The 288,358-nt window shown below is 41.2% G+C and overlaps 2 protein-coding genes across 5 annotated transcripts; one reads left to right on the forward strand and one right to left on the reverse strand.

Annotated features, from left to right (window-relative positions):
• Positions 1–69,729: 69,729 nt before the first annotated feature.
• On the reverse strand, positions 69,730–114,467 carry LOC126284036 (mitochondrial import receptor subunit TOM40 homolog 1-like). The gene is made up of 5 exons (XM_049982596.1): positions 114,018–114,467; positions 104,181–104,549; positions 103,674–103,805; positions 72,679–72,858; positions 69,730–70,643 (listed from the first exon to the last, which is right to left on the reverse strand). Exons 1-5 carry the CDS (start codon positions 114,262–114,264, stop codon positions 70,504–70,506), a joined length of 1,068 nt encoding a protein of 355 aa, XP_049838553.1. The 5' UTR covers positions 114,265–114,467; the 3' UTR covers positions 69,730–70,503.
• A 163-nt stretch (positions 114,468–114,630) lies between these two features.
• LOC126284037 (splicing factor, arginine/serine-rich 19-like) lies at positions 114,631–235,911 on the forward strand. 4 transcript variants are annotated; one of them, XM_049982599.1, is made up of 11 exons: positions 114,631–121,411; positions 122,281–122,355; positions 127,266–127,379; positions 138,629–138,749; positions 160,415–160,670; positions 160,879–161,060; positions 176,930–177,101; positions 194,098–194,430; positions 200,552–200,745; positions 227,148–227,340; positions 230,816–235,911. In XM_049982599.1, the coding sequence occupies exons 3-10, from the start codon at positions 127,268–127,270 to the stop codon at positions 227,275–227,277; spliced, it is 1,500 nt and encodes a 499-aa protein (XP_049838556.1). In that variant the 5' UTR covers positions 114,631–121,411; positions 122,281–122,355; positions 127,266–127,267; the 3' UTR covers positions 227,278–227,340; positions 230,816–235,911. The 4 variants fall into 4 exon arrangements, with proteins under 4 accessions (XP_049838556.1, XP_049838557.1, XP_049838554.1 ...); XM_049982600.1 differs by having other exon boundaries at positions 114,636–114,757; XM_049982597.1 differs by having other exon boundaries at positions 114,643–121,411; positions 127,245–127,379.
• The last annotated feature ends 52,447 nt before the right edge of the window (positions 235,912–288,358 follow it).

Raw genomic sequence — 288,358 nt, forward strand, 5'->3', positions numbered from 1 at the left:
AATTTTTCACACATGTCGATAATCCATTGGAACTACATAAGGTTGGCAGAAGTTTGTTTACTAAATTTACGTCAGATTTCTTATTTTTCTGTGTGAATGAATTTTTTTGTTCTGTTTTATTTACAAGATCCTTTTGCATTTCACATGGTTCATGAGCACTATCACTAAACACTGCACTTCCACAATCTGTTGTGGAAAGTACTTGAAATAAGTTGTCGTGCACGAAGCTTACATGTGAATGAGAGCTGTGATGTGACTGAGGTTGGAAGTCTGAAACTGGTAGCTTATTGGGAATTAATGAAGGTGAGGTGTGTGACATTAATGGAGATGAGTCTTGTGTTGTTAATGATGTTATTGATGAAGCAATTTTGGAAGAGTGCGATGATGATAATGATGTTGATGAGTATCAGGTGTTTGAATAATGACGTTTAAGAGTTATTTGCAAATACAGTTAAGATAAGAGATGTTTGTGGTGATGTAAGTGAGAGTCATGGAAGACCAGTCCAGTCAAAGCAGTTTTTAATTAATATCTTGCAGAGTAATGATCCAAACAGTAAAGGTGAGTTATCTGTAAGTCTAGAGAATAAAGGTGAAAACTTCTTTGTTTGGGGCCAAATCGATGATAACATAGATAAATATGCATTCCGAAATAAGTTAGTTGTGGATAGTCAAAATTTGTATCCAAATTGGTGGAATGAAGTGAAAGAAGCTCCAAGTAGGAAATGTTATTTTGACAGTAATATATTTTGTGTACCTTCTATAATAAGTGATGTCAGTTGTGCTACGGAATCCATTCAGTGTGTTCAATCCTTACCTGACAACTTGTGTAACCAAAGTAATGGTATGAAACCAGTAAAGTTGATAAAACCCTGCAAAAACAGTGTAGATGTAGCATTTGATGAAATTGAAAGTGATATTTTGCATGTAGTGTCTAATAGCAGAGATGATGATTCAGATTTTGGATGTCTTTACATTAAGATTAAGATTGAACAGTGGGAAGGGAACTGTTAAATTGATACAGGTAGCCAGATTTGTGGTATATCTGAACAATTTAGAGACAATATCAAGTATAGTGAGAATTTTGTGTAAATGTCCATTACACATGCAAAGATAAAAGGAACTACTGTAAGCAAAGCAAGAACGTAAAATGTCAAGTATTGTTAATATCTAGTATAGAGGACAAGACCAATGAACATGGATGCTCAATGAACCCTAGTGTAGAAGGAAATATTCACTATGGTTGTATATTTATGACTATATAAACAAGAGAAGGAAAGTTGCTACTCACCATATAACAGAGATGCTGAGTCACAATAGGCACAATAAAAAGATCCACACAAACATAGCTTTTGGCCATTAAGGCCTTTGTCAGCAGTACACACACATACTCACCTGCGCACACAGACACTCACACAAACACAACTTGCACACACATCTGCAGTCTCGGAGAGCTGAAACTACACTGCGAGCAGCAGAACCAGTGTATGATGGGATTGGCGACTGGGTGGGAGTAAGGAGGAGGCTGGGGCAGGGAGGGGGAGGGATAGTATGGTGGGAGTGGCAGACAGTGAAGTGTTGTAGTTTATACGGAGGGCAGGAGAGAAGGTGCGGAGGGGGGAGGGTGTAAGTAGTGAAAAGGAGAGAAATAAAAATAAAAAGAAATTAAAAGATTGGGTGTGGCGATGAAATGATGGCTGTGTAGTGCTGGAATGGGAACAGGGAGGGAGCTGGATAGGTGAGGGCGGTGACTAACGAAGGTTGAGGCCAGGAAGGTTACGGGAACACAGGATGTATTGCAGGGAAAGTTCCCACCTTCCCAATTGGTGGGAAGGATCCATATGGCACAGGCTGTGAAGCAGTCATTGAGATGAGGGGTATCATGTTTGGCAGCATGTTCAGCAACAGCATGGTCCACTTGTTTCTTGGCCACATTTTGTCGGTGGCCATTCAGTGTTGGCTCTCATGCCCATATAGAATGCAGCACAGTGATTGCAGCTTAGCTTGTAAATTGCATGACTGGTTTCACAGATAGCCCTGCCTTTGATGGGATAGGTGATGTTAGCGGCTGGACTGGAGTAGGTGGTGGTAGGAGGATGTATGGGACAGGTCTTGCATCTAGGTCTATTGCAGGGGTATGAGCCATGAGGTAAGGGATTGGGAACAGGGGTTGTGTAAGGATGGACGAGTGTATTGTGTAGGTTCGGTGAATGGTGGAATACCACAGTAGGAGGGGTGGGAAGGATAGTGGGTAGGACATTTGTCATTTCAGGGCATGACGAGAGGTAATAAAAACCCTTGCGGAGAATGTAATTCAGTTGCTCCAGTCCCAGATGAGTTACGAGGGGAATGCTGCTCTGTGGCCAGACTGTGGGACTTTAGGAGGTGGTGGGAGATTGGAAAGATAAGGCACAGGAGATTTGTTTTTGTACAAGGATGGGAGGATAATTATGGTCAGTGAAGGCTTCAGGGAGACATTCGGTATATTTGGAGAAGAACTGCTTGTCACTGCAGATGCGACGTACATGGGTGGCTAGGCTGTACGGAAGAGACTTCTTGGCATGGAATATGTGGCAGCTGTCGAAGTGGAGGTACTGCTGGTGGTTAGTAGGTTTGATATGGACAGAGCCATCTCTGAGATGGAGGTGAACATCTAGGAAGGTGGCTTGTTTGGTCAAGTAGCACCAGGTAAAGCAAATGGGGGAGTAGTTGTTGAGGTTCTGGAGGAATGTGAATAAGATGTCCTCACCTTCAATCCAGATAGCAAAGATGTCATCAATGAATCTAAACCAGAAGAGGGGTTTGGGATTCCTTTAGATGGCCCATGAATAGGTTAGCATAGGATGGTGCCATGCGGGTGCCCATATCCGTACTGTGGATTTATTTGTAGGTAATGCCTTCAAAGGAGAAGTAATTGTGGGTGAGGATATAGTTGGTCATGGAGACAAGGAAGGAGGTTGTTGGTTTGGAATCTATAGGGCATCTGAAAAGGTAGTGTTTGATAGTAGTAAGGCCATGGGCATTAGGAATGTTAGTGTACAGGGAAGTGGCATCAATAGTGATGAGCAGGGCACCGTGTGGTAAAGGAAAAGGAACTGTGGAGAGTTGGTCAAGGAAATGGTTGGTATCTTTTATATAGGAGGATACATTCCGGGTAGTAGGTTCAAGGTATTGGTCTACGAAAGCAGAGATTCTCTCAGTGGGGGCACAGTAACTGGCCACAATGAGACATCCTGGGTGGTTGGGTTTATGGACTTTAGGAAGCATGTTGAAGGTGGGAGTGCAGGGAGTGGTAGGGGTAAGTAGAGAGATGGACTCTGGGAGAGATCCTGGGATGGGCCTAAGGATTTGAGTAGTGACTGGAGATCCTGCTGGATTGCTCAAATGGGATCACTGTGGCATGGTTTGTAGGTGGAAGTGTCTGAAAGCTGACGGAGTCCTTGTCATGTAATCCTTGCAGTTCAAAACAACGGTGGTGGACCCATTGCTGCACATAGGATTATAAGAGCGGGATCAGTTTTTAGATGGTGGACTGTGGTTCTTTATGCAGGTGTAAGGTTAGTATGCATGTTGAGGGATTTGGGGAATGATGGTGAGGCAAGGTTTGAGAATACAAAATTCTGGAAAGTTAACAAGGGGTGGTTTGGAGGCAGTGGGAGTGGATCAAGATTGAATGGAGGAGTGAACTGAGTTAGGCAAGGTTCAATATCGGTCTTTGGTTGAGTCTGATTGGTTGGGTTGGTGGCAAAAAAGTGTTTCCATTGTAGGGACCAGAAGAAGGAGAGATGGTCTTTAACTAGTCCTGCATGCTAAGATTTGGGAGTGAAGCAAAAGGTGGGGCCTTTGGGAAGGACTGATATTTCTGTGAGACTAAGGCTTCTGGAGGAAAGGTTCATGACGTGTTGCGGGTCTGTTTAGGTTTTGGGTTCTCTGTGGTGGTGGGAGGGAGTTTTGGCAGGTGGGGTAAGTGTAGTAGGTCTGTGAGACAGGGTTTGTCAGTTATGAGGGGGCGTGGGAGAGGTTTAGAGGTTGTCGAAGAAGTGGTGGACAATGGAACTCTGAGGCAGGACTAGGAACTAAGCAGGATGGAGAGCTTTTTGAGGTGGCATTGTGCATGTTGCTCAAGTTCCTGCAGGGGAAGAGTTTCACTATGTGTTATGGTTTCCAGGAATTTAGGATTACATAGCAGGAGAATTTTGCAGATGGAGAGAAGGTACTGCAAGGACGATTGGGCTTGGTTGAAATGGCTTTGCAGAACTATGTTGGTGAGGACTAAGGATAGTGTGGAAGACATTTACTAGTATGGACAATATAAGATGTATGCTAACACTAGCGGGTCCCTGTTATATGCTGACTATGATACATCATTTTTCGTGTTTTGGCACAATTATTGTAATTCCAGATCAGCAGGCTAATAGTATGGCCCTGGCCACAGTGAACAATTGGCATTTAAAATTCTGTATTCCCAATTTAATTTGTGAAGAGGTTTAATAATAAATGAAAAAAGGAAGCATGAAAATGCTGAAGCAACAAGACCTGGGGTGCTAATTTTAGGTCTGATCTAATGAAGCAGCTATGCCATTTACTATGAACTCATAAGATTAGGAACAGGCATTTCCTCTCTCAGTTGAATGAAGAATGGACTGTGTTCACTGTACAATTTCAAAGATGTTGAGTTATTACATAAATGAACATCATAAAGACTGATTTGTCCATCTCCTGTTTGTTATATCTGGCATAATTTTAAAATACATGGTAATATTGGGCTCCCACCACATGAAGCTGTATGCAGTAGGAAGAGGCTGCCACCCTTTGACTTGGTGAAACATAAACTGGAAGAAAAAGAGAGACAGTTAACAAATTTGTGAAGAGGTTCAATAATAAATGAAAAAAGGAAGTATGAAAATGCTGAAGCAACAAGAAAATGCAAAAGAGTGTGTCAGTAAGTCATCTCAATATAGAGCTGGACAATGGGTTTTATTGATGAATTGCGACACATCTACTACCAAGACAAAGACACTTTTGAACCAGTATCAAGGACCACATCAGATCCTTGACACGACATCCCACTGTCAACATCAAGATGCAACTGCGAGTGAAAACCTCTACTGTGCATGTCGGACATGTCAAGGCATTTAAAGGAGCTGTAGATGCTTTACTGCAAGTACCAGGGCCATCAACTGTGCAGGATGTTAAATGCAAGAACAAAGGGCATTTAAAGGAGCTGTAGATGCTTTACTGCAAGTACCAGGGCCAGCAACTGTGCAGGATGTTAAATACAAGAACAAAGGGAAAAGATTGAAAGACAATGATAAAAAATACAAAATGTTCCGCACATGCTTATACCATGTCACAGAATAACTGAATGACATGGGTCTGGGAAACTTTTTGTTGATAACATGTGACATAGTTTATTTAGTGTGTCATTGATTTGATATATTTGGGTTGTATTATGCATTGATTTGGTTATTATGGAATTCTGTGTTTTGCAGACTTTTCTTTTCCCTTTATTAATATGAGTACCATTATAAGTTATAATGATAGGATGTAGGGAATGATCAGAAGCTGCACACTTCTTTGAGGGGACCGGGGGGGGGGGGGGGGGGAGTAAGTGAGACTGATTCCTTTCTTCCAGGTGGAGTACAAGAGAACCAGCCAAATGTCATAGTTAAGTTTTCTCACTACAGCCATATTTTCCTAAAGTGGGGATGCCTTTGTTTTACTATTTTCTTCTGAAGTGGTGACTGTAAATCATTATGAGCAAGGGAAGCCAAGAGGAATAACAATTATTGAGTTACAAGATAGTGGGATGTAACTCAGTGGTATGACTTGTAACAGAGTGGGTATGACATTCCGTCTTCCAGCTGCTGTCACTGGAATAACTGTTACAAACCTGACACAACCTACACCTATTGTCTGGGGCAGCCGCTAGATTTATTGCCAGCCCTGAACCTGAGCTTCCTAAATGAGACCTTAAACCCACACCTCCAACATTCCATAAACAAATACACAGAACAGCAGAAGGGATGAATCACTGTAGAGCCCCTGTTTCAACACACACAACAGCATTGTGAGAAGCAATGCCAGACTGTATTAGCCACAGCTTGTAAACACTGTGCTGCTTATGGTTAAGCTTCATGTGCCTACAAATACTGTAATACTGTAAACAATAAACTGTACCCCTCCTGAACCACCTTTTCAATCAAATACAATTAGGTGGTTTGTTAATAGAAGTAAGGATAGTTAAGAAAGAATTACAGAAACAAATTACCTGTTAACTGAGGAACTGTAAATGAGACTGTGAATTATAATATGGTTATGCACAGTATGTGAAATATGATTGTATTAGTTTATAAACAGTAAGTCAGACAAGAATATGAGTTCCTGGACTAAATTTTAGAAAATAAGATTTTAGAATTGAAAACCTGATTGGAATTCATATGCTTTGAATTAGAAAGACAGAGTGAGTAATCAGAAGCATTATATAAATTTTTTCTGTGCATGTATGTCAAGATTATTTCAGAGGCACCCCCAGAGAAATCCGAGTCAGATTTTTTTAAAGACTTGGGGAATGTTACAGAATAACATACCTGCTGCAGCCTGGAAAATTTCAAAATTCTTCCCCTGCAATTCCTGGGGCAGAGCAGAACAGTCAATAGCTAGGGAGATGCCAGCAAGAAAGGACTGCTGGTAGAACAGCAGCAAACATGGAAGCTATTGCAATGCTCTGAATGAGCTTAGCATCTGGTCCAGCAACAACACAAAATTTGTGTGTCAGGAGGTGCAGAGGTTGAATGTGCACCACAGGGTATGCACCTGGATACCCACTAGGAGTCTTTGTGCTACAGTACGTGCCTGCTCCAGGAGCCTTGCAGTGCGAGTGTGCTACTCTCCGCAGCACGTGAAGACCACAGCCAATCACATTTCCTGCAGTCACATATTGAGTCAGCCTCACGGAACTACCCTGGCAGTCTGGTACTTGCTGCGGTTTGTGTGTGCATCTCAGATGTACTGCATTCCAGTTCCATGTGTTGAGATACATACTGTTGTTGTTGGAGTGTACCTGCATTGTTACTGTCTCAGCACGTTTATCACTTCAGTTCTTGCTTGCTTGGCTTGTGTTGTGCCCTGGTCAGTCATAGTACCTGTCATCCCCTACTTATTCATCTGTCCTGTCTGTTCATTTTTAGTGATACCTGCAGATACTCCCCCACCTAACGGCTTTGCATCTCTATTCTCTGTCGTGCACCACTCGGTGGTTGCTTGCGGATATAACATTGGCTATAACATTTCAGTAGCATGGATACTAAGTTGGTATATCTGCTGGAGCAACAGCAGCAGCTCATGCATCAGCAGCAGTGACAGTCTTACAGCAATTCTTGCAGTTGCTGATGTAGAAAGTCACAGCATGCAACACCCTACCTCACCAGCTTCCAGGTGTCCCAGTTTCTGATGCGTCCCCAAGTCTTGCCAACGTTTGTACCCTTTAGGACGCAAAGGAAGACTGGGAAACATACTTATATCATCTGAAACAACATTTCACAGTGTTTCAGTTCACGGATGACTCCCTACAGTGGTTGTTATTCTTATCATGGGCATCACCAGACATATTCTTTCTGCTCCACTAGTTGACACCATTGTCAGACCCCGTGGGCTCTCTCCTTTAACAAGATATGTGTGCTGTTGACTAACTACTATTCCCAGTGATACCATGTCGTGGCAGCACGGCTTAAGTTCCACCAGTACCATAAACAACACAGTCAGTCATACTGTTCTTGGGTCATGGACTTGCAGGGTCTTAGCCGTAAATGTGATTTCACTTGCACCAGTCAGCAATCGGTTAGCAATGTGTTGTTCAACTGGCACCCGATCCAGAGGTCCTGTTGAAACTTGATAACCCCTCGATGGAAGACATTCTGCACATAGCCTACTCCTTTGAAGTTGCTCAAGTGTGAATGAGTGTCTCATGGCAAGGCCACGAGTGGCAGTAGTAGAGTTCCCCCTGCGGGTGCCTCCCTCATGCTGTCAGCGTGGTGCAGCTCACAAAGAGCAATGTCATCGAGACTCCTCCTTGTCCGATGTCTCTATGGCTTTAGAGCTGCCAGTTACCCCTCACTGGCAGTCACGTGGGTCACTTCAATCTTACCTACAGTGCTTTTCCACCCACTCTCATGCAACCTGTCCCCATTGCTGGAAGACGTGCATATGCTGTCAGAAAGACGGTCATCTCTGATCTATCTGTTGCAGCCACTCAACCCACTCCCATTGCTCACCCACGGAGCATCAGTATACTGTGCACACACTGCAATCAGTCATCCCACTGGACACTCCATTGAAGCAGAAGTTGTTCCTCATGCTGTGCATTTTTAACATGGACATTCATTTCCAGATCGATACTGGGACCACCAGCTCCTTGATCAATCTGGTGACTTATACATGCCTGGGTTCCCTGGAGCTATCTCCTTCCTCTTGGCAATGGGTCATGCATGGTGATAGTTCTATCGCCCTCTGTGGGCAGTTCTCAGTCCCGGTCACCTATAAACACATTCCCCGGCTCCTGACCCTACTGGTGGTTGACCATCCCTTGGTTTCAAACATTTTTGGACTCTATACTTTACCACTGTTTGGCTTTTTGATTTATGACAAAGTTAAGGTTGTTTACATTGCCATCCCATACCAGGACCTTGACGATCTGTGCTTAGCCTATGCCTCTCCCTCTCTGTTTCAGTCTGATTTAGGGTGTGCCTCAGACTTCCAGGTGCACATTGCTCTCTGGTCAGATGCTCAGCCGCAGTTCTTCCAGGCTCAACCCGTTCTGATGGCCTTATGTCCAGCAGTCAGGCAAAAGCTCAATCAACTGCAGGCTGTTGGCACCATCAAGCCCATGAAAGCAAGTGCTTGAACGACCCTGTTACTGGTGATCAGGAAACCCAATGGCTCCCTTTGCCTATGTGGGGATTTCAGAGTTGCAATCAATGTAAATTTCCTGGCTGAAACTTATCCCATTCCCACAAGCAGACCTTCTCGCGAAACTTGCACGTGGTGAATACTTCTCTAAGATCAACTTGGTGGTGGCTTACCACCAATTACCCTTAGATGAGGAATCCCAGAACATTGTTGTCATCAGCATGCCTTTTGAATTATATAAATAAAAGCACCTTCCATTTGGTATTTCCTCAGTGGAGCCATTTGCCAGAGGTACCTGGAGTAGCTCACACAGCCCATTGTGGCTTGTGTCATTTACCTCAATGACATCTTGGTCACCAACCATACACGCCACGAGCATTTGCAAAGCCTCGGTAGCTTATTTGGCACCCTGCAGGCTTACGCTGTTGGCTGGAAAAGTGTAGTCTCTTTCAGCCGGAAGTCAAATACCTGGGACACTGGCTCGGTAAAGATGACATTCGTCCATTGGATCCCAATGTCATGGCCATTCCAAGGATTTATCTGACCTCCAGGTTTTTTTGGGAATGGTTATCTACTACTTAAAGTTTTTACGCCAGGCTGCTGATGTTGCACAGCACCTCAATTGCTTGCATCACAAAGGGATGCCTTTCAACTGGACTCCATCCTGTGATCAAGCTTTTCTTTGCTTGAAACTATACTCAAGTCTGCCCCTTGCATGACTCCCTTCTCTCTGTACCAATCCTTGATTGTGGTGAACGATACTTCAGCCTATGGTATGGGGCAGTCCTGGCTCAAAGGAATGAGGATGGCTCAGAACAGCCAATTGTGTATGCATCCAAGATGCTATCCCCAACAAAGATGAGCCATTCTCAGATTGAGAAAGAGGCTCTGTGTTTGCCATTCAAAAGTTTCACATCCACCTGTTTGGTGTGAATTTCACTCTCCTCATTGATCACAAGCCTTTGGTTATCCTATTTGGCCCACACACTCACCTGCAAGAGCGAAATGCTCAACACCTTCAGCACTGGGCACTGTTCTTACACAATTACACTTACGTAATCCGATATAAGGCCACATTTCAGCACTCCAACATGTCTCCCCTCGGACCTTGATCCTGTGAGTTTGACCAGCTTCAACATTGATATGGGCCACGAACATACACTGGATGGATATCCTGTCATGGCAGCAAAGGTTGCTTCTGCACCATTCTGTGGCAGGTTCTCCATTACTGAATTCAGCACCTGTTGGCACCTCTCACACAGACTCTCGGTTGTAGAGGGTGTCCTGTTGGCCACAGAGGCTGACACCCATCAGGTAATAATTCCCATTCATTTGTACCACTGGGTTCTATGGTTGCTTTACCGCAGACACTGGAGGATGTCCTGTATGAAGGCATTGGCTCGCTGGCATGTGTATTGGATTGGCATCAATGGCGACATCAAATGCTTGGTCTGTTGGTGCACGGTGTGTGTGTGTGTGTGTGTGTGTGTGTGTGTGTGTGTGTGTGTGTGTGTGTGTGTGCCTCTGCAATCATTTGCACCCTAGCCCATGTCTTGCCAGTCCTGGGACCGCATCCATCTCGATTTTGTGAGCCTGTTCTTGGGATCGAAGTGGTTACTCATTGTGGATGCAAACCCCAGATATTCGTATGTGTTGCACATGGCATCCACCTCACCTGATGCCACACCCACAGCCTTGGCTCAGGTTCTTGCCATCGAAGGCCTGCCTTGTACCTTGATCTCTGATAATGGCCCCCAATCATGGCAGCCTCCTTCCATGCATTCTGTGAGGCCAATGGTATCAAACACATCTGCACCCATCTGTACCATTCATCCTCCAATGGCACAGCAGAATGACTGGTTTAAACAACAGCTGAGAAAAGCTGTTGAATCCTCTGCCATGTCACCTTCACTTTAATCCTGAGCTCTTATCACACCATGCCAATTGATGGTCATAGTCCGGCCAAACTTCTCCATGGGCGGAAACCACTGACCCTGCTCCATCTGCTGACATCAATTCCTTCTGAGCCCTGCTTCTGACACTCTCAGCAATAAATCCCCGGCATGGCCGTGTGGTCGCACTCATATGAATGCAAATCTGCTTGAACTCCCACCACAGTCGTCGTGACCCATGGGTGGTGCGTGATGCTGGTATAGACGCCGCCACCATAACCAATTCTGGCCTAATAACCCCAACTCCTCCATCTCTTTCTGGTGTGCATGAGTCAGCCCCACTGCCAACAGCCGCTGACTCCCCTTAAGCATGCCAGCATTACCTTCTGCATCCACAAGGATTGGAGGGCCCATGCAATGCCCTTCCCTCTGGTGACCACCATTGGTGTTCGATGACAAACGATCTCCCTCCGTTCCCACCTCCCAGCCACCATGGCATCATCTGGGACATTTTTGCCCCTACACACAGGTTTTGGGGGAGGGGTCTGGTGTTGGAAGGTGCAGAAGTTGAATGCGCAGCAGAGGGTATGGACCTGGATACCTACTAGGGGTCTCTGCATTCTGGAGCATGTCTGTGCCGCAAGCTTCACCATGCGAGTGTTCCACCCTCCATGCCACGTAAAGTCCATGGCCAATCACATTTCTCGCAGTCATGTATTTAGGCGGCTGTGCGGCACTACCCCAGCAGTCTGGTACTCACTGTACTTTGTGTGTGCATTTCGGCTCTACAGCGTTCCAGTTCTGAATGTTGAGACATTTACTGTTGTTGTTGGAGTGTTTCTGCACTGCTGTTGTCTTGGCGTGTTTATCGCCTCATTTCTTACTTGCTTGCCTCAAGTTGTGTCCTGGTCAGTCGTAGTGTCTGTTAACCCCTACTTGTTTGTCTGTCCTGTCTGTTTGTTGTTAGCGATACCTAAGCAGTTCCCCAACCTGGCGGCTTCGCATCACCATTCTCGGCCATGCACTGCTCACCAGTTGCTCGTGCCTATAACAAAAAAGACATCACGGTGACAGAAAGACGTGACTGCACAATGTGTCACAAGAAAGCTTAAGCCAGATGCAATAGTATTTATTTAGTTTAGTGAGAGAGCTGATGAAATGTTCTCTCTCTGCCTCTCTCTTTTCTCTCCGTCTCTCTGACCACGTGCTGAATGGTGACTGATACATTCCATGAGGGCACGCTACAGCCTGCCCTGGCTGCCTGGCTGTTGAAGCATCAACTGCTGTATTTTGTGGACAATAAACATTTAATATTGTGATGCTGTTTTAGTAATGCCTTCAGGTATCAGAGAGGCATCTACAATCTGAGTCGGTGTACCAATTTCTCTTGGGTGGCCAACTGTTGATCTCATCCTGCCGTCAAACCACTGACTGTAGGAGCCTACCACCAAGGCACTAAAAAAAAAGGTTAGGTGTGGGTAGGACACATGTACTGAGGGTTCCGTACAAACTTAATTATATATAGACAAATCATCCAATCCAGGGTATTTTTGCCTGTTATCACCATTGATATTGGCAGAATATGAATCCCAGAGATTCCAAGATGTTCAGTTATGTTTTAATTTCAGCTTCAATGTCAGATGACAGATGAGAATAGAAACATTTTCATAATTATCAATTTTATAAAAATGGGGACTCAAAGTAGGAAAATCAACAATGTAGCAAAAGACGGATTGGTACTTACCATAAAGAAGATATGTTAAGTTGCAGACAGGCATAATTAAAAGATGCTTACACAAAGATTTTGGCCCATGCAACTGTGCAGGATGGCACCAGCAATCTAGAGGATTGGCAAGGAGAATGCTTAGTAGTGTAGGGGATGGAGGACAGAGGAATGCCATCTGGTGAAGTGTGCACACTAGAGTGCCAACAGGCACAGCATCTGGAGGCTGTGGCACTGTGAGGTGGGGAAAAAAGAGTGAAAAGGAGAGGAACAGGGAAAAATGGGTGGGTGCATTGGTAGAGGGTGGTTAAAAAAAGAGGTTGGAGGTGAGAATGGGTAGGAGATGATAGGACAGAAGAGGTGGAAACTGTTGGGTGCAGGCTGTGGAGACAGTGTGTTATCATAGGGTGAGGCCAGGATAATTATGAGAGCAAATAATATGTTGTAAGGATAACTCCCATCTGCACAGTGCAGAAAAGCTGGTGGTCGAAGGGAGGGTCCAGATGGCTCAGATAATGAAGCAACCATTGAAATCATTCATGTGGTGGGAGGATTGGGGGTATGAGGGCAAATATCATGAGAGATTGGTTTAAGGACTATGTCTCGGGGATAGTGCGTGTCTGTGAAGGTCTTGACGAGACCTTCATCATACTGATCAAGGGAGTTCTTGTCACTGCAGATATGCTGTCCCTGGGTGGTCAGGCTGTATCGGAGGGATTGTTTGGTGTGAAAAGAATGACGGCTGTTGAAATGGAGGTACTTTTGATGGTTTCCTGGCGGGAAGGAGCACGTGGTTCTTGGCATTAATCCGCCCGGTGGATTTGTGTAGAGGTCCGGTGAACCGGCCAGTCTGTGGATGGTTTTTAGGCAGTTTTCCATCTGCCTCGGCGAATGCAGGCTGATTCCCCTTATTCTGCCTCAGTTACACTATGACGGCGATTGATGCGCAAACAAGTTCTCCACGTACGCGTACACCACCATTACTGTACCACACAAACATACGGGTTACACTCATCTGGTGTGAGACGTTCCCTGGGGGGGTCCACCAGGGGCCGAACCGCAAAATAACCCTGGGTCCGGTGTGGGGCGGAGGGGTGAAATGGACTGTGGTAGTTGTCATGGGGTTGTGGACCACTGCGGCTGTAGCGTGGACAGAGCCTCTCCGTCGTTTCTAGGTCCCCGGTTATCATGCAATACAATACAATACTATTCATGGTCTGATGTGGACAGAGTCATCAGAGAGGACGAGGTCAAAATCCAGGAAGGTGGCACACTGGGTTGAGGAGGGCCACACGAAGCCAATGGGAGTAAAGGTGTTGAGGTCGTCAAGGAACGAAGATAAGGTGCCTTGGCCCTGAGTTCGGGTAATGAAGATATCATCAACAAAGGGTTTTGCATTTTGGAAGGCTAGGAAGGACTCCTGTAGTTGGCCCATAAACAGGCTGGCATAGGAGCATGCCATTCGGGTTCCCATAGCTGTGCCACAGATTTGTTTGTACATCTTCCCTTCAAAAGTGAAGTAGTTGGAGCTTAGGACAAAGTTAATAAGTTGAATGAGGAATGAGGTAGTGGGTTTGGAGTCTGAAGAAGGTTAGGGACATGTAATGTTCAGTAGAGGTAACACCATGGGCATGAGGGATGTTGGTGTACAGGGATGTGGCATCAACAGTGATGAGTGGAAATCCAGGAGGTAAAGGAGTGGGAATGGTGGAGAGTCAGAGAAGGAAGTCGTCGTTTTCTTAGATGTGGGATGCTTGATTATGGACAATTGGTTGGTCATGCTGGTCAATGAGGGCAGAAATTATTTCAGTGGGAGTACAATAACCAGCCACAATGGGGCATTCAGGATTGTTGGATTTGTGGTAGCATGCAGATGGTGGGTGTGCCGGTTGTCACAGTGGTGAGGCGGGAAAAGGATTTGGAGGAGAGGTTGTGGGGAGGGCCTAAGGCTTTAAGGAGGCATTGGATGTTGTATTGGACTTCTGGGATGGGATTGCTCTGGCAGAGTTTATAGGTGATGGAAACAGATAATTGGTGGATGCCTTATGCTAGCTAGTCACTGTGATTCATAGCAACAGTGGTGAAACCATTGTCTGCAGATAGAATGATTAGGAAGGATTTCTTTTGAGGTTGTGTATGGCTATTCTTTCTTCTACTGGAAGGTTGGTATTCTGAGGCAGGGACCTGGGGTAGAATGGTCAGGCTAAGTTGTAAGATGTGCCCAGTCCACCCACACAGAACTTCCTATTCCAGTCCTGTCACAGGTTTATCCTATCTTACCAGGGGCCAGGCCACCTGTGAAAGCAGCCATCTCATTTACCAGCTCTGCTGCAAACATTGCACATCTTTTTACATTGGTAAGACTATCAACCAGCCATCTACCAGGATGGAAGGCCACTGCCAAATTGTGGCCAAGATCAAAGTAGACTATTCTGTGGCACAACATGAAACTCAGCATAACATACTTGATGTCAATGGCTGCTTTGCAACCTATGCCATCTGGATCCTCCCCTCCACCACCAGCATTTTTGAACTGTGCAAATGGGAGTTACCCTTACAACACATTCTCTGCTCCCATAATTATCCCGGCCTCGATCTATGTTAACATAATGTCCCCACATCCTCCCCTCCGCCCCATCTTCATTCTCATCTCCCTGACTCTTTGCTGCCCTCTGCCAATGCACCTGCCCATACTTCCCTGCTCCTCTACTTTTTCCCCACCTCCCTGCCCCACAATCTCCTGATATTGTGCCTGTTGGCATTCTGATCCCTGCACACTTTGCTAGACAGCATTCCTCTGTCCCTCACCCCATACAGTGCTATGCATTCTCCTTTCCTTCCCCGTCCAGATTACTGTGCCACCCTACACAGTCGCATTCTGGCCTGAGTTGGCAATCATGTGTGCATGAGTTATTATTGCTTGTATGTGCAAATGGTGTGTGTTTAATCTTTTGCTGATGGAGGCTCTGGCCAAAACCTTTAGGTATGTGTCTTTTAATTATACCTGTCTGCAATGTAGTGTCTTCTTTATGGTAAGTAGCAATCTATTTTTTCCTACATTGTTAGTTACCAATTTTTTTCTTGTAGCGTGAAACCTTTCTTCTTTACGGATTTTATGCTTCTAAGTCAAAGGGAAGTACCCTGCAGGTTTTAATGAGTGAATTTGTGAACATCAACATATGAGACATAAATGGCCGTGTCTTTTGATTGCATTGACTTAGAAGCCTAGCATTTTTACACCACCAGAGAGCTATATATGCCAATATGTGAGATAATTTGCAACCTGAAACATCTATCCTTTCCTGAAGTAAAGGAGTTTTAACAGATGAGGGACGGATGGACAGACAGTCTGGTAACAACTGCGGAGGTTTTTTTGTGTAATATTATTACAAATTAACAATTTTTAGATTTTTCTTTTGGTTTTACTGTGAAACCTTGCTTCTTGCCAAATTTTATGATACTGTGTCAACAGGAAGTATACTGTGATTCTTGAGTTTCTCCCGGCGTATTTGATAATCAAAATATCCATGGGTGTACTGCCGGTCTATAGTGTCCAACAGGCACAATATTTCGGCGATCAAACATGTCGCTATCATCAGGTGAACTGACGGACTGAACTCCTGTGAACATGCCGGCACGGAGATCCGTACGCTATGGCTGCTCAGGGGGAACTGGGTTCGGTCGCGGCGGCGGCCGTTTTAAATACCTGGGTGTCAGCTGATTCCGCCCATAAGAAGGCTACGGGACGTCAAACAGCTAAGTTCTCACGTCTCCTTGACAAACCATCTCTGCAGGTTCCGTGCAAGACTGTCATCAATTTGAGTGGCATGGTGTTGAGTGATGATGCGGTCTCGGTTTTGCAGAAAGGTCTCAACTTCGCTCCCACCCCCAAGTTTACTCCGGTCACAGAAATTGTTAGTGCTGTTGAACAGGTTGCAGCTCGACTTCCGCCAGAATCAGCCGAGGAAATATGTCGTGAAACTTGTCGTGCGTTGACGAAATCCAAGTCGATGAAGTCAAATATCAGCAGTAAAGAGAGGGCTGCCATTCATGATCTGAGGGAACGCTCTGAAATTGTTGTCTTACCGGCTGACAAAGGCAATGCTACAGTTGTTGTCTCCCGTAAGGACTACACTGATAAGATGCAGAGCCTGCTAAATGACAATTCCTACCGGAAGATCAGCGTTGACCCTACAAAGAAGGTGGAGAACAAGACGAGGGTTCTTCTCAAGGACGCAGATTTACCGGAGGGTGATGCTAAGAAATTGTTACCCCAAGGTCCGGTACCGCCTAGACTATATGGACTTCCGAAGGTTCACAAAGAGGGGGTACCATTACGCCCCATTGTCAGCAACATCAGGGCACCTACATATTTGTTGGCCAAATAGCTGACGGGAATATTAAGTCCTTATGTGGGTAAATGCCCTCATCACATCCGTAATTCCATGGATTTTGTTGAACGCCTTGATAGCTTCAGGTTGGATGAGTCAGATATTATGGTGAGTTTTGACGTCGTTTCCTTGTTTACGAGGGTACTCCTGCGAGAGTCGCTATAGTTGATTGGTCAGAGGTTTGACGAGAATACCACTGAACATTTTAGGCATGTCTTGACTTCCACGTACTTTCTTTTTAATGGAGAATACTACGAACAAACTGAGGGAGTCGCCATGGGTAGCCCACTCTCACCGGTGGTAGCGAATTTGTACATGGAGAACTTCGAGGAGGAAGCCCTGTCGTCATCCGAATGGAAACCTACTTGCTTTTTCCGTTACGTGGACAACACGTTTGTCATATGGCCTCATGGTATGGATAAACTCCTTGACTTCCTTACACATTCTACACATCTAAACTCCATACACCCCAACATCAAATTCACTATGGAGACTGAAAAGGAGGGTAAATTACCTTTCCTTGACGTCTTGGTCAGGAGAAGGGCTGATGGCACCCTAGGTCATGGGGTGTATCGAAAGACAACACACACTGATCTGTATTTGCATGCAGACAGCTGCCACCACCCTTCACAGAGGAATGGGGTACTTAAAACTCTAGTACATAGGGCGCGCACTATCTCTGACACAGAGAGTCTACCCCAGGAATTGGAACATCTGAGAACTGTGTTTCGAAAAAATGGGTACTCAGAGTGGCAGATCCAACGTGCTCTCTGCCCAACCACTGCAGCACAACCTGTTGAGATGGATGAAGTCATGAGGGAGGAGGTAGGCACTGCATTTATTCCGTACACAGGCGCACTCTCGGGGAAAATTGCCCGCATTCTGAAGAAACACCGGGTCGGAACTGTGTTTGGTCCTCCGAATAAAACTCGTGCACTGGTGGGGAGCGCCAAAGATGACCTCGATGGGAAGGGAGCTCTCAGAGCTGACTGTATGTGGTGCAATGGATGGAGCTGTAACAGGAGTGACAGTGGCGGCATGAGATGATGTCATGTGCATGGGATGAAGCCGCTCAAATTTCTATTCATCCTCGGTGTAGGTCAGTCAGTCCATGGTCTTGTATTCCATTGCTTTCCGTTCCTTCTGTAGAAACTTACAGTCCGGCAAGCAAGGGGATGCTGCTCTACACAGTTGACACAGATGGGAGGCAGGGCACATGGAGTATTGGGATGGGATGGATGACCACAATCGCGACATATGAGGCTGGAAGCACAGCGGGAAGACATATGGCTGGGCTTCCGACACTTGAAGCACCACATTGGGGGAGGGATATATGGTTTGACATCACAGTGGTAGACCATCATCTTCACCTTCTAGAGTAATGTGTCACCATTGAAGGCCAAGATGAAGACACTGGTGGCAACCTGATTATCCTTCGGACCCCAGAGGACGCACCAGATGAAATGGACACCTCGTCGCTCTAAGTTGGCATGCAGCTCGTCATTGGACTGTAAAAGAAGGTCCCTGTGGAAGATAATGCCCTGGACCATATTTAAGCTTTTATGCTGTATGATACTGAAGGAAACATCCCCCAGCTTCTTGCAAGCAAGTAATGCCTGTGACTGGGCAGAGGAAGCTGTTTTTATCAAGAATGACCCAGACCGCATTTTTGACAAGCCCTCCACCTCCGCAAACGTGTCCTCTAAAAGCTCTAAGAAGAACTGAGGCTTTATGGACACAGGCATCAGCTTTCGTACAGACTAAATACCAGGGCAAATACGCCTCGCTGTCATTCATAGCCTTTTGTTTCTCCTATGGTGTGGCCAGGGAGGGGAACGATTTGGGGTGATACATGTTTGCATTAAAGTGAGCCCTCGAATGCTTAGAGACTGCTGGTGGTTGGCCACCAGCAAAGAGAAGATGTGCCATGCTTCATTGCGTGTCATCCACCCTGATGCCACCTACTCTGACCAAGGGCCCTTCCCACAGGCACCATCCAGCCACAGCAAGGGCCACCTGGCAGGATGGCCACTGCCGGGAGTCCTGATGCCCCAGGGGGATGGGCATTTACTCCTTGGCATACGTGGGGAGTTAACGGTGCAGGCATCAGTAGAGCAATTCCTGTGTTGTCATGGGGCTGCAACCAACAGGGTACATGGCAACCCCACCACAACGGACTGGCTACCATGCTGGATATTAGGTGGCAAGTGGTCCATGGTCATTGACAGTGCAGAAAGTGACACTGCAGAGTGCATGGCAGAAATTGCACCCAGGAATGTATCCTCACCCAAGAGATGGAGAGTGAGTGGGACTGCAATGTAACAACAAATAAGCTGGCTAAAGGTCTCAATGCATGATGGACACAACGCACCAAGTCAGCCGCCCTTCCCCAATTGGCTCGCTCTTCAGAATAATTTTGAAATTTGGTAATCAATCTCAAGAGGGGACCATCACATAAGGGCCGAAACATTTGAGACTCCTTTTAGTCACCTCTTACGACAGGTAGGAATACCACAGGCCTATTCTTACACCCGAACCCGCAGGGGGAGCTTAGGCTATTCACCTCCTGGTATTTCTCTCTGGCTGTTACCATCAACGCTACACTCCAGTACTAAATTGGTGATCCCTTGATGCCTCAGAACATGTCCTACCAACCGATCCTTTCTTCTAGTCAAGTTGTGCCACAAATTCCTCTCTCCCCAATTCTATTCAGTGCCTCCTCATTAGTGACATAATCTACCCACATAATTTTCAGCATTCTTCTGTAGCACCACATTACAAAAGCTTATATTCTCTTCTCGTCTAAACTATTTATTGTCCGTGTTTCACTTCCATACAGGCCTACACTCCATACAAATACTTTCAGAAATAACTTCCTGGCAGTTAAATCTATACTCGATGTGAACAAATTTCTATTCTTCAGAAACGCCTTCCTTGCCACTGCCAGTCTACATTTTATATCCTCTCTACTTTGACCATCATCAGTTATTTTGCTCCCCAAATAGTAATACTCATCTACTACTTCAAGGGTCTCAATTCATTTCCCTCAGCATCAACTGAATTAATTCGACTGCATTCCATTATCCTTGTTTTACTCTTGTTGATCTTCATCTTATATCCTCCTTTCAAGACATTGTCATTGGCAAACTTCAAAGTTTTTATTACTTCTCCATGGATCTTAATTCCTACTCTAAATTTTTCTTTTGTTTCCTTTACTGTTTGCTCAATATACAGATTGAATAACATCGGGGACAGGCTACAAACCGTGTCTCAATCCTTTCTGAACCACTACTTCCCTTTCATGCCCCTCGACTCTTATAACTACCATTTGGTTTCTGTACAAATTGTAAATAGCCTTTCACTCCCTGTATTTGGCCCCTGCCACCTTCAGAATTTGAAAGAGAGTATTCCAGGCAATATTGTCAAAAGCTTTCTCTAAGTCTACAAATGCTAGAAACTTAGGCTTGCCTTTCCTTAATATATCTTCTAAGATAATTTGTAGCTTTGATGTTGCCTCATGTGTTCCAACATTTCTACGGAATTCAAACTGATCTTCCCCAAGGTCAGCTTCTACCAGTTTTTCCATTCGTCTGTAAAGAATGTGTGTTAGTATTTTGCATCCATGACTTATTAAACTGATAGTTCTGTAATTTTCACAGCTGTCAACACCTGCCCTCTTTGGGATTGGAATTATTATATTCTTCTTCAAGTCTGAGGGCATTTCTCCTGTCTCATTCATCTTGTTCACCAGATGGTAGGTTTTTGTCAGGGCTGTCTCTCTCAAGGCTATCAGTTGTTCTAATGGAATGTTGTCTACTCCCGGGGCCTTGTTTCAACATAGGTCTTTCAGTGCTCTGTCAAATTCTTCACGCAGTATCATATCTCCATTCTCATCTTCATCTACATTCTATTCTATTTCAAAAATATCTCCCTCAAGTACATCACCCTTGTATAGACCCTCTACATACTCCTTCCACCTTTCTGCTTTCCCCTCTTTGGTTAGAACTAATTTTCCATCTGAGCTCTTGATATTCATGCAAATGGTTCTCTTTTCTACATAGGTCTCTTTAATTTTCCTGTAGGCAGTACCTATCTTACCCCTGGTGAGATATGCCTCTACATCCTTACATTTGTGTTGCCTTCACTATTTTATCTCTCAAAGCTACCCATTCATCTTATACTGTATTTCTTTCCCCCATATTTGTCAATTGTTCCCTAATGCTCTCCCTGAAACACTCTACAACCTCTGCTTGTTTCAGTTTATCAAGGTCCCATCTCTTTAAATTGCAACCTTTTGCAGTTTCCTCAGTTTTAATCTGCAGTTCATAACCAATAGATTATGGTCAGAGTCCACATCTGCCCCTGGAAGTGTCTTACAATTTAAAACTTGGTTGCTAAATCTTTGTCTTACCATTATATAATCTACCTGAAACCTTCCAGTGGCTCCAGGCCTCTTCCATATATATGACCTTATTTCATTATTCTTAAACCAGGTGTTAGCTATGATTAAGTTATGCTCCATGCAAAATTCTACCAGACGGCTTCCTCTTTTATTCCTTACCCCCATTTCATATTCACCTACTACTATTCTTTCACTTCCTTCTCCTACTATTGAATTCCAGTCCCCCATGACTACTAAAGTTTTGTCTCCCTTCACTGTCTGAATAATTTCTTTTATCTCATCATACATTTCTTCATCATCTGTGGAGCTAGTTGGCTAATAAACTTTTACTACTGTGGTAGGTATGGGTTTTGTGTCAATCTTGGCTACAATAATGCATTCACAACGCTGTTCATAATAGTTTACCCACGCTCCTACTTTTTATCCATTATTAAACCTATTCCTGCATTAGAGAGAGAGAGAGAGAGAGAGAGAGAGAGAGAGAGAGAGAGAGAGATAGCAAACCATTGCTGGGTTCACTAGTAAAATACAAAGATAAAGCATATTGTACCCAACTGATTTCAGTCTCAATTGAATAGTAGGAAGTAATATGTTGTCATGTTGATTAATCAGTTTCTGCCTGTTATTCACATCTATTCTACACAATATTTCAACTGTGTGACTTGCAGTCTTCATCAGGTGCTGTCTGATACTGATTCCAGTGGGGAATGAGTCCAGTATTTATGCCTATGTTGTGGTAGGCGTTCCCCCTGTGGTCCGCACCGTGTCTGGCACTCTGTCCGTGATGTGCCCTGACCAACAGCAACAGCTGTAGCGTTTTCTTCTAGCCACAGCTGTTCCAAATGCTGTGCCCGTACTTTGTGGTTATTATCCATTGTCAATATAGCTGAATTAAGTTCTGAATGGCGTCCAAGTTGTGCTAAATGTTATCTGCCGATTGTTGTCACTTGAGTCCTGTGAATTGAGACATTTTATTACTGTGGTCTGCCGTGTTAGGCATTCCGTCTAGACGAACCAGCATACAGACCAGTACAAAGGTGGATAAGAAGACCAGGGCTCTTCTAAAGGAAACTGGCCTTCCAGAAAATACCATTAAGCAGCTAAGGGCTAAAGCACCAGTACCACCTGGATTTTATGGCCTACCCAAGGTGCCCAAGGAAGGGGTTCCTCTACGTCCAATAGTCAGCAATACTGGTGCAGCCACCTTCCTCACTGCTCAATACCTTAAGAAGGTAGTCTTGCCATATGTGGGGAAGTGTGCCTATCACATTTGCAACTCAGAAGATTTCCTGCAATGCCCCTAGGACTCTGACACTATGGTCAGTTTTGACATGGTTTCCCTGTTCACCCACGTACCACTGAGCGATGCACTTGCACTGATTGGAGAGAAAAGTTCGACGGTGCTCTCCCGCACTTATTCAGACACTCACGGACTTCAAAGCACTTCCTATATGGCAGTCAATTCTACGAGCAAACAGAAGGGGTGACAATGGGCAGTCCACTCTCACTGGTGGTGGCCAGTCTCTTTACGGAAAAATTTGAAATGGATGCATTTACATTGGCTTAGATCAACCGAGATGCTTTTTCAGGTACATGGATGACATCTTTGTCATATGGCCAAATGGTAGGGAAAAGCTCAATGTTTTCTTGGACCACCTAAACTCACACCACCCTAACATTAAATTCACCATGGAACTGGAGAAAGATGGACTACTCCCTTTCCTAGATGTACTAGTTAAGAGGAATGGAGATGGTACCTTCAGTCACGGTGTGTACAGCAAACCCACTCACACCGACTTGTACCTGCAAGCCAGCTGTTGCCAGCACGCGGCACAGAAAAACAGTGTACTCAAGAACACTGGTTCACTGGGTACGAGGTCTCTCAGATCCGTATAATTTGGCAGAGATAGAACATCTACAATCTGTGTTCTACAAAAATGGATATTCTTCTAGAGATGTTCAAAAGGCGCTTCACCCTGTTTAGCCACCTGAGGAGATAAAAGAAGAAAGACGAAAGGTTGCACATTTGCCACATGTAGGGCTGATATCTGTCAAAAATCAGCAGAATTCTCCTCAAACATGACGTTAAAAGTGTGTTCCATCCACCCACCAAGATTAAGGCTCTGCTAGGGAATTGTCTGCTTGTTTGTTTTGTATTAGGGCGCAAAAAACAACTGAGGTCATACGCGCCCAAGTCGAAACTATAGAACACAAACACAGAGGCAAGGGAAACAACTATATGTCAGTCCCAATGGAAAGAATAGGAGACATCTAAACAAGGAAAAAGGGCTAAAAAAATACAAATCATACTAAAATGGAGATCCAAAACTAAAAATTAAATGGCCTCCACCATATTGCTTCGGCAGATAAAAAGTAAAACGCAGGTGACAGCCCACGTGTCATTTGCTAAAACAGCTGGTAAATCAGATGGCAAACCCGAGACGGAATGTAAATTAGTAAAAAAAGGGCATTCCAGCATGTAGTGACGAACAGTTAAAATTTGGGCGTAATGCGTAGAAAGTAGTGGGAAGCGCCATTGAGCAAATGACGATGGCTAAAACGGCAGTGGCCAATATGCAGCCGTGTTGAAATAATCTCCTCCCGGCGGGAGGGCCGAGACGAGGTCGTCCGAGATGCCGGGAGAGGCTTAATAAGCCGGAGCTCATTCCCGTGAAGGGAGGACCACTGGCGGCACCAAAGGGACACAGACGGCTGCACAGAGATCATCGGAGCGAACAGAGGTGCTCGAGGGCTGAGGTAAGAGGACTGTAGCCTCGGCAGCAGTGTCAGCAGCCTCATTTCCTGGCAGACCGACATGACCAGGGACCCACAGATACGTGGCATCAGCTGCACCGAGAGTGAGCACGTGACTATTTTCCTGGACCCGCTGCACTAAGGGATGAGCAGTGTACAGCACACAGAGACTTTGGAGGGCGCCAATTGAGTCTGAGCAGAGGACACAATTGGGAAGGCTGTGTCGCCGGATGTACTCCGCAGCCTGATACGGGGCAAAAAGCTCGGCTGTAAATACTAGGGTGTGGGCCGGAAGCCGATGTTGAAAGACGTGGGTGCCAATGACGAATGCACGTTTGACCCCACGGTCAGTCCGAGAGCCATCAGTGTATACAAAGGTACTATCACTAATTTCCATGTGAAGGGCATGAAACTGGAGACGATAGACTGAGGCTGGAGTAGTGTCCTCAGGAAGTGAATGAAGGTCAAGGTTAACATGGGCCGCTTCACGAAGCCAAAGTGGTGAAGGGTTCACACCCACGGTGAAAGTTGCAGGTAGCGTGAAGTTAAACCACTGTAGCGAGTCGCAAAAGTGGAAGCCAGGAGGTAACGGGGAAGAGGGACGAGACCCATACTGATGATCTAAGGAATCATCAGAGAAGGAGGCACAGGAAGGGTGGCCACGTATGGCATACAAACGGCGTGCGTACTTGCCGATGAGGAAGTCACGGCGGTAGGACAGTGGTACTTAAGCAGCTTCAGCATACGGACTCAAATCTGGGCTCGTTGGTTAAGCAGCTTCAGCATACAGACTCTCAACTGGGCTGGTGTAAAAGGCACCCGTGGCCAAACGGATGCCACGATGATGGATAGTGTTGAGATAGTGTAAAAGGAATGGGCATGCAGATGCGTAAACAAAGCACCCATAGTCAAGTTTTGAATGGATAAGGGCACCCCAAGAAGGACAAGTAGGACATTGAGGGACTGTGTACAGTGGGCTGCTAGGTAAGAGGCATGGGAGTACCGAAAGAGTTTCCTATCGAGCACGAGGCCCAGGAATTTTGTAATGCCAACAAACGGAAGGGCAACAGGCCCAAGATGCAGAGATGATGAGAGAAACCATTTGTGCTGCCAGAAATTCATACAGATGGTATTATCATTGGAAAAGTGAAAGCGATTGGTGATGCTCAGGAGAGAAGACGATCAACACAGCGCTGAAAACACCGCTCAGTGACATGGGTCTGTGGAGAACTGCAATAAATGGCAAAATCGTCAACAAAAAGGGAGCCGGAGATGCCCAGTGGGAGACAGGCCATGATGGGGGTTAGTGGCAATAGCAAAGAGGATGACACTCAGGATGGAACCCTGAGGCACACCATTTTCCTGAATAAAGGTGTCCGACAAAGCAGAAACCATACGCACCTTGAAAACTCGGTCTTGAAAAAATGCCCTTAGAAAACAGGCCACACACTCACAGAAGTCCCAAGTGTCACAGTCTGGGATTTCCGCAGAATACCATTCATGACATGGGTGAACAAAGTAACAAGATGGTCAAGTGCAGAATTCCGCACTCGAAATCCACCCAGTGCATTCGTGAGTAAATGGCGAGACTTGAGCCACCACACCAGCCGTGCATAAATCATACATGCCATCACCTTGCAAATGCAGCTGGTAAGAGAGATGGGGCAGTAGCTAGAAGAAAGGTTTTTATCCTTACCGGGCTTAAGTATGGGTACGCGGTGGCTTCACACCAGCATCCAGGAAATGTGCCCTCAGCCCAGATGCTGTTGTATGTGTTAAGCAGAAAGTGCTTGCCCACAAGAGAAAGGTGCTGCAACATTTGAATGCGGATAGCATCTGGCCCTGGGGCGGAGCACCAGGATGAACTGAGAGCATGACCTAGCTCCCTCATAGTGAAGGTGACATTGTAGCACTCACGATTCGGAGAAGAGCCTCCTCCACTCGTTTCCAATGGATTAAAGCTCTAAACTTCCACAAATAGGCGGCCCAAGGTGTTGGCGATAGCAACATCCACAATGACGTTGGCACCTACTGTCAGATTGGAAATGGGGGAATGGATCTTGGTTCCAGAGAGCCATCAGAGGTTGGCCCACACAACAGATGAAATTGTGGAACTGTTAAAAGAACTAGTGAACGAAATCCAACTAGCTCTTTTGCTATCACAAAGAACCCAACGACACTTTGCATGCATCTGTTTATAATGAATGCAGTTTTCCAGTGTAGGGTGGCAGTTAAGAACGTGGAGAGCACGTCTCCGTGTGCGAATTGTGTCATGGCATGCCTCAGTCCACCAAGGGGATGGGACACGACATGGTAAAGAGGAAGTCCGATGAATGGAATGTTCTGCAGCAGTAAGAACAGCATTTGTGAGATAGTCCACCTGGTCATCACAACTGAGGAGATCTTGTTCGCAAAGGTTGCCAGGGAGGTGTAAAGGTGCCAGTCCGCCTTAGTAAGCTGGCATTTGAGCATGCATGTAGATGGGGTAAGAGTCAGCAGACAGAAAGCACACAGGAAGTGGTCGCTCGAGTAGGTGTCAGAAAGAATGGACCACTCAAGATGATGGACAATCTGGACAGTGCACAAAGATAGGTCCTAATGGGAATAGGCATGCAAGAAGTCAGAAAGGAAAGTGGGTGCACCAGTGTTAAGGAAGAAGTTGAGTTTGATAAGAATGTCAGCCAAGAGTGCACTTCTCTGGCAGGTCCTAGGAGAACCCCAAAGGGGATGATGCACATTAAAGTCACCGAGTAGCAAAAACGGTGGAGGTAACTGCCCAATAAGCTGAATGAAGTCAGCCCTGGTGATACTGAAGGACAGAGGTACATAAATGATACATAGGGAGAAAGTCAGGTGGGGAAGGAAGAGGCGAATGGCAACAGCTTGAAGATGGGTAGTCAGGGAGATGGGTTGAGTATGAAGGTCATCCCGTATAAGCACCATGACGCCCCAATGGCATGGGATGCCGACCTCAGAGGGAAGGTCAAAACGAGTCGGTAAGTAATGTGGAACCTCTCAGTGGTCTTGAGGACAGAATTTCATTTCCTGAAGGCAAAGTACAAGGGGATGCTGTGATGCTAGAAACAGTCATAAATCCTCTTTGTGGGACCAAAGAATGCGAATGTTCCATTGGCGGACAATCACGAGGAGGAAGAGATGTAAGGCTGTCAACTCAGTGTCCGCCGAGGGACAGCTGGTGGAGGGTTGCTACTACAGGGCACAGAAGCAGGAGGATCCTGCTCCATGGGGTCCACACAAGCATTAGTGTGCTGGTGCAGCCGGTAGGTGGAATCCAATGCCGAAAAACGGTTGGTGGTGCACACCAGCGAGACAGAGGCCGGCTGGGCTAAGCGACCACGTGGCGACACTGTTGAGTTGGATTTTTGCGTTGGTGAAGGGGAAGACCGTTTGTCTTCAGTGGACTTCTTCGAGCTCTTCTGCTTAGAGGAACACTTTAGTGTTGTTTGGCTGGAGGGACGAAGGTAGTCTTCTTGGGAGTTCTCCTTCTGGCCTTTCCTTCCTGCTGGTTGTGTAGTGGATAGCTTCGCCCCTTGAGGCGAGAGTTTGATAGTTTTTTGCACAACAGGACGGGGGAATGGTGATGCTACCTTGCCGCCGGGTGACTTCACAACAGAGCCAAATTTGAGGTCCCATGTCTGTGTAGCCATGTCCTTCATGGAATGAGGGGTAACAAGAAGTGAACTTTAAGTGCCAGACGGGAGAACACAGGGGTTTTGATTAGCCAGTAACTTGTGAGCTACCGGTTAAGGCACTTTTTCCTTTACCCGAATCTCTTGAACAGCCCACTCATCTAGATACACAGGACAATCCCAGAAGGAGGCAGTGTGGCCGCCATTACAGTTGATACAGCGGGGAGGAGGAGGTGGACATTTGCCCTCGTGTGGATCCCTGGCACCGGTTACGGATTTGGCCCGGTGTCAACAAGACGTTCTGGTGTGACTGAACTGATGACACTGGTAACAGTGCATCAGATTCGGAATGTGCGCCCGGACTGTGATGATTTCGTAGCCTGCTTTAATCTTGGATGGCAGCACCACCCTATCAAAGGTGAGGAAAAGAGTGTGGGTGGGCACCAAGGAGGAATTGACTTTTTTCATGACACAATGAACGGAAATGACACCCTGATCAGAGAGGTAAGACTGTATTTCAGCCTCGGTTAGACCGTCAAGCAGCCTGGTGTAAATTACACCCTGGGAAGAATTCAAAGTTCTATCTGCTTCAACACGAACCAGGTAGCTGTTGAGCTTAATTGTTGTGCTTGAGCATCAGAAGCGATCTCCAACAGCAGAGTGCCATTCCGTAAACAAGAGCAGGATTTCACAGGGCCAGGAATGGTATCAACACCTTTCTGAATAATAAATGGACTGATCGTGGCAAAGGACTGACTGTCTTCAGCTGGGGCCCTGTGGTAACCAAGCACGAACTTGTCAAAGAGTGGCAAGCCCTCCGGAGGGAGTGATAGCGAGTGTGAAGGATGACCTGAGTCTACAGAAACTGGGTGTTTATCATGTACCATGTGAATGTGGAATGGCAGACGACCAGGAACGTTGACATCAGGTGCAAAGAGCACCAGGCTGAGACAGGCGACCAAGTCAGTGATTGCTGAGCATTGTTTAGAACTCAATCATTCTATGAAGTATAATGATGCCAAGATTTTAACAAAAACATTGAGATACTGGGACTGCATTATCAAAGAATCTATTGAGATTAAGGTTATGGAGAATCTTATTAACTGGGACACCGGTTTTCAGCTGAGCTCGGCTTGGAACCCAGCACTCGATCTCCTGAAGACACAATGTAGGCTAGATCCAGACCCCAAGAGACACAAGTATAAAGACTGAATTAGGAATAACAGCCCAGTACATATAACAAAGGACTATGTGAAGTGGTACCTCATACAACAGACACAATATCTGAGGGCATTCTTCCAAGTCTCGAGCAACAATTTGAAGAGAATCAGACTGAAAATGACACTGTAGCCGTTCCTGGGGGAAAAAAACTTTGGAGGGAACGCCTAACATGGCACACCATGGTAACAGAACGTCTCAATTCACAGAAGCACTCAAATGACGACAATCAGCAGATAAAATGTGTAGCACAACTTCGATGCCATTCAGAACTTAATTCAGCTATACTGACAATGGATAGTAGCCACAAAGTATGGGCACAGCATTCAGAACAGCAGCGGCTAGAAGAAAACGCTGCAGCTGTTGCCGGTACTTGGCATACACAACGGACCGAGCACCAGACGCAACGAGGACCACAGACGGAACGCCTACCACAACATAGGCATAAATACTGGACTTGTTCCACACTGGAATCAGTATCGGACAACACCTGAAGAGGACTGCAAGTCATGCAGTTGAAATATCGTGCAGACTAGCAGCAAGTAACCAGCAGAAACCCGATTAATCAACATGACAACATCTTACTGGGAAAGCTTGAAGAATTACGAGTAATATGTTGTTATGAACTATAACATAGCTTTTGAATGGCATACTGCAGCATGGGATTCTATGCAAGGGCTTCCTGTTTCTTTGAGACCAGCTGAAATATGGGTGGCTATATACAAGCGCACGCAAGAACGATTACTATTGACAGGTGCACATAATGACCATGTACCTCATCTACTGTGACCAACAACACATTTCCCACAATTGATGAATTTCTATGGAGCTGGGGGAAAGACCATGCTGTGAAATCACTCACACAACACTCTGGCAAAATTGTACATGTATTGAGGCCACATGAAGGCAGATATAAAATGTGGGCAGTACTGTTCACAGTCTATAGCTACTTGTACTTTAATTGTTGATAAACACAGGTTCACACTGAATAATTATGCAGTTCTTAAATGGTTACTTTTACAAACACAAATAGTGCCAATTATGTAAGTCCAAAATCCTACTGTTCTAACAGAAAATGGCGCGTGATACTGGAATGGAATGGAATGGTAATGATCCAGAATCATATCCCTGCTAGATAATGATAGTGATTGTGACTATTTAGAGAGGCTAAGTCACATATTGTGTAGTCAGTATGCAATTAATGAGGTGCCGCATTACCTGACAGAACTGATGAACTTTTCTATTGGTTCAGTGTGGTATAGAAATGCTGGTAGGAGAAAAACATTTCCAAAATATAATTTAGACTGCCGTTGTAACATGTCAAACCAGGCTATTCCTGTTATTATTTTTATTTCTTAACCTAGTGTCTTTCATCCTCTGCTAAGTGTAAGTTCTGTTAACAAAACAAAAGCCTGTTGCTGTTGTGGCACTTATTTCTTATTGATGGCAGTCACTGTAAGAGCATATCATGCATCGCCAAGCAAAAATGTAAATTTTGGTGGTAAAATCAAAGTGTGTGTAAATTGTAAGGATGAGGTATTGAAGTTAAAAGAAAGTACACTATTTTACAACTAATAATCAGTTCTCCAAAAGTGGATATAAATAAAGTTCAGTCAGGAAAATGTGAGATGCCGATGAAGCAAGAAGTACTCAGCCTCCTCAAGGAAGTGAAGAATAGTAACGAAAGAAAACTGTTTACAGAAAGTAAAAGATCAGAAAACAGGGAAACTTTATTGCACAAAATGTTTTTAAAGTGGTGTCTGCTGTGGATTCCGAGAATAAGCTGGAGAGTCAAAAAGTTGGAAAATGAATACCATAAAGTAAAAAAGGCATTGTTCATTGAAACTAAGCCAATTGTGGAAAATACTTCCCATAAAATGTACTCAAAATTCTGAAAATACATCAGTCCAACCGAGAAATTATTAAAAATGGATCCTCAGCAAACCTGGAAACTGAAAGTAAGTTAGAACACACACACACACACACACACACACACACACACACACACACACACACACACACACACACGCTGGTCAGAGGGGAGGTGCAACTAATTCATCAATCCATGTCTCACTGTCAGGAACCAAACAAACCAGGCACAGGTCATCAGGATAGTAACAGATATGGTCCCAGTTTTGATAAAAGAAATCCAATGCAGTCATATGCTCTCACAATAAAATACTTTATTCAAAATGTTATCTTCCCTTTCCTCTTACAAAATGTTAAATGAACAATATGCTTTACCATAAAATATACATATTTCACATCAGCTTGAACATTACCATCTGCTTTATACACCAGCATAAAACAGATTGCTGGAAAATATGGTGTTCTTTACATCAGATTCATTTTCAATCATTTACTTTGTCAACAGAAACCGATTTCGCAAGCTTACTATATGGTGTGAATTTATAAGTATTTCTCCCACTGCTACACTGCCAAGGCACAGAAGTAGAATCAACACCCTGAGAGGTAAATGCTCCTGACTTATTATTAACACACAATTGCACTTTCTCAATAGTTCAAGCTTCAGCAGAAAAAGTTTTCTTATCTAGCTATCTTTAGTAATACACCCTATTCTACAGTTAATCCTATAAACATGTGCTACTACCTTATTACAGTGTCAGTCTTAAAAAATATTAGTTCTTCCTTAATATTATAATGACTAATGGATTGAATTTGAATGGTGTATGAACTAAAAGACATGCTGTCTTCTATGTCTTCTCACTATAACTAAAATCAGTGTAAATTATTTCCATAAATTGTGTCCTCTATCAACGCATCTTGTCCAACCGAAGAGCTGTAACATTTGGATGTTTATGAAAACTCCATCACCTCTTCATGCAATGTGTGCCCCAGACCAGAGGTTCATTGACAACAAACTCCTTCGATATGTCTATCTCCTCCTTTACAAAGATACAGTGTTGCATATGATAATTATGCATGTACAAAATTCAAACATGACGACAAAGTTTCATCACCTATAGCCATATCACTGGAAACAAATATCACTAACCTACAATGCAAAATTCTTAGGCGCAGATTAGTGGTCTACCTTCAACAATTTGCTTCAATATATAGCCAAATTCCCTTCACTTGGCCTACTCAAATAGAATAACTTTATGAACCCTAGAATTATATCCACAAAATCCAAAATCTGAACCACACAACACAAACTTCCAGTTTATGGCCTAATATTTTCTCAACAAGAGTACTTTTACCAAGATTAGTGAGCTGTGGCAAGCTGACGTCAGTGTTATTTTGTTCAGGTATCATTGAGATCGATTGGGGTTGAGCTAAGTTATCTTTGCTTTTTGTGTATCTTATCTTCTGGGTTGGTGGGTGAAGCAGGTTGTTTGTTAGCCTTTGTCAGGTAACCCTCGAGATCTCGTGACATTTCATTGGGAGATGAGGGTTTTCTTTCAATTTTTTTTTTTTTTTTTTTTTTTTTTTTTTTTTTTTTTTTTTTTTTTTTGGGGGGGGGGGGGGGGTTGCTAAACTGCTGTGGTCATTAGCGCCTGGTCTGTGACTTAGCAAATGGTGAAAAACGAAAATGGAAAGCAGCAGCAATGGGAACATAACTCAAAAAATTGGAGAAACTAAAAGCAGAAGGAAAGCTTAAAAATCCACTACAGACAGGGGTTGGTTGTCCTCAAAAAGAGCTTCAAATGAGTGACGTCATCTCACTGGCACTAATAAACTCAAGAACGCGAACGGCCGAGCGCGTGCCATCTGCTACAATGAACGATATATCAGGCGACAGCTGTAGACAGGTGCGTAACGGAGTAAAATAGGGGCGCTCAATTAAAAGGTGTGTTACCGTCCACAGCTGAGAGCAGTGGGGACAGAGTGGGGGAGGATTGCTGCTTAAAAGATGTTGATGGCTAAAAAGACAGTGCCCTATCAGGAGTCTAGTTAAAATTACCACCTCCTGACAACGTGTTCGGGTGGAAGAGGTCCAGGCACGGGGAAGAGCTTTCACATCCTGCAATTTATTATGGGGAAGTGCCGACTAACGTGCGTGCCATAAAAGAACAACACGACAACATAAAATGCTCCGTAGATCGGCGAAGGGAATCGATCGAATAGCTGGCCGAAGAAGAGAGATGGCAGCCTTGGCCACTATATTTGCCGCCTCATTTCCACAGATACCAACGTGTCCTGGGAGCCAGAGGAATGCCACCGAGACACCCCCCAAATGGAGCAAGTGCAGGCAGTCCTGAATCCGGTGGACCAGAGGGTGGACAGGGTAGAGAGCTTGGAGACTGAAGAGAGAGCTGAGAGAATCTGAACAGATAACATACTGTAACCGCTGATGGCGGCGGATGTATTGGACAGCCTGGAGAACAGCGTAAAGCTCATAAACCGAACACTGGTCGGGAAGCCAAAATCGATTTGGGGTGTCGCCAACAAAATATGCACTCCCTGCACCTAACTATATTTTCGAGCCATCAGTGCAAATAAATGTGGCTTTCTTCATTTGTGCACATGGAGCAGCAAATGCCCGACGATAAACAAGTGAGGGGGTACCATCCTTGGGAAATTGACAAAGGTCACAGAGCAGGCAGATCCGGGGACGGAGCCAAGGCGGTGCTGTGCCCTAAGTTGTCAAGAAAGAGAATGGAGCAGTTGACGGAAGCGGACTCCCGGTGGTAGTAGGGAGGAAGGGCTGCCTGCATACCCTACATCCAAGGAGGCGTCGAAAAAAATATCATGGGCCGGATTAGCAGGCATGGAAGACAGATGGCTAGCATAACGACTCAGAAGAACAGCTCGCCGATTGCACAGTGGAGGTTCAGCAGTCTCAGCATAAAGGCTTTCCACAGGGCTGGTGTAAAAAGCTCCAGACACTAAACGTAATCATGGTGGTGGATAGTCAAGATGCCGAAGAATAGACGGCCGAGCAGAGGAGTAAACTATGCTTCCATATCCAATTTCGAGCACACTAAGGCACGACAGAGGCGGAGAAGGACCACTCGGTCCACTCCCCAGGAGGTACCATTCAGGACACAGAGGGTGTTGAGAGATCGCAGACAGCGAGCCGAAAGATGGGAAACGTGGGAGGACCAGCACAGTTTTCTGTCAAACATAAGACCCAAGAATTTAGTGACATCTGAAAATGGAAGGTTGACAGGTCCTAGATGTAAGGAGGGTGGAAGAAACTCCTTACGTCGCCAAAAATTAACACAAACGGTCTTACTGGGAGAAAAACGGTAGCTGGTTTCGAGGCTTCAAGAGTAGAGGCGATCGAGATATCCTTGAAGACATCTTTCAAGAAGGCTGGTCCGTTGAGACCTGTGGTAGATCGCAAAATCATCCACAAAGAGGGAACCCGAAACATCAGGAAGGAGACAATCCATAATCGGATTTATGGCAATGGCAAACAGTACAACACTCAGCACGGAGCCCTGGGGTACCACGTTTTCTTGGGAGAAAGTATGGGAGAGAGTGGTGTTCACCCGCACTCTAAATGTGCGCTCTGCCATAAATTCGCGAAGAAAAAGGGACAGCTGACCTCGAAAGCCCCAAGAGAACAGTGTGCGGAGGATGCCTGTCCTCCAACAGGCATTGTATGCTGTCTCCAGATAAAAACATATTGCTACTGTTTGGCGTTTCCGGAGAAAATTGTTCATGATATAAGTGGAGAGAGCAACAAGATGGTCAACTGCAGAACATTGCTTTCGGAAACCGCATTGGGCAGGTGTTAAAAGACTGCGGGACTCCAGCCACCAAGCTAAACGGCAATTCACCATACGCTCCAAAACCTTACATACACTACTTGTGAGAGAGATCGGGCGATAGCTAGAGGGGAGATGTTTGTCCTTTCCAGGTTTCAGAACAGGAACGATGATAGCTTCCCGCCATCGTCTGGGAAAAGTACTGTCGGTCCAAATTCGATTATAAAGGCGAAGGAGGTAACACAGACTATGGGTTGATGAATGCAGCAGCATTTGGATGTGGGTACCATCCAGTCCTGGGGCGGAAGAGTGAGAAGAAGAGAGTGCATGTTTGAGTTCCCGCATGGAGAAAACAGTATTAGAGCTTTCGCGATTTTGAGAGGAGAAAGCAAGAGGTTGCACTTCCGCTGCAAGTTTCTTCGGGAGAAACGCTGACGGGTAATTTGAAGAGCTCGAAATCTCAGCAAAGTGTTGGCCCAATGAGTTAGAAATTGCGAACGGAGTCCACTAATGTATCATGCCCGACCGTGAGCCCAGAGACCGGGGAGAAACTAGGTGCACCTGATAACTTTCGAATCCGACTCCAAACTCCCGAGAGGTGCTAAATGAGCTAGTAAAGAATTTCCAGCTTGCCTTCTTACTATCACGGATGACGCGACGACATTCCGCACGGAACTGCTTATAGTGGATACAGTTGGCCAAAGTAGGATGGTGGCGGAAAACTCGAAGGGCACGTTGCCGCTCACGTATTGCGTCACGTCATGCCTCATTCCACCAAGGAACTGGGGTGTGCCGGAGCAATTCAGAGGTGATTGGTATTGAACGTTCTGCAGCTGTAAGAATAACGTCTGTAATATGTGTGACCTCATCGTTGACGCTAGGAAAGTAACGGTCATCGAATGTCGCTAAAGACGAAAAAAGTGTCCAATCGGCTTGGGCAAACTTCCAGCATCGCAGGCGCATATATGGCAGTTGAGGCTGCAGTCTAAGGACACACGGAAAGTGGTCACTCAAGTGTGTATCATCAAGGACGAACCATTTGAAGTGCCGAGCTAGCGGAACAGTACCGACTGAAAGGTTCAAATGAGAGAAAGTTGTCATGGAGGCAGACAAAAATGTAGGGTCCCCAGTGTTGAGGCAAACTAGATCCGCTTGGTGGAAGACGTCTAGTAATAGTGAGCCATGCGGACAAGGCTGTGGAGATCCCCAAAGCGGTTGGTGGGCATTGAAGTCCCCAACCAGCAAATAGGGGGGTGGAAGCTGACCAAGAAGAAGGAGATCAGCTCGTGCCATTGGTGTGGACGATGAAATGTATACAGTAGAAAGAGAAAAGGTATATCCAGAAAGGGAAAGACGGACAGCGACAGCTTGGAAGGAAGTGTTTAAGGGGATCGGGTGATAATGGAGAGTATCATGGAGAAGAATCATGAGTCCTCCATGTGCTGGAGTGCCTTCAACAGAGGGGAGATCAAATCGGATGGACTGAAAATGTGGGAGAACAAAGCGGTCGTGGGGATGCAGCTTTGTTTCCTGAAGACAAAAGAGGACTGGCGAATAGGATCGTAAGAGGATCGACAATTCATCCCGCCGCAGATATTCCAGTGGATAATGGACATAGGGTGAACAGAAAATAGAGGAATGTGACGAAGGTTGCCGTCAACTCAACGACTGCTCAGAGCTTGCGACCGACAGCATGGAATGGCATTCAGCCAAAGGAAGGAGATCCTGATCCATAGGTTGTTCAGGAGCAGCTCCTGCCACCAGTGATCGGCCGGTTGAGCGGCCGCCAGCAGTGCGCCTAGGCGACACAGAAGACGGTTGAGGGCGATTACCGCCAGGTGGTGCTGTAGATGGTGGTGGTGGTTAGTGTTTAACGTCCCGTCGACAACGAGGTCATTAGAGATGGAGCGCAAGTTTGGGTTAGGGAAAGATTGGGAAGGAAATCGGCCGTGCCATTTCAAAGGAACCATCCCGGCATTTGCCTGAAACGATATAGGGAAATCACGGAAAACCTAAATCAGGATGGCTGGAGACGGGATTGAACCGTCATCCTCCCAAATGCAATTCCAGTGTGCTAACCACTGCGCCACCTCGCTTGGTTTGCTGCAGATGAGACACGCCTTGGCGGAGAAGGAGATGAACTGATATGATACTTCCTGGCAGATTAAAACTGTGTGCCCGACCGAGACTCGAACTCGGGACCTTTGCCTGCGAACCTTGCAGGAGAGCTTCTGTAAAGTTTGGAAGGTAGGAGACGGATACTGGCAGATGTAAGGCTGGGAGTACCGGGTGTGAGTCGTGCTTCGGTAGCTCAGATGGTAGAGCACTTGCCCGTGAAAGGCAAAGGTCCCGAGTTCGAGTCTCGGTCGGGCACACAGTTTTAATCTGCCAGGAAGTTTCATATCAGCGCACACTCCACTGCAGAGTGAGAATCTCATTCTGGAGATGAACTGAGTTTCTTATTAGCCTTCTTGGAAACATGATGTTTAGATGAAGGAGGAACCGATGCTTGTGAAGTTGGGGTGTGTAAAAAATCTTCACGAGTATGCTCTTTTTTCGAAGTCTTGGTGTCTGACTTGTGGGCTCGAGATTTAGCAGAACCTGTTGAAGGGTGAGCCATAGAGTGGGCAAGCGAAAGTGGGGAGGTTGAATGGGCGATCTTTGCGCAGGCCGATCTGACGACTGTGGCACTAAAGGTGAGGTCACAAGTCTGCGTGCCCGCCTCCTTTGTTGGCCGAGGAGAGGCAAGGACAGTGCTGTATTTTCCTGTCTGAAGGATTGGTGGGCTGTCGACTGGCGAATAATTTTCGAGCAGCAAAGGTCGACACCTTTTCCTTCACTATGATTTCCTGAATGAGCTTTTCATCTTTAAAAATGGGGCAATCTCGAGAGGAAGCAGCGTGGTCACTCATACAGTTGATGCAACGAGGGGATGGAAGTGGAAAAGCACCCTCATGGGTATCCTTGCCACACGTAACGCATTTGGCCGGATTGGAACAGGACTGGCTGGTGTGGCTAAACCACTAACACCGATAGTAACGTGTAGGGCTTGGGATGTAAGGGCGAATGGAAATTATCTCATAGCCTGCATTGATTTTCGATGGGAGTTTAACTTTGGCAAATGTCAAGAAGACAGTACGGGTTGGAATGATGTTCATGTCAACCCTTATCATGACTCTATGAACAGCCGTTACGCCCTGGTCAGACAGGTAGTGTTGAATTTCCTCGTCGGACAATCCGTTGAGGGAGCGTGTATAAACGACCCCACGTGATGAATTTAAAGTAGGGTGCGGTTCCACCCGGACAGGGAAGGTCTGTAGCAGCGAAGAACGCAGCAATTTTTGTGCCTGGAGGGCACTGACTGTTTCTAACAAGGTGCCATTTCGTAATCTGGAACAAGACTTTACAGGACCTGCAATTGCGTTGCCACCTTTCTGAATAAAGAAAGTGTTGACCTTGGAGAAGTCGTGACCTTCGTCAGACCGAGAAACAACAAGGAACTGTGGCAACGATGGAAGGACTGTCTGTGGCTGAGACTCATTGAACTTACGCTTGTTAGCTGACATAGTAGAAGATGAGGAAACCATTGCGAAACTATCACCCATGATTACCAGCGTCGACAATGGCGCGCTGCTTGCTTGTGGGGCCCCTCTCTGAGGGCACTCCCACCTTAGGTGATTGTTCACACCTCCCGACAAACAGATGGAGGGACCAATCGGAACTTTCGGAAGGTATCAGCTCGGGTAATCACTCCTCCCCTGGGTCTGGCCATTACCAAGGGGTACGTATGTGTCCTACCTGTCTACCCGGGGAGGGGAATTGGGGAATTATGCGTTACCCCATCACCGGCTACGCATGAAAATGCGTGGGTTGGCCTTCAGACACGCACAGGGTGGAAGAAAGAGAAAGGGAAAGGAAAGAAGAGAGATCTCAAACGCCACAGCAGAGAAAAGGGTAAAGGAAAAGAGAAGGACAAAGGAAGGATGAAGACTTGGAAGTGGAGAAAGAAAAGAATTCGTTTCAGTTTTGAGCGTCCGTCTCCGGACGTAGGCACAAAACATACTCCCAGAGGAGGAGAAAGGGAAGGAAAGAGGCGGAGGTGAGGGGGGGGGGGGCAAAGATGGGGGATGGGGAAGGATTGCGAAAGGGAAGGTACGCAGCCCGGAAAGGAAGGAGGGCCACATTAGCTCGGGGTCCCATGCTTGCTACACACGTATCCACAAAAGAGTTGTGGACCCCCTGGGGGGGGGGGGGGGGGGGGAGATGAGTGTCAATGGCTGCTGAATGAGTGTGATGACCGTTATATGTTGTGGTGTGAAGTTGGACAGGCGTTTTGGCAACATGGACAGCTTGGAGATAAAAATTATGTCACTTTGCTGGGAACAAAATTTGAAGTGAAGTGATGAAGCTGTGGAACCCACTCCTTCATATTGTGTACGTGATATGAGTGAGTGGTTGTAACTGTATGTTGTTGACCAACACACACAGCGACATTTAAATTTTATTATTATGGTGAGACTTTCATAGTTGAACTTTGAGATGGTGTGGAAGAGTTCAGTTGGCCTAGTTAAATTGTGGCCATTATTTGAAAGCTTTCTCAGAAGTTTTACTATTGCTTTGTGTTTCTTGTAATCAAATGGTTTTATGTTGGCATTTTCAGAGCCTGCACTCTATTAATATAGTTGTCCATGTGTAAAATGCTTAAGATCAAAGTTGTGAATTTGTCAGTAGTGTAACATGTTCCTTTACACGCTTACCCATGTATCGAGTCAATGGTTCTGCCTAATGTTTCTATGTTTCAGAGTATTGGAATGTCTTTGTGATTTGTGCAAAAACCTTTGACTGTGCCAATGCTTTGGCATGGAGTGAAATGTCATCCGCGGTCTAGGCGTGGCAGTGTTTAAGAACCTGGCCACTACCAGGAGTTGTTCACATACCTCCTTCCAAAGTTTTGTACTTATCTTCCATCTGCCAAGGCGTGTTAATCTGGTAGATATATGAATATATATTGTATGTAACCTGTTCTTATACGAACCTGTTTCCTTAAATATTAGCGACTGGCACCTGGCTCAAACTTAAATTGCATAGCATCTGCTGAGTTCCTGGTGCAGCTCTCTCTAGTAGTCTTTTACTAACACTTGAACATTCATTTGTAAAGATCAGTGTTTCTGTCATTTTTTTGATGTAAGTAGTTCTAGCATGTTATGTCGTTATATGTATTTTGAGGGAAATGATTGACTGATCTGGACTTGTAACATTAACCAAAACGGCCTTGCTGTGCTGGTACTGCGAACGGCTGAAAGCAAGGGGAAACTACAGCCGTAATTTTTCCCCACGGCATGCAGCTTTACTGTATGATTAAATGATGATGGCGTCCTCTTGGGTAAAATATTCCGGAGGTAAAATAGTCCCCCATTCGGATCTCCAGGTGGGGACTACTCAAGAGGACGTCATTATCAGGAGAAAGAAAACTGGCGTTCTACGAATTGGAGCGTGGAATGTCAGATCCCTTAATCGGGCAGGTAGGTTAGAAAATTTAAAAAGGGAAATGGATAAGTTAAAGTTAGATATAGTGCGAATTAGTGAAGTTCGGTGGCAGGAGGAACAAGACTTCTGGTCAGGTGACTACAGGGTTATAAACACAAAATCAAATAGGGGTAATGCAGGAGTAGGTTTAATAATGAATAGGAAAATAGGAATGCGGTAAGCTACTACAAACAGCATAGTGAACGCATTATTGTGGCCAAGATAAATACGAATCCCACACCTACTACATTAGCACAGGTTTATATGCCAACTAGCTCTGCAGATGACGAAGAAATTGAAGAAATGTATGATGAAATAAAAGAAATTATTCAGATAGTAAAGGGTGATGAAAATTTAATAGTCATGGGTGACTGGAATTCGGCAGTAGGAAAAGGGAGAGAAGGAAATGTAGTAGGTGAATATGGATTGGGGCTAAGAAATGAAAGAGGAACCCGCCTGGTAGAATTTTGCACAGAGCATAACTTAATCATAGCTAACACTTGGTTCAAGAATCATAAAAGAAGGTTGTATACATGGAAGAATCCTGGAGATACTAAAAGGTATCAGATAGATTACATAATGGTAAGACAGAGATTTAGGAATCAAGTTTTAAATTGTAAGACATTTCCAGGGGGCAGATGTGGACTCTGACTACAATCTATTTATTGGTTATGAACTACAAAAAGGTGCTAAATTAAGGAGATGGGACCTGGATAGACTGAAATAACCAGAGGTTGTAGATTGTTTCAGGAAGAGCATAATGGAACAATTGACAGGAATGGGGGAAAGAAATACAGTAGAGGAAGAATGGGTAGCTCTAAGGGATGAAGTAGTGAAGGCAGCAGAGGATCAAGTAGGTAAAAAGACGAGGGCTAGTAGAAATCCTTGGGTAACAGAAGAAATATTGAATTTAATTGATGAAAGGAGAAAATATAAAAACGCAGTAAATGAAGCAGGCAAAAAGGAATACAAACGTCTCAAAAATGAGATCGACAGTAAGTGCAAAATGGCTAAGCAGGGAAGGATAGAGGACAAATGTAAGGATGTAGAGGCTTATCTCACTAGGGGTAAGATAGATACTGCCTACAGGAAAATTAAAGGGACCTTTGGAGATAAGAGAACCACTTGTATGAACATCAAGAGCTCAGATGGAACCCCAGTTCTAAGCAAAGAAGGGAAGGCGGAAAGGTGGAAGGAGTATATAGAGGGTTTATACATGGGCGATGTACTTGAGGACAATATTATGGAAATGGAAGAGGATGTAGATGAAGACGAAATGGGAGATAAGATACTGTGTGAAGAGTTTGACAGGGCACTGAAAGACCTGAGTCGAAACAAGGTCCCAGGAGTAGACAACATTCCATTAGAACTACTGATGGACTTGGGAGAGCCAGTCATGACAAAACTCTACCATCTGGTGAGTAAGATATATGAGACAGGCTAAATACCCTCAGACTTCAAGAAGAATATAATAATTCCAATTCCAAAGAAAGCAGGTTTTGACAGATGTGACAATTACCGAACTATCAGTTTAATAAGTCACAGCTGTAAAATACTAACGTGAATTCTTTACAGACGAATGGAAAAACTGGTAGAAGCAGACCTCGGGGAAGCTCAGTTTGGAACACATGAGGCAATACTAACCTTACGACTTATCTTAGAAGAAAGATTAAGAAAAGGCAAACCTACGTTTCTAGCATTTGTAGACTTAGAAAAAGCATTTGACAAAAGTTAACTGGAATACTCTCTTTCAAATTCTGAAGGTAGCAAAAGGCTATTTACAATTTGCACAGAAACCAGATGGTAGTTATAAGAGTCGAGGGGCATGAAAGGAAAGCAATGGTTGGGAAGGGAGTGCGACAGGGTTCTAGCCTCTCCCTGATGTTATTCAATCTGTATGTTGAACAAGCAGTAAAGGGAAAAAAAAAGAAAAATTCGGAGTAGGTATTAAAATTCATGGAGAATAAATAAAAAGTTTGAGGTTCGCCGACGAGATTGTAATTTTGTCAGAGACAGCAAAGGACTTGGAAGAGCAGTTGAACGCAATGGACAGTGTCTTGAAAGGAGGATATAAGATGAGCACCAACAAAAGCAAAATAAGGATAATGGAACGCAGTCAAATTACATCGGGTGATGCTGAGGGAATTAGATTAGGAAATGAGACACTTAAAGTAGTAAAGGAGTTTTGCTATTTAGGGAGTAAAATAACTGATGATGGTCGAAGTAGAGAGGATATAAAATGTAGACTGAAAATGGGAAGGAAATCGTTTCTGAGAAGAGAAATTTGTTAACATCGAGCATTGATTTAAGTGTCAGGAAGTCGTTTCTGAAAGTATTTGTATGGAGTGTAGCCTTGTATGGAAGTGAAACATGGACGATAAGTAGTTTGGACAAGAAGAGAATAGAAGCTTTCGAAATGTGGTGCTACAGAAGAATGCTGAAGTTTAGATGGGTAGATCACATAACTAATGAGGAGGTATTGAATAGAATCGGGTAGAAGAGGAGTTTGTGGCACAACTTGACAAAAAGAAGGGACCGATTGGTAGGACATGTTTTGAGGCATCAAGGGATCACTAATTTTGCATTGGAGGGCAGTGTGGAGGGTAAAAATCGTAGAGGGAGACCAAGAGATAAATACACTAAGCAGATTCAGAAGGATGTAGGTTGCAGTAAGTACTGGGAGATGAAGAAGCTTGCACAGGATAGAGTAGCATGGAGAGCTGCATCAAACCAGTCTCAGGACTAAAGACCACAACAACAACTACTATATGGGAGTTTGAATTTCTGAAGTTTGTCAGTAATTCTGTTTTCTTAACAAGGTAAAATAAAGCAAGGGGTATTAGTGTCCAGCAACGTTAAGTTTATGATTGACCTTTTAACAAGTGCTTCTTTAATGGATTCAAATAGTAAGCTGATAAGGGTATTTTAGTGAAGAATGTTTTAAGTGAGGCCACCTTAATGTAATAACTGGTTTTAGAGTTTGATGAAGTGGCTATGTGAAGTAACTGATAATTGCTGTTCTTAAGGTTTCTATAAATGCCTGGCACATTAAGTTTTTTTATAACTTTCTCTTAAGGGAGTGTTTATTGAGTAGTGAGTATGTTGGGTTTCTAATTGTATTTGAAAATTATCTAGTGGCTCATCCACAATTTGTAATTGTCAAATGCCGTAAAAGGCGTAATGTCAATAAACTACCTTAACAAAAATTGTGATTACCAACCATGATTCCATGCAACTTCCTCTTTTATGGTATCTAAGGTATGGTGGGTAACTGTGGTATGAATAAGGGAACCCATGTACCAATTAGTATTGCCAAACAAATAAAATTGGGGTTTACGTACTTTCTCTGACCGAAAGGATGTCTTCAATAACCTTATTAGGCCACCCACTTCAGACCACACTTTGTCAACGGAACTACTTTTTTCTTCTTCACCCTATAGCATTTGCAATACTTTTCAACAAAATGCACCCTGCTCTAATTAGGAACCAAAAGGGGATCTGTATAATCAAATACATATGTGTAACCAGCCTGACGAAACAACCTACACATTAAAAGCTAAAGCACTTTCATTGCAATTTGTAACTGCTTCTCTGTTGAGCGCAGTAATGTATGTCAAACACGTCTTCCTACTCTTGCATGCCTGGATATCAAACACACTTACAATTAAACCAAATGTCCATTCAACCTTACACCTAGTATCACCAACAAATGAGGATTGCCTGTGTTAAAATAGCAAGTATATGACTTGAATTACCAGTAACAAAGTTTTCTTCTACAAAACAATATTCGATAATATCGAACTTTCTAATAAGATTGGTAGCAAAATGGTCTTTGCCACCAACACTACTACAGCCCATTGTGTTGAAGGATGCATGGCTATCTCTTTTATACCTGGCCACTATGTTCGTTGCATCATCTAGCAGCATGTAGCCAATTCAATCGGGCACATCCTGATCTGCATAACTTTATCACAGGGTGACAGGCCATTCTGCAGAATAAAAGTCTGTAAAACTAGTAGACGCCAATGTGTCTCGTGCAACACCTACAGAGGCCACCGCGTCATCTTGCACGACAGCTCTGTTCTTCTAAACTGGTCATACATTCTTTGGCAATGAAGACATGCGCATCAGCCTTCCGAGCAGTGGCAAACCCAATGGAGTGTGATAGGTTGGCTAGTATTCCTCCTGACTATTAGATTTGCTACGATCTATTTTTGTCGGTCATATATGCATTTCTACTTGCCCACCTCCATGACTGGACATGTTAGTCTGTGAGATGGTGTGCACCATCCAGTAAATGAAAGTACCCTGCAGATTGTATCAAATACTGATGAATACACCACTGGCTTCCACACTTGTGTACAAATAACGCCTTTTTCTTTTTAGCTTGTGCACAGAGCCTACATTTCTCATTCTGATTAGGAGCTGTCCTTAACCACGACAGCATTTTATAGGATGACATTTGGCTGTGTGTCTGAGGTACAACTTTTGAGGTTTTTAACTTACTGAGGTAATAGTAATTGTACCAAAGAGGTCTACATGTCGTTCGCCTAAGCTCATGGTACCCATGCACACAACGAACACTGTTTGGTATAAACAAATACTCTTTGTAGGCATATCTAAAGCGTTTAATACGATAGTCAACATTGGCCTTGTAATACTGCAATTCCTCCAATACAACAGCTCCTGAGCCACTGATTTTAAGGAAATAAAATGTTGGTGTTAATTCATCAATCCATTGTCACTGTCAGGAACCAAAAATGTCAGGTATAGATCAGACTCCATAATTCCTGCATTCTTGATATTTTCTTTTTTCTGATACAAAGATTAATTTTACTCTTTTTGCAGATGAAGCATCAATTCTCACTGGCGAATTCTCTGACAGCAATCTTGAACAAACTATAAACGAAGTTTTCTCTGAAATTTTAAACTGGGTTCTCGTTATTTTTTATGTAAATAGCTTCTCACTCAACACAGATAAAACCCTGAGCATGAAGTTCCATGTGGCACAAAGAAATCTTGAAGAAATTAAAATGAAGTGTAGAGATCAACCAATACAAAAAGAGGAGGATACAAAATTCCTGGCTGCATACATAGACAGTAGAAGTAATTGGTCTACCCACATACTTCATCTCTACGTATAAAAGACTTAGCTCAGCAATATATACGCTACAAATTATTGCTTCTGTGACTGAAGTGGAGTCCGTTAAGGCTTCCTACTTTGCTTATTTTCATTCAGCAATGTCTTATGCTATTATATTCGGGGGAATCAACCTCCATCATTATATATATATATATATATATATATATATATATATATATATACTAGAGGGAGAAACTATCCACGTGGGAAAAATACATCTAAAAACAAAGATGATGTGACTTACCAAACAAAAGTGCTGGCAGGTCAATAGACACAGAAACATATACACAAAATTCAAGCTTTCGCAACCAACGGTTGCTTCTTCAGAAAAGGGGCCAGGAAACGGGGAAAGAGGGTGAGGGGGGGTGTAGGAGGGGGGAGGGGGGGAAGAGAGAGGGGGGAAGAGAGAGAGGGCGGGGAAGAGAGAGAGGGGGGGAAGAGAGAGGGGGGGGGAAGAGAGAGAGGGGGGGGAGAGAGAGGGGGGGAGAGAGAGGGGGGGAGAGAGAGGGGCGGAGAGAGAGAGGGGGTGACAGAGGGGGGAAGAGAGAGGGGGGGAAGAGAGAGGGGGGGAAGAGAGAGGGGGGGAAGAGAGAGGGGGGGAAGAGAGAGGGGGGGAAGAGAGAGGGGGGGAAGAGAGAGGGGGGGAAGAGAGAGGGGGGGAAGAGAGAGGGGGGGAAGAGAGAGGGGGGGAAGAGAGAGGGGGGGAAGAGAGAGGGGGGGAAGAGAGAGGGGGGGAAGAGAGAGGGGGGGAAGAGAGAGGGGGGGAAGAGAGAGGGGGGGGAAGAGAGAGGGGGGGGAAGAGAGAGGGGGGGGAAGAGAGAGGGGGGGGAAGAGAGAGGGGGGGAAGAGAGAGGGGGGGAAGAGAGAGGGGGGGGAAGAGAGAGGGGGGGAAGAGAGAGGGGGGGAAGAGAGAGGGGGGGAAGAGAGAGGGGGGGGAAGAGAGAGGGGGGGGAAGAGAGAGGGGGGGAAGAGAGAGGGGGGAAGAGAGAGGGGGGGAAGAGAGAGGGGGGGAAGAGAGAGGGGGGGAAGAGAGAGGGGGGGAAGAGAGAGGGGGGGAAGAGAGAGGGGGGGGAAGAGAGAGGGGGGGAAGAGAGAGGGGGGGAAGAGAGAGGGGGGGGAAGAGAGAGGGGGGGAAGAGAGAGGGGGGGAAGAGAGAGGGGGGGAAGAGAGAGGGGGGGAAGAGAGAGGGGGGGAAGAGAGAGGGGGGGGAAGAGAGAGAGGGGGGGAAGAGAGAGAGGGGGGGAAGAGAGAGAGGGGGGGGAAGAGAGAGAGGGGGGGAAGAGAGAGAGGGGGGGAAGAGAGAGAGGGGGGGAAGAGAGAGAGGGGGGGGAAGAGAGAGAGGGGGGGGAAGAGAGAGAGGGGGGGAAGATGAGAGAGGGGGGGGGAAGAGAGAGAGGGGGGGAAGAGAGAGAGGGGGGGAAGGAGAGAGAGGGGGGGAAGAGAGAGAGGGGGGGAAGAGAGAGAGGGGGGGAAGAGAGAGAGGGGGGGAAGAGAGAGAGGGGGGAAGAGAGAGAGGGGGGGAAGAGAGAGAGGGGGGGAAGAGAGAGAGGGGGGAAGAGAGAGAGGGGGGGAAGAGAGAGGGGGGGAAGAGAGAGGGGGGAAGAGAGAGGGGGGAAGAGAGAGGGGGGGAAGAGAGAGGGGGGAAGAGAGAGGGGGGGAAGAGAGGGGGGGAAGAGAGAGGGGGGGAAGAGAGAGGGGGGGAAGAGAGAGGGGGGGAAGAGAGAGGGGGGGAAGAGAGAGGGGGGAAGAGAGAGGGGGGAAGAGAGAGGGGGGAAGAGAGAGGGGGGAAGAGAGAGGGGGGAAGAGAGAGGGGGGAAGAGAGAGGGGGAAGAGAGAGGGGGAAGAGAGAGGGGGAAGAGAGAGGGGGTAGAGAGAGGGGGAAGAGAGAGGGGGAAGAGAGAGGGGGGAAGAGAGAGGGGGGAAGAGAGAGGGGGGAAGAGAGAGGGGGGGAAGAGAGAGGGGGGAAGAGAGGGGGGGAAGAGAGGGGGGGAAGAGAGAGGGGGAAGAAGGGGGAAGAAGGGGGGAAGAAGGGGGGAAGAAGGGGGGGAAGAAGGGGGGAAGAAGGGGGGGAAGAGGAGGGGAAGGGGGAATGAGGGAAGAGAAAGAGAAGAGGGGGGGGGAGAGAGAAAGAGAGAGAGGGGGGCGAGAGGGGAGATAGAGTGGGCGGCGAGAGGAGAGAGTGGGCGGCGAGAGGGGAGATAGAGTGGGCGGCGAGAGGGGAGAGTGGGCGGCGAGAGGGGAGATAGAGTGGGCGGCGAGAGGGGAGATAGAGTGGGCGGCGAGAGGGGAGATAGAGGGGGGGCGAGAGGGGTAGATAGAGGGGGGGCGAGAGGGGAGATAGAGGGGGGGCGAGAGGGGAGATAGAGGGGGGGCGAGAGGGGAGATAGAGGGGGGGGCGAGAGGGGAGATAGAGGGGGGGCGAGAGGGGAGATAGAGGGGGGGCGATAGGGGAGATAGAGGGGGGGCGAGAGGGGAGATAGAGGGGGGGCGAGAGGGGAGATAGAGGGGGGCGAGAGGGGAGATAGAGGGGGGCGAGAGGGGAGATAGAGGGGGGGCGAGAGGGGAGATAGAGGGGGGGCGAGAGGGGAGATAGAGGGGGGGCGAGAGGGGAGATAGAGGGGGGGCGAGAGGGGAGATAGAGGGGGGGCGAGAGGGGAGATAGAGGGGGGGCGAGAGGGGAGATAGAGGGGGGGCGAGAGGGGAGATAGAGGGGGGGGCGAGAGGGGAGATAGAGGGGGGGAGAAGGGGAGATAGAGGGGGGGCGAGAGGGGAGATAGAGGGGGGGCGAGAGTGGAGACAGAGGGGGGGCGAGAGGGGAGACAGAGGGGGGGCGAGAGGGGAGACAGAGGGGGGGCGAGAGGGGAGACAGAGGGGGGGCGAGAGGGGAGACAGAGGGGGGCGAGAGGGGAGACAGAGGGGGGCGAGAGGGGAGACAGAGGGGGGCGAGAGGGGGAGACAGAGGGGGGCGAGAGGGGGGCGAGAGGGGAGACAGAGGGGGGCGAGAGGGGAGACAGAGGGGGGCGAGAGGGGAGACAGAGGGGGGGCGAGAGGGGAGACAGAGGGGGGGGCGAGAGGGGAGACAGAGGGGGGGCGAGAGGGGAGACAGAGGGGGGCGAGAGGGGAGACAGAGGGGGGCGAGAGGGGAGGCAGAGGGGGGCGAGAGGGGAGACAGAGGGGGGCGAGAGGGGAGACAGAGGGGGGCGAGAGGGGAGACAGAGGGGGGCGAGAGGGGAGACAGAGGGGGGCGAGAGGGGAGACAGAGGGGGGCGAGAGGGGAGACAGAGGGGGGCGAGAGGGGAGACAGAGGGGGGCGAGAGGGGAGACAGAGGGGGGCGAGAGGGGAGATAGAGGGGGGCGAGAGGGGAGACAGAGGGGGGCGAGAGGGGAGACAGAGGGGGGCGAGAGGGGAGACAGAGGGGGGCGAGAGGGGAGATAGAGGGGGGCGAGAGGGGAGAGACGGCGGCGAGAGGGGAGAGACGGAGGGAGGGAGGAGAGACGGATCGAGGGAGGGAGGAGAGACGGAGGGGAGGGAGGGAGGAGAGACGGAGGGAGGGAGGGAGGAGAGACGGAGGGAGGGAGGGAGGAGAGACGGAGGGAGGGAGGGAGGAGAGACGGAGGGAGGGAGGGAGGAGAGACGGAGGGAGGGAGGGAGGGAGGACGGGAGGGAGGGAGGAGAGACGGAGGGAGGGAGGGAGGAGAGACGGAGGGAGGGAGGGAGGGAGGAGAGACGGAGGGAGGAGAGACGGAGGGCGGAGAGACGGAGGGAGGGAGGGCGGAGAGACGGAGGGAGGGCGGAGAGACGGAGGGAGGGAGGGCGGAGAGACGGAGGGAGGGAGGAGAGACGGAGGGAGGGAGGAGAGACGGAGGGAGGAGGGGGGGAGGAGAGACGGAGGGAGGGAGGGGGGAGGAGAGACAGAGGGAGGGAGGGGGGGAGGAGATTGGGAGGGAGGGGGAGGAGATTGGGAGGGAGGGGGAGGAGAGACAGAGGGAGGAGGGGGAGGAGAGAGAGGGAGGAGGGTGTGACGGAGGGAGGGAGGTTGCAGCAGAACCAGTCAAAAGTTATGAAGTTTTAAGGAGTCATAAATAAAAAAAAATTGTAATATAAACAATAAATAATTTTGAAGTTAGTAATTCACAGTATTTTATGTTCATTCAGTGTTCTTAAGAGGGCAACAATTAGGAGCAAAATATTTTTTTAGATGATCTCCGAAGTTCTGAACAGCTAGTTTAAACAGTTAGGGGTTATGGCGATTACTTCTTCAATAAACTGCTCCCTTAGCACTGGTAAACTGCGATGACATTTGAACACCATTTTCTTCAGATACTCCCAAAGTAAAAAACCACAAACGCTTAAATCTGGTGACCCTGCTGGCCAGCCCACATCACCCCTCGAAGATATCACATGCCCCAGACACTTCTCTTAACACATTAAATCAATTTCAGACTGTGTGTGCAGTAGCCCCCATCTTGTTGGAAGCAGGAGTCCCCTAGTCCCTGTCCTTTAACAATCTCTTCCATTGTGGGCTACAAAAAAAATTTACAACTCTGAAACATAATGTCAGGAATTCATAGTCAGTTACTCCCTCCTCCTCAAAGGCCTGTCACACCAAATTATGATGTGGCGCACCACACAGTTAGTTTAGCGGAATGTAGGGGTCTCTTCTGAATAATTTGGTGGGTATTTTCAGCCCAGTAGAGATAATCTTGTTTATTCGCAATCCCACTGGGGTAAAATGCACCTCATCGCTACAGAAGAAAGCTGCCTCCATAGTGGTCTGCCCAAGCATTTGCTCACAAAGATTTCAGCGGTTGGCATAGTCTGCTGGGTTCTGTTCTTGAACAATCATTATTTTGAAGGAATGGAAATTCAAATCGAAATGCAGAATCCTCCTCAAACTATGTTCTGAACTCCCCAATGCAATAACATGCCACTGAGCACATCATCTTGGCAATTGCTCAACTGCCACTCTCATCAGCTGCACATTTTCTGGTGTTCTGATACATCTGCTTTGGTCGGTAATGTGTGTCTCTTCTTAGTGCACTACCAGACTGAACAGTTATCTCAAAACTGCATAGTCTGTTCTGCCACATCCTACACACACACACACACACACACACACACACACACACACACACAGATATATATATACGAGGGTCATTTCGAAAGTTCTGCACACTGTAAGATAGAACTAAAGAAAATATTTGTTTTACAAAATACCTTTCAAGTTTTCAATGTAATTTCCATTCTTGCTTGTTCCAGTTTCCTAACATTTTGGCAATGTACAGATAGAGTGATTACTTGGATCACCTCACTGGAAGCTTAATCACTTGTATTAAAAAGTTTTCCATGAAGTTGTTCATTCAATTTGGGAAACAAATCAATGTCTGGTGGGCTCATATCAGGATTGTATGGTGGGTGGCAAAGTATTTCCCATCCATGTTTGTCAAGTGCTTCTCTCACTGGTAGGGCAATATGCGGTCTTGCATTATCGTTGCAAAATGAGGAAACCAGCTGCAACAATGTCAGGCTTCCTTTTGACGAGTTTTTGCATGCAAAACATTTTGCAAAACTAGATTGTTGTTATGTGCCTGTCAGAGAGGTCCCCTGGGGCACTATTTGTAGCTATGACTCTATTCATATCATACGCAAAGATCATCATCAGTTTCACCTTTGATTGTTGGTGGAGGAATTTTTTTGGGCGTGTGGAGTGAACTTTTCCACTGTGATGACAGACTGCAAGTCTAACTCAAAATCTTGTATCCAGGTTTCATCAAGTGTAACAATCATTTCCAGAAAGTGTTCTGCTTGATAATGTTGAAGCAATTATTCTGTAGTTTCTTTGTGACTTGCTTTTTGGTCTTCCCTCGGATCATGTGGTACTCATACGGCAGCAACTTTTCTCACCTATAACTTTTCAGTTAGGAATCTGTAAAACTGAAGTGACAGACATCCTCGCCTAATGCAATTTCCTCATGTTTTTCATCAATCTTGTCACAAAAATGTCATTAACAATAACTTGAGTGGTGTGGTGGTGTAGCTGGTGGCCTTCCACTTCTTGGGTTGTCCTAAGTGCTTCCCTGACCTTCAGGGAAATGAGCAGATCATTGTGATACTATGCTACAATCCACTACACTATTCCCACACACCTCTCTCAAAGCAATGTGAACTTCCAATGGGTTCTTTCCACGTAGGTATTCAATTTTGGTGACTGAACACTGGTCACTATGTGTAATCCGATCTTAATTATTTTCACTTTCCATTTTTAAACTGAATTACTCATGACACAGCCATATGAACCAGCAAATACAGATACGGATGTCATGCCTAAAGTCTTGCTCACAATTGACATGACCATGCCACGGTAATAGTCGTGAATATGCAGTGTGCCGGACTTTTGAAATGATCCTCTTACATATGTATTTACAGAGTGCTTGACGTGTGACGAGGCACACCAGTTTTGTATTGTATTTTATGTTAACCGGGGACCTAGAAACGATGGAGAGTCTCCGTCTCCGCCGCAGCCGACCGCAACCTCACTACTACAGCAGTCCACGTCACCCCTCCGCCGCCCTACACAGAACCCAGGGTTATTTTGCGGCTCGGCCCCCGGTGGATCCCCCAGGGAACGTCTCACACCAGACGAGTGTAACCCCTATGTTTGTGTGGTGTACGTGTACGTGGAGAACTTGTTTGCGCAGCAATCGCCGACATAGTGCAACCGAGGCGGAATAAAGGGAACCAGCCCGCATTCGCCGAAGCAGATGGAAAACCGCCTAAAAACCATCCATGGACTGGCCGGTTCACTGGACCTCGACACCCATCTGTCGGGCGGATTCGTGCCGGGGACCAGGCGCACCAGTACTCCTGATGCAGTGAGACGGAATTTTATTTTTTACGGGTACAAATATTGTATGCACACTTTTTAAAAAGAAAGGTGTTAAAATAACATTTTATGAAGTTTATATTAATGAAAATAAAATTTTTTTGGAAATATGTAATTGGATAGATAAAAAATCTACTCACCAAGCAGTGGCAGGAGAACACACATATGAAAGGCATTACGTATGCAAGCTTTCGCAGCCAGTTGCTCCTCTGCCTGGCGGAAAGATTGAAGGGGGAAGGAAGATGAGAGAAGAAAATGGTCTGGTGAGGTTTAGGAAAAGGGGTTGAGTTTGAAAAAGTCACCAAGAACCCTGAATCAGAGGACACTTACTGGACTGGATGAGAAGGAAAGACCGATTGTTCGAGATTGCACTAGGCAAGATTTGAAAAACTGATAGCTTAAAGGCGGAAGAAGATGAATATTCTAGGCAGACATTACTGCTAAAACATTGTGCACAAGTTAATGAGAGCAAAAAGCTAAGTGCATTGTATGTGATAGAGATTGGAGGGGGACGACGAAAAATATATAGATCACAAAATGAAAGCTGTAGAAAACTAAACCGGAATGAATAAAGGAAGCTACTGTGAAGAGATGCTGACACCAAAGAAATTAACATAAATTAAAGCTATTTGGATGGCAAGAATTAAGGACATGGTTGTAGCACCAGTTTTCACCTGCAAAGATCTGAGAAACTGGTGTCTAGAGGAAGAATCCAGATGGCATGTGTGGTGAAACAGGCACTGAGGTCACGACTGTCATGTTGTAGTGCATGCTCTGCAACCAGATATTATCTGTTGCCTGTATAGAGATTCTGCCTATGTCCATTCATCCTAACTGATAACTTGGTGGTAGTCGTGCTGCTGTAAAAGGCAGAACAGTGTTTACATAACAGCTGATATGTGACCTGAGTCATTTCATAGGTGGCTCTTTCTTTGATATTATATGTTTTACCTGTTACAGGGCTAGTATAGGTGGTGGTAGGAGGGTGCATAGGGCAAGTCTTACAGCAGGGGATGGTCACAGAGGTAGGAGCCATAGGGTACGGAGATGGGTGCAGGAGCAGCATAGGGCCTGACAAGGATATTGCAGAGATTGGGAGGACGAAAAATCTCAGACAGAATGGATCTCGTTTCAGAGCTTGATTTTAGGAAGTCATTGCTCTGCCAAAGTAGCTGGTTAATACATTCAAGACCTAGATAGTACCCAGTAACAAGTGGTGTACTATTAAGTTGATTTTTGGAGGGATCGGCAGTATCAGGATTGGATGTGATGGCTTGGGAATCTGCTTTTGAAGCAGGCTTGAGGTGTAATTAAGTCCAGTCGTTTGTTAGTAGGTTTAATGCGAACAGATGTGTGTAGCTGGCCTTTGTTGAGGATGAGATCTGCACCAATGAAAGTGGCATGGGATTAGGAATAGGACTGGGAGAAATTTAACTGGGGGAACTTCATCTTAGAGGGGCAGACACACAAATAGGTCAGGTGTATGGCCATGGGAACCAGGATGGCTTCTTCCTATACCACCCTTTCCTGGCTTGCTTGGAGGGTGCTTTCCTGGGACCCATAAGTCTTCAGGCACTGGTTTGGTTTAGATACATTGATGTCTTTGCCATATGGACTCATGCTTAGGCTGACTTGTTAAAATTCCTGGTATCTTAAATACAGTACCACACAGAATTACTACTCTACAAATGGAATTTCAAGAACTTCCTTTAACATAGACACTTTCTGCACACACTAAATAGCATTCTAACAAGATGACCCATAATCAGAATGTGGAGATTTTTCGGCCATGTAGATACCACTTTTTAATTGTGAACTCTCATGAGACAGTCCCAGAACATTCTAAGATATACAAGGGCTATTCAAAAGTACCTGACATTTTTTATTGTTGAAACCAAGAACCGTATTATTGTAAGGTGTGCTCTCTATGTTTGTAGGCACACTTGATGCATATTCAAGATTGTTTTCAGACAACTAGTCACTGGCTAGTCATCACTGACAAGTGAACACTTGTAAGCAGTAGTCATCAGATTTTGTGTTGTGGGCAAAATGATAGAAAAAGTGGAACATTGTAATGGCGTCAAATTTTGTTTTAAACTTGACATCAAATTTTGTTTTAAACTTGACAGTTCTCAAGTTGAAACAATGTAGAAGATTCGACTTGCGTTTGGGGCTAAGCAAAGGGTACTACTACACAGATAGAGGAGTGGTACAACAGTTTCAAAGATCACCCCTTATCAGTATAGAGTGGAGCATGTTCAGGCAGGCCCCCAACATCCACAAATGAGGTTGTTATTGATCACTCAAGTACCCTGATAATGAAGGACATGTAAATCACAATTAGAAAACTTGCAGAGAAGGTTAAAACTAATATTGGATCATTCAATCCACTTTAACAAAATGTCTGGACCTTAGGAGGATCTCCGCAAAATTTGTGCCAAAGTTGCAACCGAGAACTATCGTAGGGAAGGCAAATTGCCGACTTCAGTTTACTGAGAAAATTTTAGGAAAGATAGGTTCACCAGTAAGGAAGACCACATGTAGGATTCTGGTATGATCTATTCTTCAGTACTGCTCCAGTGATTGGGATCTGTACCAGGTCAGATTGAAGAAAGACACTGAAGCAATTCTTAGGCGCGCTGCTAGATTTGTTACCGGTAGATTTGAACAAGACATAAGTGTTATGGAGATGCTTTGGAAATACACATGGAAATCTCTGGAGCGAAGGTGATGCTCTTTTCGAGAAACACTATTGAGGAAATTTAGAGAAACAGCATTTGAAACTGACTGCTAAATGATTTTACTGCCGCCGACATACATTACTACAACAATAATATCCAAGAAATTAGGGCTCATATCGAGGCATCTAGACAATCGTTTTTCTCTCACTATTTGTGAGTGGAACAGGAATGGAAATGACTAGTAATGGTACAGGGTAGCTGCTGCCAAGCACCATATGGTATGATCCATAACAAAATTCAAGTTGTCACAATGGAAACACCCCTCATCCCCGAGATCCAAAAAAGTAAGGCAGATTCGCAGCCATCTTTTTTGACTCCCATGGTCTGGTCCATATATATATATATATATATATATATATATATATATATATATATATATATATATATATATATATATATATATATATATATATATCACAGAAGGTACTAAAGTTGATAAGGAATTCTACCAAGATGTTCTGTGTTGCTTTACTGATGCAGTGAGTTGCACAGCTACTAGAAAGAACATATCACCTTTCCTCCGGAATGTCATCATCGCTGCGTGTGCAGGGGTATCTCAGTAACAACAATGGTTGTTCTTCCTGCTCCCCTTATCTCGTCATCTAAACTGAGAAACTTCTTACAAATTTCAGTAGTCCTGCAGTGTTTGGTAATGAAATTGTAGGTAAACAACACTGTTTTAAGATGGTGACAACCTTTCACTCTCATCCCTATTAACACAGCAGGACTCTCCTTTCCCTGCTTTTTTCCTCCTATGTGACATTTCCCCTCTGAAGAGAACAGGCCCATATTTTTGAGGGAAAGAAATTAAAAGAAAAAGACCCTTGTCCCAGGAGCACTGAGAAAGTTTCAGGGCTCATATCTGTTATCAGCCGTGGTCCAATTTCTTTCCATGACAGTATTCTCCTGAAGAGAATAGACCATTCTGAAACCAATGTTCAGTACTTCCTATATCTACTGCCAGTTTCTCCACTTAATTATTGGTAAGAAAGACTATGACATTTTTCCGAGTAGTCCTGCAGCCATTTGATGCACTGAAATTTTCAGTCCCAAGCTACAGAGTGACTTCTTGGACATACTCTCATAATAAATTTCCATCTATTAGGTCTACAACCTTGCATTCACTGTTTTGCAGTAGATGGCATTATTGGAAAGTAGTGGTGCAAGTCATAGGTCATACGTGTCATACAGTAAGCTTAGGAATTTGAGAACATAGCACCATCAACTATTAGCCGATTTTTGATTTCACCTCAAAGTTATTCTCGTCTGAATATGTCAACTTACGAGGCCAATTCTCGTCATCTGCGGGAGGTTTTAATTTTCTGCTTTTATATGGATAAATCTGTGGCTGAGGCTCAGAAAAAGCTGGATAAGACCTATGATGAGCTGCCTGATAGTTACAGAAAATGGTTTTCATGCTTCCAGAATGGTGATTTTGATGTTTAAGACTGGCATGGTTGTGAAAGAGAGAAAGCTTTCGATGCTACTGCAACCTACGAGAACAATCACAGGAGATTGTTATCAAAAGTAATTGATGTGTTTGAGACGAGAGCTGAAAGACAAACGGCCACAGTACAACAATATACACGCAAAGCTCATTTTGCAGCATGACAGTGCTTGACCCCATGTCACAAAACCTGACAAAACATACCTCGAAATGTTGAAATGGGAAGTCCTACCCCATGGGCCGTATTCTCCAGACATTGTTCCCTTTGACTAAAAACTTTTTAGTTCAATGGCACACAATCTGGCTTCCCATGGCTTCTTGTCATATGAACAATTGCAAAATTTGATCGATGCCTGGATCTTCTCAAAAGACACCCAGTTCCTCTGCCGCGGGAGTCATATGCTGCCCGAAAGATGGTAGAAAGTAGTGGCCAGTGATGGCCAATACTTTGAAACATAAATTTTTTGTAAGATGCTTACAATAAAGCCTCGAACTTTGAGAAAAAATGGCAGAAGCAAAAGTGTAGCCCCAGTATATACATGTTTCTGCTTCCCATTTCATGAAACCATTTAATAAGAAAGAAGATTGATTGAGTTCTTATGAGGGCCGAACACCTTCCAGTTAGCTGCACAACTTATCACACATGGTATTACGTACGACTGATAAATTGTATGGTTACTGGAAATAACTGCACATATTAGCAGACCATTACCAGTGCAAGGGACTTACGGCATGCCACTGAAAGTATGTCCAAGGCAATGCTACCAGCCAGTGTTTGTTATTATACCATCAATCACATGTGACCTTATGTCACAGGTGTGGCAATGCGAGACCGTGATCATGAAAACTTATGAATTTGAGCTTGGATCGGCACTACTGTGTCCCATCCACACAGAGGATGAGCATTTGGGTTTTACTGAAGGCTTCTGGAATTTTACTGAACATTACAAAACAGAAAGAAATTCACATTGAAACTAAATAAAAAAAGTGACTGCATACAATATATTACTACAGAAACTAAAAACTTTCTGGGACCTAATTTAACTTGTTATGATGTCTTTAAGAAAATAAACAAACTCCGATCTACTTTTCAGGAAGAATTAAAGTAGTAATACAGCTTTAACCACACAACAGGAGCTCTCCTTTTACTGTCTGTCATTATCACGGACAGTGCAAGGAATGACTGAAGTGAGAGGAAAAAAGCAACATAGTTCACACACCATCAGTTCAGGCAGTTTTACAGATTTTAACATTAACAGATAATTGGGCAGTTTAACTGAAGATGTGTAGCTCACTTGAAATGATGAAGCACGAATGTTTTCGCTATACAATGCACAAGATCCTCAAGTTTCAGCAATCAGGAATGCCTCATAATATTTCAGTATATACTGTATAAAAAAGATGGTGGAAAAGCTTATTTCTTTCCCATATCAGAGTGTTTAATGTTATAACTGTCTTGAACAAAAGGAATAAGTGTCAGTTTTTGCTGACTCTTATTCTTTTTTAGTTTGTTGGCCATTAATTATACAAAATGTTCACAGTGTAGTTAAACAAAACAATACAAAGAATTTGCGTGTTGGCAAAGTTTTCTGTGAAATCATATCATGTGATCTAAGCATTGAAATATGCTCTTGTTTTAAATTACTAACCAAAAACTACAATGTACCAATCAGCAATAAACATTGATTGTGAATTACTGACTATTTTATGTCAGCAATGTAACACAGTTTGACTGAAAATGAATGGAACTGTCACAAATTCCCAAAAAAATTAAGAATTTCATCTTTACAGGGTTTCAGTTTACACACAGTTTAATTTTTATTCCTTAAAAGCAAACTTTTTCTTAAAGTTCGGTTTGTTAAAAACCAATTTTAACACATTTGTGCAGCAGTCAACATGTTAATAATATTAATCCTATGGCAACTTCAGCAACCCAAACAAAAAGTCAGCTCATTCGAATTTGAAGCCAATAGGATGTGAATGACTGAAAATTTTGGGACTTTTATAAGCTTTACACTATCTTGCATACATAAGCAGAACTTGTGTATTGACATAATGAGGAACATGGTTTGTAATTGAAATTGTTTTAGTTTGATGATGTATGGGAGGAAGCATGGAGCCCCCAGTTCGCAGGGGAGGAGAGAAAACTTACAGAAAATTGTAAGCTCAAAGAGAAGAGATGTTGGTCAAAGAGTTCAACGTGCACCCAGTTACTGGCTGCAACAGTTGTTATTATTGCACAATAATAATAATACAAAGAGGCAATGTAAAAATTGTTCATTTTACATGAAATACGATTTAGTTCATCAATGGGCAGGACATGCTAAATGGTTGAAAGTATGTCAAGAATGTTTGGAAACAAAAATGAGTATTTGCATCTGCCACTGAGCAGAAAAGTATTTGATGACTCTAGAAATTAATTCTACAGCTTCAGTAGAATCCTGAACTAAAGGGAAATTTTGGTAATTATTTTGCTACAGATTGCTGTGAATCCTATTATAGTGGCCATTAAGAAATGAGCTGTCAAGAATAATTAATTTTGGGGTGGTAATATACATCATAAAGGGCTCTTAAAATGATGCAATATTGAGGAACAGTTTTAAGCAAGTGTAGTCTCAAAACATGCTTAGCACTTTCATTACTTCACAAGATGGCTAGTGGTACCATCTAATTGTCATAAAAAGTAGGCTGGGAAGCAGTTTAGATAGAAAGCTAACACCTGAAGTGGGTGAAGTTTGATTTTTGCTGTAGCAAAAGAAGTGGTAACAGGAAGTAATTATTATTCTTTTTTTTTATTATTTCAGGGCAGGAAAAGTGGATAGGTAACAGGTTTTGTAGATGAATGTAAATCTGGGTGCTAGAACTGAAATGTTAAAGAAGACAATTTCTTTTGTTCAACTTTGAATGTTCGAATCTTAGTTGTATACTGTCTGAACTGGCACTACCTAATAAAGGAAAATACGATACAATTGTGTTCTAAAAGAAAAATTAATGATTGCAGCCACATACATAGAGTTTTCAGTAAATTTATTTTAAAAAAGAATATTTGTCTTAATAGTAATTCTGAAATATATCAAATTTCCCAGAGATTACCCATTTTACAGAGATATAATGTAACACCAAGATAACTGCAGCAATAATCAGATAGCATTTGATGGTATATCCATTGCTGATACAGCTTTTTCATAGTATTATCAAAATTTTTTCCTTGTATTATCAATATTTTTCTTTGTTAATTACTACTGAAGTACCTTCAGGAAGAACAGAAGTTTGAATACACCCTGATAAATACATATAGTAAATGGTTATCAGATCTTTAAGTTGAAATTCTTAAGTATTTACTGCATTATGCATACTTAATCTCTTACATTTTCAGTTGGATGGAAAATTCATGTCCACCATTTACTACCTGCTATTAACATAAATATTAATCTCTGGGAATACCAGCAACATTGCTCCATTCCTTATTGAGTGAATTAACAGTTATGGACTCAAATTGACAAACTACCAAACTGTCAATTATAGAAGTGCTAGTGCTGTTCATGAGTATAGTTGGTATGTCAATCACAAGATGATATTCAAGGAAGACAAAAGGCATGTGCAAAGAAATTTTAGGAGGTTGGTTACAAGGATGAAAACGGGGCTAAGTCCACGTGAATAAATTTTACTAAGGAGTAATTAAAAGAAAAAAATGCTGCTTGAGTGATTAAAATCAGTCCAAAAAACACTTAGGTATAAGACTGGTTGCCTTACAGAAATTTATGAGTCAATTATCATTGGTGGCTAGAAGGGAGCAAGTCCTCTGCTAAACCACTTGGTGCCCTCTCCTCAGTGTACACTAGGAGGTGGTACACGACAGCTGTGCTCCTTCACTTACCAGTCTCACTTTTGTTTACCTATTCATGACTACAACAGATACATTAATGTTTTTAACAAGGTCAAAAATTTCAAGGGTGAGGAATTTTTGAATTGCACTTTGCCTAGCGACAAGGCATGTTGCAAGAAATTCCAAGAACTCTACCACTGACTACAGGACAATGTCTTTCCAATGGAAAAGCAAAGACAGGGCTGAAGAGAGTACTCAGAAGCTACTGGGCACTGCGTTTTGGGATGAAATTAGTCCACTGCAAAGTGAGTTTCTCTATCCAATGAAAGCATTACTCCTCAACTTATGCACAATATTTAACATGACTACTACTTAATTGCACAGTTTTTAATTAATTACCCACAGCAAGGTGCTGTACATGAGAATGGTAGTGAATTCACACAATGTGCCACTGTTCACAATGCTTCAACAGGTAGACATGCACCAACTGTCTATCAAATCAACAAGAACAGTTAAATATATAAACCATCACAAATGGTACATATCATGTTTATTTATTGTCACTTCCATGCATATGACATACTTCTCTAGAGACACTGAAGAATTACATGCCAAGATGAATCTAGTTGTTTAATTAAGAAGAGGTATTAATAAATATACAGGGCTACTAAAAGTGACTCATTCACTTCCAGAGTGCTGTATTTGCCAAAGTATTATATGTACAAATATGACTGATGCATGAATAGAATCATACTCCTTGAGTTTGCATCTTGCCGCCAGATTACATTAATTATCCATTCCATAGACCCACAGTAGGGGATCCTCCTGGGTGTGGAACATGTCATATAAACACATGTCATATAAACACATTACAAAAATGTAATTAGAAAACTTGAGTTTCATTAATTTTAATGCTACTCAGTCAATAAACAGTAAAATTATGTGCATGAATTAAAATTAAACTTCTAATATTTACAGGTTTAATACTTACATCTGCTTTAATTAAATCCATCATTCACACAGTAGCTAGTTACTTGGCTATTACAACCAAGTATTGTTAAAAAATTAAAGTAAATTATTCATTTTAATGATTCTCTGTTAAGACCAGTTAAATTATGTACAAGATTTAAAATTAAACTTCCACTATTTACAGACTTAAGACTTACATCTGCTTTCCATACATGCATCATTCACACAGTAGGTAGCTACTTGGCTGTTACAACTAAGAATTGTCAAAAATTAAAGTATAATAAATTTTCATTAAAATGGTCTACTGCACTTGTTGAGAAATTCACAGATGGAATAGGAGGAGCTGGCCACCAAAAATTCTTTTAAATTGTGCCTTGTCTGAAACTAAAACTAAATGGTTGCTGGTAGCTCATTGAAAGTATGCATTGCTGAATACTGGACTCTTTTCTGGGCAATAGTAAGTGATTTTAAATCTTTATTTATTGTTCTTATTCCTAGTATTGATACTGTGTACTAAGCAGTTTGTTGTAAATAATATGTCTCTTTTTCCAACTAACTTCATTAAGGAATAAATATACTGAGAAGCTGTGGTTAGTATTCCTAATTGTTTGAATAGGTTTCGACACGATGTTCTTGGATTTACACTACATATTACTCTTATTATACGCTTCTGTAATCTAAAACTTTTTCTTGGTGTGGAGTTACCCCAAAGTATGATACCATATGACATAATAGAGTGAAAATAAGCAAACTATGAGTTTTTTAAATATCTCCTATGTCTAACATCATTCGAATTGCAAATACAGACTTGTTTAGGTGCTTTAGCAGTTCGTTAGCATGTCTCTCCCAACTGAGTTTATTATCAAGTTGTAATCCCTGGAATTTTACACTCTCAACTTCTCCTATTTCCATGTCGTCATATTTTATACACACACTAGAAGGAAATCTCTTGGAAGTTCTGAACTGCATATAGTGGGTCTTTTCAAAGTTTAATGACAATGCATTGGTTATGAAGCACTTATTAATGTCAGTAAAAATTTGATTAGCTGCCCTTTCTAAATTTATATTTGATTTTCCATTTACTGCAATGTTTGTATCATCTGCAAATAAGATAAACTTGGCATCTGGCAATTTAACGGATGACAGGTCATTAATACACACAAGAAAAAGTAGTGGACCTAGTATGGAACCTTGGGGAACACTACATGTAATTTCTTCCTAGTCAGGTGTTGTCTGATTGCCTACTGCTAAAGTGTTACGTAATGACACCCTTTGTTTTCCATGAGTAAGATATAACTGAAACCACTTTGCAGCACTACCAGTGATGCCATAATATTTTAATTTACTTAAAAGAAGGCTGTAATTCACACAGTCAAAAGCCTTTGACAGGTCACAGAATATGCCAGTTGCCTCTAATGTGTTGTCTAATGAATTAAGGACATTTTCACTGTATGTGTAAAGAGCCTTCTCAATATCAGAACCCTTAAGAAACCCAAACTGTGATTCTGACAGAATGTTATTTTCACTAAGGTGCTTTAGTAGACTCTTGAACATAACCTTTTCAACAATTTTTGAAAAAGCTGGCAAAAGTGAGATCAGTCGCTAATTTGACGGCATTTCTTTGTCCCCTTTCTTGTGGATAGGCATAACTTCAGCATATTTAACCCAGTCCGGGAATGTTCCTGTGATAAGTGATTGATTACAAAAATAACTTAAGATATGACTAAGCTCACGTGAACACTCTTACTAACTCTTAGAATGTCTTTTAGAGTGCAAAATGCAATCTTGGTGAGTTTACAGTTCCAATCATGTAGCAAATCACATTTGTACCTGTAATACTTACTAAAATAGAGTGCCCTGAAAATGAATGAATCATTTTTAGTAGCCCTATATTGCCTCAGTGGAAAAATCTCACCTTCATTCAACATATGTACAGTTGCAGAGTCCACTAAGATGATGTTCTTTTTGTATTGTTGGAAAAAACAAGAGGGAGAGAGAGCACCTACTGTCAAACATTACAAGCACAATGCTATGTTGAGACAAGGTATCATTTTCATCCACCACCAATAATGTAAGCATACGCTAATCACAATGCAACACTTCATCAGAAACTTTGGCAAGGAAACATCTCCATTTTCCCTACAGTCCTAAAGCATATGTGGCTAAGATATTCAAGGATTATGATGCTGTAAAACAAGATTAATGGTTAAATTTGATATAATGTTAAAATATTAGTTTCATTATGACAGGTGTCACAAAACAAATGGCAGCAACAGATAATCCATCATTTCTCACTTTCTGTGGACCCTGCTTGTTATTCACATATGGCTAAGCAAAGGCTACTCCACTGTAACATGTGTTTTTTCTTTGTTTCTTTCTTTCTGTAATGAAAGATTAGCGAGAGGCAGGGACTGAAGGTCTATAATCTGAAGCACTTCTGGAAGGAGGAGTTGCAGTCAAATATGGTATTTCTAGAAACAGACTGACAGCAGGTGATTGGACAGAGGTGGGGAATGGGGGGATTCAGTGGGTTATGCAGGTATGTAGGAGAAACAGATGTAGGACTGAGATATTGATAATGACAGGGAAAATTTTCTAGATTTGCGAAGATACAAAGAAAAAAAATCTGTGGTCATATCAGAAGGAAGCAATTACGGTGTGTAAGAAGATAGAGTGCCCATGAAAATGAAGAATGCAAATACAGTACCTTGCAGGAGTAGCTGAATTGACAGAAGCTGAATAATTTCAGCTAATACTGGTTGCATTTCAGTCATTGTCAAGTTAGGCAGAAGTATTTACAAACTTCCACATGGGAAAAATATATTAAAAACAAAGATTCCAAGACTTACCAAGCGGGAAAGCGCCGGCAGACAGGCACATGAACAAAACACACAAACACACACCCAGAATTACGAGCTTTCGCAACTGGCAGTTGCTTCGTCAGGAAAGAGGGAAGGAGAGGGAAAAATGAAAGGATGTGGGTTTTCAGGGAGAGGGTAAGGTGTCATTCCAATGCCGGGAGCGGAAAGACTTCCCTTAGGGGAAAAAAAAGGACAGGTGTACACACACACACACACACACACACACACACACACACACACACACACACACACACACACACACATCCATCCGCACATACACATGGTGTGTGTGTGTGTGTGTGTGTGTGTGTGTGTGTGTGTGTGTGTGTGTGCGCGCGCGCGCGCGCGCGAGCGAGCGAGAGTGTACACCTGTCCTTTTTCTTTCCCCTAAGGGAAGTCTTTTCGCTCCCGGGATTGGAATGACTCCTTACCCTCTCCCTGAAAACCCACATCCTTTCATTTTTCCCTCTCCTTCCCTCTTTCCTGACGAAGCAACTGCCAGTTGCGAAAGCTCGTAATTCTGTGTGTGTGTTTGTGTGTTTTGTTCATGTGCCTGTCTGCCGGCGCTTTCCCGCTTGGTAAGTCTTTGAATCTTTGTTTTTAATATATATATATATATATATATATATATATATATATATATATATATATATATATTCGCACTCCAACCTTCTACCTACTTCCTAAAATTCACAAACCCAAACATCCTGGCTGCCCCATTGTAGCTGGTTACCAAGCCCCCACAGAACGTATCTCTGCCTACGTAGATCAACACCTTCAACCCATTACATGCAGTCTCCCATCCTTCATCAAAGACACCAACCACTTTCTCGAACGCCTGGAATCCGTACCCAGTCTGTTACCCCTGGAAACCATCCTTGTAACCATTGATGCCACTTCCCTATACACGAATATCCCGCATGTCCAGGGCCTCGCTGCAATGGAGCACTTCCTTTCACGCCGATCACCTGCCACCCTACCTAAAACCTCTTTCCTCATCACCTTAGCCAGCTTCATCCTGACCCACAACTTCTTCACTTTTGAAGGCCAGACATACCAACAATTAAAGGGAACAGCCATGGGTACCAGGATGGGCCCCTCGTATGCCAACCTATTTATGGGTCGCTTAGAGGAAGCCTTCTTGGTTACCCAAGCCTGCCAACCCAAAGTTTGGTACAGATTTATTGATGACATCTTCATGATCTGGACAGTGAAGAACAACTCCAGAATTTCCTCTCCAACCTCAACTCTTTTGGTTCCATCAGGATTCACCTGGTCCTACTCCAAATCCCATGCACTTTCCTAGACGTTGACCTCCATCTGTCCAATGGCCAGCTTCACACATCCGTCCACATCAAACCCACCAACAAGCAACAGTACCTCCATTATGACAGCTGCCACCCATTCCATATCAAACGGTCCCTTTCCTACAGCCTAGGCCTTCGTGGCAAACGAATCTGCTCAAGTCCTGAATCCCTGGACCATTACACCAAAAACCTGAAAACAGCTTTCGCATCCCGCAACTACCCTCCCAACCTGGTACAGAAGCAGATAACCAGAGCCACTTCCTCATCCCCTCAAACCCAGAACCTCTCACAGAAGAACCCCAAAAGTGCCCCTCTTTTGACAGAATACTTCCCGGGACTGGATCAGACCTTGAATGTGGCTCTCCAGCAGGGATAAGACTTCCTAAAATCCTGCCCCGAAATGAGATCCATCCTTCATGAAATCCTCCCCACTCCACCAAGAGTGTCTTTCCGCCGTCCACCTAACCTTCGTAACCTCTTGGTTCATCCCTATGAAATTCCCAAACCACCTTCCCTACCCTCTGGCTCCTACCCTTGCAACCGCCCCCGGTGTAAAACCTGTCCTATGCACCCTCCCACCACCACCTACTCCAGTCCTGTAACCCGGAAGGTGTACACGATCAAAGGGAGAGCCACGTGTGAAAGCACCCACGTGATTTACCAACTGACCTGCCTGCACTGTGATGCTTTCTATGTGGGAATGACCAGCAACAAACTGTCCATTCGCATGCTGGACACAGGCAGACAGTCATTGTTGATAATGAGGATCACCCTGTGGCTAAACATGCCTTGGTGCACGGCCAGCACATCTTGGCACAGTGTTACGCCGTGCGAGTTATCTGGATACTTCCCACCAACACCAACCTATCCGAACTCCGGAGATGGGAACTCGCCCTTCAGTATATCCTCTCTTCTCGATATCCACCAGGCCTCAACCTCCGCTAATTTCAAGTTGCCGCCGCTCATACCTCACCTGTCTTTTAACTTCTTTGCCTCTGTACTTCCGCTCGGCTGACATCTCTGCCCTTACTCTTTGCCTTTAAATATGTGCGTGCGCGCGCGTGCGTGTGTGTGCGTGCGCGCGCGTGCGTGTGTGTGCGTGCGCGCGCGTGCGTGTGTGTGCGTGCGCGCGCGTGCGTGTGTGTGCGTGCGCGTGCGTGTGCGTGCGCGTGCGTGCGTGTGTGTGCGCGTGCGTGCGTGTGTGTGCGCGTGCGTGCGTGTGTGCGCGCGTGCGCGCGTGCGTGCGTGTGTGCGCGCGTGCGTGCGTGTGTGCGCGCGTGCGTGTGTGCGCGCGTGCGTGTGTGCGCGCGTGCGTGTGTGCGCGCGTGCGTGTGTGTGTGCGCGCGTGCGTGTGTGCGCGCGTGCGTGTGCGTGTGTGTGTGTGTGTGTGTGTGTGTGCGCGCGTGCGTGTGTGTGTGTGTGCGCGTGCGTGTGTGTGTGTGCGCGTGCGTGTGTGTGTGTGCGCGTGCGTGTGTGTGTGTGCGCGCGCGTGCGTGTGTGTGCGCGCGCGTGCGTGTGCGTGCGCGTGTGCATGTACACCTGTCTTCTCCCCCCCCCCCCCCCCCCCCCCCCCCCCCCGAGGGAAGTCTTTTTGCTCCCGGGATTGGAATGACTCCTTACCCTCTCCCTTAAAACCCAAATCCTTTGGTCTTTCCCTCTCCTTCCTGAAGAAGCAACCATCGGTTGCGAAAGCTCGTAATTCTGTGTGTCTGTTTGTGTGTTTCGTTCATTGTGCCTGTCTGCCAGCACTTTCCCGCTTGGTAAGTCTTGGAATCTTTGTTTTTAATATATATGAAACTTCCACATGGGAAAAATATATTAAAAACAAAGATTCCAAGACTTACCAAGCGGGAAGGGCCGGTAGACAGGCACAATAAAATAACACACAAACACACACACAAAATTTCTAGCTTTCAAACCAACGGTTGCTTCTTCAGGAAAGAGGGAAGGAGAGGGAAAGATGAAAGGATGTGGATTTTAAGGGAGAGGGTAAGGAGTCATTCCAATCCCGGGAGCAGAAAGACTTACCTTAGAGGGGAAAAAAAAAAGATAGGTATATACTAGCGTGAGCGCGCGCGCGCCCACACACATACACACGCACGCACGCACGCACGCACGCACGCACACACACCCATATTCATTCATACATATACAGGCACAAGCAGACATATTTAAAGGCAAAGAGTTTGGGCAGAGATGTCAGTCGAGGCGGAAGTACAGAGGTAAAGATGTTATTGAATGACAGGTGAGGTATGAGTGGCGGCAACTTGAAATTAGCGGAGATTGAGGGCTGGTGGATAACGAGAAGAGAGGATATATTGAAGGGCAAGTTCCCATCTCCGGAGTTCGGATAGGTTGGTGTTGGTGGGAAGTATCCAGATAACTCGGACGGTGTAACACTGTCCCAAGATGTGCTGGCCGTGCACCAAGGCATGTTTAGCCACAGGGTGATCCTCATTACCAACAAACACTGTCTGCCTGTGTCCATTCATGCGAATGGACAGTTTGTTGCTGGTCATTCCCACATAGAAAGCGTCACAGTGTAGGCAGGTCAGTTGGTAAATCACGTGGGTGCTTTCACACGAGGCTCTGCCTTTGATCGTGTACACCTTCCGCGTTACAGGACTGGAGTAGGTGGTGGTAGAGGGTGCGTAGGACAGGTTCTACACCGGGGCGGTTACAAGGGTAGGAGCCAGAGGGTAGGGAAGGTGGTTTGGGAATTTCATAGGGATGAACCAAGAGGTTACGAAGGTTAGGTGGACGGCGGAAAGACACTCTTGGTGGAGTGGGGAGGATTTCATGAAGGATGGATCTCATTTCGGGGCAGGATTTTAGGAAGTCGTATCCCTGCTGGAGAGCCACATTCAGAGTCTGATCCAGTCCCGGGAAGTATTCTGTCACAAGTGGGGCACTTTTGGGGTTCTTCTGTAAGAGGTTCTGGGTTTGAGGGGATGAGGAAGTGGCTCTGATTATTTGCTTCTGTACCAGGTCAGGAGGGTAGTTGCGGGATGCGAAAGCTGTTTTCAGGTTTTTGGTGTAATGGTCCAGGGTTTCAGGACTTGAGCAGATTCGTTTGCCACGAAGGCCTAGGCTGTAGGAAAGGGACCGTTTGATATGGAATGGGTGGCAGCTGTCATAATGGAGGTACTGTTGCTTGTTGGTGGGTTTGATGTGGACGAATGTGTGAAACTGGCCATTGGACAGATGGAGGTCAACGTCAAGGTAAGTGGCATGGGATTTGGAGTAGGACAAGGTGAATCTGATGGAACCAAAGGAGTTGGGGTTGGGGAGAGGAAATTCTGGAGTTGTTCTTCACTGTGAGTCCAGATCATGAAGATGTCATCCATAAATCTGTACCAAACTTTGGGTTGGCAGGCTTGGGTAACCAAAAAGGCTTCCTCTAAGCGACCCATAAATAGGTTGGCATAAGAGGGGGCCCATCCTGGTACCCATGGCTGTTCCCTTTAATTGTTGGTATATCTGGCCTTCAAAAGTGAAGAAGTTTTGGGTCAGGATGAAGCTGGCTAAGGTGATGAGGAAAGAGGTTTTAGGTAGGGTGGCAGGTGATCGGCGTGAAAGGAAGTGCTCCATTGCAGCGATGCCCTGGACGTGCGGGATATTTGTGTATAGGGAAGTGGCATCAATGGTTACAAGGATGGTTTCCGGGGGTAACAGACTGGGCAAGGATTTCAGGCGCTCGAGAAAGTGGTTGGTGTCTTTGATGAAGGATGGGAGACTGCATGTAATGGGTTGAAGGTGTTGATCTACGTAGGCAGAGATACGTTCTGTGGGGGCTTGGTAACCAGCTACAATGGGGCTGCCGGGATGTTTGGGTTTGTGAATTTTATGAAGTAGGTAGAAGGTAAGAGTGCGAGGTGTCGGTGGGGTCAGGAGTTTGATGGAGTCAGGTGAAAGGTTTTGTAGGGGGCCTCAGGTTCTGAGGATTCCTTGAAGCTCCGCCTGGACATCAGTAATGGGATTACCTTGGCAAACTTTGTATGTAGAGTTGTCTGAAAGCTAACGCAGTCTCTCAGCCACATACTCCCGACGATCAAGTACCACGGTCATGGAACCCTTGTCAGCCGGAAGAATGAAGGATCGGTCAGCTTTCAGATCACGAAATTTCTCCTCAAATTATGTGATGAAAACTGCAATAATTATACTGAGACATTTTTGGGAATTATAAACCCTCTTATCTAAGGCTTGAACAACTTACCTTCTATCATTTCAAAAACGTTTAGGGTGAGTGACTATGTGGGATAACAACACTGTCTTCTCCACATCTTGTTAAAAATGATTAAATTGCGTAACAACTCTTTAATTCTAATAAAGGAAACTGCCCTGTATTTCCACACAAGGTAAACGTGATTAAAATCTATATAACCTTAAGATTTCGTAAATAAAAAAGCTAACTGTGGCAAGACTTTCAGATTTATTGATCATAAAACAAAATAACAAACAGCTTTATTTACACACATACTGAAAAGCAGAATGCACATCCTCTGCTGCCATTCCTCCCTCTTAGAGCCAATCCCAAATTCTTGGTGTATCATATCTGCCTCCATCCAAATGTGCTAGTTACTCTAACACCTAACAGCAAGGGGCAGATACATACAGAATGCATTTATTGTGGCAATCACATGGCACAAAAAGGGTGAGCAATAAATTCATCACAAAACAAAAAAAACGAATTTTGTAGGTCTACGTTTAGCTCAAAACTGACTTTTCTTTATAAGTCTCTCCAAAGATCTGAGAGTTTAGGAGCCTTGGAGTTTGAATGAACCTAAATACTTCACATTTAGTCATTCCCGATATACATGTTATTGTATTTGTTTATTTTGTCCTTGCAAATCCAAGAAATGATTCAGCAATACAGTCTCTTGTGTCACATTAGATAAAAAAAATGCTTACAGCTGTCATTGTTTTGTGCAGGTACATATTTACAAAAAATAAGTCACATGGAAAACTAACAAAATGTTTGGTACAAACGTATCAAATACTTTGGCTAATGGAGGTGATGTGTTTGTAAGCACCTCTGTATGTGAAAGATCTTGCAAATTACTGAACTGATCACAGATCTGCTTCACATTAACAGTAAAACATCTTTAGCATTGTGAATTATAATATATTCTCCAATGACTATTATATTTTATTCAAACATATTCCTCAAATGCACTGGCTTTTTATTCAAGCAATCGTGATACCACAGCCTAACCGAAAATTGTTTTTGCTATGATTCAGCATACCACTCAGTGAAAAGCAGAATGGTAGAGGCTGTAACTTCTTCTCCAGCACAGCACCAACAGTCCAATTGGAGTCAATCATAGCTGCAAAACACATAAAATGACTAATGAGTCTGGTGTTTTCTTGGAGAATACATAACATAATACTTTCTAAAGAAAAAAAACTAACTTTTTACTAAAAAGGAAACACCACTTAGCCCATATCTATATGAACACAAATCACACCTCTTATTGTAACCACATAACCAACACTTGACAACCCACCTCTCCTCCCATCCCAATGTTCAGCCATCTTTTTTTTCTTTTTTTCCAAGACAAAGTTTACAACTAGGCCAATAAAAATATTCAATGACAGCATTACGAGGAGGAGGAAAAAAACCTGTTTTACAAAAAAATTTGTGTATAAATACCTTCAAAATAGTGACCATCAGATATAATACACTTGTCCCAAAGTTTTTAAACTTGTATGCAATTGTGCTATTTAGTGCCTCCAGTGGTATTTATTTATTTATTTACATAGTTATTTATTTATTCCCCTTTATTTCTATATCTTAAAAATAGTTCCCTCTCAGGTTCCTTTCCATTCTTGGGAATAAAGAAGTCTCACAGGGTCAGGTCTGGTGAGCACGGTGGATGAGAAACCATTGTAATTTGGTTTTTGTTCCAAAACTCCCCGATGTCCTGTGAGCAGGGGTGTTATCATGGTGCAAAAGCCAATAGCCTGTTATGACTTTTGTGTCAAAATTCAGATCAATTTCTAACTGTTCTATCAATTCCCAGCACACATGCAAACAACTGGATCACTGGTCATCTGGAAGCACATGTACAATGATTTTTGCTGCCACAAGTTCCATCTTTGAAGCTACAAGTCACAATTCATTTACACGAATTTCAGAGTACTTCAGGATCCTCCTGTCATTTCCACCAATTTACTGACTGTTCTATGACGATCAAACACTTATCACAACATGGATCTTTTTTTAATGTTTTTATTTGTTCGGGGATGTCCTGGTCAAAAATTTGTCTTCAAATCACAAGTGATCACTTGAAATGATGGACCATTCATAAACCCTTGTCTGACTAAAAAGCTTCCTCTACATAAGCCGTGCAATGCACTGCGATAGTTTCTGCTGCCGATTTCCTTAACACAAAACAGAACCTTATGTTACGATATTTAATGTTTGCCATCAAAAAACTGCTGAGCACAAGAAACAGCACTTATGAAAACACATTGTTTCCATGCCAATGCTACCTGGGCAACTGATTCGAAATGGTGTCTAGTGAGGGAACTACTGGCAGAATTATGAACTGGTTTTATACCAACTGCTGGAGAAAAAGTGTTACTTCTGTACTTTTGGTCTCCCCCTCCCTCCTCCTTCCTCATATAATATCAGAACAAAGTATCAGGACAACTCATCTGTTTGGGCTCTTCAATGTCATATGGAAATGTTGGTTACCATAACATGTCTGAAAGGTTTGGAACGTGTCCGGGGAGGGTGGGACGAATGGACATGGCTTTGTTTAAAAAAAATACCAACACTGACCTCTAGTAATTTAAGGAGATTACTGAAAAGCTGAATTGGGGTGGTACAACATGACTGCAACTTTGGATATTACATACCTCAATCAAACAAAAACAATTTCGTGCTGACAATCTGGTCAAGCACATAACATTTACACTGTAGTAAACAGATTAGAGGAAGACTCCATCATGATATCACACAGACATTCAGTAAAAGAGAAAATCAATTTTCTGCAGTATTACATTAGGATAACAGAAAAATTATTTGAAGTATTGTCTCTCTCTCTCTCTTTCTTTCTTTTTCGCTTTTATTTTTCCTCAAGATTTCCAGAATCGGAAAGAGAATGAAATAAAATCAACTATACAGATATACTGAATTTAGTTTCATATTAATTTAAAACCTGAATAAAGGACGAACAGTAGTGACATTTACTTATTTATTAACATATGCAGCTTGTGTACAAACCAGTACATTGAAGCACACATTTGTGAACAAATGGGGGAACCTAGAAATTATAACTGCCGTCAGCTGTCACTGGCTACACACCAAAATATTAAATGGAACTATAAGCTATGTGTGAAAATACAAAATCTTACCTCTGAAGCACACATCTGCTTTGGGAAGATCTACTTGGTAACCAATGACAGCTAAAGTTTCTTGCATACGCAGATTTGTATCCATCTCCACTCCGAACTGCAGCTGGTCACTTACTTTTTCATAGTAACATACGTGGACTCCAGCACCACCCACAACACCACTAACTGTGAAGTCATTTCCTGAAAATAAATTATCAGAGTAATTGTTGTACACTGCGTTCAATGTAACAATCATTTTCATGAAAAGCTCAATGCTCACAGTACATGCTTCATCATTTTTAATGCTTGGGACACATCCCAATAGCTGAACATTTATATACACATTGAAATATGAAATTGATACAACTCAGCTATGAGACTATTTCCTTCCAATCAAACTAAATCATAAAATATATCTAAAAACAAAGATGATGTGACTTACCAAACGAAAGTGCTGGCATGTCGATAGACACAAAAACACAAACATACACACGAAATTCAAGCTTTCGCAACCAATGGTTGCTTCGTCAGGAAAGAGGGAAGGAGAGGGAAAGACGAAAGGATGTGGGTTTTAAGGGAGAGAGTAAGGAGTCATTCCAATCCCGGGAGCGGAAAGACTTACCTTAGGGGGGAAAAAGGACAGGTATACACTCGAGCACGCGCGTGCGTACGTACACACACACACACACACACACACACACACACACACACACAGGGAGACATTTGTAAAGGCAAAGAGTTTGGGATATTTTCTGATAATTACAACCAATCATTCCATGTTTTACCCAGGCAATTAATTTCTATTACACTTTCAACAGATTGTCACAAGATGCTACAGTATGTTTGATTACATCAATAATGTCCAGGTAGGCAATCACAAATGTTAAAAAGGATTACTTTTAAAATACACACCACTTTCAAAACACTTTGAGGTATCTCATCCTTTGCATTATAAACTGCAAGGGAATACCTCCAGAGATGGGTGATGAAAAAGAATTGTTTCAGCACAAGTGGTTTCACCCCGAGGCATTTATTGAACACCATGCTCAAGATTTGTAAATATCATATGGCTCTTCACACATGTCAAGTTTTTAAACATAGACTGAATCTACCATCAGAGTTTAGATGTGGAGCACAAAATTCTACTTAGATGTGAACACGAATTTCATCTCCTATCACATGCAACTTTCATACTAGATGAGTCTTACTTAAGAACACAAACAAAAATGTGATTAGTTTTGATTTTCCGGTAGCGGCTGTACTGTTATTTCATCTGTATCTGATTTTGCTCAGTGTAGTAGTGAATTGACAAATTTGATGTTGCCTATATTATTTCTAGGGCAGCCATTATTAATCCCATATTCATTTAAGCTTATTCAGAGAACTGAAATGGCAGTGTGGAGAGCACATGGTAGAAATGAAAAGATTGGAGATATGAGATTTTTTTTTTTGCCACTACATCATATCTGGTGACAGTGTCTACAGTGATGTGCAAGTAAGGTGGTTACTGCACATAATGAATTAGCTGTGAAAGTTGACACTGTCTGTTAACAAAATGTGGTTTTAACAACCAAATTCATGGAACACGAGTATATTCAAAATCCTGATGGAAAATGTCAAGAGCAGAAATGATATTTAGTAGATAGATTCCACAATATGGGAAATAAATTGGGGAAAAGATTTGACACCTGGGTGCAAAAGAAAGATGAACAACTTGCAAAAATGTTTGAATTTGAAGATTGTCATAAAGAGCAGGTTAGAGAAATCTCTGAATTAAAATAAGGCTACAAGCCAAAGAATTTTACGACAGTTCTTTAATTTATCTGAGATTACAGGTCATAAATAGGTGAGCACATTGCAGAAATAACAGTATTGGAAATCAGTACATTAAAGAGTAAGAGAGGAAAGCGTGGGTGAAACTTTGGAGAACATATAATATACAGGAAACAGTTAGTGAAAAATTAAATACAGGCAAAGAAATGGTCAAATTCAATATAGGAAGTGCCATTAAGGGAAATCAACATTCAAGTAAAACAAATCTGAACTGAATTAGATCGACTGAGGGCCCACTTGGGTAACGCCACAAATACAGGAAATTTTGCATGACGTAGTGGCATAGGGACAGAAGCAATTGCAATTATGCACACAGTAGAAAACAATATCCCTGCACGGTAAATTTTCTGTGTTTATCTCTGGAAGCAGCAACACACACGCAATAGTCCTTATTAAAGGTCTTTCAAGAGTGTACTGTCACAAAACTAAAACACATGCAAAGAACTTTAAACTATATTTTTGTCAAAATATTTGTCAATATAGTGTACGATGAGACACTTAAAGCAGTAAATGAGTTTTGCTATTTGGGAAGCAAAATAACTGATGATGGTCAAAGTAGGGAGGACTCGCAATGGCAAGAAAAGCATTTCTAAAGAGGAAAAATTTGTCAACATCGAGATTAGATTTAAGTGTCAGAAAGTATTTGTATGGAGTGTATGGAAGTGAAACATGGACGATAAATAGTTTAGGCAAGAAGAGAATAGCAGCTTTTTAAATGTGGTGCTACAGAAGAATGCTGAAGATTAGGTGGGTAGATCACGTAACTAATGAGGAGGTACTGAATAGAATTGGGAAGAAGAGGAATTAGTAGCACAACTTGACTAGAAGGAAGGATCGATTGGTCGGACACATTCAGAGGTGTCAAGGCATCACCAATTTAGTACTGGAGGGAAGCATGGATGGTAAAAATCAGAGGGAGACCAAGAGATGAATACACTAAACAAATTCAGAAGTATGTGGATTGCAGCAGTTGCCCTGTGATGACAGAGCTTGCACATGATAGGGTAGCATGGAGAGCTGCATCATCCAGTCTCTGGATTGAAGACCACCACCGCCATCTAAACAACAACAACAACAACAACTACAACTGTGCACAATGAAATACAAAATTAGGTTTTTGACTCAGAACCATATATCAGACAACGAACACATCAAAAATATTTTGAAACAAACTTAATACAGCAAAGTACTGGGGCCCACAAGAGGACATCCCACAGACAATGATGTCAAACAATTTTTACCTGTACTTGTCTGCATATATATGTTGGACAAATGAAGAGTTGTACATGGACAAGTTCACAACTGAATAATTGACAGGGAAATCAGGAGTGTGAGAAACATGAAAGGCAAACAAAAATGTTATGCAACATAAGAAAAAGATAGAACAGAATAAAAATAAAATGATTGGGCAACATGCACGACACAAACAGGAGGCAATGTCAATGATGCAGTCTTTTTTTTTTTTTGGGCACAAAAACAACTGAACTAATAAGCGGCCATATAATAACCTTAGAACACTAGTATGTGAACGAAGGTAAAAGCGTCGTTCGCTAACATGGCTGATAACTCCAACAGCGAACATACACTGAAAAGCAGGTAAAAAGAGGGCACTGGGCCACAAAATGGCGATCCGTCAGAGATTTATGACAATGAGCACAAAGTGGTGGGGGATCACAACGTAACAAATGGCAATGGCTAAAATTACAGTGCCCAATATGCAACATAGCTGAGACAATCTCTTTGCGACGAGAGGGCAGAGAGGAGGGTGGCCAAGCCATTGGGAGAGGTTTAATTCCCTGGAACTTGTTCCAAACAAAACCAGTGGTGATGCAGAAGTGGCATCATCTGCCAACAGATGGTAAGATGGAGATCATTCGAAGGAATGGAAGAGCCAGCAGACCGAGGTAGGAGGCTGCCGACTTGGCAACAGCCTAAGCAGCCTCATTTCCTGTCAGATCAACGTAACCAGGAACCCACACAAACTTCACGATGAGCTCCTCAGCAGCATTCACATGGAAAGTTTCTTGGCCCAATTGCACTTAGGGACAGATTGTGTACAGTACACAGAGTCTCTGAAGGGCACAGAGAATAACAACATAAGACACAATTAAAAAGCCTATGTCGCTGGATGCAGTCGAGGGCCTGACAGAGGGCAAAGAGCTCTGCTGTAAAAAATCGAGAAGTGTTCCGGAAGCCGAAACCAAAAAATGTCAGTGCCAAAGCCAAAGGTACAACCAACATCACAGTCAGTCTTAGAGCCATCAGTGGAAACAAAGGTGCTATCACTAAGTTGGTTGCGAAGGTTGAGAAACTTACAGCAATAGATTGAATCCGGAGTAGTATCCTTGGGAAGGAAATGAAGTCCAAGATGAACACAGTCCACCACATGAAGCCAAGATGGTGAAGTATTCACACGAGTTGAAAAAGTGGCAGGTAGCATTAAGTTAAGCTGCTGGACTAGTAGCCGAAAGCGAACTCTGGGGGTTAACAGGGAAAAAGGGGGCACCCCATACTGGCAGTCAAAGGAGTCGTCGAAAAAGAAGGCATAGGAAGGATGGCTGAGCATGACAGACAAACAGCATGCATATCTGCTGAGGAAAACGTCACGCCAGTATGACAGCAGTAGTTCGGCAGCACAGACACTCCAACCAAGCTAGTGCAGTAAGTGCCAGTGACCAACCGTATTCCAGAACTGTGGATTATGTTAAGACAGTGTAAGATGGACAGAACACCAACAGTCTAGTTTCGAACAGACAAGGGATCAGTATAAATGGAGGAGGGTGATCCAATTCACTCTCCATGAAGTACCATTTAGGACACACAAGACACTCAGGGCCCGGTACAGCATGTGGGCAAGTAAGATAAGTGGGGGGGGGGGGGGGGGGGGATCAAGGAAGGTTCCTACGGAGCATGAGCCCCAGTAAATTTGTGATGGAAGAGCATTAGGTCCAAGATGTAAAGACTGTGGAAGAAACCCATTGTGTCACCAGAAATTCACACAAGTGTTTTGTCAATGGAAAAGCACAAGCCATTGTCTACACTACATGGCTAAAGACAATCAGACATCGCTGAAGATGCCACTCAAGAAGATGAAGTCCATGGAAGACTGCAATTGATCAAAAAGTTGTCAACGAAAAATGAGATGGAGATGCCTGATGGGAGACTGTCTATAACAGGGTTAATAAGGTGTTGGAGATGGAATAGTGTCCACAATGACATCACCTGCTATGGTCAGGCCAGAAATCAGGCAATGAATCTTGGTCCCAGAGAGCCGATGGAGGTTGGGCCACAAGACAGAAGAGGGAATGAAACTGTTAAAAGAACTAGTACAGGAAATCCAGTTACCCCGAAGAATGTGGCGACACTGCACATGCAACTGTTTATAATGAATACAATTTGCAATTGTAAGATGACTTAAAAATGTGGAGACCACGTCTGGAAGTACAAATTGTGAACAGCATGACTCAGTCCACCAGAGGACCTGGACATGGCGTGGTAAAGTAGTAGTGTGAGATATGGAACATTCTGTACAGTAAGGAAAATGTTCGTAAGGTACTCTAGATGGTCAACACTACTGGGGAAATGTTGTTCATTGAATGTCACCAGGGAGGATTAAAGCCTGTAGTCAGCCTTAGAAAGCTGCCCATTGGGTTTACACACAGATGAGGCAGGAGTTGGTAAACTGATAGTGCATGGGAAATGGGCGCTGAAGTACATGTCACAGAGAACAGACCAATTGAGTTGACAGGCAAGCTGGGCCGTGCAGAACTAGACGTCCAAACAAAAATAAGGTTGTGTGGAGTCTGAAAGCAACATCAGTGCTCCAGTGCTAAGACATGCGAGAAATAGTTGATTGAGGTCAGTAAAGAGGGAACTTCCTGGACAGGTTCTCAAAGATCCCCAAAGAGGACAGTGGGCATTGAAGTTGCTGAGCAGCAAAAATGGGTAAGAGCTGACCAATAAGCTGGAGTAACAACTTGATTGCACAAGTTTACACAATTAAGCATTACAAGTTTCAAAATTTCATCATCAGACTGAAGCTGTGGAATTAAGTGTACAAGAAATTAATGAAGGAAAATATACAAGTGTGCATCCAAGTATTCCAATATACAGAAATTTCAAATAGTATACTTATATAAAGATCAAACTTTAGTACAAAGCTCATGAAAGTGAGCACAGACTGAATACAACACAAACCTCATCTCATGTAGGAATATTTGACAGTGCCATCATCTGTTCAAATAGAACCAGTACCAAATCAAATAGAACAAGTGCCAAACTGAGTGTGGCAACTGAACTATCAAAGAGGTGATAAAGGCCAGTAGGTGACCATAGAACGGAAAGAAACGAGTAACTTTACAAACTTCATACACTGCAACTAAGTACATATCGACCTCTCATAACAAATTTGATAAAAACATTTATGCTACTTTTATGGAAAAGAAACTCTCACTAACAGCAGAAAGTGTGTCATTAGGTAACATCGTAGAGAACGTTACAGAGGTTGTCTTTAGTCAATATCAAAACGGAAGGCAACTGCAACTAATATCTGGTGTGATGTAACAAACATAAAACCAATATCAGTAATAAGTAAAATATAAGTGTGAAGGAATAAGTTCACAACCATCAAAAAATAAAATGTATGTACGTATCACAAAATGTAGCCACATTATAATAGACGAACACGTAATAAATGACATAACAGAATCATTCAGGTGAGCCCAGTTTGGTGGCAACAACCTGAAATGAAAGAACTATTTATATGACAAAATGGGCAATTTTTTTTCCAGTTCTCTGTAACTTTGTGTTATATCATGTAACTATCTACCTGTTGTTGTTGTTGTTGTTGTTGTTGTTGTTTTCAGTCCTGATACTGGTTTGATGCGGCTCTCCATGCTACTCCATCCTGTGCAAGCTTCATCTCCCAGTACCTACTGCAACCTACATCCTTCTGAATCTGTTTAGTGCATTCATCTCTTGGTCTCCCTCTACGATTTTTACCCTCCAATGCTAAATTGGTGATCCCTTGATGCCTCAGAACATGTCCTACCAACCGATCCCTTCTTCTAGTTAAATTGTACCACAAACGTCTTCTCCCCAATCCTATTCAATACCTCATTAGTTATATGATCTACCCATCTAATCTTCAGCATTCTACTGTAGCACCACATTTCGAAAACTTCTATTCTCTTCTTGTCCAAACTATTTATCGTCCATGTTTAAACTTCCATACATGGCTATGTATCATACAAATACTTTCAGAAACAACGTCCTGACACTTAAATCAATACTCGATGTTAACAAATTTCTCTTCTTCAGAAACGCTTCCCTTGCCATTGCCAGTTTGCATTTGATATCCTCTCTACTTCAACCATCATCAGTTATTTTGCTCCCGAAATATCAAAACTCCTTTACTACTTTAAGTGACTCATTTCCTAATCTAATTCCTTCAGCATCTCCCGACTTAATTCGACTACATTCCATTATCTTCGTTTTGCTTTTGTTGATGTTCATCTTATATCCTCCTCTCAAGGCACTGTCCATTCCGTTCAACTGCTCTTCCAAGTCCTTTGCTGTCTCTGACAGAATTACAATATCATCAGCGAACCTCAACATTTTTATTTCTTCTCCATGGATTTTAATACCTACTCCAAATTTTTCTTTTGTTTCCTTTACTGCTTGCTCAATCTACAGATGGAATAACATTGGGGATAGGCTACAACCCTGTCTCACTCCCTTCCCAACCACGGCTTCCCTTTCATACCCTCGACTCTTCTAACTGCCATCTGGTTTCTGTACAAATTGTAAATAGCCTTTTGCTCCCTGTATTTTACCCCTGCAACCTTCAGAATTTGAAAGAGAGTATTCCAGTCAACAATGTCAAAAACTTTCTCTAAGTCTACAAATGCTAGAAACGTAGGTTTGCCTTTCCTTAATCTAGCTTCTAAGATAAGTCGTAGAGTCAGTATTGCCTCACGTGTTCCAATATTTCTACGAAATCCAAACTGATCTGAGGTCAGCTTCTACCAGTTTTTCCATTCGTCTGTAGAGAATATGCATTAGTATTTGGCATCCGTGACTTATTAAACTGATTGTTCGGTAATTTTCACATCTGTCAGCACCTGCTTTCTTTGGGATTGGAATTATTATACTCTTCTTGAAGTCTGTCTACCTAGTATCAGTTTACAATCATCACAAAAAGAAATGTTACACGAGTATGACCAACTGCATTCATTACACTATTCTAACAAACAATGGACGACATATAATATAAACTTTTAGGTAAGCCTAGATGGTTTCAACAATTTGAAAGAAAATGTTACAATTTTTCTTTATTTTATATTTGTGAATTCGAAATATATGCACATCACATCTGTCTGTCGCGTTGAGTTAGTACGAGTTTCTCTTCCATAAAAGTAGTATAAATGTTTTTGTCAAATTTGTTCATGAGGTGGTGACAAGTAATTAACTGCAGTGCATGAAGTCTGTAAATTTACTCTTTGATTTACTTTCTATAATCAATACTACCACCACCTAATGGCCTTCATTACGTCTTTGACAGTTCAATCGCTACACTCAGTTTGGCACTGGTTCTATTTGAATGGATGACAACACTGTCAAATATGCCTACACGAGATGAGATTTATGTTGCTTGCTTTCCTGAGCTTTGTATTAAAGTTTGGTTTTTATGTAAGTACACTACTTGAAACTTCTGTATATTGGACTACTCGGATGCACACTTAGGTATATTATCTATCATTAATTTCTTGTACACTTTACTCCACAGCTTCAGTCTGATTATGAAATTTTGAAACACGTAATGCTTAATAAGGAACTGAATATACCACGTGGGAAAAATATATCTAAAAACAAAGATGATGTGACTTACCTAACGAAATCGCTAGCATGTTGATCGACACACAAACACACAAAATTCAAGCTTTCGCAACCAACAGTTGCTTCATCAGGAAAGAGGGAAGGAGAGGGAAAGACGAAAGGATGTGGGTTTTAAGGGAAAGCGTAAGGCATCATCCCAACCCCGGGAGCAGAAAGACTTACCTTATGGGGAAAAAAGGACACACACACACACACACACACACACACACACACACACACACACACACACACACACACTTGTAAAGGCAAAGAGTTTGGGCAGAGATGACAGTCGAGGCAAAAGTACAGAGGCAAAGATGTAGTTGAAAGACAGGTGAGGTATGAGCGGCAGCAACTTGAAATTAGCGGAGGTTGAGGCCTGGCGGATAACGAGAAGAGAGGATATACTGAAGGGCAAGTCCCCAGATAACCCGGACGGTGTAACACTGTGCCAAGATGTGCTGGCCGTGCACCAAAGCATGTTTAGCCAGAGGGTGATCCTCATTACCAACAAACACTGTCTGCCTGTGTCCATTCATGCGAATAGACAGTTTGTTGCTGGTCATTCCCACATAGAAAGCGTCACAGTGTAGGCTGGTCAGTTGGTAAATCATGTGGGTGCTTTCGCACGTGGCTCTGCCTTTGATCGTAGAATGAAGGCTTTCACGACCGGGTGACATGGCTGTTGATATACTTTCCGGGATGTGAGGTCGTGGCCCAAGAACTTTTCTGCTCCTTACGTTTTGTCCAGGACTGCGCTGGACTTCCTCAGAGGCGCTGGCTGCTCCACTGAGTCTTGCCGACTGACTGGTCGGGTGTCTGAGAGCGACTTATATATTGTGAGAAAGGGGGGCGTGGTTCAGGTGACACGTGATGAGCAGTGATAATCCATAGCAAAGATAAGGTTGACTATCGATTACCAGCTTGTCAAAGATAAAAATGGTTAACAATTTTGTAGAGACACTGTCCATATATCGCTGAGTTTCATAGCCTCCTCTTTCCTATTAAAATTATCGTGATGTTTATAAATTTCAATAGCTTCTCTGTATAGCCGTGGATAGTAATTTAACGTTGTAAATAAAACTTCGGTATCGGAAAACTTCACTTGGTGGTTGCCTGGTTGAAGAGCATGTTCCACTACAGCTGATTTTTCTATTTAGTTATGAGACTCCAATAGAAGCTTGGAATATAAAGTTTTTCGGAAGGCAACACATACGGACAGAGATTTATATAAAAATTATAATCATCATCCACAACAAAAAAGGGGTGTCATAAAAAGTTGTCGATCGAGCGGAACGGATATGTATACCTGAACATTTGGATGCTGAAGTGAAACATCTGAAGCAGGCTTTTGAAAAAAACGGCTACTCAAAAAAAGAATTTTGCGTCCAAGGAACAGAAGACCAAAAGATAAGAATGAACCACAACGACAGAAAAATACAGTAGTTCTCCCTTTTATTAAAAAAAAAAAAAAGGGACAGATCAGATCGGTAAGATTTTATGAAAACATGACATAACACCGGTCTTTAAACCAACAAAGAAAATAAGTCAAGTACTATGATCTGTGAAGGATAAACGCCCTCCTCTGTCGACATGTGGTGTGTATAAAATTCCATGTACCTGTGGTAAAGTTTATATTGGTACTACCAAAAGAAGCGTAAATACGTGACTGAAAGAGCATAAAAGTCTTTGTCGACTTGGAAAAATAGAAAAATCAGCTGTAGCGGAACATGCTCTTCAACCAGGCAACCACCAAGTGAAGTTTTCCGATACCGAAGTTTTATTTAGAACGTTAAATTACTATCCACGGCTATACAGAGAAGCTATTGAAATTTATAAACATCACGATAATTTTAATAGGAAAGAGGAGGCTATGAAACTCAGCGATATATGGATAGTGGCTCTATAAAATTGCTAACCATTTTTATCTTTGACAAGCTGGTAATCGATAGTCAACCTTATCTTTGCTATGGATTATCACTGCTCATTACGTGTCACCTGAACCACGCCCCCCCCCTTTCTCACAATATACAAGTCGCTCTCAGACACCTGACCAGTCAGTTGGCAAGACTCAGCGAAGCAGCCAGCGCCTCTGAGGAAGTCCAGCGCAGTCCTGGACAAAACGTAAGGAGCAGAAAAGTTCTTGGGCCACGACCTCACATCCCGGAAAATATATCAACAGTCTGCCTTTGATCGTGTACACCTTCCGGGTTACAGGACTGGAGTAGGTGCTGGTGAGAGAGTGCATGGGACAGGTTTTACACCGGGGACGGTTACAAGGGTAGGAGCCAGAGGGTAGGGAAGCTGGTTTGGGGATTTCATAGGGATGAACTAAGAGGTTACGAAGGTTAGGTGGACGGCGGAAAGAGACTCTTGGTGGAGTGGGGAGGATTTAATGATGGATGGATCTCATTCCACTGCTACAGTGTGCAGAGGCTGGAGTATCCTGTTCCATGAAATGTATGGAGGCGTTGGCATTCTCCCTTGGTCAGCCTCTGGACTCTAGAGCAGAAAACCAGTCCGTGCCGTGCACTGGTGAATGAAGGTCTTCCGGGTGAGGATATCGTGCGGCAAGAGGATCTCCGGGTCAGGGAAGGAGGAGGCCATTTGTCTTTGTTCAATATCTTGGAGACTTTACAGTTGGCAGATGAAGACTCAGATGTTTGTTGGCTGGAGGGATGTAAAGTCTTCACTGGAGTGTTCCTTTTGTTCTTTCTGGCTTGCCAGTTGTGTTGCAAGCAATGTTGCCTTCAGGAATGAAGATTTGGTGGCTTTTTGTGCACCTGTAGGAGGAGATGACAATGTTACCATAATATGGGGTGATTTTACAACCGCAGTACTGAAATGGAGGTTGCAAGCCATATGGCCATATCCTTTGTAGAGCAAGGCGTAGCAAGACAGGGTAGGATACTTTCTCTGCCACATGGATCTTCTTGATGGCTCACTCAGAGAGATACATGGAACATTCACGAGATGAGGTGGCATGCTCGCCATTGATACAGTGGGGAGAAGGAGGTGGGCAACTGCCCTCACAAGCAACTCTACCACAGGTAACACATTTGGGCATACTTTGAAAGGACACACAAAAGTTGTTACAATGCTGATATTAGTAGAAATGCATCGGATTTCGAATGTACAGTCGGACAATGACAACTTCATAGCTTGCCTTGATCTTCGGTATAAGCACTAAGCGATCAAATGCAAGCAAAAGACTGCGTGTAGGCATTAAGCTTGTATCGACCTATTACATTACCCAGTGGACCGCAATGATGCCCTGATCATACAGGTATTGTAGTGTAGGTTCCTCCCCCCCTCCTCCCCCCCCCCCCCCCCCCAATCAGACTATTAAGCAACCGAGTGCAGATAACACCACTTGAAGAATTCAGCATTCGATGGGCTTCGACACAGACAGGACAGCCGTGGAGGAGCAAAGCTGTAAGCAATTGTTGAGGTCAAAAATCACAATTGGCTGCCAGAAGCAAACACTCATTATGAAAGTGAGAGCACGATTTCACAAAATCTGCAATTGCATCAACACCTTTCTGAATAATAAATGGATTAACTGTAGCAAAAGACAGACCTTCAGTATGTGGCACCACGTGGAATTGAGGTGGAGCTTAGCCTCATTCCATTTACATTTCTTAGATGTTGACTGAGATGGAGATGATTGGCTCACTGTGAAAAAATCTACCACCCTCTTTTGACTGGAAGTCCCTCAAAGAGACTCACTCATCTTAAGTGATTGTTCTCATTTTAGGTCATACCTCCCAAATTCCCACAGAGGGACCAATTGGCAATTGGGAAGGCAACAGTGCAGGCAATCCCCCCCCTTCCTGAGCCTGGTCCGTACCAGGAGGTACGTGCGAACTCCACCTGTTGACCTGGCACTGGGAATTATGCATAACCCCGTCACCTGTCACGTGTCATGTGTCAAACATGTGGGCTGGTCTTCAGGAGTGCACAGGAATGAAGAAGAAGCAAAGGAAGACTTCAAATGCTGAAGCGGAGGAAGGGGAGAAGATTGAGAATGAAGAAAAACGGAAGAAATGTATGAGCTATTGTTCCAATGCCAGACTACCAAAACTTCACAACACATTCCCAAAAATAAGTAAGTCATGTTTCCCAACGGAGGGGAAAAAGAATAGCAGGAGGCTACATATGCAGCATGGAAAGGGAATAGGTGATGCAAAGGCTTCGGACCCACGGCTGTCAAGCACCAACTCACGAAAGAGTGGTGTGTCCGCTGGGAGCAAATGATGTATAAACAGATGCCACCCAAACTACTCGAATGACAAAAGACAAACAGAAGATGCTGGAATAATAACCAAAATGACAACCAGGAACAAATTAATGGTGATTCAAACAGGAAAGGAGATGCATGGAAACAACATGACAGCTGTAGCCCGAAATCACTGTCCAAGTCTATAAGAATAGGGAAAACGAATGCTATAAAACTATTAGGATATAATAATAGTAAAAAATAGAAGAGCAACAGAGAACTGAAACTACTAAAAGCATAAACGCAGGATATAAGCAATTAGCAAATAATGTCAACGTAAATGGGATAATGATTGTAGAGATTGTGAATACAGGTGCAGTTTAAGTCTAGTTTCCGCAAAAAAAAATTCCGCATGCTGTACAAAAAGAATAAAATATTGTCAGTGAGTGGCATAAAATTAAAAGAGCATAGAGGACTGAAAATGAAGCCAATTAATTTGCGAGCCTGAACAGAAACAGATGGTAAGAGTGTGGAAATTTCTCATTGGTATTTGGAGGTTTGTCAGTCATTTGCATTTCAGGGATTGTTTCTTAACAGAGAAGGATACAAGAGTCTTTTTGTTGGTCCTATCTGCAACTCAACATCATCTCTTTATGGTAAGTATCAATCCATTCATTTCATATCATATCATTATTCCATCCTGGATTTTCCATTCTTTAAAATTTAATATTCAGTTGGCTCATTGTTTTAGCCTTTTAACGTTGTTCTTATCTTGATCTGTATATACTGATAGGTTTTAATTTTATTATTTGTCTTTTTCTTCTTTGAAAGTTATGTCACATACTAGATAGTGGAAAAGGGACCTGTTCTATTATTATTATTATTATTATTATTGTGGTACTAAAGATTACCTTAGTCCTTATGGGCTCTTTCCCTAAAAAGCATTGGTTTCATTTTTGTTGATATCGGCATGTCTTAGTTTAGGCATATATTCTTCAGTTTATGTCCTGCTATTTGTAATTTGTTTTCACTGTCTTGTACAATTACCTGGTCATTGCATTTAGAAATTTATCTGTCCCAATTGTTATACCTTGAGGTATTCTGTCCTTCATCCATTCCCTGATCATGGGGTCAATGTAGATGTTAAACAATACTGGTAACATACTACAGCCTCACATTACTCCCCAGTTTGTCTATTTCTGGTGCCTGCTCTTTGCAAGCAACTATTTTTCTTTTGATGCTTTTATACAACCCTTAGTATAATTTTATCAAGTGCCATGAGAAATCTCTTATCTATTATTGACCACAGATTTTTCTGTGGATGCACATTCAAATGCTTTTTCACTGTCAATAAATGCTAGATGTGTTTCCAAACTGAATTTTCGTCTTTTCTCTATAATTTGTTTCAGAGTGAAAACATCATCTGCTCATAATCCATCTTTATGAAATCCTGCTTGCTCTTTTAATAAAATTGAATCAGATGTTTTTAAGCCTTTCATTAATTACTATGCTGCAGATTTTATAAGATACACTCAGAAGACTGATTCCACTGTAACTAGCTTTGTTACTTCTGTCTCCTTACTTCTCCCTCTGAAGCAAAGGCGAACTGTTGGTGTCACTGCCTTCAGTGAAGAAGGACCCAGGTTAGATTTCCAGTACCATCTCAGATTTTTTGAGGTTGGGAGGTCTGGTATGGGGTCCACTCAGCCCTTATGAGGCCAAATGAGGACTGTTTGAATAACAAAGCAATGGCAGGGAACATCAGGACTCAACTACAGGCAGTCATGGCATGAGGGACTGGCGACACGCTCATGTGTCCCACGATCACAGATTTCTCCTCGTACTGCCTTGTATGCAGCATTCTGCCAGATTAAACAGGCCTATGGCCTAATCTGTGAGCGGTGTTTACATTTATTTCTGTCTCCTTTATTAAACAATGAAATAAGAGTCTCTAGACTGTAAACAACTGAATGTTAAAGTGGTAAGTGATGATGTACTTATTTCTTTGCTCTGTGTGCCAGACAAATTTCCTGCAAAAATTGTTAAATTTTGGTACATTACCTAGCTGGCATGCCCAGAAATAATCTACACCACACGTCAAATTAATGAACATGAAACTGTAATTCACTTGTTCATGACAGCATGCTGCTGAAATGTGTTGTGCTAATAAATATTAAGAAAATGGACTGAAGCAATAAAAATTATTTCATACATGTATCTTTTTGTATTCATGAAATATTTAATAAAGATATGTGATAAAGAATGCAGTCAGCATAGTGACTTTCAAAAGAATTGGTGGCAATACCTTGAGAAAACTGGCAAACGTGGAGTAATATTGTCAGACAACTGAAGCCAATTTATCTGTGATTGACGATTTAACTTCTTAGCACATTCAGGAATCAAACAGATACTTACATCAGCATTTCACCCTCAGAAAACCCGACAGAAGGAATTGTGTCCTGACACAGCAGGACAGATGAAAGACACAGTGTTTGAGGTCAGTCTGCAATTTCCAAGTGGTTAGGAGCAAATGCAGAAAGACAAATTCTCAGTGAGGCGCGTTGATGACTTTAAATTAGTCCCAAACACTGTCCAGGGCACCTATGAGAGACACAGGTTCTGGGCCTGAACAGAACGCTTGCAGGAGACTGGTGGAATTCCGGGTTCTGATTAACACTATTTGTGCTACACTGAAGGCTAATTTTGAACATTAGAAAAAGCAAAGGAGGCAACTGGTTGCACAACAGAAGTCAGTCTCTGAAGCCATGGGTTAGGTGCTAACAGAAGTAGCAAATACTAGCAGCATGTTAAGTACAAACTTAAGAGCAGCATTCCAAATGAGGAAAGATATGTCTGAGCTTACTGAGTCTGTCCATGAGTGACACAGAGTCGGCGCCCCAGCAATCTGAATGAGAACTCCCTCTGAATACAAAAATGGGTTTTTAAAGAATTGTGGTGGTGCATCATTTCTCCCCTCCCATAGTCAATCCACCAGCACTCAACAAGCTTTGGCCAATCTGACGAGTTGCTCTGCACCTCCAGGGCATCCCTGACCAACCACATTTAGATTCCTCCCCTACTCCTACTTCGTAGGTATGAACACTTCTGGATTTTACATTAACAAACTCCAAGTTTGGTATCAACAGTGTTCATCTGAAAGCTAAATGTCACTGCCACTCCAATCATGGCCAGCAATAACAGTGTTTTACACCATTTGGCCCCACCCTCCATTCTGTGGGTGGGGGCTGCTGTAGCAGCACTAACCTGTGTAAACCTACTGATGTTGCAGTTCTCAGGAGCAAGTAACAAGCTTGCTGCCTCTGCTAAGACATGCCTTTTCATGGCCATCTTCTACGGTGACATCTTAAAACAGGGTCTAGGAAGTGGATAAGAGTTACCAGTTACTCCTGTGAAGTGAACTTCTCCCCTGGGAGAGCTGCTCAGAGTGTCTGCAATTTGCAGGGCTCTACTGTTACTACTGGTAACCTAAATGCTACCACTTTTGTTTGCTCTCTGCATTGTTTCTCTGATTTCCTACTTTAGAGTGCCCTTGATGGCTCCCAACATAACACCGTAAAGTCATTAAGTAGTCAATATACGACACGTTTTCCAAGAACTACACCAATTTTTTGAGACTACGCTATTCTAAAGGATACGGGAGATAGTTGACAATTTGCACCAGTTTCAGGAAATCATTAATAATGTATCACATTCACATGCAGGCTTTACACTGCATCAATTATGGTATGGGGTCAGAGAAAAAATTCATAGTCAACATTCCTACAGCGACTTAAGTGTACCAACATTCTAAAACGACACCAATGCCGCCACTGCTGACACCAACAACAATTATTATTCCTGAGCAGGTTCTCCAGCAAAAACTATTGGTCCACTTCAATGAAGTTTCAACACCTTTTCACACAAATGGAGCTCAGAACAGTGCTCAATTAACTTTTATACCCGGCCTGCTGTGACTGACAATGCATGGCAGCTACTTTGTATCCCAACAAATTACATGTATGTTGAAAATGTGGCATCTCGGCTATCACTTACACAACTGAAAGACTCCAAATCCAAAATGTCTTATCAATGAAAAGGAGCCAACAATGTCAATTTCCTGTACTGACAGTTTAGTTTTATGAATTTCTGAACCTACAGTTAAACAATGGCTACATTTTACTTCCAGCTTCGAGGTCACTAGTTATTATGCGTAAAAAATCATGGATACTTTTAATTCATACATTGTCAATGACTTGTTATTCTCATATCAATTTTGCGTATTCAATAGCTGTTAATGCTTTAATCATTTCCGGAGTGCGTACTGTACATGACATCACTCGCCTCAAGTAATTTCCCGTAGCCTCAGTTTCCATGAAACGCTATAAAGTGTAACAAAGAATCCTCTTGAAAACTTTGTTCTACCAGAGTGTATTGAAACTGTCCATCATGTGCAGAACTACTTACAGCAACATTCATTTCATACCATCACAGACCAGAATGAAAGCCATTCACCAACATTAAGTTACACCTCACATCACACTGTGGAAATGTGCTGACCTTAATGAAAATAAACACAACCACCATAAGAGTTGTGATAATCTTAAGGAGGAGCCCTGCCCACCATCACAAATTCACTGGTGTCAATTTTTTAACGACAACAAAATTATTTGGTGCCTTTTATAAACCGAAGAAAACTATGACAGGGTGTATACGTGGACAAGGAAAAAACATTCCCGGATTTCTCCCAGATTTCCCGGTTAAAAATACACTTTCTCCTGGGTGAAAATACGCTTTTTCCGTGTTAAATGACAGTATACTGTAAAAGTCTTCAATCCTTTGAATGTTTATGGTTTTATATACGACAGAATTTCCCGGCACTTTAGAAAACAAAACTCAGGGGAAAAACACGTTTTGTAAAACCTTCGATGTGCAGCAACATGTACGCTGCATATTTTCGTATTATGAAGGTATAAATCTGAATTGCACCAAACAATGCATGTCACTTTCCGAAGCATTGAAATCGAGTTTGCGATGCGCATTGGTAAGCGTCATAGCTCATTCACGTGATCTCACCAGCTGATGACAGCAATACGACACGTGATATGGTCAGCCAATAGCAAGATCACTCTTAAGTAGTACGAATACAGAAATAAGAAAAGGTAATGGCTTAAATTAATATACATAGCGTTCACCTATTGGTCGCGAAGATTAATAAGTTGGAAGAGAAGCTAAGCTTCCACATATAATGTTGAACTTTTTTGCGCATCTTACACTTTAAGATACATCACACAAATGTGCCAGTAAAATTTTTAATAACAACGCAAATCTTCTGAGCTCGAAATTCTTCTAATTGGTCGTCCTCAAAAAGTTTATTTTTAAATGAGAGTCAAACACTTTGTGATTTAAGAACTGCATCGTACATTCTCGCACATAGTTCATCTTGCGTAAAAGGAAATCTGCTTTGAATGTAATGCTTTTCAAACCACCATTAGCAATATTTTCCTGCAACCTGTTAGAAATAGGCTCGTTTCAGCAGTTTCAAGAAAGCGCCAGATAACTGGCATCACCGCGTTTGCGCAGCTACGATGACGCAGGAAGCCCATATGTTCATATGTGTAAAACATTAAAAGATCTTACATTATGTCATAAAAGAAACAAGACATCAAAGGATACTTCAAGAGCGTCGGGATTTCGTGAACCATACTAAAACACATCATTCGGCTTAAAATGCACATCCGTATGTAAATTTTTTTGAGTACCAGTACTCATGTTTGGTTCTTTATTATAGCATGCCATACATGCACTTGAAATGCAGCGAACAGTTGAAACTAGCCAATAGTGTGAAATTAAACACTTTGTTTCAAATAAATTGACTGCCTCAGTAGAAAGCATTAATAAAAGCCAAATCTCTTTCGCAAACCGGCAAAAATAACTTCATTGTTCTGCAAGGCGATTAACGCTTGACTGTCCAAGGTGGAAATAAAATCTGAAACTATTAACATATTTTAGCCTGCCGTAATTATGTGAACGTATTTTAATTGATTTGATAACTCCTGACCACAAAAATCCATTTTGTTATCATTAAACATGAGAGCAATAAACGAAGAGTAAACAACAAAATCACTGAACGTAAACAGAGGTCACATGGAGACGACCCACCTCCTCACCACAACTCAGACTGTTCTGTGCACCAGCCCCGTATCGACGATATTTCCGATCAGGGGCAATATTAAGTAGTGGCGCCCAGCCACACTTCCGTAAGCAGAAGCGGGAGAAGGTACTACTCATACGCGACTCAACTGCACATGCGCAAGAGCCCGCCCGCAACTGCCAAACGAATCGTCGTCTCGTCACGCTCATTGGAGGCAGTTTATTGTTATAAAGCATTGCATAGTGTTCCTAAAGCCTTTGACACACTTCACTTTTGGCAGAAGCTTGTATGAGCACTGTTTTGTTGTTTTATACAGCACATTTCCTTTGCAACTTAATTTATTTTCGTTTTTATTTATTTTTTTCCTCCCGTTCATGTTCTGTTGCTGCAGTATTATTCTGCAGCGGGATACAATAATATCCTTTGTTAGAGTATTGGTTCTTACTAGTCAAAATCACAAAAAAATTAACTGAAAACTATAACAATGAAAAATTCCCAGAATTCTAAACAATTCCCGGGTTTTTCCCGGTTTTCTCCCAGATGAAAAAATTCCCGGGTTTTCCCCGGATCTCCCGTTTGTCCCGGGTCGTATACACCCTGTATGAGGAAAATGAAGTAGTATTCTGTTCTCACTCTCAACTAAATTATCATTCACAGAGGGAAAAAAATGTTATTAAAACTAATGATAACAAGTATCAATATAATATTAGAATGTACAGATGGAATAATAATGTTTCTTGTACAGGAAAGAAAACTATGGTTTATTTGTGAAGATGTATAACATCATTCTCACAGCTTTATCATTGCAATGAATTTTCCTCAGAGCCTGCTGCAAATTTGTTGCTGAAGTTTTTCTTCAAAACCAACATTTATGGCCAACTGAACACTAATTTCAAAGACAAATGACAAAATTTCTTGCTTAGCATTACATTTCTCTTGCATAGGCTGAAAAAAAAAAAAACACTACATTCTTCTTTGACACTGTACCCCTTGATGGGGTCTTCTCAACAGCCTCATATACTCCCGCTTTCGAAGCAAAACACTAAAGTGAACTCCAGGAGGCAACAGAGAAGCAGAACTTTTCACATATGCGTGATCATGGGAGCTATAAAGAAATGAAGTACAAGGTGTGTGGATGGACATAATACAAGAGGCAAGGAACTACAATGTCAATGTGTAGGAAATATGACATCCATCCCAGTATGAAATTACATATGCAGCAGAAAGTACTTGACACTAGGATATATGTGCTGCAACACACGAATGTGAAATTCATCTGCTCCCGGGACAGAGGACCATGATGATGAATGGGCAGCCTAGGTTTCTCATAACAAAAATGGTACTGCAACATTCACAATTATGAACAGTGTAAGAGCTCTTGAGCTTCTACTGCTAACTTCCAAGATAGAGAGCTAAGAATCTCTGCGAAGTGCTGACCCAATGAGTTTGAAATACTGAAAGGATCCACATCGTTTGCAATTGTCAGACTGGGTGTTACAAGATTAATCTTTTGCCAGCAACATGAAGTTTTTCTCAAATAACCGAAGTGGGATCAAAGAGGCTTTTTTTACTGTCTCTGATTATTTGATGGTTCTTTCCACAGCACATCTGCTTACATCGGACAGTTCTCCACCATTGGGGGATGTTCACTGACATGGAGAGCACCTCTTCACATACAAACTATGACAACATTTTTCAGTCCACTGGGGGAGTGGAGTTGGTTGCAAGAGGAAAGAATGTTCAGGGTACAGAAAACTCAATGGCAGAGGGGGATAATGTTTATAAGGTATTCTACCTGGTTTAATTGCTGTGGAATTTTTGCTTGACAAAGGTGAAATTCAGGAACAGACCCTCCAGTCTGCTTTAGAAAGTTGCCAAGTTATCTTACACACAGACCGTAAGTGTGTTGGCAAACAAATTACACACGTAAAACGTTTGCTTGAGCATGTATCTGAGATGACTGAGCAATCTAGGTAATATGTTAGCTATGCACTGCAGGAGGAAAGATTCTGGTGTGACAGCATGTATGTAGAACGTGAAAGAGATGTGGATTCATCAGTGTTCAGAGGAACAATACTAAGCAGGCCTAGAATACCTGCCAGGAGCAAGCCCCCTCACACATGCTGTGGGAAAGTCCCAAATGAGATAGTGTGGGAATCACACGCACTGAGCAGCAAGAAAGGTGTTGGGCTTTGGGAAATAAGCTGCAGCATGTCTGCCACAGTGAGAATAAGCTATGCAGTATGTAGATGTTACAAAGAGAAAATTTAATTCCAGTAAGGGAAATACGAGGTCTGTTCAAAAAATTTCGGAACTTTGTCAACAAATTTTTTCTATGCTTACCTTTTTCTTATTATGAGGGTGTCTCCTTCAAAATAATATCCTCCACAATTGAAACACCACTCCCAAAGTCGTTTCCAATTCCAGTAGTCTTGGTATGCCCCTTGCTGGATCACACAAAGCACAGTCTGCAAATTTTCTTTTATCCCATCTATCACTGCTTTTCTTCATCTTTTCAATGGGGTTTTCAACTCTGTGGGGTGGGGGAACTAACCACAGGGACATTTTCTAGCAGGCATCGCAACACGTCCCGGTAGTACCCCTGATTAACAGTTTGTCCCCATGGTATGAATTAATGATGAACTAATTCTTCAAAGTCAAAGAAAACTATCAGCATGGCTTTGACATTTGACCTGACCAGCTTTTTTTTTTTTGGACTTGGAGAACCTTTCCTGACATAGTGTGACTATTGAACCTCAGTCAACACCATAACTGTAGACTCACACCTCATCACCAGTTAAGACACTCTTAAGGAATAACTCATTCTCATTTGCGCAATCCAAAAGCTCTTCACAGACTGCGAGGCGTAGGTCTTTCTCGTCTCGACAGCTATGGGGTGAACTTGGCAGTAACATGATGCATTCCAAATTCCTGTGTCAGGATTTCATGACATGATCAACTGAAATGTTACATTGTTCTTCAATTGGCACACACAATTTTGTCGATGTTCCTGGCACGAATGCTGTCATTAGACGTCAAAGAGTGTCCTGAATAAGGATCATCTTTAACATCCATCCAGCCACTTGTAAACTGTGTGAACTATTCGTAACACGAAGTACAGCTTATGTACTCATCACTGTAGGCTTTCTGCGTCGTTTGGTGTGTCTCCAAAAGTTTTCTTGAGTTTCACGCAATAATTAATGCAGGCACGTTGTTTCTCTAACTTGAAACTTCGGGCAGTTACACATTAAACACAGGACAACCGCAATTCACTCAAACAGATCACTGGCTCAAAATTATGAATGTTCTGGAATTTTTTCAACAGACCTCATACACACAGCAACACCACCTAACTGGCTACTGAATGGAATAACCTGGGTACGGAAACTGTCTTGGATGATCATCATTATACTCCTTTGAGCCAGAATTCCTTCCTGGGGTGGATGGTTATATCGTTCCGGGGTGAAGTGTTAGATGTTAAAGAGGTCTCCAACACATATTTTCATATCTTGAATGCATACAACAGGTGGTGATTCTGAATGTAATAGCAGTTACAATTCTGTCCCTGTGATCTCATGCCATGTACATTCCACTGAAGGGCATCAGTATTTAAGAATGAGAGATGTCTACTGCATTAGTTACGATTACTTTGGGAGCTCCTGAGAGATCTGGCTTCACATGCATTGGACTACACGGTTCAGAAGGCTGTGATTGATACATGGCAATGACAGGAAGCAGAGTTACCAGCTCCTATATAATATGCCATGTCCTCATGTGATCAATAATTACACTCTCACTGAAAAAGAAATGTCGGCTACTTACAGAATGTTGCCAACATCTTTGTAGACAGTGGGGAGGGCAGTGGTGGGGGCTGCTGGTTCTGGGGGTAAATTGCTGCATCAAGATGCCATAATTACACACTACTGATGACTTGCAGCAATAGGATGACCATTCAGTCACACATGCCTTACAAACTATCTAAATAAGTAGAGAAAACCGAGATGAACATAACTGAATTTTTGGCGAAATACTATACCACAAACAGATGCACGCCAAATATATCTGGAATATTTTAAACATGGCTGGTTTCACATAATAAAATTATAAACAGCTGACCAGTTGCAGTGGATAAAGAAATTCTTTACCTCGGTTTCGACACATATAAATTTGTCTTCTTCAGAAGGTAACAATTTTACATTACTAAGGACTAATGTACCATCACTGTTTTTACAATTGTTGGCATAGGTCCATGTGTCAAAAATAAAATAGAGCTCTATAATTAGGGTTTGTCACGTTAATGTATGAACATTAATTTCTATAAATTCTAGGGCTATATTTTATTTTTGACACATGGATCTATGCCAACAATTGTAAAAACGGCGGTGGTACATTAGTATAGCTCTATAATTAGGGTTTGTCATGTTAATATATGAACATTAATTTCTATAAATTCTAGGGCTATATTTTATTTTTGACACATGGATCTATGTCAACAATTGTAAAAACGGCGGTGGTACATTAGTCCTTACTAATGTAAAATTGTTACCTTCTGAAGAAAACAAATTTATATTTGTCAAAACCTAGGTAAAAAATTTCTTTATCCATTGCAACTGGCCGGCTGTTTATAATTTTAAAATATATATGGAGCATTTTTACTATATTCTGTGTAGTGATTAGAACTGCTGTCAGAATTTAATGAAATAATAAGTCTTTTGGTGTTACTTTCTGCAAACATTCATTTTCTCTTGTTTTCATTACTACTTCCTTAGTGTGCCTTACAACATTATGCCAATATGGTGACTAAGTTTGGTTTGTATCATCCTTTGTCAATCTTTCCATTCTGCCAGCACACTTTTTTTGTTGTTGTTGTCCCCTGCAACATCACCTTTAAGCTGAGCCCATTAGAGTTTAATGGAACTAAAATTACAGTAATATGATGGCAGCCAGAGGACCTAATAGCCATATTTCTGTGCCACTTCATCTATGACATATAGAAGTAAAGGTGTTTGATTCTGAGCCCCAGGATCCAGTATTTCACACTTTCTACAGTTTCTGGTATGGAAATATTTTCTTTTACACACTTGATAATGTCTTATTTTCTGGAAGTTAACTGTAGGTGCCTTATTGAGGGTAGTTAAATGATAACTATTACTGAAAGTTTGCTCAAGTTTTTGATGGCCCTTTGATGGAAACAAGAGATCTAAATTCCAATTCTGTATGCCTTTCGCTGAGACAAAACGTCATTGCATTCTAAGACATTGATCAACAACTAAAGCCATGGAATAATGATTTGCATAATTCCTCAGCTTTTTACATTCATGCATGTAGAAATAAAATAACAAAATACTTTACTACACTGGTAAAAGTACTATACTATCTAAAATTGTAGCTATTAATTTTATTATCTCATTACTACAGGAAGATAGTTCTCTTCGAGAAAAATAAAAGCAAACTTGAGAAAAACACAATTTTTATGCTGATGTGCCAGACAGACAATTACACATTTCATTTAATCTTGTTACAGTACACTAACACTAACAGCAATTTAGATTGCTGATGCAACTGATGTGAAAAATTGGGTAGGAAACAGCAACACAAAACATGAATTCAGCATAGTGCATAAGCGCAACTTAGACGGTGGTGTACTGTGAGTGTACAAATTGTATTTACCCCACACTGTAATGAGATATGGATCTCTTCCAACTTTGAAAACAGTTTCGGTATGATGGCTGCATTTTGTGAATCAGATCAAATAAATACATAAAAATAAAGTACACTGGTCATAAAGCACATTTTTCACTACAAGCTCTCCAAATTAAGTGCTGCAGATTTCTTAATTTCAAAACATCATTATAAATTAGGCACACTTAAGGCAAGCTATGTCAGACTATAAGCTTTTATACAAATAGTATATTTATGATTGTATAATAATGACTATGAATCAGACAATTTTCTTTTCAAAAAATTTTTTCACAAACTATAACTTTACCAAAGACTAACTTCAGCAGCTTTTGCTTCATTTGCATACAAATACTTTTATACTCTGGTGCAATACAAAAATCACTGTGTACTGGGCATTCCTCCTCCTCCTCCCCTCCCACCCTGGTGGTTAGTCCCACCTGCCCCTTGCAGACGCATCCACATCATCCAGCAAGGCTGGCAGAGAAGGCAACACAGCGAGCACGTGGAGTCCGAGAAACAGCTGTGATTGGCTGGTGCCTGGCCCCTACCACTCAACTCACAGAAACATCAATCTTACAATACTTTTAACTGGAGTGTAATTTGTTATTTATCCTATCTGTAATCCAACAACTTGTTTTACAACTTGATTGGAAAGATAACCTTGGCTTTCCCTGTTAGTCACGCCATTAAACAGCTGAGTGGCAAAACTCCACATAAGTAACTCAGTGGTAATGTGCCTCTATGTAAATAAGGTATCAGTTGAGGAGCACAGCTTTCAACAGTTTTTGAGCCTGAAAGGCACTGTCAGTCCCAATACTTAGGTGACAGCACGGTTTCATTGGGCCTTCCACTCCTTAATGAAAGGCAAATGGATTGAACTTAACCACGAAAATGACCTTTCATGCACGATACTACTAGATAGCGAGGTTTAGCTGGGATATTCATTATTTTCATCGCTTGATCCCATTTCTGTTTCTTGGACATTGGTGGAGTAAATCAGTTGGTGCACCCATTGTGGTTCAATTGTCCACGACTGCCAGCATCTCCAATGGTTAACTCCTTCCTCCCGGGGGTCCTCCTAACAGGAGTATTAACCTGTACTGATCTTTATCAGGAGTTACATGCAAACCTTACCTGTCGAATGGGGTACAGGGTACAGGAAATGACATTACCCAGTCAGCCTTTATGCATCAAATGGGTGAGAAGGCATTTACAACATTTTGCGGCGTAATTAATAGTCCATTAAATTTCGAGCATGCAGCCAAGCAAATATCTGCGACTCAGCATCTCCGTTATATGGTAAGTAGCAACTTTCCTTCTCATAATATTTTTACATTCCATCCTGGATTTTCCATTGTTTGGAATTTCTTCCTCTGATATTTCAGCTGCATATTGTCCGGCCATCCTCAGAGTGAGTCACAAGACTGACAAGGTGCCAATGTGGGCTTATATGTCGCCTTTACGAAGGTGCAAATAAGAAGAGATGCGAAAAGGAAGACCTAAAATGGCAAATCAGAAGAACCAACGAGTAAAGAAATGAAAGGCAGACTACACTTAAAAGGCAGTGCATTGCAGTATCTTAAGTGAACAACAAGGGCCTAGTAGTGAAAATACAGACTGTTATGGGGAAGGGGAAGCAATACCAGTACTGGCTGGTGACAAAGTGCACACCAATTTTTTGCTCAAAAGCCATAAAACGGAGGGGGAAGAACACAAAGATAGACATGTAGCAAGGAAAAGTAGTGCAAAGGCTGGTGCCCTAAAGAATTATAAGTCCCTGAGGGGAATGCTGTGACAGTGTTGTGCTAGACATGCGAGACACTGGCTCATTCTTTAAATGCTAAATCCATATCATACCCTAAACTATAGTTAATTTTCAATTGTAAATAATATTAAATGTATCACATTACTGAAGACATTTTATAGAATGTGACTGCTCAACATATTACTCTTCTCTTCTGTGAAAATGAAACTTAAGTGATTCACCAGAGTTGTGCAAAATATTTAATAATCAAAGGCCAGGACAGAGTAATAATAATATTACGAAAAGGATAGATTGCTACTAACCATATACAGGAGATAATGAGTTGCAAGCAAGCACAATGAAAATACTGCTATACATTTTAGGTTTCTGCCAAAAGACATTCTTCTGAAGTAGGAAACACACATTCAAGTAAGCACAACTCTCTCACATGATCACAATCTTTGGTCACAGGAAAAGCTAAAATGTATAGCAGTCTTTTTGTTGTGCCATGATCTGCGACTCAACATTTTTTCCATATGGTAAGGAGCAATCTATACTTTTGATAATATTTTTGATGTTTAGTAATCCCTTCTCAGCAGCAGCAAATTAAAATTTTATTGGTATAGGTCAATATGCAGATCGTTAAAACTGGTGTTCAAAGACGATTACAATGCATACAACTACAGGAAATAAGCAATCATGAAACAATCACTTATTCGTCACTAAAGAGTAAGGACTCCCATGGGCATGATGAAAATTCAACTAGGATTATGAAGTTCATCGCACCTTACATCAGTTCTATACTGTCACTAGTGCAATGTACCTTTGTCAGTTTTTCGAAAAATTGAAATACAAATTCGTGTTTTTTTTTTTATTTTTTTATTTTTAGAAAGCAATGTGTATGATAGTAGTGGCATATCTAAGTACACACAATTTACTGTCAAGACTTCTCAGTTTGGCTTCAAACCTGCCCAACAGCTGAACGCATTAATGCAGCACTTATGGGATTCAGGGAGGTGAGCATGCCCTGGAACAAAGCCACCTTGTAGATCAAGATGAAGTCTGGTAAGAACCCGGTCAGCTTGGATGTTGTTTTTAGAGTGTTTCCCCACATCCAGGTAGGTAAATACTTGGCTGGTACCCACATACCACCTCAGGTAAATATCTGGAAAACATTCTCACACTTAAACACGAGATTTGTTCTAGATGCAGACAGATGGGGTATACAAATTCTGTCCCAGGGAGCAGTTGTGTCAGGAAGGGTAACTGGCTATCAACTGGTACTAACATTGCCATATAACAATGCTGACCCTGTAGAGAAATGAGAAAAGGCAAGGATGAAGAGGAAGAGATGGAAGAACTCAGCTTGTCTTTAGGAAGGGGTAAATGACAGGCTGAGCACAGCAGGTAATTTCTTTGATTTAACAATAGCATCTGATTGTGCGGATCATACAATAATTATGCGGAAGTTCTAACATTATGGGATTTGGGCAAAAGCTTAACAGTGATTCATTTGATATCTGAGAAGTGGGAAAATGAATATTTTACTAAAAAAAGAAGGAAGAGGACTGAATCTGACTGGAGACATAAAAAGCAGGGATGGCAGAGAGAGGACAGGACGGCAGGGGTCACCACACAGATCTGTTCTGGTTCCACGTTTTTTTGTTATACAGGGTGACCAAAAAGGTCAGTTAACATTTAAACATACACTAATTCACAGAATAATGGAGGCAAAGACGTAAAACTTGACACACATGACTGAAATTACATAGGTTTTATTGAAACCAGAAGTGAGTGCAAAAACTGGCCAACAGATAGTGCTGGACAGCAACACATCAGTGGTGCCACATGATAATTGTGTATAAAATGGGCTTTAATGAGAGAAGGAATAAGATGCACCAACACTCACAGCATATTGACTTCACCACAAAAAAAGACACTTTTAGTGAATATTTACAATCAGAATGGAGTGTCCACTACCGCAGCTTTATGATCATATCATCATAAGAAGAGTAGTCAAATAGGTAAAGGTCGCTGTGGAGAAAATGATCACAAAGTTCGAGGGCACAGGGCCACTTAGACCAGGTGGTGGTTAGGGAAGTGAGAGCGCTGCTGCTCCCTCATCATGTCGGCAGTGATCGCTCGCGGTGTAATGACACAGTCTGAAGTTATGTTGTGCACGGGAGTGCAACCAATGCACTGTTTTCAGATCAATGATCACAGTCAGGTCTAGCATAACCTTGGATGTGAGCAAACAAATTTATTTATGACAGAGGGCTTAAACGGGAGAGTAGCTTTTTTTAAATTGACGATAAATTATCACAATGGATGGGTTAGAAGGTTCAAAATGTATATTACATACACCAACATCAATTTACAACATTTTAGTGCAGAATGCCAATAAGTTTATGGTATGCTATGGTATCTTGAGATTTTAGTGTGCTTCAAAACTCTTAAACACAATGATAAAAATTCATTTTACAGCAACATTACAATACTGGCAGAAGTGAAGCTGTGAGTGCGGGGCGTGAGTCGTGCTTGGGTAGCTCAGTTGGTAGAGCACTTGCCCGCGAAAGGTCCCGAGTTCGAATCTCGGTCTGGCACACAATTTTAATCTGCCAGGAAGTTTCATATCAGCGCGCACTTCGCTGCAGAGTGAAAATTTCATTCTGGAAATGTTACAATACCTTGCACACTAATGGTTATGGACAACTAAGACAAACAGTAAGAAATGAAGGTGCATAAATTAAACGAAGTGCTATTAAGCAATGTGACTGAAGCTGCGAGCAGGGAAGTAAACATCTGAATAGACTTTCTCAACATTTTCACTATGTAAATATACTTCCCTCTCTAGGGCAGGACATTCACATTTTCTCAGCACAAATTTCCATGACTTTACAAGGCTGCAGCTACAATTATGTCATCGTTTTGATCTAGGAGTACATAATTGTGCGAGAAAAAATTTTTTTTTTCATTGAAGAGAATGAAATTTACCCACAGAAGCTCACTGGCAGCCTTCAACTGCAGAGCTTATCTTTGAATTAGCAACGGTAAGAAACTGGCACTAGAAACTGGTGATTTAAAGGATTGCAAACTAAGTAATATTCTGTGTAATGTTTAAATAAAATAGCAACAACACATAAGTTTGTAAATTAAAATTTTGCCCTAAAGTAGCATTCACCATAAAGCTGCATCAGTTGTAATACATACTATGTTTCGTACTGAACTGCCCCATATTCTGTGCTTCATTAAAATATTAAGATGTGTTTCATTTTATTGTCATTTATTGTTAATACAACAGTCTTAGCAAAATAAATCTGTCACATTGCACACCCTGTTCCCAACATTGTCTTTCGACAACACATACTATTGATGAATGATAGCCAACAATTTGAGCACTTGTTACAAAGAATACTGTGTTTGCTAAAAAATCAGTTGTTATGCTAGTTGTTGTTTTTGTGTCAAACGAAGTGTCATTTGTTGGTCTTCTGTGCACTTTTTTTGGTTTCAATCAAACCCATGTCGTTTCAAGCACATGTATCAATTTTTACCTCCCTACCCACATTCCATGAAGTATTGAATTTTCAAATGTTATTGGACTTGTTGATCCCCCTTTATGTTAATGATCTGACACAAAAATTGTTTTGTTTACAAATGACAATTGTTATTGTGAAAGATGTGGAACATAATAGAAGTGGAGCAGGTAATATGATAGACTGTGCAGTCAAATTAAACAGGACTGCATAGAGCCCAACGCCCTGTTTCACTCCAGCTGTAAAGTGTCAGTGCAATGGTAGAATGTACACATGGAAAATAAGTCTAACATGTAAGAGAAAACTAATATATATACATAAAAACAAAGATGATGTAACTTACCAAACAAAAGCATTGGTATGTTGATAGACACACAAAATTCAAGCTTCCACAACCAACGGTTTCTTCATCAGGAAAGAGGGAAAGACAAAAGGATGTGAATTTTAAGGGAGAGGGTAAGGAGTCATTCCAATCCCTGGCGTGGAAAGACTTACCTTAAGCAGAAAAAAGGACAGGTATACACTGGCACGCACACACACAAGCAAGCAGACATATGTAAAGGCTTTACATATGTCTGCTTGTGTCTGTATATGTGCGGATGGATGTGTGTGTGTCTATCAACATACCAACACTTTCATTTGGTAAGTTACATCATCTTTGTTTTTAGATATATTTTTCCCACGTGGAATCTTTCCATGATCATTTCCAAAACTTTTTAACTTTCTCCAGAGGAAGCTGAAACTGTTGGTGGAGTTTTATTTGAAAGTTCAGACTAGTGTTCAATTAAACATTAATTTTAAAGATAAAATTTGTTGCTTAAAATAACATTTCTCTCACATTCACAACAGTGTTTTGGAACATAAATAATATCAGCATACATAAAATTAAAAACAGTACGCATCATTGTAATGAAAGACTACTCTGGTGTCGTCATAATATACCACTAATACATCTATCTGTCTAGCTTTATTGCTCACCAGTGTATCTTCCAACAGCTGAAACTATGGCAATTTGACCTCCTGGCACCTTTGCTCCATATTGATACCCTAGCTCAGCTCCAAGTGCCACATTCTTCGTAACTGATTGTAAATAGTGACCAATGATAAGACCTGTAAGAACACTTACTTGAAAACTATGATATATATATACAAATATAAAGTTCACAACATGTTCACGATATATTGAAGCCCAATGGAAATATTTAATAACAGTTGAATTTTCTCTACCAATGTCAGCCTTTATAGAAATAATAAATCAAATCTGTTCACAAAATAGAAAGTAAGAACTGAATAATAAAGAAATGGCATTTAAAGCCAGGTAGACATGAATTAGGAGGTTGTACTTACCAAAACAACAGGATCACAAAGTGACAAAGCCACCTTTTTATGATGTTTGCTCTTTCTGACCACTTTTTCAATCAAGTCTTGCAATACACACACAGATTATATTAGTTGGGACATTGATATTACCAAACACATGCTTACCCGATTCATTGATGATATCTAGGTTTCCGAAGGTCAATGATGCAGTGTAGTCATCTCCCTTGTAATCAGTTGTTAGCTGGACTCCTGTGAATACTTTACTCTGTATCTGAGCTGCAAACTTTGTCCTTGTTCTTGTTCCAAATTGATGAATGATATTTGCATTTAGATTTCCTTCAGGATCTATATCGCCGAGAAGTACAGGAAATGCTTCTGTTGGAGACATCTGTTTAGTTCCCACATATGTTGCACCAAATCGGTAACCTGATGGTGCAATGGCACTCAGGTTTATTGTGTGAGATACCTGAAAGTAATTGCTAAGCCCTTTGTTCACTATCAGCCTTGCACCCTCAAATACGGCAGGAAATACATCTGAAAAAAGAAAAAGATTGCATTAATAAACTTACATGGAATGTGTGTGTGTGTGTAAATGGGTGGGGGGATATTTCCAGACAGATTTTCTGGCCAGTACTCTATTCTGATAGGCAAAATGAGTATTGACGTTAATAAGCACAAATTACTTAAGTTTTGGAAGTAACAGTTCTTTTCTCAGGGAGGGGAGAGATGAACAGGATGGGGAAGGTTAAAAGAGTTAGAGGGATCCCCCTGTAGTCAGGATGTGGGTAGACGAAAGGGGAGAGAGAGAGAGAGAGAGAGAGAGAGAGAGAGAGAGAGAGAGAGAGAGAGAGAGAGAATAGGGGCAAGAGAGATGAAAAATGCAGTTATGAAACTGGACATCAAAAAGTATTGAAAAAAAGAGGGAGGGTAGATGTGTTATCAGAGATTAAGTTGAATAATATTTTGGGATGCTAAGATGTATTGGGTGGTCAGTGGCACTCCCGATTTCAGGGAAATTAGTAATGGGTGGTAGTATCCAAATAGACTGCGAAGTATAGCAAGCACTCAGGTCCATTGGGTCATGCTGTACTGCATGTTTGGCAGCTGGGTATTGGTTGCCCCAAGGGGGTTAGTCATATGCCCATCCAAGGCAACCATTTTAGAGGTAGTCATCTATACTAATAATAAAAGTTCTGCAAAACCATCAAATGCTTGAACACACTAATATCCGAAAATTATAAACAGATTTTCATGGAGGTTTTCACAAGTAACTTGAGTGTAGCTTGGGGCATCATATGGGCTTTATTTCATCAAAATTGGATCATTGGAGAGGGGGGGGAATCATAATTTAAAGTTTCCCCGTCGACTGTTAATCGTTTCCTGTGGAGTTGAATAGTGCTCCACAGACAGTGTGATTGCAGAGTGGCACACCAGTCAATCGCCTGCAACCAGATGCCAGCAACTTGGCATCCAGATTGCCAAGCAATCTGAGACATGTTGTGTCCTCTAACACAGCTCTGTACTTGTTTAATTTGAAGATGTACAAGTGAGTTGGTTGGTTTGTTTATAAAAAAGGGGGGAAGGGACCAAACTGCAATATCACCAGTCCTTGTTCCTGGTAAAATAATTACACGAGGGAAAGAAGAAAAGAAAGGAGACATACAGCACAATAACAGGAGAATGGAAGAACCAGAAGAATGACAGGACAACCAACACTATTATGGACAAAACAGGAAAAGAAAACCGCAGAGAGAAGAAAGAAACAGGCTGAAAGGATAAGAACAAGAGAGTAGATGACCATGGCTGGGCGACTACGACAATAAAAAGGAAAAGCCAGCCACTCTGCAACACATTAAAACATCCAGCCTAAAAGCATTAAAGTGGCAAACAAAAAGCGACAAAGGACATGCGCAAAAACTTATATACAATGATAAAACCACCGTCACGTACAAAATGTATAACTAAATTAGCCGATGTGGCGCTGTCAGCTAAACTTAATGACAATGAGTGCGGTAACTGAAGAGTCTGTCGCAGGGCAGCCAAAGGAGGACAGCTCACCAACATATGGGCCATGGTCAGCTGAGCACTGCACCAACACTGAGGTGGGTCATCACAGCGCAGGAGGTAGCACTATGTTACCCAAGGGTGGCCAATGCAGAGCCGACAGAGAACCACAGAGTCCCCGCGAGAGGCCTCTATGGAAGTCTTCCACACATTTGTAGTCTCCTTAGTGGTAAGCAGGCTGCTGTGCATACTGAGGTTATGCCAATCAGTCTCCCAAAGCCGCAAAACCTTGTGGCGTAGTAGTGAACGCAGGTCATTTGCAGAGAAGCCGATCTCCATAAGCAGTTTCAGCGCAGCCTGTTTGTCCAGCCTGTCGGCAAGTTCATTGCCTGGGATTCCGACATGAGCTGGAACCCAGGCAAACACCACTGAATGACTGGACCGTTCCAGAGCATAGATGGACTCCTGGATAGTCGCTACCAAACGATGACGAGGGTAGCACAGGTTGATAGCTTGTAGGCTGCTCAAAGATACAGTACACAGAAGAAACACCTCCCCATGGCATGAACAGATGTTCTTCAGAGCACGAGATATAGCCACCAGCTCGGCAGTGACAACACTGCAGCCATTGGGTAAGGAATACTGTTCAATATGTCCTCCATGGACATATGCAAAGCCGATGTGATCAGCAGCCATCGAACCACTTCATGGGCTCAGTACATGTTAAGGATTGATAGGAAATGGCAGCGGAGAGCTGTGGAGTCAACTGAATCCTTAGGGCCATGTGGAAGGTCCAGGCAAAGCCATGGCCTAGGTGTACACCATGGAGGTGTATGTCAATGGACCTCAGGTATAGGTGCTAAAGGCAAGGACTCCAGTTCAGAAAGAAGGGATCTGGTATGAACTGCAATTGTAAGCCCTGACCTGGGCTGCCAATGCGGGAGATGAGCTGCCATGGAAGGGAAAAGGAGACGGTAATTCAAATGCGCAGGAGAACTACAAACATGTGCAATTTAACTGGTCAGCAGTTGTGCATGCCTAACCTGCAATGGAGGGACTCCGGCCTCCACCAGGACACTTGTCACCGGACTTGTCCTAAAAGCTCCTGTTGCTAGGAGAATGCCACAGTGGTGCACTGGGTGGAATAAATGCAACGTTGAGGGTGCAACCAAACCATAAATCAGACTCCCATAGTGAAGGCGGGATTGAACAAGGGCTCTGTAGAGGTGCAACAGTGTAGAGTGGTCTACACCCCAGCTGGTGTTGCTCAGGCAGCAGAGGGCATTGAGGTGCTGCCAGCACTTCTGCTTAAGCTGATGAAGGTGAGGAATCCAGGTCAATCGGGCATCGAAAACCAGTCCTAAGAATCTATGTCTACACTACAGACAATGGATCATCATTAAGGTAAAGTTCTGCTTCCGGATGAATGGCATGATGCCGACATAAGTGCATAACACACAACTTTGTGGCCAAAAACTGGACACCATGGGCTAGAGCCCACGACTGCGCCTTGTGGATGGCAACCAGGTGTTGGCATCTGGAAAAGGCACCCAAAAGAGTGAGGGATCGCATTTTCTGGCGCAAAAAGGATTGTTGTAGTCACCTGCTAACCATCACATTGATGTTCCCATGTGGGGGAGATTCAATGGTGACACCAGAGGTGAAAGTTTCCCAGTCCGCCTTGTTTAAAGCCCATCTGGGCAGGCGTCCATGTGCCTGATGTCGGGGCAGTGACAGGAAGAGGGAGGAGTAGTCGCTATCACACAGGTTATCATGTGCTCTCCAGTGGACAGATGGAAGAAGTCCTGGGCAGAAATTGATAAATCAATGGCTGAGCAACTACCATGTGCCGCACTGAGATGTGTTTCAGCCCCAGTATTTAAGAGGCAGAGGTCGCACTGAGACAGTAAAGTTTCAACATCTCAGCATCAGCCAATAAGCACAGTGCCACCTCACAAGAGGTTATGGGCATTAAAATCTCCCAAAAGTAGGAAAGGTTTAGGCAGTTGATAAATCAGTGCAGCTAACACACTCAGGGATACTGCGCCATCTGGAGGAAGATACACATTGCAGAGAGGTATTTCCTGTGTTGTCCTTATCCCGACAGCCACAGCTTCAAGAGGGGTTTGAAGGGGCACAGTTTCACTACAGACAGTTTAGGACAAACGCAAACTCCACCTCACACTATTATAGTTGCTACTGTTCCTGTAACATCCCTTATAGCCGTGGAGGGGAGGGGTCCCCATTGCCGGGAACCAGGTTTCCTGGAGGGCAATGCAGAAAGCAGGTGTAAAGCTTAAAAGTTGCTGTAGCTCAGCCAGGCAGTAGAAAAATCCATTGCAATTCCACTGGAGTATGACGTGATTGTAAGGCTGGGAAGGCACGAATGCTCAAGGAGGCAGTTTACGCCTCAGGGTCACCTGCTGCCACAAACTTAGTTCCTGAGCAGTCTGTATCCATTGTGTCCGAGGGTGTGATGAGATCTAGGTCCTCAGCAAACACCAGAATCTCCACCTCATCCTCAGATGAAGAGCTTGTAGGTAGTGGTGGTGTGGGTGCCTCCGCAATTCCCTTGGTCTTGGGGATCGTCTTTTTGGATTTTTCCCGCTGCTTCTTGAGTTTTCCTGGCTGCGAGGACTTCACTGATTCAGTCTCTGGGGCTGAGGATGAGTACAAACCCTACGACCAGATGCTTTTGGGTTCTTCAGCCACTGGCGTGTGTCTTCTTTCCCACTAGCAGAAACCTGAGGAGAGAGTGACCCAAGGGACCCTTTCCTAGCGAGAGGAGCAGAAGAAGACTTATGCTTCTCCTGCGCAGAAATGGGGACTGATATCCCCCATGGTTGTGGGAGTGTAGCTCCAGAAGTAAGTGGTGCAGAAGCAACAGGGAGAGAAGTGGCCCCACCATCAAGGGGGCAGATATAGTCTTCTGACTGAGAAGTGACTGGGGTTGAAGGAGCTAATGGGGCTAGAACTGTTGTTGTGGCGGTGTAACACGATGTCATATTTACATAATGTAGGCGTTCAAATTTCCTCTTAGCCTCAGTATAGGTCAGTCGATCCAAGGTCTTGTACTCCATGATTTTCGTGTTTTTCTGGAGCATCCTGCATGCAGGCGAGCAAGTAGAATGGTGTTCTCCGCAGGTGACATAGTTGGGAGGGGGGGCACATGGAGTATTGGAATGTGATGGGCATCCGCAATCTCGACATGCGACGTTGTAAGTACAGCGGGAAGACATATGGCCGAACTTCCAGCATTTAAAGCACCACATTGGGGGAGGGATATAGGGCTTTACATCACAGTGGTAGACAGTCACTTTGACCTTCTCGGGTAATGTTATCACCCTCGAATGCCAAGATGAACTCACAGGTGGCAATGTACACCTCGCTGCTCTAAACTGGCGCGCAGCTCATCATCAGACTGAAAAAAGAAAGTCCCTCTGAAATATGATACCACTGACCAGCTTTAAGCTCTTATGGGGCGTGATGGTTATAGAAACATACCAAGCTTGTCATACGCGAATAACACCTGTGACTGGGCAGAGTGTTGTTTTGATCAAGACTGACCCTGACCTTGTCCTGTAAATGCTAAACAAAAAACTGAGGCTTCACCGTCATGAAGGATTCCCTGTCAGCTCTTGAACATGCAAAGTACCAGGGGCAAATAAGAAGGGGGAGTGGAGACGATTTGGAGTCTTACTTCTGTGCATTGAATTGAGCCTGTGAACGCTTAGAGACTGTTGGTGATTGCCCACCAGCAAGAGATGATGTACTATGCTTCATCACGTCTCATGCGCCCTGATGCCACCCTGCCGCAGCGAAGGCCACCTGGCAGGATGGCCATTGTCGGGAGTCCCTATGCCCCAGGCTGACGGGCATCTACTTCTTGGCATATGTGGGGAGTTAACAGCGCATGCATCAGCTGAGCGATCCCTGTGTGGTCAGGGGCTACAACCAACAGGTACATTTCGGGCCCCACCACATTGGACTGTCTACCTTGCTGGATATCAGGTGCAACCAAGCAGACAAGTCCATTATCATTGTCAGCATACAAAACAATACTGCACTTTTGAAGGAGAAATATGCACCCAGGAGGGTGACCTCGCCCAAAAGTTGGAGAATGGGCAGAAGTTCAGACCCATGTTGATGAAAGATGCAATAGGACTCAACAGATGATGGACACGATGCACCATGTAGGCACCCTTCCCCACTTGGCCTGCTCTGCAGGAAAAATTTTGAAAAATGGAAGTCAAACTACAGGGGACCATCACAAAGGACGAAATGTGTGAGACTCCTTTTCGTCGCCTCTTACGACAGGCAGGAATACCTTGGGCCTGTTCTAACCCCCCGGATCCGCAGGGGGTTGTACTAGTGAGTTGTGTGAACATTAGCTTCGTATGAGATGCTGAAAAACATGTTTTACACAACTACAAGCTCCCAGGCTATGCCAGGGTGGCTTTGACAGAGAATGTGGTGTGAAGAAAAGGTCATACATTGTAGTAGTGCACCATACTACTATTGTTTAAAATAAAATTACTGCTACATCAACAGAAGCAAATGTGCAAAAAAAAATTGTGAAATATGCCGGCAGTATTCTTTTGTATGACTAACATCCTGTGTCGTTTTATGAAATTACATCGCCAAGTGGAAATGAACACTAAAAATGGTGAGAAAATGACAGAAAAGCCACAAATCTCTGATGTGTACAAACAAAAGTCTGCACATACAAAAGATTTAGCGAGCACAAACCACTATCACTATATTTCTGTGTACATAATCATTTGGGTTTTCAAAACAGAAAATGATGTGTTACAGTGGAATAAATCAACTGTGCCTAATCACTAGAGCACTATTTAGTTGTCCAATGAAAAGCTACGAACTTTGAATCTGTGTTCCAACTCCTTCGCTGCTACAACAGACTGCAGTTTATCTCTTTGAAGATACAGATGAACCCAGATTTTTCCTTCTTTTCTCATTTGATACAGTAGTAAGAGAATCATGTCTTTCTTTGACCTCAAATTTGTACTTGACATGTTGAGAGTAAACAGAAGTTGCTCAGGTGTGAGAAACAATGTCTTCTCTTCTCCACACTCATGCACGATAGCCATTTCTAATTTCACAGTTGTGCCACATGTGGAACTGCACTGCCAGCTAGTCGGTAACCATTAGCCAATTTAGATCGCCGCCTGAGAGTGTGAAGTAGAGGATGGGACATCTTTGCTTTTGCCAGTGAACAAACATTATGGGGCGGGGGGGGGGGGGGGGGGGGGGGGAATGTTGCATAATGTCCACATTGTATGATGGATAGTTACTCCAGCAACATGAGGCATACATACTTGTGCACTCCTGCGCACGCCCTGCACACACTGTGCTGCAGCAACACTGTGCGTACTGCCCTTTATGCATTGGGGCAGTGGAGGGGTGAGGGTGGGGGGAGGGAGCACAAGAGGCAGACATGCGAGGGCAGCTGACATTATAGCATGGAGAACACATTACTCACCATCACCTATCACTGATAGGTGAGTGCAGCTACATATAACAGCTTTAGTATCTATATAAACACTGCTATACAGACAAGTTAGTTGATAAACAATATATGTTGCTTCACAAGTTGCTCTGCCTTGGATATTTTAGGATTTACTTTGGTAGGGCTGGAGTAGATGGTGGGTGCACAGGAAAGGTTGTACTTTGAGGGCAGCTGCGTGGGAGACATGGGGGTTAATTCCAAGTGTTTTGGAAGGAAGGAAAGTAGGAAGGAAGATTATGGTTTAACGCAGTGTCAACAACGAGGTCATTAGAGGTGGAGTGCAAAAGATGGATGTGGAAGGAAGATCGCCATGCCCTGGAACAATTTATGGAAATCGTGGGAAACCTAAATCTGGAGGCCAAATGCAGATCTGAACAGCTGTGCTCCCGAAAGCAAGTCCAGTGTGTTCACCACTGCACCACCTTGCCAGGCGAGTGTTTCGGAAGTGGGATATGTATTGGTAGAAGGGTAAGAAGAGGCTACAGACCAGGAAATTTGTATGCAAAGTAAGATCTATGAGACAGCTGCGGAAAAGGAAAGTCCACTAAAGACTGTCTGTGCAGGCGTCGCGGAATTCAGTGGTGGAATGAGTACATTTGGACACTATTACCAGCTTTCAACTGCAAAATTCAAACAGATGTGGTTAGAAATAATAGTGATCTACAGAGCCGAGATGATGATGCACTGCCACAGAGACATATACAAAAACTGCGTTACACAATCAGTCGAGGTAGACACATGAAGCAGCTATACTGAGCCCAAGGAAACTGCCAGTGACTTACTACCATTGACTCTGCTTTAGCCGGTACAAAATGGTCACTTGATGTATAAGGGGTGGTAAAATGGGCCCACATCCCGCTAGCACTCAAATTAAATCTGGCATCTTTTATTATGTTCTAAACTTGTTTAGTACTCTCTGGAGAATGCAATATCACAAATCATATGACTGGGAAGTTAGTTAAGTTAGAGAGAATTGTTAGGGTGTCTTTTTATTGTGTAATGGTGTTGAAGCACTAATTTAATTTCTGTCTAACTTATAGACTACTTTGTTAGTACAATTTACAGTTAATGTGGAACATTAGTGCATACTTGAAAAATTGTATAAAGGTGTTGGGACAGTGCATGGTAGGTTAACTACTGCTGGTTGTTCCTTTTAAAGTGAGAAAACCAGCATCACCACCACCATGGTGACTACACCCAATTGCAGCCACTAGTGTGTTTCTTTACAACAGGTTCTCAAGCCTGATAAGGTTTTCCTTATATGGTATCTTAAGCTGATGATACATTCCATGTGTCAGAGGCCACAGCTAGTAGAACTCTCTCATGAGTCTACACTTGTTTAATTCAAGACAATATAATTCACAGATTCATTAATTTTCTGTACAATGTCAAGAAGAAAACTATACTGCAGCCCAAATGTCACTAATCGGAATGTTTGAGAAGAAAGTTTGATAAGACAGAACCCAAAAAATTACATCAAATAATTAGAGATACAAAACAGAGGAAACTAGTCTTCTTATTGGATTCCTAACTCCATGTCACTTTTCTATAAAAATTTGTACAGCAAAATGCTGCAAGACAAAAAAGAACACCCCTTACTTGCAGTTTTTAGGACTAAAGCTCATTTCCTAGTCATCAGGACTTTTGTTATCTTCCACAGACAATACTAAACAATTTAAGAACACAATAAAAGTTGTCTGATTTGATCTGAGTGCCAGAGAAATAAGGCCCATTTTCAATGCATCTCCACGTTGTTCCTTTTTGGGGCCTTATAAGGTCGCATTCCATAAGGAAATATAGGTTTTTTGAGTTTTTAGAAAAATAGTAAACTTTGGTCACAATTTGTGAACTACTGTGAACCAGACAGAGAATGAAATTACATATTCTAATACCTTTTGTGTTTACGCCATTACATGCAAAGTTTCAGGTGTATCCCGCAATTACTTCCGGATATATAGAAAGCTAAACTTCATATTTTTTCCGACTTCAAATTATCTATATGCAAATCACCCAGGATTTTTTTATTATTTCGTTTAGGAATGTGCAAAAAGTTGTATAAGATGGTCTAGTTTTTGTTTCTTTTAAGGAAATATTGCCTAAGGTGTTCAGTCTCAAAGTTACCGAAAACTCACGTGTGCACTGCGCTACGGGATCAAACAAATGACTATATCTCTGCATGTATTAAAACTTGACTACTGTTTAGCGGAAGTAGGTGTGAATGTGCACATACAATTAGAGATGGTCATGCAAGCGTTTTTTTTCCTTTTCCTAAATTTAGAGCACTTGGCACAGAACGGCCGATAGTTCCGTACGAGGCCTTCGATACTAGTCTTGAATACCAACATCTGATATAACCAGCAATAATTTCGCAAAGTCACCGTAACAATGTGGTTTGTATAATTACGTTACATATTTTCGATTGTGGAAAAACAGTTTAATATGCGGGATAAAAGTAAGGTTAATATCCACACCTTTGCACTTCTTGTGGAGATCTTCAACAGTGCCAGGGTTTTCTAGACCTTTGATGTCGCTAGTGCCTGCTGTTTCGCCTATCTGATGGATATTGCTGCTACTAATGTCTTCTGCTTTTGGTGCAGCAGGCGGAAAACCAACTGTTGGCGGCGGCGGTGGTGGTGTCGGGGCTGCCGTCGTCTGCGGCGGCGGAGGTGGCGTCGTGAATGTGCTTGCCGGTCCCGGTGATGCCATAGAGTTACCCATTTTCAATTACGCGGTGATATTTATTTACTTACAACAGTAACGCCACAACCACAGATCAATTAAAACTTTACCCCACACGCCTACTAACAATTCACATTTCACACCACAAATCCAAAATTCACAAGTTCCAAAGAGACCTCACTTCTGCACCTCAGTCGTTGATATCTTCTTCCTGAACACTCTGTTGTATTCTCTGGTGAAAACTATGAGATCACAGATAGCACGAACAATACGAAAATTATAAAAAATTTATACATATTCTGTCATAAGAACGGAATTTTAAACAATTATAATTACAATTCTTCTGATTCTGTTAAGGGATATAGTTTGGAATTGTGAAGTGTGCACTAACGCTCAATTAATATCTCTGTTCACTTCACAATCAATGGTTAGAGGATAGAGAGGCGTCGCTGGTTAAAGTCGGATAAAGTAGTGATGTGAAGATATGTACAACGCCAGTTTGCTCAGAGGAAAAAACGTATAAATGTGAAATGTAGTGTATTTGATGTTTTATGTCTGTATTACATGTTTTTTTGTAATATAAATGGCTTTAGATACAAATTGGATTGTCAGAAAATTACGCTTTTGTAATCTTAAAACTGACGGGCATGATAGTTTTTTTTTTTTTTTTGGAAAAAATAAAAATTGTTACAAAACTGATCAATGATTGATCTTCAGCTTGCAAATGTAATCTGTTTAATTATACATTATATTGTAAATATGAAGGTGGCTCACCATGACTGTAGCCAAAGCAAATAGAAAGATAATGCGTGGTACCGAGATTTCTTGGGCTATAGACATAATTTATAGCCAAGCCCGGGATGTACAAAACAATGATGGAAACATCGTGATATTCAAAATGCTAACAAACAGATAGTGACGACGTATGTTTGATTGTAATCTACTTTTGGATGTAAACTTGATTCTTTAAAAGTGTGAAAAAGCAGCAAAAATTTGAGAGATGAAGCATTCAGGCCTCCGTATTTATGATCGACCTGTTATTAACGGATCATCAGACATTTCTCAGCGCCAGAGGAGTATTAATGAGAGAAGCATTTACCTTCAGTTTCATTATTTACGGCGAAAACTACATTTTTAAGGCTGTTAAAGCAGGCCGAGGAAGTGAGTTTTGTTATTGGTGACTCGAAAATATTAATCAAACCCATAAATTAACATGTTTGTAACATGGTATATGTAGTGAATGGGAAACAGTACGTCTGTAGATGGTTTGCACTTGAACATCAGCACGTGGATGAGTGCTTATATGCACAATGCCCGTACGAAGCTTGCAGTATAATGTACACCTGTTTTTCTCATGTGCAATGGTTCACAAAGCATCTAGAGATTGCCACTCTGAATTGCCTGTTATTTTGAGAAATTAAATTGAATGCTATCTCCCGTAAATTTCTTCATCTGGCATAATTATTTGCTGTCGATGTGATGTTGATACAGTGTGTACCAATCCTGCATCAGCTGCACCAGTCTCCTGTAATGTCAATGAGAATGACTTTTTCAAAAGAACCAGTGTTCAAATTTATACCCAAGTGCATCAGTATTATTAAATAGAATATATCCTTATTAATCTTAAATCATTTATAAACCACCCTCTTAATCACTTCAAGAGTTGCAGAATACTTGTTCTTTTGTATAATTTATAAATTTTAAACTGCTGGCACTGTATAAATAATTTTAAGCCTGAATTCTTATTGGTGCGTGGGCAATGATGGTTGTCTTTCATGCACCTAAAATAAAACAATGACAAAAGCTTTGAGTGTATTCAGTGGTTGACGTTCAGACATCGACTAAGCCTGTTTTCTGAGACACATTGTACGTCCTGCTGTTCCTGTTCTCTTTTGGGGAAATGAATGTTCCTCTGACAGCTAAAGCTTCTGCCTTGTTCCTGTGTCTGTTATATTTCTTTTTTCCCCCCCATTAAATTCTTCTTTAGAGTTTCTTTTGTGTTCATCATTTGTTGTTGTCGTCGTCTTCCCCCCTCCCCCCTAATAAGTCTGTGGATGTTGCTCCAGTTCTTTGCTGCATAGTTTCATTTCCATTTAATGTCAACTATTGCTCCCTGTTAATCATTACTAATGATCAGCTAATTTCTCTTATTATCTCCAACTTCATCTACACAGAATCTAACACTTCAGTATCTTTTATGGGTAATTTCCCTTTGAACTATACTGAATTCCTTATGATTATTCCCAAGTACAGGACTTCGAGATGAGAAATAAACAAGCTTAATTTGTACATCCCAGCTGCCATGTAAATTACACTTAATGAATTTTCAAAGCTATCTCTCTCTCTCTCTCTCTCTCTCTCTCTCTCCCTCTCTCTCTCTGACAGTAGTTGAAATTCATACATTTTGATGTTGTCCACTGGCTTTGTTGCTCTTCAAACACTTGCCAAAAAGCTATTCTACTCTACCTGAAAATAATTCTTTTTTTAGGCTCATTATATTTGTTACCCATACAGATCTGACTTGACAAAGTGAAGAGACAATGTGATTAAAAGGAAGACTATTTTTATATAAAAAAAAGTTCTTGGAATTTATTACTTGCAATGAATGTGTAGAACTGGAAGTTTAAATGATAGATTAGCTATATCGTTATGGTTTGGTTGGTGTAGCCAGCTTCATATTTATTATGAAAAAAGACACCTTTTTCTGCGGATCTCATTATGTATTCTGATTGAAATACTGACAGATAAATTCTAATGAAGCCATTTATAATTTTTAGATGTAAATCTGTTTTAAATATATTAGAGTAAAACAGCTTTGTGCAAACCATGAGATGACAGGAGGAGAACAGCAGCAGCAACATTGTGAGAGCAGCCTTCTGGATCCAGTTTTTCCATCTGACTTATGTACAGCACCATCAGGGAAGAGGAAGAGGACCGCTCCATCACTTCATCATGAATCGTTTTCGTAGCTGGTGTCTCGTCGTTAGGGAAAGTGGTGCACATGTTGGCAGTTTCATAGCATTGTATTGGTGGTATTTTTCAGTTCTGAAGATACATTTCTTATTTTCCCTGATACCATAATGGCTGCTTTGTGACTGAAGCCACTGATTGCACTTATTGTGGAACATCCTATTTTTCCTAATTATAAAACCTACTTTTGAACACAAACACCTAAGTGAGTTATTACATCCATCAAGAATGAAGTGATACGTGATTTTTGGTCTTTTGCTTTATACAAATTTGGCCTACACCTAACATTACGTTGTCTCCCATTTCCCAATGGATGTAAAGCAGTGCTTTAGACATTTAACACAGAAAAACCATTATCCAAGCTCACACAAAACAGCTGAGAAAAATATTCATAACAGCAATTTTTTCCTATCAGGAAATGAATGTCATAATGTCAGATGACACGTGTGAGCCAGCTATGCTTTAAAAGGCATGTTTTGATCTTCAGCATAAATGGGCATGAGCCATATCCTTGTAATATAGTTGAGGGGGGGGGGGGGATTTAATGGGAGACAAAGAAAAATATACCGTAGGTCTCTAGAAGAGCGTAGCGTTCCAAAGGATTGGAAAAGGGCACAGGTCATCCCCGTTTTCAAGAAGGGACGTCGGACAGATGTGCAGAACTATCCGTAACGTCGATCAGTTGTAGAATTTTGGAACACGTATTATGTTCGAGTATAATGACTTCTCTGGAGACTAGGATTGTAGTCTGTAGGAATCAGCATGGGTTTCGAAAAAGACGGTCATGTGAAACCCAGCTCGCGCTATTCGTCCACGAGTCTTAGAGGACCACAGACACGGGTTCACAGGTAGATGCCGTGTTTCTTGACTTCTGCAAGGCGTTTGATACAGGAAGAGCATATGGACTATCAGACCAATTGTGTGATTGGATTGAAGAGTTCCTAGATAACAGAACGCAGCATGTCATTCTCAATGGAGAGAACTCTTCCGAAGTAAGAGTGATTTCAGGTGTGCCGCAGGGGAGTGTCATAGGACCGTTGCTATTTACAATATACATAAACGACCTGGTGGATGACATCGGAAGTTCACTAAGGCTTTTTGCGGATGGTGCTGTGGCGTATCGAGAGGTTGTAACAATGGAAAATTGTACTGAAATGCAGGAGGATCAGCAGCGAATTGACGCATGGTGCAGGGAATGGCAATTGAATCTCAATGTAGACAAGTGTAATGTGCTGCGAATACATAGAAACATAGATCCCTTATCATTTAGCTACAAAATAGCTGGTCAGCAACTGGAAGCAGTTAATTCCATAAATTATCTGGGAGTAGGCATTAGGAGTGATTTAAAATGGAATGAGCATATAAAGCAGATGCCAGACTGAGATTCATTGGAAGAATCCTAAGGAAATGCAATCGGAAAACAAAGGAAGTAGGTTACAGTACGCTTGTTCGCCCACTGCTTGAATACTGCTCAGGAGTGTGGGATCCGTACCAGATAGGGTTGATAGAAGAGATAGAGAAGATCCAACGGAGAGCAGTGCTCTTCGTTACAGGATCATTTAGTAATCACGAAAGCGTTACGGAGATGATAGATAAATTCCAGTGGAAGATGCTCAGTAGCTCGGTACGGGCTTTTGTTAAAGTTTCGAGAACATACCTTAACCGAAGAGTCGAGCAGTATATTGCTCCCTCCTACGTATATCTCGTGAAGAGACCATGAGGATAAAATCAGAGAGATTAGAGCCCACACAGAATCATACCGACAATTCTTCTTTCCACAAACAATACGGGACTGGAATAGAAGGGTGAACCGATAGAGGTACTCAGGGTACCCTCCGCCACACACCGTCAGGTGACTTGCAGAGAATGGATGTAGATGTAGATACACACTGGGCAATAGGTGGAATGAAGGCGTAAATGGTCCAAAAATTATTGATATTTTCTTTCAGATGCATGAACTGACAAATGTTCAATTGCAAAAACATTAAATATTGAGCTGCATGTATCACTTCATTACATCTTGTTTGTAATTTTCTTACCTAATGGCAAAAAGCTATACGTAGGCTAATCTCCAACTCTTAATTTTTGTAGAGCCCTCCAGATATATTCTGCCAAATATTTTTGTGGTGCGTTTATTTCAGTAACTCACAGGCAGTGCAGTAACACACCAACACAGCCTACCTGATCAGTTCAAGATGTACAGCAGTACACTGGCGGACCTCAAACCCTACAATATTGTATAGCAGTGTTTGTTGAATAATGGGAATAAACGCCTTTCAGCTGGCCGTATTGTAGGTGTTGATGATAGCCTTCCTTTTTGAGGGTAGGAGGTTTAACTGTTACAAGATGTATGCAATTCAAAGGTAGTTTCTTGCTTTATGAAGGTCTTAAAGATATGCAGTTATTTTATTACATTTATCTGGAAACATGGCCAAAAAGGAGAAAAGTTAAAAGCTAAAGGAAGTTTTACTTACTTGTGATTCTTTATTCCATATCTCACTTTCTGCTGAATGACAGTCATTTCTTCTATTTTTGTGATGCTCACATAGCTGTAGCTTTGGCAGTGTAAGAAGTCACACTGAATCACCAAATCTGGGTCCTAGAGCATTTTAAATTATGTGACACATCAGTCTTTATAGACTGCGAGAGCACATCTGACCTAGCAGTGTTTAGATGACTCATGAGCACATATGCAAACAATATGTTTGTCCAACCATTACGAAATATAAATCTGTCAAGACATGTTTCAGCTGAACTTTGCCTTCTGCTACAGTGTATATCTTGTTGTTTCATTTAGTTCTTTGTAGGATAAACCTTCGTTCATATTTGTGTGCTTGCCGTATCTTCTTGTACCTCTCCTTCTTATTGCAATTATTTTTCCTTCAATGATAATTTCTCTGAAGAATCTGTATTACACAATAAATTATGAACTCTTGAAATATTTGTCAGTTAATAACTTAGAAAATTGTCAAGGAGCTTTTGTTCTGCTATTGACAACTAATATTGTTTCAAATTCTCCTCATTTGTGTGCAATTGTGTGGCTAATCATGATTAAGTTGACAGTGGTTTTATTCAATTGTTGCCAAGTGGTAACACAACAAGAATAAGGATTGTAATGCTATGTAGTGGATTGTCAGTAACAAATAAGAATTTTTCCAGAGAGAAGTGACACTGCTAAAAACTTAGAGCAATGTGCACTGCAACGACAACCTGCATTACAAAGAACTACAGGTGGGAGCAGCTAAAGTTGTGGGTAGTGAGGCAAGTCATTGCTTTCTGTACTGGCTCAATTTAGCTCAGTTTGTCAGCCAGTAAAAATCAGATACATGTGTTTTAGTTTCTTTTGTACTTTGCGTGCTTTGCTTTTCAGCTTTTCAGTTCCATTGTTGACATGATCAAACTGTGCAAGTAGGAGCTGATTGAATGAATGTAACCGTGTAATCCACATCAATGTTAAATGTTTGTTGGGTAGTTGTTGTTTGTGTATGGTGCTATTTGGGTGGCAGCCACAGAGAAATCTCTCTGTGACGAGAATGTGTTAAAAGTTGAGGTAAAAACATGGTGTGCTGTGGAATTATTATTACCATCCTGATCACAAATTTATCTTCTCCACAGTCAACAATATGTTTAGTAAACATCCATTTCCTCAACTCTTGTAGTGTAGATTGGGAATCAGGTCCATTTTTTTTTTCAACAAAAAATGAAGTATTTGCAGATTTCTTGGTCAACAGCCATGCATGAAAGAGAGCAGTCACAGTGTTACATTCTGCACAGTGAAGTTATGTGAGATTTGAGGAGTTGTAAAATACCATTAATACTTTGTTGTTGTTGCCAACAGTTACATGCAAACTTTCCCTAAGGCACCAGTGAAATTTCGGTGCGAAAAAAAACGGTCGCGGCGCGTTCTCCGAATTGTCTGAGTGGCTGGCCTCCGCCGTGGCCCCACTCATTTCTCATCCACAGTTCTATGAGGACCTGGATGATTGATACGGTATTCCGCTGTTTCGCGGTTGCTGGGTTCCAGCACAAGCGGTTGCTGGTCGGCCGTGTTCGGGATACAGAGCTCCGTGCTCTGCAGCCTCGGTGTGTGCAACTATTTGTGCACAGACGAGATCGGAATACGTAACGAACCGCGTGTTATTTTGTTTACTAGCAAATCGCTGACAGTCATTTGAAAAGCGAAGTGGTCAATTCGACAGCAGACACCAGTATGGAGGTATGAATATATTTATTGGTAACTGCTGCCAACGTTAGGAAATTAATAGTAAGAGTTGCTGTCTTCCCATTTTCTTAATCTAGTGGTAAGACCTCTGTAACTTGCTAAAATCAACATAAATTTAAAACAGTTTGTACAGATAGTTTCTTGTCTTTATTATTCTAAGGTGCTATCTGGTGGCTATAATGTGAATACTAATGCAAGTGTAATTGGTTTTCAAGTGAACTTTGTAATAAGTTTCATGTTATACATTTAGAAGTACCTTGTAACTTCTGTGATTGTTTCAGATATTACATGCAAACTATCTTCTTATGTGCAAGATAGAAGTCAACATAAAATATTGATGTGAAGGTGGTAACAAACATCTGTCTCGTATAGAGTTGTCAGTATTTTGTGTATGCCAATCTGTAGAGAGTAATAACTGCTCTTTTATGGATGGGTAGGAAGGGGTGGGAGGGTTATCATTTATTGGGCTCTGGTTTCTTAGTATTTTGAAATTTTGTCACAGTTTTGACTTGCTTTGTTTTCTTCATATACTTAAAAGCACACATAATAATTCAGACATTTCTTAGCATAACTGCATTTTAAAATTCAAAACACACAGAAAGCTACACAGAAAAAGTGACAGGATCTGCATTCATGAATATAAAATAAGAATCCTTATTTTAGTTTGCTGTATCGAGTAAGCAGTCTTTCCTGTTCCTATAATATTGCTGTTGTCAAAATGGAATTAGTGGTGTGGGTGTTTGGTATTTCTTTTAGGACTAACAGTTGTTTTTATTAAAGTAGTATTAAGTGTACCCCAGCTAACAAAATTGTGTCATGTTGCTAGCGTTATTATATTTTAATACATTACTTCTTTTTTCAAGGTTTTAGTGGTTTTCTGCCCCTCAGGATTTCCAGAATCTGAAACTTTGACGTTTGCTGTGCGCTGTAATTCTCAGGTACAGTGATATACCTTTTAACAAAATGTGTTTCATTGTTTGCCTATAGAATTAACAAAATACACTTTCTTTATTACTCTCTTCAGAAGAAGGCTGTTTTGAGGTTTCATTAATTTAGGTCACGTGTACTGTTAGTATCTAATACTGTCATTTCTAATTCAGCTGGAGACAGTTTGTTGGTGACCTGACTGGGTATAAATATGTGACGAGTAGCTTTTTTGGATTTTATATATGATTTATTGTGCCATTAACTAGTTTTCAAGTCATTGCAACAGGTTCATCATTGGATGGAGGGGGAACATTATTTCATGGACCAAGTGTAGCTAGATGTTGTGTTGGGGAGTGCACTGCACTGTGGTATCCATAGCAAATTCATTCCCATAATGTACATTATCAGGTGTGTGTGTGTGTGTGTGTGTGTGTGTGTGTGTGTGTGTGTGTGTGTGTGTGCGTGCGTGCGCGCGCACACACACGCACACAATATATTTAGCTGCACCTTGGTTTCACTTTCTTTTATCGATGTGTTCTGCATAAAATTGATGTTTCATTCCTGCCCTCATTAGTTGATGTCAGGGTTTCCTTCAGTTTCACCTGCTGTACAAGAAAGTAAGGGATGTAAAACATGTGAATTCTTTTCATCCAATTACATGGACACTAGTCACGTTTTCAGCCATTACCTGCCTGTCAGTGACTCAACGCGTCTGCTTTTTGGTGAGTGTTACCTTTAATCTTAAGTTATTTACATTCTGCCAACATTTTTTAGTACCATATTTATATTGGCTAGAGTAATAGCTTTCCAAATACTCTCCGTAATTAGGTAACGTCTTTGTTTCATTTACCTTGTTTTCACCTAGCCATTTCATTGCAGTCAAATTCTTCTCTCAGTATCATATCTCCCAAGTCATCATCTATTTCTTCCTTCATTTCCTTAATGTTGTCTTCAGATTCATTTACTCTGTATTGCCCACCTATATGATAACTCCTCCTGAAGAATCTGAAAGCAACAGTAAATTTCTGAATGGCTTATGAAAATTGTATCAGACACTATTGGAGAAAAGGCTACCTTAGATCTCTTCATGTTTGTGATAACAGTAAATTTGCAGAGAATCTTCAGGGTCGGAAACTAATTTTTTCGTTCTGTTGATGTGATCTTCAGTCAGAAAACTGCTTTGTTGCAGCTCTCCATGAATCTCAATTCTGTGCAAGCCTCTTCATCTCCAAGTAACTACTGCAACTTAAATATTACTGAATCTGCTTATTGTATTCACCTCTTGGGCTCTGTGTATGATTTTAACCCCCCCCCCCCCCCCCCCCCCCCAGTACAAAGTTGGTGATCATTTGATGTCTCAGAATGTGCCCTATGAACTGATCTCTTCTTCTAGCCAGGTTGTGCCACAAATTTCTTTTCTCCTCAGTTCTATTCAATGCCTCCTAATTGGTTATGTGGTCTACCCACCTAATCTTCAACATTATTCTGTAATGCCACATTTCAAAAGCTTCTATTCTGTTATTGTCTAAAGCGTTTATTGCCCATGTTTCACTTTTGTACATGACTACACTCCATGCAAGTACTTCCAGAGAAGACTTCTTGACTCTTAAATCTATATTTGATGTTATCAAATTTCTCATCTTCTGAAACACTTTTCTTGACAGTCTACTTTTCATGTCCTCTCTACTTCGACCATCATCTGTTATTTTACTGCCCAAATAGCAAAACTCATCTACTAGTTTAAGTTTATCACTTCCTAATCTAATTCCCTCAGCTTGCCTGATTAAATGACCAAATTCAATTAGCCTTGTTTTGCTTTACTTGGTGTTCTTCTTATGTCCATCTTTCAAGACACTGTACATTCCGGTCAACTGCTCTTCATAGTCCTTAGCTGTCTCTGACAGAATTACAGTTTAATTGGCAAACCTCAAAGCTTATATTTCTTCTCGCTGAACTTTAATTCCTTCTTCAAATTTTTCTCTGGTTTCCTTTACTGCTTGCTCAGTAAACAGATTGAATAACATAGGGGATAGGCTGCGAACCTGTCTCACTCCCTTCTCGATCATTACTTCCTTTTTGTGCCCTTTGATTTTTATAACTGATTTCACTCCCTCTATTTTACCACTTCTACCTTCAGAATTTCAAAGAGAGTATTCCAGTCAACATTGTTAAGAACTTTCTCAGAGCCTAAAAATGACGAAAAAATAGGCTTGCTTGTCCTTACTCTACCTTCTAAAAGAAGTCGTAGGGTTGTTACTGCCTCGCATGTGTCTACATTTCTTGAGAATCCAAACTGATGTCCCTGAGGTCAGTTTCTACCTGTTTTCTGATACTTCTGTAAAGAGTTTGTGATAGTATTTTACAACTATGACTTAGTAAACTGATAGATTGTTAAATTCACACGTGCCTCATTACTGGTACTCTTCCATATGGCTGTGCTGTTATTTTTTATGGATTCCATATGACATTATATACCTTTTTTATAATGAATATATATATATATATATATATATATATATATATATATATATATATATATATATATATATATATATATCGTGGCCACTATTTTTCTCCGGCAATCATTTCCCTTATCTGCAGTTTAGATGCAACTAAATGTGTAAGCATAAAGCTCATTTTCTTAAGACGCCAGGAACACCAGCTGTTTCCTAAAACCAGCTGCTCAAAAAGATATGAATTATAATAATACCAAACTAAGAAAACAGTATAAATAATGTAACGAAAAATCTCTGGTGGAATATAAATAATAGAAGGAGTGAAGATAACAATTCACCGTACAGCATACAGCCAAGACATTGAGAGGAGTGGAAGCGAGACTGTGAATGTTGCTAGCTTTCAGACTAATCTTTCACAGATAATAGTTTACATATACATACACATGCGCACATATACTGCATGGCCAAATTGTCCTGACTGACTACGCTCTTTTTTTCACTGCAGCTTGACTGGTGTAAGGGGTTGTGTGTGGTGGCAATAGTAAGGGTGGAAGAGAGGGTTGGAGGAGGACTATTGAGGTTGACAGGGAGAGGCAGTAAAAGCACAAGATTGAAATATGCACCAAAGAGCTTGTTCTGGTGATGGGCAGGGGGAGCTATGTGGAGGATCGGGTTTGTGGGAGGAAGGGGGGAAGAGGGAGGGGGGAGAGGAAGGGTAGACTGTAGAAAGGAGGGTGTGAGTGCAGGGCGAGTGAAACTAGGTTCATGGGCAGGGGCTAGCAGGCATTGAGGCTAGGAGGATTATGAGATCAAAAGCTATTGTGCAAGAGAATTTTCCATCTATGTAAGTCAGAAAAGCTCAGAACCTCTTGCCCACAGTCTGGCGATGGGGACTGTAGGTTATCTCAGATTGAGGCTGGGATAATTTTGGGACTGGAGAATGTGTTGTAAGGATACCTCCCATCTGTGCAGTTCAGAAAAGCTGGTAGCAGAGTGGAGGATCCAGATGACCCAGGTTTGGAAGCAGCCACAGTATTGACTACCAACCAGCTGTCCTCCAGGATGAATGGTTACTGACAAACTGTGGCCAAGAGCAAGGTAGACTAACCTTTGGCAAAACATGCAACTGAGCATAACATGCTTGAATTCAATGGCTGCATCACAGTCTGGGCCATCTGAATCCCCCCTCTCCACCGCCAGTTTTTCTCAACTGCACAGATGGTAGTTATCCTTACAACACTGTCTCCATTCCCAAAATTATATCGGCCTCAACCTGTTGTAACCTATTGTCTCTACACCCTCCACCCAACAGTTTCTGCCCCCTCTGTCCTATCACCACCTTGCCATTCATGTCCGCAAACCGTCATTGTGCTATGCTCTCTGCCAAGACACTCACCAGTCTGTTCCCCCTTCTCTGGTCCTCTCCATTTCCTCTCCCCCACAGCCTCCCGATGCTGCACATGAGTGCCCTGTCTTGCCACCATTTAGTCCCTGCTCTCCCTCAGCCTTCTCAAGAAGAGAATAGAAGCTTTTTAAATGTGGTGCTACAGAAGAATGCTGAAGATTAGATGGGAAGATCACATAACTAATGAGGAGTTATTGAATAGGATTGGGGAGAAGAGGAGTTTGTCGCACAACTTGACTAGAAGAAGGGATCGGTTGGTAGGACATGTTCTGAGGCATCAAGGGATCACCAATTTAGTATTGGAGGGTAGCATGGAGGGTAAAAATCGTAGAGGGAGACCAAGAGGTGAATACACTAAGCTGATTCAGAAGGATGTAGGTTGCAGTAGTTACTAGGAGATGAAGAAGCTTGCGCAGGATAGAATAGCATGAAGAGCTGCATCAAACCAGTCTCAGGACTGAAGACCACAACAACAACAAGAAGCGACAACAGTCTTACACAGCTGAGAATGACAACAGTGTGCATATTTCAGAATCTTGGTGACTTACTTATTTCTTGTGTGACTTTCTCAAATGTCGTCCCTCAGACTGACCTCCTCAGGCTCATGTTTCAAATCTCCTGAACTATTCAGTCAGCCAACAGATTTTCAACATACTCCACATATACAAACTGCAGCCTTTGCTCTGTTTGTGTATCTTTCGATGTGTGCTCATAATCACTTTCACTGTTTTGTTTTATGTTGCCTTTTATACACAAAATATGTTTTTCGTCTTAGTGACAAAGAATTGATTGATTGCCCTAGAACCTGAGATTTCTCAGACTATTTTTTGTCTCTGTTTAGGACTGCATCTAATCAGCAGTAATGTTATGTGTTTGTGTAAAAGAATATTATCTGTTTTTTATATAGTCAACTCTTTTTTTTCACTATATGTTGCTGTTCTTGTTATGCTATTATTGGAGAGCATTGTTTTTATGACCTTTTGCATAATGACAGATGTCCCTTTCAGATAGAACTAATTAAATTTTTGTGAAATAACAGGACAGTAACCATCCATTTCAGAAATGTCGTGGGATTCTTCGAGGCGGCGCAGGAGCCGAAGTGTACATGGAAGCTCCTCATCACGTCTCCGTATGGACTCTTATAGCTCTTCGAGTCGAAGTAATCGTGCCAGAGGTAAATAACACATATTCCATTCCTAATGCTGCATCAAAATTCTGTCACATGTCAGCTTCAGATTGTAGTTTGCCTTAAGCAGTTCATATAGATATTCAGACACAACTCACTGTGGCCTCATGTCCACCAGCTGTCCTGACCTCCTTGCCAAATTAGGAGAGAGTTACTGCCAGAAGTAAAGCTGTTGAGGGAGGTTGATGAGTTGTGCATGGATATTAAACAAACTTGTATTTAATGGTACCAAAAGTGTATAATGGTTGCTCCACCTTAGGAATGAAGTGGGTGAGGCAGAAACCACAGGAATTCTTATATTTTCTTGGATGATAATATCTCTGCAGATTTACAAGTGCCACTATCCCAGTGGTATCATGCAATGTTGTTAGATTGGGAATAGTGAAGACAAATGCAGAGCACAACTTCTGGCTACCCTTCTACTGTTTGTTTTGCATGAGCATTAGAAGAATAAGGAACTATTTAAAGCTGATGGCAGGAGATCCTCTCTTCATCAGATTCTGTGCCCTGCCCTCCAATGAGCTCTCACTTGACGCCACTGAAGTCACAAATGGCAGAGGTTTGGAGTCAGTGGAATGCACGCTACAGGTGTCTTGCTCAGAGCTGTCCTTGAAGTGATTGACTTGTAACAGTTCGTGGTGTCAGTGTGGTCCCAACTGCTGCTGATGCTATACAATGCACTATAGCCATATGACGAACACAGTGATCTTCACTCTTAGTAGTGGCTGGTGACTTTCTGCAGCCTGGTGTTCTTGCGACTGTAAAACTCTTGTTTCCTGAAGACATGTGATTTTGTTTTTCTCTGTAACTTGATAAGATGTTCTGTGACTGTTTTTTGACATCCAAATTCCATTTTCACAATTTGGTCCTAAGATTATTGAGATCTTTCCTGGCTTATTTTTTGTTGATTTTATGTTTGGTTTAGGCCACCAGTTGTTGTCATTTCAGAGGCATAAAGAGCTTTATTTCAACAACTGTGTTATAATGATGTAATTATCCATACTATGATATAGTTTTTTTGGTTGTATCTATTCTTTGTATGTTTGTATGCAATTCTATATCTTTTTGAACTTCCATATTTAACATGGGCAGTTTGATAATTTTTCCTAGATAGTAGAATTTGTGTACTTGGGAGATTTTTGTGGTATTTGGTGATTAGCTGAAATATTAATTGTTTAATTTTGATTGGTGCCTTCTATATAGTGTGTCTTCTCATATGAAGTTTGGAGCCAAGATTTGGCTGCTTTTTCCTAGTGTTTTTCTGGAGACTGGAGTGCTGCTGGTCTGTTATTGGAAAGGATTGTAATGCCATCAATGAGTGCAAGACAAATTTTATTTTGGAGACTTCTGCCAATATATACACCTTTAGTTTTGCCATTTCCTGATCACTTTTCTCAGAACTAAATTGAATGCCGTATTTACTCACACTTTTTTCAGACCTACATTTAATACCGTATTTACTCACTTTCTCAGAAATAAATTGAATACTGTATTTACTCAAGTCTAAGCCGTACTTTTTTCCGGTTTTTGTAATAAAAAAAAAACCACCTGCAGCTTAGGATCGAGTGCAAAGGAAGCAGAGGTTCTGAAAAATGTTGGTTGGCGCTGCCACAACTAACTTCTGCCTTCGAATATATGTATCGCTACACAGGCATGCTCTGCAGACACACAGATAAATACTGGCGCCCAACCCTCTGCATCTGGGGGGGGGGGGGGGGGGGGGGGAGGAGAAGAGTGGAAGACGAGCTTTTTTTCTGCGCCCCGAGTTTCGACCACTGCATTTTCATACATTATCCAAAGAAGTAAATACAAATTCCATATTGTTCATCTTCGAACGTAGCAGCATTTCAATGTACTACAAAAATCCGACTGGCAAGACTGTTTGGGATGTTTGTCAATATGGCCAACTCTACATTCTGAACTTTTTCCTACTTGTGAGAAGAGATGGTTGCTAATAGGAACTTTTATGAATTGTGAATCAGATGCAGTATTCTCTTCACCATAAGAATAATACAAATATAAACGTTTTGTCATGTATTCTTTCATGTTTGCTCCTATCTCATTTAAATCCTGTCTGCCTAATAAACTACGAAACTAGAGTGAGACAACAGCAAATGCAGAAGAATATACATATCATATCATGTCATGTTTATATTCGTATTATTCTTATGCCTAATGGTGATACAATCAGAAATGAAGCATGGCAATTGACTAGATTTTTAAATCTAAGATGACTCTAATTTCTGTGTAGAATGTTACGTACTAAAGAGGCATGTGCAAAGATATTCAAACGGAGAAAAATTTTCGCTAAACTCTCATTCAGAACATCTTCTATCATACGCAGTCTATTATTTTGTTCTTGTTGACATTATCAAAGAAAGCAGTAGTGTAAGTAACAACAAATAGCAGAGTCTCTTGCCATTGTTTCGCTAATGAGACGATTCCTCTCTTCTTCTTCTTCTTCTTCTTCTTCTTCGCGCGGTTCCAGACTGTAGCGCCTAGAACTGCTTGGCCACTCTGGCTGGCCTTGGAAAAGGAAGGGTACCCATATAAATACAGACGGAGCACCTGACGCATAGCAATGGCTACCTGGTAAAGCTTAACTGCTAAGCTTACGACTTGAACCAAACAACTGTAGCTGTATCGTCATTCATTCGACCTAAATTGTGTCTCATTTACAATGGACCAACTTTGTTTCGATTTGAAGGTGTGGCCTAGATTCAGGAAAAATTTTTTTCCTTGATTTCGAGTCTCATTTTTCAGGTGCGACTTAGATTCGAGTGCGACTTAGATTCGAGTGCGACTTAGATTCGAGTGCGACTTAGATTCGAGTGCGACTTAGATTCGAGTAAATGTGGTAGTAGTGGTAAAAACAAGTCACCCTGTTGGTCCTCCATTTTGATTTTGAAGGACCAGGAAGTTCTCCTAAAAATTGAGCTTCTGTTGATATATTGCCTGTTGGCTTTTATCTTGGGATCTTTAGCTGATGTTTGTTCAGTGATTTTTTTGACATTTCACCAGCAAGTGTAGCTGGCATTGTCAAAGGTTCTCCCCTCCCCCCCCCCCCAATCCCACCCCTCCCTCCCTCCATTGCTCATGACGGACACGACCAGCAGTAGAGGGCGAATCTTTGACAAGATCCCGAGATGAAAGCCGACAGGCAATAACACATCAACAAGTTGCTGTGGAATTCTTAACAGTTTTAACTTTTGATGTTGTGTTGGTCAGCATTTGATCAGTTGTCACATTTATTTTGTCTGCTTGGAATTTCTGTACTACCTTGAACAGCATCCATATGTCTGTGGAATCATGTGCCTTTTTTTAAATCAGCTAATCTGATTACTGCCACAGTTTCAATTAATGACATTATTGGAGAACTCTGGCTATTGAGTGAGATGGAATGGTGATAGTGTACAGCAGCAACCAGCAATCATTTGTGTTTGGGTTACATAACTAACAAAAGTACTGTTACTGATTTTCAATTACACTTTCATAGTCAGATTGCTTACATGCATATGGGCATTGATGTACAGCTGAGTCGCCATAGAATAAATAAAATTCGCAATTTCAAAAGTGTGATAATGATGTGTGTGCTACATACTTGTTAGTCTGTTGCATTCACCTATAAATCAGTGCCAGTGTTTTTATAAAAGCTTGTAAGCCGCATGAAGTGAGGGTTCATAGTTATAGAATTGTTCTTCAAATTCACTGTAGCAAATGAAGTCAAAATAAAGCTTGGTTGACTTTTATCTTGTTTCTGATGCACTGTGCTATTGACCATAATAAACAGTGTGGCATTAGTCTTGGCATGGACAACCATGCCTCCATCCTTACTACCCTCCTGTTTTCCTTTCCCTGTTGCTTCATAACCTGGGTTGTGAGTAACTAAATCCACTTTCCCTTTTTCCCTTTCTTTCCCCTCTCTCCTCCCTGATGAAGGAACATTTATTCCGAAAGCTAGGAACTTAAATTTTCGGTTGTTTTTTGTGTTTCTATCAGCTGTACTGAGCTAAGTATTGGCCAGCCCCTCTATCTCTTTGTTAGTATTTCTTTCACATCTTTATATGAGATTTTCCATTAACTATTTATTATTTTAAATTTTATGTTGAAAATGTAAGTATATGTATCACTGCATTAAATTTATTGGTATCACACGTCACATTTATTTATATGATTCTAAAATTAAGTCAAACTAATGAAATCTAATTCACCAAAGAAAAAATTAACTTCATAACCATACAATGCTGAAAGTTTTTCAAAAGGAAACATTGTCTACATATCGAAGTTCCTTCATGACACATTATGCTGTTGTTCTACCAGCACTTCATGGTAGTGTGAAAACAACTGTCTGGAGTCTGCATTTGAACATTTAATACAAACTGCCTACAGCTACATAGGAATTTGTATCACCTCAGAATATTTACACTGCTGAAATTGCCATTCCAGGTCTACGTAACAAATTATTTGCCATTTAAGTGCCCTTAGAGTTCATCATCATCTTAGGTTAGAAGCAAGAATCTAGGGCTGGGAGCAGCCTAGTATAGAACTGTGGCCATAAGAGGTTGTCAACCTTGCTTGAACTGGTAATGTAGTGAGTTTGAATGTTTTGTTAATGCCTGCTTCAAGCATATGTTTCTCAAAATCTTGCCAATTTCATCAGAAAAACTTACTTTTCCCATAATTTTGAAGCCATATTTAAATTTTTTAATTTCAAAATAGACTTAACTGTTTTCCCTACCAACATCACATTTGCCGATTATTTACACCACAAATTTTATAAAAAACATTGTGTTTTTGAGAGATCTCTAATGTGGTGTGTAGTGTACAACTTCATACACAATGGTAAGAAGAAGTGGGCTACAGAATGGTGCAGCAATTGGCATTGTAGGAAAGCTGGACAGGAAGAGAAATGAGTAGTGAACAGGATAACTCAACAAACAGAAGATTTACTCAACTTGTATTCCTACTAATGTACAAAGATGTAGCACAAATAGTGCAGTGAGAAACAGAGACCAGTTACCACAATGTGCACAAGGAAAAGCCTTCCTCTATTAGAACACAAATGGTGAAGATGGAGCCATGACTAGATGGCATCTGTATATTGTCCAGTAGCACTGTGGCTCCAAGCGTAAGTTGCCAGAATTACTGTTGCCAGGCGTCCTATATTCTGGTGTCAGAGGGTGCTCAAAGTACCGAGTCACTGCTGGTGGCTCTGCTTATTGGATGCACACAAGTGGGTCCACCAGCTTCTGCATGACTGCTGTTGGTATCTGATGAAAACTTGCAATTCCATTTCTATGATGCCCGTGGGGTGGTATCAATATGATATGTGATACCACATGTCTGCCCCCCTCCTTCCTATCTCCCCCTCCCCCCTCTTCACTATTGTCATGAAGTGTAGATGAGCAAACAACAATGGGCAAAGGGTTGGCTACAGGTCGTAATAAGGAGGTGAGACCCAAAACGGAGGCTAATGCCAAGATCCTGCCAGCACGCTGAATACGCCTTGAGCCCTCACAGGAAAACCATTTGTAAAACTGGGCAGAGGATGCACACCCACATCAAGAGGCAAAGCAGCAAACAAAGACTCTCAGTGACTACAGAGGGACCCAAGGCAGCGTGTGAGTCAGCCGCTGGGAATACGGGACCATTCCCTATATGACCGTGGCTGTTGAGATGGTGACTACTGTGAAAGAGCATTGAGTTCCATCTGCTCCGGGAACCGGTGACGACGGCACAGTTCCCTCAGGAGCTGTATGGAGCAGGGGCTGCTGTGTTCAGGAAAGAATGGAATCTGAAAGCACAAAGGTTCCAGAAGATCACACAATTCACATAGACAAATTTTCTTTTGATGTCGTCCCAGCAATTCTCATGGTCTCTGCAGGAGAAACGCAGAATGTCCAATACATCAGACAGTGGTGTCTCTCACCCAGCACCTTCGTCTGGCATACAATCTGTAGAAGAGTGCTTGGCCAGGTGGAGTGAGTACTGCCTGCTGTGGAGGGTGCAGCAACAGAAGCAAGTTGCGGTGGTGCCGCCTATGAAGCAACGCTGCTGGAGATGGTCTGTAATGTTGCTGGGAGCAGTAGCAACATAAAAATATAAACGGAGCTTGATCTTGTGTGTGGGAGGCATGAAGTTTGTCTGTCTGTTGCTTAAATTGTTGCACAAAGTGTTCAGCTTTGCTGTTGGATTGTGGGTGGAATGGTGCACTTGTGATGTACTTGATGCTGGAGCTAGTGCAAAACTGTTAAAACTCATCAGTAACAAATTGAAATCCCTTGTCAGTCACAATCACTTCAGGTAATCCCTTGAGGCAAAAGATTCCTGACAAGGCTTGGATTGTGGAACAAGCCATAGTAAAGTTCATAGGAAGAGTGAAGGGGGTGATGAGCCAACATGTATTCCAGTAAGTTCGTGCAAAATCCATGTGCAGGCATTGCCAGGATGCTTGAGGTCTGTGCCATTCAAAGAAATGTTGAGATGTAGCTGACTGATGTTCAGCACAGTCTTGGCAATGAGAAGTGAAGTGTTCAGTTTGAGCCTCCAAACCATGCCAAGTGCAATGATATCTCACCAACTGCTTGGTGCGAACGATGCCCTAGTGACCCTGGTGTAGCAAATGAAGTATGTCAGGCTGGAGAGCTTGGAGTACCACAGCACATGATTGGTCATTATCAGTGTAAAGCAAAATGACAGCTTGGTGAACTGCAAGGACATGCCAATGAGCAAAATAGCGACAAAGCACAGAGCTACGAATCTGTCTGGCTGAACACAGCCAACCAGTGCAGATGTAATGTAACAAAATCTGCAGATCAGGATCCACTGCTGTGGTCTGGGAAATTTTCCATTGATTACGAGGAATCCCAAGCAAAACATCTGTATCTCATGCATCAGTGTAGGATCGCGAAGCAAAGGACTCATTAAATTTTGAATCCAGGCCAATAGGGAGTCAAAAAAGAGCATCTCCTTTGGCATGCTTAGGAGTGGGCCACTACACCATATCAAATGGGAATTTGACAAAAGAAGAGCTGACAGTTGGCGTTCCTGCACCGTATGAGTTGGGATGACTGAGGAGGGCTAAATAAAGATTTTAGAGTTTTATGGTCAGCAACCAAGTAAAATTTTCTGCCAGAAAGATACTGGAAACTTAGTTACACCATAGACAATGGTGAACCAAATTTGTAACAAAACAGCACCGATGCTGTAAAATGAAGCATCCACAGCCAAGACTATGGGTTTGTCTGGATCAAAATGAACAAGGCATTGATCACTAAGCATAGCATATTTCAACTTTTGGAAAGCAGACTGACACTCTTGCAACTAAACAAAAAAGTGTTCTTCCTGTCAAAGCAATGCAAGGGAGCTGCAATACAGACGGCATTAGGAATAAACCACATATAATTAGTGAGCTTGCGTGGTACAGGCTTCAATTCCAGCACATTGCATGAGAGTGGAAGGTCATGGATAGCAAGCAAATGTGATTGCAGTGGGTGAACATCTAGGCTATTAATGAAATGACAAAAGCACTTAAGTTCAGTCCGGAAAAAAAGTAACAACTGTTTGTGTTACATTTGAGACCAGCTGCAGACAATACTTGGAACAGAGTGCAAAGATTGCTACATCTACATCTACATTTACACTTCGCAAGCCACCCAACATTCTTCAAGAGAGACGATAGGTTCATCTAAATAATTTGAGCAAAAAGGAAGAGTTACAGTCAGCTACTCCAGAAAACACTGAAAACTGGCAGGTGCGGAAACATTGCCAAACTGCAGTTGCAAAAATTTGAAGAGACCCAGATGAATATTGATGATAGACTTTTGTGACTGTTCATCCAAAGGTGTTTTCAAGTAGGTGTCATGCAAAACAATCTTGGAAGAGAAATGACCAGCAGTAGTAAGAGAGACAAAAAGTTTCACCCAGACATGACAAGGGATAAACTGTCAGTGACTGACTGAGGAGTCACAGTTTTCTTAAAAACTGCGCACAGCTGGAGTCTGCTGGATGGTATTCTTTAGAGGCCTGTTTGTCGTGCCTATATACAGAAAAAAACAGGTGCTACCTCAAAACTGTCTGCTGCACTTTCACGGGAACCTTGATAATTTTGAATCTGCAGAACCTGTTGCAAGGGGTTGAGTATCTAACAGTCTATTTCCGAATTCGAGAGTCAGCTACATTGTGCATGATGGCAACACGAACAATAGTATCAATACAGTATTTTTCAGTCACATTTGAATCTACACTGTCTAGTAAAGCTTTGCAATTCAGTCATCCACATATGGTATTACTGTCCTTGCTGCTTATATGACATAAAGAACTTGTGACGGACATCCATCAATTATCCTCTGTCCTCATAATATGCCGTAAGTGCCTGAAGTAGTTCCTCAAATGGCACTATTTCAAGGCAGGACATGGGTAATAACTTCACACAAAGTGTATAAACAGTCACTCCCAATGTGGCCAAGAAATAAGAATGCTTGTCTGTACCACGTACGTGATGAGCGCATTGAACTGTGTGAGGTACTTTGTCCAGTCGTCCGTTGCCTTGTCAAGCTCACAAAATGGTGGCACACATGTGGACGGTACAGGTGGTGGCACTGCTGTTTGGTCCAGCATCTTGTGGAAACTATCTGCACTGTCATGAAGCATTCATCACTTCTAGCAGTTGCACTGTTTGTTGACTCTGAAACTGAATTAGATCAACAGCAAGTGATTGTGGCTTGGTAGCTGTAGTAACTAAGCAGTGCTAAAATACAAACAATGAAAAGCAAAAAGAAAGAGGTTGCAAGTGCAGCAGTGTCTGAACGTAGAAGATAAATAGCACAAGCAAGGTGAACACTGGCACCCAGAACAATGAATAACAGGAAAAAGCCATCAAAAAGACAACAGAGCAAGAAGAAAGCAAATAGACTTGACTGCCACATGTAGGTACTACATCTCGTCTTCAGATGTGTATGACTTGAACATGTAAGACAAACTGCCTACAGCTGCATAGGGATTTGTATCACTTCAGAATATCTACGCTGCTGAAACTGCCGCTTCGGGTCTATGTAACAAATTATTTGCCATGTCAGTCTCCACAGAGTTCATCATCATCATCATCGTCATCATCACAGAATAAAAGCACGAATCTAAGGCTGGGAACACAGACTAGCATAGAAATGTGGCCATAAGAGGTTGTCCGCCTTGTTTGGGTTTGTAATTCTTCTGGAACACCTGGAATTCTCAGGCATTAAATTTTAGCTGGAAAAATTGGGGAAATCTCCAGTAATTTCAGGAATTTCATAAAATCTCGAGGAATTTTGTTTTCCACCTAGCGTTGAAATTCAATTTTATTGAGTTTTATAAATCGCAAATTTTGAAGTACTTAATATCTCAGAGTGTGTTAATTATATGAATATTAGGCTATATAAATTATCAGTGTTTAGAAACTGCGGTTAAACTGCTGCTCGTGGCTGGTATATATCTGCCTCCCCCCCCCCCCCCTGACCCTTCTCCCCTTCTCCCCTTCTCCCCTGCTCACTATGTTAATTTATCAGGAACTTCAGGGCACCATCTTCCTCCTCACATGTGATGAAATTCTCAGAGAATTTTCTTTCCAAGTTTGAGTAGCAACCCTAAAGATTTGCTGGTGGCATTGCTATCCTCAGTCAAAGTGAGGGAGAATTATGGGACGTACTGACTGGCATGAAAACTCAAGTGAGCATAGAATATGGGCTGAAAGTAAACCAAAGAAAGAACAAGTAATAGCAGAAATCATCTTAACAGTAAACTAGATGTCAAAATAATGAACTATGTAGCAAAGGAATTCTACCCTCTGGGAAGCAAAATAAACATGTGTAAGTAGTGGACATTTGGTTGTCCAGTTAACCCCAATCCTGTACAGTGTCTTTACTTATAATGTAATTGGATGCACAAAAAATGTACTCACCAAGTGACTGCAGGAGAAAACTCATGTACAGGCAATGAAATTCGTAAGTTTTGGAGCCAGTGGCTCCATATAGCAGGAGGGTTCAAGGGGAAGATAGTGAGGTGAAGAAAAAGAGCTGGTGAGGTCTAGGAAATGGGGAGAGTTCCCCAGAACCGCAGGTCAGGGAAGACTCACCGGATTGGATGAGAAGGAAAGACTAATTATTAGGGACTGTCAGGCTACAGCAGTCACTGGGCTGTGTGACTCATATGCCGGACATGCACACAATACATTTGCCCCAGCTAGCCATCTGGGCAGGCAGGGTGCTCAGCCCTAGCATCCGCGAAAAGGTTAATGGTCAAAATAACTGTTGGAATCAAATTATTTTGCTCATTGTAGGTGTAGACAGTTTGTATGCCCAGTCTCTAAATTCATTAGATTTCCTCAGAACACTGAAATTATATGTACAGACACTTAACTTTTTAAATACCATAAACAGAAGCTCATCTTTCTTAGCCAATAAGGCCAATATTGTTGAATGTCTAGTTTCCTACATTCGTGCTGTCTGGCGTATCTTTTGTATACCTCCGGGGTGCTTGTTTATTATTTGTATCTCTTGTCACTTGTCTCCTCCCTGCACCCTAGTGGTTCATTCTGCAACTGCACCACAGCATGTGTTTTGAATCAAAACTTGGAGCGGTGCTGGGTGGACTAAAATGATATTTTTTTGTATCTCTTGTAGTTTATTGCAGTGATCTTCTAAAACCACAGAGGTACTTATAACCCCATCACAAATGTGACACAAACTCTGGAAGGAGTTAATAATAAAATTTATGCTTTTGCATATGAACTGAAATATCTCTAGTTTAAAATTCTATAGCCTTCTAGAGTTACTTGGTAAACACCTTTGCCTTTGTGACATAACTGGTTTAATCTCTGTTTCTTGTATTGCATACTTACATCACTGTGCACATCACTCAGCTTTCTATTTATGGAAGAGCATCACTTCAGTCTAGTGTAACAATTCTTACATTCCAATTCCAGTACCTGCAAGTTCCAGAAACTCCGTGTCTATCAATTAAATAAACAGTTATGAAATTGGTGACACCAAATCCATGACTGTCCATACAATTTTGTTCTTTCTATTCTCTATTTGGTACCACTTTTTAATGTTTTTACAAAAGCTGAAAACATAAATTACTGTGATTAACTAAATATTACAAATTTTGTGTAATAATTATAATATTCTCTAGTAATTATGGAGACTCGCATTTTTCACTGTCTGTTTTCATCTGTCTGTCTCATTCAAGTTATTGTGTTGCAGCATCAACTCCGAGAAAGAGAGAACTGGACAAAGTAATGAAGAAAGCTCGCCGTGATGGACCAAATCAGAGCAGTTACTGGAATAAGAAATTGCTTGAAGTTGAAGAAAAGGATCCAAACAGGTACCTTCAAAAGAAAATTCCAATCTGAAGTTTAATACAAAAGACAACTACACATGGTTATTGGGCTATTGGACAGATATTGAAAGATGGTAATTGGAAAAGAAAATAGAACAACACAGAAAGTACATTCATAATACAAGTATTGATGTTTATGAGACACTCAGTTGTTTCAGTGTATGTATAACTATTACTATTATTTCAAGATGGATGGTAAATCCCAACTCTTGTTAATGGTACGTACAAGCACATTAAGCATATCTTAAACATAAAATTGTATGAGTCATCACATTATCTATAAAACTCTTATCACACTAACAACAGTGTGAAGTGTTACAGATATTTTAAAGATTTATTTGTCGTTTAATATTACAAATATATATCATTTTTGTTGTGACTTTAGGATATTATCTATATTACTAAAACACTAACCTGGAACTCAGTCCCAGTTGCGGCACAACAATGTTCTGCGTAATTATTGACAAAACTTAAAATTGTGTCACCATTTTAAAAGTTTAACAGAGTAAGACAGGTATTACAGTTACAAACTGTGTGTTTGTGTTGAGACAGCATAACTGATGACGTGCAGATACCTGGATTTCATTCATTCATCCAGTATTTGATAATCGGAGCACTTAGCGACTTTATACATTATCATTATTTCAAACTATTAAGAAACTTTTGCTACTGGTACAGAGTTGTGGGATGTCTGGCTTTGTTTGACTGAACTGAGTCAATGTTGATGTCAACTGCAGTTGCTTCTACATGCAAAGAGTTTTCGAGATGAACATCAGTAATTTGTGTTCTTATTCCAGAATGAGATTTTCACTCTGCAGTGGAGTGTGCACTGATATGAAACTTCCTGGCAAATTAAAACTGTGTGCCCGACCGAGACTCGAACTCGGGACCTTTGCCTTTCACGGGCAAGTGCTCTACCATCTGAGCTACCGAAGCACGACTCACGCCCGGTCCTCACAGCTTTACTTCTGCCAGTATCTCGTGTGTTCTTATTTGTGATTTGATGTAATTCATCCGACTAAAAAAATGTTCACACTCATAAGAATTTCCAATAATGAAATCGTTTTAAAGCATGTTTGTAAAATACTGGATATTTCTTCTTGTCCAAACGTGTTTTATAGAACTCTTCCAAACCGACGTGATTAAATTTCTCATTTAACTGTGCATCATATTACATTTTGCAACATTTCATTTATAATTGTCCTGGTAGTGAACTCTAGTCTGCAGAGAATAGTGAGGAGATACAGAAAAAAGCAGAAAATTTTGCTTAAAATCTTGAAATTGGTTTTTGAATTCGTTTTTCAAGTCAGATATCAAAGAAGCATATTTAATTGCTGCCACTTGTGTGACATCCAATTGCTTTGACAGCATAGGAAAATGTATGAAGTTTTTTGTCACTGATGTTCCCAAGGTCCAAGTTTCATTTGAAATGTGGAAATAAGTTCATGAATGGCATTAATCAGCTGATCTTTTCCTTGGCTAGTTATACTGATGGAGAATGCAGAGTTGGAAAGATTTTCTTTATCTTCAAACTCCGGGACTCTGTTTGAGCTGCTTTTGAAGAGTGATTGTATTTCTTGCTTCAAATCTAACACTCTTCTCAATGATCAAACACCCTTAGCCATCTTATTTCCCTATGAATCCAATGACATCAGAAATTCTTGGAACTGACAGTGATTTAATCCTTTTGACTTAATGAATTCCACTATTTTGACAACTATCTTCACGAGATGGTCCATTTTGAGGCACTTGGCACATAAATTCCCTTGATGGATAATGTAATGAAACTGTAGCACTGACTTGTTGCCAACTTTGCAGGCCTCGTATTCAGTCAACTGAACTAAACCTTCATGATTCCCAGCTATTCTGGAGCACCATCCACAGTTAGCCCCGATAAGTTGTCAAGTTTTAATGAAAAGTGACTTAATGTCAGTATAACTGTTTCTAATATATACCATGACTTCACGATATCCTTAAGTGGGTACAATGTTGGTAATTCTTCTATTTTATTAAAATGGGCATCAACACCTCTGACATAAATCGCCGCTTGGACTATATCCCTCATATCCGTGCATTCATCTAAAGCTAGAGAATAAAATTTATTCAGGCGCACGATTTTTTAAATTATCTTCAGTTTGTCTTCCAATGTCGTCCACACTTCTAGTGATCTAAGTATCATTATATATTTCGCCATCTCAATATGGCTTTGATTTTTTTGGCCAGTATCAGAGCTACTTCATAACTTGCTTTCACATAGCATGTTGACTCTGAATTCACCCTTGTAAATATCTGCTGTTGACCAAAAAGTTTCCTTTTTAAGTTGTTTATCTGGTCTTGTCGAAATTGTCCCTTGTACTTACCAAACATAACTGCATGTTTAGTCTCGTAATGACATTTGATGTTATATTCTTTTGAACTGAGACAGATTCTTTGCATATCATACATATTGGTTTTGTTTTATATTCCACAAAAAATTAGTTAACTGTCCACTTGTCTTGAAAAGTATTCAGCTCCTTTGTAACTTTCCTCTTCTTAGGTTCTATTTTGTTTTAAGTTCCTCAAACTTGTTAAACGCAGTAAAGCAAGTTGACTGTTTTGATGGACTGTGTGGTTCTATGGTAGGATGCCCAACTGCCATTGGAGTGGCCTTTGATTCTCAGGTGTCGGAAATTTTTAAACAGTGGTTTATGTTCCATGGGCATTTCAGTGAAGGGTAGGGTACATGCAGAAGGGAAAACAATAATCTGAAATGTTTTTCTTTTTTTTTAAACAGCCTTATAGTATATATAACGGAACAGTGATTAGGGATTTATATCTGCAATGAAAACTGGATTTTTTTGGTGTGATATGTAATTAGAAAGAAGATGACATGCATTTTTCATAAAAATAACAATTAAATATGTGCTAATTAGCAGCAATTCCCAGTTAGAAGCATGGAGTTGTAATCTACTAATGGGCAGATGCCAACTGGTCTAATTTCAGAAAATGTTCCTGCATGACCATCATGGATTTTGCTGAAAATTTGTGTGAACATTCACTCATGTAACCAGTGAATATCAGTAAAGTTTTACTCCCGCCAGTTCAATACTTCCAGACATATAGTGTTTTTAACAGCATAACATAGCTATTAGCAGTCCACGCATTACTTTCTGGCACCTTTGACGCATATATATATCTGGCAATATTTTCTTTGGGGGGGGGGGGGGGGTGTATCTAGGTCATGTTATACAACTCTTTTTTCCCTTTCTTAAGGAAAATAATATGATTTCCTGAACAAATGTATGCTCAGAAAAAAATGTGAATTTCAGCTTTTTATATTTCTGGGAGTAATTGCAGAATAAACCTTGAACTTTATACTAATAAAATGTCATTCTTCCACTGCTTTCCAACAGTTTACAAATTGAGGGCAAAGCAGACAGTTTTCCCACAAACTTCAAAATGACAATTTTTGGCCCACCTTTACAGGGGGGGGGGGGGGGGGGGGGGGAAATCTGCAGTCTTCTAAGCCATATTCATGAGAAAGACCATATTCGAAATTACGTAAAAACTAAATTTGTTTTTGCAATTGGAGCACATAAGGCTCTAAAACAAGATCATTAGGTGGAGGTGCATTGCAAATGGGCCTATATTCCACTGGTACTCAAATTAAATCTGACATATTTTATTATTTTCTACTATTATTTAGTACTCTCTGGGGAAGCCCATATCAAAAGTCTTGATGACTTGGATATGAGATAACAGACTAATAACTCGAAAAACTTAAAAAGAAAGTGTCTACAGCTACAAAATCAGACTGGTTATAAACTTCACAGTTTGACTGTGTATTACCAAAGCAGTGAAGATCATGGTAGTCCACAAGACTCAGAGGGCCGTAGACACAGGTTCCCAAGTAGATGCCGTGTTCTTGACTTCCGCAAGGTGTTTGATACAGTTCCCCACAGTCGTTTAATGAAAAAAGTAAGAACATATGGACTATCAAACCAATTGTGTGATTGGATTGAAGAATTCCTAGATAACGGAATACAGCATGTCATTCTCAATGGAGAGAAGTCTTCTGAAGTAAGTGTGATTTCAGGTGTGCCGCAGGGAAGTGTCGTAGGAGCGTTGCTATTCACAATATACATAAATGACCTTGTGGATGACATCGGAAGTTCACTGAGGCTTTTTACAGATGATGCTGTGGTATATCGAGAGGTTGTAACAACGGGAAATTGTACTGAAATGTAGGAGAATCTGCAGCGAATTGATGCATGGTGCAGGGAATGGCAATTGAATCTCAATGTAGACAAGTGTAATGTGCTGCGAATACATAGAAAGAAAGATCCCCTTATCATTTAGCTTCAATATAGCAGGTCAGCAACTGGAAGCAGTTAATGCCATAAATTATCTGGTAGTACGCATTAGGAGTGATTTAAAATGGAATGATCATATAAAGTTGATCATCGGTAAAGCAGATGCTAGACTGAGATCCATTGGGAGATTCCTAAGGAAATGCAGTCCGAAAACAAAGGAAGTAGGTTACAGTACGCTTGTTTGCCTGCTGCTTGAATGCTGCTCAGGAGTGTGGGATCCGTACCAGATAGGGTCGATAGAAGAGATAGAGAAGATCCAATGGAGAGCAGTGCTCTTCGTTACAAGATCATTTAGTAATCGCGAAAGCGTTACGGAGATGATAGATAAACTGCAGTGGAAGACTCTGCAAGAGACACACTTAGTAGCTCGGTACGGGCTTTTGTTAAAGTTTTGAGAACATAACCTTCACTGAGGAAGCAAGCAGTATGTTGCTACTTCCTACGTATATCTCGCAAAGAGAGCATGAGGATAAAATCAGAGAGATTAGAGCCCACACAGAGGCCTATCGACAGTCCTTCTTTCCACGAACAATACAAGACTAGAATAGAAGGGAGAACCGATAGAGGTACTCAAGGTACCCTCTGCCACACACAGTCAGGTGGCTTGCAGAGTATGGATGTAGATGTAGATAATGGCAGTAAAATACTACTAAGCTTGCATTTATTTCGATACAGGGTCCAGCAAAACGACTTCCCGAATTTCAAAAAGTAATGATAAACATAGAATATATACTGAGAAAAACCTTTTTATTTGTGATCAACAAACAGTATGCCATTTCAAATTAGCTGGTTTTTAAAATTAGGGCTAGTAAACAGTGTTCTCTGTTGTTGACACATTGCTGAAAATTTTCCTAGAAGTTACCCATAATTATTCGTGGCATTTCCATGGAGTAGCAGCCACTTTCTGGGCCACTGCCTCCTTGTTAGTGCTTACAGTGTTGTGGGGTGATGTTTGTACACTTGAGCCTTGAAGAGTCCCCTAAAGAAATAAATAACAAGGTGAAAAATCGGGTGACTTTGGGGGCCAGGGGATATCTCCTCGTGAAGAGCTGTCTGGGAAACACCTCTTTCAAAATTTCTAGAGATGCATGTGAAGTTCGCTATGCAGGATTCTTTGTATACTCTTATCACACAGTCGTGAGGTTGGTGCATATTTTAAGTGCTGAAGGTTTGGAGGACTGCGGGCACCACATTTTGCAGCATTGTTACAGGCTGATTTAAGTCAGTAGGCTGTGGCTGAAAACTTACATGTAAGTGCCTTTTAGTTGTGCCTGTGTGCAGCTTAATGTGTCATCTGTATGGTAAGTAGCAATCTATCTTTTCCTTATATTTTCTTCACACATTGTCTTCTTTGTTTTTGAGCGTCTTTTTTCTGCAGTTGGAGCTATACAAGTTGTTGTTGTTGTTGTTATTATTGTTGTGATCTTCTGTCCAGAGACTGGTTTGCTGCAGCTCTCCATGCTAGTGTATCTGTGCAGACTTCTTCATCTCCAAGTACCTACTGCAACCTACATCCTTCTGAATCTGCTTCGTGTATTCATCTGTTGGTCTCCCTCTACGATTTTTACCTTCTGCACTGCCCTCCAGTACTAAATTGGTGTTTCCTTGATGCCTCAGAACATGTCCTACCGACTGATCCTTTCTTCTAGTCAAGTTGTGCCACAAATTCCTCCTCTCCCCAATTCTATTCAGTACCTCCTCATTAGTTGCGTGATCTATCCATCTAATCTACAGCATTCTTGTGTAGCACAACATTTTGAAAGCTTCTATTCTCTTCTTGTCTAAACTATTTATTGTCCATGTTTCACTTCGATACATGGCTACACTTCATACAAGTACTTTCAGAAAAGACTTCCTGACACACAAATCCATACTCCACATTAACAAACTTCTCTTCTGCAGAAGTGCTTTCCTTGCCATTGCCAGTGTACATTTCATATCCTCCCTACTTTGACCATCATCAGTTATTTTGTCTCATTTCCTAACCTAATTCCCTCAGCATCACTTGATTTAATTCGACTGCATTCCATTATCCCCATTTTGCTTTTGTTGATTTTCATCGTATATCTTCCTTTCAAGACACTATACATTCCGATCGGCTGCTCTTCCAGGTCCTTTGCTGTCTCTGACAGAATTACAATGTCATCGGCAAACCTCAAATTTTTTTATTTCTTCTCCATGGATTTTAATTCCGGATCCAAATTTTTCTTTTGTTTCCTTTACTGCTTGGTTAATATATAGATTGAATAACATTGGAAATAGGCTACAACTCTGTCTCACTCCCTTTCCAATCACTGCTTCCCTTTCATGCCCCTCGACTCTTAAAACTGCATCCAGTTTCTGTACAAATTGTAAATAGCCTTTCTTTCCCTGTATTTGACCCCGGCCACTTTCAGAATTTGAAAGAAGAGTGTTCCAGTCAACATTGTCAAAAGCGTTCTCTATGTCTACAGATGATGGAAATGTAGTTTTGTCTTTCCGTAATCTGTCTTCTAAGATAAGTTGTAGGGTCAGTATTGCCTCACGTGTTTCAACATTTCTACGGAATCCAAACTGATACAAGCTGCATAGGAAAATACCACCTGTTACTACTGTAATAAAGTACACAAAATGGGGAGGTGACAGTGGTTCTTCACTACACAAAAATGTCAAATATTTAGTGTCAACGAAAATACAGTGATCTAAAATCTACTACAGATGACTAGATGAACGTGAAGAATGATGTAAGAAACCAAAAACCTGACTGCTAGCAAAACGCACTTGGTCTTACTTAGACTTTATTACAGTAGTAAATGACAGAGTTTAACCTATGTAACTTTTAGAACTCCAACTGCAGAAAAAGAGGCCAAACAACAAAGGAGACACTGTGCAAAGTGAAATGATAGATTACCACTTACTTTAAAGATGACATGTTAAGTTGCAGGCAGGCACAACTAAAATACACTTACACATAAGCTTTCAGCCACAGCCTTTGTCAGGAAAAGGAACAAATAGAAACACACATACGATTCACACAAGCAGGCACACCTTGTGCACACATGACTGCCATATCTGGCAGCTCGGACCAGAATACAAATGTTAAGTGGAATATAAGCAGCCTTGTGGAGATGATGGGGAAGAGGAATAGGGGGGGGGGGGGGAGAAATGCACTTCTGTTGGAGTGTACAGGAACTAGACTGCCGAGTGGTGCTGTGTCGGGAAGCTGTGTGGCAGGGAGGTGGGTAGGAGAGGGGAGGAATACAGCTGAAAAGGAGAGGAGTAGGGAAAGATGGGTGGATGCATTGGTGGCACACAAAAAGGCTGGAAGACGAGGGAAGGGAGGAGATGAGAGGACAGGTATTGCCTAGATAGTGCCTGTCTGCAAATTAACGTGTCATGTTTGTGATAAGTAGCAATGAATATTTTCCTTACATTGTCGATATTCCAACATGGAGTTTCCATTGTTTGATTTTTGGAAGAAAATATGTTGAACATGCAACATATAAAAAACAGGAAAAAACTTTTGTTCGAAGAATGAAATTGTTATTTAAGCGCCCTAGGACAGGTTGTTTTCAAATTATTATTATTATTAAATCAAACAGTGGAAAATCCAGGATGGAATGTAATGATATTAGAGAAGGAAAGTTGCTACTCACCATATAGCGGAGATGCTGAGTCACGATGGGCATAACAAAAAGAGCCACACAATCATAGCTTTCGGCCATTAAGGCCTTCATCAAACACGCGCAAATGCAACTCGCACACACATCTGCAGTCTTAGGCAACTGAAACCACAATGTAAGCAGCAGCACCAGTGCATGATGGGAGTGGCAGCTGGGTGGGGGGTAAGGAGGAGGCTGGGTGGGGAGGGGAGGGGATGGATAATATGGTGGGGGTGGCAGACAATGAAGTGCTGCAGTTTAGATGGAGGGTAGGAGAGAAGGTTGGGGGGGGGGGGGAGTATTGGAAAGATGAGAAATAAAAAGACTGGGTGTGGCGGTGAGATGACTGCTGTGTATTGCTGGAATGGGAAAGGAAGTGGGCTGGATGGGTGAGGAGAGTGACTAATGAAGGTTGAAGCTAGGAGGATTATGGGAAAGTAGTCATGTGATTTACAAGCTAAGCTGCAATCACCGTGCTGCAATCCATGTGGGCATGACAACGAACAAGCTGTCTGTATGCATGAATGGTCACCGACAAACTGTGGCCAAGAAACAATTGGACCACCCTGTTGCTGAACGTGCTGTCAAAGATGACATCCCTCATTTCAGTGACTGTCATATGGATCCTTCCCACCAACACCAGCTTTCTGAATTGTGCAGGTGAGAACTTTCCCTGCAATACATCCTACTTTCTCATAACCCTCCTGGCCTCAACCTTCGTTAGTCGCTGTCCTCACCCATCCAGCCCCCTCCCGGTTCCGATTCCAGCACTACACAGCTTCATCTCACCACCACACCCAGTCATTTAATTTCTTTTTATTTCTCACCTTTCCACTCCCCTCCAGCAGCCCGCCCCCCTCCAGCAGCCCGCCCCCCCCATCCCTGCCCCTAACAACCTTCTGTCTTCCCCTCTGTCTAAAGCGCAGCACTTCACTGTCTTCCACCCCCACCATACTATCCCTCCCCTTCCCTGCACCAGCCTCCTCCTTACCCTCACCCAATTGCCCCTCCCATCACGCACTGGTGCTGCTGCTCACAGTGTGGTTTCAGTTGCCTAAGACTGCAGACGAAGGCGCGCGCGCTCGTGTGTGCGTGTGCGTGTGCGTGTGTGTGTGTGTGTGTGTGTGTGTGTGTGTGTGTGTGTGTGTGTGTGTGTGTGTGTGTGTGTGTGTGTGTGTGTGGTTGACAAAGGACTTAATGGCCGAAAGCTATAATTGTGTGAATATTTTTGTTGTGCCTATCTCGACTCAACGTCTCTGTTATATGGGGAGTAGCAACTTTCCTGGACAAATGGGGTATCAAATTAACCAGGCTGAGGTCTAATTTTTCAATAAATGTTTAGTTGCTGGAAGGTAATCTAGGTAATTAAAGAAACTTAATCAGTGATTTGAGGGAAAATTGCAGTATTTGGCAAACAGCTACTGCTAGCTGCATAAACAAAGAATAAAAAAATATCAAAACTCATCATAATTAAAAATTTCCTGCTTTCTTTTGATCTGTGTGCTCTCAATAATAAACAATACTGATCGATATTTAAATATTTTGCTTGACATAGTTCTGAACAAAATTTGAAAATAAAAAAATATCGATGAAAAGATATTTTCTAAAATGATTTGCTGAAAAGTAAGAAATACAATAGATTAGAGATACATTTTCCATGTGTTTGAAGAATGGTTGAAATCATATACAGCAAATGAGGTGCCAATTGAGAATTAAAGTTCAGTGTTTAACTTAGAATCTTAAATTTTACAAACTACTAGACCATTGGTAGTCATTCTGGTCCCTGCTGCCCACTGTTGGGCCTTCCAGTTTCCATGGTGAAAAAGTGGATGGTAAGGGTTTTAAAAACTTTGATGTAAAGTATTTGGCAACTAATTATTATTATATGTATATTGCCTTTTTTCTTTTTTTTTTTCAGAAATGTTTTTGACAAAGATAATTTTTCTAGGGCCACCTTTTCTGTGGGCACGGTAACTCAGGACAGGCCATTTCTGCTAAATTTGATTAAAGCGATTGGTGAGTCCTGGAATGCATTGAAACCAAAAAGAAAAAGAAAGGCTTGCTTTTGTTATGAGCTCTTTAGTTCTTTCCTGTACACAACAACATTGTCATAGAACAATTTCATTATGGTCCTGATCCAGTCTGACAACTTCTTTATGTTTGTTGAGAACTATGCTTCCTTGGGGCACAGCTGATGCAATTTTTGTTTCTGTTGAACATAATGTCATCCATTGCAACATACTGAGTTAACTTACTCAAATACCCATTGACTAATTGCATATCTGCAAAAAATACACCATATGATGATATTCATGTAAGTAACTGGCAATTTGGCACAGTGTCAGAAGCCTTTTGGAAATCTAGGAAGACCAGAATCTATCAGTTCATCTGGATCTTTTGTTTATAAGATGTTGTGTTCGAATAAAGCAAGTATTTCATGCAAATAGTTTTTCCTGAATTCACACTGATTGACCGAGATAAATTTGTTTCCCTTCAGCAACGTGACAATGTCTGAGTTTAGAGTGTGCTCCAGATTCCATAAACAGATGGGCATCAGTGATACAGCTCTATAATTCTATATGGTTTAACAAGCCTCCTCACTCTATTGGCTTCAGTTATCACACAAGCGACAAAAATTTGCAAAATTGGATGTCTGTGAACAAAGTGACTGTTTGCATGATAGTAGAAAATGAGCAAGTGGCTGTTAAAAACAATAAAAATTACTTGACCTTGGTCTTGTTGATGCAGAATACTTTTTTGGCAGGTTGGCTTGTTTGATGATCTCATTTCTGTGAGAGGGATGAATTGTTGCTTTCATATATGTAAAGTGAAATTTAATAATTAAGCGGGAACTCAGATTTCACTTCCGTTTTTTAATGTATGTTGATTCATTCACACGATAATACTCAAAACATTTACAAAAACTAATATTCAATAATGAAATCTCAGTGGATGCCCCAGGATAAAGGGACAGCTAAATGAGCATGCGAAATGTGTTAGTTCACAAGAGTCCAACAATATTTTATTGCACAGATACCAAATCACTGATGCAGTGAACATAACTAAGAAGGTGCAACTAATGGGTGACAATAATTAGTGCCAACAACAGATTTAAAATATTAAGAGCAGTTCAAGTTTCAGCAGAAAAGCAGATAAAATAATCAAGGAAAGGCATTCAGGCAATTACTCCAAAATTTCTTCAATTAAACAATTGATGAATAATTGGTTAATTTAGATGAATAAGATGCACCAATCTAGTAGGGACTAAGAAGCAAGTAGCGAAATCAAATATCAGTCAAACATGCTCTCAGTGCTGATCAAACAATGACAGCAATGATGCTAAAGATTACAGTTCCAACATTTGGCTGGCCAGTGGTGCTTGACATTAATGAATATAACTGACAAGAAGAACAGTAATATGAAATTTCACAGTCTGGTATGCGACGGGCTGAGGTCTGTTAATTACTAATATTTTATGCAATGAACACAGGAACAATTCTCAACACAAATATGCAATATTTGATCAATCAGAGAAGCCCCTTTGGCACAATCAAGATACTGACATGGAAAATAATAAAATACCTTTTAACAAATTGAGCATTACACCAACATTAAAACTTCAAAAGGGAAAACATGGAAGGGGCAGGTACGGCCTGCCAGGCCTGTGTAAGATGGTAGAATAACAGGCACTTTAGTAGGTTAAATTAATGCCCAATTGCTTTGAGATAGAAAGTCAACTTATGAGAGATGCTGTAGCAAGCCAGGAGGCCGCAACGTCTCAGAGGCTATGGTGAGACGGGAAATGGCGTGCTGCCTGTGCGCATGTACACAGCGGACGCGGTCAGGCTATGTACGATGAACTGGTGGGTAATTGATAACACCCAGGATCAGTGACTCCAAGTGCTACAAACAGCTTGGAAGGCTGAGAGAAAACAAGCACACATATAAATCGTGCATAATAATCATAAAAATGTGAAAATGTTCAAACCAAGACAAGAAACTCAATTTGAGCATGGCCCCAAGCCCCAACTAAATCTTAAGTATTACAACAAGAATTAGTAAGAGGATTAACCGCTTAACTTTACAATAAAAGATAACATTAAGTTAATGTAATAACCAAGAAATCAAATGGCTACTCAAACACATTAACTTAAGTGACTTGAAAGGTAATAGGCAAATCTTGTGGACTAACACTCAGACAATTTCAATAGTAATTGCATTTAGAATAATAAATACTAACTCTTTTGAAAGAGGCAAAATCTCACCATAGCTGAGGAAGTTAATTACCCAAATGGGCCAAGATTCACTGGGCCACTAACAGTTGCTTACCACAGCTATAGGCAATTTTATAGTCGTTACATCAGCCAAGGAAGCAGCAACTTCCAATACAAATAAGACACATTTCGACCTCAGTGGTCACTAATACATGTGGCGGCCTAGAATGTATGATGCAATTAAATTCAGAGCTAAATGACAAGATAAGCAGACATTGAACAAGTTGCAATTAAAAGAAATTTTAAAACACATCAAACATAGCACTCATATGTTTCAAACAAAGGCACAGGAAAGTAAATTTTTTTAGTACTTGAGACTAAGTGACGGAGAGCCGTAGGTAATCCTGCGTAGTTATAGCAACTTCAACAAGGGAGTACATATGTCAGACAAGTAATGAGTACCTTACCCCCAAAGGACAGCACAGACAGCACCAGAAAATGAACATCACACCAATACCCACATCAGAAAATATGCCTCCTTAATCCATGATAAACTGGCTGTGTTGACATTAGGCCCAAGTATTGCTGACCAGCAAAACTCTACCTACCAGCGGTTGCTTAGACAATCGTGTGCCTGTAAGCTCCGTAAACAGCTCACTGTATGTCATGTGCTTCTAGTCTCTCTCTCTCTCACTGCAGCAACCAGCTTCCTGTCCATGTGGTCAATAAACTGCTCCAAGAAACAACAACTAATGAGTCAACCAACAGGCGACTGAAGTGGCACTCGGCGACTAGACAGAGATGGATCACACCAGTAGTCAAAGATGTCAGAACAGGAATGAGCCAACATGGCTCACATAGTGTCTATCATGACTTCTTGAATCTCATTCCATTATAACTTTACAACAGCAGTTTGCAGACTCCAATCAACTACACCATCATACAACTTCTACCAACTCACAACCGCTTGCTACATACACACACACACACACACACACACACACACACACACACACACACAAATCAACAAGTGCACTGATACATGAGGTCGCAGTTCGGAGATATTTGAACGCGTCAACCTCTTGTGTTAAAAAGATGTGTCTACAGTATCAATATGGTCAACATTATTTCCACAAAGATACAGATGTATTTAACATGTTATTAATAAAAGAAATGATTGCAGGAAACAAAAAGTGTGGCATTAGTAGTGTATACTAAGTGTCATTACTGTAACTGCTATATTATTGTAATCTGCAGTACTTCTTAAAAAAAACAAGGTACAGTGGAACCTCACATAACGAACATAATTCACTCCAAAATTTTACTTGTAGTGTGAAACACTCGTCAAGCAAATTAATTTATCCCATATAAATTAATGTAAAATACAATAATGCGTTACTTGCAGGAAAAGTACTAAAAGTTTCATCTTATTCATGCTATTTATTCAAAGAAAACTGTACGTACATGGTGCACTTCGTTATTCACAATCCGTAACTAATTCTTTTTTTACAAGAAAGCTATCTATAGTCATTTGTTTCTGCCAATACTTCAACATTTGGCAAAAATGAGACACAGCATTATCGTCAAATAAATTTGTGGTACGCGTACCCATTGCTTTATCGGGGTAGTGATTTTCTATGTATACAACAATATTTGGCAAAAATGTGACACAGCATCATCATCAAATAAATTTGTAGTACGCGTACCCATTGCTTTATTGGGGTGGTGACTTACTGGCGCATCCGATTCCCATGCTTCCAGCATTTCTCATATTGCGCCAGAAGATTGCTACTTTGCTGTTACTCATCGTCGTCGTCGTCGTCGTCCTCCTCCTCCTCCTCCTCCTCCTCCTCCTCCTCCTCCTCTGAAAAACTCCAGTCAACAACTTCGTGCTGTGAATCACACTGCAACTCCATAAGCTCTTTGGTGGTCATTTCTTGGCTGTGATCTTCCAGTAGCTCATAGATTTCATTGTTATCCACTTCTGATCCCAACTTTTGGTTAAAGACACAGTCTCGTTGACTACAGGATCCACAGGTACTGACTAATGCCTCAGGGTCACACTCGACAATGCACTCCTGCCAAAGATTCTTCCAAGCAGAAGTGAAAGTTCTCTTGGTAGTCCTTTCTCACACCTTTTCGATCATCTTGACCCAGGCAACGATGTTGAAGAGATATTTCCAAAACTCTTGGAGAGTGAGATTGGTAGCTTCATTCAACTCAAAGCAGTGCTCAAATAGTGCTTTTGCTTAACAAGGTCAGCAAAAGTCATTCTCACCTTTTCACAAATTAAGACCTCGTGAATAGTGTCACCTTGAAATTGCTTTTCATTTATCCATATAAGGAGCAACCTTTTAAAATTGTCCAGAATACGAAACGGTTGGACCGAGCGAGGTGGCGCAGTGGTTAGCACACTGGACTTGCATTCGGGAGGACGATGGTTCAATCCCGTCTCCGGCCATCCTGATTTAGGTTTTCCGTGATTTCCCTAAATCGTTTCAGGCAAATGCCGGGATGGTTCCTTTGAAAGGGCACAGCTGATTTCATTCCCAATCCTTCCCTAACCCGAGCTTGCGCTCCGTCTCTAATGACCTCGTTGTCGACGGGACGTTAAACACTAACCACCACCACCGAAACGGTTGTTTAGATATTCTTGTCACTCCCTTTGAAGCATCTGTCTCCTTAATCTTGTCCTTGTTCTTGAGGATAGTGCAAGTAGTTGATGTAGACCGATTGTATGTGAATGCTAAATCAGTAACGCTCACACCATGTTCACGTTTTTCAATTATTTTTGTGTTTCATTTCTAAGGTAATTTTCTTTCCCTTATGATCATCTTCTTGTGGCTTTATCTTTGGGTACATTCTTCGAAGGTTATTAAAATTTGCACACAAGTTTAGAAAAATGTGTGATCACAAGATGCAATAAGATGGTAGCAGAAAGAGCGCTAAACCCAGGCTGCAGTATGTACTTAAGACATTGTTCATATGCCACTTCGAGTATGTATTAAAGACACTGTTCATATGCTACTTCTGACAATGAAAGGTGTTCATATTGTCGAACAGTTCCACCACTGCTCAGATGGCTGACGACATCTCACTAAATTGTCGTCGCTCATAATGTGAAAATAGCTCATTAAGCAAGTCATTTTCTTACAATTTGTTTTGCTTGTTATGAGAAATGCACATTATGGGAGGTGTCGTTAAGCGAGGTTCCACTTTATTTGTGCAGTTCAATTATAGCTGTCGATCTTCAAATATTTTTGTAAACAGAAGTGGTTTGTCTGCTTTCCCTGTCACATGAGGCTATTTGCTATGAAAGAGATCTTGACTAACACAAGTCAGGAAAGCACCTAATTCTATGATGTAATCAATGAAAAAACCAACAGGAATTCTGCCTGAGTCTAGTGCTTTGCTACCCTTTTATCTTCTGTTGTATTCCTTTCCCCTGTCTCTGGTTAATCACACAATATAAAGCAATGACATAACTGAGCTGTGGCTCTTGGATATCAGTTTTCTCCAACAGAAACTTGTGACATAAATTTTTGTTGACACAGCACTGTGCATCTGCACCCAGAACTTTACCTCAGTAACCAGTTGCTAGAAGTTGTTGAAGATTTCATTTTGTAAGGCCTCATTTTTGACAGTAAATTAACGTTGTTACCACATGTGCACCAGCTCAACGAAAATTGTATTAGGGAACATAATACCTTCAGATTTCCAAGTGGCACCTCTTGAGATGCAGACCACATGGTGCTTCTGCAATTTGACAAAGCTTTGACTTTATCCTACCTGAACTATGGGTGTATTGCTTGTGGGTCCACAGTACTATCAATAGTGAGCTTATTAGATGGTGTCCACCACAGTGATGTGTGTTTGGCTACTGGAGCTTTCTGTATGAGCACTGTAGACAGCCTACTGGTGGAAGCTTGTATCCCAACACTAAGGATCAGGTGCCAACAACTTCTGCAGCCACTATCTGCCAGGTGCATAGCTATACATGTTATGCAACTCTGTTTCACAACCAACACTTCAAACCGTTTACGAATCACACAAAAATTTGTATACCAGCTGGGATATGGTTGGTAGCTCCAGACAAGGACTACCAACCATCCCCTTTTGTCTGTGTATGTAGTTCCCCCCTTCAGCACCCTCCTAATTGTGTACCCAGTCTGATGATTTGGATGGACCTCTTTCCTGACCCTAAGGAAAATGCTCATCTCACCATTCACAGATGCTTGTCCATTTAGTTCGCTGTAACTATTCCAGATTCAACATGCCTGTACACAGATAGATCAAAAAGTCAATGAGAGAGTTGGTAATGCTTCTACACACACAAGTGCTCATGAGAAGTATTTTCTGCCTAGTGCGTGCAGTGTATGCATAGCTAGTCGTCTTACTGTGGGCTTTGCAGTACATTAAAACTCTCGCCACACAGGCCTAACTCGTTCATAACAACTCCTTGAGCTGCTTACAGAGTATATAAAGATTTTATGTGCTGACCTATTAGTTGACCTTCACAGTTCCAGAATGACAGCAGCTTCATCTGGCCAACAAGCCATCTTATTGTGCCAACTGCATATCGATCCCTCCAGACGTACCCATGAATTTACTTTGCTTCAAGATGACTCCCCTCCTTGCTTGCTGTGGTAGTCAGCTCACAATAGCCCATCTTCTTGTGGAGTGTCTCCAACTGGCTGACCTGAGACGAGTGATCAACCTGTCCACTTCCCTAACCCAGATACTTACAGACGATGGGTAACAACTTACAAAGTCTTAAGTTTCCTGTGGAAACATGGTTTTTATAACAAAATTTAATGCACATCAACGATTGATGTAGGAGTGGATGTGGGGAAGGACATCTTGTTGCCACGTGTGCCTTAATGCGCTGCTTTCTCCCATTGCACTGTAGTGTATTTTAAAATTTTTCAGCGTGTATTTCATTTATCTCACTGTTTGAAGACTGTACAGATTAGAGAGGTAAATAGCTTACTTTAGCATCCAATTTTAGTAGTACAGACTGTGGTGACCTTTCTGGGGGTAATCTTCAACAACTGACCACTATTTTTAACTGCCTTGTGTATTGTGTATTGAAACAGGGACCTAGAAAAGATGGAGAGGCTTCGTCTCGCCATAGCCCTCAGTTGTCCACAACCCTACAACAGGTCACAGCACTCCACCCACCCCACCGCCGCCCCACACCGAACCCAGGGTTATTGTGTGGTTTGGCCCCCAGTGGACCACCAATCACTCCAGTCCCATCACTGGTATCATGTAAAACATTAAAGGCAGAACCAGTCGCAATTTACTATCATTTGATAGACGAAATGTATTCATGGCATGTCTTTGTACATTGGAATAGCCACATACAAATTTGCAAAACTCATTAAAGAACCCAAGTGAACTTCCTGCAAAAGGCATTCAGTATGATTCCTGAGACCTGAGTGTTTGTCATATCACCAAGTCTCTTTGGATCATCCAACCCAGCACCCATTCCCCTCAGTTTGAGATGGGAACTTGCTTTCCAACATATCCTCAGATGTCATCCTATTTGTCTGCCTTACTCTCTCTTTCCTTAACCTATTTGTGTTTTTAGTAAAAGTGTATTTTTCTCTCTTTGATTCTTCTCTTTTGTCTATTTATTACATTTCTTTTATTTTGTTCTTTCTCGCTTTTTCTTGTATTCTATTTCAGTCTTTACTTTCCAGCATCATCACTATCTTCTAACCTTTGATCTGAAGGTGGCACAACACTTAACCGATGCACTACTTTTAACCCTCCATCTCTCCCCTCAATCTCTCTTAAACATAATACCATCCCTGTACCCCCAAATCCTTGAACCTCTTCTCTTTTTCTGCACTGCAGAAGGAACCAATAATTTCAGGAGTTAAAAGTACTGTCATGATTTAATGTATTCTCAGTTGTACTGAGAGTTTTGCCTCTTGAAGATGATTATTGTCCATGCATACAGGGTGATTCAGGAGGAATGTCACATAACTTATGAGGTGATTCTACGTCTGAAAACACACTGAAAAAGCCATATGAATGTGTATCCTATTTTCAATCATTATGAAAGCAGAGCTGGTTGAAGACTTCACACATCCAAGAATAATTACGAAGACAAGTGAGAATATTACTTATCAAAATGCTGTGTAAGTGCTGTGGTGGGAAGAATAATAGTGTAACAATCCTATAAGAGGTGTGTGATTCTCAAATAGGTTCATAGCACTGTGACATCACACTAACTGCAAGGTACCCAGTGAGCAATTGTGGGTTGGATCAGTGAGCAGTCATGAGGCTGGACAGGTATCTGCTTGAGTGGTGTTTAATTGAGCAAGTGCATTGTGACTTTGAATACCAGCATACCACACACATTTGTCTATGCAGAATACACAGACGTTTTGTTTGAGCATGGGTACTGTGCCTCTGTGGTTATGACAGAATACCAGAGACGTTTCCCTGATCGGCAAATGCCCTGTGATAGGGTATTTCCCACGGTTTTTCAAACATTACATTTAGCTGCAGCACTACCCAGTGTATGTGGAACATCAGAACATGAGCCGTCTAGTGGGGAAAAGGAAGACATTATTGCAATGGTACAGTGAAGTCCCACAGCCAGTACACAGTACATTACCGTATTTACTTGAATCTAAGCTGCACTCGAATCTAAGCCGCACCTAAAAAATGAGACTCAAAATCAAGGGGGGGGGGGGGGGGGGGGGACACAACTCCCGAATCTAAGCCGCACCTGAAATTTGAGACTCAAAATTCAGGGGGAGAGAAAAGTTTTAGGCCGCACCTCCAAGTTGAAACAAAGTTGGTCCTTTGTAATATGAGACACAATTTAGGTCGAATGAATGACGATACAGCTACAGTAATTTGCTTCGAGTCGTAAGCTTAGCAGTTAATCTTTACCAGGTAGCCATTGCTCTGCATCAGGCGCTCCATCCGTATTTATACGGGTACGCTTCCTTTTTCACGTGCTTCGTCTGGTTTGAATTGATTGTTTATTTTTCTTTGAGCTGATAAACACTGTTCTCTTTGTTATAGGTGTTTACGTCCCTCTAAGTTGAAAATGCATTACTGTACTGTGTCACGCACTGTTTGTCACATTCTGATAATAAGTGTTTACGGCCTGTTGCCCCTCGCGGCATGGCTTGCTTTTGTGCACTCTACTGCTGCTTTAAAAATAAATAAATAAATGAGTAATAGTCTCATTAGCGAAACAATGGCAAGAGAGTGCTATTTGTTGTTACTTACATTCCTGCTTTCTTTGATAATGATCAGCAAGAACCAAATAATATACTGCGTATAATAGAAGTTTTGAACGAGAGTTTAGCGGAAATTTTTCTCCGTTTGAAAATCTTTGAAGACGCCTCTTTAGTACATAATAATCTGCACAGAAATTAGAGTCATCTTAGATTTAAAAATCTAGTCAATTCCCGTGCTTCATTTCTGACTGTATCACTATTAGGCATAAGAATAATACGAATATAAACATGACATGATTTCCGCTCCCGGGATTGGAATGACTCCTTACCCTCTCCCTTAAAACCCACACCCTTTCATTTTTCCCTCTCCTTCCTTCCTTCCTGACGAAGCAACTGCCAGTTGCGAAAGCTTGTAATTCTGTGTGTGTGTTTGTGTGTTTTGTTCATGTGCCTGTCTGCCGGCGCTTTCCCGCTTGGTAAGTCTTGGAATCTTTATTTTTAATATATTTTTCCCATGTGGAAGTTTCTTTCTGTTTTATTTAGATATGTATATTCTTCCGCATTTGCTGTTGTCTCACTCTAGTTTCATAGTTTATTAGGCAGACAGGATTTAAATGAGATACCAGCAAACACGAAACAATACTTGGCAAATTGTTTATATTCATATTGTTCTTATGGTGAAGAGAGTACTGCATCTGATTCACAGTTCATAAAAGTTCCTGTTAGCAACCATCTCTTCTCACAGGTAGGAAAAAATTCAGAATGTAGAGTTGGCCATATTAACAAACATCCCAAACAGTCTTGCCAGTCGGATTTTCGTAGTACATTGAAATGCTGCTACATTTAAAGATGAACAATACGGAATTTGTATTTACTTTGTTGGATAATGTATGAAAATGCATTGGTCGAATTTCGGGGCGGAGAAAAAAAGCTCGTCTTCCATCTTTCTTTAATTTATTTACTGACGCAGAGGTTTTGGTGCCAGTATTTATCTTTGTGCCTGCAAAGCATGCCTGTGTAGCATTACATATATTCGATGGCAGAAGTTAGTTGTGGCGGCACCTACCAACATTTTTCAGAACTTCTGTTTACGTTGCATGCGATTCTAAGCCGCAGGTGGTTTTTTAGATAAAAAAAAAAAAACACCACGGAAAAAAGTGTGGCTTAGATTCGAGTAAATACAGTAACTGTCCAATCGATATTCCACAAATGCGAGTGTGGCCTATGTTACATTCTGAGGGTATGTACCCATTCTGTGTGCAGTCCCTCCAACATCTGCATCCAGGTGACTCAGTAAGCAGACAGCAATATTGAAAATGGTTGACTGTACACAGAGATGACATGCAGAACAATTTATTTAAAGATGAGGCTACATTTACACACAGTGGTATCACAAACATCTGCAGTTCTCGTGTGTGGACAATGGAGAACCAATATGACATTGGGAAACAAGATTTCAAGTTTGGTTCTCAGTGAATGTCTGGTGTGGTATGATTGATGATCTGGTGATAGGGCCTGTGCTCCTGCTAAATTGCGTGACAGCCACAGCATAAGAACGTTTCCTGATGGAACACCTATCTGCACTTTTGGAAGACGTGACATTAGAGCAGCAACAGCAAATGTACCTGCAGCATGATGGATCACTGATTCACTGTAGTAGAAAAGTATCCCAGTATCCGAATAACACATTTTCTCAGCAGCTGATTTTCTGTGGCGGACCTATTAACTGACCTGCCAGATCACCTGACCTATTCCCATTCGACTTCTGTTTATAGGGCTGGTTAAAGGGGGATATGTATCCTACAAAGATTGATATGCATGAAGAACTTGTTGTTCACATTGCTGATGTTGTTACCCACATTAAAGCGCTTCAAGATGGTGTTCAATGTGCAACACAGCACACCCTCCAGTGTGTTGAAATTGGTGGGGGACTTTATGAACACCTCTTGTAGGAGGGATCAGTCATCTGTCCCACCAATATCCTGCCCACCACAGTGCCTACACAGTATTTTGGTAAGTAATATTCACACATTTCATCGTATTCTTTCATTGATGTGTATAGTCTTCAACCCACTCCGGTTCTGTAGTCATCAAAAATCGTACCCATGTTCATAGGACTTTTTCAGTTTATATTCATATGTAGAATTACCTTGCAAATTATGTTACATTCCTCCCAAATCTCACTGTATGTCAGAAAACGTGTTCATCCCTTTCAATTACACTCTCTCATTGTAGATGGCGACATAGTGGATTCAAGGAGCTGTACGGTGGTGGAAGTTCTCCACATGGTAGTACTAAAAGGTCTCGTTCACGGTCTCGTACACGTTCACCACGTCGACCTCGAAGTCGGAGCAGAGACCGGCGAGCTCCCAGTGGAGGGCGAGCGAGATCTCCTCTGCCGCCCGTGTCACGTCTCCGATCGAGATCGCGTTCACGTTCTCGTGACCGCTCTCGTCGTCCCCACACTCCCCCACCGTCTTCATCACAAAGGGTAGGCCATTAATATTGCCCGAAATTAAATGCTGGTGTTATTTAAATTTGTCAGTTTACTGCTTAGTTTGATACATTGCCTAGTGTACATATTTTGAACATTGTTGTTCAGTTTGATACTGCTTCTTGGAGTTTCTTACTTTCACAGCTTATTACTCTGTAATGCATACAGTTTTCTGAAATAACTTTTTTTCCCCTCTCCCCCACAGCTGAGGAGTAGTTCTGCTCGCCGAACCTCACCACCAAGGAGAGCACGTAGTCCAAAACCTACGTCGGTGTCACCTAGCTCCCGATCTGTTTCCAGCTGTTCTGATGAATCTTGTTCAGTATGCTCTCCAAAGTCTCGCAAACGTCCAGCTGCACCACGAGGACCACCAACACCCAGGTCGAGGTGAGTAGCAAGTAGTTAGGTACATAGTCTTTGTGGCTTCACAGAAGTCTTCAAACGTTGTGTAGAACATTTGAGCATGTTGTTATTCAACAAATTGTTGGACAAATATGCTGATGTGATGGTGATTTATGAGATATATCGGTTCATATAGATTGCAGAAAGCCTGTTTCACTTGCCTCAGAACTGACTTTAAACTGTATATTCTTTAGCTGTTGTGATTAACTGTTCTCTTGAGTGTTGCACTACTGCGCATGGTTCACTTGACTGCCACTGCACAAACTGCTCATATTTGACACTGGAGCTGTCCACTGCATCTCTGCAATGCTGCTGGATCAAAGACAAGTGACTGCATGTGAAAATACCAATTGCCCAAAGGCTTCGAATTTCTGCCGACAGAATACTAGGGGAAAACATGGCAGTGGCCAAAGCATGTAAAGAGATGGATGAGATATGTTCATTACTTATCTTTCTGTTGGTCACTTTCATCACTTCCAAATATTATGTAATCTATTTATGACTCCCTCCCTCCCTCCGTTTATAGGACAAAGATGAGACATGTGTGGCTGAAAGTTTTTTTACCTCAGTGTGTTGGAAAAACCTTGCACGAAATGATGGAACTAATAACAGCATTTGCTTTTACCCAAGGCAATCTTCACAAATATCGTTCAAAGCAGGTTATGCATTCAAACAATTGCTAATTTTAATTTCACATAGTTCAGTACAATCAGTTTTAAAATTTTTGAAAATATACATAACATTAAGTTTCAAAATTAAAGACTTCTGCTTTCCCTAAACTGATTTTCATGTTAAAATAAAAAATTGGAACATGATGATGAAATTTTGATTGTTCCTGTCTGCACCTCAGTGCCTCCTGTGTGTCATGGGTAGCAGTCTGTCTTTCCATAATCTTGATTTTCATGTTATCTGTTCTTGCTGGTTGACTGGTACTGATTTTTGGTCTACTTTCGTGTTGCATGATGACACTTGTTATTTAGCCTTTTCTTGTCCATAGTAGATAATAATGCATCATGAGAAACTCGTGAGGTTGCTTCATTTTCAGTGACCAAAAGCATGTTAGATTTATTATTTTTTGAGGTTGAAAATGTGTCGTTCTTTGCATTTACTTTTTTTTCTCCCTATAACTACAGTCATTTGAAAGGGAGTTTCATCCACAAAAGATTTGCATGTAAAACATTCTCGGTTTTCTTGCCGCATCAGTTCGGGATAAAATCTCAAGCTTTTGGTGATAGCCTCCATCGGCATCGTCAGGACTGTCTTCATTGCTGCTGTTGTGGCCTTATGTAGCCCGTGGAAGGCTTGTGATTGCTCGGCTTGTGATTGGTCGGCTTGTGATTGGTCGGCTTGTGATTGGTCGGCTTGTGATTGGTCGGCTTGTGATTGGTCGGCTTGTGATTGGTCGGCTTGTGATTGGTCGGCTTGTGATTGGTCGGCTTGTGATTGCTCAACAATTATGTACTGCTGTCACAGACGGTGTCAGTGTCTGTGCTGGTGGCGCCACTGCTTCTGTGGGAACGTAAACCCTGCAAGGGATGTCCCTGCTGCTTCTCTCCATCGAGCACTCGTTTCCATGAACCGTTCAGATAGTATCTTTCAAGTTCTTCTCTCTCATTCTTATTTCAACAGCCTCCTTAATAACAGAATCCCAGTATGTGGAGGCATAGGACAAAATTTTTGTTTTGTAAAACAGTATTTTATGTTTGTTTGTGAGGCTGTGCTCTGCAATTGCTAATTTCTCCAGTTCTCTATTTTTAATATGCTGTTGGTGTTCTGCACAGTGGTCAGAAATGGTATGAATGGTCTGACCTAGAAAATTGCTTCCACTATCACAGGGGATATTATAAATTCCAGGGATCCTGAGTCTGAGACTGTATTAACAGAGCGCACCAACTCTTTAATTTTCATAGGAGGATGAAAAATTGATCTTATACCCTCTTCCTGTTTTGCTGGATGTGGCATGACAAAAAGGAAGAACGGCAATTGGTGTTTCATCCTGTGAGTGTGTAGCATTTTCATGTTTCATGTTGCCTTCATATTGCGTGCACCATAGCCATTCTTTCAGAACACGTACTTCAGATGGTTAATTTCACATTCCAAGTGGTTCCCATCAGAAAGAGTTTTTGCTTGATATGCTAATGTGTTCAAAACAACTCTCTTCTGAAAAGGTGATGGAAACTGTGCATTAAAGTATAAATTGGTATGCATTGGCTTACGGTACGCAGAGTGACCGAGACGCCTTTCAGCCTGTCGTTCTACTAAAACGTCTAAGAATCATCTGAAAGGGATTTTCATTTACCAAAGTTTTGTTACTTTTACTGTTTACATCAGTATGTACTTCCAGAATACTATTTTTGTATCTAATTTATGTCCACTTTTCAGAAGCAGACAAGAATTTTGCAGAACTTTACTTTATTTAACTCACCTTTTCTTACCAGATATTTTGAGATATCCATGTCTAGAAAAGCTGAATATCCAGCATTACAGTTTCACAAATGTCAAGGCTGCTTTTCAGCTAACATTTAAAGTCATTGTTTTTAGCCAGACATTTATTACTCTTTCAATATAACGCTGACAAAGAGTACATCATATTAGTGTCTTGACCTCTGTGATGTTAAGTACATATTCTACAGCCATTAAGTGCACTATAATGCTAATTTTGTTTGATCTTGGTAGAATTTACATTCTGTAATCACAGCAGAGACAACACAAGCTTTGAAACAGTTGAAGTAAAAAAATTGACGCCACCCAACAGCACCCCATGCTGATGCTGTACCTACCAGCCCACCATCTTGCACTGTATAACTTCTCTGTTGCTCATAAACATCGGTAGTTCTTGACACCACTGCTTCTTACACTACTACATTCCTTTATGATTCACAACTAACAATAGCACAAGATACAATGCTGGTATCTCAAAAGTGTGAAAAGCAAACACAGGAATGAAATGGTCTAAATACCTGCATTTAGTATGAAGGTCATAAAATTACAGAAATGTAATGAAGATATTATCAGATGAGACCACAAGGAATATCGGCTCACTTTGGAGGGCTAAATAATCCAACCCAAGAACTTCTGTCTGAGAGAGACTATTTGTGGTAAGGCCTTATGGGACCACACTGCTGAGATCATTGGTTCCTAAGCTGACACATTACTTAAGCTAACTTAAAATAACTTACACTAAGGACAACAAACACACACACCCATGCCTGAGGGAGGTCTCAAACCTCCAACGTGAGGCGCTGCGCAGCAGTGACAAGGCACCTTAGACCACGTGGCTACCCCACCCAGCATAGAGGCTGTGATGCCAATGTCATCATACAAAGAGCACGTGGTCTGTCTTCACCAGATGCAAATCAGAAGATAGTTGCAAAAGTAGTTCCTACACGTGTGAGATATTGGCAGAATATAAATTCCTGTATGACCAAAACAAAACTGGCTATTACAGTTCACTGAATGGCTGCAGAATATGAATTTTACGACTCATAGATTGACATGTAAACAAACCTATGTTTACTGACATTATGCCTGAAGAGTAGTAGCTATCTGGCAAGAAAAAAATACTTTATTTGAAAAGCAGCCTTGATGCTTCACAGCTGTACTGCTGGCTATTCAGTAATTCTAGTTATGGACATCTCGAAATGTTGGGTAGATGTATTGCAAAAAATCTTGCTTGTTTCTGGAAAATGGATAAAAGTTCCATACAAAACCTACATGCTAGAAGCCACAGCATGTAAACAGTGAAAGTATCAAATCTTTTGTAAGATATGATAATGAAGTCTTTTGCAACCACACTGATATGTAAAACATTCTCAGTTTCCTTGCCATATCAGTTTGGTGTAAAATCTCAAACTATCAACAATAGCATCGATTGTCATCGTAAGGAGCAACTGCCTGTCTTCACTGCTGCTGTGGTAGCCTTATAAAGCCCGTGGACGGCTTCTGATTGGTCAGCGATTATGTACTGCTGTTGCAGATGGTGTCAATGTCTGCACTGGTGGTGCCACCACTTCTGTGGGAACATAAACCCTGCAAGGAATGTCTCTGTTGCTTTTCTGCATCGAGTTCTCGTTTCCATGCACCACTCAGATAGTATCCTCTATCACGGTTAAAGTTCTTCTCTCTCATTCTTATTTCAACAGCCTCCTTAATAACAGAATGACAGTATTTTATGTTTGTTCATTAGACTGTGCTCTGCAATTGCCGATTTCTCCAGGTTCTCTATTTCTAATATGCTGTTGGTGCTCTGCACAGTTGTTGGAAATGGTACAAATGGTCTGACCTATATAACTGCTTCAACACCCACAGGGGATATTATAAATTCCGGGGACCCTGAGGCTGAGACACTCCTTAACAGGGCACATCATCTCCTTAATTTTCTTAGGACGACGATAATTTGTCTTGTGCCCTGTCTGCCCAGGAGTCTTCTTATTTTGCTGGATATAATGCCAAAAAAGGGAGAACCGCAGTCAGTGTTTCATACTGTCAGTGTGCAGCATTTCTACATTTTCTTTTCTGGGAGAATGCTGCATTTATATCACGTGCACCATAGCCGTTCTTTCAGAACATGTACATCAGATGGTTAATTCTGGACTTCAAGTGGTCCTCATCAGAAAGAATTTTTGCTCTATTTACCAACATGTTCAAAACAGCTCTCTTCTGAACAGGGTGATGGAAACTCTGTGCATTAAGATATAAATTGGTATGCGTCGGCTTACAGTACACAAAGTGACCAAGATACCCGTCTGCCTGTCATTCTACTAAAACGTCTAAAAATGGCAACCTTCCTTCCTTCTTTCTCCATCTCAACAGTGAACTGGATGTTCGGATGCATGCTGTTCATGTGTTCCATGAATTGTTAGAGTGCTTCTGTGCAGTATCACCAGACCATAAATGTAACGTCAACATAATGATGTAATAAGGATGGACGGAGGGGAGCCGAATTTACTGCACGTTCCTCAAAATTCTCCATAAAAAAGTTAGCCAATGATGAAGACAACAGAGAGCCCATCGCCATACTGTCCATCATTTCATAAAATTTATTACCATACAAGAAGCAGGTGGTTATCATCACAAGCCAGAACAACTTTATAGTTTCCGGTGGAAAAAGATCCACCAGCAAGGTTTTAATAAATGGCTGGGAAAGTACAACAAGCAGTTTCAAATCACACAGTAAGAAAAAGGAACAGTAGGAGCAAAACTTGACAAACACTAACAGCTTTAGAAAAATAAGAAATAGATCGTGACTATTGTTGCGGTCACTGCAGTGATCTTGAGTGTTTCTTATGATGCAGTATAGGCTGCTATGGACAATAAATATTAATTGTCACCATGGAGCACAAAAGCAAACCTAAAATCACTCACTGTCACCCAACAAAATTAGGTTGTTGCACATAGTTAAAGGCAGAACACAGCCACCAGATATCAAAGTAAAAATGGTCAAAATATAACCCAGGCAGTGAAGCTAGCTGCGAAATTCCATGCAGGGACTTCCACGAATTGTGGCGTGACGACACCATTAATAAGCGGAACAAATGATGTAACAGGAAACAAAACAAAAAATTTGCTAATATTGCTCAAGGAGGATAGGTTAAGCCAAGAAGCACCAGTGTGAGTCTTTTCTCTGTTCCACATCATCATGACATGCCAGAATGAAATTGTGTAAATAAAGAGGTGGAAAGTGCAAATAGATACAAAATGTGTGCACGAGATTTAAAAATATAGCATTTCAACATAAGCTGCATAGTGTAACGTGCCACCTGTTTCATGGCTTTAACTTTAGTAGCTGCAGTAATATTGCAGAATCAAACCAAAGCATATATTGGTTTTATTTTTATAACAAATAATCTAATGTGGATATGAATGTGGGTTTGCTGCTGTACAGCCCAAGTGTGTTCTTAACACATGTATGTGCACAATTGTACTAAACTAGCTCTATTTGTATGAATGTATAAAATACCAGTAGTAGTAGTAGGCTTTCTTAACCGTTGAAGAAATGATGTAGATATTGGGCATTTAAAAAAAGGCATAATTAAATATCCAAGCCATGTCTCTGCAGAAAGAAAGAGAGAGAGTGAGTGAGTGAGCAAGTGTGTGTGAAAACGTAACTGTTATTTGTCCATTTTCTGCTTTTAATTATTTCTAAACACAACAGTTAATGCCATGTGACCACAGAATAATGTTAGCTGAACTTCATTATTTTTTTGACTGTTACCTTAACTATAGGATTAGGCTCTATCTTCCCTTTTATTATTTTGTGAACAAATTCACTACAGTGAATATTTCAGTAACTTTTTTCTATGCAGCATGAACTGCCATCCAACAAACTTTCCCGAACATAATTCAGCGACGATCTTTGCAGCCTCTTTCACTTCATAAAAACCTTCATTCAGCAAGAAATTTGATTGACTAATCAGCTCAAACACTACCATTCTCGTAGGTGAAAAGAGCAGGATATCATACAACAAAGTGGTACTGTATTCATGTTTAATCAGAATCCCAGTTTATTCACTTTATGATATAAAATGTTAGATCACAAAATCCAAGTTTATTGGATTTTGTCCATGAGGTGAGCAAAGTACTGTATCTAGTAATTATTTAAAAACTCAGTCAGCAGGATACCGGGCCAAAACCTGTATCAGAAAATAAATAAGGTTATTTCTTTTACAACATAATAAACAGCGAAGTTAATTGGTGTTACTTACCATCAAATTACCCATCTCTGGTTGCCACCCCTCCTACCATAATGAACTGCATTTGTTCAGATTCTGCCAATCCGTAGTCCTCACCAACATAGTCCTGGGAAATCATATTAAGCAAGCCCAAACCTCCATGCAGTACCTTCTATCCCTCCGCAGAATTCTCCTGCTATGCAATTCCAAATTCCTGAAACCCACAACACACATTGAAACTCTTGCCCACCAGGAACTAGAACAATATGCACAACGCCACCTGAGAAAGCTGTCTGCCCTGTTGACTTTCTACTCCCGCCTTGGAGTACCACTGTCCAACCCCTCAACAACAACCTCCAAACCTCCTCCATGTCCCCTCATAGCTGACAAACCTACTACATTTACCCCACCCTCCGAAGCGCCCTCCCACCACCACACAGAATCTCGAATCTAAACAGACCCAAAACACAGTCATGAACCGTTCCTCCAGAAGCCTTAGCCCCACAGAAATATTAGTCCTTTCCAAAGGCCTCACCTTTTGCTCCACTCCCAAATTCAATCATGCAGGACTTGTTTAAGACCTTCTCTCCTTCTCCTGGTCCCTACAGTGGAAACGCTTTTACGCCACCAACCCTACCAATCAGACTCAACCAAAGACCAATGCTGAACCATGCCTAACTCCGTTCACTCCTCCATTCAACTGTGATCTCCCCCCCCGCCTCCAAATCACAACCGTTAACATTCCAAAATTTCTTAACCTCGAATCTTGCCTCACCATCATTCCGCAAATTCCTCAACATGCTAACTAACCTTACATCCACAGAAAGAACTGCACTCCACCATCTAAAAACTGATCCTGACCTTATAATCCTACTTGCGGATAAAAGCTCCACCACTGTTATTCTGAACCACAGGAAGTATCAGACAGAAGGTCTCCACCAGCTGTCAGATACCCCCACTTACAGACCTCGCTACAATGACCCCATTCCAGAAATCCAGCAGGATCTCCAGTCACTCCTCAAATTCTTCGGGCCATCCCAGAACTTCTCCCTGGTGTCCATCTCTGTGCTCACCTCTACCACTCCCAGCACTCCTACTTTCTCCATGCTTCCTAAAGTCCATAAATCCAACCATCCAGGACACCTCATTGTGGCCAGCTACTGTGCCCCCACTGAGAGAATCTCTGCTCTCATAGACCAACACCTTCAACCTATTACTCACAACCTACCCTCCTATATAAAAGATACCAACCATTTCCTCCACTTACTCTACACAGTTCCTGTCACTTTACCACCCTGTGCCCTGCTCATGACTATTGATGCCACCATCCTTTAAACTAACATCCCTAAAGCTCATGGCCTTACTGCTATTGAACACCACCTTTCCCAACACCAGAAGGACTCGAAACCAACAACTTCCTTCATAGTCGCCATGACCAACTATATCCTCATCCACAATTACTACTCCTTTGAAGGCATTACCTACAAATAAATCTGGGGTATGGCTGTGGGCACCCACATTGCACCATCCTATGCCAACCTATTCATGGGCCATATAGAGGAATCCTTCCTGAACACTCAGAATCCTAAACCCCTCAAATGCTTCAGATTCATTGATGACATCATTGCAATTTGGATTGAGAGTGAGGACGCCCTATCCAAATTCCTCCAGAACCTCCATTTGCTTTTCCTGGTCCTACTCAATCCGACAGTCCACATTCCTAGATATTGACCTCCATCTCAAAGATGGATGCATCAATACCTCCGTCCATATCAGACATACGAACCACCAGCAATACCTCCACTTTGACAGCTGCCACCCATTCCATACCAAGAAGTCCCTTCCATCAGCCTAGCCACCCGTGGTCATCGCATCTGCAGTAAAGAGCGGTGCCTCTCAAAATATACCAAGGATCTTACTGAAGCCTTCACAAACCTTAATTATCCTCCCAACCTTGTACAAAAACAAATTTCCCATGCCTTATCTTTCCAGTCTCATACCGACTCTTAAAGACCCACCGTCTGGCCACAGAGGAGCATTCCCCTCGTAACTCAGTAGTGCCTAGGAGTGGAGCAACAGAATACATTCTTTGCCAGGGTTTTGACTATCTCTGATCATAACCTGAAATGAGAAATGTCCTACCCACTATCCATCCCTCTCCTCCCACAGAGGTATTTCGCCGTCCACTGAATGTACACAATATACTTGTCCATCCCTACACAACCCCAGCTCCCAACCCCCCTTACCTCTTGGCTCACACCCCTGTGATAGACTTAGATGCAAGACCTGTCCTATACATCCTCCGACAACCACCTACTCCAGTCTGCCACAAACAGCACCTATCCCATCAAAGGCTACTTGTGAAGCCAATCATGTGGTCTACAAGCTAAGCTGCAACCACTGTGCTGCATTGTATGTGGGCTTGACAACCAACAGCCTGTGCCATATGGGCCTGTCCCTCTAACACCAGATTTTCTGAATTCTGCAGGTGTGAACTTTCACTGCAATATATAATACGTTCCTGTAACCTTCCTGGCCTCAAACTTCATTAATCCTTGTGCTCTCCCGTCCAGCCCCTTCTCTTTTCCCATTCCAGCACTACACAGCCCTTATTCCTCCACCACACCCAGTGTTTTTTACTTGTCTCCTTTTCCGCTATCCCCCCACTTATCCTCACCTCTCCGCTCTAACATTCCAACTGCACATAGCTGCCCTACCCTCTTTCTATCTCATCCCTGTGTGCTCCCCAACAGGACGTCACTCTCCGTCACGCCTCCCCTACTGTCCATCCCCCTCCTCACCCTAGCCTCTTCCTTAGCCCCACCCACTTGCCACTCCCATCATGCACTGGTGCTGCTGCTCGCAGTGTGGCCTCTGTTGCCTGAGACTGCAGTCGTGTTTGTGAGTTGCGTTTACGTTAGTGTGTGTGTGTGTGTGTGTGTGTGTGTGTGTGTGTGTGTGTGTGTGTGTGTGTGTGTGTGTGTGTGTGTCATCTAATTTTTACGAAGTCCCTACTGTCTGAAAGATATATTTGCGACAGTCTTTTTGTTGTGCCTATCTGCGACTTGGCATTTCCGCTATATGGTGAGTAGCAACTTTCTGTTTCACAATATCTAAAAATGAAGTCATATTCGGCCTCACATTAGGTGCAATGTGATGTGATTCAAAATTAATATTTTCCTGTAACAAAAGCAAACTGCATGAAACTTTACTGTCACAAGTTCAAAAATATTGAAACAAGTAGATCTGGTAGTGATCAGGACATGTAAATGTGTGCATCTGAATTAATACTGAAAAATTGTTCACTTGTAATTGTAACCATATGTAGATCCCCACTGGGAAATCTTGAACTGTTTATGAGGAATCTGGATTTCTTACTGTGCTATCTGTCAACCAGCACCAAGCAGTTAATAATCTGTGGTGACTTCAGTGTAGATTTTCTATAGGATTCTAATGGGAAAAATGACATGGGAACCTTATTTGCATTGTACAATTTGATCTCAGTAATTAACTCTTTTGCTGCTGTCAGCTTGTATATACATCCTGTTGCAACATTCCCCATGTGTTGTGGATGTGCATATGCAAACTGCTAGGGTTCTTCTACAGTGCTGTGGACATCTGAATGTGTCCTGAGCTGCAAACCTCTCACATACTGCTTGATGAATAAAAAAGTCTGAAGTATTTATCATACAATTTGTCTCATTGCATGCAAATATTTTGGAGCTGCCAACCTCTCGCATACTGCTTGATGAATAAAAAAATCTGAAGTATTTATCATACAATTTGTCTCATTGCATGCAAAAAAAAAAAAAAAAAAAAAACACCTTTTGATGTCTTGAACTGTTTATGAGATATGATGATTGTTACGACCACACGATTCACAAAGCACAAGGACGTGAATGGGTGTGTCGTTTGTGACTGTCCGTTTCATATAAAGCCCAATAGCTTGAGAACAAAATGAATTATCCTCTGCTCCCAGTTTTAAATAAAATTTTGATATTATCTACATTTCATTCACTGCAATGTGTGAGCGAAAATCAACCATACATTAAGTTACTGCAATATGTTTTTTTATCTCTACAACCTCTTTAATATCTCGTGAATGATTTACTTAATTTGATGCAGTGAAGTAAGTATGATGGATAACGAAAAGAAATTCAGTTCTTTATTGAGTGAAGATATCATGCTGTAAGATGTGCAAAAATCCAAATTTTTCAACTAATAGTTTTTGATAAATTGTATGGTAAGTATTTCACATCAGCACAAACAGAAATATAAGAAATGGTAAACATTGTTCTTAAAAGTATCATTGACTTGTTCTCCTTGAATGGTCCCACCCTCAGTTTTAGAAAGACACAACATACATACTCAGTTCTGCACATATAGGATACTATATCAGTGATAAATGTAGCAGATAGTGAGGAGGTAATAAATAGGGTGGGGAACTTAAAAAATCGTGGGTATCCGTATTGATGAGAATTTTAATTAGAAAAACCACACTTTGAACACCTAAAACAACTTAGTTCAGCCATATTTGCACTTTGAATCACTGCAAATTTTGGGGAAAGGCAACTCAGTAAGTTGAAATATTTTGCATATTTTCATTCAGTAATATCATATGGAATAATGTTGTGGGGTAACTCATCTTAAGAAAGAAAGTCTTCATTGCTCAGAAATGTGCTGTAAGAATAATGTGTGTGCTCACATATGATCGTCTTGTAGGAAGTTGTTTAAGGAGTTGGGCATTTGACTACTGCTTTGCAGTATATTTGTTCCCTCATGAGAGTTGTAGATAAACTACTACAGCTCAAAAGGGACAATGAAGTTTATAATTACAACACCAGAAGGAAAAACGACATTCATTACTCCTCATTAAGGTTGTCTTTAGCACGAAAAGAGGTGCACAATGGTGCACCAAAACTTTTTGATCACTTACATAGGATATAAAATGTCTAGGAGACAGCAAAGTGAAATTTGAAAACAGAGTCAAAAAGTTTTTCATTGACAACTCCTATTCCATTGAAGAATTTCTGTAGTTATGTGTAAAAGGTGTGGGGTAGGTATTACTAACTCACTTCTCTCTCTCTCCCCCTCTCTCTAAGAGGGGAAAAAAAAACCTTACGTTTGTTCTGCATGTAGCCATATTTATAAATTAATTTGCAATGTGAATGTAAAATGACTCTTTTGACACATTACGATTTACCATGTAAAATGATGCAGGGAACATGAAACTAACTACAGTAACTCACTCTCTAAAAGCAGTAACTGAAATATTTAAAAAAATAGCAAGCTCTCAGTCTTGATTATGAGAATAAATGTATTTCAAATAAGTTACAGTATGTTCCAGCATCCAGCCAGTGACAAGTGTTTCTTTTCATTACAATTGCAAACAGTCTGTCTGCATCTGATCTCTCTGTTAACCATAATCATCATTTAACTCTGAAAAATGCTTTTAATGTCCATCTACAGACTCTCCCTATCATAACTCCAGCAAAGTTCCGAACAATCCTTTATAACTCTCAGAGCACCCAAATTAATAATTATCTTATTGTTACATATCTAAAGCAAAGAGTCTTTTTTATTAATGATAATATTATGTAAAGGATAGATTCCTACTACCTGTTGCAGACAGATGCATTTAAGCTTTTGGCTACCAAAAGGCCTGCTTTTGAAGTGGAAAACAACGCTGTCTGTGGCCAGGAAACAGGGACCAGGCAGTGGCACTGTGTATGTGTGAGTTGTGCTTGTGTGAATGTGTGTTTTTCCTATTTCAGAAGAAGATCACTTGGATGAAAGCTTAAAAGTATAGCAATCTCTTCGTTGTGGCTGTATGTGATTCAACATCTCCTCGGTATGTGAGTAGTGATCTGTCATTTTCATAATGTTGTTGTTATCTCATCCTGGACTTCCCATTTCTTGTCATTTCTGTGGTTTGTTGAAGCTGTGGAACATAGCCAGCAGAAACTTCTTTAGAAATTGTTTAACAATGCTTTAGATATTAATGCACATTGTTACCACCATTTTTCTTTCTAAAAGACATCCCAGAGCATGATTGTAACACCTGATCTAGAAGCAATCTGTGTTCATAACTACACCTTCACACGGGTAAAATTAAAGTGTTTGGTTGATTTGTGTTACTGTTTCAATAACATAATAATTCATAACTTTAAACAATGGAAACACCAGGTTGTAATATCAACGATGTAAGGAAAATGAAAGATTGATACTGACCACAAAGATGACATGTCAAATTGCTGACAGGCACAACAAAATGACTGTTAGGAATTTAGATTTGGACCAAAGCCTCCTTCAGAAAACACACACACATACCTTCACATGAGCAAGCACATCTCTCACACACGACCGTTATCTCTGGCAGCTCAGGCTGGAACTGCCTGTTTGCAACTTGATGTGTTATCTTTATGGTGAGTTTGCAATCTGTACTTCATAACTTTGTCTTTCCACTTTATAGCCATTAAACTAATAAAAAAAAAAATAGGCAAGTGGGAAATGGAGCAGTGTATTTGTCACTTGTGAAACTTTATTAAATGCCCTTTCTGAAAATATGTAGAATGGGTAGTTCAGAACCCCACTCATGAAAATGGCAAGAGATGACTTGATGTCTTTGAGGGCATCCACATTGGAACTGGTATCAGAGACTATGTTGCACTTGTGGCAGCAACGGTTACCAAAGAACAAAGGATAACTAAAACTGCCTAGAAAACTAAACTAAATAAAAAATCTGTAGTGTCACACTTCAATGAGGAACTTGAATCTTTCAGCATAGGTCAGGAGCATATAGAGAAACTACGGCTCAAGTTTAAAAGAATAGTTGACCATGCACTGGATAGATATGCCGCAATAGAAAAGTTTGTAATTGCAGGGAACAACCTTCATGGTATACAGTCACTGTAAAGAAACAGTGATTATTGCATAATAAGTGTAAGACAAAGCATAGGACTATAGATAGAGAGATGCTGAATAAAATATTTTTGAATGTCAAGAGAGCAATGCATGAAGCCTCAGTGACTACCATAGCTGGCAAATGACATTTCACAAAATCCAAAGAAATTCTGGTCGTATGTAAAGGCTGTTAGGGGCACCAAAGTTAGTGTACAATCCCTAGTGAATGAGACAGGAACTGAAGGCTTAACTCCATTTCCAAATGTTGCTTTACAAAGGAAACCCCAGGAAAATCGCCCCAATTTAATCCTTGCACCACTGAAAAGATGAATGAAATAAGTATTAGTGTCAGTGGTGTTGAGAAACAGCTGGAATCATTGTCAGTTTCTGTAGTGAATTTGCGGCTGAGTTAGCCCATCTTCTAATTGTAATCTGTTGTAGATCCCTTGCACAAAAAACCTTGCCCAGTTCATGGAAAAAGGCACAAGTCACACCCGTCTAGAAGAATAGTAGTAGAAGTGATCCACAAAACTAACACTCAATATCCTTGACATTGATTATGTTGAATCTTAGAACATATTCTTAGCTCAAAGTTGATGAGGTATCTTGAACAGAATGACCTTAATGCCAACCAGCATAGTTTTTGAAAACATTGATCGTGTGGAACCCGACTCGCACTTTTTCTCACATGACATACTGAAAGCTTTGGATCAAGGCAACCAGGTAGATTCAGTGTTTCTTGATTTCTGAAAACCATTTGACTCAGTACCACACCTACACTTATTGTCAAAATTATGATCATATGGGATATCAAGTGAAATTTGTGACTGGACTGAGGAATTCTTGGTGTGGAGGACATAGCATGTCATCTTGGATGGAGCGTTGTCATTAGATTTAGAAGGAGCTTTAGCTGTGGGGTGTGACATTACAGACAATATTGATAGTAAAATCAGGCTTTTTGCAGATGATGCAGTTATCAGTAATGAAGTACTATCTGAGAGAAGATGCATAAAAATTCAGTCAGGTCTTCATAAGATTTCAACATGGTGCAGAGATTGGCAACTTGCTCCAAATGTTGAAAAATGTAAAATTTTGCACTTCACATAATGCAAAAATGTAGTATCCTATGAGTACAATATCAGTGAGTCACTGTTGCAGTCGGCCAACCCATACACATACCTGGGTGTAAAACTTTGTTGGGGTATGAAACAGAATGATCACATAGGTTCAGTCTTGGGTAAAGCAGGTGATAGACTGGTTTATTTGCAGAATAATGGCAAAGGGAAATTAATCTACAAAAGAGATTGCTTAAAAATGACTCGTATGGGCGGTTGAGGAATATTGCTCAAGTGTGTGGTACTCGTACCAGATAGGACTGATGGGGGGATTTTGAACTTATACGGAGTAGGGTAGCACAAAGGTCACAGGTTTTTGTAACCTGTGGGAGAGTGTCAGAGAGATACTGGAGGAACTGAACTGGCAGACTCCTGAAGACAAGCGTCAGAAAGTGTATTAGCAAAGTTTCAAGTACCAGCTTCAAATGATTACTCTATGGATATTCTACCATCCCCTAAATATCGCTCACAAGGGGATCGTGAGGACTAGATTAGTGTAACTACTGCATGCACAGAGTCCTTCAATCAATCATTCTTGCCACACTCCATAAGCAAATGGGACAGAAAGAAACGCTAATAACTAGTACAATGGGACATACTCTCAACCATGTTCTTCATGGTGGTTTGCAGGCTATAGATGTAGATGTAAGTTTATATGTAAATCATAGCTTTCATTCCTTATGCCAGAGTCCTCTTTACAAGTTCTGTGGAGGAAGATTCATGTAATGCAAAAGCTTCAACTGTATACGATTGCAGTCTTTATGGCGTATTCCACTGACAAATTCTTCTCAAGTTATCAGCCGAGTGGTGGTGTCTTGTCGCAACTTTTCAATGAGTTTCGTACCCATCATCTTCTGGTGAAGATGATGGGTATGAAACTCATTGAAATGTTGCGACAAGATGACACGACCACTCGGCTGATAACCCGAGAAGAATTCAGCAGCTTCAACTTTGTTAAGTTATTCAGTAAATTTTAGACATCTCAATATCAATGTACTTATCAAATTTGTGATATCTGCTCTACAATACGCCTCTCTCTGTAATTTTTATTACTAAAACTAACAAGGAGAAAAATTAAAAATAAGTTTATTAATTTTATCTGTATTTAATGTTGCTGAATGTGTATCTTCACTGACTTCAAGCAGATATTATTTTCTGTTTGTAGATCACGTTCATTTTCTGTGCCACGGAATAGACCTGCTCGATCCCCTCCACCAAGGCGTCTCGGACGTGAAAGGTCCGGACCACCGGTGGATCCGCGTGGACCGCCGCCTAGTCCTCCTCCTATTGTGCGCAAAACGTTGAAGGAGAGGAAGAAAGAACGAGAGAGAGCTAAAGTACGTAAATGGTTTTCTTTGTCTCCAATCTTCTTATTGATGGTTGCAAGGGCTCTGTGGTATTACTAAATGTGATCACTCATGGGATATATCTTTCTTCGGCCAGTGATGTTTGTATGTTGCTCGATGGCTTAAAGTAAAGTGCCAGACTGAGGATCCAAAGGTCATAGGTTTGATCCTGGGTCAGCCCTGGGATTTATATCTGTCACTTATGACTCTTTTCATCTTGGGCAATCTTCATTAATGAAAACAGTGGGGAGCTTCACGACGTTCATAGTTTCAGGTTAAACTTGTTAATATACCTACATTTAAGAAATTACTACATTTAACAATTTCCTTCAGTCTTGGTGCATCTGCCACAAGAACAGTTTTGTTGGAATTATGTTTTTAATGGACCATTCTTTAGAAAAAAAGGTCAATTTTTAGCAACGAATATGAAACATGTCAAAAATTGAAGCTCCTTTTTTTTGCAAAATATTCAATATACCTGGGAGATTTCTCCATTTCAATCAAAAAATAGCATAAACAGCAGTAATTAACCATTGATCCTTTCAGTCTTAAGGCAGAGTGTTAGTTTTTTGGTTGATATTTTCGCACTCCATTGTTGCAGATTCAACTAGAGTAGACAGATGTGTTGATGTCTTAGAAAATTTTTAGGATTGCATTAAACAGCTGTATGATGACACAGTAAATATTCACTGCACATGGGGGTGTGACAGATATGAAATTTTCTGGCAGGTTAAAACTGTGTGCCGGAATGAGAGTCGAACTCGGGACCTTTGCCTTTTGTGGGAAAGTGCTCTACTGTTCGCAAGAACGTAAACAACTTGTGACCCGTACTCACAGCTTTACTTCCTTCAGTACCACATCTCCTATTTTCCAAACCAACGGTAGAGTGTTACCCGCAAAAGAACTCGGTTCGAATCCCAATCTGGCACACAGCTTTAATCTGACAGGAAGTACAGTTACATGATTATCAGGCTGTCAAGTATTTATGTCTGTGGATGATTCCCCCTGCAGGTCCGGGGATTAGAATAGGCACAAGATATTCCTGCCTGTTATAAGAGGTGACTAAAAGGAGTTTCACACGTTTCAGCCTTTATGTGATGGTCCCCTGTAGGGTTTGACCTCCATTTTTCAAAATTTCCCCGAAGAGCAAGGCAATTGGGGAAGGGTGCCTTACATGGTGCATCGTGCCCTGAGATCTTTAGCCCACTTTTTTGTTGCTGTACTGCATTCCAGGTCATTCTCCATGACTTGGGCGAGAACGCCTTCCTGGGTGTGTTTTCTACCATGGACTATGCAGTGTCGCTTTTTACACTGACGATGACCATAGACTTCTTTGCACCTCATATCCAGCATGGTGGCCAGTCCATTGTGGTGGGGCCACCATGTACTCTGTTGGTTGTAGCCACATTAACTCCCCATGTATGCCAAGGAGTAGATGCCCGTCACCATGGGGCATTTGGATTCCCAGCAATGGCCATCCTGCCATGTGGCCTTTGCTGTGGCTGGGTGGCACCAGTGGAAGTGGGGAAGGCCCGTGGTCAGACTGGGTGGCATCAGGGTGGATGATGCGCAATGATGTGTACCACGTCATCACTTGCTGGGGATCAAATGCCAGCAGTCTCTAAGTATTCCAAGACTCAGTACAATACAAGGAAGTGTGATCCTAAATCGTTCCCCTCCCTGGCCACACCATGGGAGGAACGTCAGGCTAAGGATGGCGGCAAACATTATTCACACCCAGTACCTTGTATGTATGAGAACTGATGAGGACTCCTTTGTTTTGATGAAGCCACAGTTTTTTGTAGCTCATTTAGAGGACAAGTTCGGGGAGGTGGAGGGCTTGTCCAAAATGTGATCTGGGTCAGTCTTGATAAAAACAGCATCCTCTGCCCAGTCATGGACTTCACTCGATTGTAACAAATTGGGAGAGGTTTCTGTTATCATCATGCCACATAAGAGCTTAAATATGGTCCAGGGTGTTAGCTTCCAGAGGGACCTTCTTTTTCAGTCTGATGACGAGCTGCGCACCAATTTAGAGCAGCTAAGTGTTCATTTCATGTGGCGTGTCCATTGGGGTCCGAGGGATAAACAGGTTGCCACCGGTGCCTTCATCTTGGCCTTAGAGGTTGACACCTTACCTGAGAAGGTCAAGGTGATTGTGTACCGCTGTGATGTCAAACCATATATCACTCCCCTGATGCTGTACTTTAAGTGCTGAAAGTTCGGCCATATGTCTTGGCACTGTAATTCCAGTGTCACATGTTGAGATTGTGGACGTCCATTGCATCCCAATAATCCATGTGCCCCACCTCCCAACTGTGTCAGTTGTTGAGAGCATCATTCACCTTGCTCACCAGACTGCAGGATTTTACAGAAAGAGAGGAAAATCATGGAATACAAAACCCTGGACCAACTGACCTACACTGAGGCTAATAGAAAATATGAGCCCCTACATCCTGTGGCTATGACAACCTCATACGCCGCAGCTATGAGAACAATTGTAGCCCCATCACTTCTGCGAATTCCGGTTGGCTCTCAGAGCCAGAAGGATACACCTTCCCCTTCAATGGTGCCACCCCCACCCCCACATCCCCACCCCCCCGCCATTGGTCCCGCACCACCTACCTTGGGAGCACTGCCCCCCAAACCGTCGTGGACACCAGTCCCCACTACTCAGCCGGAGAAGCATGCAGTCTTCTTCGGCTCCTCTCACCAGGAAGGGGTCCCTCCCTTCCCAGGTTTCTGCTAATGGGAAAGATGATGCCCACCAGTGGTTGAAGTGCCCAAAAGCAGCTGGTCGTGGGGCTTCACAATGATCCTCAGTCCTGGAGACTCAACCAGTGAAGCCCTCCAAGTCAGAGAAACCCAAGGAGCAGTGAGAAAAGTAAAAAAAGAAGCCCCCTAAGACCAAGGAAATTGTGGTGGCACCCACACTACATTTGCATCTGGGGATAGAGTGGAGATTCCAGCGTCCGCTGAGGACCTAGATCTCGTCGGACCCTCAGACACAATGGATAGAGACTGCTCAGCAACTAAGTCGGTGGCAGCAGGTGACTCTGAGATGTAAACTGCCTCATTGAATGTTGCATGCCTTCCCAGTCTCACGATGGTATCTTCCAGTGGAATTGCGGCGGTTTTTTTCCACTGCTTGGCTGAGCTATGGCAACTGATAAGCTTTACACCTGCTTTCTGCATTGCCCTCCAGGAAACCTGGTTCCCGGCAATGGGAACCCCTCCCCTCCAGAGCTATAAGGGATAATAAAGGAACCGTAGTGACTATAATCGAGTGTCAGGTGGAGTTTGCGTTTATGTCCTAAACTTGGTTTGTAGTGAAACTGTGCCCCTTCATACCCATCTTAAAGCTGTGGCTGTCAGATTAAGGATGATGCAGGAAATAACTGTTTGCAGTGTATATCTTCTTCCAGATGGTGTAGTGCCCCTGAATGTATTGGCTGCACTGATTGATCAACTCCCTAAATTTTTCCTATTTCTGGGAGATTTCAACATGCATAACCCCTTGTGGGGTGACACCAAGATTTCTGGCTGAGGTAGGGAGGTTGAAAATTTACTGTCACAACTCGACCTCTGCCTCTTAAACTCAGGTTTCCCCACACATTTCAGTGTGGCACACAGTGATGAATATAACCACTTTGTCAGGAAGTCGTTTTTGAACGTATACATATGGAGTGTAGCCATGTATGGAAGTGAAACATGGACGATAACTAGTTTGGACAAGAAGAGAATAGAAGCTTTCGAAATGTGGTGCGACAGAAGAATGCTGAAGATTATATGGGTAGATCACACAACTAATGAGGAGATACGGAATAGGATTGGGGAGAAGAGGAGCTTGTGGCACAACTTGACTAGAAGAAGGGATCGGTTGGTAGGACATGTTCTGAGACATCAAGGGATCACCAATTTAGTATTGGAGGGCAGTGTGGAGGGTAAAAATTGTAGAGGGAGACCAAGAGATAATACAATAAGCAGATTGAGAGATTGAGAGGGATGTAGGCTGCAGTACGTACTGGGAGATGATGAAGCTTGCACAGGATAGAGTAGCGTGGACAGCTGCATCAAACCAGTCTCAGGACTGAAGACAACAACAACAACAACAACAACAACCACCCTAGGGGGGGGGGGGGGATATATAGCTCGGCAGGGGGGGGGTCAAAGTTATAGGCTTAAAATTTAAGTGATAAAGTTCTAAAGATGTAGCAGTGCTATTAATATTTAAAAATTTTCATGAATAGTTAAAGGAGAATTAAGTAATATGTAGGTTAAGTATTAAGCTGTTAGGCTAAGCCCATGTTAATTATATGAAATAATAAAATAATTTTATTGCTTGCAAAAAATCTCACATTTACATCGAACTAATACGTTGAGGCTTTTTTACAGCATGTCTCTTGATGACGTCATCAATAAAACTTTCTGTTGGCTCGTTGTCCCCTTCAGTTGAAATCTTCACACAAGCTTGGAGCATTTCCTGACCCATCCTATTCCTTAATTTTGTCATCACCCTGTTGATTGTACTAAATGACCTTTCCACACTGCAAGTCGAAATGGGACTGCACAGTACACATTCAGCGAGTTTCTGTAGTGCTTCGTATCCGATGTCGGCTCTCAGAATGAAAGAAGCAATATCAGAAGACGTATTGTCTAATTTATTACTCACGACATACCTAAAAGAATGCAAGTCTGCAATAACAGCATCGACGTTTGTAAGTCCCAAAATCAAGCACAGTTCTTTACAGTCGTTATCACTAAACTCTAGAAATTTTTTTAAACTTTCAAGATATGCACTTAGTTCTATCACTTTTATTGCCTTCTCATCAAATTGTTGCTCAGTTTCATCAATCATACTTTTAACAAATTTCGATGCACTTCTCATAGCTTGAATCTTCTCCTCTATGTTCATCAATAGCACACCTTTAACTTCTGTTGCATTCTCCTGCAGTTTTTTAATTTTATTAAGAGTTTCATTTTCTGCACTATGTCCATCGCAGTCACAAAGACAGTTGATGTGTCTTAAATGTTCCAGAGTTCCAGAAACAAGTAGAGGGATTTGCGAAATTTTAAGTGATTGTCTGTGCAAAACTTTACATAAGTTTGAGACTGCATTTAATGTATCGTCTAAAATCACTAAACCTACCATAAAATTGGAATTCCTCCAGCTAAACTTGTTAAATCCGCACCGTCCTTGTGAATATGTTCACATGCCATTATAATGAATGGACTTGTAGGTTAGGAAAATAGCACGAACTGTGCGATAGTACTTAAACATCAGATGTCAACAGGTTTGGGTATTTTTAAAACAGGTTGCTCTAAGGCACACTGAATTTCATACAAAACATTTTCTCATTTGGAAGAACCATGAAAAAGTTTATAAATGTTTTTAACAACATGTAATGTGTGTTTTATAATGGAGTGTTTATTCCTAGAGTTGATGGCAGCAATTGACAAAACACGTGCTCTACAGTGAATGTATGGCAGCTTATGGCCCTTCCTCTCTGTCAACTGAGCATGGACTCCTGAGATAGAACCACTAAAATTAGCAGCACTGTCGAAACAACAAGATAATAAAATCTGTCATAAGAAAGTTTTCTTTTCTTTAGCTCAGTATCGGTTGCTGTAAACATGAATTTAGCTGAAGTGCTTTTCCACTCAACGAGACATAAAAGCCTTTTCTTCACTTCAAACAATGGAGACAAACTACTAAAGACAGTTCACTTTGGTTGGAAACATTTGTAGATTTGTCTGCCATTAATGAAAAATATTTTTGTCATGGAGAAGTGTTTCATCTTGAACGTATAAAGACTCTCCCAAACAAGTCAAAAATTCTGACAAACTAAGGTATGTGGACCTTTCGCTCTGAAATTTTAACCACTTTTCAATGTTAATGTCGCTTTTCAGCACTACCTTACGAATTAGAGGTTCATATTTTGTTGTGGGGGGGTATTTCTTCCTTACTAAGTAAATACAGACTTCGAATTAATGATGACAATGCTTGGCGGTCTAAAGCTTTTTCATTTTCATTTTGTTTAAATATCTGTGTATGAATTGGAGCGTTTAATCCCTGTAAACTACAATTTTCAAGTGAAACGGCCCTTGCATGTTTTTCTGAGTTGGCGTGTTTTTTTAGTTTTCCCGTGCTTCTGGTAGCTTTTCTAAATTTAGTGAAAAGTACAGAAATGAACACTCCTCCTGTTTTCTGTAGAGCTTCGATTTCGTTTTTTAAGTTCATTTCACACAATTTGCAGAAAGTCCCACCCCACTCGTGATCAAAGTACAACCAATTGTACTTACACTCCCATTTTTGCTGATACTTAATCTCACATTCAATTCTTTGTTTAGAATTGCAATTTGTGGATGGGCCAGAAATAGCACATTTATCGTTTGAAAACTGTGGAAGGGAAACTGAAGACTTGGTAGACCTAGGCAGTTCATCATCACAATCACTAGTACATCTTTCAGTAGACTCACACTCGTCTTTGTCTTTCGCAGTACACTGTCTTTTATTAGAAAAGAAAGAAATTAAAGTTTGTTGTTTCAACATTGTATTTCGGCACTAACACTTCTTTTTATGTTATAAACTGACGAAGACTGCACGTAGTACACTGCATAATCACATCGCACTTCCATAGCAACTTGTCGACTGACTGTTACAACCTTACAACAATTCATTGAGTTTTTATACGACAATGAAAGCTTAGATTATACTCATAGAACAGCATTGCCAAACGTCCCACTCGTGGTGGAATGTACCACTTCTTTAGGCAAAAATTGTGTATCCCCATTGACACTGCGTAAATCATTGTCAAGTTTACGCAAATATTTGGTTTGAGCTTGGGGCTCATTGATTGGGAAAAATCGATATGCCTATTAAATCTTGGAAATATTCCCAGTAATGCAATAAAAAAATTAAAACCATCTTTTATAATGTCAGCTGCTACTTCCTATTCCGTAGCAATGCCCAGGGATGTGTTTTGCGACATCAGGCTTATTTTAAGGTCAAATAAAGTATAGATACGAGTGGCGGAAAGAATAAAGTTCACAGTGAGGGTGGGCTGCGTAGCTAAGGGATTAGCTTACACGTTAGGCCGATTGGAGGTGCACTGAGGGATGACATGAGAGAGGAAAGGCTGACTTATTCCACAATCAGTGTTGCCAACACACCTTGAAACTGCTAATTTGTTGGTGCAGGCAATAATAATAATAAAACAGAACAATCAACGCCAAGTGTTTCAAACTGAACTGATAAGTAACGGAACCAAACTATAGGGACTAAAGCCGCCACCTCTTGTGTTACACATTCATTTTGCTTGTAAAAACTGCATGTCATCACAACGTCTCCATAGTTGACTCTAAACTTCGTTAGCAACAGGAGCTGCGTGGTTTAAATTTTGTCACAACGGTACAAGTTAACAGACCAGGTGATAATTTTTATGTTTCACCACAACTATAGATATGAATTTCTTGGGGGGGGGGGGGGGACTTTCCCTTCCTGGCCACCCCCTGAATTCACCACTGGTGACACGACACATGGCACATATTCGGGCATTGATCTCTAGGTTTGCAGTCCTGGCTTTCTACCCTCTATCCACTGGAGAGCACAGTGTGGTAGAGAGCACTTCCCCATCTTCCTGTCCCTGCCCCAGTGTCAGGCCCATGGACGCCCGCCCCCCCCCCCCCCCATGCACACGGTAACATTGATGTGATGGTTGAGCAGGTGACTACAACAAACATTACTGCGGCAGAAAATGCGATGCCTCGCTGTTTAGGGCGCTCCTGGCGAAAGGCGGTCCCTTGGTGGATGCTGGAAGTCACTGAGGCAATTAAGGAATGTCTGTGAGCTCTACAGCGGCATAAGCGGCACCCTTCCCTGGAATACCTCATAGCGTTTAAGCAGCTCCTTGCCCACATTTGCCAGCTTATCAAAAGATGGAAGCAGAAGTGTTGGGAGAGATACGTCTCGACCATTTGGTGCCATACGTCACCTTCCCAAGTCTGGACGAAGATCAGACATCTTTTTGGGTACCAGACCCCAACAGTAAAGGCGTGTTAGCTACTGATGCAAATGTGATTGCTGAGCACTATGCTCGAGCCTCTGCATCGGAGAACTAACCCCCAGCCTTTCCGCACTCTCAGACGGTGGATGGAAAGGAAATTCCTCTCCTTCGCTACACACCACAGTAAACCCTATAATGCACCATTTACAGGGTGGGAGCTCCTCAGTGCCCTTGCACATTGCCCCGACACTGCTCCTGGGCCAGATCGGATCCAAAGTCAGATGATTAAACATCTCTCGTCTGACTACAAGTGACATCTCCTCATCTTCAACTGGATCTGGCGCAATGGTGTCTTTCCATCTCATTGGCGGGAGAGCACCATCACTCCAGTGCTTAAACCTGATAAAGACCCACTTGATGTGGATAGCTATCGGCCCATCAGCCTCACCAATGTTCTTTCTAAGCTGCTGGAATGTATGGTGTGTCGGCAGTTGGGTTGGGTCCTGCAGTCAAGTGGCCTACTGGCTCCATGTCAATGCAGCTTCCACCAGGTTTGCTCTACCACTGATAGTCTTGTGTACTTCGAGTCTGCAATCGGAACAGCTTTTTCCAAACGCCAACACCTGGTTGCCATCTTGTTCGCTTTACGAAAAGCGTATGACGTGACTTGGTGACATCATATCCTTTCCACATTGTGTGAGGGGGGTCTCCAGGGCCCACTCCCGATTTTTTATCCAAAACTTCCTGTTTGCTCGATACTTTCCATGTCCCAAGTTGGTGCCTCCCTTAGTTCCATACGTATACAGGAGAACTCAGTCCCACAGGGCTCTGTATTGAGTTTCCCTCTATTTTTAGTGGCCATTAACGGTCTAGCAGCAGCTGTTGGGCCCTCCTTCTCACGTTCTCTGTGTGCAGATGACTTCTGCATTTCTGCTCCAGTACTGGTGTTTCTGAGCGTCGCCTACAGGGAGCCATCCACAAGATGCAGTCATGAGCTCTAGACGATGGTACCAGTTTTCTGCCATGAAGACGTGTGTCGTGTATTTCTGTCGGCGTTGTACCGTTCATCCGGAACCAGAACTTTACCTTAATGATGATCCACTTACTGTAGTGGAGACATATCAATTCTTAGGTCTGGTTTTCAATGCTCGTTTGACTTGACTTCCTCATCTTCGTCAGCTTAAACAGAAGTGTTGGCAGCACCTCAGTGGCTTCCACTGCCTGAGCAACACCAACTGGGGTGCAGATCGCTGTACACTGCTGCAGCTCTACAGAGCCCTTGTTGAATCCTGCCTTGACTATGGGAGTCTGGTTTATGATTCAGCGGCACCATCAGTGTTGCATTTACTCGGCCCAGTGCACCACTGTGGCATTCGTCTAACAACAGGAGCTTTTACGAGTAGTTCGGTGACCAGCGTCCTGGTGGAGAGAGGAAGCCCTCCAACTCAGGTTAAGCATGCGCAGTTGCTCTCCAGTTATGTTGCACACATTCGTAGTTCTCCTGCACATCCGAATTACCATTTCCTTTTCCCGCCCATGCCGATTCATCTCCCTCATTGGCAGTCCAGGTCAGGGCCTTTCCACCTGTACTTAAGGTTCATTCACCACTGTGGCATTCGTCTAACGACAGGAGCTTTTACGAGTAGTTCGGTGACCAGCGTCCTGGTGGAGAGAAGAAGCCCTCCAACTCAGGTTAAGCATGCGCAGTTGCTCTCCAGTTATGTTGCATACATTCGTAGTTCTCCTGCACATCCGAATTACCATTTCCTTTTCCCGCCCATGGCGATTCATCTCCCTCATTGGCAGTCCAGGTCAGGGCCTTTCCACCTGTACTTAAGGTTCATTCACGAACACCTTAATTATGTACACCTAGGCCGTGGGCTTTGCCTGGACCTTTCACATGGCTCTAAGGACTCAGTTAACCCTGTGACTCTCCGCTGTCACTTCCTCTCGATTCTCGACATGTACCGGGGCTATGAAGTGTTCTATACCGATGGCTCGATGGCTGATGGTCACATTGGCTTTGCCTATGTTCATGGAGAACATATAGAACAGCATTCCTTGCCAGATGGCTGCAGTGTGCTACCCTCGTCATCCCTTGGTAGCAACCATTCAAGAGTCCATCTATGCCCTAGAGCAGTCCAGTCATTCAGTGGTGTTTGTCTGGACCCCAGATCACATCGGAATCGCAGCCAATGAAGTTGCTGACAGGCTGGCCAAACAAGCTACGCGGAAACCGCTTAAGGAGTTCGGCTTCTCTGAAACTGACCTGCGTTCAGTATTACGCTGCAGGATTTAGCGGCTTTGGGAGACAGAATGGCATAACTTCAGTAAGCACAACAAGCTGAGTGCCTGCCATTAAGGAAACTACGAATGTTTGGAAGACCTCCACGAGAGCCTCTTGCAGGGACTCTGTGGTTCTTTGTCAGCTCCGCATTGGCCATACGTGGGTGATGCATGGTTACCTCCTCCATCACGAGCACCCTCCTCGGTGTTGCTGTGGCTCACAAATGATGGTCGTCCACCTCTTGCTGGATTGTCTTCTTTCAGCTGCTCTCCGGTGGACTTTTAACTTTCCCAGAACCCTACTTTCGGTGTTGAGTGATAATGCCTCAACAGCAGCTTTAGTTTTCCTTTTTATTCATGGGGGTGAGTTTTGTCATTTTCTCAAAATTTTAGCACATGTCCTTTGCCCCTGTGTTTCCTCCGCCCTAGTGCTTTCAGGGTGGAGGTTTTAAGGTGCTGTGGTGTGGCTGGCTTTTCCTTTTTATCCTCATGGTTAGCAAGCCATGGTAATCTCCTTTCTTGTTTCAACCTCTTCTACCTGTTTCTTGCGTCTTTGTGGTTTTCTTGTCTCCTTTTGTCCATTTAAGTGTTTGTTGCCCTTCAGTCGTTGTGGTTTTTCCTTTCATTCTGTTTTGTGTTGTACATCTCATTGTCTTATTCTCACCCTTGTGACATTGTTTCCTTCGGAACAAGGGACCGATGACCTCATGGTTTGGTCCCTTCCCCCTCTTTTAAACCAACCAACCAATCTGTGGATCATTCATGTGCCTGAGGTTGAGTATGCAGTATGCATGTTTGGGAATACTTTTGTCAGCACAAAGTTCTAAACAGAAAAAGGAAGCCTGTGTGAAAATAGCACTAAACAATATTTTTACACTATCAGATGCAAAAATTTGTGTCAATATTGCCAACTGGATTCCACTGTGCAGTATGATATCTGTTATTATAGATGTGCCTTGAAATTTTAATCATGTGAACACAACAAATTCTCTCTATCGTTTCCATTGTAAAACAGTCATCACCAACTGTGGCTAAAAACATTAGTTTCATTTTTGACACAAAAAGATTCGCTTTTGCCAATCACAATTTTTTTGTCACAAATCATTTGTGGGTTGTGTTACGGAAGACACTTGATGTCGTACAAAGCTTCTTTCATCAGACCAGACAGATAAAGATATGAAGAGGATGTGATAGGAGCTCCCAACCCATTTTACCAATAGTTTCCAACATGAGTTGCGCTGTGTGAGGTCAAGTGTTGTCTTGAAGAAGTAGTGTGCATTTTCTCTGCCATCCCAGACGTTTCATCTACTATGTGGGAATGACTTTGTTTCCAGTCATGCCCAAGTAATTTAGGGTACTCCTCCAAAAAATCACAGAAATTCGGACCATGGCCACTCCAAAAGATGTTTAACATGACCATACCAGCAGGTGGTTGCCTTTAGAATTTCTTATCAACTACTCGAGTTGTTTCCACTGCATGTTTTGTTGATGAGCCTTTGGCTCAAAATAATTTTCAACAGAGGTTTAAATTTCGTCCTAAAATGCATCACCTTAGCCATTGGAATGATTTTGAACTCGGAGCAAATGGGAAATATCTGTGTTGCTTGTGATCAACGTTAAGCTCTGGGAAGCCACTTTGGACAAGTCTTATGGTAGTTTAGTTTCTTTTGAATGAGTTGTACCAACACTTACTTGAAATTTTGCAGCAATTTATTGACCTTTGTCATTGGTCTTCTCAGATAAATGAATATATGAACTTGTGACGCCGAGGTTGATACTGCTATCGGACGCCATGGATGGTGCTCATTGTTTATGGTTCTGCAGCCACATTTAAACTTTTACACCCACCACGTAAAAACACACATGGTTCATTAAACTATTGACTTATTGTTTGTTCATCAGAGAGAATACTTCTGATTGTACATTTTCCTAAAGTAAAAATCAGATCACGGAATGCTGTTCTTTACAAGCACTTTATTCAAGTGGAAACGCAATCATTATTAAGAGATTAGATATTATAAACACGCAAATATTAATCGAAATGTCTTCACAAGGTTCCCAATTAATGGTGTGTTGCCTTTAGTGTATGTATACCATGTGCAACTAAATTTCCTTTGCAGACTTTGAGAAGTTCCTTACACCAAAACAAGAAAATGATGTCAAACAAATGTGGATTCTATAAAGTGCATACATTAATAGGAAGAGCACTTGTCCAATAGACGAGATGACTTTTGCAGTAGCTAAGATTAGCAAGTACTCATAACTCTTAAAATGTGGAATTTAGAGCCTTCATTTACTGTACATTTTTTCTGGTTTTTGTGTAAGGATATCATCCTCAAAGTGTGTAAAGGGAATTCAGTTGCACCCTCTATATATCTACCAATATGTAAAGAAGAAACATTGTTCGCAAAAAGCACAGAGTTCTTGACTGATATACTTCAGATTTTTACAGAAGACTCTAAAGAACATTCGGAAAGATGTATGTTACATATTTTTTAAGCAACAATGTACAGGTCTTCTGTTAAAATCGACTGCAAGGAAGAAAATGCAGTGTGGTTTGTTTCCTTCCTCATAGTCTGTTTTAAGAGATAACCGATACACTGTGGAAATCTGGTTAAAAGTTTACAAGGGGCCATCGGTGACGGTACATTGGCGTCTATGTTGGAAATGCCTACTGCGAATGATGATGAGAAGCTGAGATGGCTCAAAAGCTGATATATATAGCCAATAACAATGTTGGTTTAGTTTGCAGAATAACACGAATACACACAAACACATAATAAATGAATTAACACAAGTGTTATTGTTATTATATGCTTGCCCATGTGGTCTGTCTATGCGACTAAAAAAAAGGGTTAATTTTTATGCTACACTTGGTTCAGTTTTTTGAATTTATGAAATGTCTGTTTTACAGGCACTAATAATGCTTCCTAAATAAAAGGAAGTGAAATGCTTATGACATAAAAACTGACAACCTTTTATTTAGTTATGTAGTTTGACCACTTCTCCAAGAAAATAATAATAAGCATCTAAGGAATGCCAGAACATATAAAAGTAATAATCACACCTGACTTTTATTCAGAAGAAAACATCACACCAGGACTTGTGCGATGTTGCCACAGTCTTCATAAAGTGCCTTTTTACTGTGTCTTCTGTGTCACACACATTCAAACAAGCAGCTATCGAAATGCTTTTTGCACCATCTACTTCCATGAACCAATCTTGCTGACCAAGTGCCTTCAATGCTATGAGTGCATGCACCCATTTCAGGATCCTTAAATGTCATTTTGTGATTAACAGGGAGATGCACACCTTTGTATGGCCTAAAACAATCAGATATTGCTGTGGTTTCCAGAAGGATGTATCCTTTAATGACACTTTTTTTTATGTGCCTTTGAAGAACCACTTGTGGGTTCATCTTTCCATTTCTCCAAATACCCACCTTATTATTTTTTTATTTCCTCTGCCAATTTTTTTTCCTTCCAAACATAGCCTTGTTGATTTTGGCAGTAACTCAGTCACACCAAGTTTCTCACACTCTGTAAAACACATTTATGCACACATTTCTCAGCAGTAGAATTTTTTTCATGACATACTTGCTTCCCTCAAATCAATAACCACTCATTTTTCAGCTCCACTACACCCCCATCTGTACATTTTGTACTAGAAATAAATAATATCTCCATCACACTTTAGGAATTTTGTACCACTGGCGATAAATGCTTTGACATCATTTCCTCCATGTTCTACAAGGCCCCTGTAATGAAATTGTTTGGCGGCCATGACACGGAACACAATGGAGTAAAATCAAATTATCCAGGCAAAAGAGAGTGCTTTTTCAGGCTAAAATCATCTGTTCGGGTATTTCTCATTCACTTCTTAGGACAACACTAAATGCACCAATGATTGCCATCTGAGGTGATTAAAGACTGACAAAGTCAGCTCAGAAAATTAAAAGTTAATATCCGTACAAATATATATGCTTTGAGTAAAAATTTTCTGTGGTTGACAGGAGATAACATCCAAGAGACAGCCCGACCCATTTCTGATCTGCTCTGATCAGAGGGACAAATGCACCATAAAATAAACTTAATAATGAACTTATAGTACCACCTATTGTAATATGTTGAGACACACCACACGTATATAGACTTTGCGCTGAACTGGAAGTCATTCTGTCTCCTCAACCTACATCTTATTATTGTATTCGTTGGTTTTGACAACTCACAACCAGACACTTACTCTCCAACCTAACCTAGATCTTGGGCTACACTGCAGATCATAACAGAAACACCAAAACTGAGCAGTAGCAGAAAATAAACAAATGCCCATCAACACAATTTGAATCATTTATGAGAGTCCGTCAGAAATACCAAAATTGTGTGTTTTAAAGAATTTACTTGAAATCAGGTCATCAGAAAACAAAAACCTCTGTAAAATCAAACAATGGGAATTTTAGGTTGGAATGTCCACAGTTATGAAAATATTAGATTGCTACTCACTGTAAAGATGACACATTGAGTTTCAGACAGGCACAACGAAAAGGCTGTTAAATACCGAGCTTTTGGCCAAAGCCTTCTTTAGAAAAGAAAGTAAAATACTTACACATTCTCTCAAGCAGGCATCTCATGCACACATGACCGCCGTCTCTGGCTGCTCAGGCAAGACTATGGCCTGAGTGGCTGAAGATTGCGGTCACATGTGTGAGGTGTGACTCCTTGAGTGAATGTATGTTTCCTTTTTTTGAAGATGATTTTGGCCAAAAGCTCAGTGTGTGACAGTTTTTTCATTCTGACTGTCTGAAAGTCAGCTGTCACCCCCAGACAGAGTAATAAGCTATACTGTTCATAATCGTTAAACATTTCTGTAATTTAGAGAGATTCTGTAACAGCTGCTTCAACGTAATTAGCACCAAACTGCTATTTACATCAATTATAGAAATGCAAAGATGCAGAAAAACTACAAAAATAATGAAGGACAGCTTACTAAATGCAAATAATTCATAGCAGTCTCTCATCAACAAAACATTTCGCATTTCAGGATAAATCATTAATAAAATTTCACTATAGAAAATGATTTTTGTATATATACATACAACAGAAGGGCCGTCTAATCAATGCAAGCAATTCATGTGCAGCGGTCACCATAAGTAAAAGTATGTGTTTTGTACAAATTAAATAGTATTAGCCTGCCACCTTTACAAATTTACTGTAGTTTGGATATTTCATCTATTTCAATACAAATTCATTAAAATCATACACATTAGCAAAGAAACACACATAAGGATTCTTTATTCAAATCATAAATGTCTGGCCAAACCAGTATGTGAAGAAATGACAACAGCTAATCTGCATTTCCTGGTTATCAGCTCATAATTTGCTCGGCAAACGCCTGCCTCCAGTTGGCTGCCACCGACCATAGAAGTACAGGGATTGTCACCATCTTCTCCAAAGTGCAAACAAGAGCAGTGCACGGATGCATCATAGTAAAGTTTATCTGAAAATTTTATTTATGGTGTTATTGGCTTATGATTAGACGATTACCAACTTTGTAATGCTTCTGCAATAAACAGTATTATTTTGGAAAAAGTAATAGAATGTAAGTAATACAAACCAGTTGATTTTTTTGTGGTCAGTAGTGGAAATGCAGTTCAGCATCTGCAAGAATTTATAATTCCCAGAATCCAGTTGGCTTTCCACCAAACAGTTTGAGGCATTCCCATAATACTACTGCACAATCTCAGTCCTTTGAAACTGTGTAGTGGTACTCATTTGCAGATTAAAACTAGGAGAAGTAATGTTGTTAAAGCTACTATCCTCATAGGTTCAGATACCTTACAGATAATAAACACAAAAACAAAGGAATCTTTGTCCTTCTTTTTCTATATGATTTATTATCTTTTTGAGTTCCATTCTTTCAAAGACTGGGTGAAGCCAAAATTTGTGAGTATACATATTTTGTAATTTTTTCTGTCTCTCTCTCTCTCTCTCTCTCTCTCTCTCTCTCTCTCTTTCTTTCTTTCTTTCTAATTATTGTAATAGCTTCATATTTTGCTGGGCAAAAAGAGAACATACTGTCAATAACAAAAGTATGTTGATACCTAAATCGACAATTTCAGTGAAATTTATTAATTAAATTGTACAGGAGGTAGTGTCTCATGCTTTTGTAGCAGTATCTTTCATGCCCTTGTCATCCATATTCTTCAAAGTATTTTTTCTTCTTCCAGATATGAAAATTGCGTGAAATACCAATAAATATGTGCATACACAGTGCTGTCATGGTTGATTATTACTTAGTATGCCATTGTCACTTGCATCAACAGCCATTCAGAATCCATTGCTGGATGAAACTCTGAACTTGTCTGTGTGGTATGCGGTCTTCAGCTATATGCACCCACATTGCTCCTCTAGTTTTTCTCATGTCATCCATACACCTTCCCTGAAATTTTTTCCTCTGTCCCTATCCCTCAGAATTCTGAGGCTAAAATGTAAGAAGTCCTCCCTACTGGCTCCACACCCCACTGATTGGAATGAAAAATCTGTGCTGTCATGTTTGAATGTTTCAGCATTACCGGTGTGCCTTTTGCAGCTTTTGTAACTTAAATGGCTTTCTGCTGTCATATACTTTAGTATTATAAAGAGTTCTCTACAGTAATTTATAAATAAATTGTTAATATTTGATTTTATCATGTACAGAGTGGCAGTTCCAAGAAACGAAAGAGCAGCACAAAAGATCGAAGTAAGCGACGTCGCTCAGGCACCAAGACTGAGGAACGAGGGAGAAGCTTGAGTCCATTAGGACCCAGACGCCGCCCACTTCCTGGTGGTGGTGCATCATCACCTGCACCGTCGTGCCACTCGGATGACAGTTCTGCTGCTTCGTCGGGCAGCTCTGGTGGTGCGGAAGCACCTCGTCTCACCCTCTCCGAACGATTTGGCAAAATGGCGCAATGGTCTGTTGACCGAAGAGATCTGGACGGTGTTCGAAATATGCGCATCACTAAGGACGCCGCGGGACAAGATCTCAAGGTGGAAAATTTTGTTTTCGAGGGAGCAGAGGATTTTAACAAAATTTGCATAAAGCCGTAGTGCTTTGAAATCAACTGTTAAAAAAATGGTGATCAAGGAGTTTTTTTTGAGTGGAATGTTTGCTTTTGCAAAAACATGGTGTTTATTATGAAATGGTTTTTGCTTGTCGTCTTCTTTTTTTAAGCGTTCGACAAATGATTGTTACTGTTGAGAAACAGCATTATTTTGCTGATGGTGAAGAGTGTGCTTCTCTGACTTAAGATGTTACTCAGCATTATTTTGTTTCTCATCCAATTTGATAATTACTAAATCTGAAGAAAATAGATTTTGACCTTTTTTCGGCAGTCATAGCCATATGACCCAATTTGATTAGGTTACAGATAGAACTGGTAAGGTACTCACAAGAAAAGTCCCCAGGTGTGGGATGGAGTTTTTAAAAACATCTATACACTGATGTAGGTTAAGTACTCAGGTATCACAACCTGCAGCTGTGCACCATTGTAGACAGACACTCATTTGCAACTAATAGATGAAAAAAATTTGTAATTTTGTGTTATGTTCAAGAGCTTTAATATTGAAAATAGCACATTAATGGTATTGTAGCGTAACGGTCAGCATATGAGCCTGGTAGGTTGTAGGTTGTGGGTTCAAATTAGGTCATGCTGAACAAAATTTTTATTTTTGATTAATTATCAAAATGACTTTGGTCATTATTTTTACTCATTTAACTAGTTTAATTTTTTTTTAATATCTAATCCTTTGTCACATTATTTTAATCATTGTATTAAATTTTACATTAACTTTTATTGTTCCTTTGTATCTTTTTTTTTAATTGGTGTCTTTGTGCATATGATTTTAATTATTTGTTTGTATTAACTTCGATATAATTTCTCCCATTTGATCATCGTATATTTTAGTCGATATTATTGCATTCATTATTTCTGTCTATTATTTTGCACATTTATTTGAAATCCCTTCTTCCTTTGTTTAAATCTTCATCAATGTTGTTTTGTCAGTAATGCTACAGACATTTTTATTTTAAATGTTTGTATGACAATTTCCATCCTATAAAATTTTCATTTCAAAATACATGATGACACCATTGCATAGCCACCATAAATAGATTATTTGTTTTTCAACCAATAGAACAGCATTATCAAATTATAAACATTGTGATAGATAACTAAAAATAATAAAAATCACATGCACAATGAGTCCAAATAAAAATGGAATGACAGGAAGAAAAAATAAGAGCATATAAAAAGTTAACATAATGATTAAAATCATTGACAAAATATTAGAAATTAAATGAATTACAGTTAAACCAATTAAATGAATACAAATGATGTTCAAAGTCATTTCTATAACTATTTAAAAGTGAGAAATTTTTTTAGCAGCTAATGAGATTCAAACCAACAACTTCTGCACTGCAGGCTATGTTAACCACTATGCTACAATGCCATCATCTGTTTTAACTTTACTTTTAAGTTTCTAAAATGTTGCACAAAATATTGATTTTTAAAAAATTGTTTGATTGCAAATGAGGACCCGGAAGGGTGAATGGCTACAGGGTGGACTACCAGGAACTAAACCTACTTAACTGTACAGAAGGTTTCCAAAAGTCCATCCCACTCCTGGCGAACTATCTTTGTTATTATAGAAATAGAACAAAAACAACTCTATTCCCACATAGGAGAAGACTTTGGGTGTGGGCAAAATACATTGTCAGGTTTTATTTTCTGGTTGCTACAGTGTAGAGTGCAGACATTATAAGCTGGTAGTCACATGCAAGCATAAATGAAATAGAATTATAACTGCCAGAAGGAAAGGAGCAGTGCAGAGAAGCAAACCCTACCTCCTGCTCACAGGGTAACCAGCCTACACCTGAGTTCTGTGTTTCTGCAAAAAGCAGAACTGACATCATCTGGTGGTGTGAGGGTCAAAATTGAACATCATGATGGACCGGGATTAGTACAAAACAGCAAGTAACACACAACACAAACAATGTTCCATAAGAGCTACTGCGTAGTTGATTGCTGTATGAAACACCTGCCACCTAAAACTACCATGTCGAAGTGTCTGCGTGCGTTGCAAAAAGTTTTGAACCGTAGTTATCAGACGCTCATACTTGCTTCTTCATTTTAAAATGCTAGGTCCTATGGCTGAGTCTGTGTTGCATTACACAGCATGAGTCTTATACATACCTCTCAATCATGCTATGTCCTATGGCTGAGTCTGTGTTGCATTACACAGCATGAGTCTTATACAGACCTCTCAGTCACCAACAATTGCTGTACCACCAGTGTCAAGTGTATTGATACTTTGTCATGTTTATGCACCTTTTTTTGCAAATAAATTCTTACACAAGTTATCTCTCCAAACTGGGCTTTTCCAGATGATGTGCAATGCCAGTAACTGAAAATTGGTTTCATTTTTTTACATGCATAAAATAAAGGTATTTTAAACAATCTCTCATAAAATAGTTCGTCTGGTTACAATTTACTATGAAATATTTCATGTTTTCCCATTTTGAAGCTGAATTCACATTTAGTTTCTCATTTATTATAAATGATAATTTCAGGGCCCTTAGCTGTTGCCGAAAGAGGCAACATATCTAGATAGAGGTAGGTAACAGACAACTGGCCAGCAATTAAAAAAAAAATTTGTCACAATCAAGATACCTCATATGTGTGCCTTCATTTGTGTTTTTTGTTTGTTGATTCATAATGTAGATTACCTCTTCTATCCTTCACAGATGAACAGAATATTTGCAGCCATTTCATGGTATCGATATTGCTGCCACCAGAGCTATGACATCTTGTGATGGCGAATGCATATTTCATTATCATCTTAACTTTAAATATGTGACCTGTTACTTTACCCTGTGCACTAATTATATAAGATTTTGACAGAAGAAATACAAGTATTTGAAATATACATCTTATAAAAAAATATGTATTTAGGTATGGTCCTCAATAGATTGACTTCAACCAGGCTTGGTGCACATATCATTATTGTCTGTAAAGAAGTACTGTGGGGTAAGAACCTCTTTCCATTGGGGTAAGTGTGAAAACAGTGTCGCGTGTAAGATACACAGGGAGGGACAAGAGGATGGAATAGACAGAGAGAAGCAAGAAGACGGAATGGACAAAGAGGGAGTGTGGAGGAGGTGATGGACAGAGAAGAGAGGAGGAAGAGGCAATGGACCAAGAGGGGTTGGAGTCAATGGACGAGAGGTGGGAGGCGATGGACTGAGGCAGGGAGGAGAACGTGAAGGACAGGGAAAGAGCGGGGGTCTGCGACAGGGAGGCCATGGACAGAAAGGTGGGAGGTGATGGATAGAGAGGGGAGGGAGTCATTTGCTGCAGGAAGAGAGGAGGGAGGAGTGAGTGGAGGCAATGTACAGAGAGGGGAGGTTGGGAGGAAACGATAAATAGAGGGGGGGGGGGGGTGATGAAGTGGCAATGAATGGAGAGGGGGGAGCATAAGGCAGTGGACAGAGGGGGGGGGGGAGTTGAGGGAATGGGTGGAGAGTGGGTGATGAGGAGGCGGTGGACGTAGAGGGGAAGAGGCAATGGAAGGGGGAGCAGGAGGCAGACAGAGAGATGGGGGGAGGGGGTTAGAGGAGGAGGCAAACAGACAGAGTGAGTTGGCGGATGGGGAGAGGTGAAGGGTGGACTGAGAAAGACCAAGAAGAGATGTGTACAAAATATGTGACATAAATGTGCAAGTGTGCAGCTGCGGGTAAGAATGTACTAATATATAAATCTCATATTTTCCATGTTGCAGCAGCCAGGCACAAAGAAAAGAATGTACTAATATATAAATCTCATATTTTCCATGCTGCAGCAGCCAGGCACAAACAAATTGCTTTGAAAATCACTGTAAATGAAATATATGTGGACAGAAAGGGGAAGAAAGTAATCTGGGAAAAATGTCAAAGCAAAGGAACTGAATCTAAAAAATTGTGAATATGAAATTTAATGAAAAGTTGAGATAAGAAAAATGATGAAATGGGTTACAATTGGAGGAAGTGAAATGAGGTTGGAGGGGGAAAAGTCAATTCAAGGAGAGATTGGTATAAATATAACACTGATAGTTATTGGAAACAAACATGTAACTGTGACAATCTGAGGTACTGTTGTTTTTGGAAGAAGAATCGAAATAGCATGCAATGAAGCAGATACAAAGGCCTTGACTGTTGGCTCTAGGGTGTGTATGTGATGAGTATATGTACTAGCAATGATGTGTTTTGAAGAAATATTGATGTGCATAGAGTGACAGGACATGAACAAAAGTTTACAGAGGTTTTAAGGGCAGTGAAAAGCTGCTGTGAATGGTACTAAGAGAACAGTGGAAAAGCAGAGATGTATGATACATTTTAACTTGGATACAACTCTTATACAGAAGCCAAGCTCCTTATTTGTTTTTGAAGTAGATCAGTAATTCTGTGCTCTGCCTAACTCCTTATTTGTTTTTTTGGATGGATCAGTGATTCTGTGTCCAGCTGCTGTGGCACTGAAAAACTGCTAGTGATCGATACTGGTGCGCAGATTACAACAAATAAAGACACATAGGGGAGTGGATGTGTACTCTTGTAGTAATGTTTAGACAGATAAATATCCTGCAAATACCAACTGCTAGACCAGTGAGCATTTCACTCGTAAAAGGATAGCAGTTACTATGCTGCATCAACTGCTTTTAACTCGTCTCATTAATCTTGTGTGCTTGTTGGGGGCTCAGAGACATTTGCATAGGAAGTTCTTAGTTAAAGTGGTCTTACCTGTAGTTTCTGTCAAGGCTTCCCGATGGCATACACTTTGCTGCTGGCTGAAATGTTTCATACGTGCAAATACAGTTATATGGATTTGTTACGTACTGAATAATGGAGCTGGCCATTGGAAGAAAGAGTTTAAAGTTGGCGAAAATAATATGAGTGTCAGAAAAAGGCAATCGTCAAACCACCTATGTTACCCCATTTTTACCAAGTTATTCTCACTCCTTTACTTATCAATTTGCTATCCCTTCAACCTTATGTTTTAATCTGTCCTTGATGATTTTCCTTTACCACTTCTAATTGTCACATCATATCCTGCTGTCTTTCATCTGATCTGATAGTCTACTCCATTATTGAGTAATCCTGCTTCCTGCATCACTTCCATTTCTGTTGCAAGATGATGATTCCATTGATTCTGTGATCTAGTGTTTATTATTTTGTGTTTGTATTTAATAATGTTAGGGCTCATTAATTTTGTTCACAATTTGTATACGTGTTTTGTATATTAATTGCTTTTTCTCAATTTTTCTCTATATTATGATCTCACATATACTTGCAATAGTTATTGAAGACATGCACTGTTTGAGGATCATCCTTCCCCCCCCCCCCCCCCCCCCCCCCCACACACACACACGTGAGAAGACATTCGTGAAGAAAGTGTAGAGCTTGCACTCTCTTGATTAAAATTTTATTGCATACGTTTCCTTTTTTGTCGTGTCCATATCAATAGGATGTTTCCCAGCTGTAACATCACAGTGTCACAACACATTCATTTTTTAATGTAATTTCCTTTCTATTTGTCTAGTTTGTTTTGTGTTCTCTGTTTCATTATTACTTCTTATTTCACATTCTTTATGTATCTTTTCTAAGTTTGTAGTTATTTTCTATATATTTGCAATGCAGTTTTGTCAGTTTGAAATCAGTTTAAATCTTATCGAAAACTGGAGGTGGGAAAAAATAATAATAAATCTTAAGCACTACTGGGACACAATATTCTAGTGAATCTCTATGGCTGTAGGAGAATTAGCAAACCTACATTTCATGTTGTGCTGTTGCTAGACTGGTACTGTTCTGTTTTTGAAATGAATAATTATCTATTTCAGTTTCCAGTTAAAGGAACTATGGATAGTATGTCTCTTTGTGTGTCTTAAAAAAAGTCTATTTGCTCTTTTTATTCAAACAAAATATTGAGGAATTGTCTTGAACAGAACTTGTTACGCATGAGTGAAATACTGATGATATTTCAAAATTCTTAAATTGATGATATTTTAAAATTCCTTTTTGATTGTACACTAGGTACCTAGCTCTGAACAAACTCTGACTTGACACTGCTTGACCCAACAGGTGGTGATAGAGGGTGAGAGGTATCGCACTGCCAGTGGGGCTCCCCTGAGCCCGTCAGAGGAGTACTTCATGCCAGCACCCTCGTCGCTGGCAGACCTCGCATGGGATGATGTGCGAGTGCGCTACAAGTACTACAAAGAGCGCGGGTACCTGCGGGACTTGTCTCTCGACGATTACATAAAATGGGAGGAATGGTTTGTAATTTATATCTGACAACAGTTTCTACATTTCAGTTCTCATCTTTGTATCTGCAGGAAAATTGTGAATAAGTTGCTGCTAGTGTGGCATTATGTGTAAGTCTCACTATCCCTGTAAAACGAATTGATCGTGAACATGAGAGATGACAATTTGAACCTATGGATCATTTCTTTTGACTGCAGGTCTCTTTGTTGCTTGTCATATTGTATAGATTGCATTTGTGTTAGGTGTTTACTCGAGTTATTGACCGAAACAAATGAGTGCTAGAGATACTGGTGTTTACCAAACTACAGAAGATGCACTTGTGACTCATTTTGTATTAGCTGTAGCAGGAAAGTAACATCTGTGGATAATTTTATTAAGAAAGTGCCAAATATTGTTATTTCAGGAGAGGGAAAACATGTATGCAGAAAAATTCTAGCTATATTTGTTCACTAATATGCCCAATACACACTGTTTTAGATGTAACAAGCATTCAAAAAATTTTCTTAGTCTTGAATCACACTTTTTTAAATTGTAGGCTGAACAAAATAGTTAGTGTCATTCATGGTACTCTGGTGAACGCTCTTCATTCGACATGCAGATAGTGAAATTATACCGTGTTCAGAGTACAGGCACTTTGACTATCAAAATTATATCAATAAATTGGTGAAGTATTCATAACAAAGTCAACTGTTAGGCAATTTTTTTACAACAACTTATGAGTTTCAGTTTGGTTGTCTGACCAATATTATTTCACAGTTCTTGTGAGACAGAGAGAACACATCTATTTTAGTTGATTTTTTTCCACTTTTATTTTCATTACTCCATGGTTGTAATTTTAAATACAGAATTATTTTCATTGTTATTTTGATCAGTAATGATATCTGAATCACAGTCTTTATTGCTTATTTTGTGGTTTGGCAGCTCAGTCAAAATAGCTGCCTCTAAAAAAATCCAATCATAAATTCTCAATCTTATAATATTTCCAAATGTGCATGCATCTGATCGTTAAGTCTACTTGTGCACTACGTACCATGTTCTGAAAGTGATTGTCTTTTTCCTAATGTAAAACATTTAATTTTGGGCAGAAATGTATAATGCTGCATTTGGGAAACAGCTGCATCTCTACACTCCATTTTGATTTTACATAGTAATAGCAGACAGATTTTGAATTCTATATGCTAAGTGAGCTAATATAGCTTTTTATAGTCTTAAGTGTAATGACAATCAAATAGGTAATTGTTTCAGTGCCTAGAGAGAGTCATCTGTGTAATATGACAGCCCTCAGAGCTAAGTGCAAAAGTGTATGTGTGAGTGTGGTGTGCCCAGCTGAGGGCCTTATGGCAGCACACACACTATCTGACACAGGCACCACACGTAGCACAAGTGAGGTAGTGACTGGAACAGTACAAACACACACGTCTGTCCAGAGCGATGGGCAAGTGGACAGACTGTCGCAGTAGGATACCAGGAGATGGTCACCTGCTGTTGAAAGTGAAGCATGTCCAGCACAGAGCTGAATTCGCATACGAGCAGCAGCTTCTCCTGCTTCCCACTACTCAAAGTGTTGCTGTTAGATCTATAAGCAGTTGCTGCAAGCAGCGAAGTGCTACCCAGAAAAATTTTTCCGGTGAGCCCAAGCTGCCAGATTTGCACATGCACAGAGCAGTTAAGAGTTGTAGTAGAGAGTAGTCTCCGTGTGACCCTCTTTTACGTTTTGTGATTTTGCTGTTCTGTTTTCATTTGCAGCTTTCACATCAAATGAAAACAAAACAGATTTCTATGACTGGGAGCTATCAAATGACTTAAAATACATTCTCATAGTTGTGGAAGACTAAAATGTGTTGTTAACATCAGTTTTCTGACTCTTTTTTTTTTTATTTCTACGTTATTGGTAAGCAAGTGCTAATTGCTTTGCAGAACCATAAAGTGATTTTTGTTGGTTTAAAGGTCGCCAATTTATTTGAAACAAAGTGTTTCATTCCACAATATTTGCTAGTTTCAACTGTTTGCTGAATTTCAAGTATAGCATTGTGCCATAATAAATAACCAAACTTAAAGTAATACACTAATGGTACTCCGAGAAAGTTGCCTTCCCAAAAACCTCACTGAAAAGCTTTAGCAGAATTTTACACATTTGCCTTCCGATCACAAGACATGATTCATGTTTTATCATTGTAACTCCCCACAAGCCTTTCCTGGAATAGAATATAAATTGCCAATTACACAGTCACAGTTTCTTGGCTTTACAAGTAACCTTGTTAATTTTTATGCCGTTTGATGTATACAAACAACTGTTTTCTCTGAGCAATTCGTATTCCTTCTAACCAGCTTTCTGTGGTGCTGTCTTGGTGTAAGCTTGATTGGAAATCCTACATAACATTATTAAAAAAAAAAAAGTTATGTTGAAGTCCCCAAATATCAAAATATTAGGGTACTTTGAGTTTTAGACCCTAGTCTTGAAGTGAATATTGTGCCAAGAATTGTTTTCTAATTTTGCATTCCTTATCTGGATCTGGATAGGATATGATGATAAACTGCCCTAAGTACAATAAGTCCGTAGGTTCCCACTCAACAATATGCCACACTACAGCACATGATCATGTGACGCCCTGCTATGACAAAATTACAAACAGAAGCACAACAAAAGGTGGATGAGCAGATCAAGCATTACTTTCATAGTAAACTTCCTTTTATGCAAGATGAGAATGTGAGATGAATTTCTTAAATTACAGAGCATTTGACTCTCATTCAAAACTTAACACTTTGAGGACCACCGACTTAGAAAAATTACAGGATCAGAGGATCAGACATCTACGTTGTCATTAAAAAATTGACTGGCGCATTTGTGTTTAATATATCTTAAAAGGTAACACAATTGAAAAAAAAAGCCAATATTATATGTGAAAGCGTAGCTTTTCTTGTAGATATACTATATGTATATGTAGTTTCTGAAAGTATTTGTATGGAGTGTAGTCATGTATGGAAGTGAAACGTGGACGATAAATAGTTTGGACAAGAAGAGAATAGAAGCTTTCGAAATGTGGTGCTGCAGAAGAATGCTGAAAATTAGATGGGTAGATCACATAACTAATGAGAATGTATTGAATAGGATTGGGGAGAAGAGGAGTTTGTGGCACAACTTGACTAGAAGAAGGGATCGGTTGGTAGGACATGTTCTGAGGCATAAAGGGATCACAAATGTAGTATTGGAGGGCAGTGTGGAGGGGTAAAAATCGTAGAGGGAGACCAAGAGATAAATACACTAAGCAAATTCAGAAAGATGTAGGTTGCAGTAGGTACTGAGAGATAAAGAAGCTTGCGCAGGATAGAGTAGCATGGAGAGCTGCATCAAACCAGTCTCAGGACTGAAGACCACAACAACAACACATACTATAAGTGGATTAATGAACTTCTCCTGTTTGTGTGTTCGTGTTACGTGACAGTATTGTTGCTATAGCCTGACAGCATCACATGTCCTTTGCTCTGAATATGTGCTGTCATTTGCTAGCGAAATAACGTGATGTGAGTGACAACTGGCTGACAAAAGCAATTGCAATCTCAATTTCAGTGCTTTGGAAACTATTGTGCTGGGTTTGGTAAAATTCCTATTTACAATTTCATAATACGAAAACATGCAGTGTAAATGTTGCCGCACATCAAATATCTTTCCAAAATGTGTTTTTTATTTGTTGGGTTTTGTTTCCTGAAGTGCTTAGAAGTTACACATAAGTGTATAAAACATTTACCATTTAGAGGGTTGATAAGTTTTACATTTCTGAGGGAATGTATTCTGTGACTTAGCACAGAGGAAGTGTATTTTTGCCCCGGAAAAAGTGTGTTTTTAACTGTGAAATTCTGGAATTTTTTTCCTTGTCTGCATGTGTGCCCTGTGCTAACAACGTGCAATTTTCTGTGTGTTTTCTTCATATATACATACTAATAGCATCTGTATCTGTGCAGGTTCCAGAGTTTCATAGTAATGTGGAACCTCGTAATGTTTTAAACCTTGGAAATGTGAGTTATGAACAATGTGGTATGCAATCAAATACCTTACTTCTCCTGAAGACCTATATACGAGTTATTTATTAGCTAATTTCTTGGAAATTCTTTCAAATTATGTTGACATTTCGTTAGAAATTATGTAAACATTAAAAAAAATGGAAAATAACTCTGATGATTCCATCAATTGTGATTTGAGCAATGATTGTTGTGCTAACTAGAGTCCATAATAAAAATACAATAGCTCCCTTGCCCAAAGAAAATATATGCAGTAACAGCTTTCAGTGCATAAAAAAAAAAAAAAAAATAAATAAAAAAATAAAAGAGCTGAAATTTTTTGGTTAAAAGGAGGAGGGAGAGAAAGCACCTAAAGTTAAGCATGTGTACGGTCAGTTTTGCTACTAAAATTTGAACATAAATTGTATAAATAAAGTACAAAATATGCACCAAAATGATACTCACAAAAGTGTGAAAAAATGAAGAAAAGAAAAAAGTTTTAGAATTGCTCATGATCATCATTGGTCTGTTAATGGGAATAGCAACTTCTGGTTACATAGATTCAGGAAATTACGCTGAAACTGAAGCTGCAAAATTATGAACTTTACATCAGCAAAACACACAGAGAAGATGTCATTGATAGATAATACTATGGAGAAATTGTAGCGAATGTGAAGACACAGCTTCTTGTTATCCCTTAAAATGCTGCAAGGGTTGCTTGTGCAGTCAGTGAGTGCTATGACATTTTCTTATACAACTATGCCAGTGATATTAATCAGTGGATTAATGTTACCCATGTTTTACATCTGTCTTTAAGAACTTCAGAGCAAATTAGGACCAAAAATGTAAAAAAAAAAAAAAGAAAGACTCTTTAATTGCAAACATTTTGTAATCAATGTAGTAAAATCTGGAAAAATGGGAGAGAATAATTTTCAGTATTACAGCCAAAATATTTTGCTACGATTTGTAGAAATTGTGTTGCACTCTTGACCTGGACATAGCGATACCCCCGACTTTAGGATGAAGGTGAAAAAACTTAATTCAGATTACACTCTGAACTAATAATGTGATTCAGCCTCTTGACAAAGGAATGTTTCCACACTATAAAGTATTTTTTTTAAATTGTCAGAAATGTAATTTCTGATAGTATTGTTAAACATGAGTTATTCATGCATTGTCAGTTTACATCACCACATTTTACGAATTTATCAAGTATGCATGTTATGCATCACTGTATGCAGAATGACAGTAACCATTTCTTCCTCCATCCCGCTTTGCTCTAAATAAAGCTAATAATTAAAGTGAAGTGCCTGAAATCATTAATTATTCTTTCATAAGGTGTTCGTGTTCTATAGAAAATATTTGTTTTTATCATACAATAGATGCTTTACATTTTTGTGGTGATTGCAGGGAACACAGTAGGGATTGTTTCACTGTTAGTGTAATATACACTATTCAGAAATTATCAAAGAACTGTGCTACCAGAATTAATATAAAATATTTCATGTCAACACATTAAAGTTCCGATTGTCACTTGTGTACCAATTACATCTGGAAAAGTTTAGCTGTCAATATGAACTGTAAGCTATTCAAAAAATTAATAATTTCAGAAATTTTTGGTATTATTTAAGGTGCATAAAATTCTTGTATGTGCACTTTGCACTTTGTGCTATGCGGTGCTATATTCCCTTATGTCGGTGCATCTGCTTATTCGCTGACTCGTGCGATAGACAGGAAGAACTGTACACAGTGGTGGTGTTAGAAGTTTTTTGTGTGGCAGAAATGAGTAACTTTACGTATTTTAAAAAGTTCCTTGCTCTTCACCTAAGCAGGTAAAATTTTGACAGTGCTAGCAGGTAAAATTTTGACAGTGCTCGTTTTACGGTGTATTCTTTCTGTGAGAAAAATTTCGGGGTAGTGTAATATTACTGATATTTGGGAAAAAAAGAAAAAAAGTAATATTATAAAACTTTTTAATCATAACTGCTGGTGGCAAAGCCTCTGAAATAGTAAAACGGTGCTTAGAAAATCTCTACTTGCTTATCAATTGGTTTGCATTCTGCCATCCAGCATCAGATTCGTTTGCATAACTCCTGTATCCTGGATACTGATAGAAAAGATTGCTAATAGATATCTCAGGGATGCTGAAATAAAAGTTTGATAAAAGTAAATGCCAATTGAACACTAGTAGCGTTAAATTGTGGCCACCAAACAATGTTCTAAAATACAATATAATAAATTGAGATGAGACATTAATGGAAGAGGAAAGTAGGTTTCTTGATTCAGACATGGTTATTATAATTAAATTTATGTAATTATTTAACCGAAAGTTACAGGAAGGAGAGCGACACATACTTTTTGTGAAACAGCCATCTATATAAGCATTTCTTCGGAACATTTGTTATCAGAACAGCACAAAAATACATTCCCTATATTAAATCATGACCTTTTCTCCTTACTTTACATATTTATTTACACAGAGATCATTTAAGAGAAAATGTATTCTTAATGTCTTTTAGCATTTAATTAAACATTTGGAGTTTATTCTATTAATTATTTAGAAAGCAACGTTCCATTGCCCCCTTAAACACTTGTTTCTTATTTTGACTCTTGAGATAGAGAACAATGGTTCCACTGTCGTAAAATTAGTATACATTGTGTTACAGAGGGGTAAATGAACATCAGGTTCCAATAGAATCATTAACAAAATATGCCGTCCACTTGGCAGATCTTTTAGGGAAAATGTTTGGTACATTCACATTGCTCTGTACTGTCTTTGTGTGCCTGTTTCTCAAAGTTTGTTTAAATACATCTGTCTTTATAGAAAATGTCCATTAACTTTTATTAAATATACATAAATACAATGTCGCAGATATGAGTTCTTTCTGAGTTTAGCATCTTTCTTTTTCTTTTATCTTTTGCCTTTTTTATTGATATTTTTCTCTAAGAATCTGATGAACTTTTCTGTAACTATGAAACACGTGCGCACGTCTGATTGACACATCACAAAACTTTCTCTGTTTGGCGCCCTCTGTTGAGGAGGAGGCAGGACCGTTGGCTCGCGCAGTGACATCTGGCGGTGATTCCAGGAAACCTGCTGAGCAGCTAAATACCCATTGTAGCTGGAATGTGTGTGAATGGTTCTGGCGGCTGGCCACGCCCCCGCTCCTGCTTGCTCCATACAAGTGATGACCGCTAGCATTCGTTGATAATGAAAATCAAAGCAAAGTTGTAACAGGTCTACAAACATTAGTTCAGTATCGCAGAGCTGCCCTAGGGAAAAATTTGATTAGTACAACAGAGTTCACTTTCATTATTTTCTTTCGTGTGTGTTGTTTTTGTGATCCAGGTCTAACTTTAGGGAACTTTATTTCTCACTAGTTTGTAGTTAGCACCATTGTCTACAGATCATGGCATATTTTCAAACTGAGTGAGTCGAGTTCTTGTCCACTGATTTCGTCAACAAACAGTCCTCGTTTATGTTTTAGGGTGTTCACCACAGGCATTTCAAGAATATCTGGAGAAATTAGTCCCTTTTTCTTACCCACATGAGTGTTCCCTGGATCACATTTACTCCTTATACAAATTAATTCGCATACTTATTACATTTGTCTTTCTTAAAAGTGCATACTTTACATGAATAATGTGTCATGTGTTTTTGGTATGTTAGCCATGTTTGTTACAATGCATTGCTCCTGGTCTAGTGTTCACAAAGTTCTTTACCACCCTCTTTTTATGTTACGCACATTGAGTATCTTTTCATGTACCCTTGAAATAATCCTATTCTAGGTACAGATCAGCAAAGAGAAAAGCATAAACAAAATACAAACAACACAGACCAAAATCACGAAATTAACACTTGCTTCCAAAATCACATATGGCAAAAATCTAAACTTCGGCTCTGCATAAGCTCGCATAGCTAGTGGTTCACATCACTTAACATATAATGAACTGTGCTGATTAAATTATGCCAGTACACCTTCACATAGCAATTTCCTATTCCAAAATAGAATTCATATCAACTCATATTAAATACATAAGTAAGAGATTAGCTTACTTACAATAATTTACATACAAAATAAAATATCAGTCCAATAGCACCTGTTTATGGTTCTGCTTGATTTATCAACTAGAAATGCTATCTTTCATGCTGCTATCATGTTAATATTTACAGTCTCGGTATAGTTATTGCATGGCCTGTACAACTTCCTTTCAGTAAATGGTTGGTTCAATTTAGTGTCATTCTATATAACACAAGTGTGACCAGAGAATGCTATCTGTTTACACACAATTCATTGCCATGTTTAATTAATTGGTCTTTGCTTGGTAGTACTCAGTGTATCACCTATTGATTCCATAAAAATTAAACTTGAAAAGAATTCTTACCGGAATATAACTAGTTATACTGAATGTTACTGTCTCTTGCTCTATATACAGTTAGTTGTGAGTAACTGTTCATCTGTTTATATTTGTACGAGGAAACAAATTATAAAAACTATCTCCATTTCTCATATGGCTTTTGTTCATCACTTTCCCGTTTCCTGTTTTTTAAATGATTTTTGCAAAAATGTCTTCCATAATAAACTTGTCACACTTTTAGAGTTCATGTAACTAATGCCGAAATAATCTTTTCACTGACAAAATATTCAATCCTCATTTTCATATTTCACTGTTCTAGTGGTGCAGTGAGATACTTTCTCGTTACATAATCACGTTTGACAACATAAACATACTTTCATGGAAACACACAGAAAAACATCATAACTACTATTTATATTCAGAAAATACTTGAAACTGAAAGATCATTACTGCATCTAATGTCAGAAACAATGTCAAAAGTTTTACGTATCTACCAGTACTATATATAAAAAACATGGTACGGTAGGTTCAACATTCACAATACAGAGTGCAAGAGAAAATAAAAAAGACAAAATACTTTGACATCTGGCCAAACATCCCTATTGAACATACTTCTTTAGGTCCTTTTGGTGATAAAGTACTTCAACTCTCAGTGATTCAGGATACACCAACAGGTAACTTCCTTCATGAGGTATTCAGATAATCTAATGCAGACCTATTACATTAGTTGCCATTTCTTGTTCTTTCTTAATAAAAGAGAAGATTTATGGTATTTTCTCAACAAAATTTTATCTACAGTTTTGAATTATTGTATCTTTCCCAGTTTCTCAACATAAGCTGTTTTTCTCAAAGCAGCTGCTGAACTGAGGGCAACCATAGCTTGCCCAAATCCCTCCTTACATGACAATTTACTCTCCGTAAATGGGTCCCCCTGGGGTTCGGGGGTAAGAATAGGCCCACGGTATTCCTGCCTGTCATAAGAGGCGACTAAAAGGAGTCTCAAACGTTTTGGCCTTGTGAGATGGTCCCCTAACGGGTTTGACCTCCATCCTTCTAAATTTTCCGAAGAGCGAGCCGATTGGGGAAGGGCGCCTTACAAGGAGCGATGTGTCCATCCTGCATTACCATCTCTAGCCAGGTTTGTCGTCATCGATTAGCAGTCCCGCTCACCTACCATCTCTTGGGCGTGGATTTGTTCTTGGGTGCAGTTTATTGCAGTCTGCTATGCTGTGTCGCTTTATGCGCCAATGACGATATTGGACTACATCACCTGAAATCCAGCACGGTAGCCAGTCCGTTGTGGTGGGGCCGCCATGTACCCTGTTGGTTGTAGCCCCCTGACTACACAGGGATCGCTCTGCTGATGCCAGCGCCGTTAACTCCCCACGTATGCCAAGGAGTAGATGCCTATCTCCTTGGGGCATTGGGACTCCCGACAATGGCCATCCTGCCAGGTGGTCGTTGCTGAGGCTGGGTGGCGCCCGTGGGGAGGGCCCTTGGTCGGAGTAGGTGGCATCAGGGCGGATGACCCGCAATGAAGCGTGGTACATCATCTCTTGCTGGCGGCCAGCCGCCAGCAGTCTCTAAGCGTTCCAGGACTCAATACAACGCAACTACATATGACCCCAAATCGTTCCCCTCCCTGGCTACACCATGGGAGGAACGAAAGACTAAGGATGCCAGCGAACCATACTCGCCCCGCTACCTGGTGTGTACGAGAGCTGATGGTGAATCCTTTACATCCATGAAGCCTCAGTTCTTCGTCGAGCACTTAGAGGACAAGTTCGGGGAGGTGGAGGGCTTGTCCAAAATGCGCTCGTGCTCGGTTTTGATCAAATCGGCGTCCTCCGCCCAGTCCCGCCGGTTACTCGATTGTAACAAGCTGGGGGATGTTCCGGTTACAATCACGCCCCATAAGAGTCTTAATATGGTCCAGGGCATAATGTTCCATCGGGACCTTCTATTGCAGTCTGATGACGAGCTTCGCGCCAATTTAGAGCGGCGAGGTGTTCACTTCGTCCGGCGCGTACATCGTGGTCCAAGGGATAAGCAGGTTGCCACCGGTGCCTTCATCTTGGCCTTCGAGGGTGATACTTTACCTGAGAAGGTCAAGGTGATGGTCTATCGTTTTGGCGTCAAGCCATATATCCCTCCCCCGATGCGGTGCTTTAAGTGCTGGAAGTTCGGGCATATGTCTTTCCGCTGTACTTCCAGCCTCACATGTCGAGATTGTGGACGCCCATCACATCCCAATACTCCATGTGCTCTGCCTCCCATCTGTGTAAACTGCGGAGAGCACCACTCGCCTTGCTCGCCGGACTGCAGGATCTTCCAGAAAGAGCGCAAAATCATGGAGTATAAGACCCTGGACCGCCTGACATACATTGAGGCCAGGCAGAAGTTCGAACGCCTCCATCCTGTTCGAATGACTGCCTCTTACGCCGCGGCTACTACTGTTATGGCCCCATTAGCTCTCCCTCAGACTGCCACCTCTCAGAGCCGGAATGCTACACCTGCCCCCTTGATGGTGGGGGGCACTTCACTCCCTGCTGCTCCTGCACTACCTGCCTCCGGAGCAGCAACCCCCCAACCATCGGGGACATCAGTCCCCACTTCTAAGCTGGGGAAGCCTCAAACTTCCCCTGCTCGAATAGCACGGAAAGGGTCCCTTGGGTCCCTTCCTTCCCAGGTTTCCGCCTCTGGGAAGGGCGACATCGGCCAATGGAAGAAAAGCAGACCAGTGGCTGGTCGCAGGGCTTCCCGCTCCTCCTCCTCCGTCCCGGAGACTGACTCGCTGGAGCCCTCCCAGCCAATGAAACCCAAGGACCAGAGAGACAAGACGAAGAAGAAGACCTCTAAGGCCAAGGAACGCGCGGTGGCATCCACCCCACTGCTCCCTACAGGCTCTGCGTCCGAGGATAAGGTGGAGATCCGGGCGTCCGCTGAGGACCTGGATCTCGCCGGACCCTCAGACACCATGGAAGCAGATTGTACTGGTCCTCCATCGGTGGCAGCAGGTGACCCAGTGGCGTGATTTGCCTCCTCGGCCCCTTCACGCCTTTTTCGGACATGGACAAAGCGATACTCCAGTGGAACTGCTGCGCTTTTTTCCACCACTTTGCTGAGCTTCGCCAACTCATCAGCAGTCACCCTTTCCTCTGCATTGCCCTACAGGAAACTTGGTTTCCGGCAATGCGGACCCCTGCCCTACGTGGGTATCGGGGTTATTACAAGAACTTGGCAGCTTATGAGAGGGTATCTGGTGGAGTCTGCGTCTACATCCTTAACTCTGTCTACAGCGAATGTGTACCTCTTCACACACCTTTAGAGGCTGTCGCTGTAAGGATGTGGACGCCTCAGCCTATTACTGTCTGCAGTTTGTATCTTCTGCCAGATGGTGATGTCTCGCGTCATGTGTTGGCTGCATTGATAGCACAACTGCCTCCTCCTTTTGTGTTACTGGGCGACTTTAACGCCCATAACCCCCCTGTGGGGTAGCGCCGCGATTACTGGCCGGGGTAGAGATGTCGAGACTCTTCTCTCGCAGCTTGACCTCTGCCTCTTAAACACGGGAGAGCCGACACATTTCAGCGTAGTCCATGGCACATTTTCGGCCATCGACCTTTCTATCTGCAGCTCCGGACTTTCACCATCCATCCACTGGAGTGTCCATGACGACTTATGTGGTAGTGACCATTTCCCCATCTTTCTGTCACTACCACAGCATCACTCTTCTGAACGCCCCTCCAGATGGGCTCTGAATAGGGCTGATTGGGGCTTGTTCTCCTCTCTCGCCACTATCGCACCTCCTTCCCATGACACCATTGATGCGGTGGTTCAGTCGGTCACCACTGGCATTGTTTCTGCGGCAGCATCTGCGATTCCCTGTTCATCCGGGTCCCCTCGGCGGAGGACTGTGCCTTGGTGGGCGCCCGAGATCGCAGAGGCGATTAGAGATCGCCGGCGGGCTCTTCAACGCCATAAGCGGCACCCGTCCTTGGAGAACCTCATCGTTTTTAAACAGCTCCGTGCCCGTGCCCGACGCCTTATTCGCCAATGGAAGCAGGAGTGCTGGGAACGGTATGTTTCCACCATTGGCGTCCGTACCTCTGCATCGCAGGTTTGGGCTAAGATTAGGCGACTCCATGGCTATTGGCTGCCTGTCTCTGTCCCTGGGCTTTCGCTGAATGGAGTGGTGTGTACTGACTCCGACACGATTGCGGACCGGTTAGCAGCGCATTTTGCTCAGTGTTCCGCATCTACAAATTACCCACTGGCCTTCCGCTCCCGGAAAGAGCGGTTGGAAAGTTGGTGGCTTTCCTTTCACACGCGCCACGCGGAGTCGTACAATGCTCCTTTCAGCGACTGGGAATTGCAGAGTGCACTATCTGCTTGCCCTGATACGGCTCCTGGGCCAGACCGCATCCACAGCCAGATGCTGAAACACCTCTCTGTGAATTGCCAGTGACGCCTCCTAGATGTTTTCAACTGCATCTGGGTTGAGGGTGTGTTCCCGTCTCAATGGCGAGAAAGCATTGTCCTCCCCGTGTTGAAACCTGGCAAGAACCCGCTGGAGGTGGACAGCTACCGCCCCATAAGCCTCACCTACGTTCTCTGCAAGTTGCTAGAACGTATGGTGAGCCGGAGGTTGAGTTGGCTCCTCGAGTCTCGAGGCCTTCTGGCTCCGTCTCAGGGTGGGTTCCGTAAAGGCCGCTCTGCCGTCGATAATCTGGTCTCCCTAGAGTCTGCCGTCCGTACAGCCTTTGCACGCCGCCAACATCTGGTTGCCGTCTTCTTCGACATGCGGAAGGCGTACGATACGACTTGGCGATATCACATCCTGGCCACACTTCATGGGTGGGGTCTTAGGGGCCCGCTCCCGATTTTTATTCAGAATTTTCTGTCGTCTCGTTCCTTCCGCGTGCAAGTTGCTGCGTCCCATAGTTCCTCCCGGGTCCAGGAGAACGGGGTCCCACAGGGATCTGTCCTCAGTGTCTCCCTGTTTTTAATTGCGATCAATGGGCTCGCTGAGGCGGTGGGATCGTCCGTCGCAGCTTCGTTGTATGCAGACGACTTCTGCCTCTACTACAGCTCCGCTGGCATTGCAGTTGCTGAGCGCCAGCTGCAGGGCACTATCCGCAAGGCGCAGTCGTGGGCTGTAGCGCACGGCTTCCAGTTTTCGGCCGCTAAGACCTGCGTTACGCATTTCTGCCGGCGTCGCACGGTTCACCCTGAGCCACGCCTTTACCTTGACGGTGAACCTCTTGCTGTGGTAGAGACGCATCGGTTCTTGGGACTGGTATTCGATGCCCGGTTGACTTGGCTGCCTCATATTAGGCAGCTTAAACAAACATGCTGGCGGCATTTAAACGCTCTCCGTTGCCTTAGCCACATTGGATGGGGTGCCGATCGGTCCACCCTTCTCTGGCTGTATCAAGTGCTGATGCAGTCCCGCCTTGATTATGGGTGTGTGGCTTATGGTTCGGCATCGCCATCAGCGTTGCAATTGCTGGATCCCATCCATCACTGCGGGATCCGACTCGCCACAGGAGCATTTCGGACAAGCCCTGTTGACAGCTTACTTGTGGAGGCTGGTGTTCCTCCATTGCGGATCCGGCGCGACCGACTTCTGGCTGCTTATGCTGCCCACGTTTGTAGCTTGCCAGGGCATCCCAACTACCGTCTCCTGTTCCCGCACTCGATCGTCCATCTTCCAGACAGGCGGCCCCGGTCAGGGTGTACAATCGCGGTTCGCATCCGGGCTCTACTGTGTGGGATTGAGTTTTTTCCTCTCCCGCCTGTTTTCCGGGCCAATCTCCGTCTGCCCCCTTGGTGTGTGCGCCGACCATGCATTCGGCTGGATTTGGCACAGGGTCCGAAAGACTCGGTCCCTCCTCCGGCCCTCCGCTGCCGCTTTGTTTCTCTCCTTGCCGAGTTTCCCGGATCTGCCGTGGCCTATACCGACGGTTCGATGGTCTCTGGTCTCACTGGTTATGCTCTTACTCTAGAGGATCATTGTGAGCAATGGTCGCTGGCACCCGGGAACAGTGTATACACTGCCGAGTTGGTTGCCATCTATCGCGCCCTAGAGTATATCCGCTCCCGCTCAGGTGAGTCCTTTGTCATCTGTAGTGACTCCCTGAGTGGTTTACGAGCTCTTGACCAGTGCTTTCCTCGTTCCCGTCTGGTGATGGCCATCCACGAGTCGCTCCATGCTCTTGCCCGTTGTGGACGCTCCGTGGTCTTTGTTTGGACCCCAGGTCATGTCGGCATCCCGGGCAATGAGCGGGTTGACACGCTGGCTAAACAGGCAGTGAGTTCACCGGCTCTGGAACTCGGCCTTATGGAGTGTGATCTCCTGTCGCTTTTGCGCCAGAAAGTGCTTGGTGCCTGGGGTGACGAGTGGCGCACCCTGCCCACGCCCAACTAACTTCGGGCGGTGAAGGAGACGACCGGTGTGTGGCGCTCCTCCATGCGGGCCTCTCGGAAGGACTCTGTCATCCTCTGCTGGCTGCGTGTTGGCCACACGTGGCTGACGCACGGCCATTTGTTGCGCCGGGAGGACCCACCGCTATGTCGCTGCGGGGCAGCTCTGACGGTGGTCCACATTTTGGTGGACTGACCGCATTTAACAGGACTCAGGCAGACGTTTGCGCTGCCTGATACCCTCCCTGCCCTTTTATGTGATGACGTAGCTATGGCGGACCTCGTGTTGAGTTTTATTCGGGCAGGGGGTTTTTATCGTATGATTTGAGTGTTTGTCCTTTTATTTCCTGTATTGACTTGGGCCTTTGGCCTGTGGTTTTAAACTGTGGGTTTTAATGTCATTTGGTGGTCGGCTTTTCCTTATTTTCATGGTCGGCCAACCACCTTCACACTCGGTGTGACTTTAGTTCCTTTTGTCTGGTCTTTGTCTGTCTTGTATTGTGTCGTCCCTTGTCTCAGTTCTCCGTTTTTAATGACTGACAGTTTTTATTTCGTGTGATTTTATCGTGGAACAAGGGACTGATGACCGTAGCAGTCTGGTCCCTTCAATCCCACACCCAACCAATCTCCGTAAATGGGGAAGAGGATTCACCCATTCATTTCTCTCAGGCATGTCAAACATGAGCAAAGCTGGTGTTTGCTGTGTGGAAGTATGCAGCAGATTGTTAACCACTTGCTAAAATGGTGTAACAGATTCAACCCATTTGGCTTGCTTGTGAGTAACATATGTTCTAATGAGCAGTTGAATTCTCAAAAAATCTGTTCAGTGGGATTTGATTCATGATGAAAAATAACTTACCAAAATCTGCTTGATGCAGATTTCTAGCAAAAATATTTTCCATTTTCTGCCAGTGAAATTTGGTGCATTATCAGATAATGCGGCATTCAGTTTTCTGAATCTCAGAATATAATCTTCCTTGGCCCATTTGATTATGGGTGCTGCAGTGGCGGACATAGTAGCATACAATCGCACATATTTTGAAAATAAGTCATACAAAGCGATCAAGTATTTTACTCCACCTCTTCCTTATGGATGTGGGCCCGATACACTGATCAAAGTAATTTCTCCAGGTTTGTGAGTCAGTATAGTATGCAGAGTTACTTTTGATAGGTATATTAGATGGCTTTACTTTTCTGACACACGGTACACATGCATAATAAATGATGCACACACCGGTGCAAATTTGGAATAGAACAGTACTGTGTGATCTTTCGTTTGCATTTCGCATCATCAAAGTGTCCCCATGCTACATGTGTGTGCAACATAACATGTTCTTTATACCTCTCTGGAATGCTGACACATCAGGAATCAAGTTGGTTTCTTTGCCTATGAAACCGCAAATTATGGTGCACTTGGTAGTACTGTGACAAGTTATGATTAGTGTGTTCTGTAAGGATGCACTTTACTTTTGCCCATTTTGTATCTGCATCCTGTAGTGTGTCCATATTTCTGTACATTTCTAGATGATACTATTTATACTTTCATTAAAAGTACCTCGAGATAAGACATCTATTATGTAAGATCATAATACTCTGGTAGACCTTGTGGAAGCCTGGATAGAGCATCCACTACCACATTATCCTTGTTACTGATATGGACAACTTCATAATCGTACTCCTGTAATAGGAGAGTCCATCTGACTAGTCACTGGTGCAACAACTTAAACACCAACAGAAAGCTCAAGGCTTGATGGTCATAATACACTTTGATATGTTTACGATGAATATAGCTGTTGAACTTTTTATGGGACCAAATCATGGCTAATGCCTCTAATTCTGTGGCTGAGTGCAAAACAAATTACCTTAATTTTGCATTTGTCATCTTCCCGGAACAGATGCACCTCTAAACAAGAGCACAACGCGATGCAGAAATCCATCTGCATGTTTGGGTGGTGCAAGAGATTCAACGTTAGTAGTGCCTGTTGAGTTCAGTGCCTCCTAACATTTATCAGACCAGTGCCATACCACATTCTTTCTCAATAAGCTCAGCAACACAGGACCATTCGTAGATTGATCAAGCAGGAACTTGAGGCTGAGAAATGCCTTTCAAAAATGCTCAAATGTGTGTGAAATCTTATGGGACTTAACTGCTAAGGTCATCAGTCTCTAAGCTTACACACTACTTAACCTAAATTATCCTAAGGACAAACACGCACACTCATGCCCGAGGGAGGACTCGAAACTCCACCAGGATCAGCCGCACAGTCCATGACTGCAACGTCTTAGACCGCTCGGCTAATCCCAAGAAAGAGAATTGCCTTTAAGTGCTTCTTAGTTTGAGGAGTTGGAAAATTTCTATGGGCTTAATCCTTTAGAAATTAGGCAAAAGTCCCAACAGCAAAATGATGTGCCCAAGGAATTTGGTCTTGTTCCTTGCGAATTTAGACTTTTCCAAATTGGTGGTAACTTTACTCTGAAAACTTATTGAGCACCCTGTCTAACAAACTCAGGTGTTCCCCCATTAATTCGATTCCTGTGAGACAGGACATGGTTAAATTTGTCTCAACAAAAAGCATGCATTTTCTTGAATTCTACACCTACCTGTGCCAGTCTGGTCTCTGGTGCCAATAGCACCAGATACGATGCAGTTTTGAACTGGCAGAGCCGGAATCTGTACAGACTGTGCTATTTTCTTAAAGTAGTTAGCTTCTATTATGTTTATGCTTGCACCATTACCTAAAATTGTTATGGGAAAACTTCCCACAGCTGCTTAAATAACGGCTTGTACGTACTCTGATGGACTTTCAGTATTATTGTCTACCTCGTTAAATAACTCTTGATAGATGTCAGTCTCATCATTATGTCGGAGCATGATTATCTGTTTATTCAAATTATTGCCCCCATTCCGTCCCACAAGTGTCATCAGTTAACTCGATAGTTGCATTTAGTTTGTCACTCTGGACATTTTTGTTGGTACCACGTCGACTGTTGAGACTTCCTGATTATAGTTATTGCTGTTTCGATTTATAGACGTACCTTGCCCTTGATTATTTTGTGACCACTGATTATTGTGGCCTTGACTCCTATTATTGTTTTGTTGGTTCCCGTTTAGATACCCGGGATGATACTGATTTTTCACCTTTGCCTTTGAAAGAGTGTCTGTTCATTTTGTGGACCACAATTGTTGTTGTTCCAATTTGCATGTCTGGTTTGCGACGTGCTGCCATTACCTTGTGCCGGTTCTTATTGGTGGACTGCGAACCATTGTTACCAGTGGAGCTTTTCACGTCTTCTTGTAGTAGGTTCATAGTACCGAGCACTGACAGAAAGTATTAAAAGTCAAAATCAGGGACCATTGTTAACTTTTCCCTTATGTACACACACAACTATCTTGGTGCACGGCCAGCTTGTCCCAGTATCTCATTAAATTAATGTATTTTTTGAAACTGTTCCAAAGTTCTTTGGATTGTAAATTTATGGGCTGAAGACCTGTTTTGTAAGGCATTCTTGTATGCCCACTGACCAGTATTTGACAAGAAAAGCCTTTTCAAATTGTTCATAATGTATAGAGTTCTCTGTGGCTTCGGTAGCCCACAAGGTGCTCTCTGCCTCTCTTTCCATGACCTAGGCAATACATTGTGGAATGAACATATAAAAGCTATGAGATGGGGTTGTCTTTTGTCTGTTATAAAGACCTGAAATTGTTGGTGTTTTAACAGGCTTTCTTCCTGTAAGATCTGTGTTAAGGTCACACTTGCCCCCTTCCGATGATGCTATTGTTGTATTGCGTGGTTTACAGGCTGACATGCTTCAAAGTATGGCCCTGGGCTTTGCAGACCTGTATTGTATGCATCTTGCATTTGCGTATCGATAGCTGGTGCTTCGTGCGATGGCTATGGTATTATTTCTACCACACAGTGCACTCCTTTCACTTGTGACAAAACTTGTCTCGCCACTGTGGAAAGTCGTGATGTATCATGTGCTTTATGTGGTCTATTTCTGAACAGATCATTTGTTTTGCCATGCCGAGTTTGGCCATTGGTGCACTACCAGCAGATTATATTGCTCCTTTCCACTCTGAATTTATTATATGGATGAGTATTTTGTCCTTCTGCTCAAGCCTCTTGGTGAATTCAGTCTTTAATTCTTCACCTTGCTCGTCTAGCCAGGTTTCCAACATTTCTTCTGGTTCTACAGACAAGCTGTCAACATGTTGCGCTAATTCATGCATCATATCTCCCATTGCCTTCTGTGCTAATTGTGTTGTGTCCACATCTTTTGATAGTTTGGAAACGGTTTCTTGTAAATGCTTATAGGCCTTCATTAGGCTAGTATTTTCGGGTGCTATTATTTCTAAACCAGTGTTAAATTTTTTACTAATTTTCCTTTACCAGAGTGGAAATTTGAGTGACCAACTATTTGTCACATTCAGTCGAGGTATTATTTATTTGAGATGTCAGCACTGCATCTCCCTCATCAAGAGTAGTACTGACCGGCACAGAGATTTGTAAAGCCAATTGTTTGTTCCTTTATGAAATGGTGTTGTTTATGTATGAAGGAAGCACTTCACCATGGGCGTTAACCATCTCAGCAATATTATTGAATAATACAGAAAAGGAATCTACAATTGAAGGAGATATTTGCTTGGCACATTAAATTACTTGTACCTATGTATTAATTTCTGCCTCCACATTTTGAGCAATGGACTCTGCCATTGTCGGATCGGTGCTGTTGCTACTGAATTTATCTATCTCTGTCATAACACAAATTGAAAATATACTTCAAAATAAAAACTGTTGACACCACACTAAACAATTAGTATAAATTTACCAGAAACTAATTTTTGTATCATTAAAATGACAAGATGGATGCTTAAAACTAAAAAAATCTACTATCAGCCGTTTTCATCTTGCTTGCACACAACGTAAAAGTAGCCCATCTTAGTATAGCATTTAGCAACAAAGCCTACTACAATTACTAACTTGCAAACTACGCAAAATGCAGAAAATCCAAAATTGGCCATGAATTAAATGAGCTACATATTGCAGACAACAAAAGTAGAGGCAACTGGTAACACGTTGATAACCATACTTTTTCTTTCCCGTGTCACTGCTTGGAGTCTACTTTAACACCTGTCACATCAGTTAATTTCATTTATGTATTGAGTAGTCATCAGTTTTTTGTTTACTCCAACAATACTGTTGATTAATTAAAAATAGAACAAGCAAGCATCAGTTAACATTATGCAATTTTTTGTTTGAGCAACACATTGGCTATGCCAATATAATATTACTGATATTTTTTAAAAAAAGTACTATTATAAAACTTTTTAATCATGTTTGCTGGTGGTAAAGCTTCTGAAATGGTAAAATGGTGCGTGGGAAATCTTTACTTGCTTATTAATTGGTTTTCATGCTGCCACCCAGCCTCAGATTCTCATCAGACCAATCAGAATGTTGACTGACGGCACTGACCGATCTCTAAATTGAGCAGTTTGCATAGTTCCGTTGCCCGGATACTGATAGGATAAATGCCAATTGAACACTAGTAGCTCAGTTGTGGCCACCAGACAATTCGTCATCAGCTCTCCTTCGCCGCAGCCTGTTTTAAATTACAACATGATAAATTGAGATGTGGCATTAATGGAGGAGGAAAGTAGGTTTCTTGATTCAAACATGCCTATTATAATTAAATTAAGTAATTATTTAATCAAAAGTTACAGATAGGAGATTGACTCTTATACAGGGTGTTACAAAAAGGTACGGGCAAACTTTCAGGAAACATTCCTCACACACAAAGAAAGAATGTATGTTATGTGGACATGTGTCTGGAAACACTTGCTTTCCACGTTAGAGCTCATTTTATTACTTCTCTTCAAATCACATTAATATTGGAATGGAAACACACAGCAACAGAACGTACCAGTGTGACTTCAAACACTTTGTTACAGGAAATGTTCAAAATGTTCTCCGTTAGCGAGGATACTTGCATCCACCCTCCGTCGCATGGAATCCCTGATGCGCTGATGCAGCCCTGGAGAATGGCGTATTGTATCACAGCTGTCCACAATATGAGCACAAAGAGACTCTATGTTTGGTACCGGGGTTGCGTAGACAAGAGCTTTCAAATGCCCCCATAAATGAAAGTCAAGAGGGTTGAGGTCAGGAGAGCGTGGAGGCCATGGAATTGGTCCGCCTCTACCAATCCATCGGTCACCGAATCTGTTGTTGAGAAGCGTACAAACACTTCGACTGAAATGTGCAGGAGCTCCATCGTGCATGAACCACATGTTGTGTTGTACTTGTAAAGGCAGATGTTCAAGCAGCACAGGTAGAATATCCCGTATGAAATCATGATAACGTGCTCCATTGAGCGTAGGTGGAAGGACGGGGCCCAATCAAGACATCACCAACAATGCCTGCCCAAACGTTCACAGAAAATCTGTGTTGATGACATGATTGCACAACTGCGTGCGGATTCTTATCAGCCCACACATTTTGATTGTGAAAATTTACAATTTGAATCGAAGAAGTACAGTACATACTGACGAAACTAAAATGAGTTCTAACATAGAAATTAAGTGTTTCCGGACGCATGTCCACATAACATCTTTTCTTTATTTGTGTGTGAGGAATGTTTCTTGAAAGCTTGGCCGTACCTTTTTGTAACACCCTGTATTTTATGAAACAGCCATCAAAAACTAATGTGAGAGACGAGGAGAGACGTATCACCGCTCCTTCTTTTATATAGTCCAAAACAAATTACGACAACTGTCTTCAACTTGCTTTACAGTTTTGAGGTGGCACAGTAGTTAGCACAATAGATTTGCATTCGGGAGAACGACAGTTCAAACCCCCATCCGGGCACCCTGATTTAGGTTTCCCAAAATCGTTTCAGGCAAATGCCAGGCTGGTTCCTTTGAAAGGGCACAGTCATCTTCCTTCCGTTCCCTTTCCTTTCCTCATCTGATTTGACCGATGACCTCGCTGTTTGGTCCCTTCCCCCAAATAAATCAACCAACCAACAGTTTAGATATATAAACATTTCTGTAGAGCATTCTTTATTGGAACAGCACAAAAATACATTCCCTATATTAAATCATGACCTTTTCTCCCTACTTTACAGATTTATTGACACACAGAAAATTTATTCTTAATGTCTTTGAGGATTAATTAAACATTTGGTGTATATTCTATTAATTATTCAGAAAGCAACATTTCAGTATGTTTAACATGTCGAATTGGACTATTCTCTTAAAGTATCTGTACAAAACCTTTAAACTAATCACATAAATTACGAGAAGTCTCCAAGAATTAGAAGAGAAATTATTATCCGCTCTCATTAAGTACATAGCTTATAATTTCCTTAACCTAACCTTACAGATTAAAAAATATTATATTTAGAGTTTCAGAAGTATGGGAATGGTGTAGTCACATATTTGTGTGTTAACAACTTCTTTAATTCTTCAGTTTGTATTTCCACAAAACAGAAATGTTATTATGTAATGTCACTACAAGTTAAATAGGTATTTATATTTGAGCCTGACTGTAATTAGTGAATTTTCACTAGACAAAGTTGGTGCTACTTTGTGGTGACATAATCTGGTATTAAAGTTTATATAGTGCAGATTTTAGAGTTTAGATTGATATGAGGTCTTTTTTAATCTAAGGTCAAATGCTTTATATAATCAACTGTAAGAGTCAGGGTGTGGAATGTCAGAAGTTTGAACGTAGAAAGGCAGCTAGGAAATGGGAAAAGTGAAGGCTCAGTCTAGATACGGTGGGGATCAGTGAAGTGAAATGGAAAGAAGATAAGGATTTCTGCTCAGACAAATATAGCATAATAACAACAGCAGAAGAAAGTTATATGATAGGTGTAGGATTTGTTATGAACAGGAAGGTAGGGTTGAGAGTGAGTTACTGTCAACAGTTCAATAATAGTCAACAGTTCAGAAATTCAGGCGACAAAGCCCAAATCAACAGCAAACCAACACCAACAACAATAGTTGAGGTGTCCATGCTAACTTTACAAGAAGAAGGAGATGATGATGAAATTAAGAAAGTACACAGCTTGACAGTTGCTACAGAACAACTAACTTTTACTAAGGAACAGCTGTCAATTGCTATGGAACAACTAATAATTGCTACAGAACATCTGAACAATGACAGTAAAAAGAAAATGTAGAGGTCAGGACATGTTAAGTGTAGAAAACCTTGTGCACAAAAACTCTGTACGCATTCAACATTTAATGCAATATTGTGTTTGAGAGAAGGTTGGTATGGAACCAATTACTGCAACATCCCGCGTGGTACGACATCATTTTAGTGGTTGTGATGGTTCAAAGCCACAGTAATGGATGTGTCCAAAAGTGTCATCTTGCGACTAAAGAAGGCCATTGAAGGTGGAAATTCTATGCCAAAGCATGCTGGTGGTTGTAGATGGACCACTACACCTCAACAAAGTCGATTATAGCCCTAGTGACGAAAAGGAACAGATTGCCACTGATATACATTTCTGTGCCGGAATCATTTGTTACTTATGGGACCGCAGAGATTCAATATTCAATACTGATATTTCTTTACATGCTAATAGAAACTATCATTTGGAAACTATTTCATCATTTTCTAACGCACCTACCACAATATTTCCCTTTTCTACTGCTAGTTTGATTCTTCTGGTGTTTCAAATTTGTGTATTTTGTAAGAAAATTTCTGAGTTCTGAACTTCACAATGTACATAAAGGAATATCAAATGGAAGAAAAGTGTTACATAAATCTGCATAATATTTGGAACTTTTTAAAAATATATGTGAATAGGTAACTGCTTCACCTAAAAGAACTTGTGAAGCGCCTGTTCTGTCTCTAAATGCTGCAAGACATGAGATTGTTGAGATGCATTTACTGATTTACCACATTTTTGACAGAATAGAATTCATCCATCACTTGTAAAGGTGCTACTAATTGGTATTATATCACCAATCACTTCACATAAGACAATGTACTGTATCAAAGCTCTGTTTTAAACAAAATGAGAGTAATGATTGAACACTGTTGTTTAGATTGCATCAGCTTTTGGCATAAATAAAGGACTCCCCTTTCAGATTGCAGGCAGCATGTGTAGTGGAAGTCACTCACTACGGAATATGTTGTCATAATATGACAATGTACAATGCAAATATAGATTTCAATCACAATACAGTAATCACGAAGAGTAGACTCAAGCTTAAGAAAATCGTCCAGAAGAATCAATGTGCAAAAAAGTGGGTTACTGAGGAATGACAACATGTATTTGAAGTTGTCTGAGTCTATAGATATTGTGATACTGAAAATCATAGTAGGCAGTTCACTTGAAGTGGAATGAACATCTCTAAGAAGGATACTCAGAGAAGTTGGGCATAGAAAAATAAGTGCAAGAAGTAACTGCAAACATACGTTGGGTAACAGTAGAAATACTAGAATTGATTATGTAAAGAAAGAAGTACAAAAATGTTCATGGAAATACAGGAATGTATTATTTGGGAACTAAGTTAATATGAAGTGCAGTAAAGTCAAGGAAAAATAGCTATAGGCAAAATGTGAAGAAATTGAAAAAGTAATTAATGGGGAAAGACTGACTCATTGTGTGCGTGGTCGCTCCCCCCACACACACAGTGGGAGCGGGGGGAGGGGGGGGGGGGGGGTTCCTGATGATGTGATTGAGGAAGAAATGGGAGTCGATATGATGGAAACAATAAGTGATTCAGTGTTAGAGTCAGAGTTTAATACAGCTTTGAAAGACTTGTGATCAAATAAAGCAGAAAAAGTAGATAAAATTTCTGATTCAAACAGGGAAGTACCCACCAAGTAGCAAATCAGGTTGGCATTTAAAATCTGAGTCTGAAGACAACTATCAGGTATTGGAAAAAACATCATCCACACAATCCCAAAGGGAGCAAGGCCAGTTAAGTGTGAGAAATATTGCACGATCAGTTTAACGGTGCACCCATCCAAGTTGCTGACAAAAATAACATATGGAGGAATAGAAAAGGAAATTGAGGCTCTGTCAGATGACGTCATTTTGGCATTTGGAAAGGTAAAGCACTGGGGAGGTGGTTCTGACATTGCGACTGATAAAGGAAGCAAGATTTAAGAGAAAATGAGAGAGCTTCATAGGATTTCTCAATATGGAAAAATCACTCAACAATGTAAAATGGTGAAAGGTGTTGGAAATTATAAGAAAATAGGAGTAAATTTCAGGGGAAGGCAGGTATGTACTAAATGTATGAGAACAAAGAGGGAATGTTGAGAATGGAAGATCAAGAACAAAGTGCTCAGATTAAAAAGGATGTGAGACCAGAACATAGTCTTTTGTTACTGCCGTTCAATTTAAATTTTGAAGGAACAATGACAGAAACAAAAGAAAGGTGCTCGAGCCGGATTAAAATTTAGTGTGAAAGGATATCACTGATAAGATTTGCAGGTGACATTGTTACTCTCTGTGCAAGTGAAGAATATTTACAGGACTTGTTAAAGGAAATGGAGTGTCCAGTGAGTACAGAATATGGCATGAGAGTGAACTGAAGAAAGGGGTTGTTTGGGGGGAGGAGACCAGATAGCGAGTTCATAGGTCTCGTCGGATTAGGGGAGGATGGGGAAGGAAGTCGGCCATGACCTTTCAAAGGAACCATCCCGGCATTTGCCAGGAGTGATGATCAAGGGAAATCACGGAAAACCTAAATCAGGATGGCCGGACACTGGATTGAACCGTCGTCCTCCCGAATGAGAGTCCAGTGCGCTAGCCACTACACCACCTCACTCGGTCTGAACTGAAGAAAGACTAAGCTAGTGAGGAATAGCATGAGTTAGTGATAAACTTAACATCAAAATTGGGGACCACCAAGTTAAGTAATTCTGCAGAGTAACATATGACTGGTGAAGCAAGGAAGACATAAAATGTCATCTAAAACAGGCAAAGAAAGTGTTCCTGTCTGTTAATATCAGACATCAGCCTCAATTCCAGGAAGAAATTTCTGGTAATGCATATTTGGAGCAAAGCATATATGGACTGTGGGAAGAGCAGAAATGATGAGATTCAAAGCATTTAAGATACAATGCTGAAAATTAAATGAACTGATTGTCTAAGGAATGAGGCGATTCTCCACAGAATGGATGAGGAAATAAGCATGTGGAAAACACATGCAAGAATACGGTACAGGATGACAGGACATGTTGAAGACATCAGTGAATAACTTGCATGCTAATAGAGGGAGCTGTAAAGGGCAAAAACTGTAGAGGAAGACAGAGATTTGTGATAAACTTAACAAACAAAATAATTGAGAATGTAATGTGCAAGTGTCAGTCTGACATGAAGTGGTTGACACAAGGAGGAATAGGTGGTGGATTGCACCAACCGGTCGGCTGGTGACAAAAACAGGAAGAAAGTGTACCTAATCGTTAATAGTTGATTACTTTTTTTGTTGAAGAAAAATGTAGGAATTAGTTACTTCCTGATATATCAGGCTCGATATGGAACTACAGATAATCTGAATTGTGTTTTTGTTGTTATTGCTGCAGAAGTATTGCACCACAGGTGTGTGACACACAGCCTTAACCCGCTTTTTAACAAAACTGTAAGCACTGTGTTTTTTTCACAGGTGGTACAAGTATCAGGAATGGCTTGAAGCAGAACGCTATTATGAACATTGGGCAGCTCTCGAAGCATCTCGTAGCCGCAAAGGGTGGGGTGGTGGCAGCAGCAGTTCTAGGAAACGCCGTCGCTTGTAATTACATGTTTCCCTTGGCTCAGGGTGTTCTTTGCCAAGTGAGGAGAGTGCCAGTCTTTTGGAGGTAAGTACACTTGTTTCTAAAACTGTTTTGCTGTCTCAGTTGCTCAGTGGTGAAATTTTGGCAGATTACTCCAGAAGCTACTTCAACCACCTAAAATGACGTCTGAACAATTCTTGGAACTTAAGAGAATTCAGGATGCTGTAAGGAAAGAAGATACACTAATGTTGCAAGTATTATTGTCGGAATTGAAACTGGAGTACGCACTGTGTTTTCGCACAAGTGTAAATTTTTATTCCTAATCTCTATATTATATCCATATTGTGTTCCAAAGTACAAATTTGTTAGATGTTTGTGATGCAATCTATTTGGGAAGCTTCTTATGTACAGCTTTTGGATATCAAGCTTTTTGCTTCATACATAGTAAATTTTCTATTTTCGCCATTAATTCCACGTTGTATTGTTTGGGTAGCTTCTGCATTTGTGCAGCTGTACTTTTAACGAAGTCGTTTGCTTCGGGATGCCTTCGTATTAAGCTAAGAGTATCTGCTCAAGTTTCCCGATGTACAAATTATGCACTAAATAATTAATGGAAAATCTCATATAAAGATGTGAAAGAAATACTAACAAAGAGATAGAGGGGCTGGCCAGTACTTGCCTCAGCTCAGTACAGCCGATAGATACACAAAAAACAACCAAAAATTTACGTTCCTAGCTTTCGGAATAAATGTTCCTTCATCAGGGAGGAGAGAGAGGGGAAAGAAAGGGAAGAAGGGAAAGTGGATTTAGTTACTCACAACCCAGGTTATGAAGCAACAGGGAAAGGAAAACAGGGAGGGTAGCAAGGATGGAGGCATGGTTGTCAGAGGGAAGCCAAAGATATTCTATTGTAAGTACTGTGCCAGCTTCAAACCAAAGAGGATGCATACAGAAGTAAAGAGGTATATAGTATAAAGATGTAGGATGAAAAAAATGCATGAATGGCTAAACAGGAAGGGGAAAGAGGAGAAGACTGAAGAGTAAATGGGAGTGAGGTTGTTTAACGTAGGTTCAGATCAGGGGGATGGCGGGATGAAAGGATGTGTTGGAGTGCAAGTTCCCATCTCCGCAGTTCCGAGGGACTGGTGTTGGATGGGAGAAGAGAGAGAGAGAGAGAGAGAGAGAGAGAGAGAGAGAGAGAGAGAGAGAGAGAGAGAGAGAGAGAGATCTACACGAGTCAAAAGGGGGTGGGGGGTGTAAAATGCGAAAAAATGTAAAATGTGTGAAATAACGATTTAAGCTGTAAAAGTTATGTATAGGATACCCCCTTTCATTTTTGCACTTCATGTGTGGTATATGTACATAAGAGGCATTAAAAGACTTGTAGGGGACTTATTTATTAGCTAATAAAAACCACTGATGTAACTCGAACTGATAACTGTCTAGGAAGTAGGAAGGCAGTTTCATATGTCATAATTGATGTTTTTGAAAGCCTGCAGCTGTCCTTCATTTTTCAAATAATGAAATACTGCACTAGTTATGTATTTTTTCATGCTTAGCACGACACGTTTAGAGAATTTTTTCTCATTGTCAATTGCAAATATGTAAATAAGTATTTTGTCTGGTGTTTCAATACATGTTACTCTACATCTCTTGCACTGTTGTCATCTTTTTGAGGGTATCAGGTACTGTGCCTCATTAATTATGTAGAAAACCACACACATACACAAACTATCTCTCACATTGTTTGTTTGTGTGTCATCACAAAAAGTACATATGTAAATACTGCACTCGACAACGAGAATTAATTCTCGAAACACATTTTGCTCAGCATGAATAAAATATGTAACCGGTGCTGTGTTTAAACTAAAAACATTTGAGCAATGCAAAGTAAATGACGGTGTCAAAACGTGATAAATATGGTTCGACCAAGGTTTCACGGTGATCACAACAATCACAAAACTCCATTTGCGCAGTAGAGACAGTTCAGAAATAGTTGCGATTGGTCACAATATCTTCATTCGAACAAACCTAATTACTCCGATCAGTCACCACGCCAAGGAGAGCTTGGCCAACACCATGTCAGCATCATTTTTTCTCCACAACATCTTTCTTAATGTGTAAATCACGGGAAAATTATAAATATGTGGATGCAAAAGCACATGGAAATTAACATTGTGAGCATAGGAAATTTGACGGGACTGATATAAAAATGTCGTAAACAGCGGAAAAATGCTAATTCTGGGAACATAAAAGTGGCGTTATACTTTAATCTTATTGATGTTTTGGAACCTGATCATAACTCGTTGGACAAATATGTGGAAACACCATGAGAAATACATGCTCGAACATAAATGCAGATATTAATCAATCCTGCAGTTTGCACTGTTCTATTTTACCACAAATGGCACCTGTGCAGTGTTCTCAGTATGTTGTGCAAGTATCAGTCGTGATTACAACAGAGTGCTGTGTAGTTGTGAGTGCATTATGTTAGAGCTAAGTGAAGTCACTAGTGGTACTTGTATAGTGAGTGCTCCTATAACCAAGGTAGCCGAAGTGTTTCATATTTCAAGAGAGACTGTATCGAAGACTTATGCCACATACAGAGAAAAGTGGAAAAACTTCATCTGCTAAGTCAAACATGGATGACAGTGTGTGTTGAGTGGTTGGCAGACAGTCATTGAAGAGGAAAAAAAAGAGAATGACAGCTGCAAAATTCACAGCAGAACTGAATGTTGCACTCACGAATGGTCAGCCCAAATCAACACAAAGGGTCCTCCACAAGCACAGAATTGCAGGGTGAGCTGGAATTCCAAAACCACTCATCAGAGATGCAGATATCTGTAACTGGAAAATGTGATACTGAAGCCATAAACTCTGAACTATGGAACGATGGAAGAAAATTATTAGATCAGATGAGTCTTGTTTTTGACACTGTTTCCAACTTCTGGCCCAGTTTACATCACCAGAGCGAAACATGGTGAGATTCGGTAATGATTAGGGCAGTTATATATGGCATTCCGTGGGCCCCACGGCTGCATTACAAGATTGCATTACTGCTGCGGATTATGTGATAACTTTGGTTCCAATGTGACAGACTCCTGTTCACACAGCTCACATAATGCAGGATTGGTTTTGTGACCACAAATATGAATTGGCACGTCTTCCTGGCCATCACAGTCACTGCATCTCAATGCTATTGTGCCTTTGTTGGTGTGCTTTGGTGAGAAGGATGTGTGATCGCTATCCTGAACTTGCCACTATTTTGCAGCATGAATGGTATAAGATTCCATTGAGAACTATATGGGACCTGTGTGTATCCATTTTAAGATGAGTGGAAACTGTTTTGAATGCCAACGGTTTTCCTACACCTATTAGGAATGGTAATTTGTTGTTTTTGCATATTTCCTTATTTTTGTCCACCACCTGTAGTTTTAGGCTGCACTGAACTTGAATTTTTCTTATGCAAGTGTTTTATTAAATGCTAAATCTGATTTGTTTTACGATACTGAACTGGATTATTACAAGATGAATATTTACAAAACTTTTTGTTTTGCAGGTTTCTGACAGTTTTGCGCTGCTTTGGATGGGATACTGCCCTTCTGTACAGCACTCGCTGGTAGAAAATAGTTTTAGGATTCCTGGAATTGTATAAGGGTTGTGTGCATTGTACAGTATTGAAAGCGAAAGCTGAAGTGTGTAATGAATACTAAACCGTAGATTTTTATTTATGTATTGGTGTCTGACTAATCGTGGAAAGAATTTTTTAGTAGAGTCATTCCTGCAAATATTGCTGAGCTCTTGTCTATTTGCTTGCTCTAAATTATGTATCAGTATTTACATAGAAGAAAATGTTAAAATCCAATGTGCTGTCCACTATGGACATTTTTAATATTGTCTTTGGCTGGAGATTCTTTGCATCTGTAATATTTCTCTTGTCTGTCAGTCTTTATTTGTGTGTACTTAAGATAAAATCAGTGTCATTCTATGATCTCTTTAACTGAACAATATGGGAAACAAAAACCTATCAAACAGCATTTGCAAAAGATAAACTATGTAAAAATGATCACTCCCTACTCCCAGCCTTGCCAGTTCCATCACATGCCAACATATGTATTTTAATATTTTGTTGTAGTACTCCAGATAACTATATATATAAATAGTCAGCTTATTGCCCACCCCGTCATCTAGAAAGTGATAGATTCACTTTGATACATAAGAGGGACAGTTGATCATTGATGAATACACGTATGTATATAAATGACTACAACCATCTTCAAGCATTGTTTGTTTCACCACATCTGTCTCCCAGTTACAAGATACAGAGCTTAATAAATTGAGGCTAGAGGGTTCATTCTGATTTCTAATGTAATTTTGTTCCACACAGAAAATATCTGAAACTTTTGTAAAATTTCAAGTCCACACATGGGAACCTTCCAATACTAGGATGTCATGTAGCAGAATATTTGATTTGTGAAAGGCAGTGAGGAAACTGAGCGTACTACTGACACTAAAGGTTTTGGAATGGTAATGTCTTCAGGGTTGGGAATGCAACGGTGGCAATAAAAATTTTTGGAAAGTGAATTGGAAATTGGGAAATATAATGTAACACTCTACAAAGAAAAACAGAAGCCAAGTAAAAAAGTTAGAAATCAAGGTGAAAGGTAAAAACAAAATCATCTACTATTCTATTTAACATAGAATTTGAAAAACATAGAGAATCAAATGTGGAACAGGGAAAGACAAATAAAAACCCCTGAAGTCTCAAGTGTATTTAAACTTTTCCGTTTAAAGAAAGATTGTAGGGAAGTAGGGGAAATTCTATAGTTGTAAGCCAAGTGAATAAAAAGGTTCATGACTGCACTAGTTGTGGCTTGGAGGATGTTTTTATTGGTGACAATTCAGGTTGTGAAAAGAAAGTTATGCGTTGAATGGTGGTCCTCAGGTATCTGACTTATTCTGAATCAAAACTATTTCATTTTACAAGTTACCGTACAAGGTCGATGTAATCACTCTATCGCACAACTAGAAAGGGTAGTTGAAGATAATTTTCGCTCTCAACAATTTTAATATCCAAGCATATGTTCTCAGCCAAGATTTCAAACAACAATCATAAAATGGCTTGTTGTAATACTAAATGTTAAAGTAGTTGTCTGCAATAACTTTTTTATGCCCAACAAAATTGTGCATGCAAACACCAACTGTCTAAAGTTTTTGAATTATTCTTCATTTGCTTTATAAGTTTGTCCTGTGCTCTATTCTTCTGCAGGTTATTGTGCAGAAGTTATTCTACTAAGTAATTTGAACATGTTCTCTCTTGCTTTTCCAGTGATTCTACAAGGCAACTCAATTGATCTTTTGCTTGTAATTCCACTGAAACCAGATTGTTTCACTTGTGGTTCATCAGTAATTTTTAGCATATTTCTGTGTACTCTCTCTCTCTCTCTCTCTCTCTCTCTCTCTCTGTCTGTCTCTCGTACCTTATACAATCTTCGTCCGAGGCATTTTTGAATGATTTATGAACAGAATGTCTCACAGATAAGGACTGTACAATATAATTCTGTAATATGTGACACTAAAAATGAAAGAAATATGTGCAGAAACAGTGGCTTGTGGGGACACTCTTCAGGTAGCCTGCAAGTCCACCATATTGGTTACACTTCATATTTATGTATATTTATGGACCAGAAAAACACAATACTCATTGTAGAGGTAGTGTGTGTTAAGAAAACCATTATTGCATTATTATTCATAAAATAATTGATTACTGTACCACTCGTCAGAGCACAAGTAATTCATTGTAGTAATGGCACCAATGACAAAATATAAAGGTATACGCAGTATTGTACATAATTCAGTTTCCTTTTTGTGTCCTGTATGATGTCATTGTTGTTAGATGTTTTTCATGTCTTTTGCACAAAATTTACATTTTGTAGTTTGGCACATAAATTATAACTGTTCCAAATATCGTGCTAGTCCCTTCTAGGTCTTTTTTTGTAGTGCTGTGTAAAAGAACACACTTTGCACAGTATACTAATGAATTATGTATATTCACAAATGACACACTGTTAACTTTTTAGTTATCTTAAGTGTCGCAAATTTTCTCCAATATGGCTTTCTTACCTCATTCTATCCCTAAAATGTGAGTTGCATGACCCAATGTGCTCTTCGACTTCAGTGAATTACTTTATAGTGGAGACAAACACATAGAATTATGCCAAGCTGCTGCTTTTCCTCAACCCCCTTTTGTACGTTTGTATTCCTCTTGGTAATACCATAACTGTCACTGAGCAGTCCTCAGGTGTGAAACATTAACTATAGTTGCAGTTCTTTTATTTATCTTCTTTTGAACAGTTGTACAATGATCCCATTTGGCATTTCATTTATCTTTTCTAACTGTCTAGAGTGTGTCATGCACTCTAAAGGACTTCACTCTTTCTGACACACTGTGTATTTTTATATGCCCAGAAGGCTCACTTCAGCAAGAAGATGGAGATAAAAATATTCTTTTCACCTTTTTTAATGTATCAGGTACATTATATTACTTTTTTTTGCATATGTTCTCATTCTTTCCCAATATTTTAGTTTGTCTTTGTGGCAATGTGCAAATTTACTTGCATTCAGGAGATAATGCTTTGGACAGCAGTAGCTCACAAAATAAACAGCAGATATTAGTATTTCAGAGATAGGAATGCTTAGCTAAAGGAACAAATAAGGAAATGTGATGTAGGCACAAAAGAGCAGTAGTGTAACTAAATTTACTTTGTTTTTAAAGATCTTATCTTTTTATCTGTCAACTCAGCCTTATAAATGTGCTCATTCTGTTAATGTTTCCCTGCTGGACGATAGTATTAAAGGAAATTAGGTTCCCATAATTTTACATTTGTTAGAATCAACTAAAATGCATTATTTCAAATTTGTAGTGAGCAAAGGCATGGCATGTGTAGTAAGGTTATTTATGGTCATTTTACATTCCAGTTATGTTTTTCACAGTGTCAATTATCTTTTGCGTCATTGCTTAAATAACCACCACTTTTTTGTGTACTTTGTAAAAAGATCTGTATATGCAACTACATTTCCTTACTCATTGTGTCACTTTTCTTTGCCAAGTGTTAATTTTGTTTAACATGTTTTTCTGGTTGTTTTATGTTCATTTTCTGTGTATTTTATATTAAATATATGCCCCTTTCTTTTTTCTCATCCCTATGTTCCTCCTCATACATTGATTTACTCAAGTTACATGTATCATTTTCAGTATTTGCTTCATTTTCATATGCAAGGATTTTTGTGAGAATTTTCCTAGATTATTATCTTTGGAATAATACATATTGCATAATAGTGCAACTGTTTTATCTCAGGCTGACTTTCTCTTTTAGTATGTTGCAGTTGTTGTAAATGTTTGTTTTGTATTTATGTATACATGAATTGCTTGTGAAGCCTGTTTTAGCAATTTATTAATGTATACTTTCATACAATTCTTGATAGTAACAAAATTGTTGCATTTGAGGTTTGTCTAAATGCTTTACTGGAAAATGAAGGTATCACTTCTCAAGATTTTCCTTGCACATGTATTTTCAAACTAACAGTATAGACAGAAATGTACCAGAAAATTAAATAGGAAAATATTCATACAGTTTCAAGTGAAATGTGGAACCGATAATTACTGTCAGTCACATTGTAAGAAATCAGATGTACTTTTCATGAGCAAGTTAACATCATGATCATATCCAATAATGCCACAAGAAATGTTATTTTCATTTGCATGTAATTGTTGTGACCCTATTGTGTACAGAGATTTATATTTTTAGCTTGAAACGTTTTCTTGCCTCTACATTTGATCAGTATTGCACATTTGTCTTGTTAGGGTTTTGAGAACATAGTCTTATAAGTAAAGTTTAAAATTAATGCCTTTATTTGGTTTCATGGGAAACAATTTTCTGATAAATTATATACATTTTTTAACACTAGGTACCAAATTAGTGCATATTCAGTGAAGATGGGAATGTAATTGGAAGTCTCTTTCAAGCAGCACTGAAATTTATTGAACAATCAAGGATTAGCATGTTTTTTTTTTCGTATTAGACTAATTTTCAGAATTAATTTTTGGGTTGATTATAACTTTGTTCTGTAACTACCAATATTAGTTATAGTAGCAGTGGTTGTTACATGTCATGATCATGAAAAAATTGTGCCAACAACTTCCTTTTCCTTGTGTATAGACATTGTGTTTAGTTATGTGCACAAATATTTCAGTTTGTGCATTTGCGGAAATGAATCTCTTTACAAAAAAAAAAAAAAAAAAAAAAAAAAAAAAAAAAAAAAAAAAAAAAAAAAAAAAAAAGACAGGTGGCAGCAATAGATGTTGGCTGTCTGATTTTATTAAATTACTTGATAGTTTTATTGTGTCAGAATGTTTACTGAATGTCTTTAGATTTATGTACTTTGTTTAGTGTTTTAACGACACGTTGGAGATTTTTAATGATTTATGAATAATATAATGTTGTGTTTAAGATGCTGAAGAGCAGCTATTTCCTGTATTTGATCACATGCAAATGTATATAAATTATTATAAACTAAAAAATAAAAATATCTCATATTCTAGATTCAGTTGTAAATACAATTCAATTAAATAAATATAGAAAACTTGCTGTTTAACACAGTTGTGTATATGCTCCTCCTGACTTTATTTATTTATCCGTAAACAAATTTCTTTGTATACATACATATGTACATTATTTTATCTTAGTTGTAGTTTATTTCCATCTTAATTTGACAGGGATATAAATACAAAATTAAATAGGGGTAATGCAGGAGTATGTTTAATAATGAATAAAAAAAAAATAGGAGTGTGGGTAAGCTACTATAAACAGCATAGTGAACGTATTATTATGGTCAAGATAGACACAAAGCCCACGCCTACTACAGTAGTACAAGTTTATATGCCAACTAGCTCTGCACGTGATGAAGAACTTGATGAAATGTATGATGAGATAAAAGAAATTATTCAGGAAGTGAAGGGGGATGAAAATTTAATAGTCATGGGTGACTGGAATTCGACAGTAGGAAAAGGAAGAGAAAGAAACATAGTAGATGAATATGGATTCGGGCTAAGAAATGAGAGAGGAAGTCGTCTGGTAGAATTTTGCACAGAGCATAACTTAATCATAGCTAACACTTGGTTCAAGAATCATAAAAGAATGTTCTATACATGGAAGAATCCTGGAGATACTAAAAGGTATCAGATAGATTATATAATGGTAAGACAGAGATTCAGGAACCAGGTTTTAAATTGTAGGACATTTCCAGGGGCAGATGTGGACACTGACCACAATCTATTGGTTATGAACTGTAGATTAAAACTGAAGAAACTGCAAAAAAGTGGGAATTTAAGGAGATGGGACCTGGATAAACTGAAAGAACCAGAGGTTGTACAGAGTTTCAGGGAGAGCATAAGGGAACAACTGACAGTAGAGGGAAGAATGGGTAGTGAAGGCAGCAGAGGATCAAGTAGGTAAAAAGACGAGGGCTAGTAGAAATCCTTGGGTAACAGAAGAAATATTGAATTTAATTGATGAAAGGAGAAAATATAAAAACTCAGTAAATGAAGCAGGCAAAAGGGAATACAAACGTCACAAAAATGAGATCGACAGGAAGTGCAAAATGGCTAAGCAGGGATGGCTAGAGGACAAATGTAAGGATGTAGAGGCTTATCTCACAGGAAAATTAAAGAGACCTTTGGAGAAAGGAGAACCACTTGCATGAATATCAAGAGCTTTGATGGAAACCCAGTTATAAGCAAAGAAGGGAAAGCAGAAAGGTGGAAGGAGTATATAGAGGGCCTATACAAGGACGAGGTACTTAAGGACAATATTATGGAAATGGAAGTGGATGTAGATGAAGATGAAATTGGAGATATGATATTGCGTGAAGAGTTTGACAGAGCCCTGAAAGACCTGAATCGAAACAAGACCCCGGGAGTAGACAACATTCCTTTAGAACTACTGACAGCGTTGGGGGAGCCAGTCCTGACAACTCTCTACCATCTGGTGAGCAAGATGTATGAGACAGGCGAAGTACCCTCAGACTTCAGGAAGAATATAATAATTCCAATCCCAAAGAAAGCAGGTGTTGACAGATGTGAAAATTACCGAACTATCAGTTTAATAAGTCACAGCTGCAAAATACTAACGTGAATTCAATACAGACGAATGGAAAAACTGATAGAAGCCGACCTTGGGGTAGATCAGTTTGGATTCCATAGAAATGTTGGAACACGTGAGGCAATACTGACCCTACGACTTACCTTAGAAGAAAGATTAAGGGAAGGTAAACCTACTTTTCTAGCATTTGTAGACTTAGAGAAAGTTTTTGACAATATTGATTGGAATACTCTTTCAAATTCTGAAGGTGGCAGGGGTAAAATACAGGGAGCGAAAGGCTATTTACAATTTGTACAGAAACCAGATGGCAGTTGTAAGACTCGAGGGGCATGAAAGGGAAGCAGTGGTAGGGAAGGGAGTGAGACAGAGTTGTAGCCACTCCCCGTTGTTATTCAATCTGTATATTGAGCAAGCAGTAAAGGAAACAAAAGAAAAATTTGGAGTAGGTATTAAATCCTGGGAGAGACAAAAAAAAAACTTTGAGATTCGCCGATGGCATTGTAATTCTGTCAGAGACAGCAAAGGATTTGGAAGAGCAATTGAACGGAATGGACAGTGTCTTGAAGGGAGGATATAAGATGAACATCAACAAAAGTAAAACGAGGATAATGGAATGTAGTTGAATTAAGTCAGGTGATGCTGGGGTAATTAGATTAGGAAATGAGTCACTTAAAGTAGTTAAGGAGTTTTGCTATTTGGGGAGCAAAATCACTGATAATGGTTGACGTAGAGAGAATATAAAATGTAGGCTGGTAATGGCATGGAAAGCGTTTCTGAGGAATAGAAATTTGTTAACATCGAGTATAGATTTAAGTGTCAGGAAGACGTTTCTGAAAGTATTTGTATATTATGTAGCCATGTATGGAAGTGAAACATGGACAATAAATAGTTTGGACAAGAAGAGAATAGAAGCTTTCGAAATGTGGTGCTACAGTAGAATGTTGAAGATTAGGTGGGTAGATCACATAACTAATGAGGAGGTATTGAATAGGATTGGGGAGAAGAGACATTTGTGGCACAACTTGATTAGAAGAAGGGATCGGTTGGTAGGACATGTCTTGAGGCATCAAGGGATCACAAATTTAGCATTGGAGGGCAGTGTGGAAGGTAAAAATCGTAGAGGGAGACCAAGAGATGAATACACTAAGTAGATTCAGAAGGATGTAGGTTGCAGTAGGTACTGGGAGATGAAGAAGCTTGCACAGGATAGATTAACATGGAGTGCTGCATCAAACCAGTCTCAGGACTGAAGACCACAACAACATAATTAGACTGAGTTTTGATTTCAGAAGACCTTTACTTTATAATACTTTTGTATGACACTCAGTTCCCATTAAGATTATATAGTTTCTCATCATGTTTGTTAATTTTGTTCCTCAAGTCTTTGCTGTCAAGCCATCGTTGATATCAGTGTTTTACTTCATATAGTGGTTTCAAACCTTGCACTGAAATCTTCTATCTTCGAAGTTACATTTAGCGGTCAACTGCCACTTCACATACATACGTTACATATAACTGTATAATTTGATATGACTGAGTTGAAACAATGACTCACAATTTTCTCTGGTTGCAATATTTTATGCAGACAACTAGTGCAGCATCAGCCACCTAATGAAGTAAAGCTCCTTGTTCAGTCATCTCCATGTTAACAATATTGGCTCATACTGGATAAAATAACAGTTCCTCCACACAAATATGTAATAAGTGATGTGGAACTTGGACCGTGCCGCCTTGATTTTTATGCATAGCATCCCCATCATTTTACACACAGTTTTACTGTAACCCTTATAAGCGTCAAATCACTTTACTCCTATTTTCAAAGGATCTCAAATGTGATTAAAATAAAAGTACTTAATTACATTTAAGAAAAGATGTATTGTTTCAGTAGAGAAAAAAGATGTGAAAACATTCATCTAATAAAATATTTCCTACTCTGTCTATTGTTGCTTGTTATTAACCTCGTTTTGATAGCCTCAAAATTGTTACAAATACTTGATTCCAACAGCTAATGTAAGTTCTAATGTTACTCGTGTGTCCATGAATACTTGCTCTCATGTATAATGTTGTGTAAGACACACATGATAGCCTTTCTCACGACTGAAAAATGTGAGATAAACAAAAGTTGGTAGACATGTTTCTACATCTGAAAGATGACGTCTATTCAGATTTCGCAGTGGTTGTGTAAGAGTCGCACTAGTAGCCCCACTATGAGGATCCAAATCAGGTTTGCTTTGAATACATGATGTAACGGTTGTGAGCTTTTGTTACCTTTGAGATTGGATGTAGTGAGTTGATTTTAATCAGGAATGGCTTTAAGACGATGAAGATGCCATTGTCAATAGCTCACTGCAGAGTTTGGTTATGTTTATGCAGTAGTGCTATGTGAAGCTGGATATTCCTTCCACACTATTGGAGAAAAACTTGGCATGAATGTAGCCACTATACATGATTGCTGGCAGCAGTGCTCATGGAAAATCGTGGGATAACTGTACTGATACCAGTGCCTATTTTCAGGCATTTGTGAAAGATACTCTCCCAGAGAAGGTCAAGGTTATGTGTTGTTTGTGTGATGTGAAGCCGTAGGTCCGGCCACTCCTGAGGTTTTTTTAGTGCTCACGTTCTGGACATGTCTTTGCACTGTATTGTGAACCCTCTATGCAGTGAATGTGGACACCCACTCAGTGAGAGGAGCCCCTGTGTTCCGCAGCCAGTGTGTGTATTTGGCACAACCATCCCTCTCCGCACTACCCAGACTGCTTGGTCTATAAGAAGGAACAGAATATACAGAAAAGTACCTTGATCGTTCGTCCTACACTGAGATTCATCTGAAATATGACGGACTTCAGTCTGTTTTGATGATCTCTAACTTTTCCTCTGTTATGTCCTTTCCCCATCCTCCTTACCACAGCCTGTTTTGATGACCTCTAACTTTTCCTCTGTTATGTCTTTTCCCCCTCCTCCTTGCCACAGTCCTGCCCCTTCTCCTCCCCCCTACCCTGTATTTCCTTCACCCTTTCCTCTGCCAATCCCTGTCTCCACCTGGAGAAGTGTCCCCCTTCTTCAGTGTCCACGAGTGATGTTGCTCCCTCCTGGGAGCCCCGGCATCTCCCAGGCCTGACGCCTGCTCCCACAAATCAGGTGCAGGAGACACAGTATGTGTGCCCCAAGGCCACTGTCTTTCATTTCCAGATCTTGCAAGAACCAGCTCTCCCTCCATGTCCAGCCCTCCCTAATCTATGAAGGAGAAGAAGAAGAAACGTAAGTCCTAGGACAAGGCATCTCTCTGCCCACAGTGGTGTCAACTCCACCTTGCAACATGAGTCTAACCTCTTATTTATGAATGTCACCCCATTCTTGTCCCATTTGTATCCCCTTTCCATGCTTATCCAATGGAATTGTAATGGAGCCTAACTGACACGTCCTTATTTCCTTTTACTGGGCAGCTTGTGTAGTTCTCCAGGAATCTCATTTCACTGATGCTTTAGTGAGTTCCATATTTTGTCACAACCAGGTTGCCCCTTTGAAGGCTTCCAGTGACATTTGTGTGTTGATCTGTATGGTTGTTGTTAGTTCATGGGTCCCCCTTTATATTACATCAGAAGAAGGTGCCATCTGTGTCCACTTGAACTTTGCGATCACAGTTTGCACTCTCTATCTTTCTCCTGATGCATCACCTACACCTTCTGCCCTAACTGCCCTCCTTCAGCAACTACCCCCTCCTTTCTTTCACCTTGGTGATTTTAATGCCCATCGCCCTTTTTGGCGCTGTGTTATTTTGTGTAGTCTGGGACTGTTCATTGATCAATTTCTTGCATGCCATGATCTGTGCCTTCTTAACGATGGTTCGCTTACTGATTTACATGTCACATGTGGCACCTTCTTTGGTACTGATTTTCCCCCTTCTTCCTTTCTTACAGTGGTTGCCACATGGTGACCTCAGTGATAGTGACCGATTCCCGTTGACCCTCTCATTCTTTTGATGGCCAGATTCCCCCACTGGGCTTTCTGTTATGCTGATTGGCCCCTATATAACTCCCAAGTCATGTTTACACCTTCTTTGTCCATTTGTATTGACGAAATCGTTCATGATCTGTCTGATAAGATAATCTGCACTGCCAGCATTGCCATTCCCCACTCAATGGGCCCCATTCGCTGGCTGCCAGTCCCATGATGGAGCACAGCCATTGGCTCCATCACCTGCAATCATCGTTGTGCTTTGCAACATCTAAAGTGGCACACGTCCTGTGCCAGTCTTATTACCTTTAGTGTCTTTGTGCCAAAACCAGTTACTTATTGAAACAGAGCAATCGGGTGTGTTGGGAACGCTTTGTCTTCTCCCTATGTTCTTCTGCTCCTTCGTCATGGGTGTGGGCTGTACTGAGCACCCCAAGGTTGTCAGTGGCAGCTTTCCCATTCTGCCTTGCCCTTTTTACAGATCCATCAATTCTTGTGGAATATCTCGTGACCCTATTTGTGATGGCACCAGCCAGCATCAGTGTCCTATCAAGCTGCCCTCCTCCTCCAGAAACAGTGGACTGAAACTTCCCACTTAAGTTTGACTCCTTGTCAGGTAGACTCTTCAGTGAACCTTTTACTGAATGGGAACTTCTTGTGAACCTCTCATCTTCCCATGATTCAGCCCCTTGCCCCGATCCCATCCATAACCAATTGCTTCAATACCTCAATCCTCCATAACAGCAATATCTCCTCCAGGTGTTTTACCATATTTGGCAACAAGGCAGTTTCCCCTCTCAATGGAGAGACAGTATTGTGGTTCCTGTCCTTTAGCCCGGCAAGGATACAATTTCCCACGATAGTCACCGGCCAGTCAACCTGACCAATATCTCCTACAAGATACTTGAATGGATGGTGGTCTGTCGACTCAGTTGGGTCCTCAAATCTTGGGATCTAGTATCTCCACATCAGCATGGCTTTCAGGAGGTCAGCCTCCAATGAATCATCTGCTTCAGTTGGAAATCACAGTTCGGCAGGCTTTTCTCAGTGCCTCCATCTTGCCACAGTTTTATTCAGTCTTTATAATGCCTACGACACAACTTGGTGCCATCACTTCCTATTTAGACCACACTATTGGGGGCTACGAGCACCCCTCCCAATTTGTATTCACCTGTTCCTGCCCCACCAGTCATTCAGAGTTTGGGTTGCCATCATTTTCAGCTCTCCACAGATCCAGGAGAATGGCATCCCACAGGGCTCCTCTGTAAGTGTCCTTTTACTCATTGCTATTAATGGACTGCTGGATTGTTGGTCACCCCTACTCTGTATGTGGATGATTCCTGTATTTGGGCTATTTCCCACTTTTTGGCCTCTGTGGAGTGACAGCTCCATTGTGCCATCCGGTGTGCTTCTGCATGGACTTCTCAGGTGGTTTTCAATTCTCTCCCTATAAGTCAAGGATGATGAATTTCTGTCACCACACTACAGTCCCTCCTGATCTGGAGCTCTACCTTGATGCTCAACACCTGACTGTGGTCCCCCAGGTTCTGTTCTTTGGTCTTTTTTTTGACAATTCACGTATTTCGTTGCCCCATACATATTATCTGAAGAGTGACTGTTTTCGCAAACTCAATGCCGTTTGCTTCCTTGCCCATACCTCTCGACGCACACATCATTCAACCCTTCTCCGCCTTTATTGGTCATTAGTTCTGTCTCATCTGGCCTATATTTGTTAAGTTTATGGATCAACTTCCCCTTCCACACTGCTCCTCTAAGATCCAGTTCACAGTCATGGTATCCGTATAGCCACAGGCACTGTTGTCCCCAGGGTGCTTGTGCCGCTCTTTCTCACGTTTGTGCTTGGCTAACACAGGGTCTCAGCCTTTGCAGCATCTTTTCCCTTCTGTGCTGCATGCCTATCTTCTTGCTATTCTTTTTCCCCTCCCTTGGGCAACATATCTGGGATGGTGTCGGAAATGTGTTCAGCTTATGCAGTCGCCAGTATCAGAACAGTCTCTCCACTGTCTTACATTCTTTCTTGTTTCCATCCCCCTTCTCCTATCCTTCCTCCACTTCGATCTTTGAGGTACCTCTTTTTCTTCTTCCTCCCTGTGAGCTCTTGAAGGCCAGCCCATGCACCTGACGTGTCACAGGTGAGTGGGTATAATGTGTAATTCCCAGCCCCGAGTTGACAGGTAGGTTTCACATGAACCCTCTTGGGGCAGTCGGAAGGAATGTGCCATTGGAGATGCTGGCAATCATGGGGGATTTTCTTGCAATGAGACAATCATCTTTTTCACTGTCAATGTCTACCAAACATAAACGGAATGAGGTTAATGATCAAACAACCTCTCGGCTGCACCACAGTTTCTTGTGGTTTCACGTACTGAAGATGGTCAGTCCTTTGCTGTGGTAAAGGTGTTTATTATTCAGAAAGGTGTTGATGCATTTGCCAGCCCTGTGAAATCCTGCTCTCATTTCCTAAATGGCCCTTTGCTTTCAGAGAACACAATTGCTCGCAGCTTCGATCCTCCATAGCTATTCTGTTTGTGTCGAGGCCGAGCGCAGGGTGAATTCTTCCCACTGTGTTATTTACCCTAGGCTGCTTGATGATCTACTGAGGCAGAAATCCAAATGTACCCCTCTGATCAGGATGTAATTACAGTCCATTGGGCGATGAAAAAAAGTAGGTGTGTCCTTAGTGCCCACACATGCTATTTTTCTCATCTGACCAAAGGTCAAAGCAGGCTATGAAGTTATCACAGTAGAACCATACATTCCGAACTCGATTCGCTGCTATCAGTGCCGCTGTTACAACCACACTTGGGAGTCTTGTTGACACCCAGCCAAATGTGTAACCTGTGGTAGGGATGCTCATGAGAACTGTTGTCACATGTATCTAGATGAGCGGGCTGTGCAGGAGATCTGGGTAAAGGAAAAAGTGCTTTACCTGGTCGCTTGCAAGTTGTTGGGTAGTCAGAAACCATGCGTTCTACCATCTGGCACCTACAGTACTGTTCTTGCTACATCTTGCTCCATGAAGAACATGTCCATGCAGACATGTGAGCTCAGATTTAGCACCGCAGTTGTTAAATCGCTCAGCGTCATGGTAGTGTCCCCATCTTCTCACTCCTGCGAAGACTTCCTATGTCCCACCAGCTAACAAACATCTGAGTCTTTCTCTGCCAACCAGAAAGGCTCCAAGAAGTCAAACAAAGGCAAGCGGTCTTCTCCTTGGTCGACTCAGAGATCCTCTTCTATGTTGTCGCCACTTGATACTCTCGCCTAGCCAACCTCCGTGTCGCCAGTGTGCACCACCAACTGGTTTTTTTCATGACCTTCGATCCAACAAAGAGGACATATGACTGCTGTTAGAATCACAGCGTCTACTTGTACTCGGCCTCCAGGAAACAAAATTGAGTCCTCATGACTGCTTTGAGATCTCTCATTTCTTCCTAGTCCACTTCGATCTTCCCCCGAGGACAGCATTTCATCTCACAGTGGAGTCATGCTACTCATCTGGGATGATGTCCATAGTTGACCCATCTCACTGACTACCTGGCTCCAAGCTGTTGCAGTCTGTATTTTACATCCTCACTTGACCTTTTCCCTTTGTGCCGTTTACATCCCTCCATCATTCGTTGTCACCAGGACAGACTTCCTCCAGTTCATTAGTCAACTCTCTCAGCCCATTGTGCCGCTCAGTGGCTTTAATGTGCACCATCCGCTGTGGGACTTACCCAGAGCTTATCAGAGAGGTGCCCTCTTGGCTGACCTTCTCAATCACAGACTCCACTCACACCATTAAGACCTCTCCTTCTGCACTGTCCAGCTTGCCGATCATCTTGAGTGATCTGCTGTCTCTGACACATAGTGGAGTGGCCATCAGACTGCTGACTCCTACCTCCACCCTACATGGCCACCCAAATGGCAGCTTTCAAAGGCTAACTGAAGGCTTTGCTCCTCCCTGGCGACCTTCGGCAAACATTTCTCCAGTTGTGGTGACCGGGTAGAATATCTTACAAACATTATTCTTACAACTGCAGAACGTTCCAATCCTCACACCTCCTCTTTACCGTGCCAGGTCCTGGAATCTTGGTGAAGACGTGCCCTCTGTGTTTTTAACTATCATCTTATGAGAGCAAACTGCATTTATTACAAGCATTTGTGTCACGTTCTTTGGGTTAGCAGAAAAGCTAGCTGGATTTCCATTACTAGTTCTTTTAACATTTCCACTACTCCTCCTGTCATGTGGGCCACTCCGACAGCTGTCAGGGACCAAGGGCCATTCCTTAATTTTTGACCTGACAGTAGCAGATGATGTCATAGTGGACCCTACTGGTATATCCAACACTTTTGGCCACTATTTTGCAGAGATTTCGAGTTCCACCCACTACCACCCTGCCTTCCTCCATTGGAAATAAGTGAAGGAGACCCGTGCAATACCCTTCTCTTTTCAAAACCATGAATGCTATAATGCCACTTTTACTATGAGGGAGCTAGATCATGCTCTCACTTCATCCCGATCCTTCGCCCCAGGGCAGGAAAATGTTCACATTTAGGTGTGTGCTTAGAGTGGTGTTGATGGGCCTTTGTCATTGGCACTGCCATTTTTCAGTATCTACCTCCAGACTGCTGCTCAGTATTTACAGCAGAGCTCTTTGCCCTGTATTGGGCCATGCAGTACATCTAGCGACACAGATTTTTCAATTATGCCATCTGCTCTGACTCTCTCAGTGCCCTTCAGGGCCTCAGTGTGCTGTACACATTTGATCCCTTAGTTCAATGCATCCAGGAGAGCTATCTCTTGCTCACTCTTGATGGAGCCATTGTGATTATGTGGGTTGGTGGTCACATTGGTCTGGTGGGAAACGAAGCCACTGACACTGCTGCCAAGGCTCTGTGGGCTGTCGACCTTGTTGTACTTTTCAACTGTAATAGCAACACAGCAAAAGACATTCAGTGTTTCATTAGGACCTCCATTTCTCTATGGTGTATTTTATGGACTTTTCTCCAAGTCGCTCTTTTTAGCTGTCTTCCCTTCCGTCGATTGGGCTTTACATATAATCTATTTTTCTTAGTGTTCCACGGTTCTGACATTGCCACTCTATAGCAGTTCTGGACATGTGGGGTATCGCATTCTCCTGCTGGAATTGCCCAAGTCCATTGGAATGCACTACGGGCATGAATGGATGCAGGTGATCGGAAAGGATGCTTACGTACGTATCACCTGTCAGAGTTGTATCTTGACATATCAGGCGGCCCATATAACTCCAACTGCACACACCCCACACCATTACAGAGCCTCCACTAGCTTGAACAGTCCGCTGCTGACATGCAGGGTCCATGGATTCATAAGCTTGTCTCCACACCCATACATGTCCATCCACTTTTCAATTTGAAAGAAGACTCGTCTGACCAGGCAACATGTTTCCAGTCTTCAACAGCCCAGTGTCAGTGTTGATGGGCCCAGGCGAGGCATAAAGCTTTGTGTTGTGCAGCAATCAAGGGTACACAAACGGACCTTTGGCTCCAAAAGCCCATATCGATGACTATTCGTTGAACGGTTTGCATGCTGACACTTGTTGATGGCCCAGCATTGAAATCTGCAGCAATTTGCAGAAGGTTTGCACTTCTGTCATTGTTGAATCATTCTCTTCAGTTGTCATTGGTCCTGTTCTTGCGGGATCTTTTTTCAGCTGCAGTGCTGTTGGAAATTTGATTTTCTACCAGATTCTTGATATTCACAGCACACTTGTGAAAGGCCCCACAGGAAAATCTCACTTCACCGCTACCTCGCAGATGCTGTGTCCCATCGCTCGTGTGCCGACTATGACACCACATTCAGACTCACTTAAATTTTGATAACCTGCCAAGGTAGCAGCAGTAAGCAATCTAACAACTGAGCCAGACACTTGTTGTCTTATATAGGCATTGCCGATTGCAGCACCGTATTCTGCCTGTTTACATATCTTTGTATTTAAATATCCATGCCTATACTGGTTTCTTTGGTGCTTCATTGTATATTATGGAAACAAACAATTGAAAATCCTGACCGGGATAATGACAGTTTTATGAAAAAGTGGTTGCTACCCACATTATAGTGGAGATGCTGAGTCATAGATAGATACAACAAAAAGTTTGTCAGACAAAGCTTACAGCCAAACAGGCTTTCATCAGAATGGACAACATACGCACACTCATTTGTGCGAACACAACTTGCACGCAGATGATCGCAGTCTCTGGCTGTCAAGGCCAGTCTTTTTGTTGTACCTATCTGTGACTCAGCATATCCACTATATGATGAGAAGCAGCTATATTATAGAAAACAGTGATATTAAATGTCACGCTGATGACAGCAGACTTTCTGATCTGGCAATTGATAATCTAGAGCCATCAGCTGGTGAGATAGAATTGCAATTTCACAAACCAGGCCCATTCGAGGAGTTGGATAAAGAATTAGTAGCAGTAAGGAATACAAATTTCAGCTACATTACATCAAAACAGGACACCTTTCAGTCCACTCAGGATTTCCAAAAATCTTAAATGTTGGAATTGAAAGTTGCTTTCAAGGGCATTCCCCATGCTACAAAAAAAATTGACAGGTGAAGTGGATTTAAGATGATTGAAACTATACCTCTTAAATGAAACTGTTCAGCAGCTGACCAAGAGTGTAGAAAATTTAGTCAATCAAGAAGTAAAATTGAAAGAACAGTTTGATATACAGAGATACTATTTTTCTCAGGATATTACGAAATGAATATTTGAGGAAGATATGCAGATCAACGAAAAGGTGGATTTTCAGTTAAAATTTACAATACAACAGTTTAATATTAAAATATCATCAGAATAATATGCTTCATGGAAAATAATTAAATCTGAATTGTGTGAAATCGAAACTACGGTGAGTGGCAACCTCCCTGAGTTGACATAACAATGTTACCATACAAATTAACAGTATGAGAAGGCAGTTGTCTGCTATTGAAGAAATCATACATGATGCACCATTTCTTGTTACTATGTCAGGTGATGCTTGTAACAGTCCAAGTCAGTTTGATAGGATACAGATAGACTATGTAAATCATAGAAGCCCATTGCCTAACCATGCGTCATATGGAATGGGGCCAACTCCAACTTTGTCATCTGTTCTTAAAGAGGAAAGTCTGCTAAAGAATAGCCAGTTCCAAATTTTCTTACTTTGTAAAAGGAGCACACACCAAGTCATTTTCATCAAATCAGTTAAAGGAATTTGAGCTAAGACATGGACTGATTTGCAAAAGATATAATTTACTACAAGATTTATATGAGGGTGAAGCAGCACTGTGAGCAACAGAAAGCACAGAGTGTTGTCAGTCATATCAACAATTTGAAAAGGCTTGCTTATCTAAATATTAGCCTACCTATGTACAGGAAAGGCTCAGGAAAGAAGTTTTCAATCCAGAACCATTCCATAGCTGACAAGATAGTTTATGTAAATACTTCAGAAAATACTTGAACAAAACAATATGCTGAGATGAACTGACCTCACACTTAGATATGCTACAGATTCTTAAAGCTAAAGTACTACTTGGTAGCAGATAAAATTTAGTATATGTTCCTGAAACAAACTTAGAGCATGTTGTGTCTGTATGGACTTGAGACATGAGATTTCTAAAAAAATAATGTCAATGGTACCAGCAACTTCACCCTGGCAGATAACCATTTCAACAAACATGATAGAGCAAACAATTGCTGCGACAGCTATGTTACACCACCAGGAGGACATATAATGAACAACTGTGTCCAAGATAATCAAAGTCCATCGAATCACAATAAAACAAGAAGTCATAATAATAATAATGGTTTATTTGTCCACAATAACTTTTACAGTCGTGGACATAGTCCGTCAGTACATACATGAACAATAATAATAGTTTAGTAGTAGAAATAAAGTACACACAACATTAAAAATCCTTGAAGGAGTACAAACATTTAGCAATTAACAGCAGCTTTAATTTTATTTTAAATATGTTTCCTTTTAACATTTTATACTATTTGGCAGTCTGTTGTAAAAAAATCTTCCAGCAGAAAATGGATTATGATCGGTTGCTTTTTTATTTCTGAATTTTATGTGGTAATCCTCTTTCTTCCTTGTATTATAACTATGGATATCACTATTTATTATACTGTGCTCCATATTTTATTTTACAAACAGTATAGTCCTTCGAACATATAATACACTGTTAGTATATTATACTTAATGAAGTATTCTGTACAGAATTGACGTTTACTAATATTCACTATTATCCTAATTGCTCTCTTCTGGACTCTAAAAGCCCTATCCATGTATACCGTTGATGGCCCGCCCCAAATCTCAATACCGTATTGTAGGTGGGAGTGTATAATACCAAAATAGATTTGTCTTAAGTCTGGTGACGCTATTATGCTAGAAAGGCGTTTTAGCAGGTAGGTATTACACGAGACTTTTTTACACATGCAGCTGATGTGCTCTTTCCATGTAAGATGTTCATCAACTATAATACCCAGGAATTTATGTTTATCAATTGTTTCAGTTGATAACTCTGGCTCAGAATCCACTTGTCTTGATTTGTAATTTAGCATAAACTGCATTAGAATTGTCTTTTCCTTATTTAATGCCAATTTATTTTTAGTCATATATTCTGTGATGAGGCTACTGTTCTTCATATTATTTTGCACTGCTAGCTGTTTTGTAGGGCCCCAGCTTATGAAGGAGGTGTCATCGGCATAATTCACAAGGTCTGCATTTTTTGGAATTATTATGTCGTTGACGTACACAATGAAGAGAAAAGGCCCAATAATACTTCCCTGAGGGACTCCACAGTTAAGAATTTTATAAGATGATTTTACTGTTTGTATAAGTCCCCTTGTTGTATGATACAACTTAGCACATTGTCTCCTGTCAGCAAGGTACGATGTTAACAAATCTAATGCCACTCCTCTGACCCCATAATTTTCTAACTCATGTAGAAGAATGGAGTGATTTACAGTATCAAAAGCCTTAGATAGGTCTAGAAAGGTGCCAATAACTTTATTTCCATCATCAAGTTTATTCAGTACTACTTGAATAAATGTGGGTATGGCTGTTATTGTAGACTTGCCCTTCCCAAAACTGTGTTGAGAACTTTTTAATATATTGTACTTAGAGAAAAATGATTCCATTTGATCAAGAAATAGCCTTTCCAACAACTTACTAAGTTCTGATGTCAATGAAATAGGCCTATAATTTTGTACATCAGTAGTTTTTTCCTTTTTATGCACTAGTCTTATTTCAGTGGCTTTTAACAAGTCAGGAAATGACCCCTGTCTGAATGAGCTGTTTATTAAATGTTGCAGTGGCTTTATTAACTCATTACTGCATTCTTTCAGAAATTTGGCTGAGATGTCATCCCAACCACTGGATGTAGTTGCTTTTAAGTTGGAAATGGTTCTCAGGATTTCCTGTTCTGTAACACACCTCAGGAAGAATGAAATACTGGCATTACTGGGATTTAGCTCCTGTAGTGGGCTGATCACATCCTCCTTTCTCATCTTACTAAATTGATCTATGAATCTTTCGCATACTTCTTTTTAGTCACTAACCAATTTTTCATTGCCTCGTATTATTATGTTGTTACACAATGCCTTGCCATGACAGTAGGTACAGTATGGGATACTTTGTTAATAGGGAAAATCAGTGGCATAATAATCATCACAATCAGTAGAATCTTAATTTGGGGAATCATGGTCAATTAGACATACAAGATGTGTTCAAAAGTATAGTATTGTATTGTATGTTAACCGGGGACCTAGAAATGATGGAGAGGCTCCATCCCAACCACAGAGACAGAGGTCCACAACCCCACGACGACTACCACAGTCCACTTCACCCCTCTGCCACCCCACACTGAACCCAGGGTTATTGTGTGGTTTGGCCCCCGGTGGACACCCCGGGGACCGTTTCACACATGACGAGTGAAACACCTATGTATGAGTGGTAAAGTAAATGGTGAGGTACATGTATGTGGAGAACTTGTTTGCGCAGCAATCGCCGACATAGTTTAACTGAGGCAGAATAAGGGGAACCAGCCCGCATTCGCTGAGGCAGATGGAAAACCGCCTAAAAACCATCCACAGACTGGCCGGTTCACCGGATCTCGACACAATTCCGCTGGGCAGATTCGTGCCAGGAACCAGGCGCACCTTCCTCCCAGAATGTTCAAAAGTAAGGTGACTTTATATTTTTATGAAAAAATATTCATTTATTCATCAATATTCATGTTGTCCCTTCAAAGTAATCCCCCTCAGATACAATACACTTGTGCCAGCACTTCTTCCGATCCTCGAAGCAATTCTCATAAGCACTTTTTGGTACAGCCTTGAGTACTTCCAGTGATGCAGTTTTTATTTTCGCAATTGTTGAAAATATTCGTGTTTTCACAGGTCTTTTCAGTTTTCGGAAGAGGAAAAAGTCACGGGGGGCCAAATCTGATGAATATGGTGGCTGAGGCATGATTCTCGTGTTGTTTTTGGCCAAAAAATCTCTTACAAGCAATGATGAATGAGCAGGTGCATTGTCATGATGCAAAACCCATGAAATGTTTTTGTGTATTGCTTCTCGTAAATGGCTCATAATGTCAAGGTAAAAACTCTTTTCTGACCATATGACGTTAAAGCAAAAATTCGTAATGCACTGCACCATGGTAATTAAAAAAATTGATCGAACTTGGCATGCCTTTTTTGGTCTTGGCTCTCTGGGATGCTTCTGTTAGAACAATTGGGCTTTGGTTTCAACATCATAACCATAAACCCACATTTTACCACCAGTTATGACCCTTTTGAGCAAATCAGTATCATCATTTACATCATTCAAGAGCTCCTGAGCAATGCTCATGTGATGGTTCTTCTGATCAAAATTGAGAAGTTTTGGAACAAACTTCACTGACACATGTCTCATTCCCAAAACATCCAAAAAAATTGCATGACACAAGGTGGCCAATATGCCAACATCCTCAGCAGCTTCTCTTACAGTAATTCAACGGTTTTACAAAACAATTTTCTTCACAGTTTCGATGTTATTATCTGTTGTTGATGTGCTGGAGCGTCCAGAGGAAGGTTTGTCACTGGTATCTTCTCGGCCATCTTGGAAGAGCTTGTACCACTTGTAAACATTTTTTTTTACATAGAGCAGACTCATTGTATGTCACTCTCAACATTTCAAGTGTTAGAGCACTTGATTCTATTTTTCATACAAAATTTGATGCAAATTCTTTGCTCCATTTTTGATAATAATCGAAAATCACCAAGCTGGAAAGTTACCTTACTTTTTGAATAGCCCTTGTAAATAGTACTCACTAGGACAACAATCAAGTAGAAAACCTCACTGCCAGGATGAACTGTCATACGGAAATTCAACAAATTAAAAGCAACCTCATTACAGCTTCGAATGTCAAATCACGGGATGGGCTGAGAGCGCAATGCCATTTCTGTTATTCTGTATCAATACAGTGGTAACCTGGAGATTATAGATGAGTTGTGTACCAACCGTAACAAGTATAATGAGCAATATGGAAACCTACTTCAGGCTGCTGTTAACATTGCAGTGGGAAATGTACCAACTAGATAGATGTGCTAGATAATGGAGCAGCTACCAGTGTGATGTCTATTAATTTACTGAATAGAATTAATGAGATTACTAAAGCGCCTATGTTGCCAGTTCAGAACTGTAAGATTCTTGGCAAGGTTGTTACCAGGTGACATAGTGTCAAGGTGAAAATGCAACTTCCGGTGTCCTGGGAAGTGCAGCCATTAAATGCATGTTCCTAATTGTAGAAAATCTGATTGTGGATTGTGTCCTTAGCATTGAATTTTTACAGGAGAGGGTTGCCACACTGGACCTCTCTAATGGTAAATGCTACTTATGTATGGGTGAAACAAATATTACTATAGATTTATTGAAAACAAAAGCCAGACATAGTACATATTGTCAAGGTATAAAGGTCAAATTTATTAAAACGGAAGTGCTACATACCCACAGTCAGTAATTTCATTGCGGGGATATGTACTCTAATGAATGTCATATTATTGATAAAGTGTTGGAGTCCAAGCATCTTGGATCAAAGCACCAAACTGAGCTTGACAATACATTATTAAAGTGTATAGATGCATTTGCAGAGAAACCAGGCATCATTTGAGATTATGAATACTCTATGGATGTTATTTCTCACAAAACCCATTGCTGTACCTCTTACTCCATCCTGTGGTCCAAGCAGGAGGCTGTTATTAAAGAAGTACTTAAAATGTTGTTATGAAAGATCATTAAGCCATCGTTATCACCATACTGCAGTCTGATATTAACTGTGACTGAACCTGATGGTGGAGACTACCTCATGCTTGGTGCTAGAGCAACTGATTAAATTATTGTTCCTGTCCATACTAGGTCCAAGATCCTGGATGAATAAACAGAAAAATTTCGTGGTGAAAAAGTTTTGATGAGCATTGATCTGAGTCCTCCTATTGGCAGGTCCTGTTAACAGAGAAATCTTATAGAAATACTGCATTTATATCAGCTGTTAGAAGTTGCCAGTTTTGAGTTCTGCCCTTTGGTTTAAATATCAGCTCAGGTGTCTGTATTACTGCCCTGTTCACAGTGCTGGAACCTGATCTGTTTAAGATTCACTCATTGCATATGCCCCAGGGAGGAACACATTAATTTCATAGAAACAATGTTACAGAATACTAATAAATCGAAATTTTGAACCATTAAGGATAAAATTAAATTTCTTGGTCATTTAATGTAATAGCACCAGATGGCAAAATAAATGCAATAAAAAAAATTCTGTGCCTAGAACAAAGAAGCAAAGCATTTCTAAGCTTAACTTAATTTTTTAGCACTTTGTATCTAATAGTTTACTGAATAGTGAGACACTTCTGAATTTATTGAGAAAAACTACACAGTGGTTTTGGTCAACAGTTTGTTGTAACTTTTGATTCCTTTGAACTTTGGTGAATTCCAAACTATTGTACCATACTGGCATGTCACATGACTTTTGTGTTGGGAAAGGTGCTTCCTGCAGTGGTTTGGTAGCCTGTCTATTCTGAATCAATGGGGTTGAGAGCAATATAACACTAACTATTTCTTTCTGAGTGTGAGGGAGCATTTTCTTCCACTGGGGCAGAGACTTAGCCATTATTTGGGCCTTTAAAAGATTCCATTACAATATTCATGGTAATCATGTCAAGCCTTGAGTTTTCTTTTAAGCTGGAAACTTTTACAGGATCACCTAGTATGATGATTTTTTTTTTTTTGCCGGAATATAACTTAAAAATAATTCATATTAGTGGAAAAAGTAATGTGGTTGCAGATGTCTAATCTTGCCTTCCTCTAGGACTTCCAGAAATCGCAGAATTGGTTGAACAAATTTCACACTGCAGAGTTTTACTTATAATGGACAAAAATTATAGGCAATATTACACAGACAAGTGTAAGAGCTGACCATAGGTGTGAAAGGGTTAAACAGTTACTGCTACAAAATCCCATGAATAAATTTTTGCAACATGGGAACAACTTTTAAGAACCTGCATAACATGCCAGAAGACTGAGCTGTAAAACAAATGCTGTTGAAAAAAACTACATTCAATACTGCCAACTAAACCACTAAAAATTGTGTCTTGAGCCCCCTGCCTTTATTTCAGGGTGGAGTGAATCACTTGATCATGTTTCATGATGTCTTTTCTAAGTATTTCATGCTGTACACAACAAAAATACCAGTGCAGTTCCCATCATTAAAAGGATAATATATGACTACATCCCAAGGATTGGTAAGCCTGCTGCATTATTATCAGACACTGCTTCCAACTTTAGTCATGAAAATTGGAAAGCTTTCCTAATTTCAAAATTTTATCTGGAAGCAAACCATGTGATAAGAGTTTTTAGAATATTTAATCATTTCATTTGTACTTACACTAGCAATCAACAAACACATTATGTTGAGTACCTATGGCCTTTCGAACAAATAGTAAAGAACTTACCAGACACCTCTATTCACTGCACACTGGTTGAGTCGATGCTTAAGGAACTGGAAAGGAACTAGGGAATAGATCCATTTCACTGGATACTAAGGATGGAAGCCTGGGAAGAGAAAAGACAAACATTGATTACGTTAACACAAAACACTCACCCAAGGAAAGCACACTATGACAGAAAGTTAGTCCATTACCAACTGTGGGGTTGGGGATGGGGGGTGGGGAATACTTTTGAGGACTCATCTTTAGCCATCCCTCTTAAAAAGAAAAAAACCGTAATGGCAGCAGTGGAAACTACTGTATTCAGGGTCATTTGATGTTGAGGATACCTCATGATGAGAGGTATTAGCCTACCCTGCGTCGAACAAGATAAAGGGATTATACCCTCATCAGGACTTACAGAAGTATACATGTTATAGTGGAAATGGAAGTATCAGGGAAAGTATACCATTACTGAGTGGGCCTTCACTGGCCCATTTAGTGAAAGTGGATTTGTGATTCCAGCTCTGTCAAAAAAATACATACTGACTAGGGAAAGTCCACTATCACAAGTGAATGTTTACCTTCACTGCGAAGAGAAAAGGAATGTGAACCATGGCTATAATAACAAAACAATCATACATTGAAAGTTGCATTTATCACCTGTAGTTTGAAAAAATTGTCAAATTATGCCAAATTCATTTATTGCAGCAAGGACATGCACCATGGCACTTTGAGTTACACAAAACATTTTTGTTTTTGCAAAAGCATCTGAGTGTCTGACATTTTTGCTGGCAATTGCATTTGAAGAATCCCTGGCCACTTCCCATCATTGACTGAGACGTCACAACTATCCTCAGGCAACAGTATTTTCTGCTGAAACTTCCTCCTCTGAGATTATTCTTAGAGGGCAACTACTGAACTGGGATCTGAAATAAAATGTTGTAGTTGTAGCTGCAGTGGTATATCATATCATCCCTTCCATAATTATTTAAAAACAAACAATTTATTGCTGTGCATGTAGTTGACTCAGTACATCATCTCTCATCCCGATTCAGTAGAAGCCATCGGCTGTTGTCTAGGAGATGCCACCCGAGACTGACCTGGCATCTCCTCTTCCTCTATCAAAGTTGAGAACTGGCACTCTCACAGTACAGTCCTTTTCCATTGTTGGAAAGCAGCAGTCTGAACACTGCTGCATTCTTTGTGCTTGTTTGTCGAAGCACTTTAAGGCATGCGTAGCTCGTGTTCCTGCCATCATGTATTTTACACCTTGTTTTTAACGTACTTCCTTCTCACTACTTTAATTTAAATTACTACTGTCACTGAGTTGCTGCTTTGCCTGACCATGAGCAGCATTAGCAGCGCTTATCAATATATCCCCTCTCATAGTATCTTTGCATGACTGCTGTTATTTCCCAGTCGTTGTCTGTCATAGGGAGTTCGGATAGTGAATTTGGGTCGCAAGTTCAGGCTGCCAGTCAGCTGGAATGTGTCTGGAGCACAGGGGACTTGTAATGCAGCACTAGTGCAGTTGGGCGGAGCAACAATGAGTTCTGTATCGACATGGCTCACCCGACCATTGCTGCCACACGTCACTTGAGCCAGGCCATGGTCTTGGTGGATCATCGGTCAGTTGTCCTACTGGTCGATGTGTTTTGGCTCACTGATCATTCATGAGTCAGCTGTGTGTGCGTGCATTGACTCCAGGTTTGTTTTTGGGCATGCTTAGTTATTGTTGGGTATCGTTTAGCTCTTCATGTAGGTTGTGTGTGTAGTTGGCATGATTTACTTTGACAAGTTATTTTAAATGTTGTCAGCATACTGGCTCTGAGAGGTCAGTCGTCTTATCGGGCGATGTGTAACTGGTTCTCTGAGCGCTTCTGGTGCCCTTCAATTACCATATTATGGAACTTGGACCAGTCCTTTCCTGGTGCAGGGATGTCGCTTAGCCAGTGGGTGCGTTTCCTCTGCAAGTTGGGTCCGAGCCAGTATTTCCACTGTCGTGTGTCTGGAATCGAGTGGGAGACGCACCAGCAGTGCAGTCACAATGGAGCAGCAGTCATGGACGGACCAGCGCCAGTCAGTTGGTTGGTGCGGACAAGGAAGGATATCTCCATGCAGTGGAGTTGGCTGGGTCCGTTGGCAGTCCCCGCACAGTGTTGAAGCGTGTGTGGAGCTGTCCGATCACTACGAGCATCATGGTTCACCAACCCAGGACATCAAAGTTGAGTAGTGGTTTCAAGTACTCAAGACACATGCATTCATGCTGTGTGGTTGGTTTCAGTGGTTTGCTGTTGGGGAGGTTTTCCTGTGAGCAGCACCAAGTCTTTGTATTACTGAAATTTAGCTGCCGTGCGGTGGAATTAACTATATTGGTTGACTACAATTCAAGTGCACCAGCAGAATTTTCTGACTTGTGGCTGTTAGTGTTCCAGTTACCTGCCCTGGCCACTAATGTAATTTCAGGCAGTGTCCTTTCCTCACTCGTTGTCGCTATCCAACATGGTGTGTAATTTTGACAGCTAATATGTACTCCATTGTGGATCATCACATTTGTAACCCTTTTCTGTTTGGGTTCTCATGTACTGATTGATGGGAAGCGAGCCATTGTGTTGGTCGGTCCGTGGCTGTCCTTCGGTTGGGTTTCAATGGATGAAGTGTAGTTGAGCTCACCACCTGTCTCACCTAAGTGAACGAGGGCAGACTGACCTCCCTGAAGGCTTCTGCATGCCACCTGTGTTTAATTATGTTTTCAGCTACTTAAACTTTAAGGCTTTTGGTTATTTTTCTGTTTTCTTAAAATTTTTGCACAATTAAGTCTTAAATTTATCTTTCAAGCTTAAACATTGCAGCCTTCTGCCTTTAAAAGATTATGGTAATATATTTTAAAACTTTGAAACTTAATTGTGGCTGTCAGCCTTTGGTATTGCACCTTGCATATGTTTGTTCTATCTACTTTGCTGAGATTTTTTAAAATTATTTTATTGCTATCTTAATTGGATTTTTATCTTGTTGATTTGTTAAGATTTCTTGTTTGGAGGCCTTCAGCTGAGAAAGAGTTGCATTCGGTAAAGATCCAGCTATGTGCCGCTTTGGTTGTAAAAGTGTTATTCAATTACAATAAATTACAATTAGAAGGTGAAACTGACCCCAACCTTATTTGGCCCTTTCCACAATCCTAATTACCTGTTCTGCTCAGTGGATTTAGTGAGCGTATCACACTTGTACACTTCAATTCTGTGCTTTTCAATAGAACAAGTTGATTCATCTAAATCAGTCAGGCAGTAGTCATTATTGTCAGGAATACTTTCTTTCTCTCTGTTCTCAACTTCTGTTCCTGTTGGTATGTTATCCCCTTGGAATGGAGATTTTCTGTTATCATTATCCTGCACCGTTTCAGTCCCTGTCTCACTGACAACACTCACTTGATTAACTATATTTTCAAGATCATCCTCAGAGTGAATGTTCATCAATGCTTATGTAGGTAAACTTGTTGAAGACAAACCATGTTTAGGAGGGCAGCTAAACATCACTTTGTACGGAGATCTTTTAATTCCAAAATGTACAGCACTGTTCTTCATTAGCTGCATGGCTCCCCTTCGCAGTGTTGTGCTCCTGCATCTATGTAGTTAGTGTATTTTCTATATCTTCGTTTGCTTGCTCTACACTGCCTTGACTCTGATTGTGTCTAGGTTTACTGTGGACAATCTTAAAATTGGGCCATAGTTCAGTTAAGCTCCGGATTATTTCGTTAATGAACTCTCTACCATTGTCAAACTGCAATACTGTGGGAGTGCCTAACAACATAAAACTGTCAATAATGTTATCACATACCTCTTCAGCTATTTTGGACTTCAGTGGCCTAAGAACAACGAATTTAGTGAGGTGGTCTTGATAAACTGTTATGAATTTGTAATCTCCGTCTGGATGCGATTCAAAGTCAATGAGATCAACTTGACATCTGGAATTTAGCTCCTTCAACAGCATCGGCTTCACTACTACTCCTTCTTGCTTTTGTAAACAAGGCTCACACAAAGTAAGATAAATCTGGACATCTCTGTATGTTATATTACAGAACTTTGACTTCAAGCATTTCATTATTCTTTTGCGTCCACTGTGACCATTGACTGCATGAGCATCATGCAGAATATCATTCAGTTCTTCATTATAAATAAAGTATTTAATCTTACGTTCTACAGTTACAGGTTGTATTAATTTAGTTACTCCATTTGCTTGCAGCATTCCATATCACTTCAAAAACTTGTAGTTGTTGCCGTCCTTCTTTCATCCAGATTTTATTGATTTACCCTTGCGGATAAGTGACTTGTACTTTCCTCTGTCCACAAAGACAGAATTGTAACTGAGATTTTCCCATTCCCCTCTAAGATGTTCGTAGAACTTGACTGATTCAACCATAACTGCACTGACGTGAACTGTAACTGCATTACTGTCAACCACAGCTGCACTACTGTAACAGTAGCTGCACTGCTGTATAACATAACAATAACAAGATGACAACTACATTCATGCTGATGCTTGGTAGCTTTGTTTGGTGCACCATTAATGTCCCGGGAGCTGTGATGGTACAACTTCACTAGTAGATAATATGCTACTGTACACATTCCCTACCTGAGTACAGCGATGGTTCACCTTCACTAGAGGGTGTGTTTTTTTCAGTTTATGGTAAGCTCTCACTGATCATTTTAGTGATGGTGTACATCCACTAGGGAAGATTGACCTTCCCTAATCTTCCACTTCCACTATAAAATATACAGAATTTCAAGTTTTCTACACATAGAGCTTTGTACAAATACACAGAAACTCTTGAATTATACACAAGTTAGTTGCTTTATGGGCATTGGTGAAAAACCTAATTATGTGATTTATGCAAAGGAGCACAAGGGTGTAAGTAAGCTTCACTAATTAATATGACTTGTACTCATGTACATATTGTATGTATTTTCTGTAGTTACACACATCAAGAAAAGTTTTGCATCACCTCGGTTCCGAGAGTTCTGGAACCAGTGCAGAAAATTGGAATAAAGATCAACATAAACATCAATTCTGTCCTTTTTATTGCTCATGAAAACCACACATTGCACGTTGTACCACAATATAGTGAGACCTGCAGAGGTGATTGTCCAGATTGTTATACACATCAGTACCTCTAATACTCAGTAACTCATCTTCTTCCATTGATGCATGCCTGTATTCATCATGGCATACTACCCACAAGTTCATCAAGGCACTGTCAGTCCAGAGTGTCGCACTCCTCAACAGCAATTCAGTGTAGATCCCTCAGAGTGGTCGGTGTGTCACGTCATCTGTAAACAGCCCTTCTCAATCTATCCCAGGCATGTTCATTAGGGTTCGTGTCTGGAGAACATGCTGGCCACTCTAGTTGAGTGATGTTGTTATCCTGAAGGAAGTCATTCACAAGATGTGCACGATGGGGGTGTGAATTGTCATCCATGAAGATGAATGCCTCGCCAATATGCTCCCAATATGGTTGCAGTATCGGTCAGAGGATGGCATTTACATATCGTACAGCTGTTATGGCACCTTCCATGACCACCAGCAATGTTCATCGGCCCCACATAATGCCACCCCAAAAAAGTAGGGAACCTCCACCTTGCTGCACTTGCTGGACAGTGTGTCTAAGGCATTCAGCCTGACCAGGTAGCCTCCAATCACGTCTCCGATGATTGTCTGGTCACAGGCATATGCTACAATTGTCAGTGAAAAGAACATGATGCCAATCCTGAGCAGTCCATTTGGCATGTTGTTGGGCCTATCTGTACTGTGCTGCATGGCATCATGATTGCAAAGAGGACCCTGCCATGGACATTAGGAGTGAAGTGTAGCATGATGTCCTGTGATTGCACAAAAAGCATTATTCAACATGGTGGCATTGCTGTCAGGGTTCCTCCTAGCCATAATCTATAGTTAGTGATCATCCACTGCAGTAGTAGCCCTTGGTCGGCCTGAGCAAGGCTGTCATAGACAGTTCCTGTCTCTCTGCATCTCCTCCATGTCCGAACAACATCGCTTTGGTTCACTCTAAGACACCTGGACACTTGTTGAGAGCCTTTCCTGGCACAAAATAACAATGCAGATGTGATCAAACCATGGTACTGATCATCTAGACATGGTTGAACTACAGACAATACAAGCCGTGTACCTCCTTCCTGGTGGAAAGACTGGAACTGATCAGCTGTCAGACCCCTCCGTCTAATAGGCATGGTTGTTTACATCTTTGGGCATGTTTAGTGGTATCTCTGAACACTCAAAAGGGCTGTATCTGTGATACAACATCCACAGTCAAAATCTATCTTCAGGAGTTCTGGGAACAGGGCTGATGAAAAACTTTTTTTGAGGTGTGTATTTTCTATATAGCTCAAGGGCTATCCAGAAACAGAATTGCCTCCTGTCAATTTAATGACTGTTTCGCACAAACATAGTTAAGCTGACAAACAGTGTACGTGGGTGACTAGCTACTCCTCTACATGTGTGCTGTATTTGTAAATATGTATATAGTACTGGGTAAGCACATAGAATAAAATCCACTTTCTGGCAATAACAGGGCCAAGCCATTTAAAACTATCTACAGTGGTATTGTCAACTGTCTCTATGTTGATGATTATTGTTAGTTCATTGACATATGAATGTTAACAATATTTTGATTGGAAGAAAGCACACGTCACACCCGTCTACAGAATGGATAGTAGAAGTGATCCAAAAACTACCATTCATTATGCTTGACATCAGTTTGTTGTAGAATCTCAGAACATATTCTGTGCTCAAACATAAATAGGTAATTTGAACAGAATGACCTCCTCCATGTCAACCAGCATGGATTCTGAAAACATCAGTCATGAGAAACTCAACTTGTAGTTTTTTCACACGAATGCTGAAAGCTTCATGAAGATGCAGTACTTCTTGATTTCTGAAAAGTTTTTGGCTCAGAACCACTCCTATGCTTATTGTCAAAATTTGCATCATTTGGGGTATCAAGTGAAATTTATGACTGGAATGAAGACTTTTTGGTAGGGTAGATACAGTATGTTATCTTGGATTGAGAGTCATCATCAGATGTAGAAGTAGCTTCAGGTGTGCCACAGGGAAGTGTGTTGAGACTCTTGCTGTTCAAGCTGTATATTAATAACACTGTGGACAATACAGTAACTTCAGATTTTTTTGCAAATAACGCAGTTATCTGTAATGAAGTACTGTCTGAAAGAAGTTGCATAAATATTCAATAAAGTCATAATAAGATTTGAAAGTGGTGCAAAGATTGGTGACATGCTTTAAATGTTCAGAAATGTAAAATTATGCACTTTAAAAATGAAATAACATAAAATGCTACAATTATAATATCAATGAGTCATAGTTGGAATCAGCCTACTCATACAAATACATAGGAGTAAAGATTTGTGGGGATGTGAAATTGAATGATGACATAGGTTTGTGGGTAAAACAGGTGGTACACTTTGCTTTATTGGTAGGATACTGAGCAAATGAGATCAGTCTACAAAGGCGATTGCTTACATATCACACATGTGATCCATTCTAGAATACTGCTCATCTTTATGGGACCCATACCAAATAGGACTAACAGGAATATTGAATGCATACAGAGAAGGGTTGCACAAATGGTCATAGGATTGCTTGCCCCATGCGAGAGTGTCACAGAAATGCTGAAGAAACTGATCTGGTAGATAATTGAGGATAGACATAACTATCTCAAGAAAGTCTACTAACAAAGTTTCAAGAAGCAGCTTTAAGTGATGACTCTAAAAATATACTAAAACCCTCTTTGTATTGCACACATGGGGAATATGAGGACAAAATTAGAATGATTACAGCACATACAGATGCATCCAAACAATCATTATCCCCGTGCTTCATACGTGAATGGAGTGGGAAGAAACTGTATTAACTTGTACAACGCGCTTCATGGATGTTCGTAGAGTATGGGTGTAGACGTAGATGAGCAAGTGTTCATAGATCTTAAGGTACATATCTTAGAACCTTGTTTACTAAGACTTTTTTCTTGTTTTGATCCATGCTACCTCTCCCCAGAATATGTAAATCAGAGAGCTTGAAGTAGAAATGGTGTATTTCACATTATCAAACATGAGTTAGGTGTTCACAGCTCTTAAGCTACGCAGTTTAGATCCCATGATTAGTGCACATTTTCTTCTTGTTTTGATAGATACTATCTCGTCCCAATCATCCCAAAATATGGAAAGTGGAAAATTGGTAGTAGAAGTGTGCATTTTGTAGTAATGAAGATGACTTGGTCCATACTACCTTCTCTTACAATATGGAAAGCAAAAAGCTTGAAATTTTTTTCTTTGTTTTTTGTTGAAAAAAAAAAAGTATTTACATCACTGGAACTTTTTTTAATTTTTCAATGTAGTCTCCTTGTAGATTAATGCACTTGGTCAAATGATGTTCCAGTGCCTTGATCCCATCTTGAAAATGTGTTTCTTCCAGGCCTGCAAAATAATTGTCAACTCTGGCTATTAATTCATTGTTTGAAGTGAATCTTCATCCACCAAGAAAAATTTTCAGTTTTGGGAAAAGATGGAAGTTTGATGGAGCCATATCTGGTGAATAAGGCAGGTGTGACAACATTTCATAATAGTTCGTGTAATTTTTACATGGTGACAACATATGTATGTGAGTGTGCATTGTCTTCTACATCTACATCTACATTTCTACTCTGCAAGCCACCCAACGGTGTGTGGCGGAGGGCACTTTACGTGCCACTGCCATTACCTCTCTTTTCTGTTCCAGTTGCGTGTGGTTCGTGGGAAGAACGACTGTCTGAAAGCCTCCATGCACGCTCGAATCTCTCTAATTTTACATTCGTGATCTCCTCAGGAGGTATAAGTAGGCAAGCAATATATTCGATACCTCATCCAGAAATGCACCCTTTTGAAACCTGGCGAGCAAGCTACACCGCGATGCAGAGCGCCTCTCTTGCTGAGTCTGCCACTTGAGTTTGCTAAAGATCTCCGTAATGCTATCACGGTTACCAAATAACCCTGTGATGAAACGCGCCGCTCTTCTGTGGGTCTTCTCTATCTCCTTCGTCAACCCAACCTGGTACGGATCCCACAATGATGAGCAATACTCAAGTATAGGTCGAATGAGTGTTTTGTAAGCCACCTCCTTTGTTGATGGACTACATTTTCTAAGGACTCTCCCAATGAATCTCAACCTGGTACCCGCCTTACCAACAATTAATTTTATATGATCATTCCACTTCAAATCGTTCTGCACGCATACTCCCAGATATTTTACAGAAGTAACTGCTACCAGTGTTTGTTCCGCTATCATATAATCATACAATAAAGGATCCTTCTTTCTATGTATTCGCAATACATTACATTTGTCTATGTTAAGGGTCAGTTGCCACTCCCTGCACCAAGTGCCTATCTGCTACAGATCTTCCTGCATTTCACTACAATTTTCTAATGCTGAAACTTCTCTGTATACTACAGCATCATCTTCGAGAATCCGCATGGCACTTCCGACACTATCTTCTAGGTCATTTATATATATTATATATTGTGAAAAGCAATGGTCCCATAACACTCCCCTGTGGCATGCCAGAGGTTACTTTAATGTCTGAAGATGTCTCTCCATTGATAACAACGTGCTGTGTTCTGTTTGCTAAAAACTCTTCAATCCAGCCACACAACTGGGCTGATATTCCATAGGCTCTTACTTTGTTTATCAGGCAACAGTGCGGAACTGTATCGAACGCTTTGCAGAAGTCAAGGAAATTAGCATCTACCTGGCAGCCTGTATCTAATATTTTCTGGATCTCATGAACAAATAAAGCGAGTTGGGTCTTGCACGATCGCTGTTTCCAGAATCCATGTTGATTCCTACAGAGTAGATTCTGGGTTTCCAAAAACGACATGATACTCGAGCAAAAAACATGTTCTAAAATTCTACAACAGATCGACGTCAGAGGTATAGGTCTATAGTTTTGCGCATCTGCTCGACAACCCTTCTTGAAGTCCGGGACTACCTGTGCTCTTTTCCAATCATTTGGAACCTTCCGTTCCTCTAGAGACTTGCGGTACATGGCTGTTAGAAGGGGGCCAAGTTCTTTCGTGTACTCTGTGTAGAATCGAACTGGTATCCCATCAGGTCCAGTGGACTTTCCTCTGTTGAGTGATTCCAGTTGCTTTTCTATTCCTTGGACACTTATTTCGATGTCAGCCATTTTTTTGTTTGTGCGAGGTTTTAGAGAAGGAACTGCAGTGCAGTCTTCCTCTGTGAAACAGCTTTTGAAAAAGGTGTTTAGTATTTCAGCTTTACGCGTGTCATCCTCTGTTTCAATGCCATCATCATCCCGGAGTGTCTGGATTTTACAATTGCCTTAAACTTTTCCATAAACACTCAACATTGTCAGTGTCGGAACAGAAATTTTTGTTTTGATCTGTTAGGTAGTCTGAAATCTGCCTTCTATTACTCTTGTTAAACAGATAAACCTTCCTCCCTTTTTTTATATTCATATTAACTTCCATATTCAGGGTTGCTGCAATGGCCTTATGATCACTGATTCCCTGTTCTGCACTTACAGAGTCGAAAAGTTTGGGTCTGTTTGTTATCAGTAGGTCCAAGATGTTATCTCCACGAGTCGGTTCTCTTGATGGAAGATGATTTTCTTCCTTGCTAAACCTGGCCTTTTTTGCATATCTTTTGTTGCAATTAGTCCAGGAGGTTAGCATTGCATTCTCCAGTAATTTTTTGCCCAGTGGGTAGATAATCTACAAACAGAATCCCCTTTGCATCACAGAGCACCATGACCTTTCCTCCCGAAGGAATTGTCTTTGCTTTCTTTGGTGGTGGAGGATCAGCATGTTTCCACTGCTTTGACAGTTGTTTTGTCTCTGGGGTAAAGTAGTGCACCCAAGTTTCATCTGTGGTCACAAACTGGTTCAAAAAATCTTCTTCATTTCTCTTGTAGATAATTTTTCATTTCTAATTCTTCATAAATAAACTGGAAGCAGTCTTGATCGCTTAACTTTTTTAATGGTGACTGGTTTTGATCTTTTTATCAGGTCATCTTCAGACCATGAATGTCTGCAGGAGGTGGTGGGGCATAGCAGTTCTCTTGTTTGTGGATGGTGGAGTACACCTCCGGCAGACATTCATGGTCTGAAGATGATCTGATGAAAAGATCAAAACCAGTCACCATTAAAAAAGTTAAGTGATCAACACTGCTTCCAGTTTGTTTATAATAACTACAAATCACTGTTCTCCTATATAAGAACTATGTTCTTTAAAATGTCTTAAATTCTTCAGTTAAAATATGATATAGCCTTTCAGGCAATATCTGGTAAATGTGAGCGATTTCATGTACTTTCAATTGACGATTCTCCGTGACCATTTTGTCCACTTTTGCAATGATTTCTGGAATAGTAACACATGTAGGCCGACCATTGTGTGAATCATACTCTAAGCTCTCCTGACCACATTTAAATTAATTTGTCTACTTGGCAACAGTTGAATATGTAGGAGCAGAGTCCCCCAGTGTATTCTGGAAATCGGCATGAATGTCCTTTGCTGTCATTCCTTTCTTTATGAGGTACTTAATCAGTGCTCGAATCTCGATTTTTTTCCATCTTTGCAAAACACTAAATGACAACAGCAACAGAGCCATTTCGCTGCTACAGCTCTCTTCCAAGAGCACTGACATGGCACATGTCTATAGGCAACACTCCAACTAATATCACGTGAACAACTTGTTGTGCTAGTGCTGATCTCTTGGGGTGATTCCGAGAACTTTTCAAACAACATCCAAAGTACAGAAAGCAGAGAGCTTGTAGTTGAGCAAATGCATTTCAAAGCATCAAAGATCAGCAGTTGCTCATACTTCTTAAGGTATGTATTTTAAAACTCATGTTTGCTGGACATTTTTCTTGTGTTTTGGTCAATGGTACATCATGCAAATACAGGGTGTTACAAAAAGGTACGGGCAAACTTTCAGGAAACATTCCTCACACACAAAGAAAGAAAATATGTAATGTGGACATGCGTCTGGAAATGCTTACTTTCCATGATAGAGCTCATTTTATGACTTCTCTTCAAATCACATTAATCATGGAATGGAAACACAGCAACAGAACGTACCAGTGTGACTCCAAACAATTTGTTACAGGAAATGTTCAAAATGTCCTCCTAAGTGAGGACACATGCATCCACCCTCCGTCGCATGCAGTCCCTGATGCGCTGATGCAGCCCTCGAGAATGGCGTATTGTATCACCGCCATCCACAATATGAGCACGGAGAGTCTCTACATTTGGTACCAGGGTTGCGTAGACAAGAGCTTCCAAATGCCCCCATAAATGAAAGTCAAGAGGGTTGAGGTCAGGAGAGCGTGGAGGCCATGGAATTGGTCCGCCTCTACCAATCCATCAGTCACTGAATCTGTTGTTGAGAAGCATATGAACACTTCAACTGAAATGTGCAGGAGCTCCATCGTGCATGAACCACATGTTGTGTTGTACTTGTAAAGGCATATGTTCTAGCAGCACAGGTAGAGTATCCTGTATGAAATCATGATAACATGCTCCATTGAGCATAGGTGGAAGAACATGGGGCCCAATCAAGACATCACCAACAATGCCTGCCCAAACGTTCACAGAAAATCTGTGTTGATGACATGATTGCACAACTGCGTGCGGATTCTCGTAAGCCCACACGTGTTGATTGTGGAAATTTACAATTTGATCACGTTGGAGTACATACTGACGAAACTAAAATGAGCTCTAATATGGAAATTAAGCATTTCCAGACACATGTCCACATAACATATTTTCTTTATTTGTGTGTGAGGAATGTTTCCTGAAAGTTTGGCCATACCTTCTTGTAACACCCTATATATGCCAAGTAAAGTTCTTGAAGTTGAAATGATGTACTGCATAAGTTCAAAGTGATGTCATTGGTTGCTAAACAGTTTCTTGTTGTTGCTGTTGTCCGTACTACATCCTCCCAAAACACTGAATGCAGAGAAATGCTATATTTTTTAGTGCTGAAGATGAACAAGTTCTCACAGCTCTTGAGGTATTTTTACCAGCACACGTTTGCTAGACACTTATTTCTTAATTTTGTCATTGCTACTGCCTCCTAAGATATGGATAGCAGAGAACTTGTAGTAGAAGTGATATATTTCATAGTACTGAAGACGAACAAGTGCTCATAACTCTTTAGGTATGCATTGTAGATCCCATCATTACTAGACATGTTTTTCTTCATTTTGCCCATACTACCAACTCCATATATGTGGAAAGCAGTGGGCCTATACAGTATTAGAACTGAGGTATTTCATAGTATCTAAGATAAACAAGTTTTTATTGCTCTTAAGGTATATATTTTAGAGCCCATGTTTATAGGACACTTTTTTTTCTTGTTTCAGTCCATACTGGCTTCACCCATACTATGGAGAACAGAGAGCTTGTAGGAGATGTGATGTATTTCAGAGTACTGAAGATGAAGAAGTGCTCTAGTTCCTAAGGTATGCATTTAAATCCAATATCTATCAATCATTTTTCTTGCTTCTCATTCATACTACCTTCTCCCAAAGTATGAAAAGCAGAGAGCTTGTAGTTGAATGAATGTATATCAGTACATCGAAGATGAGCAATTGCTCATAGTTCTTAAGATATTCACTTGAAAGCCCATGTTTATCACACACTTTTTTTTTGTTCTGACCCAGTTGCATATACATGTGGGGGGTATTTGGGGTGCTTCCCTCCCTCCCCCCCCCCCCCCCCCCCCTGTTGTGGGGCTGCCCGCATTGTCACCCAAACCACCCCCACCAGTCAGCCCGCATGCTATTCGTTCTTTTCTTTCATCAGTCAACTCAACTGAATCAAGTTATCGAGTAGTTGTACTTTCCTATGTAGTACGCATTTCCACGTCATCGTATCTTATATGTTTCTGTCTGGCACATGGATAGCTAACACATACCTACAACAAAAGTCGTGGTCCATTTTAGTGATCTTGATACATTATTCTGTCTGGCATTTGTTTGAGAAAAGTCACGAATATTATACTGATTTCTTGTACAGAACCTTTGATACATAGCATTATAAATATGGAATATTGCCAAATAGGAAGCTAGTTTACATTTAGAAGCAGAAATATTAAGACTGAAGAATGAATAAGAAAAAAGTCCTAGTTGTAGCAAGTGCAAGTGTGAAGATTAGTCAAGAGTGAGATTGATCATTTGATTGTGAAGTATTGATAATAGTAATTCACAGTAATTTCTCAGTAAAAATATTGTTATGAGAATCATAACAATATTTTTACTAATAATGTAACAATAATTTCCCATACCTAACTCATAATACGAGTTAGGTATGGGAAACTATTGATGTGTATATCTCCGGTAATAGTGACTTTTGAGAAGTCTTCTAAAAACACGATGTTACCATGTAAGACCTGTAGTGAATACACTAGAAAGGAATGGAATTGACAATAAAAGTTCCACATAAAAAATTGCCAGATGATGTCTTCATTGAAAGCTCGCCCTTATATTATACATGTAAGGTACATTTGGCTTGTCACTTTCATAGTAGGTATTTGTTCACACTCCATAAAGGTCTGGAAGTGAACAGTCTGACAGCAAATGTTCTTGAAACAACTGAGCCACGTATATAAGGGAAGCAGAGTCGCTGCCAGGTAGTCAATTTGAAAGCTACAATTGTTGCGATAACTTGGAAGTGATAAAAAGTGAACAACTGCAATATTACCTATTACCATGGACTTCAGTTAGTGTTGTGCTTAGTGATATTAGAAATACGCAGAGTGTGACCATGTGTTTTAGTGCTAAGTGTACTAGTGTTGCATTTTTCAGTTCAAATACAGAGTTTATTTAAGAATAATTGGTATCTACTTTACCTATGTCATAACAGTATAATAAAATGGATCATTATGTAATAAGAAAAATAAAAGTAGAAACATCTGAAGACTCCAGTCACCATTCAGCTGCAAAAACACCACCAGATATACAGGCAGAGCCCAGCACTTCATCGAAACTTCCACAGCAAAGTTCATTGACTGATTCCTTTAATTCCATGAATATTGGTAATTATTTTGATATATTAGCATCAGGAAGTATTAATGACAATATAAAACACTAGCTCATCACAGCTCCATGGAAGCCTGAAGAAGGTTATATCTTTCCAACTTCTGAGCACAAGAAGACAGGACAGGTTGAGCACGGACAAGTGCCTGATAATCACTTGGAACAGTATCCATGACTGGTGTTCTCACAAGTTAAAAAGGGGCTTCTTTGCATTAACTGTTCAATTTTTGTGAATAATAAAATAGTTGTCAAGAAACTTGTGACTGAACCACCAACAAAGTTTGCCAAACTTACTGGTAAAGATGGTGACCATGAGACCCAGTCTCAGCTCAAGTACTACGTTTAAGTGCCAACAGATACAAAGTTATTTTTGGTGACATGAGACATCCGTGAACATGAGGTCATAAAACAGTTGTCAAGACAGAGAATGGAAAGCATTAGGGAAAACGGAGACTGTCTTCTACCTATGATAAAAACAATCATATTTCATGGATTAAAAGCAAAATATTCCTCTGTGGGGGCTTAGAGATGATGGGAGTCTGTCAGGAAATGAAAATGATTGTGAAAGTATAGTGAGTAATGAGGGAAACTTTAGAGCTCTTCTAAGATTTCGAATTGATATTGGAGACTTGCAACTAAAACATCACCTTGAGACCACTAAAGCGAACCCCACTTAAAGAAGTAAAACAATGTGTAACGAACTTATTTCATGCTGTGAAACAGTGATGTTATCAAGAATACTGGAGGAAATCAAAGATTCTCACTACTAAAGCATAATCTTTGATGAGACTATAGACATAGAGCATATTGCCCAACTGAGTTTTGCTGCAAGATATGTCGATGGTGATGGTAAATTACACGAAAGATTTTTGGGTTTCGTGGACATCCATAAAAACAATGATTATAGTGGAAACATTGACGATGAACCTCAAGAGAGTCAAGATGAAGACTGTAGCATTACTGGTGAAGTATTAGGTACTATGGTTCTAAGGAGAATGTAAAGCCTTTCTCTGTCACTGGAGAACTTTGTGGATATAGGCTATGATGGTTGCTCAGAATTGAAAGGAGCTGTGGATACAATAAAAAAGAAAGCTATCAATGCACAAGTAGCACTGTGTCGAAGTCATCAGCTCAACCTTGCTGTCCTTTGCAGTTGCAAAGTTACAGGATACAAAGACATGACTGGGGTCGACAATGGAGGAGGATCAACTTAATTGTATAGCGCTGTTGAACACTCACCCTGACATTGATTGTCCTATTGACAATGTAATTAACCAATCTGCTAGGAAGAATAGTTGCATGGAAGTCATCTTTTAAGGAAGAGAACCACAATCATAGGAAGAGAACCACAATCATAAGCGGGCATTGTCCTGTATATGTATATAATCAGTTTAAATACAACTTGATTATTTTTTATTACATTAAAAGTAAAGGTAGCTCAAGACATCTTTAGTGTCCCCTCCTCAAGGTTTTTCTTATCTGCCACTGTTCTGGTCCACACTATTTCCTCCCAAAATACAGAAAGCAGAGACTCTATAGAAAAAGTAACTTGTTTTACTTCATGTCTGCTAATTTTTTTTTCCTATTTAGTCCATACCATCTCCTCCAAGAATATGAAAAGACTAAGGCGTGCAGCAGAAGTGATAGATTGCATAGTATCAAAGATAAAATAGTGCTCGTAGCTCTTAAGGTAGACGCTTTAGAGCCCATTTTTACTACATATTTTATTCATGGTATGGCTCATACTACGATGTACCGAGATGTGGAAATCAGGGAGCTTGTAGTAGAAATAATTTATTTCATAGTACTGAAGATGAACAAGAACTCAATCCACATAGGGTATGCATTTTAGAGACCATGTTTACTGCACATTTTTTCTTGTTAATTTCCATACTACCTCCTCCCAAAAGATGCAATTCATAAAGCTTGTAGCAGAAGTGATGTGTTTCATAGTATGGAATATGAACAAGTGCTCATTGCTGTTAGGGTACACAATTTAGACCACATGTTTAAAGCACTTTATTTCTTATATTTTCCCCATTAATTTCTCCAAAAATGTTGGAAGTGGAGAGATTGTACTAGAGCTGATATATTCCCTAGCATTGAAGATGTACAAGTGCTGACAGGTCCTAAGTTATTCATTTTAGAGTCCATGTATTATGGACTCTTTTTATTGTTCTCATCCATAGTACAGGGTGATTGTAATTAAAGTTAAACTTTCAAACCGCTGTAGAAATAATGCCGCTGGTCAGAATGAATCAAATTTCAATGGAATGTTATCGAAGAAGGGGAAAATGTATGGCTGCAGAAAAATAAATAGTTACAGAATGTAGCAATAAATAGCAAGGTATGCATCATAATTTAATAATGGTCAACTACAAATGACAAATGAATCATACAAGAATGCCTAAGGTGTATGTTTGACATTAAACAAACTGTATTACTCAGTGTGCATGGGTTTACAGGTGTGATACTGTTTGTTATGTAAGCCCGTCCACTGCGGCAAGGTCATATCACTTTGGATGGGAAAAATTGGTTTTGGTTTTTAATTGTCCTAACGCCAAAAACAGCATAAAAAGCATTAATCACATCGGGTTTTAATTGTTATTGGGCCAAAAACTGCATACGAAGCATCACTTACATCAGTTTTTAATTGTACTTAGGCCAAATACCACATAAAAAGCATCAACCACATTGGTTTTTAATTGTTCTGAGGCCAAGAACTGCATAAAAAGCATCAGTCAAAATAAATCAGATTATTAAATTCTGTGTGACTGGTGCAAAACATGTTCTGCGGTGATGTTCAGAATGTGTTGTGCAATGGATGCCTTCGATGCAGCTAAGTTTGCAATCAGAACACTGAGCACAATGTCTTTCAGATAGCCCCATTGCCAGAAGTCACACTGATTAAGATGAGGTGATCAGGATGGCCAGGCTGTAGGGTATTGGTGGCTGATAATTCTAGCATTTCCGAAATGGCAGCTGCTTAAGTAGATTTGCAATGTGCGGAGGTGTGCCATCTTGCATAAAAATGATCCCATCCACACATTCACACTGTTGGAGAGCTGGAATGGCATGGTTGAACAAAAGACAGTCATAGTGCTTACCATTCAAGGTACAGGTAACAGGACCAGAAGTGAAAAAATATGGCCGTATGATAAATGGCGCTGTAAACCCGCAGCACACAGTGACCTTTTCAGGATGAAGTGGTATTGGTTGATTTGCATGTGGATATTCCATTGCTCATATTTGATAATTCTGTGTATTGAGATATCCTTTCTCATGGAAGTTGTCTTTGTCTGTCCACAAAATCTTCCATGGCCAATCATTGTTCATTTCCATGTGAGCAAGAAATTCTGAAGCAAAAGTCTCTCTTGCTGGCAGGTAAATAGAAAGCATCTCATGCACATGGGTAATTTTGAATGGATAGCAAAGAAGGATGTTTCATAGGATTGTATGCGCTGTGCTCATGGGTATGTCTATTGTTGCACACCGAAAGCACCTGTCTTTTTGAATTTCTTAATAATTTTCTCCAGACCCATGGCAGTCATTGGACCAATGCCATTTTTCAAACCCTGCAGAGTCCAGAACTTCTGCAGATCAAAGTGTGTACAGTTATTATTCTTGTAATACAGCTTCAGAAACAGAATGTGATCCTGCATTGAGACAGTCATGGTGAACATCGCAGACGTGAAAGGAGGATAAGCCATGTACCCGGCGTTTTTATACCAACTTCAATGGGTCCTGTGCAAGACAGGTGTTTTAATTTATGTATTCTAACACATGCAGCACCATCTATTGGTCAATTTTCACACTATTTTTTCTTCTTCCATATGTTTTCTCCCTTCTCCGTTAATATTCTGTTGCAATTTGACATCATTCTGACCAGTGGTGTTATTTCTACAGCATTTTGAAAGTTTAACACTATAACAGCGGAAGTGGTGAAAATGACCCCTGGCTTACTTTTTTTCATTCATAGTCATATCCAATTTATTTACTTCATTAATGAACTCAAATGACTTTTTGTAATTTTTTCTCCTCTTTATGATGATGTTTTAGAATTCACAAAATATTTACTTTTTTTCAACATTTCATTCAATACACCTACAGTGCCCACTGTCATTTGTCTTCTGAATATATGTAAATTATCCACCAATGAAGTGGCAACAGTTATCTGTCATGCAGGGCAGTTGCTGCTCATTGTTGCAATGTGCGAAGTGTAAATTTCAGTCTACCACACTTTATATCTTGTCATTCAGATAACAGTCTTTGTCTGTGAAACACATTTTCGAACATGTATCATCAGTGTGGAATTTCTGATGAAGAAGTGTTACATCCCTTAGAGAATACTGAAGCTGAATCAGAAATTGACTTGCACTTGCCTGATGATTATATACTTGAGACTAGTGAAAATGAAGACTTTGCAATTGAGGAGCAACAGTGAAAGAGGATTCATATGCTGATCTACATCAATCCTCACCTCTTTCATCACAACAAGCACAGGTGGAAGCGTCTACAAAGGTGGTTTCTAGTGATGGAAACATGTGGGAGACTGCCAATTTTTCATTTTCTGGAAGGTTGGCTATGAATGTTCTGAAGCAATGAGTAGACACCCCTGTCATGAGTCCCCCCGTTGTATTTTTGATGAAGCATTGCTGCGTCTCTTGAAGAAATACACAGTATCAAATGCTTGAAAAGTACTAAAAGACAATGACTGGACTGTGTCACTTGAAGGACTGGAGAAATTGATAGGCATTATGTGTGCTTGGGATGTCATTTGTACAAAAAATATGTCTGTGAATGATCTCTGGTCACACTCTTGGGGGTCTACTTTTATCAAGGACATTATGCCAAGAGACAGATTTCAGGAGATTCTCAGATTTCTCCATTTTGATGAAAAATCAGCTCAAGCTGAACACCTGGCAAGCAACTATTTCACTCTTGCATTTGAAATTTGAAAAAAGTTCATCGAAAACAGTATGCATTCTTACCATTCTGGAGGAAATATAACCATTGAAGAGCAACTATTACCAAACAAAACAAGATGCAGGTGCAATCAGTTCCTGTACAACAAACCACAAAAATATGGTCTCAAATTCTGATTGACTTTCGATGTAACATCAGCAAAGAGAACAAGCATCGAGAGAAGTAACCACTCGTAGAGTACGTCATTCCATGTCTCATGGAGCCATTTGTAAATCAAGGAAGAAGTGACAGATGAGTTGATACTTTAAAGAAATTCAAAGAAAAGAAAACTTCATTATTTGTTACAATGAACAAGATCTGTCATAAAATCCCCAATGAAGTGAAGAAGTCCAATGCTGAAATACACTCCACCAGCATCCTGCAACATAGTGGCAACACAGACTGCACCATGACTGTATACCAAAGAAAGAAGAATAAAAATGTAAATCTTCTGAGTACACTGCATGCTGAAGTAGCAATAAGAAAGGAAGGAAATAAGTAACCTGTAACAGTAACATTCTGTAATGCAGCAAAGTACAGGGTGGACATGGTTGAGCACATAACCTGTACTACAGAGGTTCCATGTAAGAGTTGGCCACTGCATATCTTCAGCAACGACTTGGACATGGCGTCAGTAAATGCGTGGGTCATCTACAACATAGAAACAAGCAAGAGAATGGAAAGAAAGAAGTTCATGCTGCAGCTGGTGAATGAAGGACTAAAAACAGCAGGCAAAGGAAGAGGATACATGATCAAAATCACCCAGAAATCAGAGGAAGTGCCAGACTGGCCTTTGAAAAGGCAACAAGGCCAGCAAAAACTGTGTAAAGTGCCTCTAAGCCAGGTACGGAAAATGTGCCTGCAAAACAGAAATCACCTGTGCTAAGTGCATCTCTCAGATTGCAGAGACTTCAGTGAAAAATAATACAAAGCTGTGTCTAGAACACATGTGACAGTAATATGGACCAAATATACTAAATGTGTTGGGAAAGTTGCACAAATAATTAAAAATAAAAATCTACTGTTTGCGAAACTCGTTAGCATTAGCAAAAATAAATTTGTAAGATATTTTGTTGTTGAAATAAGTAAGTAATTATTAATTATTGTGGTAAATAATTACTGTGATTACTAGCAAAAAGTATGGATTAATAAACACTAAAACAAAATACTTGTTAAATTGAATATGAAAATATTTTATGTGGGGTCAAAATGACCCCTTTCCGCTGGTTTAGGAACATCAAAAACTCTGCCATTCTAGTGTTAACTTTAATTATAATAACACTGTATATCTTCTGAAAATATGGAAAGTAGAGAGCACACATATCCCTATATGTGTGTGTGTGTGTGCGCGAGTGTACACCTGTCCTTTTTTTCCCCCAAGGGAAGTCTTTCCGCTCCTGGGATTGGAATGACTCCTTACCCTCTCCCTTAAAACCCACATCCTTTCGTCTTTCCCTCTCCTTCCTGAAGAAGCAGCCATCAGTTGCGAAAGCTAGTAATTCTGTGTGTGTGTTTGTGTGTTTTGTTCATGTGCCTGTCTGCCGGCGCTTTCCCGCTTGGTAAGCCTTGGAATCTTTGTTTTTAATGTAGCTCATATATATTTACACTTGACACTGCATCTGCACAGAATGAGGTATAACAAAGAACTGACTAAAGTAAAGTTAAGATGGAGGCTCGACAGAGCACTTAGAGTTCACAGATATTAAGTTTCGCGGTTGATACGAACTATCACTGCCACACAGCCTTCCCCTCCCCGCGCCCCCCCCCCCTCCTCCCCCTCCCCCTGTGTAAATGAAAGCACGTAGAGATGCTGAGTCACACTCGTGTTGGAGTGTGAGGTTGTGTGCAATGTTGATGTGTAAGGGACCGTCCGAATGCGGGATCTCGGTATCTGTCAAAAGAATGAGCACTCGGTCGTCAAACATCACTAGAACTTGTAGAACAAAGTGGCAATTATATCAAAAAATTAGAAACAGTCACAATCTAAATGCAGCAGCCCATTACAAACAGTATTGTAAGGTGCTTAAAAAAGTTATTAGGAAGGCAAAAAGTGTGTGGTATGCAGATAGAATAGCTAAGTCTCAGGATAAAATTAAAACCATATGGTCAGTCATAAAGGAAGTGGCTGGTTTTCAGAGACAGGTTGAGGATATAGAATCAGGGCATAGTGGGAATGTCCGTGTTACTGATAAGTCGCATATATGTACAGTATTTAATAATCACTTTCTGAATATAGCAGGTTGAACTAAATAGAAACCTAGTTCCAACAGGGAATCATATAGCGCTCGTAGAAAAAAGTTTTCCAAGACTGTTACCTGAAATGCTTCTCCATGATACTGACAAGAGGGAGAATGAGTCAATAATTAAATCACTAAAGACCAAGAACTCTCATGGATATGATGGGTTATCAAGCAGAATACTGAAGTATTCTTCCATGTATGTTAGCCCAGAACTTAGCCACATCTGTAACTTTTCCTTTAGGAGTGGTCTGTTTCCTGACCGATTAAAGTACTCGGTAGTGAAGCCACTTTATAAAAAGGGAGACAGTGATAATGTTGACAATTATAGACCTATTTCTATGCCATTGGTGTTTGCTAAAGTTATCGAGAGGGTTGTATATACAAGGTTACTGGAGAATTTAAATTCACATAATTTGCTGTCAAATGTACAGTTTGGTTTTAGAAATAGCTTAACAACTGAAAATGCTATAGTCTCTTTTCTCTGTGAGGTTTTGGATGGATTAAATAAAAGGTTGCAAACATTAGATGTTTTCTTTGATTTAATGAAGGCTTTTGACTGTGTTGACCACAAAATATTACTGCAGAAGTTGGACCATTATGGAGTAAGGGGAGTAACTTACAATTGGTACACCTCTTACTTTAAAAACAGAAAGCAGAAGGTAATTCTCCGCAATATTGCGAGTGGTAGTGATATTCAGTCCCAATGGGGCACTGTTAAATGGGGCGTTCCCCAAGGGTTGGTGCTGGGGCCGCTGTTGTTTCTTATTTATATAAATGATATGCCTTCTAGTATTATCAAATAATGTAGTTCATGAAATAAGTTCGTGGCTTGTGGAAAATAATTTGATGCTAAATCACAGTAAGTCTCAGTTTTTACAGTTTCTCACTCACAATTCAACAAGAACTGATATTTTAATCAGACAGAATGGGCATATTATAAGCGAGACGGAACAGTTCAAGTTCCTAGGCGTTCAGATAGATAGTAAGCTGTTGTGGAAAGCCCATGTTCAGGATCTTGTTCAGAAACTAAATGCTGCTTTATTTACCATTAGAACAGTATCTGAAATAAGTGACATTTCAACACGAAAAGTAGTCTACTTTGCATATTTTCATACGCTTATGTCATATGGTATTATTTTTTGGGGTATTTCTTCTGATTCAAAAAGGGTATTTTTGGCTCAAAAACGGGTTGTTCGAGCTATGTGTGGTGTAAGTTCGAAAACCTCTTGTCGACCCCTATTCAATAGTCTGGGAATTTTGACATTGCCCTCACAGTATATATTTTCTTTAATGTCGTTTGTTGCTAACAATATTAGCTTCTTCCCAAGAGTTAGCAGCTTTCACTCAGTTAATACTAGACAGAAATCAAATCTGCATGTGGAATGTACTTCCTTGACTCTTGTGCAGAAAGGAGTGCAGTATTCTGCTGCATCCATTTTCAATAAGCTACCACAAGAACTCAAAAATCTTAGCAGTAGCCCAAACACTTTTAAGTCTAAACTGAAGAGTTTCCACATGGCTCACTCCTTCTATTCTGTCGAAGAGCTCCTGGAAGAGCTAAAAAATTAAGAAAATTACATTCTTGATTTTCTTTACTTAAACTAACAACTTGTCACCTGAATATGTTTCTTATATTTCATTTTATCTGTTTCTACAATCTACAACTGCATATGTTTCTTATATTTCATTTTATCTGTTTATACAATCGTGTTATAATTTCATGTATTGACTTGTTCCATGACCATGGAGACTTCTCCTTAACGTGGTCCCATAGAACAATAAATAAATAAAAAACAATAAAAAATAAAAATAGAAACATCGTTCACTTGGTGCAGTGGCAAGTTGCCTGTGCTGAAAATTTTAAGTTCCTCATTGAGATATGAAACTACTGACCTTTTATTTACTTTGCTGAACATATATGTCTTTCTGCTTGATTTAGCTGTCCTTTGTACTTTGGTAATCATTGTCACCACATCCACATCATGATCACTGATATCAGTTTCAGTATGGACATTCTCAAGTCAGGTCTATTTGTTGCCATTAAATCCAAAATATATCCATCATGAGTGGTGTTCCAAATAACTGTTGGAGGTATTTTTCAGACAGGGTAATTAGTAAGGATGTCTTATCATGTCCACTCCTAAGAAAACTGTAATTTTCCCAGTTGATTGTTCAATGATTAAAGTCTCTGCCAATGATTACAGTATGATTGGGAGACTTACACACAAGTGAAATTAGATTTTCTCTAAAGTTTCCGGTTACATCAGGAAATGAGTCTGGTAGATGATAGAAGGATCCAGTTACACCTTTAGCCCACCCCTGATACTGAGTCTTGTCCAAACACTCTCACATGCAGCTTCAATTTAAATCTTTGTGGATCTGAGTTTCTTGTCTACTACAACAAATACACCACCTCCATTTCCCATTCGCCTATTCTTTGTATATATACGAGCACTTAAATTTTCCGCAGTAATCTCACTGCGTATCGATTTCAGGCTTCCACCAGCTTTCTAATCCTCATATTAAGAGAGCTTTAAGCAGCGTTTTTCTGCAAATGCTTCAGTAATTAGCCATTAGTATTTCCATACTCTCAGCTGTGGACCTGTGGGAGGTATTTATTTTGATTTTATGCTGATACCTCCACTATCATTACATGTAATGAATGGAGATCCTTGTGTGCACTCTACCCACAGTCAGTGTCTGATGTATAATGCACACCTGACTCATTTAGGAGGATCCTGCAGTTCTCAACCCTATAGCACAAGTAGGAAGTCACAGCCTAGCTTGTCACAGAATCTTCAAAATCTCTGATTCAGTCCTTCCACTCAACTCAGAACCAAAGGGCCATGATCAGTTCTGGGGACAATGCTGCAAATGATTAGCTTCATTCAAACTCCATGCACAAGGCTGGTCCACTCAAATTTCTCTGCCAGTCGCTAAAATGACCTAAGTACACTATATGATCAAAAGTATTCAAACACCCCAAAAACATACATTTTTCATAATAATCACATTGTGCTGCCACCTACTGCCAAATACTCCATATCAGCGACCTCAGTAGTCATTAGAAATTGTGAGAGAATAGAATGGGGTGGTCCATGGAACTCACAGACTTCGAACGTGGTCAGGTGACTGGGTGTCACTTCTGTCATTCATCGGTACATGAGATTTACAGACTCCTAAACATCCCTAGGTCCACTATCTCTTATGTGATATTGAAGTGGAAATGTGAAGGGTCATGTATAGTACAAAAGTGTACAGGCCAATCTCGTCTGTTGCCACTGACAGTTGAAGAGGGTCATAATGCATAATAGGCAGACATGTATCCAGACCCACCCCATGAACCATGGACTTTGCTGTTGGTGGGGAGGCTTGCGTGCCTCAGCGATACAGATAGCCGTACCATAGGCGCAACCACAACGGAGGGATATCTGTTGAGAGGCCAGACAAACGTGTGGTTCCTGAAGAGGGGCAGCAGCCTTTTCAGCAGTTGCAAGGGCAACAGTCTGGATGATTGACTGATCTGGCCTTGTAACAATAACCAAAACGGCCTTGCTGTGCTAGTACTGCGAACGGCTGAAAGCAAGGGGAAACTAAGGCCGTAACTTTTCCCGAGGGCATGCAGCTTTACTGCATGATTAAATGATGATGGCGTCCTCTTGGGTAAAATATTCCGGAGGTAAAATAGTCCCCCATTCGGATCTCCGGGCGGGGACTACTCAAGAGGATGTCGTTATCAGGAGAGAGAAAACTGGCGTTCTACGGATTGGAGCGTGGAATGTCAGATCCCTTAATCGTGCAGGTAGGTTAGAAAATTTAAAAAGGGAAATGGATAGGTTAAAGTTAGATACAGTGGGAATTAGTGAAGTTTGCTGGCAGGAGGAACAAGACTTCTGGTCAGGTGACTACAGGGTTATAAACAAAAAATCATATAGGGGTAATGCAGGAGTAGGTTTAATAATGAGTAGGAAAATAGGAATGCAGGTAAGCTACTACAAACAGCATAGTGAATGCATTATTGTGGCCAAGATAGATACGAAGCCCACACCTACTACAGTAGTACAAGTTTATATGCCAACTAGCTCTGCAGATGATGAAGAAAGTGAAGAAATGTATGATGAAATAAAAGAAATTATTCAGATAGTAAAGGGTGATGAAAATTTAATAGTCATGGGTGACTGGAATTCGGCAGTAGGAAAAGGAAGAGAAGGAAACGTAGTAGGTGAATATGGATTGGGGCTAAGAAATGAAAGAGGAACCCGCCTGGTAGAATTTTGCACAGAGCATAACTTAATCATAGCTAACACTTGGTTCAAGAATCATAAAAGAATGTTGTATACATGGAAGAATCCTGGAGATACTAAAAGGTATCAGTTAGATTATATAATGGTAAGACAGAGATTTAGTAACCAGGTTTTAAATTGTAAGGCATTTCGAGGGGCAGATGTGGACTCTGACCATAATCTATTGGTTATGACCTGTAGATTAAAACTGAAGAAACTGCAAAAAGGTGGAAATTTAAGGAGATGGGACCTGGATAAACTGAAAGAACCAGAGGTTGTACAGAGTTTCAGGGAGAGCATAATGGAACAATTGACAGGAATGGGGGAAAGAAATACAGTAGAGGAAGAATGGGTAGCTCTAAGGGATGAAGTAGTGAAGGCAGCAGAGGATCAAGTAGGTAAAAAGACGAGGGCTAGTAGAAATCCTTGGGTAACAGAAGAAATATTGAATTTAATTGATGAAAAGAGAAAATATAAAAACACAGTAAATGAAGCAGGCAAAAGGGAATACAAACATCTCAAAAATGAGATCGGTAGGAAGTGCAAAATGGCTAAGCAGGGATGGCTAGAGGACAAATGTAAGGATGTAGAGGCTTATCTCACTAGGGGTAAGATAGATACTGCCTACAGGAAAATTAAAGACACCTTTGGAGAAAAGAGAACCACTTGTGTGAATATTAAGAGCTCAGATGGAAACCCAGTTCTAAGCAAAGAAGGGAAAGCAGAAAGGTGGAAGGAGTATATAGAGGGTCTACACAAGGGTGATGTACTTAAGGGCATTGTTATAGAAATGGAAGAGGATGTGGATGAAGATGAAATGGGAGATACGATACTGCGTGAAGAGTTTGACAGAGCACTGAAAGACCTTAGTCGTAACAAGGCCCCCGGAGTGGACAACATTCCATTGGAACTACTGACGGACTTGGGAGAGCCATTCCTGACAAAACTCTACCAGCTGGTGAGCAAGATGTATGAAACAGGAGAAATACCCGCAGACTTCAAGAAGAGTATAATAATTCCAATCCCAAAGAAAGCAGGTGCTGACAGATGTGAAAATTACCGGACTATCATTTTAATAAGTCACAGCTGCAAAATACTAACGGGAATTCTTTACAGATGAATGGAAAAACTGATAGATGGGGACCTCGGGGAGGAGCAGTTTGGATTCCGTAGAAATGTTGGAACCCGTGAGGCAATACTGACCTTACGACTTATCTTAGAAGAAAGATTAAGGAAAGGCAAACCTACATTTCTAGCATTTGTAGACTTAGAGAAAGCTTTTGACAATGTTGACTGGAATACTCTCTTCCAAATTCTGAAGGTGGCAGGAGTAAAATACAGGGAGCGAAAGACTATTTACAATTTGTACAGAAACCGGATGGCAGTGATAAGAGTCGAGGGGCATGAAAGGGAAGCAGCAGTTGGGAAGGGAGTGAGACAGGTTTGTAGCCCGTCCCCAATGTTATTCAGTCTGTATATTGAGCAAGCAGTAAAGGAAACAAAAGAAAAATTTGGGGTAGGTATTAAAATCCATGGAGAAGAAATAAAAACTTTGAGGTTCGCTGATGACATCGTAATTCTGTCAGAGACAGCAAAGGACTTGGAAGAGCAGTTGAATGGAATGGACAGTGTCTTGAAAGGAGGATATAAGATGAACATCAACAAAAGCAAAACGTGGATAATGGAATGTAGTCGAATTAAGTCAGGTGATGCTGAGGGAATTAGATTAGGAAATGAGACACTTAAAGTAGTAAAGGAGTTTTGCTATTTGGGGAGCAAAATAACTGATAATGGTCGAAGTAGAGAGGATATAAAATGTAGACTGGCAATGGCAAGGAAAGCTTTTCTGAAGAAGAGAAGTATGTTAACATCGAGTATAGATTTAAGTGACAGGAAGTCGCTTCTGAAAGTATTTGTATATAATGTAGCCATGTATGGAAGTGAAACATGGACGATAAGTAGTCTGGACAAGAAGAGAATAGAAGCTTTCGAAATGTGGTGCTACGGAAGAATGCTGAAGATTAGATGGGTAGATCACATAACTAATGAGGAAGTATTGAATAGGATTGGGGAGAAGAGAAGTTTGTGGCACAACTTGGCCACAAATAGGGACCGGTTGGTAGGACATGTTCTGAGACTTCGAGGGATCACCAATTTAGTATTGGAGGGCAGTGTGGAGGGTAAAAATCGTAGAGGGAGACCAAGAGATGAATACACTAAGCAGATTCAGAAGGATGTAGGTTGCAGAAGGTACTGGGAGATGAAGACGCTTGCACAGGATAGAGTAGCATGGAGAGCTGCATCAAACCAGTCTCAGGACTGAAGACCACATCAACAACTATCCAAACCATCACACAGGAATTTCAAACTGCATCAGAATGTGTTTACATTTTGCGATGAGCGCTGCAGCTGTAGCTGTTATAAGCTAAGTACTGACAAACTTATTTGTGGTCTGTAATACAGTTATTAAATTTAATAGATTTCAGTGGTGTTGTGTGCCATTTATGGCAAAATAACGACTTAATAAACTTTTGTAATCGTTTGCTTGCTGTGTCTTATAGAGTCTTCAGTGTGTTGAAGTCGTTTAGTAAATTTTGTGCTTTAGTTTTCAACTGACGTTTATTATTCTTTCTAGTGAAATATTTCAGTAAAATTTTCATTTAGTGTCTTAACTTCACTTTGTGTTACAGTGGTGGTTTTAATTTTTTGGTTTTAGCTAATAATTTTGTGAAGTTTTGCTGGTATTGGTATCGGCTGTGTTGTAGTAGTATTAATACAAGTAGCTGATTTCTTAGTAGGTAGACATTTTCGAGACCATTATTGTTAGTTCTCAAATAGTTCTACTGGTGTAACTGAACTTTGGTAAAGTAGATGTGTAGTTTTTTCAGTAACTGTAAAATTTTACCATGAGTGAAAAGTGTGGGCTCTGTCATAGGTTTGTGAGTAGTGGATTACAGTGTGGGATTTGCTCAAAGTATTTTCATTGGGGGGAATGCAGTGGGGAAGCCAGTCGTCATTTTAGGGAGATCCTCTCCTGGGAATGTAGAATCTGTATTAGAAACAAGTTAATAGAGGAGCAGGAGTGTGAGATCTGTGCCCTTCAGGCGCAGTTACAGGGTGTTTCAAAAATGACCGGTATATTTGAAACAGCAATAAAAACTAAATGAGCAGCAGTAGAAATACACCGTTTGTTGCAATATGTTTGGGACAACAGTACATTTTCAGGCGGACAAACTTTGGAAATTACAGTAGTTACAATTTTCAACAACAGATGGCGTTGCAAGTGATGTGAAAGATATAGAAGACAATGCAGTCCGTGGGTGCGCCATTCTGTACGTCGTCTTTCTGCTGTAAGCGTGTGCTGTTCACAATGTGCAAGTGTGCTGTGGACAACATGGTTTATTCCTTAGAACAGAGGATTTGTCTGGTGTTGGAATTCCATCGCCTAGAACACAGTGTTGTTGCAACAAGACGAAGTTTTCAACAGAGGTTTAATGTAACCAAAGGACCAAAAAACGATACAATAAAGGATCTGTTTGAAAAATTTCAACAGACTGGGAACGTGACGGATGAACGTGCTGGAAAGGTAGGGCGACCGTATACGGCAACCACAGAGGGCAGCTCGCAGCTAGTGCAGCAGGTGATCCAACAGCGGCCTCGGGTTTCCGTTCACCGTGTTGCAGCTTCGGTCCAAATGACGCCAACGTCCACCTATCGTCTCATGTGCCAGAGTTTACACCTCTATCCATACAAAACCCAAATGCGGCAACCCCTCAGCGCCGCTACCATTGCTGCACGAGAGACATTCGCTAACGATATAGTGCACAGGATTGATGACGGCGATATGCATGTGGGCAGCATTTGGTTTACTGACGAAGCTTATTTTTACCTGGACAGCTTCGTCAATAAACAGAACTGGCGCATATGGGGAACCGAAAAGCCCCATGTTGCAGTCCCATCATCCCTGAATCCTCAAAAAGTACTGGTCTGGGCCGCCATTTCTTCCAAAGGAATCATTGGCCCATTTTTCAGATCCAAAACGATTACTGCATCACGCTATCTGGACATTCTTCGTGAATTTGTGGCGGTACAAACTGCCTTAGACGACACTGCGACACCTCGTGGTTTATGCAAGATGGTGCCCGGCCACATCGCAAGGCCGACATCTTTAATTTCCTGAATGAATATTTCAATGATCGTGTGATTGCTTTGGGCTATCCGAAACATACAGGAGGCGGCGTGGATTGGCCTCCCTATTCGCCAGACATGAACCCCTGTGACTTCTTTCTGTGGGGACACTTGAAAGACCAGGTGTACCGCCAGAATCCAGAAACAATTGAACAGCTGAAGCAGTACATCTCATCTGCATGTGAAGCCATTCCGCCAGACACGTTGTCAAAGGTTTCGGGTAATTTCATTCAGAGACTACGCCATATTATTGCTACGCATGGTGGATATGTGGAAAATATCGTACTATAGAGTTTCCCAGACCGCAGCTCCATCTGTTGATGGCAATTGTAACTACTGAAATTTCGAAAGTTTGTCTGCCTGAAAATGTACTGTTGTCCCAAGCATATTGCAACAAACAGTGTATTTCTATCGCTGCTCGTTTAGTTTGTATTGCCGTTTCAAATATACCGGTCATTTTTGAAACACCCTGTACAATGGGCAAAGGAGGAACTAGATAGGTTGAGGAGGGTGAAGGGTTGTAGGGAATGGGAACTGGCAGTTGGCAAGAAGGTAGCTAGGAAGAGGAGGTATTCAGACAGTTTTACTTTGCATACATGCAATAGATACAACCAACTGTCAAAATTGAGTGGAGAGGAGCCTCGTGTAGCCGTAGATGTAGGTAACTTGCAGCAGTTAGGAGGCCTAGGATAGTTGCAAAGTCTAGCAGAAAGAAGGTTCTGCTGCTAGGTAGTTCCCACAGTAGAGGTGTGGGCCAGCAGTTGCAGAAAGTGTTGGGGAGTGAGTACCAGGTCACCAGCATTGTGAAGCTTAGTGCAGGGTTGGCCCAGGTGACTGAAAGCATAGGGGAGTTATGTAAGAATTTTATGAAAGAGGATCAGGTAGTGATAGTGGGTGGAGCTGGGAACAGTCTCAATAGGGACGGGGAATATGATGTCAGAGGTGACTTGGTTAAGATAGCTACTCAAACTGGTGGCACTAATGTGCATTTCATGCAACTGTTTCAGTGCGATGATCGGCCTCACCTTAATGCGGCTGTTAGGTGCATTAATGTGGGGCTGGGGAGGGCACTGATGGCGCAGGGCATGGATCACATCTCAGTGGTGCCAGTTGGGTCTATCAGTAGATGGGGTTTCACTAGGCGTGACCTGCACCTCAATAGGTATGGGAAGGGGAGGCTGGCTAAGCTTATAGGTGATGGTGTAGTGCGTGGTGGTGGTGGTAGTGGTATCACTCATGTAAAAATTCCTGCAGTAGTTGGTGTTAGAGCTGCACCTTTTTTAGACTGAAGTCAGGTGATAGGTATAACTGCTTAAAGGAAGTGCCTCTAACTAAGGGCTCACCTCCAGAGGATGTAATGTTTTCAAGTAGAGAAGGAATTAGCATATTTCATCAAAATATAAGAGGTATTAGAGATAAAGTTAGTAAACTGCTAATAGATGTTTACTCTGAAATTATTGGTATATCAGAGCACTACTTAAATAATTTGATAATTCAGGGGCTTCCTTACCAGCTACCAGAGGCTTCCTTTACCAGCTACAGATTAGCTGGCTGTTTCTCAAGGAGTTCCTTGTGGGGTGGGGGAGTGGCTCCGTACGTAAAAAACAGTGTTTCATTTGTGTCCATAGACGTATCACGACACTGCACTGAACAGATATTTGAAAGTTGTACAGCATTAGTTGAATTTAGTGAAACTAAACTTCTAATTGGTGTTGTTTATAGGTCCCCTAACTCTGACTTCAGAGCATTTTTGCTTAAGCTAGAGAGGGTTCTTGATTCACTTTGTAGGAAGTACCAGAAAGTAGTTATATGTGGTGACTTCAATATTAATTTTGTACATGATTGTGCAAGAAAAAGGATGTTGGTAGATCTCTTAAATTCATATGATCTGATGCAAACTGTGTTTTTTCCAACTAGGGTGCAGGGGAACAGTAGCACAGTCATAGACAATATTTTCATTCATTCTTCATTTCTAGATGGGCATTCTGTTAATAAAAGGGTGAATGGCCTTTCAGACCATGATGCACAAATTTTAACACTAAAAGGTTTTTGTACTCAAACCAATGTCATATTTAATTACAAACTATGTAGGAAAGTTAATCCAACAGCAATAGAGAGTTTTTCAAAACTTGTCAAGGAACAAGAGTGGCAAGATGTTTATAGTGCCGATAATATAGATGATAAATACA

The sequence above is a fragment of the Schistocerca gregaria genome, chromosome 8, assembly GCF_023897955.1.
Source record: "Schistocerca gregaria isolate iqSchGreg1 chromosome 8, iqSchGreg1.2, whole genome shotgun sequence".
NCBI lineage: Eukaryota > Metazoa > Arthropoda > Insecta > Orthoptera > Acrididae > Schistocerca > Schistocerca gregaria.

What these genes read in the sequence shown, in the direction of transcription:
- LOC126284037 (XM_049982599.1), top strand. Translation starts at nt 127,268, where the DNA reads ATGTCGTGGGATTCTTCGAGGCGGCGCAGGAGCCGAAGTGTACATGGA. An exon ending in TCGAAGTAATCGTGCCAGAG is followed by an intron (nt 127,380 to 138,628) that starts GTAAATAACACA and finishes ATTGTGTTGCAG; the next exon opens with CATCAACTCCGAGAAAGAGA. An exon ending in TACATAAAATGGGAGGAATG is followed by an intron (nt 200,746 to 227,147) that starts GTTTGTAATTTA and finishes TTTTTTTCACAG; the next exon opens with GTGGTACAAGTATCAGGAAT.
- LOC126284036 (XM_049982596.1), bottom strand. Translation starts at nt 114,264, where the DNA reads ATGGGTAACTCTATGGCATCACCGGGACCGGCAAGCACATTCACGACG. An exon ending in TCTCCACAAGAAGTGCAAAG is followed by an intron (nt 104,550 to 114,017) that starts GTGTGGATATTA and finishes TTCTTTTTTCAG; the next exon opens with ATGTATTTCCTGCCGTATTT. An exon ending in AGCAGATGTGTGCTTCAGAG is followed by an intron (nt 70,644 to 72,678) that starts GTAAGATTTTGT and finishes TGTGTTTTGCAG; the next exon opens with CTATGATTGACTCCAATTGG.